The sequence below is a fragment of the Polyodon spathula genome, chromosome 1 (assembly GCF_017654505.1).
Source record: "Polyodon spathula isolate WHYD16114869_AA chromosome 1, ASM1765450v1, whole genome shotgun sequence".
Taxonomy (NCBI): Eukaryota; Metazoa; Chordata; class Actinopteri; order Acipenseriformes; family Polyodontidae; genus Polyodon; species Polyodon spathula.
The window spans coordinates 97,932,840-98,204,437 of NC_054534.1; the positions used below are offsets into that span (position 1 = coordinate 97,932,840).

The window sequence follows — 271,598 nt, forward strand, 5'->3', positions numbered from 1 at the left end:
TAACAGATGCCTTCGTATTTGTCAGTTATTTGTCTTTCTTTACTCAGTATACAGAAATGAGTATGCTCATTTGTATGCTCTTTCTACATTTTCCAGTAGATTAGAATAGAAAAACATATTGTTATAGTGACATGATTCTTTCTATTTCTAAATTACGACTAATTGCATCATCAGGTTCTTTAATGTAGCAACTTATTTTGCAGGATATGTACCCTTTTGTATTTTGTTGCTGATATGTATTTTGAATATCAAGTAGTATTAAAATGTAATTTTTGTAGATAACTCAGACTGTATTTAGTTTGTATTTACTTTTAACTGACTACCTGATAATAGGCACAAACTAATGTGCATGTTAATAGGTGATATTTTAACAGACAATTAGCAGTGCCCTGCGGTCATGTTCTATTTGCATTTTTTGTTTTATATGTGTATTATAAATCATAAAGAAAAACAGAAGGCACTGTGGATATATGCAAGTGTCGCCAGTGCCTTTGTTTCAGGAGGAGAGACAGAATGGACTGGAAGGTATGAGTATCTTTTAAGGGGGGGCAACTTTTTTTTTCAAATGGTGTTTTATTACAGCATTTGAAAGGTGACACCTTCAGAGACAGCCAGTACACTTCACTTTTAAATATGTAAAAGACATTTGAGACACCTTTACTAAAACAGCCAAACCCTTGAAAAAACAAAGTCATTTTTTCATAACAGAATCTAAAATAGGTTGGTTTAAGTAGCAAATAATGCACAAACACATACATTAATGATGCTAGTGGCTGGCTCAGAAAGTGCCAGACTCCTCACTTGTGTTATCACAAATAAACAATACAGGCACAAACAATTAGACAAAACCAACTTTAAGGAGACTGTCAGGACACCAGTAGGAGCAATTGGAGCCTCAACAACAAATATCGTACCTCAGCCTTTGAGATTTTAATTTCTAATATATACACCCCATTCACACTTGCAGTTTAGGCTGGCCCAGGGCTGCCTTATCTCATGTGTACTCAAAAAATAAAAAGGCAGCCCTGGGCCGGGTGAAATTCAGATCCCATCCACACTGAGTCGGCCTTGGACCGTCTCAAATTTCCGTTCACAGTTGAGGTTTTAGAAGGCCTGAGTGCGTTCACATGTGTGGCTGAAAAGGAAGCCTAAATTGCGGCGAAGTGCTTGTCGGGAATGTAAACAGTGACGTAACACCGCATTCCCTGGTCAACATAAGAGATTGAGCTGGGAAATTTGCAGATGTAAATATGGCAATCTTATTTTTTGCAGCACTGTTGGTACTGTACTTATTGCATAAGATACAATAAAGGCGTGTGTTGACAGTGCAGCCGGTTACTGTGGAAAGAAGCGATCGTGTTGGATCATGCGTAAATGCAGCAAACAAGGACATGTACATTACATTAATCACAATACAGATTATTATATTAATGGTGACTGAATAATTGACGTTGTATGCATCAATATTGAGGTTTACAATTTTAGCTACAATCTGAAATGTGTGTGTGTGTGTGTATATATATATATATATATACACACACACACACACACACACACAGAGCGTAAGTTTCATCATTTTAATGAATGCTGTACGATGAAGAAATACTTACCATTCATGACTGACCCAGCATCATCATCGTCAAAAGTGTCTGTGTATTCAGTGCATTCCCCGTTGCTATTTTCCGGGCTGGAGATCACCGTAGGTTCCATAAAATCCACGATCCGTGGTGAGTTTATCTCTGGCCTACTGCTCGGTATTTCCAGAGTTCTCGGAGAAGCTTGCATGTTTTCACCACAGAGATAACACGGACATAAAGGAGATAAGAATATCACAGACCTTTGCAGAGCATTTTGAGATGCTATAATAATAAAATAATGACTTGGATCGTATTATTGAGGAGTTTGGTGATAAAATGAACAAGGGTTGGGGCTTGGCTGTAGATGCAGGACTGTACTTTTGCGATTCAATACCTTTTAAACCTGCTTTACTCTGGGGGGAAAAAAAAATATTTCAAACGGCTCGTGTGAAAATAAATTGGACCCAACGTGCCTGACAAGCGCTGAACAAATAGACCGCTAAGGGTTAATTTCTGCATCGTCCCAGCTGCTACCTCTTAAAACCGACATTGTTTGATCTACTACGCTCGACCTAGTAGGGGAGTGGTTTGAGCTACGTCACCGCACTGACGCGTTAAGGCCGGCCCTGAGGCGGCATTGGTACTTTAGGCCGCATCAAAAAGCTAAATTTCACCCGGCCCAGAGTCGCCTTTTGATTTTACCAGCGTTCACTCATAAGAACATAAGAACATAAGAAAGTTTACAAACGAGAGGAGGCCATTCGGCCCATCTTGCTCGTTTGGTTGTTAGTAGCTTATTGATCCCAAAATCTCATCAAGCAGCTTCTTGAAGGATCCCAGGGTGTCAGCTTCAACAACATTACTGGGGAGTTGATTCCAGACCCTCACAATTCTCTGTGTAAAAAAGTGTCTCCTATTTTCTGTTCCGAATGCCCCTTTTTCTAAACTCCATTTGTGACCCCTGGTCCTTGTTTCTTTTTTCAGGCTGAAAAAGTCCCTTGGGTCGACACTGTCAATACCTTTTAGAATTTTGAATGCTTGAATTAGGTCGCCACGTAGTCTTCTTTGTTCAAGACTGAACAGATTCAATTCTTTTAGCCTGTCTGCATATGACATGCCTTTTAAGCCCGGAATAATTCTGGTCGCTCTTCTTTGCACTCTTTCTAGAGCAGCAATATCTTTTTTATAGCGAGGTGACCAGAACTGCACACAATATTCAAGATGAGGTCTTACAAGTGCATTGTACAGTTTTAACATTACTTCCCTTGATTTAAATTCAACGCTTTTCACAATGTATCCGAGCATCTTGTTAGCCTTTTTTATAGCTTCCCCACATTGTCTAGATGAAGACATTTCTGAGTCAACAAAAACTCCTAGGTCTTTTTCATAGATTCCTTCTCCAATTTCAATATCTCCCATATGATATTTATAATGTACATTTTTATTTCCTGCGTGCAGTACCTTACACTTTTCTCTATTAAATGTCATTTGCCATGTGTCTGCCCAGTTCTGAATCTTGTCTAGATCATTTTGAATGACCTTTGCTGCTGCAACAGTGTTTGCCACTCCTCCTACTTTTGTGTCGTCTGCAAATTTAACAAGTTTGCTTACTATACCAGAATCTAAATCATTAATGTAGATTAGGAATAGCAGAGGACCTAATACTGATCCCTGTGGTACACCGCTGGTTACCACACTCCATTCTGAGGTTTTTCCTCTAATCAGTACTTTCTGTTTTCTACATGTTAACCACTCCCTAATCCATGTACATGTGTTTCCTTGAATCCCAACTGCGTTCAGTTTGAGAATTAATCTTTTGTGCGGGACTTTGTCAAAAGCTTTCTGGAAATCTAAATAAACCATGTCATATGCTTTGCAATTATCCATTATCGATGTTGCATCCTCAAAAAAATCAAGCAAGTTAGTTAGGCACGATCTCCCTTTCCTAAAACCATGTTGACTGTCTCCCAGTACCCTGTTACCATATAGGTAATTTTCCATTTTGGATCTTATTATAGTTTCCATAAGTTTGCATATAATAGAAGTCAGGCTTACTGGTCTGTAGTTACCTGGTTCAGTTTTGTTTCCCTTTTTGTGGATCGGTATTACGTTTGCAATTTTCCAGTCTGTCGGTACCACCCCTGTGTCAAGAGACTGCTGCATGATCTTGGTTAGCGGTTTGTAAATTACTTCTTTCATTTCTTTGAGTACTACTGGGAGGATCTCATCCGGCCCAGGGGATTTGTTTATTTTAAGAGCTCCTAGTCCCTTTAACACTTCTGCCTCAGTTATGCTAAAGTTATTTAAAACTGGATAGGAACTGGATGACATGTGGGGCATGTTGTCAGTATCTTCCTTTGTAAAAACTTGTGAAAAGTAATCATTTAACATATTTGCTATTTTTTTTTCTTCATCTACGATTTTGCCATTTGTATCTCTTAAACATTTAATCTCCTCTTTGAATGTTCTCTTGCTGTTGTAATATTGGAAGAACATTTTGGAATTGGTTTTAGCTCCCTTAGCAATGTTCATTTCTATTTCTCTCTTGGCCTTTCTAACTTCCTTTTTGACTTGCGTTTGCAGTTCTGTGTACTCTTTCTGCGTACTTTCTTTTTGGTCCTTTTTTAATGCTCTGTAAAGTGCCTTTTTTCGCTGAATATTTTTTTTAATTGATCTATTAAACCATTTTGGCAATTTTGTTTTACATTTAGATTTGTCTACTTTAGGGATATAATTGTTTTGTGCCTCTAGTACTACATTTTTGAAGAACAACAATCCTTCTTCTGTGGGTGTTTTCTCTATTTTACTCCAATCTACTTCTGTTAGTCTCTGTTTCATACCTTCATAGTTTGCTTTTCTAAAATTGTAAACCTTAGCTTTAGTCATTACTTTTGGGGATTTAAAAAACACTTCAAATGAGACCATGTTGTGGTCTGAGTTTGCCAGTGGTTCTCTGACCTCTGTTTTAGTTATTCTATCCTCGTTATTTGAAAAGACTAAATCAAGGCATGCCTCCCCTCTAGTGGGTGCCTTCACAAATTGTGTTAGGAAGCAGTCATTTGTCATTTCCACCATTTCTATTTCATCCTTCGCGCTACCCACCGGGTTTTCCCATTTTATTTGGGGGAAGTTGAAATCCCCCATTAGTATGGCTTCTCCTTTGCTACACACATTTCTAATGTCATTGTATAACAGATTATTGTGCTCACCATCTGAATCTGGCGGTCTATAGCATGCTCCTATTATTATGCCTTTTGAATTTTTGTCCGTTATTCTGACCCATATTGATTCGGTTTTATTTTCTTTGTCCAGGTTTAACACCTGGGCTTCAAGACTGTTTCTTATGTATAGCGCTACCCCTCCTCCTCTTCTGTCCTGCCTGTCTTTCCTATACAGTGTATACCCACAAATATTAAATTCGTCCCCATCACTCTCAGACAACCACGTTTCTGTAACACCTATCACATCATAGTTACCTGTTAGTGCAGTAGCTTCAAGTTCTAGAATTTTGTTTCTGATACTTCTAGCATTTAGATAAATACATTTAATGGTTGTCTTACCTGAGTTGTTGTTCTTGTTTTGATGCGGTCTCCCTTCTGTTTTTTTGTTGATTTCTCCCCCCTTCCTTTCTAGTTTAAATGAGATAATTTGGCTCTGGGTCAGCTTAAACCACAAGTGTGAGTGGGGTGGTAGACCAGCTTTTTAAATGACACCCTCAACTACAAATAACATCAAATGAAACCTGATTTAAGTTTTTTTTAAAAGCTTGTATTTCTAAAAAAAAAAAAAAAAAAAACTATGACCATTTAGTTTAAAAAAAAAAAAAAAACTTTACAAGTTTCAGAAATGTTGGGCATTATGTTTAAAATGTCATTATGTCCATTAGAACTAAACCAGCATAGGGGGAGGTTAAGGTATGCTTGTTTACATTTTCATTTTGCTTCCCTGTGCTACAGAAGACCTTGCAGAAGACATCCTTACCTCCTGCTGCTGTGTTTGTGTATCTGCTGCCGAAACCACCATGGTGGAATGGAAACAAAAAAGAAAGCCAATAAGGTCTGGTTTCTGATGAAGCAGAGAGCTTCGAAGGGTAAAGTATGCAGTAAGAAGTTCATTTAGCAAAGAATTATCATGGATCCTTGTTTGGCAAAGGAACCGAGAGCTTGGCATTAGCTTTGTGTGAGGTAATTTCATTCTTACTGGCAGATTCAAAGTATATCCAGATTGTTTTCAGATACAGTGGAGATAAGGATGTGGGCGACAGTAATGTCTACATGTATTCCGAAATCGATTAAATGTAGTCAAAAATACATTAATAGTGAGCAGGCCATAAAAAAAGCTGTTGAGCACTGAACCAAGAGCTAAGTAGCTGAAGAGTTACATGTTGCAAGACAGAAGCAGCACAAGGAAATCCATTCTAGAGTTCAAGAAAGGAAACACCATTATTAGAATGTATAGCTTTCCCTAATTATGTACAAGGGAATGTCATTTTTATTTACTGTTTTGATGTCAAATTAGTGCAGCTAGATGAGAAGCACGCCTGCCCCAGTAGTTAATAACTACTCTTCAGTCAATCAAAAACAAATCTGTGTTGCATTAGTATTATAACAGCATCTTAAGTCTATGAACAGTGTTGTGTAATACTCAGGCTGATGTACAATCAATGGTTCGTTCCCAGTTCAGGGCGAGAATGTTTTCACTGTTATATAACAAATAAAATCCTACTGGTAGTTCATTTTAAGAATTTTGGCTTTTATCTAAATAAACCCATTAATATTTCCCAACTGAATAAAGCATTTTACTTTATATATTTAATAGCTTGAAAAATGGAATACAGCAAGATTAAATTATAACTCTCAGCTAGCTTTCTTGAAAGCTTCCGTGTACAGGAAGGATTTATCATACCTGGTCGCAGGTAACAATCTTAAAGGAATTTCATTTTTATTAAACAGGTGGCTGTATATTTAGGCTTCTTAAACCAGTGCTATAAATACTTTACTGTTTGACAGGTGACATTTTACTAATTTCTTATGAATTAACACAAATGACAGAAGTTATTAATAATACTTAAACCACGTTGTTGCTTTATTATTGGAACGTTGCGATACTTTCTGATAAATTTGTTTACAGTTTTAAAACAAAACAACAATATAATAGTTCCATGGGTGGAAGTGACTTTTTAAAACTATGTTGTGGTCACACATCCTGAAATTGTTGTGTTGTCACATACTTCAAGGTAAAATACAGTGTGTGTGTGTGCAAAGTTTTAGGCAGGTGTGAAAAAATGCTGTAAAGTAAAAATGCTTTCAAAAAGATATTTTTATAGATTATATTTATCAATTAACAAAATGCAAAGTGAGTGAACAGAAGAAAAATCTACATCAAATCCATATTTGCTGTGACCAACCTTTGCCTTCAAAACAGCATTAATTCTTCTAGGTACACTTGCACAAAGTCAGGGATTTTGTAGACATATAGTCAGGTGTATGATTAAACAATTATACCAAACAGGTGCTACTGATCATCAATTCAGTATGTAGGTTGAAACACAACCATTAACTGAAACAGAAACAGCTGTGTAGGAGGAATAAAACTGGGTGAGGAATAGGCAAACTTAGCTAACAAGGTGAGGTTGCTGAAGGCAGTTTACTGTCAAAAGTCATACACCATGGCAAGACTGAACACAGCAACAAAACACAAGGTAGTTATAATTCATCAGCAAGGTCTCTCCCAGACAGAAATTTCAAGGCAGACATGGGTTCCCAGATAGCTGTCCAAGCTCTTTTGAAGAAGCACAAAGAAACAGACAACGTTGAGGACCGTAGACGCAGTGGTCGGCCAAGTAGACTTACTGCAGCAGATGAAAAACACATCATGCTTACTTCCCTTCGCAATCGGAAGATGTCCAGCAGTGCCATCAGCTTAGAATTGGCAGAAAACAATGGGACTCTGGTACACCCATCTACTGTCCGGAGAAGTCTGGTCAGAAGTGGACTTCATGGAAGACTTGCGGCCAAAAAGCCATACCTCTGACGTGGAAACAAGGCCAAGCGACTCAACTATGCACAAAAACACAGGAACTGGGGTGCAGAAAAATGGCAGCAGGTGCTCTGGACTGATGAGTCAAAATTTAAAATATTTGGCTGTAGCAGAAGGCAGTTTGTTAGCCGAAGGGCTGGAGAGCGGTACACTAATGAGTGTCTGCAGGAAACAGTGAAGCATGGTGGAGGTTCCTTGCAAGTTTGGGGCTGAATTTCTGCAAATGGAGTTGGGGATTTGGTCAGAATTAATGATCTCCTCAATGCTGAGAAGTACAGGCAGATACTTATCCATCATGCAATACCATCACGGAGGCATCTGATTGGCCCCAAATTTATTCTGCAGCATGACAACGACCCCAAACATACAGCGAAAGTCATTAAGAACTATCTTCAGCGTAAAGAAGAACAAGGAGTCCTGGAAGTGATGGTATGGCCCCCATAGAGCCCTGATCTCAACATCATCGAGTCGGTCTGGGATTACATGAAGAGAGAGAAGCAACTGAGGCTGCCTAAATCCACAGAAGAAATGTGGTTAGTTCTCCAAGATGTTTGGGCCAGCTTACCTGCCGAGTTCCTTCAAAAACTGTGTGCAAGTGTACCTAGAAGAATTGATGCTGTTTTGAAGGCAAAGGGTGGTCACACCAAATATTGACTTGATGTAGATTTTTCTTCTGTTCACTCACTTTGCATTTTGTTAATTGATAAATATAAACTATTAACATGTCTATTTTTGAAAGCATTCTTACTTTACAGCATTTTTTCACACCTGCCTAAAACTTTTGCACAGTACTGTATATATATAGACACACACACACACACACACACATATCTTATGAATTTACTGACAGATTAGATAAACACAGTCCTTTAAGTAACAGCGGTCTATTTTAATGATGTAAAAAGGGGTGTTAATCTGGCTGGCGATAAATGCAATACAATCACGGTGGAAAGAGGTCAGTCACAGCACAGGTTTTCATGTACTAAAAAATATATACTGCATAATTTTTTATATGTAGATGTCTAGCAGGGATTGGTAACTAACACACATTTAAAAGACAAAGTATCAAACGTAGAACTGCTAATATGCTCACAGAGGCAGGATTATTTTCATTTCCAGAACAATGAGAATCAAAAGAAGTTGCATCTTTTAAAATACTTTGGCATTCTGAAATAGCTTCTTTTTTTGGGCTTTTTTTAGGCAATAAGTCAATAAAACATAGTCCTATGATCCTCAATAAACAGCAGAATGGCCTACTATATATACTAGGCCTATAAACCATTGTTTTTCATGTCAAAAATAAAATATTTGTAGCGTTCCAAAGCAGCATGATAACAAATTTCTAACCTATGTAGTCTGATTGATTGCATTATTAAGAAGAGGCCAGTGACTGAAGGATTGCGTGATTTACTTACAGTATAGGGGGTAGGCTTGTTATTATTTTATTATTATTTTCACATTAGTCTTTATGTTATTTACAACAAGAACTAAACACAATGACTAACAAATTAGGTGAAACCAAGTTATATTGTAAACTTGCTTTTAAATCAGCTGATTCTTATGTTTAAACTTAAATGCTGGTTTGCTGTAACCCTACCCATCCTTTTAATCCCTACCCAAAGATTTCTTCTCTGCACTCGTTTATCATATTTTTATTACAGCAAAACAGTTGACTCTCCAGCCTTCCTACTCAACTTTAGAAATCGGGTTACAGCAAACCAACAATTTGATAAGGATGGCCCTGTCATTTCTTCATGCTTACTATACTTGTTATACCAAGTAGACAAACCTAGGGTATGCTCAAAGTCTCGCAGGAATGCTCAGCAACTTGCTGACTGTGGATCAGGAGCCCATGAGTGGGAACACAGGAATCCACAGCAATACTAGGTCCTCAGAAAGTCATCATACTGGGGAAATATCAATTATTTTATTGTCTGCTTCTGCAATAGCTTTCAGCCATGTCACAACTTGCCAACAAAAGCATTACACATTTCAAACCAGTACAGCATTAAAAACACCTTTATCATCACAGCCCTTTTTCCAAAGATCTTGGTGATAAAATTGAATCTGTCATTTCTAACAAATGAGAAACTTCCACAAACATGGATTCTGTGAGCATAGTGAAGTAGTCCTCACAATCGATGCAGATGTGTCCACTTGATTAAATCTGTTTGACAATGAGGTTGGAGGCTAGCTCTGGGGAGTAGTCGGGGAGATCATTTTCTCTAGCAGGTTCATCATGCGCTCTTGGAGCTGCAGACTCTGTACTTGGAGGAAGTTCTGCTGGTGCATGACTCTGCGCACCTCTCTGCAGGTCTCCTCCACAGCCCTGCTCATCTTCTTCTGCTCAACCAGCATGGCTTCCATCACCTTCAGCTTCTTTTTTTTCAGATTGGAGGAGACCCTTTTCCTTCGTTTGAGTGGACCTGATCTGGAAATATACAAATACATGAAAATATCTATCCTGTGATTAACAGTTAAGTAATGTGGGATATACTGTAGAAGAAGGGGTCCTTGGGGTCAGAGTAGTGGGGGAACAGTAGTAGAGGTTACAGAAAATCAACACTGAATCAACAATGTGGTGGGGGAGCTTGTCCTGTAAAAACCAAAAAAACCTAAAAACCACAATCCTGCAATTTAGTTTGGCGTGCACTTAGACTGAAGTTAGTTCATTTGCAGTTGTTTAGTCTGCAATGTGTGCTGGTGGTAGCGAGACTGAAGCACATTTTCAGGTAACCTGTACTTGAAAGAATACTTCACCAGACCCTGATAAGAAATTAACAGAGTAAATTTGCACAATAGGTTTTACAGTTTACCTGCTTTTGTCATGTTTTTACTTTGCATTTACTGTGTTTTAATACATTTAACCTTCAGTATGTGTGCATTAACATGCTTTTAGTGTGCCTTCACTATGCTTCACTACACTTTGGCAGTGCTTTTAACATTTGTGATATACCATAGTAAACACTTATAAAAGTGAAAACTACAATTCATTATCATTCAGAACATACAGGCTCTGTGCTTTGCAGTCTGCATATGACATGCCTTTTAAACCAGGAATAATTCTGGTCGCTCTTCTTTGCACTCTTTTAGAGCAGCAACATACTTTTTATAGCAGGATTGACCAGAGCTGAATACAGTATTCTTGATGAGGTCTTATTAATGCATTGTAAAGTTTTAGCATTACTTCCCTTGATTTAAATTCAACACTTTTCACGATTTATCCAAGCATTTTGTTGACCTTTTTTATAGCTTCCCCACATTGTCTAGATGAAGTCATTTCTGAGTCAACATAAAGTCCTAAATAAAGCTTTTTCATAGATTCCTTCTTCAATTTCAGTATCTCCCATATGGTATTTATAGTGGACAGTTATTATTGCCTGCGTGCAGTGCCTTACACTTTTCTATATTAAATGTCATTTGCCATGTGTCTGCCCATTTGAATGACCTTTGCTGCTGCAACGGTGTTTGCCACTCCTCCTATTTTTGTGTTGTCTGCACATTTAACAAGTTTGCTTTCTATACCAGAATCTAAGTCATTAATGTAGATTAGGAATAGCAGAGGATCTAATACTGATCCCTGTGGTACTCCACTGGTTATCTCGCTCAATTTTGAGGTTTCTTCTCTTATGAGTATTTTATGTTTTCTACGTGTTAACCACTCCCTAATCCATGTGCATGCATTTCCTTGAATCCCTACTGCATTCACTTTGAGAAGTAATCTTTTATGCGGGACTTTGTCAAAATCATTCTGGAAATCTAAATAAAATGTCATATGCTTTGCAATTATCCATTGTCGATGTTGTGTCCTCAAAAAAAAAAAAATCAAGCGGGTTAGTTTTTATTACCTTGTCTCCAGAGACACAGCGCTGATTGAACTCTGTGAACCCACTTCCTCATCGTATTTTTCTATTTCTTCAGAGGACCCTGTGTATTCAGGCAAGTGGGGCGGCGGAGAATTGGTAGGCAGTGATGGGGATGCATCTGTATGGGAGGCTGAAGGTCCACAGTGCACTATATCATACTTGTTCATGTTGGTGGGATCTGAACCCTTGGCAAGTATATTATCAATGGAGTTGAAATATGGCCAATCAGAAGGAGTCGACTTTCCATCACTTGTGCATTTCATTTTCCTATTGAAGGAGGACAAAATGAAAAGGGTAACAGACATGCTAACACAAACGTGGTAATCAAGTAGCTATACATCCCACACAGGATATAAATGAAGTTGAGGTTCTCAACATACAGTATGGCCTTCAATAATCAAACCACTCAGGGATGAACTAAGGCTATGGAATATCCATACCAAGTTTTAAACACAATTTCTCAAGACATACCTCAGATGCATACCGGGAAATGCTTGCAATGAAACTATTGTGTGAATCATAAAATACAGTGTACATACTGTAAAGACACACAGGGGTCTTTTGAATTGATCTAAAAGGGTGGCGAGATTTAAATCCACACTGTTTAAATCAATTCATTAGCCCCCAATATCTCACACTGCATGGTCTGTATCATTGAAATGGACAACTTAGTAATGCAATTTGACCGAGAGTAATAGAATTCATAGCACATGTCGCATTAACATTTTTACATAGATAGAAAACGTTTTTCTATTTTAAAATTTCTATTTCTGGAAACCAGGGTTATGATAATAACCTAACATTCCCATGTAACCATTACCAAATGGGTCAGTATAACCAAGCCGCTGCAAGGGCAAGATTGCTGAACGACTGGAATGCTACAAGGCTAAGCCAAGAGGCTGTCTTCTACGTTACCATACGGGGCCCCAGTAACAAGTAGCTAGGGCTAAAAAACTGAGGGAGAAACTCACAAAAAAGCAACGTCACATACAATCCCTGATCACTACCTGAGCAAGGACATTCAGAACGAGCTGGTCCAGATCTGTCCGGGAAAGTGAGAAACAAAATTCTGAAACGTCTTAACAGAAGCAAAGTACTTTTCTGTAACTTGGATTGTGCACCCGATTTGAGTCACAAAGAGCAAATGTCTGTGACTTTGATTTGTTTCTGTAAGCAACTCTTGTGTTCAAATCAAATAACACCTCTTAAGCTTCCTTGTTGGGGTCTCACAGAAGCATTTCTGCAAGAACTTGTGAGCCTTGGATTAAACATTGTTGACTGTAGGAGTTAGGATTTGGCTTCAATATGAAAGGAAAGATCCTAGGTGTTCAATGTAGAGTTCTGAACCTGAACCCTTTGGCTTTCTATATTCCTTGTGGATGACATAGTTGGAATCTTGTCATTGGTGATGCAGCTATGAGCTCCAATGAAGGAGTCACTTTTTTGGTGTTTTGTTAAGAATTTACACATTATTTTCTGCATCAACACACCGCTGGAAATTGCTCAACTACTATATGTTGGGTCTTATGTGAAAACCTCTCTCTCAAACATGATGGGAGTACAGAGTGGAGAATGGAGAGTGCCAAAGCAATACTGTTTCAGATTGGAGAGGCCAATGATGCTCGCACTGCTATTGCCGAAGAACAGGGTGCTGACGCATGTCTTGCACAAAAACTTCAGAAGTATACATTCCAGGTATTCCTAATTGTGTGGCAAGATATCCTGTTTCGCACTAATCAGGTCAGTAAAGTCCTGCAAAGTAAATCACTTGACGTCAGCGCAGCAGTCCGAGTTGTTGAGGCAACACGTTCATTCCTGAGAAAGTACAGTGAAACAGGATTCAATGATGCCAAAATAAAAGCCAGAGACCTTGCTGAAGAAATGGGAAATACACCGGAATCCCCAGCAGAAAAAGTTAAATGACCACACGACAAGAAGCAGCAGTTTGATTATGAGAGCAATGACCAAGCAGTGCTAGATCCAAAACAGCAATTTCACGTTCAGTGCTTCAACACTCTGGTTGACACTGCCTTGCAATTCGTTTAGCATCGCTTTGAGCAGTTACAAGAACACTGCAGATACTTCAGTGTACTGTATGACATCCACAATGTAAGAGATCTGGATAAGGAAGAGTGGCACAGTATGTGTAAAAAACTTCAAACATGTTTGACACATCAAGGAAGGTCCAACATTGATGGAATTGAACTGTGTGAAGAACTTACAAGCTTGGCAGACCTTCAGCTACAGAAATCATCATCAGTAGATGCTTTGCAGCTTATTTTATCCCATGGATTTGTTGATGTCTTTCCCAATGCCTGGGTCACACTCTGAATTCTATTAACAATCCCAGTCAGCATGGAATCAGGACAGAGGAGTTTCTCAAACTCAAGCTCAAACTCATAAAAACATACCTCGTTCAACCATGAGCCAAGAGAATCAAGTTGGACTGGCCATGCTGTCTATTGAGAATGATATTTCTGGAGAAATGAAGTAGTCTGATTTAAAATCAATGACTTTGCCCGGAGGAAAGCTCGTAAAATTGCCATCTGGCCAAGTAAGCTATTTTAAAATATTTATTTTAAATTGTTGCAAGCTGAGACTCTAATTTTGGACATCTTTGGGACAGGAGGTTCTCGTGTGCCCAGAGCAAAAACTTACAGGCCACACAATAGAGATTGGGTGACCCAAGGCCACCCTGGTGGTTGATGTAAGTCACCACTGTTGTGATGTATATATATGTGTTGTATATATATATGGACAAGCACATGTCTCCCTCGAACAAAGAATTCTGAATGGCCATATAAAACTGCCTGCAGCTCTAAAAGATTTATATGGAGACTCTGCCAAGAGGGGGTGTTCCACAAACCTTGCGCACCCCTACCATTCCACACAGCGCCCCATCCCAGGCTGGACGCATCTGTGGTGACAACCTCCCTTATGGTGACACTGCCCAGTGCTAGACAGAGGTGTAGATGGGCCAGCTGTTTCCACCAAGAAAGCACCTTTAGACAGCGATGAGACACTGTCAATAGACGGTCAAGATTCAATGCGGGTTGAAAAACCAAAACCCTGTTGTTGAACCCAATGAAAGGGTCTGGGAAGCTGCTCCCATCAAGTCCAGAAGTCTCTGGAACGTCATCACCGTGAGTGCTCTGTTGAGCTGAAAGAGCTCTAAACAGACAGCTATTCTCTGCACTCTGCCATCCAACAGATTGGACAGCATCAACCTGGAGTTCAAGCACACTCCTAGCTCTTCACATGATTCACCATAAGGCCCAACCATTGAAGGTAGCTGGTGACAATTTTCACATGGGCCTCTGCCTGTGCTGAAGACTTGGCACAAACAAGTCAGCAGTCCAGATAATTGAGCACTCTGATGCCTTTCTGTCTCAGTGGGGCTAGGATAGCTTCCATGCACTTTGAGAAAGCACAGGGAGCTAGAGAGAAGCCAAATGGCAAGGCATGGAACTTGTATGCTGTTCTCTGAAAGGCAAACTGCAGGTACTTCTTGTGTGCTGGTTTTATGGGGATGTGGAAATAGGAGCCATTGAGGTCTGCCATGTTCTTAGCAGAAGAACTTATTAAAGTTCTGAATACCACCTCTGGCAGCAGGCTGTGATGGTCTTTGAGGCTGCTGGGGCCTAGGGTGCCAATTTGCCATTGGTTTGCGCACTGGGGGTGGTCACCTGGGAAGCAAGCGAACCAGCTCCTTTGTGGATTCCCAGCCGTGAGGTGAATGCTCTGGCTGAATAGGCACGCTTGAGGATCATCGCCGAGACGTGGAACTACTTGTTGGGGCAGACAGCGTCTTTGGACAGCAGCACTGCATAAGGCACCTCTACCAAAGTGGCAATTGAAGCCTCCACAGGCGGAAATTGGGCCAGGTCCAGCTTCTCTGCATGATGCAACCTATATAGAGCGTCCATCGACCGAGAAACAGCAGGCGACTGGAACTCAAAAAGAAAATCTGGGGGGGGGACAGGAGAGGTAGTAGGCTGATCAAAGATTGACTGCCTTTTCTCATCTTATTTAGGCCAGGACACTTGCAACACTGCAGTGGCCATTTTGATTAGCGGTAAAATCTCTGCTGACAGGAAGAGCTTACTCACAGGGGCCTGCTGTCTGACCCCGTCCTCAGACGGGAACTCCAGCTCCTGTTCACCTACATCAGAGGCGGCGATGGACAACATGTGCTCCTCTTGCCAATCAGCACTCTTAGCCTCCTGGTCGGTATGGTGACCTCGGTGCCATATGGGTCCACCAGTTCACAGTTAGCAATGTACATGGATGCCCACCTGTACAAGCCACTGGCAAAACCACTCAGTCAGTACTCACACCAGACTGAGGGAAGCCTGCTTGTTAGAATGGACTAACAGCTTTCATAATGGTGATGCAAAAGCTGTCACCAAAACGGCATCAAGATACTGTGGTAGAGATTGTAAGCAATCTAAACCAGAGCAAGCATTATAAAAGGCCTGCACTTTGTGAAAACAGAGAAACAGAATGAGAAAAAAAAAAAAGATTCTCAACAAATACAGTAATAACAGTTACTAAAGTATACAAACCATCTCGTAATTTTAGCCAAAGCTAAAATGTGAATAAAATAACTCCAGCTGGAGCTATTGCAGCCTGGGGGGAGAGCACAAAGTTATCCGACTTATGTTGTTTGATCCCTGGGAAGGAGCGACTCAAGCCACTCTCAGTGGCTAAGCTGGGATTAAACCTGGAACCTCCTGGTAACAAGCCCCTATCTGCAAACACTGGACCACAATCGCAACCCACTTGAAATAGGAAACTTATTTTTATCGAAACCATGTTTATTTGTGATAGGATGCAACCATGTGGACCTTTTATAATAGTTTAAGATGGTCTTTAAGATGGTCTCGATTCATCCATTCCACCGAATATGTGATTACCACCATCTACAGGTTAAAAGAAATCCTTACAAAACAGCAGTATTTACTCGAAATCCCTTTAAGATTGAATCTTATTTGTGTTGTAGTGTTAATTTATACATGCTGTAGCAATCACGGTTAACGCAGGCAGGTGCATCACACAGGGTGAGGCAATCCACACACAGGTGGAGGGCAGGTGTGAACCCAGGCCCTCTCACACTAAAGCATAGTGCCGATACCACTGTACAACGATATTGGCGCTATGCTTTAGTGCGAGAGCTGTAATTTTACAATCCTCTAACACAGATAGATTGATACTTTTAATACATTTTAATCAGTGAAACTAAACCAGGGTTTCATAATAACAGCTTTAAATACATTGATCCCTTATGTGCGATTTACCAGGGTGGGCATCTTGTTTAAGGATTTTTAAGAGACTAAGATTATTATTACTATTATTATTATTATTATTATTATTATTATTATTATTATTATTATTATTATTATTATTATTTAAATTAGTGATATTGTCAAGACTAGTTTTACCAAAACATACGCAAGCTGATCTTACTGTCGGATGAGAGAGCTTGCCTTACCATGGAGCAGAATTTACACATACATCGTACTGCACAAACCACTTTCCCAACACATCTGATTTTGTTAGTAAATGTTTTTAAACTTGTTTCAGATGTTTCTCTGACTTAAGTTATCCATCACTTTCTGCAGATTGCATTTCAGAACAGCATGTTTCCTGCCTCTACTCTGCAGAAACTCTCCTCCCTCCAACCATGTGTTTGAGAGTAGGAGGGTCTAGTTATTTAACACAGGCCCTGGCCCATGACCTTACCTGAAAATCTCTAAATACACGATATTTGAAAAGCAAACAGAAGACTTAAAGTGTCTTACCTGTACTGGAAGGTCATGTTGGTAATTTTCATCTTAATTTCCTCTCTGTGACGGTGTTCACCAGTAAGTTCAAAAAATCTTTTAGACATTTTTTCATATATTTTAGCATTTCTTTTTGCTTTTTTCAGTTCAGTAACAAATTCGTCCCAGACATACACCAAACCCCTCATTTCAGCATCTGTCCAGTTCCTGGCCCTTCTGTGTTTTTCATTCTGAGGTAAAATTTCATAACAGAAATTAGCTTCATCAGCCATTTTACAGAAAGCAAAATCTTTCAAGATAAATCTACACGCAAACAAAAAATAAGCTACTGCATTTTTTTTTTTTTTAAGACCTGCACAAAGAGCAGGCCTCCAAGACTTCCAGACAGCAGGGCTTTGTTATAACACTACAGCTCCAAAGTCTTTCCCAGACAGTTTTAGTTAAGAGGCCTGGAGTTGGGGCCTAGCTCTGTGGTTCAGAGATCCGGTTAAAAGCTTTTAAGTGGGGAAGTTCGTCACTATGATGTCAAGTTTCCTTGGTAACAGTCTAACAGCTCTCCACTGCAACAAAAAGCTTTTAGCTGAAAGCCAATAAAGTAGGCCAGACTTGACAGGAAATCAAGATTAAAGCTCTTAACTGGGGGGAGGGGGGGAGAGCGAGAGAGAGAGAGAGAGAGAGAGAGAGAGAGATTGGTTTCCTTGACAACCTGTATCTGCCATGGGAATTCATTGAAATCCTTCTAAAACGAAACATTTAAAAGATTTTAATGGGGAGAAAAATAAAAAATAAAAGTCTGTAGGTCTAAAGTAAATTTGTAGTATTGGATCTACTAAATAAAACTGCTGCACATAACACCATACATTCTGCTTTCTGTTATGAATATCACCCCCTCCCCTACCACAAGAGATGCCCTTACAAGCTATTATTGTTATGGTACCCGATACAGGCGCTTCAAGTTTATAACCTGTCATACTACTCACTTTAAAATAACTACTGCAAATGTTAACACTATTATAGTTCGCAATTTTGGTACATTAAATACATCGTTGGTACTCTGTTATACTGTCCTAACACTTTTGTTTGATTATTTAATACACGTAGAATTGAAAATAACGACAATATATATCTATATATATAATATATATATATATATATATATATATATATATATATATAGACACACACACACTTTTTTTTACAGATTCAATATTTGGGCTAAAAGTTTGCAAAATTTGTTACCGATGTTGGTCAGTTTGAAAATGTATTTTAAAGCTCAGCAATGTATTAATCCTATGTCAATGGATTATAACTCCTATATTTCAGTAATAAGAAACTAGTCACAATTTAGATAAGTTTCTAAAAGATGTCTTTTGTGTTATATTTGCCATCTCTCATTTGTTATGTTCTTATTGCTCATGGGTTAAACAGCATTCTCTCCTATAATGATGAGATATCCTCTATTTTATTTTGCTTTGTTATGTTAATTCCCGCCCTCATTATCACCTCATTGTTGCCAAGCCTCCTGCTCTCATCAACCCACACATGTAAACCCTTTCTCTTTCTGTCATGTTACACAACCCTTTAGACATCCTACACACTTTCCAGATTTAGGAAACCAGCCGACACACTGAATCATAAAATGTGGCAATCCAGTATTTCTTTAATCTAGATACCTTAAGATTCACCAATTTCTGATACCTCCAGTATCCCCCAAATCAGGACTCCTCTAATTCCAATAGAGCATGTTGGCCTCTTCAAAAGCACTTTAAGCATTTCAGTCATTCACCTGTGCAAAACCTGGTGCAGTAGATGACTTTGCAGACTGTGACATTTTATTGGACAGTCAGAAGTGAATGAAGGTTAATGGATAAACATTTTACCAAGCAGTAATATTTAACACTGAATTCTGAAAGTATACTAGATGTAGTTAAGGATTGTTCTGCTGTCTTTTATAATAATAATAATAATAATAATAATAATAATAATAATAATAATAATAATAATAATAATCTTTATTTTTATATAGCACCTTTCATAGTGGACCACCATCATAAAGTGCTTTACAAGATACGTGACTAGGGTGTGTCAACTATGCATCAGCTGTAGGGTCACTTACAAAAACATCTCACCCGAAAGATGGAGCACAAGGAGGTTAAGTGACTTGCTCAGGGTCACAGTGAGTCAGTGCCTGAGCTGGGATTTGAACCTGGTTACAAACCTGTTTCTTTAACCATTGGACGACACAGCCTCCTATAAAAAATAAAAAAAAGCTTGCTTTACCTGTAAACTTGTTCTGGGTTTTCAATGAGACATTTCTTTAACAGGAGTGCTGACTTGTGAAAGAGAAATCTAAATAAACAAAAAATGTATCTGGGAGCTTGAAAGACAGAACAAAATGAATAAAGCATACCTTTTTATTTATTTTTTTAAAGTATAATTTACCTTTTAAAATTGCACTGTTAAAAGTTAAAATGTACACCAATAAAGCAAAGGAAAACACAATCAGCTTATACACACGAATAAAGGAATGTAACAATTCAGGTTTAAATTGCTTATATGATGATAAAAATAAAAAACTAAAATAGTTACATCTTTAAAGTGCTATAATTCAGTCACTTAGTAGCTAAAGATAACACATCTAAATTATACATCTATCTGTTTTTTTAAAACAAAACCAGGACACACATTCCAGAAAGGCTCCAGTGTGCCCATCATAGCCTTGTACAGAAAAAAAATTGAGACTGAGCAACAGCTAAACTACTTATTGCAATGAACAGTGACATAGAGAGAAGCGCCGATAGGATGACAGGTGACACATTTACACACTTTGTCTCGGCTTACTGCTTGATTAGGTACCTAGATTTACGTGAAAAAGAAATATAATATTTCTATTCCCAACGATAACAATTAAGCATAATACAAGACCAGGAAGGCATCTTGTAGCCAATGCAGTATTTATGAACTGAAGGTTTAAGGGAATTATAGAATGGAATCAGTAAAACATAGAAGCGTTAATCCTCTGCAAGATAACTTGCAAATCGCAATTATGTTCAAACCACCATTGCAGGAATATGTACAGCTCTGAATGCGGCAAGCAATGCAAGCACTGCAGCTTGTTCTGTTACACTTTAACTTGGTTATGAAGACATGTGTATGTGTATGAGAGCATTTTTAAATGTGGTTCTATGGCTTTTTTAGGGCACGGAAGTTAAGAAGATTCTGTTAGCTAAGAGTGCATCGATCATCGGATAGTGACAACTCTACTCAGATCCTGTGAGGTTTTTAGCATGCATTATATAAAATATCGAGGACTCCATTTAGAGGCTTTTGATTGTTCTCGGGTAATCAGTTCATTTCTCAAAAGGTAAAGATTTACAAGGGTAAATTGTAATTTTTAGTTCAGCTTTAAAGAATGAAATATTGAAAACAATAAATAACTAGGTTGGTCCTAAAACATATAAACACTTTAAAAAGTTGTTTTCTCATGATGTACTCAAGGTAGCTGTATCCACACGACTGAAGATTATACAATCATCAACACAGTCCAGGTATGAATAAAGGCATTTCCCTTAATTGCATATTTATCATGATTTGCAACTGAACTTACTACCACAGCTTACTTAAATTCAGGTAGCACACGAATGATGGAAACCTCCCAAAATACATCAGAAAGTGTCAAGTTCCGTTCACTGTCCATGGTCGCTTCAACACCAGGCTCCATACCAACTTTGGATTATTGTTTAAATAGGTAACATGTTCTGATATAGCATAAATGATCCAATGACTTCAAGGTTAACTGAAAAACCGAGAACTGGTCCTTAGGATTAAATGAGAAAGTATAGACTAGTTTTGGAATTTCTCTTTAATAGCCAGCAAATCTGTAGTGTTTATTTACAAAGCATACACTAAAAATCATGTCTGTCCAGACAGAGCTCTTTATAGATGAACATCATCAACCCTATGGCTGATGTTATTGCTATTCTGAAACACTGCAATGTAGGTTAATGTGTATTTTTGCTGTCAGAAAATATGAAGATATTTAAAGCTTTCGAGCTCTGCTATGAAGTGAGTTTATTACATGAAAAAATAGTCACTTCCTAGAAATTACATAAGGAATATAATTACTTTGTCATAGCTCTAATAATTTAATATGGTTAAAATTTCCCTTTGGATTTTGTGGTCTCTACATAACTGCCACTGAAGCAATAATTTCAGCTTGCAAATTAAATTAAAAAAAAAAAAAAAAAAAAAAAACTGTTAAAATGTAAAAGATGGTACAACAGCTGCAGCATCCTATTTCTCTAATCGACCGTTTTCTTTTTTAAACATTCATGTTAACAGGAAAGTAACCCACCCACGGATTAAACAACCCTTCACTCCTTTCTGTATGAGATTAAGATATGCCCCATCTGTTCAAGTTTATAATACAAGCTGTACTAAATTAGACAATAGCTAAATAACGGTTTTATCTGGAATGAATTAACAGGATGACTTTTCACACCCACAAACAGGCCAAACACACATCATCAACTCCATTCTCTCTTCATGTGCAAACACAGGAGATGTATAGACATAAAAAAGTGGCCTTGTTTTTTCTTTGTTTTACACACATCTACTACACCACAGGTTTTACAATTGTACATACTTTACATGATATAGAAATGTTTCAGTTAAAAGACAATTCTATTCAATATTATCACATCTTACATCCTGAGAGAAAGAGAAAAAATGAAACATTTGTGGTTAAGTATGTGTGTTAAAGTTTACAAACAAACACATACATGACATCACTGCAAGTTCAGGACAAGATGATTATAGCATGCTAACAGTGGGAAACAAGCTTCTTCATTTTGCAGTGAAATCATAAGACAATTGCAGCCGTTGTATTATATAATTATAGATATATTGCAGCCTATATATATATATATAATATATATATATATATTATATATATATATATATAATATAATATATATATATATATATTATAATACTAAACGATTTGCTATGGCTATGTATAACTTTTTACTTTGAAAATAATGTTAAATCAAACTCCCTGCTGTACCTTATTCACTGTTGAGGCGAGATATATTAAAAACTACAAATCCATCATTTAACAATATTACGCAGTACAGCCCTTGTCTTTAAACAACTTATGATCAGTTCCATCCTCTGTAACAAAAAGCTGCCTAAAAATAGAAGTACTGTAGTATACCAAGTCTTTTTTTATTATTTTTTTTTAATTCATAGCTCACCAGTCCTATTTCTGCTCTAAAATACCTTCTAGGTATTTTCATTCCAAGTGCCAGAAGATTACAATATAGTGCAGATTTTTTGTTTTTGTTTTGCCATGTAGGTTATGGCTTTGGGGGGGGTGGGGGGAAGAGAAGTGAGAGAAGTACAAGCACAATGTTACATTCCAAGACTGATATTTTCATGGTACTAAAGGCGATCCTTTTGGGGGGTGGGGGTGGAGCGGAGTCTTGCTGCAAAGTACTTCTAAAGTCTATCTCACATGAGCAGTCTTTCAGATTCCTCTCCTCACTCTGCTCGGTCACGTGGCAGTGTTCAGAAGGCAGTCAGAGGATGGTCTTCAGGCAGGTGAGCAGGCGGTGGTAGGGGCTGCCAGGGGAGGCTACCACCTCAAACACGGACTGGAAGGCTCGGCGATCCAGCTCTTCATCAATCTGGTGTTTGTAGAAGTCCATGGCCACCAGACAGAACAGGCTGACATCCACAAGCTCGGATTTCCCCATTCTGCTGATAACATGAGGAAGGCTAAGGTGGTGGATTAAGGAAATGTAAAAATTATAAAATGGATAATAAAAAAAATAATGATCATTCACTTGACATACAAATATACCTGTGTATTAGCACATATATCCCAGGTCACATGAAACTTAGTAGTTTTCACATTAAACATAGTTAAAAATTAATTCCTGGTTTATTCTGCTTCAACATAGGTATTCTATAAAAAACTAAATTCTCAGTTTTTGTGATGACTTTTGAATTACACTCAGCAATTTTTTGGCAATTTGTCAAAGTCAAATAGTCAAACATTTTCACTAGTGCCTTGTGAACAGGATGGCTTTGCAGGGATGACGTTACACCAGAAACACACTCCACAACAAGGACTGGCGGATGAAAATTGAGACGCAAATACTGCTCTCATTGTTTTATTAAATAATAATAATAATAATAATAATAATAATAATAATAATATAATAATAATAATAATAAAAACTAAAGATTTAAACAAATACAGCACACCAAAACAGGACATGGCACTTGAAGCCAAAATAAAAAGGTAAATAAAATGGACAACACTAAACAAGGCTATGGACGAACAGCACGCTGTAGCAATTGCTTATTTTTAAAAACACACTCCTCTCTCTCTCCCATTCTCCACTTCCCGAACACACAACCCCGAGTGAGTGAAAACACGCTGTTTTTATGCAGCTGTACCGAGACTTGATTGCTAATCAATCATTCAACTGGAGTCTCGGTACAACAGCACGTGAATTAATAAAAGTGCAATTCCCCGTGCTCACATATTATTTTACCTGCACGTGAAGTGCTGTGCAATCCTCGTGCCTAAATAAAAATATACATTTTAAACACTTGTGCTCGTAACCCATATTTACATCCTGTGTATTTTATACATAAACACCAACATTAACACACTACATACAACATAAAACACTAATAAACATAAAAAGGCGGGATACCACGCCACATGCCTTCAACAGTGTGAATAAATGTTTGTCTACTGAATATACATTTCTTATTGTTCTACTGCCAAGATATGAATGCACAAAAGAGAACGTTGGGTTATTATGATAACCCTGGTTCCCTGAAATAGAAATGTAACCATTACCTCATGGGTATTAATCCTTTGATACCGTCTAACCTGAATAGATATTTCAAATCTGCACGGACTGCCAGTGACACAGTCGCACCTGCGCCCCCCGCTAAAAAAATGGAGGGAGAACTCTCCTCTATGTTTATGCTGTAAGCGTTGAACTCGAGGCTGCTCTTAACACTCTTGTTCCAAACCCAGGGTTTTGTGGATCCACGACATTCAGTTGATAGAACCTAGTAAGGTATGGGTAGTAGCCCACACCACTGCATTGATGTACCCTGGAATAAAACCTATAAAATGACCATACCCCTGTAAGGAATGAGCAGTGTGCTTTTCTGGAGGGGGCAAGTTGGCAAGCTCATAGGCAGCCTTGACTGTGCCTGTGATCCATTTGGACAGGGCTTGATCATGAACTTTGTTCCAGAACAGACAACGCACTGTGCAGACTACCTCCAACTTTTTATCTTATCAACATAGCACGGCAAGGTCCGGACTGGGCACAGCGTATGGAGCTGCAGCTCTCTGTCAGTCTGGAAGGAGGTGGAAGAAGCCTCCAAATCCAGACTGGTTGACATGGAATGCTGAGATAGTGTTCGGCAAAAAAGCAGGACTGGTACGAAGCGTAACCTTTGTCTTGGCTTCTGAAAAATTAATCAGGCTTTCGCAATTGAAAATGCTGGCATCTCACCCACACACTTAGCGGATGTGATTCCAAGTAAGAAAACCACTTTCAAAGATAAATATTTCAGCTCAGCTGAATGCAAGGGTTCGAAGGGAGGCCTCATAAGTGCTTCAAGCACCACATTAAGCCTCCAACGAGGGGCAACGTCCTTCACAAGCGGCCGATGCCGCCAAGCTCCTTTTAAAAATTGCCCTGCCAGAAAACTGAGGTCCTGAGGAGACTGAATCAATTTTGATATGGCAAGCTGAACAGCTGCCAAATAGACCTTTAATATAGAGGATTATTCCCTTTATCAACAGGTCCTGCAAAAAAACTGCAGTGTGGACGCTACTCTGGCATTCTGCAGGGTGTCAATAACCCGGTCAGAAAGCCCCAGAGGGCTCAAATGTTGCCGTTCAGGGGCCAGGCCCAGAGCCACAGGCTCGATGGGTTGGGATGCCACAATGTCTCCTGTATGTGACTGAGCAGGTCGTAAAGTTCAGGCAGGCTCCACAGCTGGTCGCTCAGTAGCTACATCAGAACTGGAAGGTCAGCTGCCTAGCTTATCACCCTGGGCAGGTGTACTGCTTGCAGGGAGAGGAGGTGATTGTGCACCCTGAGCAACAGCTTGTGGGCTACTGTACTTGATGGAGACTGGGGGACCTGAGGCCGCCCTGTTGGTTGACATAACCACCACCGTTGAGTTGTCTGCATTGACAAGCACATGATTCCCTCGAATTCTCTGCAAAAATGCTACAAGGCCAGTTAAACTGCCTGCAGTTCCAAACCATTATGTAGAGTGCCATTCTACACAGCGCCCCAAGCCTAGGCTGGATGTGTTTGTGGTGATGGCGTCCCTTTTTGGTGACTCTGCCCAACACTATGCTGAGGTGCAGATGGACAGGCTGTTTGCACTAAGAGCGTGCCCTTAGACAGTGAAGAATACTGCCAACGGGCAGCCGCGGTTCAATGCAGGCTGAAAAACCCTGCCACTGAACCAGGACTGCACAGGGTACATGCAAGTTAGGGTCCGAGAAGCCACTACCCTCAAGCCCAAAAGTTCTGAAACGTTATTACCATAAGCACTCTGTTGAGCTGAATAGCTCTGACAGGCGACTATTCTCTGCACTCTGCTGTCTGACAAGAGTGGACAAAATGGACCCGGAGTTCAGGCACTCCTAGACAGGAGGCTGTCTGAGAAGGTGTGAACTGGCTCTTTGCAGATTCACCACAAGCCCCGTCCAAGGTGGACGATGAACAGTTATGTGTGAGCGTATGTCTGAACTGGAAACTGGTTAAAACGGGGCCAGCGTAGCTTCCCTGCATGGGAGGGCATGGGGTGCTAGAGTGAGGCCAAAACCACAAAACTGGTTCCCTAAAAGCAAACCGGAGGTAATCAAGTGTGCCGGTTTTTATGAGGATATGGAAATATGCATCTGAGTTCCACCTTGGTGAACCAATTGCCTGGCCTGAATAACTGCTACTAGCTGTTGCATCATCACATTTTGAACCTCTTTCAGTTCAGAATAGGTTGACCTGTCCGAGGTCGATGATTGGTCCGAGGCCACCATCCTGCTTGTGCATGGAGTAGAACAATTCCTTCCCCTTGGAGAGGGTGTAGCATACGTATAGCCCGTTTTTGCAGCAGAGCTGCTACCTCCTGAGACACCACAGCGGTGTCCTGTCGGTCCGTAAGGGAGGGGGGCTGTGCTTAAACTGCAGTGAGTAGCCGGTCTGAACAGTAGTAAACACCCAACACATATGCTGGCCCTGCATATGTCACAGGGATAAAACCCAATCATTATGTAAATAGCAAGCAATGTACCACAAGAATGTACAGTTGCTGCCTCAGCTTGCTAAAAAAAAGCAACTGGACTGTCAACGAGGCCTGCTTGGTACCAGATTGGGGACTGTAAAACCAGGTGGGTATAGTATTGTACAATACTGTTGCTGCCCACAAGGGGCGTCTGCTCAAGCAGCAACACCACTGTACACTAATGCAACAGGTCGGACCCTATGTAGACCAGGCATAAGCTCCGCCGTACAGGGAGCACTTAACTGCAGGGGATGTGCGATCTGATTCCACGTCCTCAGATAATACAAACAGCAAGCAATGTACAGTAAGAATGTACAGTTGCTGCCTCAGCCTGTTAAAGACAGTAACTGGACTATCAACAAGGCCTGCCTGGTACAAGACACGCATGCTGGCTTTGCATGTGACACAGGAATAAACCCCAGATATAATGCAAACAGCAAACAATGTCTCAGCTTGTTAAAGACTTGCATGACAAGCAATGCTGTTTAGTACCGGTTCGGTGCCTGTAGCACAGGGTAGGTACACATCCCCTACACCCTCTGTCACTCTAGACCACGCCCCAGCCGAAGCTGGACACGTCTGCTGCTCTCAGGCAGTGAAAGGAAAAATGACTATGTTAGTGGCAGCAGTCTTTTAATCCCCTCAGGAGCGGCCGCGACTGCATCACTGGCAATCCATGCAGCTTTGAAATCTCTATTTAGGTTAGCTGTTATCAAAGGATTAATACCAATGAGGTAATGGTTACATTTCATACTTGATAGGGAACTACTATCTTAAACATGTACCTATATGTTTTGGCAATGTTCTCCCAGCTCCCCCCTCCCCCCTAGATTTTGCTTGGAACATGGCAAAGCAATGCTGTTTTAACATGTACTGAAATGCTGAAGATTTTTGCCATTCAGAAATAAGTTGTCTTTTGTTGTTGTTTAAAAAGTGAAAAAAATATTCCAAACCCATCTTAAGACAGCATACAATATACAGTATAGTGAATTATCAAGGATACAGGGCTGAAATCCACTGGCTTGTTGAAGCGCTGACAAAGAAACAGGAAAGACTCCACATCGCCATGGAGACGGGTGTCCTCTGAGTGAAGTTGGAGAGCGAAAGCATGACCCAATCTCGGACCATGGAGGATTGTCCTGTAGCATGCAAGGTCTGGAATACCTACCGGGGAGGACAGCAAAAACAAGGTTTAGGGATCTTTAGGAAAACATCCTGACTTTGAATATTATTTCATAATTAACAAGCTTAAAATAACTAAAATGTGGCTGTGTAGCTGTATTAGTAGAGATGAACAGAGATATTTTCTACAAAAACTATACTGTACACCAAGTAAGTCGGTCACATACATTCCCCGTTATGGCTGTAAATACACATACCCCAAGATTCTGACACTCTTAAACAAAAGAATGTCCTCAGCAGCTTTCACCACAACTGGACAAGCGGTTCTCTAGAAATATGCAAAACTCTAAAAAATGTGACCTACATTAGTAACAGGGTACTGAATGTGGTCAGCACTTAAAGAGTTTGTAACACCTCCGTTAACCAGCAACCCCTGCACGCACAGCTATAGACCAGGCTCTCTGCCCAGTTTCATTTACTTGTAAACAGATACCTAGAGCTATCTAATTTAACACACTGTTGCACTTTGACACGACTCAAACTACGTTTATGAAGGCAGTTATTGTTGAAAGAAGAAGTTGGCTATGATACAGAAATAAAGAGGCGGGTGAAATCTCTGAGGTTTGTTTGTGTACCTACCTTGTAAACAACAGTTGCCATGAACTGAGGATAAGGCTGCTGATTGGACAGAAACTCGCCAATGACTTTGTTCATCACATCCTGCGGTGGGAAGAAGTCATCGAGAAACTGGGGGAGGATACGGGCCACTACCCTTGCCTCACAGGGAAATCCCTTCCGGATTCTGAGCACAGGAGACCAGTTTAAAACCTCAGGCAACAAAGCTGGTTCTTTAAAGTGGTTCTCTACTTTTAAACTTTTTGTGCCAAAAAAAGTCAAACTGTTGGCAATGCTAAGTATCCCCAGGGCGTAGGGACCACAGTAACCATATACAGCTATGGCCAAATCACTCTATAAAATGAACAAATTTTGATTTATAAAATTGAATGACATCTGCTGAATAATGTTATGTTAACATATTGAATTACATACCACTTTGAAGTTTTCCCATATACTTAATGAAAAAACTGACACAAATTGAAAAATGTGACATTCCAAAATCTAACATGAAATACTGTACTACTATTATGGCTTCCAGTTGACTTTTTCAATATCATTGTGTAGTTTTTTTTATTACATGATGTTAAATAAAAAATTATGTCCACATATATATATATATATATATATATATATATATATATATATATATATATATATATATATACATACACACATACATACATACATACATACATACATATATACATATATATATATATATATATACATATATTTATACATACATACATACATACATACATACATATATAAACAGTGTCTCAATCCTAAAATTCCAGGTGATGCAAAACCTTTGGCCACAGCTGTAGGTGTAGTTTACAATTGTATTGTCACTGGTATTTATTTTTTGGTTGAAAAACAGTTTTCACACTGGAAAGTTTAAAACAAAAATGTTTAATTATGATTAATTACCTATCAAAGAGAACAGATACTCTCTCCATGGCCACAATGACAGACTCGCTGTCGGGAGCAGTGGTATCAAGGTCAGATGTTCGACTGGGACTAGTTTTCTCCTTCCCTATCAACCAACAAACACACAGGTCAAGACATTTCTAACCATGCAGACGACCTGCTTGTTCAAACAACAACAGCTGCTGTTTCTTAAAAGGCAATGAAATCACATCGATTTGAGTTCATAAATAAGAATTTTAACTTTTGTAAGACAGATCACCATGACTTACTATGAATCCTATCTGTTCTCTAAATATATGTAAAAATGTAAGTTTCACATAAATGTATAAACACAACTACATGTCCCTTCACATATCCATAGATTCTGCTACTCCAAATTGCGTGTACTGAACAATGTCCCAAACGAGTATAATCACAAGTGAATAAGTAGCCATCAAGATGTAAAAAATGTGCATGAAAAAAATAGTTATGTGAGGACAGTTGCCTCTGTACAATATGTTTCAAGGTTCAGATGCTTTCAATAATTTAATCACATATAGATAACTGGTACTCTAGCTAGGAGTGATACGGGACTAGCACCCAAACTACCAGATTTAATAAGGATGTTCCCATAAGACCTATATTACTGTTCCACTGAACACCCCAGCTAATACATTTTAGAAATGCAGTTTATTGTAGCATGAAAACATGTAGGTCAGTCCCAGTGCTTCAAGCTTTTATAAAATAAAAAAAAACAAAAAAACCAAACAAACAAAAAACACACGTATCCTTCTCATGTATGCTCTAAAAAGAACATGCTTCAGAGAGCTTGTGTTTTTTTTTTTTTTTATATAATTAGTGGGTGTATAAAATAGTAACCATTCATATACCCGCCAAAAAGGATTAGGATAATTCAAAGCTCTCAAGAGCTCAGTGTCCAAAGTGCTGGAAAAAAATAAGACGGGTGTGTTACAATGTATTCTTTTGAAAAAATGCTCCAGCATTTTCCAGAATGAAAAAAATAAACATCTTATTATTCAGTGATGCAACCATGTTGAAATATTCTGTCTCTTTACACTTTACCTGTGTACATGCATGTGAGCATGAGCCCCAGTGCAGACATGGCCCGGTGTGGGCTGGGCATGTTGACCCGGTCCACACTGAGCTTGACCAGCGCCTCCCCGTCCAGGCGGGACAGCTGCTCGGACAGCAGGAGGCGCTCCAGCCCTCGCAGGACGCAGTGATAGGTCACAGAGGGGGTGGAGTCCTCGCAGCCAGACACCATCACACCACACATCTGCAAGCAAAACAGCTTGAAATGAGCTGAGTTTAACAAAGCACAGTAGCAACGTCATTTGACATAAATAAATATTACGATCAAAATGAAACAGAAACAATGGTCCTAAGCTGCTTGTTGCTGGTTTCAGAACATTACAAGCCCTGTGAAATACAGTACAAGGTAACTTTCAAGCAGCTGTTTACAACTCATTCAAGCTATTTTAACCAAGCTTCTAAATATTGTTGTGATGTTGTTTATTGAATTCTCCACTTCGGGGGTAAACTGCTGACAAATTTCCCCGATAATCAGTTTCTTAAAGTTAACATTATTATTTCATTTTTCTAATAAAACAAATTTTCCACAAATCTGACCCTTTGTGCTATTTTATTTGACGTGTCTGATGATCATCACAAAGGGGGAATAACACATTTCTATACCTGGATAATTCCTGCTGTGAATTCTGGCCCCACATCAAGTGGGTAGTTCTCAATCATGTAGAAAGCTGCAGCGCACATCACCAACACATGCTGCTGGTTATGGAGGTTAACACAGCTGCAATAAAAGATATACAGTTATAATGTGAAGTCAATACCAGCTACGTCCTTGAATCCACTGTGGCACAAAGCCGATAAAACTGACTTTGCTTTATAGACTAAAACAATTCAATAAAGATACTGGGGTGAAAATCACGTATGTTCCCTCCAGTATTTCACAAATAACTGTCACAATAAAGGAGGCCAAGAGCACATTTAAAGGAAGCAAATGTCTAAGGCCCTGTCCACACTACATAACCAATCTTGAGAACTGTACTCAAAACCATTCTAATTAGTCCAGCATAAAGCGCCCACACTGAAGTATCGTTTCATGTTTAGGTCAGGCTTAATGCGTACAAAACACTATTAAAACAGTTCAGTTACAGTTGCTAGCTGCGCAATGAACAATGGAAATTGATTACGATAGCAAACCATCATGCACTGTACTTTATTTTTAAAAAATGTTTTTTGTCCCATATTAATAGCGGTCCATATTGCTAAAAAGAAATAAAACAAGTATTTTGAAAAAAGTAAATGCAAACACACACAAGTAGAGCTTGAAGTTTTCGGGTTTTATTTTTAATCAGGTGACGTCTCTTTAAACAAATTGAGTTGATTCTATTTCATAATTAAAACACAGAAAAAAGCTCTAATTACAAAACAATCTTTGGTTTTTACCTTCATATCTTGCCTGAGCCTAATTCTGGTCTCCTCCATGTTATTTCAAACAGAGCTGACAAATGATGTGAATTGTTCATCCGACCCTACTTTTAACTCGCATTTCATTTTTGCAGTTGCGTAATTTAACATTGTACTTTTATTATTTCCCCCATTAGTTTAACACAGATGTCTGGACAGATTGTTTTTTTAAGCATAAAAATGAATACCCAACCATATCAGAGCATTTAGGGATACTGGAGGACACACAAAAATTCACTTTGGCATTACAGTGTCCACACTTCTGATAAAACTGACTACCTGATGTGATCTAATTTAGAACTGGATCTCGAGAATGGTATTAAACGCTGCGCAGTGTGGTCGCTAACCGTATTTAACACTTTTAGGTCATTTTAAAGGCGACTAATATGGTTTAAAGGCATAGTGGGGACAGGGCCTAATAGCTCTGACAACAATAATAAATTAGTTCACATGTCAAGCCATAAACAGTTTCTACTGATGAGCTGACCTTTGAAACCACTATTAGCCTCTATGTATCGCAAAACTGTTCAAACTAGTGTCAAACTTATACCATGCCTAAGCTTCTGATGATGAGAAAAGACTGCCCTTTACAACAAAACAGTAATTAAAAAAGGTTGCTGTTGTCAAAGGATGTATAGATATATTTCTAGCCTTAAATATTAGAATGTAGCGAGGCTTTTCAAAAAAAACAAATTAAAAGCATAAATACTTTGTGTAGATTTTTGATTAATAGAAAATCAAGTGTTCATTTTGTTTATTTGTTTATTTTGGCATGAAACCTGTTACTCAATAAACCAGAAAGAGATTAATCTTTTTTTTTTTTTTTTACAAAAACATCCTTTAGTGTATAGAGTCATATAACTACAATTTGCCATTGAAATCCTTTGTTCCAAATGACAGCAGATGCTTACAAGAGGAACAACATTTGACCTATTACTCAATTTGACACAGTTATGGCAGGGGTTCTAATTTCTAACACCACCCCACGTACTGTCAATCTAAAGCTCCAGCACTGGTGTCTGAGGGAGCTTGCTTACTGTGCTACTCCTTTCAGATTGGACAGCAGGTAGTCGCTGATGATGGGGATGAGCTGTTTGGCTGTGTCATCCAGCAGGTCACACTCCAGCACGTAGAGGATGCCGTGCAGTGCTCCGATGCGGCTCGGCATGTGGGTGCTGCGCAAGGTGGTCTCCAGCAAGCGGCTGACCGGCTCCGCTATGGCCTTGTCCTGACAGATTAAACAGGAGAGACTAATGAGCTTCATATACAGTTCAATGCAACAACAACAATCTGGTAACCGTTTAGGAGGGAAAAGGGAAGAGAGACGCCATTACGTCATCTATCTATGGTAAGATTAAAAAAAAAAAAAAAAAAAAAAAAAAAAAAAAAAAATTAAAAAATCAAAATCATCTACTAAAAAAAACAATAAAACACAAGAGAGATGACTTTGGGCTTGAAGATTTTTGTTGTTCTTGACTTCCTGCTTTTTCTGGAACTTTCTAAAGGAAATTCTGCAGTCATGTATCCATCAGCACCATGAAAACAATATCCTCTCCTTCCAAAATAAACCAAGGTGGATGTTTTTTGTAAAGAAGACCGGCAGCACATTTCTATCTTAAACCAATCTCAAATATTATTCACACAGTAAAATTAATACTTCTCTCCAGCACAGATTATTCCAAGATTGACCAGCCCTGGAAATTGAGATCAACTTGGATCCTATCAAAAGGAAAGAAAATCCAATATCTGAAAGTTTAATTTCTAGATTCCCCTTGTTTTGATAAAATGTATTACTGCTTACCATGCCGAGGACAGATGCAGCCTTACAAATAGCAGGTATGAGGTACTGATTCAGGATCTCATCCTCAGCGGGGTGTACCTTCTGCAGCTCTGTCAACGTGCTGTACATCATCTCATACTGGTTCCTCTCGGTGAACAAATCAGATACTGCCAGCAGCTGAACCGGTAAAATGAAGACATGGAGAAATATTGTATCATTGGTTCTTTTAATGCTCATTTTAAGGGGTGATTACTTACAAGCACCACATTTTCTCTTACCAATCACCTTGGTTCCAGTCCCTGTTTTTGCAGTAAACTTGACATTTCTTGAAACATTTAAGTACAGTTACTGAATCAACTTTGTAATAAACATATATGGTTTATTTCAAGCTCTGATTAGCACTAATTGGAATATTTTATGTTACATTTAAGGCTACAGGGTCTGTGAACCATCCGATTGTCTTTACAATTAATTTAGTAAGGTAAATGGTTGGGTATAATCAAACTGTGTAATTATTTCAGTTTCAGTTTTTTTCTGTTACTCTCAAATGACATTAAACTGGGTTACTTACAAACAATCCTGTTTTAGAGACCACCTGCATACAGGGATCACATGTCTACAGTGATCAATTTGACAGTTCCTTGAGCAGTCATCACAAACGTGGCTTACTCAAGGGAAGTGCTTCCCCCACTATTCCACTTACTGAGCGGACCACTTCGCTGATCAGGATGACTGGGGTCTTCTTGTTGTTTGGGTTGTTTGGCAGAATCCACTGGCTGTAGAGCTCCAGGAGAAACTGAGAGCAGGAATGGATATCTACACCAGCACGGTGTTTCCTATCAAGAGATTCAATTACAGTTTACTTTAGTATCCCGGATTTAGCAGAGTCTATTATTTCAGCATTCTTGACACAGTATTTAAAGTTATGGGTCAATTTGATCTATCAATATCCTACCTGGACAAGGGCATTATCACAACTCTGGGGAATACTTTGTTCAACTAGATTGCATCAACCACCTATACTTCATTTTACTGGGATTACCTCTAAAACAGGGGATATTCACCAGTGGGGAAAAAATAAGGGAATTCACCAGTGAAGTACAATTCTGTATTAAAAATCCACTTTGGTTTATGCTAGGGGAGAATAAGTTGATCAAATCAACCCTCAAGTGTCTTGGTAATCTGAGACTGTCAGAGCATGTTGAGTTGACATCAGTTACACTATACTTTGTTAGACAGAGCTGACAAAATAACTAAACCTTACCTAATATGTACAGCCATCACTTCAAAAATCTTGCATTTTCAATCATAAGACACATACATGGCAAATTTGTATTTGACATTTTATTGGTTACTGAGGATTTACTTCTGGGAGTTTTAAATGAACTCAAACTCTGGCTCTCATTCTCAGTACAATACCAAGCGCTGCCCCACAGAAATTAAGCAATGAAATATAGGACAGTTATGTATATCAGATAACATTTACTGGAATTATTTTGTAAGCAAAAAGCGAAGTGAAGCTTCAGACCTGGAGTTGATGGGCGAGGTGGGAGGCGACACTGGAGCGGGGACGTCACTCTCTTCCTCCTCATCTTCATCCCATTCCTCCTGCCTCAAGGGTGTGATGCGGTTTCCCAGCCAAACTGAGTGAATGGACACCTGCAACACAAACACCAATACCTGTAAAAAGAAAACAGTACCTACCACACTGCTTTAGCTGTGCATGCATTTCTTACTTACTATTAAGTAATGCAGTAATGAGTGAAATGATTTATTTACAGCGTTCAATTATTTTATTCCCTGAACCATTTTAGAATGCCCAACCTCTGGACCCACAAACTTTGTTTGTTTGATTTAAAGAAATTTCCAATTCAAATTCCCATTCCCGTTTAAATCAATTCCGACACATCGTTGATTAAAATTGCGATTCGCAGTATTCTGTTAAAATGAGCTTCTCAGAGTGGCAACAAAGTCAAAGGAATTTGAATTTGAAATTGGTTTTAAAAAGAAATTGCAAATAGAACTGGAGTATAAAAAGAGGAATTGACCCTGACTCTGTACAACAGCCAGCCCTGCAGGTGCTCACTGGCACAGAGAGGTGACTCTGTCCCTGCCTTCCTAACCCAGTGAAGCACCAGAGCCAATGCAGCACTCTAGTTAGGTTAAAACAGAATCTATAGAATCTAAATATATGAGGTTTATCTTACTGAACCCTTTCAGTCAAACTGCAGAAATTACCACGCTGGATGTATTTTAGAACTTTCCAATCTGCCATTAAAGATGCTAAGTTTATATTTAGTAATTCAGTAGGGTATTGGAATGAGAGGACTGTGCTGTAGTTCCAGTATCAACATGTAAAAATAAGTATAGTAATAAGATTATTAGCATTTACTTAAATACTTTTCAATGCACACTACAATAGAATTAGAATGCACTGTACAGCCGACCCCAGTCCCTCAACAAAAAATATTTCAGGCTGAAAATGTAATTCTACCCTTTATCTGTCAGAGTTCTCAAAAGTATTTACATTGTAAAGTGTAGCCTGCCAAGTTTACAAAGTCAGACACAATTAGGTACAATTAGTAAAATACTGGGCTATAAATGTAAACAAGACTTCTTTCAAAATAATATTAAAACCAAAAAACAACCACTACCACACATTTGTAAGTAATGATTTCTAACTCTGTGCGTAGTATAGCATTACAACACAACAAAAAATGTACTTACCAGTATATACTGAATACGGGATTGTGCTGATGTTAGATCAGTAGTTGGTTTAACAACGTACCTATTACAAGTACTAATAATACTTTAACAAATAAAGATCTTTAGTTAACGTTCCGGTGAGGGATATTTACAGTAAACAATACTTGATAGACCAAGAAAGAAAGAAAGCTTGTTCACAAAATTCTAAGGACCGTTTTAAGGAATGTTTTAGGGAAGGTCTTGGTTAACCTAAGAACATTTATAAACACTGGATTATCACATTTGAATGGGCACTGCTATTACCTGTCCCATTTTATAATCCATGTTCCCCATCTCCCGTTCAGTGTTGATTTGCAGCAGCAGTTTTTCATGGCTGATTAAAGTACCTAAAATGGAAAGACAAGCTGGGTATTTTATTTTTGCTGCACTAGTTCCTTTCTTAGTAGGAAAGAAATAATGACTACTGCTTAATTAACTTCTTTCACCGGGGCTGCGTCCTGTTGACAAAGACACACACAATAAATCTACTTAAGAAAACGTGATTTTGAACAATATCACTTACAACACCTATTACAACCAGTCAATCAAACATGGTAAGGAAAGATGGGTTAGCTGAATTGCGCTCTGCTCTTTATGTGGCCGATAGCTCAACCATGGCATTGCCATTTAGCAGTGGTAATATAGCTTTCTGCTGCAGCTTTGGTATAGCTTTCACCTGCCAGTTCAGTTGGAAAAGGATATATTTCCCATATGTAAAAGACAATAGTTACCTATCTGAAAGTTAGTTATTTAGATTTAATCAGGATTTCTGAGGTTTGCATGCAAGTGGATCGTTGTTTTACCTTTATGAATTAGAGGTTTTATGAAGAGCAAAACACTCTTGCCATCTTTTTCTGTACCTATAAACAACTGAGGATGGTTGACGCTTGAAAAAGTCCCTGCCAGACAGATGGCTGCCTTAGCACGACTGTGAAGTCTTATATTTTCCCAGCACACACATGGACTCCATGTGTGTCTTTGCACAAGTCAACTGACATCAGAGTCTGTGTTAGCAAGCTGTCAAGCTGGGTGAAAGCCAGAAAAAACGAACAGCAAAACTGACAAGGAGCAACAGGCCCAAGCTTAAATCTAAACACCAAGTCTGATATCATTACTTTCCAATTACAGTAATAGGAAACTGGTAAACATTACGTTAAAGATTAGGCAACTTCTTTCCTTATCCGTTTCTGGTTACGTTCAAGCATCATAAACTCTTTTTTTTATTCGACCAATATTTACATTATTAACAACACTACTTATCTTTCCTTCAGTAAATGGTATTATAAATTAATAATCTTATCTCTTAGTTGAAACAATTTGTTTTCCAACACAGTTTCTGGATCTTTATTTAAATGTACCGTTTTGCAGGTGGTTCATGTTGCGTTGAGCCCCAGTACCTGTTTTTGCAGCAGAGAGGGATGGAACGGGGTCCCAGGCCTGATATGGGTAATGAGTGGCTATGTTGTCTCTCTTTGACACCATCGCCTGGATCTCCTGCTCCACAATCCCTCGGATCACACTCAGCTTTCTTCCAAACCTTGGGACAGAAAGAATATTTAAGAGATGTATATTTAAGGAGAATATTTTGTGCTGGACACTTCCCTAATAGAAGTTTAGCGTTGTAAACCCATCCAATACAATTACCATGATTTCAATAGGCTTTTACTGAAAACAAACGATTACCGGCGGCAAGATGAAACTGGCTTTTAAATCACTAATGAATCACTAAATTACCTGGCTAGTAATACCCTTTGAGATTAGAGAGAAGAGACCTAAGACCTGAAGTAACACCTCATTGCAAACCTATCTAGATCGAGTGACTGTTGGATTAAAACAGGTCAATGCGTTGATATGGTGTTGCCAATGTATGTCATCCCATCATAGTTGCTGATCATTTTTTGATGCAGCAGCAGTTTTCCTTTTCTGACAAACCTCACCTGGTATCCAGAGCTTTTAATGCCTTGTTGCGCGGCTGCTGCTCCAGGCAGCTGACGGCAGGGTTTCCTGCCACTGGGATTGTCATGGCGCTCAGCACCAAGGATGTGATCGCTTGGACAGCTAGGACATTGATCTGGGTCCTCTCCAGGTCCTCCTGTTGATGTAACATAGTTTCAAATCACCATATCCATCTTAGGACATACAGCAACTCTTTAGAGCAGCTGTATGAATATCAATCTTTGTTTAATCCATCCAAAAAGTATTTAAAAATATATTTAAAGCCCTCTGAAAAAGGTCCCAGGAATTGCTGGTAAGAAACAAAGTACTATTTTCATACCAGACAGAATGACGTACCTAGAAAACTTGTGTATTAAAAAAAGTATCATGTTTTTTTTTTTTTTTTTTTTTTTTTTTTTTTTTTTGCTAACCTAAGATATTTGCAAAAATGCTTTTCAAGTTGGCGTGAGTATTTAAAGTTGAGAATGTATTTGTAGAGTTATTGTTAACCCCCTTCACTGATGTGCCATTTTAGCTAATTGTGTTGTCTAGTTAATTGCAGACTGCTAATTTTACTGAACTATACATAAGACATTTTTCTTTCAATTATAAATGTAGACTTCTGATTCTGGATTTCTTTAAAATTGCTGCAGACAAAGGTGAATGTTTACAGCATTTTGAGGTCATTATTTTGATCGAAATCTTAATAAAAATCCTGTTCACTTTCCCAGTATGATGGTATGAGCTTCTCATGAGACAGTACACGGTGATTGTTTTTCAAGGAGTTGTTTGGCAAATCCCATTTGGCATTTAATTACCCTGGGATTTCATTACCTCGTGTTGGTTTTCCTCTTCATGGTCCATAACAATGGGCTGAGTCACCAGCACACCAAGGAGGGTCGCCCAGGTCTCTTCAAACTGAGTGCGATTTGTCCATCCTTAGACATGGAACAAATCACGGTAACAGACTCATTGGAAAGTGCACTATCTTTCTAAGCATTTTCTTTATAGGGGTTGCCTAAAATACAGTTTGATGAGACTGAATAGTAAACACTAAAACATTCCTTATCCTTGCACGGAAGATAAAAATAAAAATCTGTGCACGTTACAGGTGGTCTATGAAATCTGTTTGCTGGATTCATCTGGAAACACAGAAGATGAATGGCCTAGTGGTTATGAACAAAGACTCCAGATCACAAAGTCGTGGGCTTAAATCCAGCTAGTCCCTGAAACACAGATCTCAAAGCACTGCCAACTGCCTACTTCAAGCAGGACCCAACTGCAAACGCATTTAACGACATAAATGAATGCATCAACATCATTTTGTTTTTCAAAATTAAGAATATTACAATTTTATCAGAAGATCCCATAACTAAAACACTGTTGTGCACAGTAGTTAAATAGGAAGGTACAACTTGCATTCAAATGAGAAAACATCTCAAATAGAAATAAATACATATATAAATAAAATAAAATCAATACTTGAGTTCAATTAACAACTGAAAAGAATATGCGGGAGTCCACACAATATGTCCCTTTAAGACACTGATGATAATAATTTAAAAAATCAATACTATTTTTAAACAGAAGTCATTTTAATCTGAAATATGCTTCTTAATTAACATTACTGTTAACATGTTATGCCAAAAACAAAGCACTTAAAATGATTCTCACAAAGCCAGCTAGAAAATTAAATGGAGCTTCTTTTTCTATAATATTGATATGGAATCTAAACACAACATGTTTAAAATAAATCTGAAAATAAACTAAATCTGTAGGTTTAACATAGAAATTATTTTTAAATTATTACACAAAACATAAAAGGATATGCTATGTTCTGGTCACTTTCTAGGGCATCTACACAAAAACCAATAAAATTGCCAAACATCGCTTTTCCATCCCTGTCCCCTTTTCCTTAACCCCAAAAATGACAATTTTTCAAACTAAATAAATCTGCAGCTTTAAATTTGTAAAAAAAATAAATAAATAAATCGGGAATAAAATATTTGTAACTGATGTGACTTGTCTAACGCGAATCCAAAGGCCTAAAGGTTCTGAGCAACACGTCGACGTTGCCTACATACCATATCTGCACTAATATAAAGCACAAAACTACATAATCAATGACTTAATGCACACTTTAATCTGGGCTTTAATTTCATGCATGGGGTCAGCAATATGTAACTGAAGTTACATGGTGCACAGTTACCTTAACTAATATATTCATCTTCTCCTTCAGAATCACTTTGTGTATTATTTTCCCTTTCACGCATCACATCCTGGCAACTTCAAAGAAAGTCTGTGGCCTCAAAATTGCTCTTAAACATGTTTTTTCTCTCATAGGTCAGTTAGAAATACCTCAAAGAACAAAGGTAGTGTTTCTTAGATCCACTGGGGGCAATGTTGCGGGGGGGGGGGGGGGTTACACACTGGTGTACCAGCTAAACAAAGAAAAGACATGTTTATAAACCCTTTTGAGGCAACATAGGTTCCTTATGCTTTTTAAACAGAATTACCAGGATCTAATGACTGTAGCAGGAAATGGCATACAAAGTGAATCCAAGTAGAAGATTACATTGGTTAAGATAACTGATATTTAATTCACCGTACATAGTTGCTTTTTAAGACTTCATTACGGAAGTCTCAGCAGCCCCAGTTCAGTATGTGGGAATTCTTCCCCTTACCCAGAGTGTTCATGCGATACAGGAACTCCCGGAACACATCCTTCTCCTGCAGGAACTCCACTGGGATCTCGGGAAAAGCTGTGCCAAACTCTCCACCAGGTTTTGGGGACCAGCCTAATTTCCAGACCTGTAAATAATGACCGGCTCAGATTGTCTGTTTCATCGATATATTCTAATACAGATACAGGATTTATAGCACAGCTACCAGAGATGCATAGCCTTTTGTACGTCAGATGTTGCACTTCGTAATCTGTGATCAGTTCATATGATCAGTTAAGTAAATGTAAAGACATCACAGGGCGTGGCAGACATTGCTGTACTTACTAGGGGAGGAACTCTAATGTAGCTGTTGACAAGAGGCAGTCGCGCCAGGCTTAAGGTTATGTTGCGGAGTGTAGGAGTCAGAAACGCTGGGATTATTTCATTTCTAGAATGTCCTAAAGCCAAGACAGTCTGCAGGCTTTCCACCAGTTCAGCCATTGTTTCACAAGCTTTTTTGATGTGTATTGGAACTTCAATAAAAAAATAAAAGTCGGGATAAAAAGTCATTCGTTTGAAACATTTAAATCAACCAGGTGTCTAACAGAAACATTAATAGATTAACATAAATTGATAATGGAGTTTCTGCAACATTTTAATTTGTTTCTGCTACAATTAATTATTTAATTAATCATTTAGTCAGTCCCGACAGGGGGATGTTCGTGATCTTCTTTAACTTTACAGAAAGACATATTAGCATATTAGTTGACTGGTCTGGTGCATTTAATAAGCAAATAAAATTGACTGAAATTAGTGATTGAAAAATTGAGCAGAACCCAGCTGTGCTCACTCTCTGTGGAAGCAGCGTCCAGCTCATCCTGAGCTGCTTGAGCTCTGCTCATCTTCTTCCTCTCCGGACGCAGAAGCTGATCCCCAGGCTCGACTGCCACTGAACGGAAGCCAACATGTGTCAGAGAAGTCCAATCAACACACCACACAGAACCAGACTAGAGTCATGTAAATATAGTAAGATTCCACAGAACAAACTTCCATTATGCCCCTAAAATGAGGGTATGTCACAGAGATGGCCGACGTGGGCGGCGACAGAACCAGGAAGGAATGAAATACACAACAGACAGGATGAAATGAAATGATGATGGCGCCTGCTTGCACCGGTTTATTGTAAATAAAAGGTTGAAACAAACAAACAGAAACAGGACACGGCACTTCATGCCAAAATAAATAGACACACAAAACGGACAATACTAGACAAACAGGTGAGCAGATAGATAAACAAGTATCATGCTGGTCCCACCAGCATGCAATAGCAATTGATATTTTAACTGTCCTACTCTCTCTCCCGTTTTCCACTCACCGAACACCCAAACCGTGAGTATGTGAAAACATGCATCTATACATACTGTTGTGCTGGGATTCAATTACTAATTAATTATTCACTTGAATCCCAGCACGTGAATTAATTATGTGCAACCTCGTGCTCACATATTAACTACTTTAAATGTACGTGAAGTGATGTACAATCCCGTGCCTAAATACAAATATGCATTTTAAACACTCGTGTTAGACCTATTTATATCCCGTGTACCAATGACTATACACCAACATTTACCAAACCACATGCAACATAACAGATAATATACACAGGGGCAGGCACTTTGTCACAGGGTACTACACCATAAATAAATTGAACTTTTTCTTTTTTTTTTCATTTAGGATTATCCAGCATAGGACATCGGCCTGTCTGAGCACAGACAGGTTCAACTTTTGTGAAACCTATTAGATACGTGCCAATAAAAGAAACCATTTGCTTACTTGACTTTTTTCCTGTAAGTTAGACCTTTCTACTGCATGTTTGAGCATTTGTATAATAAATTCTACTTGTAGCATAAACCTTAGTGTTTACTGCACATGTGTAAGGGAACAGAAATACAGTTACTGTTATTTTGATAAAATACATTTCATTCAGATATTGCTACAACTGTGGATTAACTTTCTTCTAGCTTTCTCTAAGACTTCACATGCATAAACAGTCTCTACTGTAAGAAAATATTGAACATACAGTTATGTGCACTATCATGCTATGTGGTTAACAGTTAGGATTTTGTACGTAAAATCCTGCTTCACACTGATAGATTCCACTGACCTGCTTCGATGAGAAACTTGATGCAGTTTACAAATGAACAGGCATGTGTAACATAAGCAGCTGAAGCCAGCAAGCTCCATATCCCCGAGTGCTGCAAGGCTAGACAGCAGCAATCCAGGATAGTTTGGAGATCAATGCTCAGTGGAACCTGTCCACTTATCAAGCGCCACGACAGAGTCTGGGGACAAAGACAAGCACATGTTACCAGCTGAAGTTACAAAACGTGTTACTTGATGCCAATAGTACAACCAGACTACCTAAATGCAGACTTGGGGGTAACGCGTTAGTAATGTAACGCGATACTGTAATAATATTACATTTCTTAATAACGAGTTAATATAACGCGTTAGAGTTTTAATTTAAGTAATAATATTAGTTACTTTCCGTAAAAAATTAACAAGTGTTTTCTCACCACATTATTATTAAATGATGTGGTGTTTAAATCGGAAGCAAGCAGCAGTAAATTCAACAAGACTTATTTACTTATGTGCGCCATATCAAAATCATTATACAAGTACACACAGCATGTAATGTCTATGCAGCAGCACCACTTGGTCTGTTTGGTAATTAAAAGAAAACAGCCTACCGATATTGAGAAAATAACCCCATGCCTTGTAGTATAGTGCAATTGATGAGATACAACAAAGATTACTGGGATTTTTAAACTAAACGTTGAACCTACGATTTGAAGAACTTAAATTGCATACACAGTAAAAATGAGGACAGATTCAAAAACTTTTTTTGTTCAAAGTTCATGTAATTTAATACAGACAACAGTGACCATAAGCCTTTGCCTTTGTTTCCTGGTATGGGCGAGTTAGAGATAAGCGTCACTATTTTATTGTCTGCGTTCATATATATTGAAAGACTATCTCAATTAAAGTAAATGATCAAGTGCTGTTAGTTTTGTCAATTGTTATAATGCAATAGTTAGATTTTACAGTGTTAATTTACTTTGTACATTAATAGCCTCCGTAGCTAAGGAGATGTTGTGGAGTGTGCAACAATCCTTACTGTGCTTCTGTTTTATTTTTATTTACCGTTTTAATTGTAACGCAGTTTAGAACACACTACTGGCAGATTACTTTGTTTTCTATTATAGCTGAGCCTTTGTAATGAAGTCGCTGATTAATAAAACTTGAGTGGAAGCAAGATAATACCGCCCAGCCCGATTAATTTGCAGTTGTCTATGCTACTGACCCGAGAACCAAGGTAACCCATGGCCTTTCGTTTATTTGTTTGGCATACCTTTAAAAAATGCATTACCAGACTATGGAGATTAGTCACAATTGTTTCACAGGGCAAAAGGAAGGAAGGCGATACATATTCTTCACAATTTCAATTTTATCCCACAACATTTTGACTAACAAACTATGAAACCAATTTAAGACATTCACCATTTCTATCATGTACATTTAATGCCTTACCTCAAGTGCCAATATCACAAACTTGGTGGCATCCACCTCCTTGTCACTGGGGATGTGAAGCGCTGCAGGTAGCTTGGGGATTGACAGCAGATACTGGGTCAAAGCTCTGCAGAGACTAACTATAGTCTGGTATAAGCCCACTTCACCTGTAACAGAGCACCCCCTAGTTAATACCACGCAATGCAAGGAGTCTATGCATAGTACTTAACAAGCATATGCCTCACAGCTGCCGTGCTATCCAATACTTTAAAATCCACTTTCTTACATCTTATTAGCAAATGTATTGGTGAATGGTCTGAATCCCCAGTAGGGGATAATAATTAAATATCTACAATACTTACCATAGATGTTGCTCAGTTTGTTCCAGTAGGTGGTATTTCCAGGTGACAACAGTGGCTGAAACACCTGGTGGCTGCTGGGTAAAAGCTGGGAGAAGCTGGAAACCTGCTCCAGGGTTACCGTGAGTGTGGTTTCGAAGAGGGCACTGCCCTGCTCTCCAGAGACTCTCTTGAGACCCACACTGAGACAGGGGGCCAGTAGGTTCAAATTGAATTCCTGCAAGCAAACACATAACACACTTCAAGGATGGCAATAAGACTCCCATTGCATAGCGGTTTGATCCATTCCTGGTTTTACTATGAGTTTAATAAGAGACACCTACAGTTGTGGTTTATACACTGTGGCTAATCTAACTCATATTACAATCTGGAATGGGTGAAACTAAAAAGCATATTATTTCTCATAAAACATTTTTTTATGGGAATATTAACAGGAAGTATGTGTTTTTGGGAACAAAAACAACAAAGTGCATTCACTCACTGCACCACCACATTTGATTATAAATGCCTGTAATACAATCAAAAGATAAGTTAATGTCAACAGAAACATGTTTGTTTTTTCTTGTTTGCAGGTTATATATAGTTACATAGTCACTAGCATTCTAACCATACTATAACGTACATGTTTACAAAAAAAAAATTGGAAAGAATACAATATCCACAAACAAGAAAAATATGAAATAATAATAATAATAATAATAATATCAAATCTAATGAAACCTTTCACTTTTCACAGGAAAAAAAGTGTCAGCATACTGCAATACTGGACTATTATCCCACTAAAATAGCACTTCTCTTTAGTTACCTTAGATACCATGATGGAGCAGAGGTCTTCCTGGGGTAGCTTGGTTAGCAGTTCTGTCGACTCCAGCAGAGCCGTGTCTGTGTGCGTGCAGCATTGCGATCTCACCAGCATCACGTACCAATCCTTCAAACACAAGACAGGAAGACCAGTCAACGCTGAATACTCCAAGCAAACAACCAAGTACAGCTTTACTACTTGTAATGACTGAAAAGAGAGCAAGTGCTATTGAAATGGCATAATGAGGCAAACAGGAACCATTATCATACTGGCTTATAACTGGTTTCACTTAGGGTCACTTTATAACAAACAGCTACTGTACTGACAATTAAGAGTAATAATTAAGATATGCAATAAAAAAATAAAAAAATCACCACACACTTGTCCTAGTGACCACTGCTGGTTTCTAAATACCTGCATAGGACAGCAGTTGGCAGTAACATATACAAACATTTTAATACCAAATATTAAATATTAAAAGGCCTGCAATAACGATGTATTTATAATTACATTTTTTTCCCTTTTTTTAATTTGTTATAAATCTGTTTCTATACAAACCACATCACTCTGGAAACAGAACAGCAGGATTACTGCAAAGGTGTACTGGGCTTTACACAGCCTGGGTTTGGGCACCGAGTTGTTCAAAGTAGCAAACTCCTACCTTCCTGATACCAGTTTTACTAATTAGATAAAAAAAAAAAAAAAGGTTTTATTGCAAGGTTCGTGAAAGCAACACCTGCCTTGTCTGCGGTGACAGATTCTGGGGGAGGTGGCGTCTCCCCATCTAGGGGGTGTGACGTCACTGGTGGCGAAGGGCTCGCAGAGTCCTCCAAAACTGTGGCCCGGAACCTATCCAGCAGGGAGTACAGTCTCTGATGCCTAAACAAAAGCAGGTATGGGATATCGATAAGGCACACAATTGCCAAAAACAAGATGTGGGTCACCTGATGCTATCAGCTTTAAATTCTAGATAGTACAGAGGTGGGGAGATGAAAGGTCATAGCTTACAGGAGACAAGGCAGTCCGATAGCAGTCCACATTCAACCGTGAATTTAGCTAAAAACTAGCTGCAGACTACAATTGGGAAACATTTACCAAACTCTGTGACGCAATACCTTGGAGTCATAAAAAAGAAAATTGAAAGACAAAAAACTGTTTACTCTTTAAAGAAGGAACCCTATCACAATAATTTTAGAGAAGTGACTCAAAAATACCTACCTCTGAGCTAAGCCACTGCTCTGTAGATGCTGTTGAATCCTGTCCAACTCCTCAAGTGGTAACTGGGCAATGCTGTTCTGTAAGAAGAGAAACCAGTCATTATATGCGTTAAATACTACTGCATGCACGACTAATTAAACAGATTCTAACATAAGAAGGTCAAGGAATGAAAACGTGATCTGAATTAATCAGTTAAAATAGTAGAGCTGCAACATATATAGTTCTATACTAAAAAACAAAATATGAGAAACAGAGTTCCCCACCCCCTCTACCTGCAAAGTCTCAGCCAGGAGCATCTCTATCCTTCGACAAGCGAGTGTGTCCACCATGCGAGCCAGCACACGGAAGGGGGTATTGATGAATTTATCCACATACAGCATCAACACAGCGCCTGACTGACTGAGGTGAATCCCCTCCAAGCACTGCAGGGTCTTCTTCAGCACAGTCGGCTTAATAAATTTAAAAAAATCATTAACTTGTGTAAATCTATACATTTTTGCATTAAATGTCTATAGTCTGTACATGTTTGTGTTACTGAAGCAAATTTAAAAATCAGGCATCCAGCAATGCCCAATGTAATTCAAAACATTACAGAAAAACATTGCAGAAAAGCACAGTCTTCCGTTTAAACCTACCGTAGAGAGGTTCTCACAACGTGACTGAATAGCCTGGATGAAAAGCCCGCTGGCAGCAGAGTTCCTGTGGATGGCACTGATAAAATCCTGCACCGGAGGCTCATGGGAGAGATTAATCAAATCACGCACATGGTTCACTATCAGCCATGCCAGGTGTTCGGAATCATGAAGGTTCTGACACTAAAGATAACAGGGGAAAAGAGAAAAAAAAAAAATATATTTTATATATATATATATAAATAATATTTATCTATATATATATATATATATATATATATATATATATATATATATATATATATATATTTATTAAGTGAATAATATCAAAAGCCTGTCAGAATCCTTTCTAAGTCTAAGCAGCCAAAACCTACTATTTTTAAGGCTTGAATATGAACGACAAACCACCTTCAACATGCACTCACACATTGTTGTCCTAAAACAATACAATACAGCACCTATATACAGTTTCAAATCAGTAATTGACATTAGTAAAGTTCAGCAACTGAGCAGATTTAAAAAGCATGCCATTGTGTACCGATGCGATTGAGGAACTTGTGGCGACCAAAACTTGACTACTTTGGCAAGTAAGCGTTTACTAGAGTTACATATTGAACTTTTAAATCCTGTAATCTTGAAATGTCTTCCTAGAAGATACTACAGATATGCAAAAAGCACTTAAATTTAATCTACGATGGATTCACATAAATAGAACAATCCACGTTAAAGCAGTGTAATTAGTTGGGAATAGCCACTCTATTCCTGTAACTGACCACGTAATCAGAGAAAAGTATCAGCGCTCCCCTCCGGACGATCTCTCGATTGCACATGGCCAGCTTGGACTCTGGTTTGGACTCATCACTGTCGTCAGATACGTGTGGACTGAGCAGCTTAGTGCTGGACAGGCTGTGTCTTCTGTAGATAAAGAACCAACTTGTTCATTTATTTAGTAAGTTTTACAGGTTAGCAAGCTAAACCAACATCCATTTAAGGTTTTCAGTTGGAAGTGTTAGGATTTTATTAAATTTGCGGTTGTGATTTTCGAGTTCTTTAAGAGCTTGGCACTTCTACCTAAAAAAAAAATGTTGGGACAGCTCTGTATTATATCATGCCATAAAACAGTTTGAACATTGTCATAGTACCCTAATTTATAATGCCACAGAAATGTGAGCATTTTAGACAAGAAGTATTTTACAGGAAAGAAACCTGAACATAAGAATTTTTTTTTTTTTTTTAAGTACAAAAAATAGTGTCATGTTTGACAGATGAGATTAGAGCCAATTTACTTGAAATGCATTCTACCGATTGCTTCAAATGCAACTGGGTAAAATGCAAAAAAAAAAAAAAAAAGCAGGCCGGTACTGATATTCCTGAGGATGTGCAACACATGCCTGGGTGTATGATGCACCTCTGCCCACCAGGTATAGTTGGTGTAATTGATGAGGAGCAGGACCTGGCACCACAGCAGCACCAGGGAGGGGTGAGTGGTGATCAGAGACTGGATCATGCTGTTCAGATTGTCCAGGCTGTAAAAACTCCCCTCACAGCCATCCCCCTTGAACAGCTTGGTAGCAGCTGCAGTGATTCTTCTGAACATGCCTGGAGGAGAAACAGTGCATCCTGTTTGGACAGTTCAGAGGAAAAAGTACCTACATTAGAAATTCTTTTTTTGGTTCTGTTTCTTTTTGCGGGTTCAAACATTACCTGACTTGAAGATGTGTATGAGGCACATGAGAAGTGTGCCGAGCTGCTGGCAGTAAAATGTGTGCTGCTGTTCACTCATGTCCACTTTCAGCTGTTTGGTCGAAATATCTTCCATCTGAATCCCCAGTAGCTGAATTAGGAACCTTTAAAATAAGACATTTTCTTCTATTATTTATTAAAGTCAAACAATATGATTTGAAATGATACATTTTAGACTCTTGTACAACTATAATATTTATCTAATGGTGTGCAATGTGTTATATATTTAACCTTGGTTTCTGCATAGTTTATTTTTCTCTTCATAGCCATATTTAGAATACATATAATTAGACAGATGATTCCCAAGACATAGCTGTCAAAAATTCACATAGGGGACAATATTAGGTGACTATTCAGGAGAGGATTAACATTTATTACACTGCTCCACAACATTAAATCAACAGTTTTGAGTACTGGTATTAAAAAATGTTGGCAATATACAATATTTACTTAAAAAAAAAAAAAAAAAAGCATACATCAAATACAAAATTACAACTATCAGGATCATGAAGAAGTAGACAAGGGTTTGGTATACAGTGTTAGGTAATATTCTGTTATATTTACGTGTAAAAGGTCTCTTTTAAACACTTTTACAGCAGTCAGCGATATGCATAAATCAGCAGTAAGGCATACCTTGCAAACGTCTCCTCAGGGGGGTATTTGCCTTGTGCATCTCCATTCACTTCGTCCGAAGGAGGGGTCTGACAGTAGTAGTCTCTGAGCCTCTCAATGTTGGCACAAGAGATCAGATAAGGAGACAAGGACAGCTCCTGAATGCGAGACAGGACAATGTCTTCCGTCGACTGGGATATGAGAACACGTAGGATTGCCAGGATTCCAGATATCCACAGCTGGACTGTCCCAACCGAGCACTTGAAGGAAACAAAAATGTACATTGAGAAAGTAAAACTCTTTAGTTATTCGTCAATAAAGCACTGATGCAATGGATAACAACATAATCAACCTACCAATGGACCTAAATACTCACACTGATAAAATAATCAATGAAGGCTCCAATGTAAGAAAAGAAAATATCTAATAGTGCATGTTAGTGTCTTTAGTTTATAAGAAACAATGAAGGAAGATTCAGATTTCAGTGATTTAAATCATGGCAGTATTAGATGACTTGATTAGACATCTTACAGCTTTTGGAAGGGTTTAACCCTTTAACGATTTAAAGGAAAATAGATTACAAATACTACGTAGATAATACAGTAGATAATTTATTTTCATTTGGCTGCCTGCAAACTTAGAAACCTCTCATCTGAAACAGTAACAACAGGGAGTGAAATGTAAAAAGAAGAATAACGTATATGGTATAAGGGAGATGTTCATTTAGCACACCCTGCTACGGGACCAGAAGGGTGCTAGTGAAATATAGTGGGGCAGCAAAGAGGTGACAGTTTACATTTAAATGAGTAATTTAATACATTCAAACCCCCTATTTCTTTTAGTTCACCAGCATGATATTTTTGCAAGGGAAGGGCTGGAGGTTCATCATGACTTACCATGGTGGCTGGAGTAACAAACATGCTCCTCAACAGCATGTCAACTGGACGCAGCGAGGACGGAGCTACCGTCTCAAACAGGGTGTTTAACACCCCCAGGGCTTCATGAGAATCCAAGTGCATCTACACACAACACACACACACACACACACACACACACACAACAAAATGTTACACCTTGTAATACAAAATATGTAATCAAAACCTGCAGAAATTATTACAAATGCTCTGCAAACTACAGAGTGCACCCACTCACCATCTCACTCATTTATAGAATACATAATTAATATCAAGCCTGTATAAGTATCCATGGTAAATAACACACATTAACATAACCAGGGTGGACAACAGCACTGGTATGGAGGGGGGAAAATACCCCCCCCCCCCCCCTTTTTACTATAATGTTGGATATTTATACACAACCATCCCAAAACCTCACCGGATAACCATCACCTGATACCCAATCTATGGGGCTGTTAGGAACCATTTTAATAGAGGGTTCAGGAATTTCTAAAGCTAATATACTGGTCTGAATATGCTTCAATTGGAGCAGTTTATGAAGACAATAGAGCTATCTTACCTGCTGTTTTGCCAGCATTGGCAGAATGATGTCAGCAATCTGACGTGACAGTCTCTTCCACTTATCTTCGTTTTCTTTGTGACACTGCTGTAGCACCAGTATAAACATCTCCAGTACCTGACAAGCGAGGACAGTAAATCAAAATGAAACAAGAGGTTGACTCACAAAGCTAGCCACTGGCATCCTTTCACGTTTAAATGCTACGTGCCTGATGGTACTGTATAAGTCTCAGCAGCATGGAGACCACGACTTCCTTCTGGGTCTCCAGCTCTTTGCCTGCGTCAGCTTTGTTGGACCCTCTCAAGACAAAAAGATCATGGACTATGGGCTGCAACGCTGGAATAGCTACAAATAATAAATAAATAAATATAACAACGAAAGACACATCAGGATCATTGTAGAACATTAGAAAGCAGCATATCTGGTCTATTAGGGTATACATCTTATCAAAGATATGTATAAGCTATGGCAAATTTGTATGATATAAGAGAAGACTTTTTTTGTTAGAAAGCAAAGATTAAATGAGATAGGGGGGAACATTTGTTTATACAGACTATACAATAACTAAGTTGGGCTTTTGGTCGTTAATCACAACACACGATCCTCTGTATAATGATAGCCATGGTGCAAGTCAGTGTTTTAGACACACAACGGCATGTTTCACCCCTGCTTACCGTGTGTGACCGCCTTCCTGCCACTCGCCATGATGCCGTCGCACAGCTGAATGATTTTTGGGATCCCAATGATTTGTTTGGAGTGATAGCGCTCATAAGAGAGCAGAACCAAGAAGAAAAAGATATTTGGAACAATGGCTTCTGAATCCCTGTGAAACAATGGAACCACACAACTAAAAAACAAATCGAGACACATGTAAACTGTTCTTATTTCTCAGTCAACTACATGTTCATAAGCAAAAAAAAAAAACTATTATAAAAGACATGCAAGCAAGGTTACTTTCTTACCTGAACTGTCCCACTTCAATGTATTCAAATTGCTTCAGAACAAATCCAATAAACACCTACAGCAGACAAGCAAAGGTAAGAAGTGACAATGCTTAGATATGTTTAATGAACCAGCAGTCCTTTTATTACGGTCATGGCTATCAGCATTCTCTCTGTAAACGTGAAACTGTAGTGTGTGGTCATTTGCATTTAATGAATAATGAGTTTGAAGAAATATCATGTAATTCAAGAGAAAAGTCTAATTGCTATGCAAAATAAACTACATGTATTGGGACACATGACTAAACAAATGGGGTAAAGATATTCAATGTAGCATTCGCCTTGGCAGTGACAAGTCTGCAAGAATTCCAATCCATGCGGAGAAATGTCTTTCCCAATCCTTCTGCATTGGTAACAAATTTATACTACTTGGGGTTCTACTGCATTAATATCTTCTGCATGTATTGAAATGGAACAATTATCTGTTTATGAACACCCAGATATTCAATGATATTTCACAAGACATTTAATGATATTTCATTCAGTGCGTTCAGTTTCCAACATGATCGTTTCCAATACAAGACTGCATTTGAAAAGAGCACATCATGAAGTGAAGGCACAGATTGCCCTTGTGAAATTAAGAAGAGTATTTACTTTTTTTTTATTTAAAGAATCCCTTTTGTCTCACAAAGGAGCAGAAAATCCAAACCTTCTGCCCATCCCTACGAATAGTATATTTAAAAAGGAGCCAATTATATACTAGGTATTTAGTTAGTTAGCCTCAGGATGAAATCCACTCTGTCGGCAGACACTATCCTGTGTCGTTGGAACTCACCTGATCAGAGTCCAGGAGACAGTAGTTAACCCGCAGCTGCACTAGTTGTGCCAGCAGGTCCAGCACCTGTCTCTGCAGGTACACAGAGGTGGTGGTCGTGTACTGCTTCAGAGCTTTGATAACCAGGGGTTCAAACAGCCGGATGTGATTGTGGATTGCATTCTGCGCAGAACAGATAGGGGAGAAAACAAAGTTGAATCCATTCTTAAGAAAGGCCTAAAAACTAAAGCCATCTGTACCTTCGACTTTTGGAACCAACACACAAATCTGTTTACCTTTCAGGTTACAGGACCATGTGATGCTAGTGAAGGTACGCTCACAAAATACCACATCATAAAAAAAAAATAAAAAAAAAAGGTTTGCAAAATCTACCCATATCTATACATACATTTGATTAATTATTTACTATGACCATTATGTTCAAATAAAACAGGTAGCTCACTGCAGTACAGTGAAGTATCTCATCTTTTCGATCGGGCTGAAAATGTTCAGTTACTGATAACATACTCCTTTTGAGTTTAAACTTTCTGAACCTCTCTAAACAGCAAGCTTTTTAAATATATATATATATATGTATTAGCATATATAGTTAATACCTCTATGATTGTCAACTCATTTTTATATTAACAATCAGTGTGTTTAGACATGTTATGCAGAGCGAATAAAAGTTCATTTGATTTACAAAAAAAAAAAAAAAAAGCTTATGTAAGGGTTTGAAAAAAATAGTTCTTAAAGTTTTTTCTTTTCAAGATGCATTGCATAGACATCGATGAACAGTCCATTTCAATAGGCATTAATGGTTATCAACAGCTGCAATAGGTTTGGTTTGAAAGTGATGGAGATAATGACTACAATGCACTTCAGTAGTATATTTAAAGCATTTATATATATATATAAGGATTTACCTTATCAGCTCGATGCCTGGTTACACTCGTGATGCTGGACTTCAATTGGGTGGAGACATTTTGCAGAACATCAAACCATCTGTGGAATTAATAGGAAGCAAAAAATACATTTAAATACATTGGTTTTCCTCTCTGAAAATGTGCCTTGGCAGTTGCTTTAAAATAAGGCCCTTTTAAAACAGGCATGAGCAACTCAATACTTAAAACAATACCAACAAGCATCCTTACCCTGAGGCGTCCTGTTCATGTTCAGCTTGCACCATGTTCCTTAGGCTGGCGTCAGCCAGTGCCTGTGTGAAATGTGTGTATGGAGCCATGAAGCAGTAATGATATAACCCAAGGCGCAGGTTGGAAGATCCTAACCGCTGGGCCTTGCCCTGAGATTTACTGGGGTTGGAGGAGGAGCCTTCATACTGAGATGCAAGGTTTGTCCCAAAGAGAGTCTTTAAAAGCTGCAATTAAAGCACAATGCGCAGGTGTAAAATGTAATTTCAACCATTCTCTCTTAGATTATATCAACTATCTAATTGATATCATGAGATTATAAAATGCTTTATATCGTTGTGCAACCGTCGAACCAGCGTTATATTCTCCTGGCAGGATAATGGTATTAAAAAAAATAAAATTAAATAAAATAAAATGATGTGCATATCCAAGAACTCAAAATAATTCAAGGGCACCCCTTTTGTTTTTCTGAATACTTTTTCCAGTTCATACATACATAAACATTGCATCCTTGTTGCATTGTCTTACAGAGATGCAGACCACAAAAAAATTATCAGTAATGCAACTCATCTGGCATCTTGATTTTCAAAGCGTGCTCGTAAACATCTACCTGCTGAACACAAACAGTGGCCGTGGTCGGTTCTCTGCAGAAGCAAGACTTCAGGTATCCAAGGATCTCCTCAACACACTGAAATGGAATAATAACATTAACATTATTATTATTTGTGGAATGTATCTGTCTATGGTGACAAGACAACAATAACAGACATGGAGGAGGGGGTGGACGTTAGTTGTCAGGCAATGGCAAGTGTAGCTTTTCATCTTTTGCATTGTCAGTTTAACTCCAGGCAAAGTCGCTTTTGAACTGATGACCAGGCACTCAACAAGTCAGTGTCCACTGAATAAAGGAGACTTGCTGTATGAGGCTTGATAAGTGCTTGGTCGCCGTTTCGCAAAAAATCACCCAACCTGTGCAAATGTACAAAAATTACATAGAAGTACGATATGTAGGATGACTTTGTGGAGCTCTGTAGCCACGATATAGAAGGTAATAGAAGGTAATATAGGTAATTTTCACCTTTCCTTATTATTAAGATTAGTATTTTCAGGTCTTTAAGTACCCATTGCTTTAACAAGCATGTCAGATGGTGTGATTATTTTCCATATAGCACGAATCCCCTGCAAATATATAGTATAGGTCTATATTCACTTATTAGTGTAGTGGAGTTTAAAACAACAACACCACTGAAAACAGTTTTCATTTCCCCAAACTACTAACCTTTCCAATGTCCTGGAGGGTTGCAAGCTCTAACAGCTGAGACAAAACATCTAATGCTGACCGCAGGAATCCACCAAACTTTTCAGTGTTATTGTGAAGGTCCAGGGTCACCTAGAAACAGGATGATTTAAAGGATTTCAAAACTGTGTCAACACTATTTAAAAGGGCATACAATGGTTATCAAAACATTAACACTGAAATCCATATATTTTATTTTTCCACCTAGTGGTGTCCAAGAAAGAACACTTATATGTGATTATCAAACATAAAAAGTCATGTATATTGTCATCATAACTGGTCATAAACAGATCACAAATCGTGTCCAACCAAAACACTTAATGCAAATGCATTTATCACTTACAAAATAACTAAATATGCACTATTTTCCCCCTTGCACTGCATGGTAAACCCTATCTTAGGTTACTCAACCCTGGTCCTAGAGGGCCACCATCCCTCCTGGTTTATGTTCTAACTTTACACTAAATTCAGTAATCGGACCAATTAAGTAATTTAGGGTGCAGCTGGAACAAAAACCAGGAGGGACAGCTCTCCTCCAGGACCAGGGTTGAGTAGCCCTGACCTACCTTATAGTTAGCGTGAGTAGCCTTCAAAACGTCAAACAGTTTCAGGTATGGAGGGAGGTGGTAAAAACTGCCCAGGGTGGAGGACTTGTTTGTTGCAGTGGCCCCAGCAGTGTCTGCTGGCCTGGCTGCTATGAAATACAAGAAAGTCAAGCAGTCATAAACAGTGCCACTCTTCTGAGTTCAAAGAAAGACGTAGTTACAGCATCTGGCTTTTTATTTAAAACTATATATCTCTTTCAATTCACTTTATTCAGTTACCTGGATTGGTGTCTGTGATCTTTTTGGGGCTCAGAGGTGTTGTGTTTTGCTCTATTGGCTCCTTCTCTTTGCCCTTTCTCCTTATGGGGCTCAATGATGGTGTATTAGAGAGTGAGGGAAGGCTTGCCTGAATATTGAATAACGAAACAAATGCATTAACATACATGTATTACACATGGAGTGCACTATGAACATATGGCAATGCTACACATATTCGTTTCCCATGTTTTGCCAAGTCTTACAATTTAAGTTTATTCAGATATTTTGCCTAATTTTAAAGAGGGGGCTATCTATTCAGTAATACCAAGACATGATGAACATGACTGCATGTTGTTTTGGTCACAGGGCCAGTAAATGCCCCACCCTTGCTTGTTGTTCATCATATATAGAAAATGCAAAACATGTTGCGGTAACAATGCTTTAGTTAGACAACTTGTCCACTAAAATCTGTTTCTTGAAAAGCAAACTAGTATTAATTCAGGGCTAGCAAGATATTTAGTAAGCAAGTATCATATATGTCCACTGCATCATTTGAAATGTTTTGAAACAAGAATATTTGCTACAACAGCACAATACATTCTTGTATTTTTAACTACATCAATTTGATTAATTTAGGTCAGGTTTACAATAAATCAAAGTGAATTATAAAATAGCAGGTTTCTCCATGCACCTAACGATCATGATTTAAAGCAAAGAACATTTGTGGTTTACCTCTAAACCATGCAACTCCTTTAACTGGCTGTGGCAGTGTGCAAGCCCTGTTATATTGATGTTCTTCCAGTTTGGCAGGGAGAGGTCTAATACTATCTCTGCCAAATACATGTGTAGACTGTGGCTGGGACTTAACTGATTAATTAACAATCAATTAAGCCCAGCATAAACAGTGTTGCCTGTTAACAAGGACGCCACTTGTTTGGAACCTTGCTCTGCCTGGTCTATCGTAGAGAACTGTACCATATTTAAAGACACAGTACACTTTATTTGATGAGTATTTAGTTTTGTTTTTTGCTTGTAAATAAAATAAAATGCTTAAACTGCCCTCTTTCGCTATTTGTACAGCCATAAAGGCTGCACCACAATACTGCCCATTCACAGAGACATATAGACAATACCTTTAGAGCAGGGCCGGGTGCCACATCATCAATGACATGAGCACAGATGTTAAGGATCTTCAAGAGATGAGAGAAGAGCTGCTCCACCATGGTGACCACTGTCCGGTCCCCCAGAGCTGGCCACGGTTCTTCCTGCTTGTTGACACCTGCAGTCGCCTCCTCTTCAGCTGTCCAGGGTTTTTTTAGAGACTTGGGGGCTGCCGCTGAAAGTAGATGGTAGCATTATATATACTGACTGCAGCTCCAGAGAAACTACACTCTTTTAAAAGTAAATTTGCATGCTGACATTGGATTTTACTGTACTGTTATAATGCTAATGTTATATGTTTACTTTGATTTGGCAAGGCAAACTGTTTTTCTATGCTTTACCATGTTTACACTTTGCCATGTTTTATGTTTTACCACGGTATATTGCAGTTAAAGTAAACTAGATAATAACTGATGTAAACACCTGTGTGTAGCACAAAATTCCATGATTACATTTCATAACACCATCCAGTAGAGCAGGCTCAGGCACTTTAAGGGCATATGGTTTTGAAAATTGAACACATGATACTGCATTTGGGCTAATTTAGCTTTTTTTAACGCTTAAACAAACACATAAACAGGGCTGCTTAGTTTCTCCTTTGGCATCTCAAATTGAAAGTTTGAATCCAATTTAATACTTAAAAAATATTCTCAACTAGAATCCACTATCCAGACAGCAACTTTTACTCTAGACTTGAGCCATACATTTCCCAACACATACTGTGATTTACATTAAACTTATGGAAGACAAAATGACTTATATTCTACCTGTATTGCTATTATATGCTCTTATAGGAATGTAAAAAGGACATCTTACTGTACCTGCCAGCAAGTTGCCCATCAACAGGAGTGCATCCTGGTGGGCTGACAGATCGAGAGGGAACCAGGCTGAGGAGAGGAGGGACAGGACCATGTGGGCCATCCCCACGTTGCAGTTCTTCCGGAAATCATCAGTGGGGCCTGACTGAGACAGGCTTCAAATAAATCATGAAAAGAGATTGGCAAGGGTCTATTAGTAAGTGTATATCAATAAAGCACAATTGTATAACTAAATACATCATCTGGAACAGTGCTTTGAATTATTTCTTTTGCTACAAGCAGATTCTTCACACATTTTGAGAAATTATGATGTGAACATTTAATAGGGCAAAGACTAGGCACAAACTGAAGATATTGCAGTTTCCCAACAAGTGTCTTAATTCTACACAAAAGGATTTAGAAGTATCAGTAACTCTAAGAGCAGCCAATCTGAGGAAATCCAAGTCACAAACTCTCAGTTAAGCACGGTACACAGAGATCGATCTCCGTGAATGACTTTCTTTTTGTTCAGCTCATATCCATTACCTCAGACACAAACCAACAGTATCTGTAACAGAGCATCACATAACACTTCCTGTTACACATACACTTTCTTTATACCTACCTATAAAAACAAACAGACTGGGGCTTTCATAATTCAGGCTTGCACTGTACTCCTAGTACAGCTTTTAGATTTGCTGTACTTTTTTATGCTCCATATTTATTAAAAACATAGGCCATCCACCTCGTCTAATGAATTCACTTACAATTCACATCGGCAAATGGCAAGAAAAATCCAAGTAAAATCAGTCAGTCCTGTACCTGAATGAGCGTCCTCTGTTTTTGTAAAGGCTTGATCTGGAAGGATGGGTACCGGAGGAGGTCACATACCCACAGTGCCACCCTAAACTCCATGTACAAACAGGGAATGCGGATGAAAGGAGACACAGAGCTTCGCAGCAGCCAAACTAGGAAATAAAATCACATACATTAGACAAATTCAAGCAGACCACAACCAAACCTTACCATCAAAGGTTAAAGACTGGTTTAACAGACCCTGGTTTGCATGAATAATGCAGTCATGAATAATGCAATCTTTTATGACCTAAGGCAAGGTGGCCCAGGATTAGTGCTAATGAGGGTCTGTGAAAACAGTCAACCGAAGTCCTAAATGATACAGTAATTTACTACATTAAATTCCCCACAGTTAATAGAATTGGTAAAGAATTAAAAACATAGCCAAGTAGAGTGCTGCATTTTTGCATATACTGTACAGTCTCCCACAGAAACTGTAGTCAAAACCATTCATGTTTACCATATATGACTATACATGTTGAACCCCATTTAAAACTCTAAATTCCTTCAGGACAACTGATTGAGGAAACTTATTAATTACATTACACTATTATACGATCTTGCGTTTAACAATGGATGTATTTTTCGATCAGTACCAGTGTTCTTCTGTTTTGTCACAAACAGAATGATAGGACGACTATTTAAAAAAAAAAAAAATAGTACTACATTAAAAAAGGAACAAACACATATACACAAACAAACCTTTGATTGCAGTAATTCTACCAGGTTTAATAGTGTGTTTTATTAATCATGAAATTATTGTCTACAAAGCTTCATTATGCTCTGTGCAGAGGACAACGTGCATGGGACAAAACTATGAAAGCCAATACAACTACAGCAACCAGGTGTCTAAATGTACATCATCAAGAGAAGCATGTCTTCAGTAAACCCTAGGACTCACAGTAAGAGCTCGTGAAGTGGATGATGTCAGTGCGTGGGACACAGCCGTGATAACCCTGGAGAGATTGTTCTCCACAGTAACGTCAGACACACACTGTGAAATACTGAATCCTCTGTACGTCCTAAATGAGGTAAGGGAAATAGGTAATTTATTTATCACGTGATTCTGACCTGGGGTCCAACCTTAAGAAAATATGACCCAGTTTATTACAATACTGAAGAAGAGGTAATCTGTCTAGCACACCAGCATCCAGTGTATCTTTTAGTTTCAAAACACATTCTCACCTTTTAAAAAGGCAAAAAATATTAATTTGCCTATGCCACGCTGCTAACACTGAAAGAGAACTGATGTCATATTCCATTTCAGAGAGCCAGGATAACTAGGTAATGTTAATTGACTCCGTTGTCAAATAATCAATGCCTTCACTTGGTAATCAAATGATATATTCAATTGATCTAAAAACAGCAGTGGAGCTAAATATCATCGATACAGTAATACAAAACACAATAAAAAAAAAAAGCATATCTACAGTGCTTAACAGTCATCAAAATGGCTCTCGTCTTTAAATGTTAAAATGTTTTGTGTTTGTCATATGTTGGCTATTTTAAACTGACAACATTTTGATCCATTACCATTTAGATAAATAGAATTGACCACTGAATGCTTTAAAATCGTTCCCCAGCCTACTCCAAGTGTCTTTCAGGTACCTTATGATGGTGCTGACTGTGAAGTGAGATGGTGGCTGGGTCTCGTGCATCAGAAGCTGCAGGTAGACGCTGCTTTGGTCTCGGGCTATAGCTACCACTGGGTCAGCCTGGCCTTGATCACAGTCATAGAACAACCTGGAGACAAGCCTGGGGCACAAATAAAGGGTGTGAGGTATTCACAAAGTGATGGACCTGCCCACATACATTCCCCTTATTTGTCTGAACATACAAAATATAAATCACCACAACTGTGAAATACCATTAGACACAAAAGATAGCTGAGCATATATTATAAGATGATATTCTTGGGCTTGTATCATCCTGTCACAGAGGACTTGAAACTACAGTTCATGTCGCCAAATCATGTCTCTGGAGATGCAACTTCTTACCACATATGTTTAAAACTGTGCTTTAATGACTGAACATGTAATGATTTGCTGAAACACTAACATGTCTGGAAAATGTAGAGAGAGACAATGTTACCCTGATAAACCATACAGAAAGCATCTGTCTTGACTTGAGAAACAAATAGGGCATGGTATCCCCACTCACAGGCCCAGCACAGAGACTCCCCTACCATTCATTTACCTGGTTGCAGTAGTGGCTGCCACATGACGAACTCTGGGATCCTCATCTCCAAGCAGGCAGATGATGACATCATTAAGAACCCGGTCCTGGAGTTTCAGCAGCTTTTCACAGCAAAAAGATAAATTCCTAATAATCACCATCCAATTTGTTTATATAGTTAGGATCTGCTACGTATTACCTTACATACATTATGGCCACATAGGCACGCAATCGAGGCCATGGATTCATTAAAAAAAATATTTTGTTTTACATGCCTGAGCTTTTGACCTTGCAACTGGAAATCCTTTTTACCTTGATGTCCTTTTTGTGGAACTATCAGACTTTTAAAAAGGACTTGCCTCTGTATTACTCAGCTAGTCACACGTATACTACATTAACCATTTAATTTCTACGCCAAAAGATTATGCTCCATGACCACTTCATTGGACCCTCCCATCTAACACGCATACCTTTTGTCACAGCTTCACAAGGTGTGAAATTGTGAATGCGGCATTCATGTTCATCCCACAGATGGTCAATTTAATTGTGATTCAGTGATTGTGAAGGCCAAAGAAAAGGACTGAAGCCTGACTAATGTGCCACAAAACAAACACAAATAATGTTTAATTATTTTCTATATTAACAAATACTGTAGATAAACCATCTAACTGTTAAGCTTATAATAATAATAATAATAATAATAATAATAATAAATAATATAATAATAATAATAATAATAACAATATTATTCTTACCCCAGTATAGTGGTGGTCCCCCTTGTGCAAGTTCTCAGTTCTTTCAAGGAAACTTACTAATCTGAAATCACACATGATCATCAATGAACTCCTCCAGCACAACACCAATGAGAACCAATACAGTGTGTCCTCAAAATTCTGCATTTTTATATGAGTAGAGAATAAAGCTTACAATATCAATATTTAGAGGCTTGGAGGTGTAGTGGGCCATATAGTTTATTTTATATATATTTTTTTTTAAATACTGAAGATTGTTTATTTGCATGCTAGCTATATAGGCAAGCCTCACAATGCTATCAGCTACAGCAGAGCTGAAATGGGTCATTAATAACATCCTGCTGCTGAGTATGCCAGAGTAATAACAGCAGTACACACAGAGTACCGAGGTAGACTCTTTCAAGAGGAAATTTAATTCAACAGGACAGTTAATATCTTTTTGATAAAGTGCACAGACAGCCAGGGGTGCTGAACTAGGGGTGCTGGGGGGTGCGACAGCACCCTTTGCTTGGCATGGCTTCCATCATACACATGGGTTACAGTTTTGTTCAGTGGGTTTTAGCCACTTTAAAAATTGTTCCAGTGCCACTGCAGACAGCTGAACTATAAAAAGAATATAGCAAAACCCAGAAATTCCTTCTTCGTGTAAAACTTCCATGTAGAACTGTTAGCAAGACACAACTTACAAGTTATCATGCAACTGAAAAGCAGGTCAGACTTTTCCTACCTAAAATCTATCTCAGCCAATGTTTCCAGCAGCTCCGTCCTCACCAGCCAATAGGAACTGTTCCTCAGGGTGAGGAGGTCAACAATTAGCTGCAGGCCGAGCTCACTGAAGCTGCTGCTGCACAGAGTCATGATGCAGTGCTACAACACAAGACAGGTTACTATTACAGGAGGTTAGCAAACCACACTGTATGCAGGTACATTCTAGGGAAGGCTTTGATTAAAAAAATTAAAAAGGTGTAGTTTATATAAGCAACTGATACGCAGTATCCAGAAAGTGATTATTTAAAAAACAAAAAGATCATGTAAACTTGGGAATAAAAATACAATATGAATACTTTTTGACACTTAAAACCCTTGTTACACGAGTCAATTTACTAGCAACTTTTATCGCCTGCGACCAAATCCCATGAGGATTGCCATGTGTAACAGCCCTGAAACATATTGTCAACGTTCTGGCAACGCGACTGCATAAGTGAACAGCAATCCAACTACAGGCAACAGGTTCCAGGCAATATCCAATAGGAGCACTGGTGTGTGTCACGTGATTCTGTCTGCTACAGTGAAAACAATAGTTAAAATGGACAGGAAAGCTGCAATTACCTGGACTCAGGACAAAGAAATACTTCTCGTAGAGTTGTATGAAGGTTGGTCAACACATCTTTAATTTAGTAGTATTCTGATAAAAACCAATGCTGGAAGAGTTACTTTTAACAAGTTTTTAAAACTACTTAAAACCTTTGGTCCAACTGTCGTTAACTATAGAGGAATAAAAATGTAGCTGCTGTAACTCTGCTAAACCGATGTCCATATTGTGTTATTTCATTACCATTTTTAAACTGTACTCCGCAGTGGCTGTTTTTTATTATGACTGACAAAAGAAAAAAAAAGCAATCGCTTTCTGTACACCCCTCTGTAATGTGTATACACGATCGTACAAGTATCATATTATATATATATATATATATATATATATATATATATATATATATATATTCTATATATATATATATATATATATATATATATATATATATATATATATATATATACACACACACACACACATATATATATATATATATATATATATATATATATATTTATTACATTACATGTTTTGAACTGGTTCCTCCCTTTTTTTGGGGAGAAGAAAAAATTCTGAATCAAACTGAGCTCTTCGAGTAAAAACTTTGAGAAAGTTATGTTAACAGTTAATAAATTCAGTATGTCTGTATGTATGTATGTGTGCGTGCATGTGTGTGTCGCTGCGGGACATACATTGAACAGTTTCCTCTTTTTAATTGGAATTATTGTTCCACTTGTTGTTTAATTGTTGTACGGTTGCACTTAATTTAATGTACCTGTCTCATCAGCCCCACACCCTCTTTGTGTGGTCTTCGTGTGTATTCCTCACCCCCAGTGTGTTACACTTGCCGTCTCTTAACCTTTCCCGTTTGCATCTTTATTCTCTGCTTAGTTCAGCGCTTATAAATACTACAGTTAGTTATTATTCACAGTTGCAGAGCAAATAAAAAAGCAACACATTGAAATTTCATTTGCTTGTCTCGTCCTTCTTTGCTGAACCTGTGCGCACCAACACCGCAATAGACCGTTTTTGGGGTTTTTTTTTTTTTATCCCCATGACTTTATTTTATTCTCCCTCTGTCATTTTCTCCGTGGTTTTGAACGCACTGAACGTGACTGCACCGTGATTTACGTCCAAATTGTCCGTGACAAACTCCCAGCCCTACTTGTGGCCCTTTTTTGTTTAATGGCTGCCATTTCAAACTGTTAATTTACTGTTAATTCCAGAACCACGTTACGTAGTTCTTAAATATGATTGGCTATTACTTGGATTAAAGGCAATTTGTATCGAATGTGAGTTGCTTGTTCGCTGTATCGTGTAACAGGTCAAATCTCTGCGGTGACGTCACTGGCAACACGTTGCTACAATTTATGTTGCCAGCGCATTGACTCGTGTAACAAGGGCTTAACACCAGCTAATTGGCACCTTGAGCATTTAGGTTTCATTGTTGTCAAACCTGCTAACAACCACTAAATAAACCATCTCTTTTATTTATTTATTTTTAGAGATAGGCGGTCTTTACATCATACAGTGTTAATCCTAGTGGTCACTACAGAAAAGTGGCCCTTCAATGCATGTGTTATTTAATACAGGTTAGAATGTCGATATGACCTACAACATAATGAAGCCATTTTTTAAAAACCTTACTGTACTCTTCATAAAGCTTCTTACCCGAACTGCTGTGCAGGCCAGTTTACATGTAACTGAAGATTCATCTTTCAGGGTCTTTTGTAGTAAAGGCACACAGTCCACCAGGGAAATGTGGTTTCCTGGGAAAAGTCCAGGCAAAAACATTGTTAGACCAAACAACTGGATCGATAATTTACTTAATGAAAGAATGCATGCTTAGCCGCTTTTTCACTGACCACATATCTAGAGACAACACTTTACACCTCTAATTCTATTGACAACATGGGTCTAACAATTTTTAGCTTACTTAATTCCAAAAATAAAAGTACACTCCTATTTTGCTGGACATTTTCCTGCTGAATTTAGTAATTTTAGAATATGCTCGGCCTATTGTCTGTACTTAATTTTATTTTTAATATTTTCATGTTTACAACAATTAGATGTACAATTTGAAACACTTTATACATAAACATTTAAAACACCAATATTTGCAACATACCACAAACATATAAAGTATACAAGGGCTTACCAGTAGAAGTTTTGACATTAGCTAACCAGCTTTCTACATTGAAGCGCGTTTTATTCAGGATGGAACAGATTATTGTTCCACACAGTATTGCAGTAGCTCCTCTGATCTGGGGATCTCCGTGATCAATGTACTTTAAAATATCAGATATATACTGTTGTTCTGGAACAAAAAACAACATGAAGTTATTTGCATAATCACTTGTTAAAAGGCATAAACTTTAGCCCAGCCCTTTGTACTCCCAATAGTATTCAAAGAAATGAAAGAAGTAGTTTACAAACCGCTAACCAAGATCATGCCACAGTCTCTTGACACAGGGGTTGTACTGACAGACTGGAAAATTGCAAATGTAATACCGATCCACAAAAAGGGAGACAAAACCGAACCAGGTAACTACAGACCAATAAGCCTGACTTCTACTATATGCAAACTTATGGAAACTATAGTAAGATCCAAAATAGAAAATTACCTACATGGTAACAGTATCCTGGGAGACAGTCAACATGGTTTTAGGAAAGGGAGATCGTGTCTAACTAACATGCTTGATTTTTTTGAGGATGCAACATCAGTAATGCATAATTGCAAAGCATATGACATGGTTTATTTAGATTTCCAGAAAGCTTTTGATAAAGTACCGCATAAAAGATTAATTCTCAAACTGAACGCAGTAGGGATTCAAGGAAACGCATGTACATGGATTAGGGAGTGGTTAACATGTAGAAAACAGAAAGTACTGATTAGAGGAGAAACTTCAAAATGGTGCGAGGTAACCAGTGGAGTACCACAGGGATCAATGTTAGGTCCTCTATTATTCCTAATCTACATTAATGATTTAGATTCTGGTATAGTAAGCAAACTTGTTAAATTTGCAGACGACACAAAAATAGGAGGCGTGGCAAACACTGCTGCAGCACCAAAGTTCATTCAAAATGATCTAGACAAGATTCAGAACTGGGCAGGCATATGGCAAATAACATTTAATAGAGAAAAGTGTAAGGTACTGCACGCAGGAAATAAAAATGTGCATTATAAATATCATATGGGACTATATGAAAAAGACCTAGGAGTTTTTGTTGAAATGTCTTCATCTAGGAAATGTGGGGAAGCTATAAAAAGGGCCAACAAGATGCTCGGATACATTGTGAAAAGTGTTGAATTTAAATCAAGGGAAGTAATGTTAAAACTGTACAATTCATTAATAAGACCTCATCTTGAATATTGTGTTCAGCTCTGGTCACCTTGCTATAAAAGGTTATTGCTGCTTTAGAAAGAGTGCAAGAGACCAGAATTTTTCCGCGTTTAAAAGGCATGTCATATGCAGACAGGCTAAAAGAATTGAATATATTCAGTCTTGAACAAAGAAGACTATGCAGTGACCTAATTCAAGCATTCAAAATTCTAAAAGGTATTGCCAGTGTTGACCCAAGTGACTTTTTCAACCTGAAAAAAGAAACAAGGGTCACAAATGGAGATTAGACAAAGGGGCATTCAAAACAGAAAATAGGAGGCACTTCTTTACATAGAGAATTGTGAAGGTCTGGAACCAACTCCCCACTAATGTTGTTGAAGCTGACACCCTAGGATCATTCAAGAAGCTGCTTGATGAGATTCTGGGATCAATAAGCTACTAACAACCAAACGAGCAAGATAGGCTGAATGGCCTCCTCTCGTTTGTAAACTTTCTTATGTTCTTATGTTCTTATGTTCTTTGGCCTGAGCAGGTCTACTGCGAGAATCAAGTCAGGAAAAAGTAAAAAGGTAAAGAAATTACTCAATAGTTATCCAGAATGTTATCAATGTTTTTACTCTTGAAAATACAGAGAAAGACTTTTAAATCCAATATCCTTTAGGGTTTTTACTACCAATGGTATGTTTCAATTGAAAGAGTTGATAATATTTAATTATTTAAAGGAAATGCCTATTGGGCTGATATTTTGCTTGTACCTTCTGGTTCGATTCCTTCCAGTGGTGCTCGGTACAGTTTATTGAAGAACGCCTCTGGGTGAAGACCAGTTGCTGCTCCCACACAGCTCACAGCCAGGGCCTTGACGCTCACCCTCACCTCTTTGTCCGGGACAAGGCCTGCACATGAAAGAAAGACAATTCTTTAAAATTACCAGACTCCCTCCCTTAAAAAGTTTTAAACTTTTTAAAACAAACACTTCTAAAAAATGGTATGCGTCTTAAATTCCAGTACAGTGAGGAGCGTATTAAAATCGCCAACAAAATACGGGAATGTGACTGCACAAGAAAAGAAACGAAAACGTTACTGCCCGATCTCGAGTCATCCATGACATACAGTCAATCACTTTCAAAGAAGCGGGAGTCATTGTCCGGGAAATGTCAAGTAATAAACAGGACTCCTCCAACTATGAGGAGAATGACTAGGAGAGATTCATTGTTTTTACAGGCATGTTAAATTTACCCAGATACATTATGCTTTAGCCATTAGCCTTAGACAGGTTTGTAGGATTTCACTGCAAAAAAGTGAGTATTCTTTTGTATAAGGGGCTCTTACATGAGTAACTGAGGTTGTAGCTTTGTAAATGGATCTTTATTTGAGGTTTTATTTTTTCCTGAAATTGAGGGTGAGAAATTTGGGCTGTGTCTTAGCTAAAGATAATCCATAATAACAATGCATTTATGCATAAATATTTCAATAGCCTTTTTAATTTTTCCATTAGATGTCCTTGACTTTCCTTTACAAATTGAAACAGCATTCAACCATTGGAAATATATTGCAGTCTGGGACGTCCCCACAGCAGAACAGTGCATTTGTGTTTTTTTTTAATACAAAGCATCCCCGGAGGCTATAAAATCAATGCCAACTCTTACCATTTTTTTGTCCATTTAAAAGAAAAGATGCAGACAGAAGACGTACACAGTGGACCAGAGGTGCAGCGTTTTGATCTGTGTAGTGACCAATCTCCCCTTTGATTCTGGAGGGCTGTTTGGAAAATATGGCCAACTTAGTTTGTTTCTGTGAAATGGATAAAGATCTATTTCTCATAAAGAAACAAAATGACAAAATATGTGGCGACTACCAACGCTTACCTTGTTTTCAAGTTCTGCTGACTCTAAGGCTTCATCCTTTGGTATCAATCGATCCACACTGCTGTCGGAGGGCTGTCGACTATGGCTCTTACTTTCCAGCAAGTGAGGTTTGCTCAGTGCTGGAATTGTAAATTACAATGTGTTACAGGCTACATTCTTTGACTTGTATGCGACAGTGCAACATTAACCTATTCATTTCACCAGAATGAGCACAGTGTGAGTAAACTCATAATCTACACCTCTAAGGCCGCTCCAAAGTACGACATACTGTATTAATATCATGGAAAGAAATAAAACATGATACAAAACCAATAAAAAAAAAAAAAACAATTACAAGTGTAGTAGCTCAAAGTAGTGGGAAGTTAGTTGACATTAATGAACTGTATTGTTTGCAAGAGTGGTTCTGTAAAGCTGCAGGCTAAGTGGCTGCTTGCGTACCCAGAGTGGAATCACTAAAGAGTTCCAGGGGTGTTTCATGTGGATGGCTTGTGCCCTCTTCCTCCTCATCCTGAAGCTGTCCGATCTGCATTCCGGAATACTGGCTCTCGCTGCCGTCTAGAACCTGCAATACATAAGTCAAACCCACTTTGATTACTGCTAAACAAAACTGTGTGTGTTATCTACCAGCCAGGGCAGTTAGAACCAAGGACCAGTGGTATTGATGAGCAGGTCTATCCAAATGAGTCTGCTATTTGAATTAAGCTGTCCACTGCCTTGGTCCAACTGAGGTGTTGGGTAGTCGAGGACCTGGCTGGAATGCAATGGAGTGGACTGAAATAGCCACAAGTAAGCACCACTGTATAAACACTAGTAAGATAATTCCGTTTATGGCTTTATGGTCAGAAAGTTTTTAATTGTCTTTGCCCTTGATGCAATACAAGCACAGTGCTGTAAAATGCTTTACAAATTCAGGTATGGCTTATCTTGATGGGGTTTACAGTAGGCTGATCACACCAACCCCAAAGCTAAACACATATACATATAATATTGTCCAAACTAGATCTCATTGATAATGCATAAAGTTACCAGATATTGTTATGTATTGCTAAGCAAGCTTTGGGGTCAATATACGATAGCCTGCATGCAATGTATATCTATCTTTCACGGACCACTGGTCTTATATAAAACTGTATTTCAGCGTTACAGTTAATAATTTGTAGTCTAGCAATTAGCAAACTTGTAGGCCACTGAACACTTTCTAAAACCTAACCTTGAATAAAACAGACTCAGAATTTGTGTTCAATGACAAGCAGTGTGATGTTCAACATTTTGAATACTATACCAAGTAATTTAACTTGGTCACAATTAATGCAGAAAGATGTAATCTTCAGTTTCTAACACCTTGTTATAACTTCAATTCATAGCGATGAATGACTCCAACCAGCTTCGCTTACTTTTTTGTACCAATGTTTAAGGTCAAATATATATTTAGTAGCTTCTGATGAAAAGATCATTAAAATAAAAACTGTCTTTCAAGAAACCAAAAAAAAAAAAAAAAAAAAACTATTACAGCTATTATAGTTTACTTTATTTGAGCACTAACCTCTATATTTCCTTCTAAAATTTTCTAAAGAAGTTTATAAAAAATAAAAAAACAAGCTTATGGATCTTAAAGAAAAAATGGATTGCACTGAAAGGGCAGTTGCAAAAATAAAAGTAGCATATACAGCCTTTTCAGTTGTTTTTTAATAACTACACAGAAGCGAGTAAAAGTGGGCTTGCAGCAATGATATGGGGAGCAGTAGGAGAGGTGGTCTAGCTCTTTCCAGCTGGGAGCTGCTGACCTTTTCACTGTCACTAATGAGGGAGACAGTGGACAAGGAGGGATCCCCCCACAGTCGTCTGCCGCACACTTACAAGCTCTGAACAGTCGGACGGGGTGACAGCAGAGTCAGGACCCTCAGTGGTGGTCTGGGAGCTCTCGCTGGCTGGCGAGGAGGCCTGGTTGCTGGGGTCAGAGGGGCCGGCGCTGGTGCTGATCTGGCTGGAGCTGCGGCTTAGCACGTCCTCGTCCTCGGTGCCTTCTCCGCCGGCCGCGGTGGAGGCCGTGCTACTCACTGTGTCTGAGGCCCCGCTCAACTCCACAGAGTCGGTCGACTGCAGGTTGTGCTGGGAGGAGCGAGGCTGCTCCGTGATGATGTCGTGGCCCCCTGAAGAGTTGGCCGACCCCAGAGTTGACACGCCCGAGGAGGAAGGGATCTCGCTGCCACTCTCTGTGTTCACTGATCCTAAAGAAAGAAAAAATGTCAAAACATGTATTGCATCATATTAGGTGTAAAGAGTAACGTGCTAATCAGTCTAATCTGAGCGTGATGGGACAGAGGGAGTGCTTGCTGCTCACACTGAAAAGGTTAAGCACTGTGATACCCAATCAAAGAACCACACACCAATGTTAGTGGTCTACCAGTCAAAAGGTTCAGAAAAGTATTTTAAAACATAAGAAAGAACTGTAGTGCATCTTTTCAATGACATTCCACTGAATCCCTATTGTCTTTTGTAATCAATGACTCCACTGCGGTTTAATTTTGATAGCTTTTGTCATGAGAGCAGTGAACAAATTCTCAGTTGCAGGTGCAAAAAAAAAAAAATCCAGCTGAATCCAGGAATCAATAAAATATTTAAAAAACTAAAACCCTCTCAGTAAACGTACCAGTGAAGGTTCCAGTGCTGACCTCCGACCTTGTTTCAGTGTCGTCCTCCAGCCCTTCCTCTTCTCCAGAGAGCAGCTTGCCTGGTAAATAGAAACTACAGATTTTTGGGGAAAGCGGGCTGTTCTAAAATCCAATGAGGCATCTCCAGTTACACACTCTACCGTGTGTGGGATTCACCACGTTCTTGTGTCCCCCTGAACCAAGTCTATTTAAAAGAACTATAATACACTGAAATTATAGTGTTCAATAGCCTATACACCAAGAGCCGAGATCACCAGACCACTGCAACTCTAAACAAAGGCGATCCAATTCCAAACAACATTTTAACCTTTACAAATGTGTCCCTCCATTAAATGGCGTGTTGTATTTTTACACGCCTTTATTTATATCAAATAAAACATGCCTGCACAGTATGTTTTTCCAGGTGTCTGTGAACTACCTCTAAGCTTTTCAGAGCTGGTGCCTTTTGTTGCTATTGTAGGAGGAAACAAACAAGAACTTCAAGAAATAATACTTGCCATACATTTCAAAAAGTACAATACACAAACACGTGCATTAAACTGAAACCAAAACAGCTTTACATTACGTGATTTTTTTCAAGAAATGTTCCTAATTGTATAAGAGTGCCCAAATTACTGCTAATGACCACTACATTATACTGTACCACACAGACCGATGGCATGAATTGTACTGGAGACACTGGTAGGCTTAAAAATAATCACCTTTTTGTTTTCTGAGTAGCAGAGGACTGCATGATGACACCCCACTGGCTGCAAGTGACAGGAGAGAAAAGATAAAAGACCAGAAAACACCCAAGTAGAAGGGAAGATTGTAGCCAAGGGGAAACCAGCTGCTTCCAATCAAAAAAGTGAGGTGATTAATATGGGATGAAAAGAGAACCCCAGAAGTGAAACAAAGACCTGAACCAATGAAACCAACTCCTGATAAAGACTGTAACACATTAAAGTGTATTCAGCTTCAAATGTCATTTCAGTTAAGGTACACATTCCTTACTATTTCATGGTGCAGAAATCAAGCAACTGTTCTGTTTCTCCAATATCGAGTTATTAGCTTATTTCTCTATACCTGCCATTACATTTGATCTTATTTGGAGTACAGCAAGTACCAGAACGAACAGCCTTGCTCATCCCATTTAAAACATGTGACATGTAAAATCATTTGTTTAAACTGTCACATGATTTAAATCGAAGGAGGAAGATGGTTATCCCAGCACTTAGGATTCTCCGGGCAAGCTCAAAGCCAGATAAAGGCAAATAAAATAAAATGTAATTAAATTAAATAGATAAAAATCTCAATACTGGAGCAACACAACCCAGAACAGTTCCTTATGAGTAAAGTAAATATTGTATGTTGTCCTATTTATAAAGAAGTTAAATTCATTTCCAAGGGAAAATGATGCATGTAAAGTAAAAAAAAAAAAGAATTACAAAAATCTGCCACAAAGCACATTTTTTAAATTTGTACTGTCCGATTAATTATTTTTTATTTCAGGAAATCGATTGTAAAAAAAAAGTTAATCTTCTCAGATATGATGTTCACGAGTAAAAGATGTATGTGTATCTCTCCTTGACTAAATTAGAATCTGAAAGTAATACTTACTTAAATGTCAGGGAAAAAAAAAAAAAAGAAATACGAAACAGAATTTTAAAACCCTTGCAAGTTAAGACTAATTCAGCAATTTCAAGAGAGTGAAGGAATAAAGAAAGATTTCAAATGTAACACTACAAGGGTAGCTCTTCAGAGTGAAACAGAAGAAAAGCCATGTCATGAGGCTACAATGACATCCTTTGAAGGAATATTTATGAATACCGTCTTCATTGCAATCATCTAGCACCTATTGAACGCTTTTTTTTTTTTTTTTTAATGGCTAAATCTGTCATGGCTCTGTGTTAAAATGGTCTCAGAGAGCAGATGGTCAGAAGGTGTTGTAAAACTGGGGATCTACAGTAGATAGTCGATGGCATGTTTCCTCTGTAGTTACTAGCATTCACAAAGAGCGAATAGCTTCAAATGTAATTTTATTTATTTATTCACCGTCCTACTGCATTTTCATAATGTTTAGAATATGTTGGTTCTGAATCTACTTGCTCTTTAAATCTCTGCTTTTGTGTGATTCACCCATCAGGTGGAAGTGACCTGGCTGGAGGCAATCATTTATACCTGAAATCTTGTGAGAACTCATTCACCAAGCTTTTCCGACCACCGCGTGTGCATTACCTATGAGCTCGAGGATGCTGCGGCTGCGGTTGCGGTTCTCTGCCTCCTCTCGGGAGATGCTGACCCGGGGCACGCTGCCCGCAGTGATGAGCGCGTGCAAGAGGTCAGAGGGTGGCGTGCGGAACGTCTGCTGTAGCAGTTCCAAGGCTGCCGTGACCACATTGTGATCGTGGTGCTGCGTATAATGAAGGGTCAGCTCATACACCTGGGAAGAGAAGGTTACAGCGGTTTATTGATCGCACAACGTGTCGTGAATACATGTTCAGGTCTGCAATCAAAATGTGATTAATTCATATTGTCTACAAGGATACCAACACAAGATTTAAAAAGCATCTCTAATATTGACATATTCTTATGAGTCAGTTGGAGCACTTGATAAAAGTTACTATTTTTTGTATTTTGTGTTGACTTTACTATGCGTAGCTCTTTCAGAACCAAGTAACTTGGCAAAAATTCAACCCTACTACTGTATAAATAATTACGTTGTGTGCTTTTTCACTAATGCCACAACATTTTTACTTTGGTACTGTATAAAGTGTTGATCAGCATTATCCAACAATTGAATGCATAATGATGTAAATAACCACTGTCCCTAAACTTTAACAATTACTGTTGTAATTTTAAGATGTTGATAAGGACATCGATAAAACACCTCTGGCAATAAATAAATAAATAAATAAATAAAATGATGTGCACGGTTGTTAGGGAGTTTAGATTAGATGTGCAGGGTTGTTAGGGAGTTTAGATTAGATGTGCAGGGTTGTTAGGGAGTTTAGATTAGATGTGCAGGGTTGTTAGGGAGTTCAGATTAGATGTGCAGGGTTGTTAGGGAGTTTAGATTAAATGTGCAGGGTTATAGGGAGTTTAGATTTTTAAATACAGGTCTTTACCTGGACGAGCTGCTCTTGGGTGGGGGAGACCTCAGCCTCTTTGCGAGTGACCCCGAAGCTGCCTTTCAGACTGGTATCCTTCACATGCTGCTGCAGTAATGGCATCAAGTACCTCAGTGTGAGCAGGACCCCCAGGATCAGAGCGGCAGGATGCTCCTCCTCCACAGGGACCATCAAACCTACACGGCAGGTCCATTGCTTATTAAAGTCCCATTCTATAATATGATTTTGTAAGTGAATCATGGAGATACAATTCCCTGTTCACCTACCTAAGAGTACACTCAGTAGCCAGGTGTAGAAATACTGAGTCCTGCGCGAGTGCTGGCAGATACTGACTGCAGAGCTTGCTGCAGTGCGGCGGATAGTTGGAGAGCTGGACTTGAGATTTCCAACAAAAGATTTCAGTAGAACCTAAAATAAATGCAGTTTATAATTGTAGCTTTACACAGTTATTTCAAACATTTTATTACGTATTTATAGTCATTTGTTACAGCATCCAATCCCTCCCAGACCATGCAGTAAGCCTCACCGCAGGCAGACAGGTCATTTGCTGAATAACACACAAAACAACATTGTGATAGTCTCTTTTCGTGTTCCCATATGTTTAACAGACATAAAATAAAACTGAAAATATAAATATGTTCTGGGAATAAATGATGTAATAGAATCTTCAATGTCTAACCAATTACAATGCTGGCATACTGGCGCATGACCTATAGGGCCCAGTAACTAGACTTAAATGTAGTAAATAGTGGGTTTTCTTTTCCCTACACTAATCCATGGAACACCTGCTATGCAAAATGTAATGGGAGAAAAAAAAATGAAGTCAAGTGTCCTAAATGAACCCCACAATGGCAATTACATCTAAAAGTCCTGCTGTTTTTCAAAATTAAATCTAAAGATCTTACTCAGCTTGCTGCGGCCACAGGTGTAAATGCTAAACCTGACAGCTGCAGTTTTCACAACCTGGTCCAACTGTGCAGTCATGCTTTAGTAATTGTATTTCTAATATAATTTTAAGATAAAAAAAAAAAACTATCACTTAAATATATGCCAATATGAAAAGAAAAAACATGCTAACTGGTGTCCAATTGCAAAGATGAAATGAAATACTGCCTCCCCAGCGAAATCAATGGAGAAATCAGGTTTTTATTGCCCACGAGGTTCCTGTATAATTCATTCAAGTCTAGGGAGGATGTATCAGAGATAATGAAATTGCACTGCATCACAGGCTATATTTATTGCATGATGTAATTCCAGTATCCTCTGTAGAGGCAGGGGAATAGTCTCTTCCATTACAAGCCATTCTAACCTTTTGGTAAGGAACACAAGGGAAGGCAACAATTTTTACCATTCCCCATACAGTACATTCTGTACATCGGAAGGCTTAAAATGAACATGTATGTTGTTTCTGGTTAAAACAAGTGAAAATAGTGCCCCTAAATTACTTAATTAGAACAAGAATTGGTAATAATTGGTCCAATTAAATAATTTAGGACACCGGACCTCCAGGACCAGAATTGGACACCCCTGATGTACACTAACTAGACTGTATAACAGTGTCTTTATACTGTGAACTATAACTTATGCTCAACTGTTGCAGAATCTCGAGACATGGCAGGAAATGGAGTAACAAATAGGGAGAGCGTGTGTAGAAGGCAGCAAGTCATAAATAGCTGGCACAGAAGAAAAGAGAATATTCTGTTCTTCTCTCTGTGGCTTTAACCTTATAAGGTATTGCTAATGCATGGCCAAGGGGGAGGGGGTAGAAAGAATAGTCTCCGATGTAACTCAGTTGCTTTACACATAGGGACACAAAAACACAGTCTGTCAAAACATATAAATACACTTAACTGAGATACAGCCTCTGGCTCATTCGGGATGTAAACCCCCAGTTCAGGTAGACACTGCAAACCTAGTCTTACATAACACCTAGAGATATATGTTGCAATCCTGTTTTTTTTTTTTTTTTTTTTTTACTGTACTATCAATAACTAATGGATACTAACCTGTAATAAAATGGAATTTGATTGTTAACATTTATCACTGTAAAAGACTGATCATTGATGTTGAATTATTCATATTAAGTAACTATTAATTAATACAAGGCTTAGGAGATTTGATACAACTATAATTATATTCATTTTTTGACATGTATTCGGATACAAAAATCAGATGTTCATACTCGTTAGAAATGATATTAGGACCTTGCACTTATTTACCGCCTCACCAGAAGTTGCGTGACAGTTTCAAAAAATGGCAAATGAAAAAGAGCTCTGTGCGGTATGCGAGATTAATATAAGAACATAAGAAAGTTTACAAATGAGAGGAGGCCATTCGGCCCATCTTGCTCATTTGGTTGTAAGTAGCTTATTGATCCGAGAATCTCATCAAGCAGCTTCTTGAAGGATCCCAGGGTATCAGCTTCAACATTATTACTAGGGAGTTGGTTCCAGACTCTCATAATTCTCTGTGTAAAAAAATGCCTCCTATTTTCTGTTCTGAATACCCCTTATCTACTCTCCATTTGTCACCCCTGGTCCTTGCTTCAGGTCGAAAAAGTCCCTTGAGTCCACACTGTCAATACCTTTTAGAATTTTGAATGCTTGAATCGGATTGCCACGTAATCTTCTTTGTTCAAGACGGAACAGATTCAATTATTTTAGCCTGTCTGCATATGACAGGCTTTTTAAACCAGGAACAATTCTGGTCTCTCTTCTTTGCACTCTTTCTAGAGCAGCAATGTTCTTTTTGTAAAATATATTAAAAACAAAAAATAAAAAGCACAGGATCAACACAACAGCTCTAGAGCCTCTATTTAAAAGTTTTAGATAGCAAAAAGTAAACAAACCAGATTATGCACATGCATGCATAGTAATCTCTATGGAAGGTCACCTGGGTCAAAAACGTGTTGTAATGCTTTAGCGCGGGTCAGAATCTCATACGTCACATAAACAGTGCCCAACTTGCGGAAATGTTGTATTGTGATTTTTATACAGATTGTATATATTTCATTTTTTTGTTGTGACTGTTATGTTGACTGTAATTAATGAGAACAAAAACCGGTGAGTTTTTTTTCCTCCCTTCATTTTACTACGCCTTTTCCACTTTTGTTTTATTTGAAGCGTTTAAAGTTTAAATTTCAGTTTTCGTTTGCTTGTTCAGCTACAAAAATGCACAAGTAGCGTTTAACTTGAACTGCTATTTGACATCCTTTGTTTTGTGGTTAATTCACTTGGGTAAGGCCTACACAACATATTCTTTACTCCTGGGATGTTTTTTACTTTAACATGTTACATATCGTAACGTCTTGCTGTAAAATAAAGGCAAACACACAGGGGCCATGCCCCCCTACCGCTATGTTGTCTCTGCCTGCATGCTAAGTAATATAATGGCTTTTATTACTTTTTGAAAACGAACCAATATGCGAACGAATATTTAAATTATGAGCGAATGTTCGAACATGAAAATCCTGTGTTCATCCCAGCACTATAATTAAAACCCAATTTCTTACACATCTTGAAAGTTTGCTAATAAATAAATGGAAAGGGCCTGCTGTGGTGCTCAAATCTCAATCCAATTAAAAATAAATAAAAATATTGAAGACCAATTTTGTGAATATGGGTGAACTGAACAATTTATTACTATTATTTAAGCAATTTTGTATACTTCTAAAGACAAAAAAACCCCACCAAAATGAGATTTGCGTGAACTTTTAGGAGATGTCGTCTTCATAACTTTGCTAAATAAATAGACCTTTTTTATTGATCCAAACAGTGGTAGTTTGAGATTCACCACCACTTAAAAAAATCAACAGAATCTAATGTAGAAAATGTTTGGGGTACCTTAGAACTAACATCCCCAACTACTGAACATCCATCTTAATGACATCTTAGCTTACAATAGGCTACAAGGTTGTTAAAAATACTTTTTTTGGTTTGTTTTTTAAACTACAATAAAACATTTTCATTACATATTTTCTAGTAGAAAATCTTAGAGATTATACCTTGTGTTTTCTTGGGTGCTGTAAAACTAATTTATTTTGTTTAGAAAACTTAATTATTTCCTTTTGACTAAAAGGCATAAAATCCATGAAAATGTTATTAAATACCAAATAGTCTGTATATTATTATCTGAATCCCATCGACATGTTGTGGATTGACTTGAAGGCTGTTGTTGCAAAAAGGAAACCAAAGTCGACTGCAGAACTCAAAGCTGTATGTGTTGAAGAATGGGCAAAAATATCTCTGGAAAGATGTCAGAAACTGGTTTCAAAATACAAATAAAGACTGCAAGCTGTAAAAGGAAGCAAAATGTGGGCACACAAAATAATATATACTTTATAACAACTAGTTTTGTTAAACAGAATCTATACTTCAATTGATATCTTTCAAAAGAACAACTAGAAATTATAGAAATAACTGTTTTTTTTAATTATTTATTTTTATTTTTTAACTGACCAAATACTTTTGTCTGCAACTGTATATATTTAGTGTTTTTATAGCCACACAAAGTAATGCCTTTATCTAGTTACAGCATTCTCCACATCAAGCCATAACATCAAGTACTGTTTGAGCATGTGCAAAGAGTAACTGAGGTCATGGTTACCTTGATTTCAAGGTCGTTGGCAAAGTTCCCCAGCGCTGCCATGATCTTTGGGACGGCTGCTGCCAGTGTCTCCTGCACTGCTTCCTCTGGTCGCTTGCTGATGCGTGTCAGGCAGGGCAGCAGATTGACCAGATATGGCCTAATTTAGAAAATAAAGATGGCAGTGTTACTGATAGGGTATTATACACTGATACCAACATCACCACCATTAAGTTTCTAATCCAAAAAAGTGTGACAAACAGAAAGAAAAACCAATGAATTTTGCTAAAGAACTATCACAATTAGGTAATGGGTTCGACACAGAAATATATTTGAAATGGTTAGGACAGGGTTCATTCTTAATGGTCTTAAAAGTTTGCTGTGTGATTCACATAATGGACCTTTAACTTTAAAAAGATATTCATGAAAGTGTTCAACAGTGTAAACGGGAGACTTTACACAGCAGACTAGAACATTTTCATGAATAGCATTATTTTATTCATAAAAATTTGACAAAAAAAAGTTACGAATGGGGACCCCCGTTTCATGGTCTATATTCTTGAAGGGTGTTCATTGCACATTGCCCTTCATATCAATAGCCTGAGGATAATAAAATACTCTGTAAAGATTACCTGCATTTCTGTGGGCGTACAAGATGACAAAGCTCTGCAAACCTCCACAGCGCGGCTCTCAGGCTCCTTGAAGCACCGTTCTGCACACACAAAATTACAAAAGCCTTGTATCTTTGTTGTTTCATTTAATTAAAAACCGGGAGGATCACTGACTAAAGTTGGGCAGAAAAATCTATGTACTGTACAATACTCATTCCAAATTGCCCTGAGTACTGCACTCGTGGTTAAAATCTAAGTGACTACTTAAGTCCTAGGATTTTCATTGGGAAAAATAATGTTTGAAAAACTAGGCCGTTAACAGTTCCTGTGAAAATCGTAATTATCAAGCTGTGACTGATGTGCAACATGTACATTTATCTACACACTGCCACATACACCAAAAACTATGCATGTCCTAAGCGTTTCTTTTCTTTTTTTTTTTTTTTTTTTTTTTTTTTTTTTTTTTTTTAAAGCTAGGTATTGATGGGCTAGTGGTTCGTTAGGGGGGTAAAATCAAATAACACCCCAGCAGAGGTGTATTGTACTAAGGATGGGTTAGTCGAATACACAGAAATAAAAAAAATTCAAATGGCATATTGCATATTCGAGTACACAAAAAAAGCCTTGTACATTTGCTATTAATAGAAGCAAAATACGTCTTTTTTAAAATGCTGCCGCTTGACAAGTGTTAAAAGTCAGTCTTAAACCATAAGTCAAAGTGTTATTTGCCTGTTAAATGTAAAGACCCTAATTAAGTATGCAAAGCTTTGACAACAACATTCTATAGTAAACGTATTCTGTTTGAAATTGTTGCCTTATTTCTTGCTAATGTTAACAGATCCCTCCTTGAGTTCCCCTTTAATGACTGGCAGCTTCTGCACTGTTTCTACGCAGTCATGAAACAACTTCCGGGTATGGCTCTGGCAAACTTTAAATGCGTAAATTGAAATAAAATAAATGTATATAGGAAGTGCTAAAAGAAGGAAGCCAAACTTAGGTAACACTGAAATTAGAAAGTTAATTTAACTTTATGATGAACATAAAAGAGTAAGTAGATAAATGGAAAGTAGAACAACACAGAAAAAGCAAGATACTTGGAAAGGAGTTATTAACGCTGGACTGCAGGTCAATGTAAAACATTTACTGTAGCTGGATAGTAACGTCAACATTTGCACTGGCCATTAAAAGTACATCCAGGTACATTCCTTGTTTTGAGCAATTTACAGGTTATTGAAAAACAAAGTAACCTCGATTCATCTGAGGTCAGTGCTCAGTGTAAGTGCTAGTTGTACTTGGTAGTATTGTTAAACTATTGTAACGCACTGTGACGTTTCTGCTCAACTGGGTCTTGGTACATGTTTCATTGAGTTCTGTATTTTAATTCAGTAAACAAAGGATAAACCTGTGCCTAAGGAAACAGAGTACTGAATGAACAAATCTTGTCTTGGACATTGTTTGTACACTTCTTGAACTCGGCTGGCTCCTCCGCAGAGTTAACAAACGTACACTATTACGCTGTCTGCTTGTAGTACACATACACATTTGCCTTTTATTCTTGGGAGCGTAAGAGCAGGGACTAGTTTGGGTAATCAAATATGCAAACATTTTGGACCCTGTGTATTTAAACATAAACTATTCGAAATTCCTATCCTTAAGTAGGTAACTGGTTCTAATACAGGCTTAACAGGTACAACTAAATCAAGTGCATCAAGTGTATTAAGGACCTGTGACATGTTCAAATAGTTATTTTAAGAACTAAAGTTGTATCTGGAAAAATAAATTGACTCCACCCCTTCTTTGCTGTCCATAATCAATCAGGTGCTTCTCCTAGTGACGGACATGCTTTGAGTAAGTAACAAGTTTTGATGCAGAAGACACCGCTGTAGTGAAATAACCCAGGAAGCGCAAGTGAAAACATAACCTGACAACAAGGCTTAGAAATTGAGCACTTCCTTTAACCTTGTAGTAACAGATAGTATATATTAAAATGAAAACACGTCTGATAAAACATGCATTTTTTTTAAAAGATTGCACATCGGAAAACTTTTGTAGCTTTTGGAAATGCAAAATGGCTAAGATTAATGGAATTATTTTATTAGCTACAGTTACTTTAAGCACATGGCTTGAGGAAAGTCCTGAATTGGAAGTGCCGACGCTGCCCTAGCACTTTATAAGGGGCCACTGCGCTGTTGGAGGTGTGGGCTTTCAGATGAGACATCAAATAACGACTAGGTCTGTGGATGGATATTAACAGCTCCATGGCACTCAAAAATGACCATGGCAGTTAACCTGTTCTCTCTTGCTTTCCATGCTCTTTAAGCCTGATATCTGCTATTAGCTGCTATGTTGCTGCTACTACTTCACGTATTATGTTACTATCGTGTATTATATACTTCCCACTGTATTTAATGTACTATTTCATGTATTATGCACTTTCCAATTTATAAATGTACTATTTCATGTATTATACATTTTTTTCTGTATATCATGTATTATGCATTTCTCTGTATTTCAAGTATTATATATTTTCTTGTTACTGCATCTTGTAAAGCGCATTGTGATAGAGGTCCACTATGAAAGGTGCTATATAAAATAAAGATTGATTGATTGAACCTTGGTGTCTTGATTAAACATCAACCATTTTAGTTAAATCCCTAGTAACTGAATTGAGTATGGGGCATTCCAGCATCTCTGTGGTTCTATCATGCCCGGTATACCAAGTACTTTATTTCAGTTGCATAACTATGAAGAATATGCAACACAGATTTCTGTCTATGAAATTCAATTTAAGTACAGTAGTCTGCGTACAGGAACACCTCCTAAGAGAACGCTTCACCTAAGAGAACACCCTTGTGGTGAAACAGATTTTTTCCATTGTAAATGCTCCACCTAAAGGAACAGGAACTTCTCTTAAAAGAACACCTTTTTGGCACTGCTACAATTCGTTCACAACTGATACAGTACTGTTTTGTAACAATAACGCCTCATTTAAAGTAAGATTCAAATGTTACTTGTGTAGGAACAACTGCCTTGAATTAATAACTATTTTTTCTATAAATGCATATCTGGACTAATCTCTTGGATTAATTTTTGAGCACACAGCAACAGGACAGTGTGTTCAGCTTTTACCAGGAGCAACTTCCAAGCACACAGCATAACAGGCCTTTACAGGACAGTAAATAGATTGAAGCATCCGACCAGGATTTAAGGACAGTTTCAGGGTCTTTATTTGAAAATCCTATAAAATCCAATTTGAATCGGTTTCTGAGTCTAACATGGCTCCATAAGAGAAGTTAGCATGAAGCTTTAAACCTCTGACTGCAAGAAGAGACTGTACCCTGTAATAAATGAGCATCAAAGAAAGCGCCGTTGTCGGACTGAAAGGAAAGAGAAACGTCTGCGAATCAGTTTATTTACGTGCCAAAAGAACCTTTCCCTGCTTGGATACTAGCGTCTGTTTTCCAGCACATCAAGACTGTGTCGGCCTTCAGGGTGAAGCACTCAAAGAAAGAAGAAACACACAGCCTGTGTGCTAAACCCCCAATTGGGTATGAAGATAAAGAAACACATGGGAAGTGTGAGAAGCCCCAACTTAGGTTCAAAGATTTGTTGCAACAAAGTGAAAACTGAATTGCAACGGAAGATTTACTCTGCAGAATTCTGGGTCATCTTCAAGGAACCGTCGAGTATAATTTCAGAACCTTTCCCTTGTGGAACTAGAGGAATTAATTGTAATTTCAAAACACATAAAGTTGACAAAAGTGTTTTTAATTTTTTATATTTTAATTTGCACTTTTAATGCACGTATAAAAAACCTCAGTTTGAACCGTGTTAAAAGTGTCTGTCTGTGTAGCACAGCAAGGTGATGTCATCACGGGCTGAAAAGTCTGTGCAGGCTAGAATGAGTTTGATACAGAAGAGTTAATGTACTGTGCTGGAATGAAGTGTTGAACCTAGACTTAAAGCTAGTAAAACAATATTTAACTTGATCTGTTTAAAAATAAAATATCAAACAGAACGAAATTTCAATGTACCATTTGTAATTCGATAATATAAGAGAATTGGTCAGGGGTCTGAATACTTTTGCAAGCCACTGTATGTATATGTATGTGTATATATATATATATATATATATATATATATATATATATATATATATATATATATATATATATATATATATACACACACACACACACACACAATGAATTTACTCTTACTGTATTGGTGTGTATGTTGAACTGCTACCTCACAATGATTCTTGAGGTTTTTCTTTTCTGTAACATTAGTATCATTATATAATAAACTGCTATGATATTTTAACCTACCTTGTTGTGGTTAAGGGTGTTTTGTGTCTTACATGCTACTATACATGCTCATATTCTATGCTGGGTTTTCTAACTACTAGCCAACCTTATTTATATCTTAACAGATCTACATTATTAACTTGTTAACAAAATCTGTCTTCAGGCAATCCATGTGCTGTCAAGAAAGCATAACAAATCATGATTTTTAATAAAATTGAATCGACTTTATGCGTCAGATTTTGCGAGGCACACAGGACTTCACATGATGTAGTGCACCAGTACATTGATCACTAGCAGCAGTCTGAAGTGACCAAGTCTTAGACTTTGACAGAGCTTTCATAAGGAATTTTAAACCTTTGTGTTACTGCCTTTTCATAAGAGCAGTCTTTTATGTTTTTGCATGGTTCTGTATTCACAAAGAAACATTTACTGACATCTGGGATCAAAATACATCTGCAATACAGTAAAATCAAATTAGATAAATATATATTTACCTTTTTAATCTCTTTATATAATTCCAATTGTAATCGTGGAAGGTTGGAATCCATGAGGGCCTAAAACAAAATCAAGGGAGAATGTGTTATTATAGGAAAGATAAAAGGTAAAAAAAAATAGAAAATAAATACTGACCTCTTGATACAGCAAGTTCTACAGAACAGCAGGACAGTGAACGAGGACCATTCCAATCCAAATAACAAAATCTGTTACAGCACTTGAATCCGCTATTCTTCTACTAAAGTACTGCTTCCCAAATAAAAAGAGAAACCAAGCTACTTTACATTTAAAAAAAAATCTGATAACATTTTAAACTTGTCACCAAAGGGCCTGAACATGTGTGGCTGCTTATTCAAAGTCATGATTAATGCAAGTAGAGGTGCAACGCCATAATAACTGACTGTAGATCAAATTACCATTCTTTATTATGTATTATTTAAAAAGCACAAAGTTAAAAACTGAACACGTTTTCAATGTCAATGCCATTCACGTGTATAGCGAGATAAGATGCAGAGTTATTGCGATACTGAAAATGTCATGCAGTCTTACTTTAATGATTTTGTTCAGGCATTCATCAGCTACCATCCTGACATCCGATTCCCCGTCATCACTGCACAGCAGGAACATCTCCATGGCGATGCCGAGCAATTTCTGGAATTCCGGCGAGTTTCTGATCCCAAAAAAGAAAAAAAAAAAGCTGACATTGTCACCCTCAATGTCACCATGCTATAAACCTCTCTTCCATGATTGAGGAGTAAATCCTTCCCACTCTAGAATTTCTTCACCGTCATAAATAACAGCTGTTAACATATCATAGTGATGCCAAGAAGCCATCCCTTTGCTAACAGCTTTCTGAATACTTCAGGAACTGTAAATGCTGAAATGTTACTATACAGCATGTTGTAGGTTGAAAAAACCTCCAATTACAGTAAGACAATGTTTATCGTACCAGAAAATGCTTCAGTGTAACACTAAGGAAACACTGTGTTTGGGGCTATGAGAAGAAAGCTAATGTTTAAATAAACCTTTAGCATACAATATATGAACATGTATTTCTTTTTTATTTGCAAACTTGCGTTCATCTGAATGTTTCTTCATACAACATAGTTCTGTCTGTCAAGCTGTTTGGACGACCGGGCATCTAAAAAACACAAACACACACACACACACACCATGCTTACAGAAAGTCTACACATCCTACCTCACAACTTCCAAGTGAAAAAAATATCCTAGAAATGTGCAGAAAATTAATTAAATAAAAACTGAAATAGCTTGGTTGGATAAGTGTCCACCCCCCTTGTAATAGCAATCATAAATTAGCTCAAGTGTAACCAATCGCCTTCAAAATCACACACCAAGTTAAGTGGCCTCCATCTGTATTCAATTGTAGTGATTCACATGATTTCAGGACAAATTCAATAGTTCATGTAGGTTACCTCTGCTGGGTAGTGCACTTCAAAGCAAAGACTTAACCATGAGCACCAAGGTGCTTTAAAAGAACTCTGGGACAAAGTTGTTGAAAGGCACAGATCAGGATATGAGTATTAAAAAAAAAAATCAAAAGGCCTTGAATACCCCTTGGAGCACGATCAAGACGATTATTAAGAAGTGAAAGGTGCACGGCACCACCAAAACCCTGCCTAGATCAGGCCATCCCTCCAAACTGGATGACCGAGCAAGAAGGAGACTAATCAGAGAGGCTACCAAGAGGCCAATGGCAACTTTGCAAGAGGTATAGGTTTTTATGGCCAAGACTGGTCAAAGTGTGCATTTGAAAACAATACCCCAAGCACTCCACAAATCTGGCCTGTATGGTAGAGTGGCAAGAAGGAAGCCATTACTCAAGAAAGCCCACCATGAATCCTGTTTGAAGTATGCAAAAAAACACTCAAGAGATTCTGTAGCCATGTGGCAAAAAGTTTTGTGGCCTAACAAAACTAAAATGGAACTATTTGGCCTAAATGCAAAGTGTTATGTTTGGCACAAACCCAACACAGCACATCACCCAAAGAACACAATCCCTACTGTGAAGCATGGCGGTGGCAGCATCATGTTATGGGGATGTTTCTCATCGGCAGGGACTGGAACACTTGTCAGGATAGAAGGGAAAATGAATGGAGCAAAGTACAGAGAAGTCCTTGAGGAAAACCTGCTGCCCTCAGAAAAAAAGCTGAAACTGGGACAGAAGTTCACCATTCAGCATAACAATGACCCAAAGCACACAGCCAAAGCTATACTGGAGTGGCTAAGGAACAAAAAAGTAAATGTCCTTGAGTGGCCCAGTCAGAGCCTCAACCTAAATACAATCGAAAATTTGTGGCATGACTTGAAGATTGCTGTCCATCAACGCTCCCCAAGGAACCTGACAGAGCTTGAACGGTTTTGTAAAGAAGAATGGTCAAATGCTGCCAAATCTAGGTGTGTAAAGTTGGTAGAGACCTATCCCAACAGACTCACAGCTGTAATTGCTGCCAAAGGTGCTTCCACCAAGTATTAACTCAGGGGGGTGGAAACTTATACAATTATGATCTTTCAGTTTTGTATTTTAATATATAATATTTTTTATACATTTAATGCATGAAACTCTGAGGCAAAATGTGAAAAAAAGTTCAAGGGGGTGTAGACTTTCTATAGGCACTGTATATGTGTGTGTGTTATATAATCTATATATATATATATATATATATAATTATTATATATATATATAATATATATATATATATATATATATATATATATATATACACACACACACACGCAGTTGTAGTCAAAAGTTTACATAACCCAATTTCTCAAAAACTAAGAATTTTAGGGAAAATCTTTTATAGCAAAAGTTTTTGTAAATAATAGGTTTTTACGATTATAGTCTGCATAAGTATGGTCACTGGAGATACGTATCATAACCAGATGTTCACGATCTTTAAAGTTTATACTATTACGTGCTTGGATTAAGATCTTTTCAGAACATTTACGCTCTGAACATCTATTTACGATCTGTAGATAAACATTCTTAGAGAGTATAAAAGGGTTAGGCACAGGAGGATTGCTGTCATTACCAATAAGTCAATACAGGAAAAAGTAAAGAGCTATCTGAAGACCTTAAAGCTGGAGAAGGATGCAAGAAGATTTCCAAGTATTTGGAGTATCCCAATTTCAACTACTGTTTCTATTATCAAGAAGTACAAGACTCGTGGTACTGTCATAACGCTCCCTCGGTCTGGAAGAAAGCTTATTTCACCAACAAGTAAAAATAATTGTGAGGCAAGTTAATAACAATCCAAGATTGACGGCCAAAGATAGTCAAAGTGAATTGGCTGCAGGTGGGACTGGGGTTTCCATTTAAAGTTCGAATATTGCATGGTGAAGGTCTCAATGCTCGCAGGCTAAGGAAAAAGCCACTCTTAGGAAAATGTCACAAGGACAACTGCTTAAAGTTTACAAAAACAACATTTGAATGAAGTATATAAGTTCTGGTCAAAGGTTTTGTGGAGTGATGAAACAAAAAATCAAGCTATTTGGTCACACTGGTAGTTATTATGCTTTGAGAAAGTCTGGGAGGCGTACAAAGAAAAGAACACCATACCTACAAAACTTGGTTTAAAGCGCAACTGGACATTCCAACGTAACGATCCAAAGCACACATCAAAATCTACTTCCGGCTTCAGCGAGTTACAGGAAAATAATTCCATCTCGGGTTTCTGTGACAGTTTATAAATTACTCAACCTTCGGTCTCGTAATTTATGACATCACAGAAACCAGAGAAATCCTGTAACTCACTTAACAGGCCTGTCTTATTTTTTATAATACATGGATACCCTTGTGATCCTAATATTAAAGAAGACGGGGTTCAGCAGTACAGTTGGGTTTTTTAAAAGTAGTGTTTCAATGCTGTACAGACTTTCTATGTCGTTATCTGTTCCTTTGAGATTCAAAATATACCAGCTTTACATCTTTTAAAAAAAAAAAAAATTCAACATATTCACATTTTGTTGATCATTAATAAACATTTCTGTACTGTGGGTGTTGCTGAGTGATTGAAAACAAGACATTTTGTGTTTGAATTGAAAGTGATGGTCTCGAGGAGTCGAATGGGTCAAAGTTCAAGTATATTTTCCTCTAGAGGAATTATCACTTTTTCACATCACTACTGCGGTATTATGCCTTTTTTTTTTTTTTTTTTTTTTTTTTTTTTTTTAAGAATGGCTCAGGATGCAAATATAGCCTTCATATATATATTGTAAGGTGGCAGGGGGAGGGTCAGATTCCTCCCTGCCTAAAAAATATGTGAAAATGCACACTTTGTTAAATTGAATTGTTTTTGTGTTTAGGTGTTTGTTTGTTTAGTTTGTTTGATTTGTAATTTGAATAAAAGTGCAAGATAGCGCTTTAAAAATCAAGTTTTTATTTCTTGGTCACATTTGTAAAGGGGCACGAACCCAAATAAATGCCAGCTTGTTCACAATATATAACCTCATGTTTCTGCATGATAATGCATGGCCCCATGTCGCAAGGAGCTGTACACAATTCCTGGAAGCTGAAAATGTCCCAGTTCTTCCATGGCCTGCAAACTCACCAGACATGTCGCCCATTGAGCATGTTTGGGATGCTCTGGATCGACGTGTACGACAGAATATTCCAGTTTCCGCCAATATCCAGCAACTTCGCACAGCCATTGAAGAGGAGTGGGACAACATTTCACAAGCCACAATCAACAGCCTCATCAACGCTATGAGAAGGAGATGTGTCGCACTGCATGAGGCAAATGGTGGTCACACCAGATACTGACTGGTTTTCTGATCCACCTACCCTTTTTTTTTTTTTTTTTTTTTTTTTTTTTTTTTAAGGTATCTGTTACCAACAGATACAAATCTGTATTCCGAGTCATGTGAAATCCATAGATTAGGGCCTCATGAATTTATTTCAATTGACTGATTTCCTTATATGAACTGTAACTCAGTAAAATCTTTGAAATTGTTGCATGTTGCGTTTACACTTTTGTTCAGTGTATATATACACGCACACACAGTGCCACAAAAAAGGATTTCCCCAGTCTGATTTTCTGCATTTTTGCATATTTTTGACAATGATTGTTATCAGATCTTCAACCAAAATCTAATATTAGATAAAAGGGACCCCGAGTGAACAAATAACACAACATTTTTACACTTATTTCATTTATTTATTAAAGAAAGTTATGCAACACCCAATGCCCCCTGTGTGAAAAAGTCATCACCCCCTTAGACTCGATAACTGGTTACGTCACCTTTAGCAGCAATAACTGCAACCAAACGCTTCCTATGGTTATTGATCAGTCTCTCACAGAGCCGTGGAGGAATTTAGGCCCACTCCTTCATGCAGAACTGTTTCAACTCAGTGACATTTGTGGGATTTCAAGCATAAACTGCTCGTTTCAGGTCCTGCCACAACATCTCAATGGGGTTTTGGTCTAGACTTTGACTAGGCCATTCCAAAACTTTAAATGTGTTGTTCTTCAACCATTCTGATGTAGACTTGCTTGTGTGTTTCAGATCATTGTCTTGCTGCATGACCCAGCTGCACTTCAGCTTCAGCTCACGGACAGATGGCCTGACATTCTCCTACAGAATTCTCTGATACAGAGCAAAATTCATGGTTCCTTCAATGATGGCAAGTCATCCAGGTCCTGATGCAGCAAAGCATCCCCAAATCATGACACTACCACCACCATGATTGACCGCTGGTATGAGGTTCTTACTGTGGAATGCAGTGTTTGGTTTTCACCAGAGATAATGGGACCCATGTTGGCCAAAAAGTTCCACTTTTGACTCATCTGTCCATAGAACATTGTTCCACAACTCTTGAGGATCATCCAGGTGCAAACTTTTTGGCAAACTTGAGATGAGCATTCTTAGTGAGCAGTGGTTTCTGCCTTGTTACTCTGGTACGAATCCCATTTTTGCCCAGTGTCCTTCTGATGGTGGAGTCATGAACACTGACCCAAGCTGAGGCGAGAGAGGCCTGCAAATCCCTGGATGTTGTTCTAGGGTTCTTTGTGACTTCCTGCACGATTTTATGCCTTGCTCTTGGAAAGATTTTGGCAGGGCGGACACTCCTGGGAAGATTCATTACTGTCCCAAACTTTCTCCATTTGGACAATATGCCTCTGACTGTGGTTTGGTGGAGCCCCAGAGCCTTAGAAATGGCTCTGTAACCCTTTCCAAACTGATAGGCATCAACAACTTTTTTTCCGGAGGTCTTCAGGAATTTCTTTTGATCGTCCCATGATGTGCCTCTAGAACCTGTGTGCTGACAACTTCACTCTGACGGTAAGGGCCAAAGTTAGTCAGATTTATATTGGGCAGGGCTGGCCCAAATCAGGCCTGATTGTTAACCGAAGTACTCAAACTGCTGTCCCTAATTATCCCTTTATTTGGGTTGAGTTAACTAGGGGGGCAATAACTTTTTCACACCTGAAGACTGCATGTTTGATTGCCTTGCACACCAAACAAATGAAAGAAGCACCAAACTTTGGTATCATAATTTATCTCTGACTCCCTCTATATACTACAACCCACAAAAAGCTCTGACCAAATTCAATGTGAAAAATGTGCAAAAATGCAGAAAATCAGACAGGGGGCAAATACTTTTTCATGGAACTGTATATACACAGTGTACAAAACATTAGGAACGCTTTACTAATGTCGAGTTGCACCCCCTTTTGCCCTCAGAACAGCCTCAATTCGTCGGGGCATGGACTCTACAAGGTGTCGAAAGCATTCCACAGGGATGCTGGCCCATGTTGACTCCAATGCTTCCCACAGTTGTGTCAAGTTGGCTGGTAGATCTCTACTCCAAATAGCTTGTTCCAACTCATCCCACAGAAGCGCAATTGGATTGAGATCTGGTGATTGGGCAGGCCACTGCAGTAAACTGAATTCACTGTCATGTTCGTGGAACCATTCCTGGAAAATCCTAGCCTTGTGGCATGGGCATTATCCTGCTGAAAAAATCCATTAGCAGATGGATACACTGCTGCCATGAAGGGATGCACCAAATTGGCAATGATGTTCAGATATCCTGTGGCATTCAAATGCTGCTCCACTTTTATCAAGGGTCCCAATGTATGCCATGAAAACACACCCCACACCATTACACCAACACCACCAGCCTGCAATGTGGACACGCGGCATGATGGATGCAGGAACCGGGATTCATCAGACTAGGCAATGTTTTTCCAATCCTCCAGTTTCCAGTGTTTTCGTTCCTTAGCCCACTGCAACCGCAGTTTCTTGGGTTTTGCTGAAAGAAGTGGACTCTGTTAGGTCGTTGGCTGCCATATCCCATTCGGGTCAAGGTACGACGAGTTGTGCATTCTTTTATGGGTCTTTTGGCACCAATGTTGTACTGGACTGTCAGATGACTAACTGTAGCCCGTCTGTTGCTCTGCACAATTCACGTCAGCCTCCTTTTGCCTCTTTCATCAATGTGCCGCTTTCGACCACTGGCCTGCCATTGGCTAGATGTCCTTTGTGTGGTGGTCCATCCTTGATACACACAGGAAACTGCTGAGCTGAAAAATCCAGCAGCATTGCAGTTCTTGACAAACTCAAACCATACCCCGTTCAAAGGCATTTAAATCTTTTGTCTTGCCCATTTACCCTCTGAATGGCACACATACACAATCCATGTCTCAATTGTGTCAAGGCTTATAAATCCTTCTTTAACCTGTCTCCCCTTCACCTATACTGACTGAAGTGAATTTAAAAGGTTACATCAATAAGTGATCATAGCTTTCACCTGGACTTACCTCGTCAGTCTATTTCATGGAAAGAGCAGGTGTTCCTAATGTTTTGTACACTCAGTGTGTGTGTGTGTGTGTGTGTGTGTGTGTATATATTTTTATAGCACACACACACACACACACATATATATTCCTTTCTTCATATATATATATATATATATATATATATATATATATATATATATATATATATATATATATATACACAGTGCCTTGGAAAAGAATTCAGACCCCTGACCAATTTTCTCATATTACCGAATTACAAATGGTACACTGAAATTTCATTCTGTTTGATATTTTATTTTTAAAACACTGAAACTCAGAATCAATTATTGTAAGGTGACACTGGGTTTATGTTTAAGAAAAATAAAAAACTGAAATATCTTGCTTGCATAAGTATTCAACCCCTGTGCTGTGGAAGCAGCTGTGGCCTATCTATCCCGCAACTGACTCCTCGCAAGAACTCCTTAACGTGGGGGTTATTTTCTGTGATGGAGGAAAGAAGGCTGCTTGTACCGAGCTTAGAAACGCTTTCCTGAACCGAGCTTAGAAACGCTTTCCTGTTGAGCAGAGGTATTGGAAGAAAGTTGGATAAAATAACCCAGCAGGACATTGCTGCGAGGCAGCTAAAACTATTTTGTTTTTTTCTGTTGTTTTTTTACAAGACCTGCTTCCAGTTTGTTTTGTTTACCCCGTTTATTCTGCTTACATCTTTCGTTGCAGGATAGCCACTATTAAAAAGACTTTCTTTTTAAATCTTTGTTGTCCGTGTACTAGGTTGGGAAGAATGTGTTAATTTTATATATAGTATATATATATATATTATATATAATATATATATATATATATATATATAAATACTTCCGAACCTGCACACACCACACACACACACACACCACACACACACACACACATATATATACACACACACATATATATATATATATACACACACATACATACATACATACATACACACACACACACACACACACACACACACACACACACACACAAGTCTATACAAGTCATGAAGGTGAATAAAGACATATTTAGAAATGTTAATACAGTATATGTTAAAAAAAAGCATTCTCACCTCAGAGACTGTGCAACAATATTTTCACATATAGTGAGACAATGAGTCACTCTGTCTTTTTTGGTCGTAGAAGGGTCCTTCTTCCTAATAGAAGAGAACAGAACACAAATAAATACATGGAATCAAGCACAATTTTAGAAACAACAGCTGGAATATTCAAACAGCCTAATGTTACATTTGAATAATTTCACCCTTATGATAATAGCACGCGACGATTAAAATCACAAACATACTGTGCGCACACATACACTGTAACATTATCGTAGCCCTGCCTGCATCCTTTATAATCTGACACTGTACCAAGAAAAAACAACTAATGAAGTCTTCTGACAGCTCAACAAATTGAGCAGCTTTGAAGAAGAAAGCCTGTGATGATTCCGAACAATTGAAGCCAGTGTTTATATCCTTTAATAACTGGCTACAGTATTTATAGGACTCTGGGTACTGTAGTTTAGTACTCTAGCCATTCCCTGCCATGGCAACAAATTCAAAATTAAAGCTAAAAAATACAAGTGTCCACAGCAAAAATTGTTTGCAGTTTTCTGTAAACCCAGACAGAAACAATTACTTTGTTCGGCATTATACTGTACACCACAACAGTCAGCCTACTGAGATTAGTGACAATTAAACTGGACTCTATGTGATCATGAATCAGGGTGCATACATGAAGTACTTCCTACACAAGGTTGTTCTCTGCCCCCCTGTACAGGAAACGGCTACCTACTCTGATACTCTGTGTTAACCAGCTCTACAGTATTACAATATTTAGGGAATGCTCTAACTTGCTAGAATGCAGTATCTCAAATTTAGCAAACTAGGCATATCAAAAACAGAGACCAAATGAAAATTGACTGACTTGACTACGCACCACTGTCTGTACAGCTTAAGTAAACAAGGAGCCATTATGCGACCACTACGCAGTTTTTATTTTAGATGAAGTGTCAGCATTAAACTGCCACTTTGACAGCACTACAGTATCCAATATGTAAAGTACAAAATACTGCTCCAGGAAATTAGAAACACATTACAACAAGGACAGTAACAGACTGCAAGAATACAATTATGCAGACATTGAAAACAAACATCTCTTGTCTCTTCTACAGTTTTTATTGTTGGACTAAAGTTATGGATAATGCTGTATATTATAGGCTTTCTTTAAAAAGGTATACTGCAATGATTGCATTGATGGATTACTGCAGATCAGTTACTGCCTCCTTAAAGCATACATTACAATACAGTGCACCAGGAGGCACAAAAAGATGAGATTGAAAATATCTTGAACCACAATTGCTCCTGAGCATGAGCATATTGAAAATTCCTGAAAAGATCCTTGTGGGGCTAGATTAATTTCACATTACCAGGGCACAGCTTGCGTCAGTGTGAGCCAATGGCATGTTTGGCTGCTATCCATCCCATTTAATCAAGCTGTAGTATGAGGAAACATTACGAATAGCAAAAAAGTCAAATGCTTTTCAGTTGTCTTTTTTTCCCCCCATCAAATAATATCTGGCAGAAAAGAACAGTCAAGAATGATGAACAATCAAGTCCCCTTCGAGCTATAACCTGGCAAACCTTTTTTTTTTCCTAAAGTGAAAAATCACCCTGGGCTCAACTCAGACACCCACCATGTGTAGCACCTCGTTCGACTGGTAATGAACAGGGCTTTTGGGGAAAAAAAAATACCAGGAGCACCGTACTCACTTTTAGCAAGTTGCCAGACGAGGGGTAAGTTTAATTTGAACTTCAGCAATACCCTTTACCCTGTAGGGTCCTAAAATGTTAGTATTGCTTTAAGAAATGTAGGGACCACTCTTCAAAATTTTGGTTTCAAGTTCAAAACATCACCAAAAGATGTTTTTGGATAGATGTTGATGAGATCTACAAAAATCAAGTAAAATATTTTGGCATCTGCAGATTTTAGAAATTTGCATTTGTCATGCATTAGAGCATTGCTTATGACTAGGGGTCTACTTAAATTGTAGTAAATTTACATGTTTTTCATGGGTAGGTTGTGGAATAATATTAGGATTTCACAGACATTTTGCGGACGTGTTTAAACATTAAATAAACCTAAGCAGACAGTATTTCAGAGCACTATAAAACTTACAAAAAGTGATATTTGCTTCCTTACTAAAACAGAGTGCTGTCATTTGTTAAAGGCAAGGATGCAGCATCCCTCTGCAGTTGACTTGCCCATACACGAAACTGCACATTCTGCATCCATTGAATTAGTTGGAATTTAAGGCAAAGCTTTGCCAAGTTATACAGATGTGAAAATCGATTAGAAACAGCCCCAAAACTCTGTTACCTAACGGCATCTGGCATTCTTTAATAAAGGCAATGTATGCTCCATGCAGTGCTTCAGTGCATACTGGCCTACTGTGGCAAGGCAGAGGTTCCCTGGCACTGATGACTTTCAGGTGTGCCTGCCCAGGAGGCTTAACCGACCTACTGGCCAGCATCAGAATGCAGCAAATGTTTTTCTCATGAATGGTTAGCCAATCAGTAAATTATACCCCTAGGTAGGCACCACTCCCTATAAAAAAGTTTTCTTTTATTGGATAGAAACCACAATGAAAGAGAAGAACATTGAGTCTTGCTACCCGTTCCAGTTCACGCCCACAATCATTTTAAATTTGATGATTACTGAACTTTGTGATATGTGGTTTCTACAGCAATTGTTAACCATCCACATTCTGCATGCAACTTTTAAAATGTTTAAGATCCTTTCCTTTTTGCGTAATTATATAGTTATAAGAACTGAGATTTTTTGTTTGATTCCAGTAGGAGTAGACATGAAATTCTACTGATGCCGGAAGCTGATAACCCATCAAGTTCCTTAAGCTTACCATGGTAATCTATTTTTTTGTGTTTCCTATCAGTTTGTAGTTTTTAAAACGCACTTAAGTGAGGTTTTGGTAGTTTCAAATGTGTCAATAACAAAGAAATCCAAGTTCTACATGCAAATTCATAACCCCTCAGCTCCAAGCCAGTGCCACTGGAAACACACCCTGTCACTTTTTACTCTAGATCTAACCCCAGACAATGCAAATTTGAAGACTAATACTAGTTCAGTTAGGACTGTGTGGTACTTTACTCTCACCAAAGTGGCCATAAGCAATGCTCAAAAGCATGACAAATGCAACTTCAACAATCTGCCAAAAATCCAAAATCCACAGATACCAAAATGTTTTGCGAGATCATCAATATCTATGCAAAAATATCTTTGGGTGATTTTTTTTTTTTTTTTTTTACATTATTAATGAAACAGAATCATAGTCTAAAATCAAGTTATAGGTCAAAAAACTAAAATGAACTTGTTTCACAATCAACACTTTTCCAAGAGTTTAACTGAACGAAGTCAGCTCAAAAAGCGACATCATGTGAACAAAAACGAAGAGCCCTAATTGTATTCCATCAAGAAATACAATGACTTAATCTTGCACCACCAAATAGTGACTATACTGGAATTCAGCTGTCAATTTGAAGACATTCACCAGACCAGTGCTGGAATTGGATTCTAGTATCTTACTGAGTGAAGGTCTGTTCTTCATAAACACAAACCAACCAACTTCTTACCAAAATGGCTACACATCTCCTTTTAATGTCCAACACAGTGAATATTAATACTACTGAACTAACTAGTACCGACTGTGTGTGTGTGTGTTTTCAAATTACAAGAAACTACAGTATTTAAAGGTTTCAGGATCAGAAAATCATTACAGAATTTGTCTAGTCTGGCCTGCCTGTGAAGTTATTCTGCAGAATGGCAGCTGTGCAGTGGGTAGAAATAAGTATCAGCAATCAGACTTTTGCATGTACAATCCCAGGAAACTTACAGGCCCGAACGTCTCTTATTATGATAGAGGATGTGGATTGCTGTCATTGTGAAGTGAGTCTCGTATTTGTGCCGTGCACTTACTTATGCTTCAAGAAAACCGTTCTTTAAGACATCTTGCTTTCTCAGTCTGCTAACACACGGGAGGGGATATTGCTGCGCAGCCCAGCGCGACAGAGGAGAGGATGGTAGTTTTAGAACTTGTCGTCTTTCTTTCAGAACCAGCATCGGGAGGGACGCACGCAGCTACTCCTTTAGCACGTTGCCAGACGCGGAGCGTGCGGATGGCGTTTAATTTGAACTTCCGCTCACGTCCAGATAACCGAGTGCGCCAGGGCCGTCGACTGCCTGCCGATGTTACACAGAGGGAGCCGGGACAGCACTTCTGCAACTAGTAACAAATCAAGCTAGTCCGCCGTGTTGGCCTCTTCAGGATGTTAGAGGGCAGCATTTGTCATGCATAGGCAAGTCGAGCCTTGCTTTGCTCGGGGTCTACGTCCAATACGCACAGACTGAGTAAATTTCTGTTTTTCATATCGACGCACCAGCAGGGTATATATATATATATATATATATATATATATATATATATATATATATATATATATATATAATTATCAAATATAATTTCAAACTTGGAGGGATTAAGTTCCTCTTTAGAGTGGTGTTAAGTTCCCCTGTTTGGGGTTATATGTTCAGGGGTGGGGTAATTTTTTTTCTCCCAATTTGAAATGTCCAATTGTATTTAGGCTCAGCTCACCGTTACCACCCCTGCACTGACTCGGAAGCGGTGAAGATGAACACACGCTGTCCTCCAAAGCATGTGCCGTCAGCCGACTGCTTCTTTTCACTCTGCAGGCCCGCCATGCAGCTGACCCAGAGCTAGCGTCGGAGGACAACGCAACTCTGGGCAGCTTACAGGCAAGCCAGCAGGCATCTGGCCAGTCTACAGGACTCACTGGTGCCATCTGAATATTTATTTGTAAAAATGACTTTCAGATTTTCCAAGCCATGTTTTTATTGTATAGGCTAATTTACTTGATTTATATCTTCAATACTGTTCTTTTTCAGAATTTAAATTAGGTACTGAACATAGTTTAACAGGGAACTACAAAAACAATTAAAGAAGGATATCTACAGTACCGCAATGACCTATTTCGTTAATGTAACCCCCACTGGAATTCTAAATATAAAGAAACCGCTCCTGTACGTGCATGCTTTCAGCTCTCTATAACTGTCTCTGGATAAGTTGCAGAGAACGATCTACTGTAGGTACGAGTTACAACCTGCATTGAAGAAACATGTGCAATCACGCCAAACTCTCTATTTCTCCATAGTGCAGTAGATATTTTAACTTGACACCCATTTTGTGTACTTCAGGGTAATATTTAACTCTCTGAATTATCAAATGTTGATAACAAAAGCTAATATCCACAGGCCTTCGTCGCATCTGCACCGTCCCTTTGGAAAAGATGGTGGGTATGACATACATCCATTTTAATAATATCTCCTTGAGGATGAAGGTAAGACATAAATGCAACTGCAATGGCTTCTAAATATGTGTCTTTAATTACTAGGTTAAGGAACAACCAATACAACAACAACGATTCTAACAAACTGTTTGAAGTAACTTACAAAAATGATGGTGATTAAATAGATTCAAGAAAATGCAAAATCCTTTCCTTCAATCAGTTGCCAAGTTTATTGAAATATGCAGGGAGTCTGGTCCCAGGTACAGGACAAACAGAATACTCATTATTACAATGTTTGCATGACATTAACTACCCTTCTGTATAGATGGTCCACCTCCCCTTTCTCTGACACTTAACCAATGGTCAAGGTAATTTAATTTATTGTGTGAGTGTGTGTGTGTGTGTGTCTGTGTGTGTAGTCTAGTGTGACAACCTCTGAACTCAATGCATTCTTCACACTCCTGGTGACAAAAGGTCCATACATCTGCCTTTTGTTATCTTCTTGCGACCCCGTTTGATCCTAGTGGCATTATCTCTTTCGATCTCTCTGAAGTCTTTAGAGCCTGTTCCCTTCTAGTCCACAGCATTGTTATCTCGTTAGCTTGCAGTCAATGCTGGGCAAGAAACTTGTAGACGCATCGTCTCTATCAATTGTAAGCAGTACATGCAATTTGAACCAAACAGTCTGCTATCTGCAATATTAGCCTCTTTTCAGAAAAGAACACCAGTATAGCTCTGCCAGTCCACATGCGTAGCAAACTGCTAATCAATTCTCGATTCATGTTTTCCAACACTGGTATACAGTTGTACAGTAATGTTTTTAACTGTGCGCTACTCAGAACATCAAAACCGCCGTCCTTCCGCTGTAACTCTACAGGCATCAGTACCAATGACAGCTGCATCAGAAAGTTAGGCAAACCAATCAGGTGTCAGTGGACTGTGTCATTTCATCAAACTCCGTCAGAGCTGAGGGTACCAGCCCGGTACTGTGCAGCTCCGACATGTCGCATAAACCTTGTGAGCTTGACCTCTGTGACAATCCGGTTAATAATTGCAATTAAACTGGTAAATAATTCCCGCAGTTGACTTAGTCTTATAGTTCTGTAAGCAAGCCTGTCTATGCAATTGTAAACCACCATATTCAACTCCTAAAAGTAAAGAACCCAGATCTGACAGCTACGGTCCATTAATTATAAGACTCTTTACTGAATGTTGTTTATGTTTTTGTTTTGTTTTTCAAATATGATTGAATGGTTACAGTTTCCTAACATGTATTTCCAGAAAATACGAAACAATCAAAACAATAATTTACTATATTTGTTGAGAGAAACATTCGCGCGTACTACACCCAGTGAGAGTCAGTGACCTTGTTGTTGTGCAGTTTATTGACTGTCAAAGTGGGCACACCTGGGTACTACATTACAACACTGTATCACTGGCATGACCTAAGACTGCTTTCTGCTTCCAGTTCTAAAAATATATAAACACACAGTCAGTATCCATGCGTTAATCTATTCCTCTAAAATATTTTAAATGCAGACTTCATCGATAATACGTGTGTGACACCCATCATCGGCATTTACAGTTACGTCGGCACGAGTACAAAAAAGCATAATTAATGAGTTATTTATTATTCATGTATCTGTACCTTACTCCAGACAGGTGCGCGACTGCAGCAGTCATTGGTTATGATGATCCTACGGTAAACGTGCAAAACATTACGAGGTCAATTTGTTACCAAGGTTTCATGCCAGACTTAAGATCAGCAAGCTCTATACTTACTGTTTTTGAACTAGCTCCTCGGCTGTCGGTGGTCCCTGCTGTTGGAATGCCTTTAGAGACTCGAAGGCCCTCATCAGTTTCTCCATGGTGGCCATTTTAACGGGAATACTATTTACAAATAACACAAGAGTACAAAACACAGGGGGGGCGGAAGCGCACGACCTATGTCGTGTGTAGTGAAACCGGTGACGGCGTTAACGCCAAGCTTCTGCGCGTGTCAGTAGGTATTTATTTAGATGTTTTTAACAATGTGTTGTAAATGAATGGGAGCTAGGTGCTGCTATATCCAATTTTATAAGCCATCTTTGATGCATCCCATCAGCCCCCCTCCCAGCGAGGAAGTGTGTACTCTGACAGTTTGGGGGAGCGGCCAAACACTGGGAGCATCTGACCATTCACCGACAGTCTTGGTCTTGACTGAAAAGCTCGCTAACCAAACGGATTATGCTTTGGGTCTACACAGTGGAAAAAAGAGGCGGTGCAGATTTAAATTAGCATAGCAGCAGCGTCCACAGCCAGTGGCAATTAAAGGAGTCATATGATCTGGATATTTGGAAGGAAAACAAGACGGTAATCATTATGCCAATATATTTATTGCATAACTCCATTGGTCAAAGTCTGTACATCTCACTTAGCATTTACATTTTTAATAGAATTAATAACTAACTCTATTCCTAATTTCGTACAATAACTACTGATCTTCTGCTCCCCCTTCTCTGTCATGAAGTAAACGAATGAGGTTTACTGCAATAACTAGTAATCCTGGCGGGGCTGGACTTTCGAAAACTGACTTTCTTTCAACTGTATATTCCTTAAGATTTATTTATTTTTTAAAAGACTTTTTCATTCGTGTGTGTTTTATGTTTTTAATAAGAAATTTCACAATAATATTTTTTGCCCTCACGAAAAAATGCCTAAAATATGTTTACATTAAATGCACATTTAAAATCTACCGAAATTATATACATTTACAAAACAAAAACCAAACAAATGTTTTACATAGGGTCTTCTATGCAGACATTGTTTTTAACAGTAATATATTGTTTCAGTTGAACCATAAGCAGCTTTGAAACCTGCCTTGCAGCAGTATGCCCATCTTCAACATGGAAGCGTAGACATTACATAATAGGATTGCACTTTGTGTCAGAGAGAATTATTTAATCCTTCCTCCACTGCTGCATGATGCGCATATAAAACAGAGAAACCCAGGCCTCCCATTGGTGAGTAGTGCATTCAGGTGAAGTCCTTCTGCTCTAGTGCCAGGTAAAATGTAGAGTTGTGTATTTTGGCTAGTTTGTAGTTTCCCCCAGTATGCTCACCCACTTGAACAAGCTATCAGATCTGAAACTATGACCTACATGACCGTAACCTGTTATAGGAAAGTATGAAAAACAGCATTATGTTTGGGGAGTAATGCCACTTCATATAATATGGTCTGGAGAAAAAAAAAAAAAAAAAAAACTGTTAAATTGTTGTGATTGAAGTGCGCTCTTCTTTTCATGATTCCCGTTAACACTGCTGCGCCGTGGTTTGTATCTCAGATACCTCCTCCCATGAGATAAACATACCCACAAGTAATTTCCCTGTACCCAAACGTATGTATGCAAAGCTTTATTCTGAATGCACACTGGGTTGTATTACTAGTGGTCCATTAGATTACTTGTCCCCTGGTCCTTCTCATTAGGCTTTGGTTGTAAACAAATGCAATCAGTGGGATATTAGGGTGTCTAGCACTGTCAACTTGCAAGAAAAAGAGTAACACATGTATGCCATAACAATGTCAAATCGGCTGGATGGCCACCAAGACTTTGGTATCATATTTGGAAAGCCTGGCAATATTGCTTACTTTGTAAACAAAACATTTACGCCTTTTCACTTCACCTTATCATTCTAAATATATGTGTTCCCTGAGCGGAAAATATACATTTTTCCAAATAAAACACAGGAAAAAAGTAATTTATACAAATGGCAGTGTTTTATTTTTATAATTACAAATATTAGATATGATACAACGCCTAGTGATAGAACTTGTACAAGAAATACATTTACTGCAGTGGTTGAAAGACATGACTTTGTACAACTACAAAACTAGTCACCTTGCATCAATAAAGGTGGCATTCAATATGATTTTCAATACGTTGGCACCGTAATATAATTTACAAACAAAAAACCTGAAGATTACTACATGCTTGATTAATAAAACAGTTTAAAACAGGCATTAAAAATGCACTTTGTGCAGACATTCAAACTGTTAAAAGTATTTCCTTACCAGCAAATGCAGGGCCTTATGAAAATGGTTACATCAGTCCTAGCAATACAGTTCAGAAAATAAGAACAATTGCTACTTAGTAGGTGTGGTAAGTGGCACACAGTAAAAGGCCAAAGTTAATCAGCAGTAGAAAAGTTATATTTAAAGTCATGGAATGACCCTTACTAGATTCCCTATGAGCACTTAAATCAGAGATACACATTTTGTAAAGTCCTGTTCACAAAGACTGAACTTATGAGTTTTTGATCTTACGAATAAAATAAATTGATAAAACCATTATTAATAATTAATATGAAAAATTATATTCATAAATAAGACTTCAAAACAACTCCTGAGTTAGGGCCCATTGTCTTCCATTGATTCTAAAAACATGTAGCTTACAAGGCAATGGAAATGGCATTTCTTTCAACTTTTAAAAATAACTGTATTGTTTACTGGCAGGCAACAGGAGAGGATTTGATATCAGCATTAAAGATAATAAATGATCTTTAATGGAGAAAGGGCTACATTGTGCAAATTCTTACTCTTTTAAAAGTTAACATACTTCTCTCCTTTGCATAGCGTAAACTGATCACCATTGAAAACTGTAATTCCAAAGATGCATTTCTACAGGTTTGCAAATAATGTCCAGCAAATGACTGACGTGACTCAGCCAGTACTAACTGTCTTCTATATCATTTAAAAAAAAAAAAAAAAGAAACAAATTATAATATTATGAATAACTATCGGGATGTAGCAAAAAACATAGAGAAAACGTAGACGTTGCTCATAATGCACAGATTGTCGCCCGTTTCACCGCTTTAAAATATTCAAAGTACACGCAATACCTGATGAATAAAATCCTGGAGCACTGAACAACAGATACTTGTTAGTTTTTAGTTGTAGTACAGAACAAAAACCCAAATAATTGGAACTAAAACACCAAATAAACACAAACTTAATGGAAAAAAGATACTCTGATAAAAAGCTGAAAACGAACTACCTTTTGTAACTGGAAATTCTGACTAACTGCATTACAAAGTAACTTTGATGTGCTGTACATAGTTTGTTAAGCTAAACCTGTATCACAACATTACTCATTACATTACAGATTCATAGGCTAACACACCTACTTCAGTTCTCAAATACTACAAGTAGCAACATTTTCTTTTAACATTACTAGATTTGAATATCTAAAATGGGGCTTCAAACTGTGACATGAGAAATGGACCAGGTTAGTATGAAGCACATAGCGGGGCCCTAACCCACTTTGACTACACTCCAACACGTATGAGGATAGCACTGCTCACAGAGTGACCCAGTACATACAACCATTGCTTGCAAATCCATTTTCTTACCTCAAATTAGCTTTATTAACATTATTAAAGCCTTCCCTTTTACTGTTTAGAAAAATTTGGGTTTTTCACTTTTTTCTTCTTTTTTTATTAAAACGAGGTATGGAGGTATTTCAAATACAAACTACATCTTAGCAACTTTTCAGCTGTGGTGTTCGATTTGAAATGCCCTGAATTTAAAGTATATGCACTGCTGTGCAAAAGTCTTAGACATGTTGCATTTTTCTACTCTGATGCATTATGAGCATCAACAATTTACTCAAAGCAATACTTGAAGATAATATTAAGGAACAGAAAGAAGAGAAAAAAGACAAACGTTGAATTGACAACAGAACTGGCAGAAGGCACATGTGTCGTCGTCCATCAAATCAACAGTACGAAGGTCACTCTTGAAATCAAGACTTAAAGGATGTGTTGCAGAAAGATACCCCTGTTAAGAAAGGGGAACAAGACTAAAAGGCTCACAAATGCAGAAGAACACATACATTGGACTATGGAACAAGGCTCAAAGGTGCTTTTGATGGCTGGACAATGCACCTGTGCCTTCTGCCAGCTCTGCTGTCAATTCAACGCTCGTCTTCTTTCTATTCCTTAAGGACATTATCTTCAAGTGTTGCTCATCCTTGTTAGACAGCTTTTTGGGTCTTCCAGTCCTGGGTTTGTCAATTACAGGTGATGTTTCTCTATACTTGTTGATTATGCTTTGGATACCACACCTTGAAAATCAATTTCATTTAATGTTTTTCCTTCTTTATGCAAGTCAAGGTTGCTATAATAGTAGAAAACACTAGAGGAGGCTTTGAGTAAATTGTTGATTCTCATAACGCGTCAGAGTAGAAAAATGCAACATGTCTAAGAGTTTTGCACAGCAGTGTGTGTACATAAAACATTTCAACAAACAAAAACATCAAGCAGTGACAATATTTCTACATTTATAAGATGTTTAAAATAGATTTTAAAACTCAATTGACACTCCTTTAAAGTGGAATGAAGTCCAGTCATAAAAAAAAATGGTACATGTGAAAGGAAATCATTTTTGTGACAGAAGTGGTTAAGGAAAATATGACGAAAGATTTCAGGACTGTTTTTGATTCTTCATGCATTTTGAAGCCAGAACTGAGTTTACTGATTATAGCTATTTTCACTATCAACTTCAGAATTCAAATTCAAAATCATGAATTTCTGAAGAAAAACAGTTATAATTTACATGTCCAGACAACTTTACAAATATTCCCCTAATGCCTGCCCCTGATATTTTTATTAATGCAGCTGTAGGTACATGGTTAAACTGTATGCCAATGTAAATAAATTATGCTGTATGATTTGTTCAGTACTCTAGGAGGTGCCCCTTATCGTATTTATCAAGTCATTGGGAAATGACAAAGCTGTAATATATTTAATGTACCTCGTGGATTGATAAAGCGTATGACCTTGTTTAGCAGTTGAGTATCCTCTTCAATATAGTAGGCATAAACAGATTCTGAACATCAGACATGGATCCTTCAGCTGCTGTTACAAAAATAATGATAAACACCACAGATACAGTACTGTGCTCTTTAAAAAAAAACCTTTAAATACATATTATATTCATTCCAAAAAAAAGTATGTATGCATTCAAGTGGTACTTATATGGCTTTTTGTACAATACAACTTTTAGTGAAAATATACATCTAGACATAATTCAGGTACAAATGTACAAAATCTGTAAACTCTTTTTTTTAAATTATAATACAATTCATAAATAGAGAAAAACATACTTTTTTTTATTTTTTAAACATTGCGATGTTTTGGCTGACAGAGTGGTTTAAATTCTTGAGGGCTCCTCTTCATCATCGCTATACCCACTCTTAAAACAGATCTGCGGAATGAGAGAAGTATTAAACATTATTTTTAGCTTGTCAAAGAAAAAGCATATCAGATGGGGCCCATGGTGTCTCATCTAGTAAAGGCCCTTCACAGTATTAGGATCCTGGTTGTGCTGAATTGCTGATCATGGCTGCATTGGCCTTTGCACTCTTGTGGGTTGGGAAAAGTGGGTTGTGTCGGCATAGTTCACCTCAAGCATCCCCTACTGGTCAGTTGCCCCACAAGTCCAGGCAGAGAAGCCTACCAAGGCTCAGTAGTCTGGCTGCATCTGTTACTTAAAGAAAAGCTATGTTTGGCTTGACGGTTTACCTGTAGGTTACAACACTGCAACAACACTCAACAGCTTGTGCTAAGAAGGTCCTTTAACTGGACAACATGGTGTCCCATTCATCTGCACACTGGCTTACCTCTCTCCTGAAGAGTCTGTAAAAGAAGCCTCTCTTTGGCGGGGGGGCAGGCTTATTTACATCAAGATTCGAACACAGCGTCCCATCTGTCTCATATATATTGATTTCTTTGAAACATTCCATCTGGATCATCTGGAATAGGAAGAACTTCAATTCAGGGCTGTCCAAAGGGTGGCTTTTGAGTCCAAAAATGGACGTGCGATTTGGATTCTATCGATTGACAATGCAGACCACGGATAGTTTTTGGCTGGATTGAATGAGCTTTAAACCCTTTCCATGAAGATTAAATTGACCTTTTCAATTTAACTTAAAACACGCTCCAGTTTCTGAATGATGTCTTTACAGGTAAAACTGGGGCATGCCTTACAGATGCAATAGAGCAGTGGTGTGCAGTGTGTGAGAGTCAGTAAGCGGAGGGGGTACGACTATGACTAAAGAGCCAGTTCTGTAAAAATTATTATTATTATTAAAACGATAGAAAATTTTACATAAATACATAAAATAAAAGCTAAATGAGCCATTGACAATTACTCTAGGACTTGTAAAGCTGGTGAAATGATGTTTGAAGTGGCGAGTTTGAGTGAGACTGCAGTGAACAGGGGCAAAATGGTGGCTTCCATGTACGGGGCGACAAGTCTTAAAGCACTTTTATTTGAACACTGTTTTTCCTGGATTTTATGTGAATCGTGTATTTTTTCCTAGATTTAACCAAAAAAAAGTTTTGCTTTAGCTTAATACACAAATGTTAACAAACACATTCTTAGAAGTTTTGAAATGTGTACATTTCATTGGCATTGTGGGATGCAGAGGAGGTGGGGAAGCAGAGAGATTGGCTCTCAGAGTGTAAGGGCAGCTCTGCAGCATAAAATGCCAAATCAAATGCTTCAATGGGCTCATTTAGCTTCATATTTATCTGGCAAAATAAATATTTATTTTGTGAAAACTCAGATTTCTTTTTTTCAGATTTAATTCCTGAACGATAATGTTTTTCAGATTTATCTGTTAGATAAATGTTGATTCGCCAACTGCAAAAAAAGATTTATAGACTGGTTTAAAATGTTGAATTTAAGATACGCGTTTTCAACATAAATTTTATCTGAAAGTACAATTTTGAAAACTTATACGAATGTGTTTGCTAACATGTACGTTTTTAGGTAAACCTGGATGCGTTGTGTTTAGATCTAGGAAAAAATATGCGATTTACTGGTAAGTTAAATCCGGAAAACAAACAATACAGTTTCGGAGGGGCGCAACAAAATGTATGCTACGTATGGGGGGCAGATATAAAAAGTTTGCACACCACTGCAATAGAGCACCATTTATCTCATCTGTAAACTGATAACAGTCATTTTTTCAATGTACACAAAATAGTCAAGTTATACTCTGCTCATTCATCATCTTTTTATGTATAGGGTGATTAGAAAGCAAGTTTACCACATCAATGACCACCAAGAGTACCTTTTTGAGACACAACCAGTTCAAGGAAAACTCACCCAGTAGTACAAATAAACCATGTATTTTCTGTAATACAAAATAAGACATACAAATTTTCTGTACAACAGAATGCGTTACAGCTACTGATAATCCTGGTTAAACTGGAGCATATGTTGAGGGCACTCAGTCCATTCCAGTGCTGCATTGCAAGGAAGGCACAAGCTAACAGTGTGTAATTGCGTACATGGAATGCTGATACACCTTTGAAATTTCAGGCTGTGTTTTATATAGGGTTGGAACAATATTGAAAATCTCTGAAATGACAATAGCAGGATAGAAAACTGCGATAACTGCAATTATTGTGGTGTTTGTTCATTTATATTCCACTGGTTATACAAATATAAAATACAGCAGCCCCTCACTAAACCGAGGACAGGTTAACTGTGATAACAAGAGTCAGGTTTAAAAAAAACACCACACAAAAAAAAAAAAAAACGCATGTACATTTATACTGCTCATTTTATTTTAAATGTATTTCCTTAAATCCTTAAAATCAAATGAATACCCGTGCATTTTTTTTTTTTACTTTAGCCGATATGCTACTGTAAATAATAACAGTAACACACAAAATAAAACCTGCCTTCTCTGTACACTTGTAGAAATTGGAATAAAATATTATTTTAAGTTGAGACTAAATTAATTTAGCACACTTTCTTTTTACCCAACTACTTAATAGTATACAAAACAACAAAATAGTTGATGTTGCTGCATTAACAAGTTAAGCTATCATACAGTACCTTACATATACTGCACACAATAAAGAAATAATTAATCCATTTTAAATTTACATTGAATAGTTTACAGTGTACACATGGCTGCAAGAAAAACACTGGAATACTTGGAATTACTTGTGGAATAATTCAACAAAAAACAGCATAAATTCAGCTGTCATAAAAAAAAAAAAATCGTCATAATGAATACAATATTGTACATTTCCGATAACTCATTAATTATTTTTGTAATGCAATTTATTTATTTTCGTGACTTCTGTTCAATACCATATTACAGAGTTGTTGTAAATCGTCCCAACCCTAGTTTTATACACACATTTTATACGTAGACTGTACAGAACAGTGCACCACTGTATAAAAAGAGAATACGGGGCTGATATAAGGATAGACGTAGTGCAAACAATTATGGCTGCAAAATCCAAATTGCCTAGCAGCCAGGCAATTAAGCTTAAGAGCAACGCAAATTACTCAACACACACAAATAATTAACTTTAATCATGATAACGAGGATCAAAACGAGCACAGCCTGTGCAACGGGCTATTTAGTGGCAACAATTACAGCAGAGAGGTGAGGGGAGTTAGGAGTACGAAGAGCAGTAGGCGCTGTATGAGATTTGTGGAGCACAAAAATCAAACCAAAAAAAATGTCAGAGGAAGGGCAGCAAAGTCCTCATGGCGCATAGAAAAGAAAAGTTTTCTGAGGAGGAGCCGAGTGTCCTTATGGCTGAGGTCACTCAGCATGAAACAGTTATTTGGAAAAGCTTCATCAGTTATGCAACCAAAGAGGCCAATGGTCCTTTATAGTAGAGAAAGTCAATGCTGTCGGTGTTACCAGACAGACAGGTGATGAAAAGGTTCAATTCAGCAACTGGGTCTAGGATGACCTGCAGAGTGAGATGACAACACCTTACCACTGCATCCTCCAGCATCCCAAACAAGGTGACCCTGGGTTTGAATATGCAGGGTCTTCTCTGTCTTGTCCTTCTCCTCCAAAGGTTTTCTTACCTGTCCTCAACAAGAGCCAAGCACTGGCACAACAGGAAGTGTACCACAGCAGCCATGCTGATGCCAATGGCAGATCTCTGCAGGTGTGTGCTTTTATACACCTCTTAATTGCTTCTGCAATGGTTTGCACCTTGTAAAGGGGACATGCAAAGTTTCTGGAGGGTCAGCAATTGCCCAAGTGCAAGGCAAAATCCTTACATCTCATTACAATGTTTACACCTGCTTTGTATTCCAGATCCCTGCCCAATTCCATGCTCTTTTCTTCATTTGAATACATTTCACTATAATTGAAATAGATTAATGATGGCAAAGTGCTAATTTGATAGCGGGTGCAGAAAGCCATTGAAAACCATTCTTTACATACAGCATATTTTTAGTGGCCGCTAAAATCCGACCTTTTTACGCCCGCCAAACCCAGTTTGCAGTCACAAATCACTTTGCACGTATCCTTCCATCAGCCCCTGTAGCTTTTACTCATTACTTTATTTGTTTTCAGGATGCATTACCTCATTCTGCCAGGGGATGGAGACACTGCCTGTAACAAATTTGTGATAGAAATCGTCATCTGTAGGGTCCAAGTTTACCCCCTTGACTGTGGAGAACTGCTCAATATCCAAGACGTCTTTGCAGTACACTGCTCGAGGCTGTAGCAGGAAGGAAAGCTCAGCTTTAGAAAGCACACATTTTTAAACTGTCAATTATCTCCTCCTTAACCCCTGCAATGATTTTCCTACATGCTCCAGGTCAGTGGTTTTCAAACTGGGTGTTGGGTTAGGGCTGGGGTTGGGGTTGGGGTAGGGTTAAGGTTAAGGTTGGGGTTGGGACCCCTTAGGGGGTCTTGAGAAGGTTTCAGCAGGGTAGCAACACGACCACATCACAAGCAGACCATGCATAATACTACAGTGCATTGAAATATTTCGATACTCTTGTAGTTAAAATAATATATATATATATAATATATCTATAATATTATCATATATATATCTATATATATATATATATATATATATATATATATATATACACACACACACACAAGGTAATGAGAAAGTAAGTTTACCACGTCCTCCCTCTAAGTAAAAACAGGGGCAGAGTAGGTGAATTTATTTCAGTAGTGAAGAAAATATGTATTTTAGATGAGGAAAAACAATGCAATGTTGCTCATATACATATAGATGCACACAAACACACACAGTCACAGACAAAAGTATTTGGGCAGTTCAAAAAATGAGAAAAAACACAAAATGATTTCTATCATTTCTAATTGTTCTATGAAAGATATCAATTGAAGTAGAGATTCAGCTTTATAATAAATCAACAAATGATTACATAACATGCACAAAATGAAAAATAACATGCAAAAACTAATTTGGTACTTTGACAAAAGTATTTGGACACCCTTGGATTAGTGTTTTGTGTGCCCACCCTTTGCTTCCTTTACAGCTAGCCTTTTTTATATTTTGAAACCAGTTCCTAAAATCTTTCCGGAGATATTTTTGCTCGTTCTTCAACACATACAGCTTTGAGTTCTGCAACCGACTTTGGTTTCCTTTTTGCAACAGCAGCCTTCAAGTCAATCCATAACATCTCAATGGGATTCAAGTCTAGGGACTGAGATGGTCAGTCCATAACTGTAATCTTCCTTTTATTCAGAAATTCCTTTGTAAACTTCACTGAATGCTTAAGGTCATTATCCTGCTGGAATACAAACTTCCGTCCAATAAGCCTTCTAGCACTGGGTAACAAATGAGAGTGCAATATTTTGCAGCATTTCTTGATCCTTCCACAATGCAAAGGCCGCCAGTGCCTAAGGAAGAAAAACAAGCTCATCCCATCACATAACCTCCACCGTGTTTAACACTGGGCAGGATGAAGACTACACGCCGCTCCCACCTCCACTGGCAGGAGCACAGCAACAGGAGCTGCCTCTGCCTCCGCCACCTCTACCGGCAGGCGCAGAGCAGCAGGAGCTGCCTCTGCCTCCACCACCTTCACTGGCAGGAGATTGCACGCCTCCGCCACCTCCATCGGCAGGAGCAGAGCAGCAGGAGCTGCCTCTGCCTCCTCCACCAGCAGAGGGTGAATGCCTGCTGGGTCCCTGTCCCCCAGCAGAGGGTGAATGCCTGCTGGTATCACTTCCCCCACCAGCAGAGGGTGAATGCCTGCTGGTAGCACTTTCCCCACCATCACGAGGAGAGGAGCTGGAGCTTCCTCTGCCTCCACCTCCATCAGGGGGAGAGGAGCAGGAGCTGCCTCTCCCTGCAACAGAAGGACCAGGACTAGATGCTGGCGGTCCTCAGCAGCCCTTGCATCGGCTGCTGAGGGAAGCACGGGGAAGAACCTCCCGGCCGCAGTAGCCGAAAAGAGGGCCAACACCCGCACCCCAGCTTGTCCCGACTCCCTGCCTCGCTTCGCCTAAGGATGCCTGCCTCGCTTCGCCCAAGGATGCCTCCGCATCACCTGGGGTTGCCAGTCGCTCCGCATCGCCTGGGGTTGCCAGTCGCTCCGCATCGCCTGGGGTTGCCAGTCGCTCCGCATCGCCTGGGGTTGCCAGTCGCTCCGCATCGCCTGGGGTTGCCAGTCGCTCCGCATCGCCTGGGGTTGCCCGCCGCTCAGCATCGCCTGGGGTTGCCCGCCGCTCAGCATCGCCTGGGGTTGCCCATTGCTCTGCATCACAGCCGGAAGTACTGTGGCCGGAACCCCACCAAGGGGAGCTGCCAGCCACGAAGAAGGGGGAGGAGGTCTGGAGACCACCAACCCCAGCAGCAGTTTCGCTGCCGGAGATCGTGGGGGAGGTCAGTAGACCTGCTCCCACTGCAGTTTCTTCCCTGCTGGAAGAACAGTGGTCGAAGCCCCACCAAGGGGAGCTGCCGGCTCCGAAGAAGGGGGGGAGGTCAGGAGACCACCCCCCCAAGCAGCCTTTCCGTTGCCAGGACTACCCTGGCAAGAGTATGCCACCCCGCTGTCAGCATTGGTGCTGACAGCCTTACGACCTGTGGGCCCCTGGAAGCCTTCGGTCCTGGCCAAGGACTTTGTGTGGGACTTTTGGGCTTTTAAGGGGGGAGGATGGCCATTGAGGCCATGTGTGCTTTGCACAGGGGGGGTATACGTGACAAAGTGCCCACCCCTGTGTATATTATCTGTTATGTGTTGCGTGTGATGTGTTTAAATGTTGATGTATAGACATTGGTACACGGGATATAAACGGGTCTGTGTAACACAAGTGTTTAAAATGTATATGTGTATTTAGGCACGAGGATTGCACAGCACTTCACATGCAAGTAAAATGTAATAATATGTGTGCACGGGGAATTGCACCTGATTAATTCACGTGCAGTTGTACCGAGACTCCAACTGAATGATTGATTACCAGTCGAGTCTCGGTACAGCTGCATAAAAGGAGCATGTTGTCACATACGCAGGGTTGTGTGTTCGGGAGTGGAGAACGGGGGAGAGAGAGAGAAAAAGAGAGCAAGAGATAAGCGTAGGTCGAAGTCTCAATTGTTTTGGTGTAGCGTTCGTCCACTCTGTGTTTTGTCAGTGTATTCGTTTTTTTGGCCTCATGTGCTGTGTCGTGTTTTTGTATTGTTACAAACCTTTTATTTTCTGCCTGTTCATTATTAAACTGAGCATCAGCGCTTTCACCATTTCAACAGCTGTGTGCAGAGTCAGTTCCTGTTTCTGGTCTGTCGTCACCCACTTCGGCCGTCCTTGTGACAGTTGTCCACACATGGAGCTAGTTGCAGTAGTTCCTGTGTTTGTCAATAATAGCCCACACAGTCCTTTTCGGTAAACCAAGTCTTTCTGCTATTTTTCTAGTAGTTTCTCCTTTTTCATTTAGTTGTATCACTGCCATTTTGAGATCGTTGCTGTACTCTTTAGTTTTAACCATTTTTATTGCTTTTTCCAATTTATTTTTCAGCACTTGGTGATGTCTTTATTTGGTCTATAATTATCATCATCATCAGGTGTTGGTTTTCAATCATGATAATTGTCAATAACTGGCAACGAATGGGTTTTATACGAAATATGTTGATTGCCCAAATACTTTTGTCAAAGTATTTTTGTGTGTTATTTTTCATTTTATGCATGTTATGTAATAATTTATCGTTTTGTCATAAAACTGAACCTGTAGTTTAAATGGTTCAAAGTTTGAGAATCAATGCTCTCTGAAATACCCTGGCTAGGACTGACAATGCACAGTCAGTAACCGGTATGGAGGGAACTAGCAGCCATTTGTTTATTTAAAGGGTACATAAGGACCTTTTTATTTTATTGCGTTACATGTTCCCATGTCTTGCTACTACTGTTTATGTAAGGTGTGTGTAGTGTTTAAATTTTTTTTTTTTTTTTTTTTTTTTTTACATTTTGACCACTTTTTTAAGCTTTTAAATTGCATTCCCTGCCTCAAGATGACCTCACATTTCCCATCATCCTCCTGCTCACATATGTAACTGAGATGGATTTACCAGTGAGCAGGAGGATGATGGGAAATGTAGTTCTGAGAGGTACATGTGAATCTATTTTGAGGTTTAAAAGTTTAAAAATGTGGTCAAAATGTAAAAAAATAATAATAATTAAAACAATACACACACCTTATGTAAACAGTTGTAGCAACACATGGGAACATATAACACAATAAATTAAAAAGGTCCTTATGTACCCTTTAACTCTTATGTCTATGTCTGTTGCATTTTTGTTGTTTTTTGTTGCCCAACAAAAAACATTAAACATTAGTTTAACATTAAAATTAACAAACTGTGCACTTCAAAATTGTATTGAACAAAACTAAACATGGAAAACAATCTGTTCTGGTGTGTTCCAAACACTGGTTTAATTTTCCTTTATTTTGGCTTTAGGGTTTTAATGTTTTCGGGTTGTAATCACACTCCAATCTGCAAACATCTTTAAAGGCAGCACATCTCTTGAATATTTCAGACTAAGGGTGGGGTGATCCTCATGCTCGACTGCCTTTAAGAAGTACGAGTATACTGACAGTTTAGGCCTCAATACAGCAGTAAAAAATGTCCGACCCCCGGGCGAAAGAAAAATTTACTTTACTTTAAAAGCGCTCAATGCCAAAGTTAATTGCCACTGATTAGTACACATCTGTAAAAAGTCAGGAAAAGACAACTTTTCTTGAAATTAACACTTTCATGAATGGATTTATTTAATATTTGCCAATAAATACTTCTTAAAGGCAATTGTGAGTTCAAGTATCAGCACACCCCTATTGAGGACCAGCTTCTACTCTGCAGCAGGGAGGCTGGTGAAGCCACTTGTAGTCATTCATATCAAACATTACATTACAAAGTTCTACCAAAGCAGAGTCTGGAGACCCAGCTCTAGAGTATCACTGCTCAAGCTGATCTGTGCCCCTTTCATTCTTTGTTTCGGATCACAATATGAAGACACGCTGTTCTGTACTCACGTCAGGAGTGAAGGGAGGGTCCAGCATGTTGGCTTCCAGCCTCTTGAAGTGGACGCTTTTGAATATCAGGTGCTGCTTCACCTCTGCGGCCCCTTGTCCTTGACAGCCCAACCGTGCTTTGGGATCTTTATTCAGTAACTGCGGCAAGAAGGTAAAGAAAAAAGGAGAATTCAACAATGAAAGCGAGAGCCATCAAGCTTCTCAAAAGGTAAATTCTTTTTTTAAAATTTTTTTTTTTAATAATTGTAATTTGACCTGTTTTGACCAGTGTTTTATAACAGTAGTTTTGTGTTCTATATGTACAGGACTTTGAGGTGCCGCAACACAAAAAAACAATTTCATAGTCAAATTCAGTAGTTGCTGGTTGCTGCTGTCTGTCACGCCTTTAACCTCCAAGGTAAATTACATTGAGACGCATGTAAATTCTTCAATCTGCTGGTCCTCCTTGTGGGCGTAAGGCTTTTCTCATCCATAATGAAACCTTTCTTTAACTTCATGAATTGTGCTCCTATCAGCTAGGAATGTTCTTCTCACTACTTTTAAATATGTGGCCATGAGTTATTTTTTTTATTTTGTAACTAACCCAGGCAAATATTGTCAGTAGCTACAGGCTCAAAGATCATCAGATCTAAATAACCATTACTTAAAGAATTTGAACAAGTACATAGCTATGGGGGGTATCTTTCAATGCTCAGATTCTTTGCATCCACTGATGTGTACACAGAGCATGTTTTAAAATGAAAATACACGTTTGCTAAAACAGATTTGTTTCAGAACTACACATTCACATTGAATTGATGTGTAGGGTGCGGACAGTTTGTGCAATCACTTTGTCACATTAGCTGTAGAAATAATACAAATTAAAAAAACTCCCACAGAATCACAGCCACACCCACCATCCGGCAGATGGATTTGGCCTCCTCAGAGAACTTGTCCGAGTATTCCTCCTGGTCCTCACGCACTCGCCGGTCCACCTCTTCCCGCTTTACCCTCTCCTTGCGGCGCCGGAAAGGGCACTGGCCTTGGATCATCTCAAACAGCAGGCAGCCCAGGCCCCACCAGTCCGAGCTGAACGTGTAGCTCTCATTCAGGATCACCTCTGGGGCTGCCAGGGCCAGAGCAGGTCACATCATCAATAAGCAATAAAAAAAACATGGATGCACAGTTGCTCTGCTGCTTTCACAAATGTGTCCTTTTCTACAACCTTTTTCCTTTGCTCAGTGTTTACTAAAATGGGCCCCAAGTTTACCTGTAAACGTTTCCTACACCAGTACGAGTCAGACAGGTTTTCAGCTGAATACATACCCATGTATCCGACAGTCCCAACCCTCCCTCGTATCGTCTCTCCCTCAGGGATCTGGACTGCTAAGCCAAGGTCTGAAATGCGGATATGACCTGATGGATTTAAAAGGAATTCACTTCACTTGTCGTCAGTGCTTTTAAGAAGAGTCACGTCAAGGCTCTTAACTAGCTCACATTATATCGCCTTCAGTCACACATTTATTTGACATTTTAAAACATTTTGTGGAGTCCAAGAAGTTTCCCTGCCATAACATATACGCATTCTGAAACAGACACATAGATAGGCAACTTAATATGGTACAATTGTGCATACACTGACTGAATGATATAGTCAAGACTAAAAACCACACTTTTATAAAATGGCTGTCCTATCTGAGTGGGTTTTAATGTAACTTTAAAATTGCTGCTTTTGTATTAACTGTACTGTTATTTAAATCTGTTATTTAAATGGCCTGGTTGTGGCAGTTGTATGTGTGACATGCTATATATACAGTATGTATTGTGGTTTGTTAATTTTTTTCTGCTATGTACTGTATAGTGCTTTGCGATACTTTTGTATAAAAAGCACTATATAAATCCAGTAAATAAATAAAATAAGCATACATCTGTTTGTAATATGCTGAGAAATCAGTAGATGGCAGTAAAGACACTGAAGTGCTTTTCATGCAGTAATTCCTGTGACAGACAGTCACAGACAAACATAATAGCATGAGTTAACTTACCACGGTCATCTAAAAGAATGTTCTCTGGTTTCAAGTCTCTGAAAACGAAACAGAGAATTTGTTACTACACCAGACTCTCAATACTATTCCAGGCATCTCGTCCTGAGAGTAATTCTCTGGCAGAACTCTAGAAGAAAGTATCATCATGTACACTTGCTACAGAAGCAATGCATTTTATATACTACAGTGAAACAAAGTCTTGTTTAAACTATATGCAAGCGTTTCCCCTATTCATTGTAGTCCAATTTTTAACAACTGTAACAGCACCAGCGACTAGTGCACTAGTTATACTGATGACCCAGAAATTGAACAGGTTTCCTTTTCTGGGGCCAAAGCAAGAACGGTTCAGAAAAAGCCCTTTACATTAAAAGGCCTCTACACACCAGACACAAGGCGACTAACAAATATATGCAGTGATGCAACAAAATGAATAGAACCTATACTTTTGATCAGTATCTTTTATACTGCAGGCGGCACAACAGGTCGCCTGGAGGTGACACTAAAGTGAGGCAAAATAAAAAGGACTAAATCCTATTTTTTGCGATTTCTTTGCGTGACAACTAGGAAATTTAGCAGAGAACAGCTTCAATGCTCATGGTCCACCAGGCTGCAGCAGTATCCAAATAGACATCACAATTATAAAAAAATCAGAATGGAAATGCGTCATATCAGTGAAAGCGCTGCCTCCTCTCGGTCAGCCTTTTTCAATTGCGTCAGCATACATCGGGAAGGATCTTTCCAATCTGTCACATCACAATCCACCACACTCAGTCTCTCATAAGACAATGAAGTGTGCAGTACCTGTACACAATCCGCTCTCTGTGTAAATCCTCCAGACCACAGCAGATCTCTGCAGCGTAGAAGATGGCCCGCTCCTCGTCAAAGCCAGGGTTTCCCATACTGTAGATGTGGAATTTCAAGTCCCCACCATTCATCATGGTTAATACTAAACAAAGTGCATCCTTTGTTTCATAGGCATAGGCTAAACTAACCTGGACAAAAAAAAAGGGAACAAAGTTAGGGTCCCAATACTGTGTATTTAACAAAAACAAAGCATCCCTTTTTGCACATTGTAATGAGATTTTACTTTTGATTATATAAAAAGACAGACATACGGTATACATACACATGGAACCTACTTGTTCTTTTTGCACCAGTAAAAAGTTTTTTTGCACCATTTTTTCTTATTATAAAAGCAGCCCGTAACAGCTTGGGTTTAGGTAGAAGCAGTTCAGATAACGTACAGTTGCTTTTTACTGGTTTACATTGTTTTTCGCTTTGCACTGGTTACACAGAACAAACAGACCCATGGTCTCTATATTCAGGAAAAAGACAAGTCACATCAATGGTAAAGGTTATTGTTTAAATAACCTTGCAACTACCTGCAAGTGGCTTTGACACAGCTACTGCAAAATGGTTAATTTATGATGCATTAAATAGAATATGCCTATAGATTAGATTATATTGTGCAATGCAAATTAGTTGAGCTTGACCTGTGTAACAACTTGAAAACAATACACACAAGCTTTGGTCTCCTATCTTGAAATCTACATAAGAGGTTCCGGTCACAGTCACATTGTGCCCAGTGAGTTTCTCTAACTTTACAAATGTGAAGTCTGCATCTCAAATGGTTTCTGTAGAATAAGTCTTTCATAAAACTATGTCTAATGTTTTACTAATTTAAATCACACAATATGTTATACTAAATGCCACTGTTTCAGGTGAAACTCAAAGTAAAACCTTGAATTGCTTAAACTGCTCTTTAATTGGGATAACTGATGCATGTCTAAACTGTATGAGCAACTTCTTTTTCTTCAGTGACAACCACAGTTCAATGAACTTGAGTGCAGTAGCTTTGCTTATTTCCAATGTTTAATCTTTCCAAACCTCATGGCTGTAAAATAACTTGCATAATCTACAAAGCAGATGGTCTGCCATCATTAGTTGTTTCTGCTGACTAAATATTTAGAAAGCAAATAAGAAAAAAAGGAGTGCCGCCAAGTCGTTCCAGCTCAAGGGGGATCAAACTCTGGGGAGGAGTTTCCTTCATCTGTGGCTGATCATACAAAATACTATGGGCAAGACAGTACATTGGACACCCTTTGGTAGAGGGACAATTGAAGGTGTTCAGTTGGCAGGTGCTTCCACATCCAAGAGTGCATTTTTGATGTCTCAGAACAAACAAACAGTCTCAAAAGTGATCACTCTGATCTTCTGGAGAATAGATTTTGCTGCAGATTTCCACCACCTATTTCCCTGAAGGAACTGGAATGTGGTATGGACACCTTTAGCTGCAATGGTGTCCCTCAATTCTATAGACAGTGCTTTTAAGAATTTGTTCTATGGCAAAGGACATTGGATCTACTCTATGGAGGTGTACCACTGATAAAATTAAAATGTAATCATGCATTGGAATAAAACTTACAAAGTGCTACATTCTAAATGACAGTGAACAATGTTAAATAAAAAGGGCATACTTACTACAAAGCTACTGTTAACTTTTTCTAAAATTCTTTTTTCATTTAATGCCATTCCTTCACCTCTTCTCTTCTTTACTCTTTTCTTTTCAAGCTTTTTACAGGCGTACATCTTACCGGTAGCACGGACTTGGCAGGCACAAACCTGAGAGAGAAATGACAAACACTGAACAAGCCACTTCACACTCCGCTTCTAAGCTTCCAGAGCTAGGTTTCAGGCCACTGCAATGCACACCAGAGGAGACTTGGGGTTTGATACAGCAAAGTTACCTCAAACCAGGTCTCTTGGTCTCCTGGAACTAGGTTTCAAGCCATTGTTCCTGATAAAGTAGCTTTGTGTTCCCTCAGCTTTATGTATTCTATGAAATCACTACCATTCGAATGTAGTACAGCTAGGTCCAGTTCTCTTCCAGTTTAGTTTTTTAATCAGTACTCTATGCTAGTTTGATGTACCTAGAGTAATTGCTGTACAGGGTATGGCTGCTTTTTAAGGAACTACAGGAAATAAAGCAGGCGCATTCTAAAGTAATGTTCTGCAAGCGAGCTGAACCACTTGGGTTATCACATGATCGACTGTGTCACATGATCTACAGTAGATGACAGTGGAACTCTGTACCCCAGGGAAATAAACTGGAGGTTTTATTATGAGCTTAAATTCAACGGACAAACTAATTAATCTTTATTGCAAACCCAAGAAAAGACCAAGCTTCTTTGCAGGTGAATCTTATTTTCAACCTGGAGTCACGTGGCCTTTGCATTGTCACTGGCAAACATCTATGGACTTATGGATTGCTTTCTGAAGTTTGGAAACAACTTCAGACTCACAGGGGAAGGTGACAGCTGCAGAGGACTGCAGCAAATCCTCACATCAATCCATATGCACAATATCCCGAACACAATTCAGGTTCTGTACACTGCCTAACTTCAGCGTTCACACTTTTAGTACCAACAGCTTGTTAGGTGAAAAGGGAGAAGTATATAGAATTTAAATAAAAGATGAAAAAATAAGTACGGATGGAAAAATAAATAATGCTGAATTTCTTAAATAACTATAGGTTATGAAGGTCATTGATACCACACTTACCTCTCCAAATCCACCCTTTCCCAGTACCCGGTAATGCCTGAAGGTATTTTTGGTTACAGGTTGCCTAAAATAAAAGCAGTAAGAACAATTATTCCTGCACACAATACCTGTTAAGTCAGTTTGAATGCAATATGGAATTGATTATACTGGGAGACTACAGTAGAACCTGTCATATCCAATCCTGTAAGATACGATACCCTCCGATAGACCGATAACCATCAGACCTGTGGCATGTGTCATTTACAAATGCTGCGACTGACTGAATTGTACTGATGTAAACTGATCAATGCACATTTTATTATGGGTCTAAAACAGTAAATTCAGATCTAAGCAGGGTAGAAACAAAGACAGTGCATTTGAGAATGCAGTTTCATTTTTTACATGCTGTGATTTTACGTAACTGCCCCGTTTAATAACCACCAACCTCCAAAGCCAATTTGTGTGTACGCGCTTTCTTGTTTCGAAATTGGGTTAACAAGCACATTGCAAAAAACAAACCTAAAACGGAGAATAACTTTGGCATGCACTGAGAAAGCACTATAAGAACTGTTTTTAGAATTTTGTAAATTACAGTGGGTTTTTTTGCAATAATTGCTACTGGTGTTCCCTGTATAGTATTGGTACAGTACAGTACTTTGGTGTTTCAGATACTCTGATGTACCTTTTCAAGAAAAATACTAATCAGTTAGTTCACCTACAGTTATACATATTTTTTACCACAGAATTGCAAAGTGGCCAAACATTAGGTTATCATCATAACCCTGGTTCCCTAAAATAGAAATGTGACCATTAACCGTATGGGTATTTACCTACAAAAGACCCGAAACCTGAATAAGATATATCAAAAAGCTGCTCGATGAGCCTGTGACACAGTCATGGGTCACTCCTGAGGACATTAAAGCACTATGCACACTGATCTGAAGTCTGCTGCAATCGTAGAGGCAGCGACCTTGAAGGTTTATGGTTACATTTCTATTTCAGGGAACCAGGATTAATATAATAACCTAACATTCCCTTTCAAGTACAAAATGTAACCACTACCGTATGGGTGAGTGTACCAAAGCCATTGCAAGGGCAATATTACAGAACGACTGGTATGCTACAAGGCTAAGCCAAGAGGCTGTCTTGTGCGTTACCATACAGAACCCCAGTAACTAGTAGCTAAGGCTAAAGAATTTAGGGTGAAACTCACCTCTATGCCTGTGTTGTAATGGACGACATAGAAGCCGCCCTTAACACTCTAGTTCCAAACCCAGGGTTTTGAGGATCACAGACATTAAGTCTGTAGAACCTAGTAAAGGTATGGGGAGAAGCCCACACCGCTGAATTGCAAATGTCCTTGACAGATGCATCCTGGAATAAAGCCCACAAAGTTGCCCCTGGTAGACTGGACAGTGAGCTTTTCTGGAGAGGGCAAGGTGGCCAGCTCATAGCCAGTCTTTACTGTTTCTGCTATCCATCTGCTGTTGCTCTGTCAGAAAAGAAAGGAGGTGGAAGCCTCCAATTCCACAGACTGGTTGACATGAAACGCTAAGATCGTCTTCGGCAAACAGGCAGGATTGGTAAGGAGCATAACCTTTATCCTGGCCCATGTAAATACTAAGCAGGCTTTTCCAATGGAGAATGCCTGCAACTCACTCACCTGCTTTGCAGAGGTGATAGCAAGCAAGAAAGCTGCTTTGAGCTATAAATATTTCAGCTCAGCTGAAGGCATAGGTTTAAATGGGGGCTTCATGAGTGAACGAAGCACCACGTTTAACCTCCAGCGAGGAACAATATCCTTCATAGGCAGCCAAAGCTGGCGATCCCCTTTCAAAAATTGCCCCACAGGAAGCTGAGCTCCTGGGGAGACCGAGTCAATTTTGACATGGCAAGCCAAAATGGAGGGGGATTTCCCCTTGTCAAAAAGGTCCTGCAGAAATTGCAGTAGAACTGCCATGGGACAGGTAGTGGGGTTAACCCAACGAGGCAGACATCATGTCTGAAAAACGCCCCACTTGTACCCGTACTGGGAACGTATGGACAGAGCTTTGTCATTCTGCAGGGTGTCAATGACCCTATTAGAAAGCCATAGACGGCTCAAATGCAGCTCTTCAGGGGCTAGACCCAGAGCTGCAGGCTTGATGGGTCAAGATGCCACAAGGTCCCCCGTGCCTGACTGAGCAGGTTGCGGCGCTTGGGCAGTCTTCACAGCTGGCCTCTAGGAGCTGCATCAGGGTTGAGAACCAGAGTCTCCTGGGCCAATAAGGGGCTACTAGGAGCACCTTTCCCATGGTCCTGCCTGATTTTCTCCAGACACAGCAGGAGCAGGGTGAGCAGTGTGAAGGCATATAACAGTTGCCTCAGCCACTGGCGTGCCAAGGCATCTATCACCAGCTGGTCCCCACCTCTTATTATGGAGAACAGGAGGAGACAGTGGGTTGATTCCTGGGAGGCAAACAGGTCTATCTCTGCTCTCCCGAACCTCTCCCAAATGAGGCTCACCACCTGGGGGTGACGCCTCCACTCTTAGGCACTGGTTACTCTCCTTGAGAGGAGGTCCCCACCCAGTTTGTCACCCCAAATGTACTGCCCACAGGGAGAGGAGGTTCTTGTGTGCCCACAGCAAAAACTTGCAGGCCACAAGATGAAGACTGGGCATCCGTAAGCCGCCCTGGTGGTTGATGTAAGCCACCACTGATGTGTTGTCTGTAAGGCCAGGTAAACTGCCTGCAGCTCTAAAACATGTGATGTGGAGACCCTGCCAAGGAGGGTCCCACACACCTTGTGCACCCCTGCCAAACTGGATGCGTCTGTGGCGACGACCTATATTTTGGTGACAGCGTCCAGCGCAATGCAAAGACATAGATGGACAGGCTGTTTCCACCAAGAGAGCGCCTCCAGTGATAAGACACAGTCAATAGGCAGCTGGGGGTGGTCGCTTGGGAAGCAGGCAAACTAGCTCCTTTGTGGATTCCCGCGAGCGGCGAGAGCCCTGCAGCATCTTGTCCAATGCGGGACCAAACATATGCCCTGGTGTAACAGGGGTATTCAAAAGCGATGCTTTGTCGCCATCTGGCACGTGTGCCTTGGTAAGCCAAAACTGTGCAGCAGCAAGGGACGCAGAGCGCTCTGTAGAACTGCGGGAGAAACTTGCAGAAACTGTGGTTCGTCAGTGCCTCCTTGGCGTACTCTGGTCCCGGACAGGAAGAGCGTCTGCTGTGCTTGTCCTCAACAGGCATACCGGCCTTACATGTGTCACAGGGATAAAACCCAGGCATGATGCAAGAAACAAGCTTGCAGTGCACAGTATATAGACGTACAGGTGCTGCCTCAATCTGATTATAGACAGCAACTGGGCGGGTTAAGACTTGAACAAGACCGGTTTGGTAACAGACCAGGGGCATGTGCACCAGGCAGTAGTGGGCCATATAGGACCGGGTAGAAACAGGGTCAGTTCAGCACCGGTTCGGTGCTTTTAGCAACAGGTCGGTATGGTACAGTACCAGGTAGGTACCAGTTCTTGACTTCAGCTCCAGGTCAATACAGTACGGTACGGTATGGTACCAGTTCGCAGTTACCATGGGTAGCAATGTACAGGGTAGCCCACCTGTACAAACTACTGGCAAACCACCCACACAGTACTCACTCGAGACTGAGGGAAGCCTGCTAACAGCCTTCATAATGGTGATGTTAAAGCTGTCACCAAAATGGCATAAAGATACTGTGGGAGAGATTGCAAGCAACCACAACAGAAGCAAGCATCTTTGTCCTGCACAGCGCTGCTGAACCCAGCAGCATCTGTCACTACATGTGTGCTCAGAGCACCACGCTGCAGACAGGCCTGTGCTTAGTCTCTGTGAAAACAGAAAAACAGAATGAGGAAAAAGAAAATGTTTTCTCAACAAAATACAGTAATAACAATTACTAAAAATATACAAACTGTCTCGTAATTTTAGCCGAAGCCAAAACGTGAATAAAATAACTCCAGCTAGAGCCATTGCAGCCTGGGGGGAGAGCACAAAGTCATCTGACTTATGTTGCTTGGTCCCTGAGAAGAGCGACTCAAGCCACTGGCTTCACATGGGGTACAAGGCTGCAGTGGGACTTAACAAACAACAGGCTGTTGTGCACAAATCCGTGTAATTAGTAAAAACTAATACACCGATTACTTTAAATATCACAGATAAATTGTGTAAAAACACAATAAATGTGAAATATATAGCAGAAAAAGTAATAGGTATTTATCTCAAACCGATCTGCTGTCAGGTCAATTCTTGAAAGGAAAAATAGCGTTGAGGCCTGTGACTGCAGTGCTTTTATGCCCTCAGGGGCGGGTCATGACTGCATCACAGGCTCATTGAGCAGCTTTGATATATCTTTATCAGGTTTCGGGTCTTTCGAAGGTAAGACACAACAAAAAAAACTAAGTAATAATTCAATTTAACATCATACACAGGGAAGTTTGTACTGGTGTGTTATCCTTGAAAATACTGAATGGTGTCTTGAAACAGTTACTCACGCATAATTCATATAGATATCTTTATTTTTTAACTATAATAAAGATAATATCATGTAAAAACACAAGTTGCTAGCCATTATGTTCTTAAGTATATGCAGACGAAACATTTCATTACAATGAGGAGCCTTCAACTTGAAGGCTGTGGTGGGTTTAAACTAGTTTCAAGAATAAAACTGAGCACTGCTACTCAATTAATCACAGGATGATTATAAAACAGCACATTATTATTTGCAATATACCTGACTATCTCTATATTTGGGAAAAAAAAAACAGAACAAAAGAAAGTATAAATCAACAACAGGTTTCATCTCTTACAAAAGTTTACCAGGGTAAGTACCATGCTTTTTCAATAGGTACTATGCATTTACCACAGTTTACCCTGGTTTGCGATGTTTATTAAAATGCTTTACCATACCCCATTATACTTTACACTGCTTACCTATGCTTTTACTATGTTTTACTACACTTTGCTATGCTTCTACTACGGGAAACATTTATAAGGGGTTCCTGTAAGTTTGCTTCTTGATACCTGCATCATCATAACCGTAAATGTAATTGTATTAGTCCTTTTCATGTGCTCTGTACGCTTTTATGATGGTTACAGCCATCCTGAGCGGTTCCTAGTTACTCAGATATTGTGTTTAACTGTATTGCTTAAGGTCTGTGTTCCAGTGCATTCAAGAGCAGCTGAATTCCTTCAAAAGCACTTGCGATTGGAACTGGAATTGATTAAAAGGGAATGGGAATTGGAATTGATTTTAAAAAGGAATTGGAATTGAAAAAAAGGAATCGACCCGAATCCCGCTCCTGAACTCCACTTTAACACAGGACTTGAGTAATTGCAAAAGAATCCCTCACAATCATTGCACACATCATAAAAAGTTAAGGGTACAGTAAAAACAAACAAAAAAAACTACTTTATAATGGGTTCAAAATTTACAGACTTACCTTTCCAACCATTTCCACTGTATGAAGCGTGAAAAATGCATGCTCTCTTGGTACTGTGAAAACGGTACTCCTCTGAGATATTCATGAACAATTCTGGAAAAGACAGAAAAAACAGTGCAGCTATTACTGTCAGCTACTTGTTAGCAAATCCAGACATTGATGGAGGGATAAGCCACAGTATGAGTGAACTTGGACTGCCTAAACTCAGACACTGCTGAGTCAGCCAAATCTCATGGGAAGCTGGGTAAAGTCTGGAGACCCATTGCTTGAGTTGGATGAAAAAGAAGGTAGCATGGGAAAAGCAAACAGTTACACAATTCATTTTTGTTCATTAAAATGTCAATAGAGTCACATTCTTTGATCCCAGCTGGAATTAATCTAGTGGAACCCTGGATACTGACCATTTCTTTTTAAAAATAACATCTTTGCAGTTTTATTATATGCATCGTTTTGGAATCCCCAGTATTCCAAAAATTAATTAACACTTGCATTGTCAACTGAAATGTCTTTACACTGGCTATAAAGCTGTAGTTTTACATAATAATAATAATAATAATAATAATAATAATAATAATAATAATTTCTCTTTATATTAGCAGTGTATCTGGCAAGAAATGGTTTTCCACTGTGTCTATTAATTATCTAGGCCCATACTTGCTTATAGTAGTTCCTTAAAATACTTCTAACCCCCCCCCCAAAAAAAAAATAGTATCGACAATATATCTGAATAAACAATATAGACATTTTTACCTTTGTAAGGTAAAAATACACATGTGACAGACAAAGTGAGGGTGCTGTGTAAAGGGAACAGAGTGCCCTGGACTGGACAATTCATTCGTTAGGTGAAACTTGACCATCTAGAAAGGGGGTGGAGCTCCGGTACACTAAATCATCGACCTGGAAGGGAAACGATGTGGCAGCTGCGGATTGGAGGAGCTGTTGCACTTGTTAACCAAGGGGTCATGATTGTTGGTACAAAAGGGGGCGGAGTGAAGTGATTTGTTTCTTTGTATGGTTAATGGTGAACCGGAAGGAGAATAGGAGAATTGTTATCATGAGTGTTTGTTTTGTTTTGATTCTGTTGTGTCTAAAAAATACACTGTTTGTTATTATTAGAAGACTGAAAGATCCAGAGCGGTCACCAAAGGCCAGCACTTACCCAGATATCACTGCACTGTTTCAAGAATGAACTGGTGTGTGTTTTGTGTTACGTGTGGGTATTTAAATACAGGACTGTTATTATTTCTGGACCAACCCGTGGATTACAATAAAGCAATACACGCCACTGTATTGCTTATCATCATTATTATTTACCGTGTTGTTGAGTCATCAGACCACGGGATTTAAAACTAAAATAACATTGCACCTGGATTATTGTTGTCTGTCTGTTCATTGATCACTGCTGCATTCCTGCACCTGCACACTGTTAACCACTTTGCCACAACAAACTATAAAGGAAAAGGGCAAAAACAGATGTTCGGCCTGACAGGATGTCTAGGGTACCTGTTCACAGCAACAAAACTTCTTAAACATGATACTTTTGAACATGCAGGCATTTCAACAAGAAACCTTTCGAATGTGTTCTCTGCCTAACATGCTCTTTTGGGTGTTATTTTGTTTTTGTTACACTCGCCGCAATCACACAAACACAACGGCACTTTCAAACTTTAAACAGGTCTTGTATTACTTGTTCAAGTGGGAGTTTTTTTTCACTGAACAACTGGTCTCAAAATATTAATTACTTAAATAATCCAGCTGGCCAAAATAGACATTTAACAATTTAACGGCATTTCAGTTTTGAAATGAGAACAAACCACAAGCCATAACATTTTTCATTCTTGGAACTGTATTGAATGCAACTATTAAAAAAATTATAAAAACTTGAGCCATTTACCATTACCATTTAGTTGGGTTTACCATTTAGCAAATTAGTCTCTTTAAAAATGACAATTAGCAAATGTCAATTAACTAAATCACATTTTGACTTGATCACAATGAGGTGAAGGTCATGGTCAGTGACACATTTTGCCAGAGATGTTTTTAACTTTACATAGATTAGGTCTGTATCTGAAATGGTTTCTTAGATATGGTCAGAGGTTGAAAGAAATGTGGCCTGAAAGAGGTTTATTTCTCTTGGAAAATGCTCAAATTTGAAAAGAATTAAAGGATAAGCCATGTTTCTCAATTTAAGACATAAAAGTATGTAGTCTCGACCTTGTCTTCGGAAATCAAAAAGTCACGACAGCAAATATGAACTCTGGAACGGTTTCTCAAATATGATGAGCTGCCACCATCAGTGAAAATACTTAGAGAAATGAGACATCAGCAGCCACATTTTCTCTTGCCTTTTAGGGATATAGAATCAATTATTTCTATATTTAAGTAAATCCAACTGTGTGCATTTTTATAAATGATACGAGACCACTCCACTTTGGTGAGGTCACTTCAGACTTCGCACTTCTCATTCACATTGAGCACTTTCTTATTCTGTGTTGCACGATGACACTAAAAAATTCAATATGCATGTAGTCATATATGCGGTATTTTAAGCTATGTGCCACTTTAAACAACTGCTTTTAAAACTAAGTTGATCTTAAATTAAGCATTAATGAGTGTGGAGGCAGATTCGGGACAGAGGGTCAGGGTCCCTTTTCCACATGCTCTGTATGGAACAGGTTGACAAGCCATGTTGGTGCTGCTGATTAATTGAGAACCTTCAATAGCATTGAAAAAGGTTAGATAATAGATGATATCGGCCTACGAGATGTGTGAGAGTGATGTGAACTGGAACGTTTCGAAAACACGCATTTCCCAGGAGAGTGGCGTTCGCTCACAGCTGGCTGTTCAGGACTGAAGCTCCGGAGGAAAAAAAAAGGAAAATTGGTTGGGAAATCTCCATGCTTTTTGTCATGCATGAGGAAGCTTCTCAAACATTAAAAACCAAAAACACAAGTTAAAGTCCTAATTACAAGACACATCGGTGAGCGGTTACACCGAGCCACACAAGTTCAGGACACATCATAAGCCAATGTGGAAGAAAAAAACACTAATGAGTATTTTGAATTTATTTAACTTAATCCATAATTATGAGTATATATGAGGTATTATATATATATCATATATATATATACACACACACACACACACACACACACACACTTTGACATAGTGTAAAAATAGAAAAGTTGTACATACTTAGTGCACTCTTCAAAGAGCTCTTTGCAGGGCGTGTGCTTCAGCTTCTCTCTGCATTCTCGTACTACTTCCAAAGGTATTTCTGGTAAATGGGCTGCCGACTAAAACACACAGACACACAGTTAATTATTTTGTTCTGAAGAAACTCTTCGCAGCACAGAAAGCTTTACACAGTAGTGGATTTCTTCCTAGTTTTATACCTTGAGAGATTTTTCAGGAGTGTATTAACGGCAAAACAAAAAGAAACTTGATCCAAATTTTTGGCTCACTAGCTGGTGCGGGCTCTTTTTCCAAAAAAATGACCAATTATATAGTCTAGCCTCTGTTATCAATGGTGGGCAACTTGAACAGAAGAGCAGCACTTGGTCTCACGTGAAAGCACCTTAACACAGAATTCACAGAATTAAAAAAATAAAACACAAAAAAGCCCAATATTTGAGTAATTGTAATAAGACCCACTCAAAATAATTGAAAACACCACAAAAACAAAAAGGGAAAAAAAATTGGTAGAAGTGAAAACATTAGGAACATAAATTTTAATGACATTAAAAATAAATAAATACCTAAAAACTCACCCCATTATTGAAGTATTTGTCTAAAACATTCAACCCGCAGTCTCTGCGCTTCTCATCTGGTGCCACTTCATACTCTGCCTGCCGAGGACAGAAACCTCACGTGAGCATCTAATCACAAATGCCCATAGTGCTTTGCCAATGGACATCCTACTGAATCAATAGCACACTGACCATTAACAGCATTTTTAATGCTTCTCAGAAATAAATGCACAGGGTTCATTACAGGCAGGAATGTTTGTAAGTCAGATTTCCTTTCAGAGGATCAGACAAATTATATAACACTGTTCTTATTTGAAATTACTCAGTTAAAAGAATCAGTAGTTATGACGGATGTAGACAGCCTGCTTGCAACTGCTTTTAAGTCAGACAGGTAGGGTTGTCGTGACGACTGCCAGCACTGTGGCTGATCGTAGCCAGAGAGAAACTTAATTATCTTTCACTTTAATCTCAAAATAAATACATTAATAGTGCCAACCAACCATCTCTCAGACAAGATCAAAATATAAATGTTGGCTCCGCAATAGCAATTCTAAAGATTAGCTCGTTCAAAACCACAAACTCAAAGGAGACGGTCTCTTTGCTTCACCACAGGCCATGTTGTGGCTCGGGTTATACAGTCAATGCTACTGTAATCTCAGTGCTAGGCCTCAAATGTGGAAACTCTCTGTCCAGACATTGCAGCCTTCTGTCTAATAACTAGCTGTACAGGAAACGTTTGAATGAGGTCAAAGGAAAAGTACTTACCACAGTGTCTAAGAACTCAATGCACCGTTTCAGCTCTGGCCTCGTATCACAGTACTTACCACAGTGTCTAAGAACTGAGTGCACCGTTTCAGCTCTGGCCTCGTATCACAGTACTTACCACAGTGTCTAAGAACTCAATGCACCGTTTCAGCTCTGGCCTCGTATCACAGTACTTACCACAGTGTCTAAGAACTCAATGCACCGTTTCAGCTCTAGCCTCGTATCACAGTACTGTCGGAAGAGAAGTCTCCCAATGGGCTGCTTCTCACAGAGACTGGAGTAATCCCTTTCTGCGAGAAAAGGGAAAATACACCACACTATAAAAGTATGAAGCTTAAATAATAAATAGTCTGAATAAAACGTAACAAAAATGCTTCCCATAGTGTTTACCACAGTTGTCAGTTTGTACAATTTTATACAAACCCGTATTTTTGTACAGCCTCTTATAGTTTGTTTGAATTATTCTTGACTTAGATACACAGATATTTTTAGACCTCGAAAGTAACACTTTGTTTATTCTTAGTGCATATCCACTGTGTTTTGTTCATGTGCTATTTTTCCACTCACTGTGTATGTTTGCTTGTAATGCTATGCTGTGCTATATACTATGTATATTATAAAGTAAGTACAATTCTTAATTGTGATATACAGTGTATGTATGGGTGCTGTTGTCGTCAGTGTGCATCCTCAGTGTGGGATAATGTTGTAATGTAACACTTCCGAAAGACTAAACAAGATGCCATATGGTCACATCTGAGGACAATACAGTAGATAAGTGATTCAGATCCAATGTGTGCCTATAATACTTTACTCCCTACTTGACACTGTACTTTATTGAAGACCTCTTAGATCTGCTTAGATCAGTCACTTGCCCTTGTGGTGTGTAAAAACCAGTGGAAGCCACAACTCAGACTTGTGTTTTACCACAACCAAGGGGTAAAAATGATAATAATATGCAGTGTCTAAATAAAAACCTTCAGAAAACAGAATGCAAGTGAAACCTAAAGGCTGCAGCATGTATCCTGTAAACAAAGCTTGATCTTTTAGAAGATGTCTGAGAAGTAATGAACGATGTAATGAGTGAATTTACCTGCTGCACCTCAATACCACAATAAACTGGCTTTTGTTATAGAACACCTCTGACAAACTATTTGAACTTAAAAAGGCACAGCTGTAATCCAGAAATCTGACAGAAGAAATAACCTGGTAAACAAATATAAACAAATAACAAATAAAATCCCGTCACAGCTATAAACACAAAATTAGAGCTTGCAAAGGTAGTGATGTCGCTTTTTTACTGTTCTAAACAATGGAAACTCTTAATAACGCTGCCTTAACATGTACAAAGCTTTTTCTTTTTTTGTGGAACTACTCTTACTGCATTTATGGGTCAATAAATCACCCCTGAGGGGAAAAAAAGACTATAATTATAATTGTTTTAGTATTTAAGTGGTGTAGATCAGGGTTGGGATCAATTCCAATTCCATTTCCCATTCCCCATTCCCATCCCCATTTAATTATTTCCAATTGATTGGACTTGGAATTGAAGAAGGGAACTACCCCTCCCGAGCAGATAATGCAATGAAAGTTAGGCTATTCTTATAACCTTGGTTCCCTGAAATAGAAATGTAACCCTTACTGTCTGGGTATTTATCTCCTAAAGACCCCGAAACCTGAATAAGATATATCAAAGCTGCTTGCAGAGCCTGTGATGCAGTCATGGCCCGCCCACAAGGACTAAAAGTACTGCGTTGACAGATCTCAGTCATTTGTCCTTTAAGCCTGCTGCAATCATGGACACAGCGATCTTGAAGGTTAATGGTTACATTTCTATTTCAGGGAACCAGGGTTATGGTAATAACCTAGCGTCCCCTTTCAAGAATGAAATGTAACTATTACCGGATGGGTGAGTGTACCAAAGCCATCGCAAGGGTAAGATTATAGAACTACTGGAGGCTGCCTTGTGCGTTTACATATGGAACCCCAGTAACAAGTAGCTAGGTCTAACAAATTGAGGGAGAAACTCCCTCTATGCCTGTATTGTGAGGGTCGACTGAGACGCCGCCCTTAACAGTCTAGTTCTAAACCCACGGGTTTTGAGGATCACCGACATTAAGTCTGTAGAACCTAGTAAAGGTATGGGGAGAAGCCCACACTGCTGCAATGCAAATGTCCTTGACAGATGCACCCTGAAATAAAGCCCATGAAGTTGCCATGCCCCTGGTGGAATGGGCAGTGAGCTTTTTGGAGGGGACAAGGTGGCCAGCTCATAGTAAGTCCTGACCGTGTCTGCTATCCATTTGTACAGCCTCTGCTTAGACATGGCTTGACCATGGGACTTTGCCCCATAGCAGACACAAAATTGTTCAAAGTGCCTCCAACTTGCCACCAAGGCCTGAACTGGGCAGAGCATATGGAGCTGTCGCTCTGTCAGACTGGAAAGGAGGTGGATGGGAAGCATCCAATTCCACAGACTGGTTGACATGAAATGCTGAGATCGTCTTCAGCAAAAAGGCAGGATTGGCACGGAGTGTAATCTTTGTCCTGGCCCATGTAAATATTAAGCAGGCTTTTGCAATGGAAAATACCTGCATCTCACTCATCCGCTTTGCAGAGGTGATAGCAAGCAAGAAAACTGCTTTAAGCGATAAAAACTTCAGCTCAGCTGAATGCATGGGTTTAAATGGAGGCTTCATGAGTGCATTAAATCAGGATGCCATAAAGTCCCCCGCGTCTGACTGAGCAGGTTGTGCCGCTTGGGTTGTCTTCACGGCAGGCTGCTCATAACTGCACCAGGGTTGAAAACCAGAGTCTCCTGGGAGCACTTCAGCCCACTTTGATTTTCTCCAGACACAGCGGCAGCAAGATGTGCGGTGGGAAGGCATATAACAGTTGCCTCAGCCACTGGTGTGCCAAGGTATCTACTGCCAGCGGGTCCCCGGCTCCTGTTATGGAGAACAAGAGAGGACAATGGTTTGATTCCTGGGTGGCAAAGAGCTCTATCTCAGCTCTACCGAACCTCTCCCAAATGAAGCTCACCACCTCGGGGTGAATCCTCCATTCTGAGGCACTGAGAACTCTCCTAGAGAGGCGGTCCACCACCCAGTTTGTCAACCTGGGCAGAAATATATTGCCTGTAGTGAGAGGAGGTTCTCGTGTGCCCAGAGCAAAAGCTTGCAGGCCATTTACATGTAACCCAAATGTATTTTGAATGATTTTATAATTTTATTATTATTATTATTATTATTATTATTATTATTATTATTATTAGTGAACTCAACATAAAAGTAGCAATACGTATATAACACAATATGCATAATTAAACTAATTAGCCACAAATGATACATCCAGGAGTGTACTGAAATTAGCTAGCTGCTTAAAAAAATAAAAAAAAGATTGTACCAAGAGTGGGCTATTGGCTATTCAAATATTCAAATAGTTTAATTAGTCTTATCAGTTATTTAACAACGTGTCCTGTTTTGAGTTTTGAAAATCTCGTCACTCTAACTATACTACATATAACCAAGTTAAGATAATAGCATTATCATTACAAAACTTATGATATTATCATGTTTGCAAAGCACAAGGAAATACCTTATCCAGCTAAGCAGCTTTCAAATTGATATGAACAACATTTGTTTACACCAGGTTAAGGTAACATTAGCCATTTTAGTTTAGGTCTTAGTTCATTAAAATGAACCAATGGAAGCTCCTTACCTGGTCAAAGTGCACTTAATTTAAATTGACCTACTGTATAGTCGGCCTGTAATGTTCTCTGAGACCTGGCTTACATAGGGCCCTTGTGAAAGTCACTCCTAAATGCAAAGTTTTAGTTGTGGTGTTTGTGCTATAAAAATGAAAATGCAGAACTTTCCTTTGAATATAACTGAGCTGTACTGTATTTTAATTACTCTGAAACATTGCACACAGTTACCGATTAAGAATATAGCCTTTATGGGCGTTCAAAAGTAGGCAGACATAGAAATATACATCATTAAACAAAAAAGCATGTATTGAATGTGGAACCTCTACAGCAGTTCAAGTCTCACTTTAGTTGGCAATAGTTCCATTTAGAGTATTAACAAATGCCTTTTTATGTGAGTCATTGTTAAGCAACTCTGCAGATAATTTATTCCACAAGTGACCCACAGTGATTATATAAAACAATATCTCCTGAACAGTGCCCATGATGTCTGGTGTTTGTTTTTCTCACAAGCGATTAATCAGTCACAAACGAGCTCAATGTAGTTTATTGGAAATACTATCAGATACACCTTCCAGCAGGACACCATTGTAAATGAAACGTCACATCTCAGGAGACAGCTTTCCTGGTATAATAGTTTGCTGTTAAATTTTCAGGTATTAATAAACAAACATTCACAAGTAAATTAGTTCAAAATACATCAAATGGTATGGCTGCTGGAGTATATATTTTTAACCACATTTTCAGGATTTGATAAACCAATGGTAACACATTGGTATGATCCAGTAACAGTGCGTTACAGCATCAGGACCACTGCGTAACCTTTATTTCAAATCCATTGTGTTTCTGTTGCTGTTAATTGAGTGGTGTGCTCATGTTTCTGCTAGAGTTTCTTCAGTACAGTACTGTTCTTTGTCAGCCAAACACCTTCTGGGAATGAAGCATTGTGAATTCAACGCTGTATAAAGGCCAATAAAACACTTATAAGACTAGATTCCTCCTTTTTGCAATTTTCTTAAGACTTAAAATGCTGAAGAGGACTGCTACTATACCCTCCCTACCCCAAGACCTTGCAATATGGGAGTACATTTTATTTTTATTTGCAATAAGAATGGCAGTCTAACCCAGTCTCACTCCTTCCTCTGGAAACCCACTTGCCGTGAAACGAGTTGCACACTCACAAAGAAAAAAAAAAACCTCTTGCACATTCGTGGATGTATTTAATCTTAATTTACTGTATAAAAAGGATCAATGCATTACAACAATCTAAAGGAACAAAAAAAAATCCCTTTAAAAAATACAGCTCAGGGTTCTCCCCAGGACTTTTCAGCGAGGCGGACCGCCCGGCGAAGTGGCTGTTGCCGTCCGGCTGAAAAAACCCAATCTGCCTGTCTTGCAGATGCTACTGTGTCTTTAACATTAACGTTTCGCTTAGTTGAAGGGGCGGGTTTTCTATGTTAAGCAATTCGAGAGGCATAAACGTTAAAATAAATGCTGCAATTATCCGCTTTACTGTACCTCCACCCAGTTTTATAGCTGTGTGTCCAGAATTTAACAAAAAAATGTAAAAAAAAAACAGGCTTAAAACGTACAGTATTAAATTACTGCGCCATTAAAAGCATCAATTCCAAATGGAAGAGAGCCACAAATAACAAAGAACAATTATAATTCTACCCTCCCTCAAATAAATATTGGAACAATACAGGAACACATGGATTAAGTAATCCTGTCTCTTCCAGTCCTTGTTTTAGTTATAAATTATTAAACTCAACCAATGAAACCGCTGACCAGGTCATACTGCACTTAAGACTTGAACTAAAGTAGATCTGAAATGGACCAGCTCTCCAAGACTACACGTACTGTACCTACCCCTTGCACAAAATGGCTATAAAATGATCCTTACTCTTGTGAATGGTACCCCTGAGTGCATACAGTTATATTATGTGGATGTTGTGAATTAAAAAGAAAATCTAGAACTTTCTTTTTATGTAACCGAGTTGTGCTGTACTTTAATGGCACAGTACAATACAGGTAAAGGATGCAGCCTGTACAAACGCACTGTTATACTTTAGAACGATCAATTCACAGCTTTAACTCCAAACACTTGTATGGTGGTCTGTCCAGAGTCAAACAAAAACAACAAGTGTTCAGCTCACAGAGGTGTAATGACAGCATTAATTACTTTTAAAAGGGGGTTTGAACAGATCATTCCAGATGAAAAACGGACACAGTACACACAAAACAAATCAAATAATATTAGAACACACACCTCAAACAAATACTGGGACAGCGTTGGGACACATGGGATGAGAAGAGAATATGCTAGGATCCTAAATATAAATAATGACTCCATCAGCTTTGGGTTCCTAGTGGACAATTAAAAGTGTCCAAACCCAAGACGCTGGGGTCATTCCACAATGAACATCAAGCCAATTGGGACATATTTCTACAAGGGATCCTAGCACTACCCTCCAAGTACTGAGACATCATGGGCAATATTAACAAAGCATTTTATTTTGTACATTGAAAAAAAAGAAAATATATCAATTACTCCACTGTATAATTGGAGCACCGTTCCCTTGCATGCCAGACAATAATGATTACCCTTGTCAGCTCTGAGAGGAATGGTCAAAAATAGCATTCTCTATCAGCCTCTGCTATAAAGATAACACAGGAATGCAATTCGATGAGATAATACAGAAGAACATGCAGGAAACTACTTTTGCCATCTCATAGTGATAACATCACTCAGAATTCTCTCAGGCTTTGGTGAACAGTATGGTAAACAACAGAAAAAAACATTCTGTACCAAGGAATCATTTATTGTTGGACGCTGCACTTCAAGGAGTAGACAAGAAAAGGGAATTCACTTTACAACACATATGTTTAGCCTTTATAACTTGCACTGTTTAAATGCACTGCTGTGCTACACTGCACGGTTTGTCTGCTGTTGCTAGAGGCAGCAATGCTGCTATCAAGAGCCTAGATTTTCTTTTTTTGTTTTTAGTTTTAGCGCTTATAAACAGGTAAGAGGCAAGACCAATGGATCCAGCCAGGCACAGTGCTGGCATGGGCTACAGTAGATGTGCTTTTAAGAACTCTAAGGAATTTTTGCATAGAGGTGTTACATTCTCTAACACTAGAATTGTACAACACTAATGTGTATATGCAATAGACCAGTGGTTCTCAATCTGTGGTCCACAGGCTCCTTTCAAGTGGTCCGTGGAAAGGTTACATGATTACGAAATTATGGAAAGGAAGCAGCAGCATAGTTTATAGGTCCCATTGCAAACCCAACATTTGAGACCTTAAAAACTCAGCTACAGATGCAGGAAGAAAATGCACACATGGAGAATTTCGGCAAGTTAAAAAAATGTCTAAACTCTCCGTCACATATAGTTTTGGAGTGTCTAAAATGTATTCGTTACTAGGGAGTTTCCATATCAAATCCTGTGTATGTAGACCCCGTTGTGCTCTTGCTCATGATTTTTTCCTTATCTGTATCCAATATTTTATAATCTTTAAATAATACAGTCTTTTAATATTAAATCACATCTCACAATACTAAACAACATGTTGGGACTTTTTTGACCTGAAAAAACAAACAAGGACCAGGTGTCACAAATGGAGATTAGATAAATGGGGCATTCAGAACAGAATATAGAAAGCACTTTTTTTCACAGAGAATTGTGGGAGTCTGGAATCAACTCCCCAGTAATGTTGTTGAAGCTGATACACTGGAATCCTTCAAGAAGCTGCTTGATGTGATTCTGGGTTCAATAAAATACTAACAACCAAACGAGCAAGATGGGCCGAATGGCCTCCTCTCGTTTGTAACCTTTCTTAAGTTCTTATGTTTTTATGACTAAAGTTGAACTCTAGCTTTGGCAGATCCCACCATGTTTGTCTGTTAAAACTAGGACTGGTAAATTACTTGTTTCTGTAGCAACTATGAGCCTCGGGAGCGAGTCTGCAAGCCCATCACCCACCTATTACTCGCCTCAGCTCCTCACACAGACTAATATGTGGCAGCCTCAGCATCTCCTTCCACTTCTTACTGCGGCCATTCCTCTTTCCACCGCCTCCTGCATTGAAACAGAAAGCAACACGGTCAGGGTAGAAACAGGCTGAAGCGCATGACTTTTCATTGAACGCACTGATTAGAACCTGTACTAATAAATGCCGTTTCAAACATAATTCAACTTTTCTTTAACATTTAGTGGAGAATATGCATTTGTAATGAAAGTAAGATTCGCTGAGTACTGTACAGTGGGTCATTTTTATGATGGTTATTTTTGCAATTTGACCCGGTAAGGGTTTTTTTTTATATTGACAATTTGTGGTTTTATAATATATTACATTCTATGCTGCAATAGAATCAGAACGCTATATAAAAAAAAATTGCCCATACGTAGGTACCAGCATAAAATATATACCTTCTAATATACATGGTCTTACATCATGACGCTCCCTAGTCAGCAGCTTCATTTAAAAACAAACCTCCCTCATTATCCAAACTCCTTTGAGTTCACACAAACTGTTTTACTTTTCTTTTTTCAATTAAAATTAAAAGATTGTGATCGAAAGGCATATGGGCAAGTCCACCAGCTATCACACCTCATTCACTATATGCTGAAAGGATTAACTAAAAGCAACTTTCAGAATAGATCAAAAAAAACATATAACAAAGCTCATGCATATAATCCCATTACCTTCTCTATGTAAATAAAGCAGCTCATGATCTGAGTTGAAATCTAATATTTCCAGAAGCAATCTATATTAAGAGCTCGTGTGGTGCAGAGAAAAGTTCTCTTTTTCTACAGCTGGTCAAAACTCTGTTCAGAGGACCACAATAGAGGGCTCTACAAGAACGACACAAACTGCTGTGAGTTGGGTTACAGATGTCCGTGTTTCTTTTGTTTGCTGCTGCCCAATTTAACAAAGCATTAACTGGAGCCTGCTGCTGCCAACACATTCAGATTATCTTACATGATACGGTATGATGATTTTTATTTTTATTTTTGGATTTTTTTTAAATAGTTTTTGCTTTTAAAAGAATCATGTACTGGCATTTAAATAACTACAAATACACATTCTTCCATTGAAAAACAAAACAAAGAAAGGAAAACAGCCTTTAAGTACGAAGTAGATAACCACAACCTTTTGGTGCCTCGTTCCTGGCATTGTAAATACTTGGTCAGATTGGGCTGTTCTGTGCCAAATATTGTTTTGTTGATCCACCCCGGACAATTTCAACTCTCACTTCAAGTTATGTCATTCAACAACATGGGAGAAATGAATTCCTAAACAATTGAACAACTCATCTAGTAAATTCAGAGACTGCAGCCTTGGACAGAACAAAAAACAATGAAATACAGTTTCTCTCTGCTGACAAAAAACACACTTATCATCTGCCTCTGACTGGATAATACTGAGAAACGAGTTCACAGCAATAATGGTGTGCAGAACTCTCCACTGGAGATCGCCTACTCTTTTCTGGATTGGTGGTTTATACAGGTTATCCCAGGCAGGTTTAACTGAACCTTCAACACCCAATCTCATCTTTCAACAGATTAAAGTTCCTAATGTCTTAACACACAGACTGTACAATGCTTTCTTTTCTATTGCCCCAAATTGGAGGCTGTAGAATGCTCCAAACTGTAAAAGGTGCCCTGGGGAGTCAGCATCCTGATCGACAGCAGGTCTAACCTGAAGCTTAAAAACCTCTGGCTCTAAACCCTGAGAACTGTCCCCTTTGAAAAACAGACTCATAGCCTTCATGCCCTCAGCAGACAAGGCTGCCCACAGCTCTATTAAAACACCCTTTATCACCCTCACTGATCTCATTCCCAGCTCAGATGCAAGGACCTCAGGGCTTTTCCAAGCTTGCTCTTTAAGATCCTCTAACTGCACAATTTTTATCAATCCTTTAGTAGCTAATAAAAACTTAAAACTATTTGACTCTAAAATTGGGCATTTCGAATTAGAATTATATACCAATAGCTCTGCGAAGAGCCAATACAACCCCACGCACCTAAAATCTTGTTGTACTCTAAATAGCATCCAGTCATTCAGCAGCCTAGATAGATAGATAAAACACAGCATTCTGTAATCTGGCTCAACAAAATACAATAAAACGTGTTGAATCCAGTATCCTCCACAGTTGAAGTTGGTTGCATGTCAGTTGTGATCATCTCAATAGTCAACAGTGTTATGTTTTCAGCCCTAGTTCACCCCCACCTCCTCCGTGCTAGATCAAGCACAGGAGTAGTCATAGTAACTGTCATGCACAAGATACTTTATTTTCATGTGCTTTAACAATGTTCCCGTACTGCTGCTGTAACTAAGCTCTGCAGAGCACAGTCTACATTTTACTTTTTGATCTCCCTTTTTATCACAATATGCCCAGACAGGGCTTTGCTTACTTTGAGCTCCCGTAGATGACACTGCTAGTCACATGAGCAAAAGGATGCTGAACATTGGGAGGGGTCTATCCAGGTACAATGATGCCACGTGACAAAGGTAGGAAGTAGACAATGAAAAAACTCTGAGTAGCCGTTATTTGCAGACACCCTCTTGTTCTTAATATTTTTGACCTACACATTTTTTTGACAACGTTTAAACAATTAAGCAAAATTTAAAATGTTTGACACTTTACTAACTTTTAAACTAAAAACGGTTACACCCCTAGCAGGAAGGCACACCATTGCGATTTACAGATATAACATATCAGATGGTGTACCAAGACAGTTTGGTAAATTTTCATTGATAAATAACTCATTGTGCTGTACCTTCTTTTCCAAAGGCTACAATAACCATTTAGTCCCTTGAGTGATATGTATTTCCATAAATACCTTCAAATGGGCTATTCGTCTATTATGTTTTGTATTTTCGCCAGATCCCCAATTTGGTTATGCCCAATTCTTGCGTTTTACGGAACTGTAGAATCTCAGGACGGACCGTACCAATTTTAACTTTATATTATGATTTATTGTAAAGGCTGGTGTTGCTTTCAGACGAATACCCTGGAAATGCTGTATCAATTGCAACATAACATGAACATAGTCGACCTGTACGGAAGTAAAAAGAAGGGAGTTTGAAATTTAACAGGAGGTTCCGAAGTCCTGCAAAAAAAAAAAAAAAAAAAAAAAGGAGCACCTCTGAGAAAATTATCTGGGATAATCTCGCTGTTCTATTATACACATCTCTAGTGCAGATTTAACAACTTCAATGTGTCACCTAATTCCATTTCCCTCCAATGTCACATTGTGCATCTGTATAAACACAACAGGCTTGAAGAGAACACTACATCGTCTCACCCAAGCAGGGTGGAATGTTTGAACTTTTTTTTTTTTAATTTTAATTTGTTAGCATTTTTTGAGGCGTATGAAGTATAGTAGGAGGTCAAGTGTTGGTGTCCTGTATCAACTTGCATCCTCTAGGTGTTCACCGATACTCACTTCCTTCTGGTAGACAAAGGGAAAGGCAGTGCATCCTCTATCTATTTAACATATGATGCATACAAAGCGCAAAATATCTGATGCAACATAAAAACAATATCGACATGTAGCCTGTATCCACCAAATCAGCCAACACAGTATTTAAAATGACACATATTTGCTTAGTAATACTGAATTATTACAGTGTATAGTTTCTGCTGTTTGAGTGTACAGCTATGGCCAAAGGTTATCACCTAAAATGTTACGATTGAAGCATATATATGAACATAATTTACTACAGATCTTTTATTTAACATCATATAAATTGAAGAAACTACAAAATGATATCGCAAAAATTTACTGGAAACCATAATAGTAGTACAGTACTTCATGTTAGATTTCGAAATGTTACATTTTTCAATTTTTATAATTTTTTAGTTAAGTATATGGAAATGGAGATATGAAATTCAATATGTTAACGTAACATTATTCAGCAGGTTTCATTCGACCGATTTTATGAAGCAAAATGTGTTAATTCTAAAGGGTAATGCAAAACTTGTGGCCGTAGCTGTAGACAGTGTTGTGTAGTACGTGACTTGCCACATACTGTATGTCAGACAAAATGAACCCTAACCCTAAAGGCCTGAAGCCTATCACAGTGTAATTACTAATATATTGCCATACTGCTGACTGTCATATTTCTTCTTCAGTGAAGCAAAAAAAGCAGCCCACCATTGCTTGGGATACAAGTATAGTCAAACTGCCCTGTGCACTTAACAGTAAGCAGTACTGAGGAGTCCACTAATACATAACACTGTGCAGCTTTTCTTTTTTGTGTTTAAAGCAACTAATTTAGGGTACAGAAGAAGTCATCTGGTACAGATCCTGTTTCTCACCATCTGCAATTCTGAACCAATCAACTGTTACCAGGGCAACCACGAAGTCAGAGGGTGGAGACAAAAAAATATATATATATCCCAGATGTCCTGTTCCTGTACTGAAATGCAGAACTGTTCCTGTACTGAAAGGAAGGCAGAACAGAAAAAAAAGAATAGAATAGATAAAAATGACAAAATGTTGGAGACAGTAAAACTTGCATTTGCTGGCATCATCAAGTTATGTTGAGGGAAAAAAGATTGTAAAATTCAAGTTGACAGAACACTTTTATAAAAATAAAAATAAAATTAATTATTTCCTTGTACAATGCAATACTATATACATTCCCAGGTAAGTAAATGTGCTCTGCATTAATTTTCCACTGGTTTCGTTACGGTCCGTAACAAGATCATTTCCACAATTTAAATACTGTAGTTTGAGCTGTTTCTTATCTCTTTCTGGCACAGAATTCAAACTCCATTTGAAATTTTAGAGATTCAAGAATGGATGTGGCTTTCACAGCTCTTATTACACTATAAATATTGTTTCATAGTATCCTTATCAATTCTGCCAAGGAATATTTCCCAATGTTCTACACAACCAGTTAAGCCATCATCTAATGGGTGTTCATATTTGGAGTTAAACCAACCACATGTTTCTTAAACCCAAACAAACAAAAAAGTAGGTCAGATTTATGAGTTCTAATATAAATCTGGGTCAAATAATAAAAAGTTCAGGTCTCAAATTTCTTGTCCGGTGTTAAAAGGGTGCAACATCTACTGTAGCTACCATGTAAAAAGCGAAACTGGCTTTATAATGACTTCATCAGCAACCGATTTGTGAGCTGCATTTAAATTCAAATTACAGTTCAGTTGCTACAGTAGGCTACCAAATGAGAAAGCAGAAGCCACTGGTTACAAGGGAAGGGTTATGTGGAAAACAAACAGCTTTACTTTACATATCCAAAAGTTTTGCAGGTGATTGAAAAAACATGACTACAGTATAACTGAAGGCAGATTTTAATATAGATGTATGAAAAAAAATTAATAAATAGGTTTTATGTACCAAACAAGTAAGGCCACATTTCTGAGACCTTGTGGTTGGCGTATTCTGTGTTTCAACGTTGTTTTATTCTGATTATTGTTTTACAGTATGGGTGGAGTTAAAATTCGCTGTCGACCACACGTATGAGAAAGCCTGTGCAGAATGTGGTTGAGGGATAAACTAAGCAATTGATGGCCAGTTAATCCCCCAACCACAATATAAAAACCAGCCGCTTTTTCTGATCGGGGATGGGTGTTCAGGGAGTAAGAGCAAGAGGAGGAGACATGGGACATTTATATAAACTACAATCGCTGATAGTGCCGGATGTCAACCAACACGACACTTGTTTGTTCACTGTGTTTTGTATCTGTCTGTTTATTTTGGCCACTGTGCAGTTTTGTTTTGTATTAAGTGTTTTCTGTTCTGTGTTCAAACCTTTTATTTCACTTGTTAAATACGCGAATCAGTGCTTCAACCCAGATTGTTGTGTCTGCTCTTCCTGGTCAGACGTCACCAGCAAGCTATCCGTGACAGACCTTAAATTAGCTTTGTGAGTAACTTGGTACTAGATTTATATCAAGATCTATTTTCCTTTCACCAAAGAATTTTATGAATAGTCTTCACGCTCATTCCATACTCCAAGCATCACATAATGCAATCCATCTCCGCTGGCAAAAGATCTAACAATTTAGTCTACTGTAATGTTATATACAATGTTGGAATTCCATGTCATTGTTTTGGTTATGAACTGTGTAAGGCAACAGTAAGAGCATTTTTTATTCAAATTATTATTTATTTTAATTTTAATTTGAGACTCCAAAGTAGAGACTTCAAAACAATTACAAGTCTATAGAAAGCACATATTTAATAGCAATCATTAGGGATACTGTTTGAGAAACATTTAAGTGTTCTGAAGACAACACTACATATCACAGCATGTTAGAGAAATCAATACTGTTCCATCCAATCAACTATTTCATGTTTTATTTCTGAGGTTAAACACATTACAGCAGTACCACCCTACTATTCACATGGAGTGTGCCTGTGCTTCTGTTTTCATTTGTGGCACCCAAGGAGTTAAATGTATAATTGTCCAGATTTACGTCATCGATAGTGAACTTCACTACAACACAGGAAAGCTGCCATTCAGATACACTTCTTGACTTCCGTATAGCATTCACCATGTTTATGTAGTTGAGAGTTCACTGCCTGGGCACTAAAGATTATTACTGACCCGGCATATGATGGTGAGAGCTAGTCCTATTTCCCCTGACAGGATGGTATCAACACGACATGTTTATCATAAAAGAAGAAACCTACCCCAGCCACTATAAATATGTACACAAATATATTCAATTCCACAGTATTTGTGTGTACCCTGTGTGTCACCTATGAGTGCTTTATATAGGACACCAGGGAGGCAGGGACTTCTAGAGTTAAGAAAGAAGCCATCAGTTGCAGGTTACTGTGCATTTACCATTTGTTTTTTATTTATTTATTTTAAAAAGCTTTGCGTGGAGATGGCTTATAGCAAACCGCATAACAACACTGTGTATTTGTAGCCTAATTAATTTAGTTTATATTTGCTTACTTTAAAAGCAAAAAATGCTTCAAAGCAGTTTGCATGTTGTTTTTGTTCGCTAACCTATTTATGGACGTGTGAATGCTTTTTCACATCTAATACTTTAAAAGCACAGACAGTGGCTACTATTTTTCTTTTTATTCAGTACCCTGTTGTGGGATTAGACAAAAATAATAGCTTAGCACTTTTAATAGTTTGCAAGGGCACTTTGAACATCCTGTCTTAAAATAAAAACAAGTGGCACATACAAACAACTCTCTTTAGCATAAACACATTTGTTAACCCTGGCAGTGGTACTGGTTTAAAGCCCATTTCCTGCCCTGGCCAATTTAATCAACCAATTTGTTTAATTGGTCCTGAAAAATTCAGTATGCATCCATTTGAGATGCAACAAGGCTGGCATACATAGGTAACCATGGAAACAGCAGAACAGAGTGTGAAGTAGGGACAAGGCAGTGAGCATTTGAAACATAAAAGGGCAAGATTTTTGAACACTGTTATTCTAGCAAAAAGTTAATGTCTGAACCCCAATTAGCACGAATCTTTGACTACCTTACCTAACATAACATTGAATAGTCCAGGATTAGTGCTAAATTGGGGTCTGTGAAACATTCCAACTACTACAGATGGTTCTTTAAAGTGTCTACATCAGGGCTTCTCAAACTTGGACTTGTGGACCCCCTGTGTCTGCTGGTTTTCGTTCCAACCGAGCTCTCATTTGCTTAACTATACCCTCAATTAAACTATTAATTTGCTTAATTTTACATTTTTACTTGCTTTCAGATTTTAAAACAGTTGCAGTTCAAGTTACTTATCAAATGTTACAGCTAACTTGAAATTGCAGCTGTTCAAGAGCTGAAAACAAGTAAAAAGGTCTAATTAAGCAAATTATCCGTTCAATTAAGGGCCTAGTTAAGTAACTGAGAGCTCGGTTGGAATGAAAACCAGCAGCCACAGGGGGTTCCCAGGACCGAGTTTCAGAAGCCCTGGTCTGCATGCTTCTTTTTTTAGGTAACTTTGCTGTCATGTATTACAAGGAACAAAGTCAAACAATTCCCCAACATTAAAAGACAATGTCTTCTGGGAAACAGAGATGAAACTCATTCTAAATGTGTCTATTTTAAACCGATCTCAAGGGTCCTTGTTCCGAGAAGACATTAGAGCAAAATGACCGAAACTCTGTGTAGCCTGATCCATTACAGTGCATCTGCTGCTGCTGTTTCCGTAGACATTGTCATTACACAATGTCCTTTTGAACTAAAGTAGTAGAAATCTAATAATCCATTATTATTGTATACATTCTGCTTCTGAATTACCCATTAAATTGCATGCTGGCTTAATTCTAATACTGCGCCATCAAAAAAGAAACCATAGTCTGTTTGAATTCCTCTTTACCAGTCCCAGCAATATCATTTAAATGCTGAAATAACAACACAGCTAGGTTTATTTATCAGCGGAGGTGAAAGGGGTTTGCAGTTTCACAGGCAGCTCTATTATCTCAGTTCCCTTGACTATCTGTGAGAACCTCCACCCGGCCTGGCTTTGGGGCAGCCCTTGGATAACCTACAAACTTTCAGGTCATATTTCCTAGATGAATGGCACCATATTTCTTCTTGATTTAATAAAGGCTATATCAATAATCTAATTATTGTACAAGCCATGTATTTGGCTCTCGTACGTCAACATTGTGTGAATAAAGGGAACATGAGTCCAATTTTTCTTGAATCTGTACATATGTTTAGTACAGACTTTACAAGGAGCTGAAAAGGTTTCAGCACACAGAAGCTTAACTTCTGGATTTTGATCTCTACTTTTTAGACTTCAGCAGGTTGTTTGTTACTTAAGCACACACACACACACACACACACACACACACACACACGCGTACATATGTGGAAACAAAAATGGCCAATAAAAGATTAATCTCTCTACTCTCTGTAAACATACAGAGCTTCTGCCGCCTGTCTACACACAATTAATGTAACCCAAAGCTCACACACTATACATGCTAGGAAGCAGATTCTATGTTATGGACTATTATTGCATTAATTAGCCCCATTTGAAACTTTATTTGGCTTGTGGATACTTTCATGCATAAAAAAGAAAAAAAAAACACATTCAGATTCGCTTAAAGATCCAACAAAAATCCATCTAGCCCACCACTGGCCTAATTCGAGTCCAGATCTATGTACCAGCCATATCCTAAATCATTTCATTGCATATACTGTATCATCCTTTCAGGTTCAAACAGGTAATCATACTTTTTAAATTCCGAATAGAATAGTTTAGAGTTGCTTACACCCTAACCCTCCTTCCAGCCTACAGTAATAATCAACCAGTGTAAGAGATATTATGGGTTTAGTGGGTCACAAAAATGTCCTCTTGCTGTTCCACACTTACAAACATCTGTTTTGTTTACAAGGAATGCTCATTTAGTGAACCACGAGGGAAAGTTACTGTAAATCAATGACACATGGACAGCATTACTGAGTGAATGCAAGGCACAAAATTGCTTTATAAACGTTGTTGGAGAAATAAAGCAGAGTGCATTGTCTTTTGTGTTTGTGTGCTGCTAAATAAGAGTTCTGTGAGAGAAAGAATATCGTACATGGAGGTCATATGTCTTTTTAGATATGTTTGTTTTTATATGTTTTAATTTTGAAATCAACCCTAGTACTAATTTTAATTACGGCAGTCATATATATTTAAAATCACTCTGATATAAACTGTTGTGTTATATGAAGAACCACAGGTCTAACCTCATGTGGATGAATAATTCATCAATATTCCTTGCGTCCTTCAGCTTCCAGCTCAAACTGTAGAACGGGTAAAGCACAGCCTCAGAGTCTAGGCATTGTTTTTGTGAAAGCTTTCCTGAGGATATGACATGAAACCGATATAACTGAAAGTCTTTTGAAGCTGGGAAAGGGTGCAAAGGTTACTCCCTGGTATTTTTTGGATGAGAACCAGTCATGTGGCTCCATGAATGCCAGTCCTGCAGCTCCGACAGCCCTAGTGAGTGGCACAACACTGGCTGATCATAACTCAAAAAGTCCTTCCTTATGAGGCTAACTGTACATTGGAACTGCAAACCACATAATACCAGTCTAAAGCCTGCATTTTCTAATCCAGTCATATTGAGCGGTAGGACCTGCTTTAAAGCTGCTGCAGTCATTGTCAACTTCAGTTTGTATTCCCCCAAAGGCAATGCATGGCTTAACCAGTTTTATGATGTGAGGCCGATATGACTGAATCACACTGTACCACTTGCACAAGTACAGTATCTGTATTTGTAAATTGATTCAAGGCTAGTCGCTTGTAAAGCAAGTGCACTCAAAATGCAGTGTGGAGTAATGGTTAGGGCTCTGGACTCTTAACCGGATGGTTGTGGGTATTCCACATGGGATAATTGTATATAAGAATAATGTGATCTGTCTTGTAACAATTATAAATTGCCCTGGATAAGGGCATCTGCTCAAAAATAAGTTATAAAAATCGAAGCTGAATTATTTATTTATTTATTTATTTATTTATTTGGATAGAGAATCAGAATCTGGGGCCATCTGCCAGTCTATCTGCATGTAATTTTTTGCAATGAAAACCAAAACTCACATTTTGTATTTACAGTTGTGTTGGGGGATGCATGTCACTGATGTAATATCCATGACAAGTGAGGTCCTAGCCTGTGCTTTTGGTAACCACAACCAGTGATGCCATCAGGGGTGGGGGGGCAACCGGGACTGTTGAAGATCTGACAATATTTGTTCACTAATTTATGATTTTGCCTGCATTAAAACCATACCCTAAACAGTTAAACTTCAAAACTTTCTTTTTGTTTTTGCTGAACGATGATAATAATAATAGAACAGGTTTGCTAGTGTGCGCGCGACACACCTCTTGCACAGGTCATCACGTATGTAAAGCACAAAACGAAGAAAGAAAAAAGAATCAGAACTGAGAAACAAGCAGCTTAAGTAATTTTTAACTCCTGCAAATCAAGCAAAAAACAATGTCCTTTCACGGGAATTTAATACCAGGTCTAACAGCCTGAACAAAGACGTAGCTTTATCTCTGTCGGAATCAGACAGTCACTCATCGTGGGGAAAAAGAAGACAACTCAGTGACAGTCCATCTCCAAAATGTGATGAGTGACTTGTGTTACTCAAACGACCCAGGTATGTGGCCAGAGAAAAAAAACATAACAAGCATAGTCCTGTAGTGCCACGCCATCTAGAATATTCATAGAAGTGTCACATTCATCTGCAGGGTTGCCAACTCTTTTTCACAAAAACCCGCCCACTCCTTCCTGAAAACCTGCCCAATCAGGAGCGTAAGTTGTGACATCACAATCACCTCTGATGTTCCCCATTATAGCAAATAAGCAGCTACACTACTTGCAATTGAAACTTTTTTGTGTTCTATGTGCTTAATTACCAGGGATCCTAGGAATCTCTTTGCTGCGGAATAATGTGGAAAAACACTGATCTTTCTACGCATGTCGGGGAATTTTTATTTTTACATTTGCAAAAACCATGTAAGGCTTTTTTGGTTGTTTGGTAACAAAATCAATACACTTTATATATATATATATATATATATATATATATATATATATATATATATATATATATATATATATACACACACACACACACACACACATATATATATAGTCATCGACACAGGCAATTTTGCTTTAAATTTAGTAAACATACTTTATTAAAACTCCTTCTGGTGAACAAGGCACACAGTCAGTGTCACATTCATGCTAAAACATAGCTGCAGTTTACTTCAGAATCCAGTGCATTTATACTACTCAGCAAGCTCTTTAACTGCTGAAAACTATAGAACTCACACCTAAATATCAGGTCAATGAGTTTGGCAATATCCATCCAAGTGACAAAGGCTAACTCGAGATGTTGTAACATGGAAAAGAGAAACAGCAGCAGATATTATTCAGCTTGGTTTAAATGATCTGTCTGTTTACAGCGCTCATCCTGTGCACTTGGGTGACTAAAGTCACAAATCTCCGATGCGCTGTTAGTGCATAAGGGTTAGCAGAGCAAGTGGGAACGTCATCTGAAGTTGCATATTCTTGAGAAGATGGTTAAATTAACCAACTGCACCTTTTCCAACAAACAACTGTTGGCTGACACACACAAGATAATAAACACAACAACAGCTGGGTAACATAAATGGTAATTTCTTGCTGACGAGCCATTTTCAAGGCTTCCTCAAACACATATCATCACATCTTTTCAACACATCTCCATTGGGGTACACACGCACTGCTTTCATTTTGGTGCATGTGTGTCCATTAAGAAAACTGAACTTGTCTGTTCCTTCATGTTTAAGAATCTCTCTCAGATCATGCAACAACATGGGCAGACATTCTTAACCATTTTACAATTCTTTTAACTCTCTCACACACCTTCAACACCCTGTCTGTCTGGGGAAACAGGACAAGATCTGGTTACTTTGAATATCAAAGGACCTTTTGAAATTAAGGCTTTAGCTGGGGGGGGGGGGGCACATAAAAACACCACCCATTAACAGGTCGCGTTACCATTGGTTACGTACCAGAAACAGTGGAGGGGAATTTTGAATCTGACCTGTTCTGTGCTTGGGGCATGATTGCCTGCATGTATTATAATAAACCTGTCATTAATTGAAGAGTATTTTCTTAATAAACATCGGAACTCACTTTTAAATCAACATCACATGATAAACTAATATAAATACTGTTTGTTTTTTATTATTAGTACACAGATGTATTTGTAATGTGTAAAGTAAAATGGTAGGCCTACATTTGTTTATTATTGATTGATGGCACTTTCTTCGAATTTGAAAGTGTAACAATTAATGCTTGCTGAACTGCTATCCAATAGTACTGTTTGCATATCTTATAATGTGACGCGGGTGACACTCAATTTTAGCCTTTTATTTTAATTGCGGAATAACACTGATACAAATCAATCAATCATTCCTTTTCTTTAATCAAGTAAAACCCCTGAGAACAAATTCTCATTTGCAATAAGGCCTGTTACCAGACTGTGCCTTTTAGAAAGCGCTACGTTTCTAGCCCAAAGTAACAATGGAACGTGCGTCACGTCACAGATATTGATGCGTGTTACTGTTACAATGTTTAGCAACAGTGATGTAAACACTAAGGGTTGTATATCATATAGCTTGCAAAATACTGTATATATTTTAAAACTATTCAAAATATAACCAAATGTAATAACTGCACAAATGCCCAAAACTAGCCCAAAAAATAGGCACCTGGCCAAAGTCATTTTTATACGCACAATACAAAATATACAAGCCCAATTGGTCGTGAACCCATCCAATCTGGCAACACTGTAATAGTCTGTCACCATCACGTAGTAGGGCCATTTTCAAAAATACTCAGCAGTATAACAGCATCGTATGCGTGATAAAAACTTTATCCAGCTGCAGTGAAGCTCTTCAACTTGACTTGAATTCTCGAGTGGTTTTCTGGAGAACATCACGGTTTGTGTACTATTCGTTTGTTAGAATCACTAACTATACCAATTGCTATACCAGCAGACGTTTAGGCTTCTGATGTAAAGAATACCATTCATTTTTGTTTTTGCTTGTTTTACGCAGGCTGCTGTTATAAATCGCTAGGGGGCATTCCACCGCTGTGGCCAAAAAAGTCACCCGAAAGAATGAACACATCTTGCTTCATAAAGTCAAATGAAACCTGCCAAATAATAGTATGTTAACATTGAATTACTTACTGCTTTCCAGCTTCCCATATGCTTAATGAAAAACTAACATGAATTGAAAAATGTGGCAATTCAAAATCTAACATGAAATACTGTACTACCCTATGGCTTCCCTTAAACTTTTACGACATAATTCTGTAGTTTCTTTAGTTACATGATGTTAAATAAAATATCTAAATTATGTTCATATAGTTATTGATTGGTTTTAATGATGTCTTAATCCTAAAATTCTAATGCTGCAAAACTTTTGGCCATAGCTGTATATATTGGAACATATGATGAATGTTTACAGTATATACTGAGTGTACAAAACATTAGGAACACCTTCCTAATATTGAGTTGCTCCCCCTTTTGCCATCAGAACAACCTCAATTCGTCAGGGCATGGAGGTAAGGTGTCAAAAGCGTTCCACAGGGATGCTGGCCCATGTTGACTCCAATGCTTCCCACAGTTGTGTCAAGTTGGCTGGTAGTGGATCTCTACTCCGAATGGAAAGAGCAGGTGATTTTTTTAAACATTAATCACGCTGCTTTCTAATGAAGGTGTCATGTTTAAGAAAAAACAGGATGTTAAAACTTGTTACAGTTAAGGCAAATTGCATGATACAAGCTACATGTTATATTGCCACATTTTGTTGCTTGTCTTCTGAAGTAAATTATACAATACAATACAATAAAATACAAAAACTAGGCAGACACATGGCAGGCAATAAAAATGTGCATTATAAATACCATATGGGAGATACTGAAAGAAGGAATCTATGAAAAAGATCTAGGCGTTTATGTTGACTTGGAAATGTCGTCATCTAGACAATGTGGGGAAGCTATAAAAAAAAGGTCAACAAAATGCTCGGCTATATAGCGAAAAGTGTTGAAATCAAGGAAAGTAACGTTACAACTGCACAATGCAATAGTAAGACTTCATCTAGAATATTGTGTTCAGCTCTGCTCAACCCTGCTACAAAAAGGGTATTGCTGCTCTAGAAAGAGTGCAAAGAAGAGTGACCAGAATTATTCCAGATTTAAAAGGCATGTCATATGCAGACAGGCTACAATAATTGAATCTGTTCAGTTCTGAACAAGGAAGACTATGCTTGCGATGTGATTCAAGCTTTCAGAATTTCAGCCAGGTAGGTTACAGTTTAACCGGTACAGTAGGTTTTAAACCAGGTTCACGAGACAGATTGTAAATCTCATTTTTAATGTGCCAAGCGAGAAAGATTTGGGCTGCAGTTATTTCCCCCAGTTATTGTATGGTAGAGCCAATATGAGTGAGTAATGAAGAGCCCTATAAAAAGGGGTGTGGAGTATTTCAACTTTCACATGGCTTGGCTTCTGAAATACTTGTTCTTGTTTACTTTTAATGTTTGTATTCACTTCCAAGACAGCCAAGTTAAAACAAAAAAGTTAAAAAAAAATACAGACAAGCCAACAGTTATGGGTACAGCAGTTCACACTAAAAAAACAGGACCCTGGTACATCACATGCCCATGAAACAAAAACACCCTCTAATAATGATGTTCCATTTCACCTCATAAAGTAGGGGCGGTTGCAGGAGAAAAGGATGAAGAACCACATTTCAACACATGACAGACAGAAAGTCACTGAACGAAAACAAATCCACTTGCAGTATTTCTAACTATCCCCATACAAGCATCAGAAATGTTTAAAAGCATAGATTTGGGATTCACTTGTCACCCACTCAAGGTCAGAGTGGCAAGCCCTCTTGTGGAGTTGATAACAGATTGTACTGTACAGCGTCATTCTATATATTTCATATACTTGTCTCACACAGGGTCATTTTTTTAATTAAATCTGAAAATGCAGACCATATTTTAGTAGATTAGCAGTTTACTTTCATTGTTGCTGTAATGTGGTGAACTGATAGTAAAAAAAAGAAGAGAAAGACCGTTTAAGTCAGCCAGCTATGTCACAGGGTTTAAATGTAACCTCTTAAACATTTCACTCTTAAGTAAATCAACAGAGTGGGAATTTAAAATGACAGGATAATAACTTCATTCTCCTGCGTCTTTTTGAGAACTTGTATAATTTATAGCCCAAAACAGACCTCGAAACCATTCAGGGATGGTAGATATATATTTCACATTGTTTTTTTCCCCAACACAAGGCGGCCAAATAAATGAAGCTTAATATAGCACTAGCTTGTATTTTAGAACATGTTATGCCCATTATGTAAATCCGTTAACCTGTTCTGCAGTCCTACAGTACCTACACCAATTTCGAACACCATTTCCATCACTTCACACCAATTTAAATCAATTATTAACACTGACTATTAATCTTCTAAACACGCACTTACCATCATACTTATAATCAGGCGCATTCAACATATTTCATAATGTATATTTACAAAAAAAATAACTGCATTCCTAACGTAAACTTTCGAATATCAATACAGGGCTCAGATCGGAGGGAAGAATGAACATTAAACCAGCCAAACATTGTCTCCTCGAATGACATTGACTGCAACTAAATCCTGTGTTTTGAACCCTGGTGATACTACAAAAGGACCATAATAGCCTTGTTTAACTGTGTATCTGAAAACTGTTTTTGGTAAGCAAAACCATTCATTTTCATCAGAATATTAAAATACATATTCATATTTGGAGTACAGTAAGCAGGCAGATGCAGTTTTCTGCTTTCCTTGCAGACACTTTCAGAAGTTCAAAAGACCCTGCTTTCATTGAAAATGGGGCAAATGACTGGAAAAATCACAAAAAAAACTTCAGAAACATTCATAATCTGGCACCACAAACAGTGTTCTGAAAGGTGGCATTTGTTTAAACAGTCAATGGAAGGATGTTCTGACTGTAGCGTGTTATCAAATTCTCACAAAACGGTGGTGCGTGAAAACAGACAGAATGTTACGAAAATATCTTGCCACAAGTTCTGTAAAATCAGATTGAGATCAAGCTAGAAATTGCGACGAGGATGTTCCAGGCAAGGGAATGAGAGAATAGGATTCAGCAGTATGGGGGGCTCCGGGCTGTGGGGAGAATTGACATTAAACCAGCATTGTCTCCTCCAATGACACTGAAATGCAACTAAATGCTGTATCTGTACTACAGCACTGCGCAGTAGAAACACGAGAAATGTCTGTTAGACCTGCTTTGAGCACTTGTGGGGAAGAAAAAAAATTCGATCTTCTTCTGTCACAAATATTTTTTGTGTTGGTCAGAACAATTTCGTGTGAGGGTTTGGGCAATTTATTTTGAAGCATCACCTATGGTTATCGTTTATGTGGAACAACATGCTGGATTAATTTAAAATTCTGTATTGATCTTTATAATGTTGGGGAAACTAAACATCCATAACTGCAGATTATTAGAATGGACCATTCCTCCAAAACCGCCATACCAGGCAAACACCCATCCAGCTCTCTAATTGAGGTGATTGAGCAGTTGCTTAAACTAATGCAACTACACATTTATGGAAGCACTGTCTTGCTCAATCTATTGCCCTGCAGCAAAACATTTACTTAATCTGATCCATAATGTATAAATTTAATTATGTGGGTGTGACAGAAAGACAATGATTCTTGGTGGTAAATCTCCCTCCCGACCCCTGAATGCACTAAGTAACAGGAACAGAGTACTCTGGACTACTTGGCCTGACACTTCGTTCCGAGGGTTAAAAGGAAGTCAGTCATGTAGAAAAGGGACGGAGCTTCGGTACACTAACTCATTAACCCGGAAGGGAAATGATGTGGCAGCCGTGGATTGGAGGAGCGTCTGCAATTGTTTACCAAGGGGTTATGAGTGACGGTATAAATAGGGGTCGAAGCGATGTTATCTGTTCCTTCGTTTTGGTTATTGTAAAGTGTCCCGGAAGGACCTGTGTTTGTTGTGAAAACAAATCGTGAGTGTTTTGTTTTGTTTTTCTATTTGTTACTTGTATCACCAGACAGCTAACACGTTCTGGAGCTGTCGCCAGAGGAAAGCACAAACCCAGAACAGCACTTCACTTGTATCACAGTAAATTGTACTGCACCACAATCACTAATTCACGCACTAACCGGACTTGTGTATGTGTTTTGTGTTTAATGTGGGGATACAAAAACAGGACTATTATTTTGGGACTCTTGGGAGACTATAAATGTAAGTAATACACGCCGCTGTATTACTTGCCAGCATTATTACTGACTGTTTGTTTCACCATCAGGACTGGACTGAAAAGAAATAAAAACAAACCTTTGCACCTGGATTACAATTGTCTGTCTGTTCTTTGATCACCTGCACCTGCACACTATCAACCACTTTGCCACAGTGTGTTATGGGACATTCGGATTACATTACATTTACTTTTTTCTGTTATGCTTTCGATAGAAATGAAATGAGACTAATCTTTGATGACTGTAAACTATATAACTCGGAACATACATTACACCCAGGAAGAGATTCTAATGAAACAGATGTCCATTGTTCAGATACTGGGACTAATGAATGATCACTGACTTACCTTCATCTTTTACTGCTATGGAAAAATGTAATTATAGGTACTATGCAAACACCAACAATATGTACTTACACCATACTTTGTGTGTGCTTTCTGACAAGTTCAATGGAGCGTTATCAAACTATTTACAGTGTGATCTTTTTAAACAAGAACATTCTCTTCAAAATGTTCACTGGGCAACCTTTTTCTAAACTATGAATACTGCAGGGCAGTACAAACGTAGATTGTGAAGCTAATGCATCTAGGATCTTATCTAGCAGATCAAAGCACATCACTCCCAGCGAACAAGGGAATTCTACCGGAATGTTTCCATAATGCATTTTCAATTGAACTGCTGCACAGGAGCTATAAAAGGAAGACTCAAACCACTGAGCGGCAACACACATATACTGCTGAAAACTCTACCAAGCAGGCAGTCTATCTGGTCAGCACAGTGGCCTGGTGGGTGCCCCCATTTATTATTCCCAATAAGTGCTCATCAAAGTACCTAGTAAAGCTAAAAAAAAAAAAAAAAAAAAAAAAAGCACCCTTGACTATAAATGAAATCCTTTACTTCCTCTCTTTAATTGTTTAATTGATACTATTTCAAAAGGGTACCCTTCCTTCAGCACACTACTAAAGACACGTTTCTTCAATCAGCATCTCTGTGCTTCACTAGGCAATCTGAGCCTTCTTCATACAGCCCAGTACATGAATGCCCCTGTATCCTTTTTACATGCTTCGTCAGTGCACAGGCATGCTTTATCGCTGAACTGAATATTGTACACCTCAGCAGCCCTGTGCATCTATTTAGACAACCCAGTCTTAAGAAAGACTTCCTGTTGTAATGCATGTGGTTTCCTGTTTATATATGCATGTTTATAAAAATGGCTTTCTTATCTTAGTGGGTTTTAATGTAAAAAATTGCTGCTTTTGTATTATTATGTGTATACTGTTATTTTTTAAATGGTCTGACTGTGGCAGTTGTATGTGTGACATGTTATACAAATGTATTGTGGTTTGTTCTTTTTCTGCTATGTACTGTACAGTGCTTTGTGATACTTTTGAATAAAAAACGGTATATAAATGCAATAAATAAATAAACAAATATCTATCTTATTCTTAATGAATCGGAGGGTGATAAACCACAGAACACAGTGGATCGCTAATAAGTACAGTATGCTTTTGGGATTACTACAGCCACACAAACTTAACTGACAGTTTTTGGTTTTTTTTTTTTCTATTTTATTCTATAAATCCACTGTTCTAATGAAAAGTTTGAATTTCTTACTCTCAATACCCTGTGTCATTTTGAATGTTAAAATGTAAGGTTTCAGACTCTTGAATGACCTCCTCTCGACTCAGACGGGTGAACCTGGAGAAAAACTAAATGGTGGATAAAGTTATCAATCTTCGATATATGAAAAACATCACAGCTATACTGCTTCACTGTCAATCTCTATGAATTTCCTTATTCCCACCCTCCCAAGCCATTGATTTGTCAACATTCAGACTGAACCCACCCCTGGCATCCGTAGAAAGCAGCTATTCGTTAAAAAGGTATCAAGTCTTCCGTTCGTTGTAACTACAATACTATACTATAATGTAGGTGTCTTTGAGACTGGACAAAGTAGAGCAGTCAGACAAAAAACAAAAATAATCTGTACAAGTTTGAAATTGCGCATTGTTGAACTGCCGAAATGCATGGCAATTGCAATGCTAAAAAAATAGAACGTGACTGGAGACGAAACAAAGGCAAACTTAAATATGGCAAAAGAAAAACAAGAGGACAAGAGGAAAGTATTTATGGCTCAATAGAGAAAACATTTTGTTTGAATGGAGTACTGCGATAGTCAGTGAATGAATCCTAGTCAACAATCTCCCTCCCGACCTGTGAGGGCGCTGTATAACAGTGTGCCCAGGCTGGATGGTTTGGCAGTTCATTCCAGGGTCAGCTGGAAGTCGACCATCCAGAAAGGGGGCGGAGTCACAATACCAGAAGCCATCGCCTTAATACGGTATGCGATGTGTCAGTCATGGATTGGAGGATACGTGATTGCACGCGCTACCAAAGAGGGCGTGACTGAAGGTACATCAGGGGATGTGGCTAAGCAATCTGTTCCTTTGTTATGGTTACGGAAAGACCTGTAAAGGACATACCGGTGTAAAAAGAAACCATGAGTTTTTATGTTTTGTTTTGTCTCTCTATTAAACTGTCACATTTATCATATATAGAAGGCTAAACTCCAGGAGCTGCTGCTAAATAACCAGCAAATAAACCTGGACTTCACCATTGTGCACGTTTAAACTTGCAATTCACCACTTACACTAATAGCACTCACTCTAACCGTGTTTGTGTGTGTCTTTTTCGTGTGAAGTGCATGTCAGTGGATTACACTGTTACTACTGGTATTTACAGTACTGTAGTATATATATATATATATATATATATATATATATATATATATATATATATATATATATATATATATATGTATTTTGACATTGCACTTAAATTTACTTGAACCAATTATTTAGAAATGTTAAAAAAATTAATAGTTTCTAGCAGTTTAACTAAAAACAACAAAACAAAAACACTAAAATTATTAATGGAATAAAATGTTGCAAACAAGGGTTATTTCGCAACTAAACCTGTGGCTTTCTGTATATATTGTGTTAAGACTGGAGGAAAAAAAATCAAGTGAAAAAAAAAGTATTTTAAACACAAAAAAGGGGTTTTTCCTAAAATGTAAGTCTCAAAAAAGGGGGAGCGACTTTTACTTCAAAGTGACCTATAGGATAATTTTTATGGTACTGCCTGGCCACTTTAATAGGACCTTTGATCAGTACTGGCTGGGCATGGGGACTGAACTACATTAATCTTACCTGCTGTCAGGGGCAGGGTGGAGGGGTGAGTGAGTGCAATGAGAAACCCTACACGCTCTCCGATGATGTTAAATCTCACAGTACGCAGTAAAAGAGACTCCAATTAGCTACAGTTAAAGATGAATAAAAGGAATTCCAATAACCACAACATTAGAGTTCCCATTGATTGAACCTTGAAACCATGGGAAATTAAATCATGTATTTTAAGCTACACTGCCAGGAACCGAGACATCTATGAGTAAGTAGTTATTAACCTTTTCTTTAAGCAATAACACTGGTCAACCCGCATACCAAGTTAAACACACAACACCACGTAATCAGGTTCATAGCTGTATAGGCTATCGCATGATTTCACAATCTAAAACTGTTCAATATTAGGAGTTAAAACTACAGTCAGAAAATTATTCATATCAATAAATGTCATGTACAGAGCGAAATGAAAAAATAGAAACGCCTGGAATTTATAGCACATGCTATAAATAGTCTGTCCCTTATATGTAAAACATATGCTGTATCTATCCATTGGAGGTTCACTCATAATGGGCAACATCTGTGACATGTTACTGATAGTTGGTACCTCTGAAACCAAGAATTGAAGCCACGTGGAAGTAATCCACAAAGAGCTTGATTTGCAGCCAAGGAGCAGCCTTTCACTAGGGATATTGTTGAGAGATCCACCAAAATGATGGCTGAAAAGAAGAGACTGTCTAATATACAGAGCAGAATAGACTGGGGTGTCCAATCTTCAGAGCCCAGAAATTACGGTTTGCCCATTTACCCCACTGCATTCTGGTAGAGAAAATTACAATTATAGACTAACTGATAAGTGTCCTACCCAAATGTTTTGAAATCATGACCATTCAATTTGGATCAAAAGAGTAGGAAAGCTATGAATAATTTTTATTTATCCTGGATGACTTCTTTGTTAAGTAGACAAGCAGCCAGTTACCTAGCACACAAATAGACATCCATTAGTAAGCACCAAGGTGATAACGGGACACTGTCTTTTAACATGCATAAAGTTAATTGTGCATGCATTAACAGTAGTGGCCATCACTAAACCCCAGTGCCTTGCCAATTACTGTTTAGATCAATATTGTTTTGGCGAGGGAGTTTTCTTCACATTCAGACACTAGTACTTATTAATTAGTTATAGTAAAAATACAGTCTAGTTCCAGTACTGTAGCTCCAAATCCATTTTCCTAGGAGAAACATGATAACGTGCATCTATCTGGCAGGACAGAATGTCACACATAGAAAATACATAGTAGGCCTTTGAGGTTTTTGCATTTGCACTGGTCAGTACTCTGCCAGTCAGAAAACAGAAGGCCTAGAACTGCAGAAGAAACTAAAATCCACCTACTTTACCTTTCACTGGAGACACTGGAACTCTACAGCAACCACACCTGCAATACGATCATATTTCACCTGTTTCTCTTTAGCCTTCAAAATGGGCCCGGGCATCAAAACGCTGATGAAGAAGCTCCAACATATTTCATTACGAGGTGCTGCTAAAGCAGACAGTAAAGAATGACCAGCACCTTCACTGATGGCATTATAACTTACTGATAAGTGGCCAATCAGGCCATAATAAAAGATAAAATAAAAAATCAAGGGTTTGCTGTCACACTCTCCATCTATCATTTTCAACCCTAACCCAACTTTCTTCCTCATATATTTTTAGAATGAAAGAAACAACCTGTACAAACAGTTTCTCCCAGTATAGTTTTCCGTTCATACCTACACAACTTGAGTCAGGTTACTGCAAATCAACAGCCTTTTAAGGGTGGCATCACTGTGGGTGGTTTTCTAAGTGTGTCATTGACGAGGACAACTAATCAATTATAAAATTATATATATATATATATATATATATATATATATATATATATATATATATATATATATATATATATATATATATATATAATTAGAATTCAGAATTGTGAACCTATCTTTAAGAACGCAATCTTAGCAGGTTACTTTATTAAATTGTTCTATAATAGTTTAACGTTGTCACTCCAATATACAACTCTTTCAAATCTGAAATGACAGAGAAAAAAAAAAGCACATCCATCTATATGGCAGGCTTTCATCGTCTCTATGAATAACCAAGCGTTGTGTTCTTTCAGGACTGAGGCTACCTGCATCTAAGAGAACACAGCATAATTAATTAAGATTGTAAAGCTGGAAACAACATATTATAATTGCAATGTCATCTTAAGGGGGAAAAAAATGTTTCGCAAATAACAATTTTTTTTTTAAGATAATCAAGCGCCATGGATACATTACTGTCAAATAGTGAGTGTGTTGTAAATTTAAAGTGCTCCAGCTAACAGTAAAACAAAAATAAAAATCTATAGCTACTCTTCAGCAGACAGGCGTGAACAAACACCTTTGAACATTCACTGCACTTCAAAACACAAATATATCAGACGCCTTGCTTTTCAGAACTGGGTTTTAACACAGTAAACCTCAATTAGTCAAGCTCAGCTGCATTACATCTTCCCGATTGAGAGCGCTTCACCACCCTTTAAAGTAATGAGCCTTCTGGATGTTCTGCACTATTGCGTGTTACAAGGAACTTTGCTCTGTTAAACATGCAGCCGTAAATATTCACAGTATCAACGTGTCTTTAACCGTTCCGCTACAATTATTCTGCGTGTGTGTGTCTATCTATCTATCTATACGTGTTTTACACTCTTCTTTCTTTTTAAATGGTCACTTTGTACTAACAGCCCGGTGCTATAGCTTTAGCTCCATTCCCAGGTAAAGATCACTGAGCTGGCATTTACAGCAGGAGCTTCTCCGCTCGCAATCTTCATGAGGCCTTGGCGCACATCTTAAGATGTATCAAAAGGAAAACGAGGACTACAGTGTTTCGTTTACGTTTTACTTATTGAACCTTAAAAACTATGAATGTTTGTGATGTATACCTCCGGCACTGCATGGGAATTCGATCGTTCTTTTAAACGTCCTCAAATCGGGAATTTTAAGACACAATCTTCATTTAAAACAGCTACTTGGTGCTAACTGCACGCGCACACACGCAGACAGACAACTCGTTTTGCATTTTTATCATGATTCGTTCAGCACAGCATGCATACAGTAGGCTACTTATCTCGCACGGCACAACAGTAATCTTCCATTCATTTTATGTTACCGATACATAGCAAATGGAACTTGGATGTTTGTTTGTTTTTGTTTGTTTTTTCCTTATGCCACTGGCATTTTATTTATTATTATAAAAATAGGGTAAGCACAAACTAAAAGGACTGCGTGCAGCCCACACTGTAACGTTACCCAGAGCCAGGCTAGCTGTAGACAATACATTTGTTATGGTTTTGTCTTTTTTCTTTCACGTAAATGTCTCTGTGTTGCTTACCTTCTCTGGCTTTCAGCAGCACGGTGTTGGCCACGATGTTTTCAATCTCCATGCTTAATTAGTAGGATTCCATGCAGACCTGATACATTTCACTTAATAAGAAAGATGAAGCTGGTTGCGGCGATGATGATGACGATCAATGTAAATAGTGATCTGGCACATAGCAGGTTAACTGTACCTCTCCATTCTCATGTTAACCCCCCACCTTTTAGCACTCTTTGAACGTTTAATACCCTTTTTAGCATTCTATGCCTTGCCTCCCTTCCTGCTTTGCTCACTCCCTCACCGAGTAGAGGAAGCCCCCAGTGGGAGGGATCATCTTACAAACCACACAATGGACCGCTCAGTACAACACAATAAGAACGCGAAGATCATTTACACCAGAAACACTGCCTTTGATGGAAGCATGGTATTTGTCATTTCAGTAAAACGCCTGTATTAAGCTATTCTATACAGAAAGCAGCCTGCCGTTTTCAATACTTATTGATATCTATTTTTTAACTCAGTAACTTAGCAGGATGGTTTGGAGCTTACTTCAAAATGGCCAGAATAATTTTGCATAACCAATAATTTTACATTATTAAACATTATATATGTTTTACAAAGGGACATAGTTGTGTTTAATAACTGTGTGTGTGTGTGTTTTAAATGCATTAAGTTTTTGGCGAAGATTTTCTTTTTACCTGGGCAGGATTTTTGGGGGGTTTGATCGATTTTGATCAAGTTTGCTGTTTAAGTTGAGAATCCATCTACGTTATTAATTGTATTGTAATAATTAGATTCTTATTAACTACTGTATGGTTGTTAAAGTCTTGGAACTATAGACACATTTATTTGAAAAGAAGGTCCTTAACAGTGGCAAATCTCTCCTGGATTTACAGCAACCCTAAATAACAATGTTTCCATCCCTGTGCTCATTTTCTTTGTGCGCGTATTCAGGATACAAAGCCTAAACCTTGGATTAACCTGAACTCTGAAGTCAGCAATATTGTAGTTTAGGGAAACATAATTGGATGGAGTTTGACCCACTGCCTGGATGCACAAACAGAAGCAGTAACTAACTCTATATGCAACATGATCCTAACTGAAGACTATGAGAGTGATTACAGTCTTGTCTAACCTATATTAAAGACTGCCTGTTTAAAGCACCGCTCATCTATGGTAGCCACATGGATGAATCCCTATGTAAACACATTCCTAGAGGTCACGATAAGCAGGGTTAACTACATACTGTGTGGGTAGGTACACATTCTGTGCTACCTAATGTTATACTATCCTCGTCAGGTTTATTGTTTGCACTTGTGCAATAATGCCACAAAAGGATTCAGACACTACTGAATATCACAATCACTTGTAGCCACCATGCTATGACACCCAAAATGTGCATGACGTTTTCCTTTTAACTCTGATGGTGTAGAAAAACGGTGAAGGGGTAAAAAAGAAAAAAAAATGATGTAAAGTGTATTTTAAGAAATTGATCAAGATCAGGTTGAGATTTTAATGAACTGCACAAGAACATCATTAAACCAAGACGGGTTCAAAATGAACCTTTAGCAGCTAAAACATGTGAGATCCCTCACATTAAAGTGGCAATAGCCAACAAAATATTTCCATAAATACTTTGTGTTGTGCAATGTTTAACTTCTGTGTTTATTAATTAAATGATTCTTTTAAACAAATATGTTGCACGTTTTCCTTCAAGAGTTGACAGATTTTACGATTTCCAAAAGTGTTACATATATATGTCGACTTCGATTGATTCAAGTTTAACTGATCGTCAGAAATGGCAAAGGTGTGTTCAGTGGACTCAACATGTGAAAACTATGTCTGTAATCAACACCCAGCACAAAAAATAACTTGCAGTGCTTGCAAGTAGGATCCAAACATCCACTCATGTTTACCTACAAAAGGCCAAGCATTTAATTAATAATATGATTTGTTTAATCCTTTTAGGAAACAAAAACACTTTCCACTAAAGTGAATGTTTAAGAAAAGTCACCTATAGTTCTGTGTCCATATTTATTAAGCTTTACAGATTTTTGCTTCCTGCTGTGTGTTCTTTCCCCCCCAAATTCTTTGTCACTTTCACAATAAGATGGCACGGTGTGAGGATATTTCGACATGGGAAGTTCCCTTGGGAATGAAAACCCAGGGAAACGAAACCTGTGTAAATGCATGTCCAGGATTGGTGACCCCTGAGTGACAGGAAATCAACACTCCCCCCTCCCCTTGTTAGCTTGTGGCGTGGCACAGCAAAACAGTACAACATGTGAAACAAACATAAAAGGACAAACAAACAGGACAGTCACCAAATCCTTTTTGAAGCGCAAATGCCTGGGTTGTTACACAGCCCCCTCCCCTACCCCCCTTTGTTCCTAGTCCTCGACGGACTGGCAAAGTCCTAAAAATAACCCGGGATCTTGTGTCTCCTTGATGGTCCGGGGCTCTCAGCTACTGCCAGTGGCAGACTGCTGTCAGGGGCAAGTGGTGGGGGACTCCTGGGCAACGGGGATTGTGGAACAAGGGGCTGAAGAGCTTCAGGGGCAGGGGACGGTGAAAGGGGACTGTCAGGTAAGAAGGGACCAGTACCGCTGGGTCAGGCCATGCCAGATTTTGTCCTCTGTAGGGGGCAAGTCGATCCCTGTGGAGGACTACCCGGCCTCCCAAGGGTGGCAGCTGGACCCGGTACACCGCCTCTCCAATGCGTTCCAGGACCAGGCATGGTCCAAGCCAGTGGCTGTCGAGCTTCAAGCAATGGCCCTGCTTCCTCTTGGGGCTGTAGACCCAGACCAGCTCTCTACTCTCAAAGTGCCGCCCCCAGGCCCAAAGGTCATAATTGCGCTTCTGCTGTGAGCCCGTAGTCTCCAACTGGTTCCATGCAAAGTGATTCTGGAGCCTCCAGGCATACCTCATGACCAGGGGGGAGCAGTAGGTGTGTCTGGCAGCTGGCTAAACACCATCCCCGCTGGGGTGCATAACTCACGTCCCAGCATTAGCAGGGCAGGGGTGCATGAGGTGGATTCCTGGATGGCAGAGCGGCAGGCCAGCAGAACTAGTGGCAGGTGAGTGTCCCAGTCTCGCTGGTGACTTGCGGTGGTGATGGCTAGTTGAACTGCCAGGGTGTGGTTGAACTGCTCAACCAGCCCATCACTGTGTGGTTAAAGGTGGGTGGTCCTTGTTTTGTGGATCCCCAGGGTGGCGGCACATCTCCGCAAAGACCCGGGGGTCTGGGGGACCCCGAACTGGCTGAAGAACCCCTCCAGCAGTGCTTCAGTGATGGTCTCCGCCTCTTGATTTGGCAAGGCATATGCATCTGGACTACTTTACCAAGTGGCCATCACTACCAAGACAAACCGGTTCCCCTTCTCGGATCGCGGAAACTGCCCCAAGACGTCAACTCCAACCCGCTCCATGGGTCCTTGTGACAGGGAGAATGAGGATCTGAGCTGCAAATCTCCCTCCCGACCCAAGAGGGCACTAAGCAGAGGTACTTGCATGCCTGTTCAGAGATGGGCCGGCTTGGAGAGAGGGGCGGAAAAGGAAGTCGGCTATCTTGGTGCAGGGCGGAATGACCATATTAGGGGACAAAATCACTGTGATCAGCTGTGTTGCATTAGACAACTGGCAGGTGTGCTGAGTCGCGCTGATCATGGGGTGGAGTCCCCTGGTATATAAGGGCTGTCATTGTGTAAGTGCGAGGCTTGTTGAGGTAATGCTGGAGCTAGGTTCCTGAGCTGTGTGTTTGTTTATTTGGGTATTTTTTGTGCTACGTGTTTGTGTTTATTGTCAGAGTGATCCCTGACGCCAAGGAGCTGCCGCACCACTGCCAGCACTTTTCACCTTGGACACCACACACCCCGGACAACAGAACTGGACACTTAAGCACCTGAGCACCTGCACTTTTCACCACCCCAGGAGTGCACCCAAGGAGCTGAGAGGGACTCCTCTGTTGGGACTTATGATTTATATTTTTGTTGCTTTGAACTGTGTTTTTTTTTGTTAATAAAGTTCACCCTACCATTGTGGTAGGGTATTTGCAAATTTAGAAGTGACTCTGTGACGTCTGCTCCACACCCACACCCACTGCACCGTCACAGTCCTCCAACCGGAAACTGCTGGAGGGGGGCATGCGACCTGTCTGTGGGTCCTTTACGAACAGTGCAGTCATCACAGCAGCAGCAGAAGTCCTTCACATCTCGACGACACTGTACCCAGTAAAAGCTCTGTCGCAGGCGATGCAGGGTCTTTATTACACCAAAGTGGCCGGTGCTTGGGGTGCCGTGGCATGGTTTTAGCACCGCTGCCCTCAAGATGTGTGGGATCACCACCTGCCACCTCACTTCCCCCGTCGCTGGCTCTCTCCACTGCCTCTGTAGGACCCCGACCCTAATGCACAGGCTGGTCCATTGTGCCCACAGCTGTCTTGTGGCGGCCAACTCCCGGGCCACCCCTTCCCAAGGGGGCCTGCGCTGTTCCGCAGCCACTGCATCACCGGTCCCATTTCTCAGTCCTCCTGCTGACTTCGCCTCCAGCTGACTGCATCCACCAGCACCAGCTCCAGCTCCCTGCACTGCACCTCACCGGTCTGTCTCACCTCCAGTTCTAATTCTTGTGCTTCAGCCACCGACAACTCTGTCTCCCAGGCTTCCCTCTTCGCACAGCCTTTGCAGCCCTCTCCGGCACAGGGTCAGTGGGACAGGGTGTTCGTGTTTACGTGGTGGGCTCCAGACCGATGCTGGATCTTGTAATTGAAGGACTGGAGCTGCTCAATTCAGCGGGCGACCTGCAGTTGCTGTGCTGTTGTTTTCCCCTGGCTGGCAGAGCAGATGGGGTGGTGCAGATTTCTCTGGCTTATCAAGCTGACATGTCAGCAAAGCCCTCAGCATTCCATAGTCATGACAATGTTCACTGTTGATGAATCTTGCTGACGTCAGCTGATTGCCTGCTTTCTCCCTCATGGCGCTGCTGCCTTGTTGTGTTTGCTGCTGCCTCGAAGTCCCTCTCTGACTCGCTCCCGACTCTCAGTATGGCGGCCATCTCCTCCAGCCTCCCCTTCAGGCTGTCTCTGCAGTGGTGAAGCAACCGGCCTCTCTGCCTGCTCCTGTTTTATTTCATGCGCCGTTTACTCCATATCTCCACTTCTGAACACCAATGTAGCGTTGCGTGTAAAATAAAGCAGACCACACTGGTAGGACGATTCAACAAGTTGTTTACTTTAACACGGTAACAAATACGGACCACTGTCTGTCACGAACCACGCTAAATAAAATAACTGAACCTATGTCCTTGTCACTGCTCCTTCCGGCATCACTTCCGCTTTGATGGTCCCGCCTCCTGATGTGCACACACACACACACATGCACACACACAGTGACACGTGTACGATTATGCACTAATGCAGCATAGAAAGTGTGGGTTTCTGTGGTTGTGTTATCACATAGTGTTGGTTGGTGTTTTTAAAATAACCTACAGGTTAAACAGTCACTGGACTCCACTTTCCAAAGTGTGCCAATTGATTAATTAATAGCAGGTGGTGGTGGGAAAGGGAGTGTTATTTAAGAGGCAGGATCCGTAGAGGGAAAAAAGACAGTAGAGTGAAACCATGTTTGTTGATTTATTGAAACGAGATAGAGTGAGCAGCAGTATCATAGACACAAGCTACTGTGAGGGTGGTGGTTGTGTAAGATATGGAAGAAGACAAAAATAACTTATGAGTGAGAACGAGAGGGTGCGTCGTTTCAAAATACACTGAAGATTGAAAGAGAACAGCATCAATCTTCAATGTGGATGTTATTAACAACAGCGTTGTGAACACCGGCATCTGTGGGTGTGGACGCTGACTAAACAAAGAGCAGGAAGAGAATGACTAAGCAGCCTTGAAATCAACATGACAACTACACATCAGAAAGGTGGTTGGACTGTGTTATTTTACCTACCTGAAAGTTCTGGGTTACAAAAATAACCCTTTTTGTTTACTATATTGAAGACTTGAACAATCCGTGTGTTTAGATCTACATCCAAATATTTACTTGTGTAATAACATTTGTACAAACCAGGACATACAGGTGTGTGGAGTGTGGATTGCAGTCAGTTACACAGTGTGCAAGAATTGTTGAACAGAGGTTACTGGACTGGTCAAAGCCACAAGCTACTTTTCTGGCCCCAGCAGAGGGCGCTGTTAGGTGGTTTTTTTTTTTTTTTTTTTGGAACTACAGCACTAGTACAACTGCACTCCCGTAACCTGGAACTTACCTGAAGGGGGCGCTCTGCTTACCTGCATCACCTGTGAAGGAAAGAAAGCATCATTATCAGACCAGTAATTGGAATACTGTACCTGAACAACTGAAAGTGACAGTTCCCTTACCTATGGTACTCCTGGTGGTCGTCACAGGAACTACAGCAGAGCTGGCAACTCAAGAAGAGTTACCATATATTGTTTTAGTTTGCGCTGGGACTAGCCCTGGCCAAACTCTTCTTAGTCAGGGCCGGAAGAAGAAAGCGTAGGGCCTGGGAGTGGGCTAGATTTTATTTTCTTTTTTTATCCACTGTGGTTATTTTTCTTTAGTTTTTTTTTTTTTATCATTGTCACTGTTAAAAGAGTGGGCTGGCCCCCCCTGTTTAAAAAGTGCATGGGCACTGGCCCATTGGTCCACCCGTCTCCAACATCTATGGCACTATCCTTGTCCACTCCAGTCACCTGAAAGAAAACCAGTAAATTAGTCAAACGAGATCTACCCTTCCTAAAACCATGTTGGCTGTCTCCTATAATGTTGTTTACTACAGTGCCTATAGAAAGTCTACACCCCCTTTCAAAATGTTCACCTTTTGTTTCCTTATAGCCTGGAAGTAAAATGCATTAAAATAGTTTTTTTTCATTTATCTACACATCCTACACCACAACTTCCAAGTGAAAAAAAAAATCTAGAAATTTGTAGAAAATTAAATAAAAATAAAAACTGAAACTTGGTTGGATAAGTGTCCACCCCCCTTGTAATAGCAATCCTAAATTAGCTCAGGTGTACCCAATCGCCTTCAAAATTACACACCAAGTTAAGTGGCCTCCACCTGTCCTAAATTGTAGTGATTCACATGACTTCAGGATAAATTCAGCAGTTCCTGTAGGTTCCCTCTGCTGGGTGGTGCATTTCAAAGCAAAGACTCATCCATGAGCACCAACGGCGATTTCAAAAGAAATCTGGGATAAAGACACAGATCAGGGTTGGGTATAAAAAAAAAAATCAAAGGCCATGAATATCCCTTGGAGCACGGGGTTAAGATGATTATTAAGAAGTGGAAGGTGTATGGCACCAAGACCCTGACTAGATCAGGCCGTCCCTCCAAACTGGATGACCGAGCAATAAGGAGACTAATCAAAGAGGCTACCAAGAGGCCAATAGCAACTTTGCAAGAGCTACAGGTTTTTATGGCCAAGACTGGTCAAAGTGTGCATGTGACAACAATATCCCAAGCATTCCACAAATCTGGCCTGTATGGTAGGGTGGTAAGAAGGAAGCCATTACTCAAGAAAGCCTACCTTGAATCCCACTTGAAGTATGCAAAAAAACTCAGGAGATTCTGTAGCCATGTGGCAAAAAGTTTTGTGGCCCGACAAAACTAAAATGGAACTTTTTGGCCTAAATGCAAAGCGTTATGTTTGGTACAAACCCAACACAACGCATCACGCAAAGAACATCATCCCTACTGTGAAGCATGGTGGTGGCAGTATCATGTTATGGGGATGTTTCTCATCGGCAGGGACTGGAACACTTGTCAGGATAGAAGGGAAAATGAATGGAGCAAAGTACAGCGAAGTCCTTGAGGAAAATTTGTTGCCCTCTGCAAGAAAGCTGGAACTGGGACGGAAGTTCACCTTTCAGCATGACAATGACCCAAAGCACACAGCCAAAGCTACACTGGAGTGGCTAAGGAACAAAAAAGTAAATGTCCTTGAGTGGCCCAGTCAGGGCCCCGACCTAAATCCAATCGAAAAATTGGTGGTATGACTTGAACCTGAATGAGCTTGAAAGGTTTTGTTAGAAGAATGGTCAAATATTGCCAAATCTAGGTGTGCAAAGTTGATAGAGACCTATCCCAACAGACTCACAGCTGTAATTGCTGCCAAAGGTGCTTCCACCAAGTATTAACTCAGGGGGGTGGAGACTTATCCAATTATGATCTTTCAGTTTTATATTTTTAATATATAATTTCTCAAAAAAAAAATTCCCTTAACAGTGTGGAGTATGGTGTGTAGATAAGTGGAAAAGAATCCTAATTTAAATGCATGCAACTCTGAGGCACTGACACAACAAAATGTGAAAAAAAGTTCAAGGGGGTGTAGACTTTCTATAGGCACTGTATATAAATATTACTCTATTGCAGTCCTTATTATAGTTTCCATGATTTTACATATGATTTATGTTAAACTTATAAGTCTGTAGTTCCCAGAGTCAAATGTATTTCCCTTTTTAAATATAGGAACATTTCCAATTTACCAGTCGAGTGGGGTGGCTCCTTTATTTATAGATTTGTTGAATATATATAACATTGATTTAAACATCTGTTCTCTAGTTTATCTGAGGACTCCTGGACAGATTCCATCAGATCCTCAGGATTTGTTTATTTGAAGTGTGGCTCGCTCCTTTAGTTTAACAAACTCTGATAATGATGCTTGTATACATTCTGTTAACTTTGGTATACTGTATAAATTCTCCTTTTGTAAATACTTGTACAAAGTATTGATGAAGTACATCTGCAATTTGGTCGTCTTCAGTCACTAAATTACCACTGATGTCACGTAAACCATTGACTTCCTCTTTTACTTTCCTTTTAGCGTTAACATATTGAAAAAACCCTTTTGGATTAAGCTTATCTACCGTTACTTTTCTCTCTAAATCCCTTTTCACTCCCCAATTCTGATTTTTAGAGTGTCTACAAGCCTCTCTGTATTCTATTTGTGAGGCAGCTCCCTTTTGATTTTATATAAAGATATAATTATTATTTAATACCTAGCTTAATAAATTGATTTACCTATCGTGGTTTCTTTCTTAAGTTTACCTTTCCTCATTTTTAACATTTATATCCCAAAATGTAATCCAATTGTATTCAACCTCGGTATCTATTAATATTCTGTTTAACAGGAATCAAAACAGAAAATTCATTAGGGTAATATTGCCTTCTTTCAATATGGTATTTCACTTATGTTATTTTACTTCCAGAGTCTATAGTGTTGACTTGAATTAATAAGGTAACCGCCAACTGTTTTAACTTGTACATTAATATATTAATATCTCTAATGGGCCTAACATTTAAATTACCACCTGCTGTTTTAGCAGCATAGATTTGTGATATATTCTGATAAATATGGTATTACTATTAGTATAAATATGAGATGTCCTGCTGCTCATTAGTCCTGTAATTGGGGTGTTTTCTGGAAATCTGGAGTATTTACTCAAGTTAAAGACCATGTCTAAATAAAACTAAGATGCTGATAAAATGTGGTACCTGTACCAAAATGTAATCTGTAGCTATAAACATTATTTTTGGTATTGTTAAAACAATTTAATAATTCATCTTGGTGGTTATATAGAGTAGTTTTAAAAATATTTTTAAAAAATGATATAGCAGTACGAAATTGATATAATCCAATTAACATAACATTACATTTGCTCAATACCTTGATATTAAGGACGCCTTAATATAACTGGCCCAGCTCCACTCTCTCCCACTCGAGTGCTTCTGTGACGGCCGCTCGCAGGGACATATGGGGAGTTCCAGCGAGGCGGTCACTTAATACTTTAGGCATTATTCCCCATAAGAACTGTCCGAACAAGCTCGTTTCTCACGCCACAGCTAACTCCGAGATCAGCGGAGCAGACCTTTTCCTCAAGGTCCCACAGGAATTCCTCATGGTCTGCCCCAGATTCCTGTATTCACCCGCAATCGCAAGCTGTCTCAGCATTTTCTGTCACCATTGTTCCCTCGCCATTTTCTTCAAATCTCCGAGGTCTCCATATCCTGCTTTCTTCTGACACCAGTGTGGCGGTGGCTTGCCATGGGTCACTGCAACAAAGGATTTATTTGCCGTTGAAAAGGTTGTTTATTGCTGAATTGGATTGGCGCTTATAAGTGCCGTTGGTTTTAGCTTGCAAATGGTCTTAGCTCTTGCTGCTGTCACTCTCTCAGCACTCTCAAAACAGCACGCAGAATGCACCTCATATAGAGTCCAGCAGGCGGGAAAGATCAGGCCTGGTTGGAACCAGGCTGCAGCAGCTACACAGACAGACAGTGAACACCACAAATCCCACACTCCAGCAGTTCAATGCGGCACCATAAAGTCCCACTCGGCAGTCCTGCGGGACCCAATACTACACTATGCAGACATATTACATAACGTGCATCCTCAAAAAACGGTACAAATTATGCCTATATAACAAAGAGCATATACGCAACCAAAGCTATCTGTCTGTACACAGACATACTATAATCAAAATGACATGAATAAATAAACATTTGAACAGGATGGGCTTCATTTACAATCGTTTACAAAGTCTAAGAGCTGGCACAAATCACACAGATCCTGCGCTTTTCAAAAGATGCTGCGCACTTACTGCAAACTGTCTTCATGCATTTGGCACAGCTATCAACAGTAATACAGGCTTCTGGCATCAAATGATCCACGGGCATATACTGTAATACTATTAGTGCAATGAAAGCTTCTAATTCCTCCAAGAGCATTGACCAGAGATCATCTTGTAGTTGTCGGTTGGCTTCTGCTTCAGTGCAACATTGTATGTGGTGAAGCGTATGCATGTCAATCACTCAATGTGCTCTCATCAGTGTTGCGTTTTGTATGTGTGGTTGGCCCTGGAACTTCCTTCAGAATATTTTGTTCACCCCTTCTACTTGCAGCTTCAACATCAGGATTTACAGTGCTCCAAAGAGTGCCATCATTACCAGCCTCTTGAGTGCCTATGGTGCTGATGCTACCACTGGAGAAGCGGCTGGACCTGGGTGACACTGGGACCCAGGTTAACCCAGGTATGTGGGTTCACACTACGCGGGACTGTGACCCGGGTAGCCAGAACACTGGTCTGGACCCGGGTAGAAGTGCCAGTATGGAAGGGTCTCAGTAATATCCAAGCAGAGAGTCCAAGCCATATTTAATCAGAGGAAATTAAATTGTTAAAACAGGAGAAAAGACAAAAAATGTGTACTGATAAGACAGAATTTACAGAAGAGAAAACCTAAATGCAAAAATCATTCCCAATGCAACCCTTAAGTAGTATTCTTAAACTGCTTACGTAATTTTTGTATACTGTAGTGACCCATGTACTGTAGATCCTGTTGTGTGTGTATACATGCTGTGTGTTTATTTCATTCCAACTGTTTGTAGTTGTATTCCCCCGCGCTCTATTTCCCGATGCTTGTTTGTCTGTGTCAGACTGATTGTGCATGTTCTGTGTCTCCCCTGTGATTGGTTGTTATCTGTCTGTCCCCATTGCCTGTTGTTTGTTTGTGCCCTAAAGTGTGAGTGAGGGCCAATGAGATGTGTGTGAGCTCCGGTACCCTGATTTGAATATGGGGTGGAGCTACGACTACAAGAAGGTGCTGTGTCTTTATTCTGGGTCTGGTCTGGTTGTCAGTGTCGCTGTATTCTGTGTTGCTGTTCAGAGCTGTAGACTGTGTGTATGACCTGAGGTGCTGGCAGAGCTGTGGAATAAAAAAAAATTGAAAAGAAAAGCCTCCTGTAGAATGTTACTATACAGTCACAGTTTCTAAAGTATCAATAGGATTCTTTTTCTATTTCAACTTGTTCTGAAATTTCCATAATGTGAAATGCAGGGTGATTCATGAAAAAAGGAACGGAATCCACTTGGAGAGTCGTTCGTGCTTTCTTAAAAGTGGATACATCACTAAGTTCAAATCATTTTACAATATGTGTTGTCATTTTGAACGTACTGCCACCTAGTGCAAGTCTGGATTAATACCTCACCCCTCTCGAGTTACACAAATATAATTCCTCAATGTTCGTTTACATCACTTGTACTTTCTTTCCATGTACTATATTTATCATACACGGTATTGTTTACATTAGCTGCCTGCAATTCGTTTTTAGCTGTGTGAACATTAGCTTCTTCCCTTGTAAGCCTGTCTTTGGAGATGGTCCTGCTAATACTCACAGGAAAAGGTTTCTTTGGGAATGGTCATACTTGCCTTTGTTTTTTAGAGTGGTTTGTTCCCACACAAAATCTTTATTCGGGAGAAACCAATTGTCTCATAATATAATATATATTTATATATATATATAATATATATATATATATATATATATATATATATATATATATATATATATATATATATATATATATATATATATATATATATATATATATATATATATATATATATATAAATATATATATAGTATAATAAATATGTATCAGTAGTCAAAAGAACGTCACTTCAATTAATGGGTGAAATTACAGTAGATCTGTTCCTTTTTTGATGTATAGAGAGTGGACAAACGTCAGCAATTGAATGGTTACAAACTAGACTACCTTTGTCAAGTGTAACAGTACAAATACCCCCCAATCTATTTAAAAGAAACATATAAAACAGCTGCGTGCATGCAAAAATAAACTAAAATGTAACATATTAACCAGAGGATCGATCCCTTTCTACAGGAGCGGAAGAGCTAGCAACCAAACCGCACAATATTAACAATAAACTGACAGGCTCACTGACCGGGAAACCCTAACATGCTATACCTCGTACTGAAAGTAATACACTCATGATCAAACACAGCCTTCCTGGTGTGCTACAAGAAGTTACAAAGTCTCACCATGTTCAAGCGCCTGTCTGCAGCAAGGAATCTATTTTAAAGATAAGGATTCTCTCTTCTTATCCTTCTTCCAGTTAATCTATAGGGCACATTCCATCTATTATTTTAGATAATTAGTGCCCTCTATCTGTAGTCCATTGTTTATTCTTTATTTTACTTTATTTTTCTGTCATCTTTATTTATTACTTATATCTTCCCTTTTCCCGTTTCCTTTATATATTCCGTCATTATCTTTTCTCTTTTTAGTCTCCCTTCCTCTTTCCCTTTTCCCAGCAAGCTCTGTTGACCTCATACACCTCCATTTCCCTCAGCCTCCTCTCCATTCTCCTTCTCTGCTCCTCATTTCCCACATTTTAATAAATAATGTTCTACTGTTTCTGCAACTTTCCATTTTTCACACTTTCCATCTTCATGCTTCCCCAGTCTTAATAGGTGTTCATTTAAAGAACTATGCCCAATCCTTAACCTATCCAAAGCTCTTTCCTTTTTCCTTCCCAATCCTTTATTCACCCAATTATTATTCACCTCTTAATGGATATTATGATAAAACCTTCCTTTTTATGCTTTCATCCCATCTCTCCTGCCATTCTTTTACTATCATTTTTTTTTCACATAGACTCCCATTTCCTGCAACTCCAGCAGAATCACCAAATCAATCTCCTGTCTTTAACCCATTTTTTGCCTCAAAATTTACCATCTCATTACCCAGAATGCCAGAGTGACCAGGAGTCCAAACTAAAATCACTTCAATCCCCATTACTGTACATTCCTTATACTGTTGCATTATTTCAAACATGACATCTCTTCTATTAATAAACTCCCCTTTTAATGCAATAAGTACACTTAAAGAATCAGAAAATATGACCACTTTTTTAGGCTTTATTTCAGCTATTTTAACCCCAGTAAACAAATCCACCAATACCTTCGATACTACTAAAATATTCTCAGCTAAATCATTTATCATAATATTAAACAGCAGCAGGCTGATAACACTTCCTTGAGGAGTTCCATTTTGCATTTCAAATCTTTCAGAGAGCTTTCCCTTAATTTTTAGTTTAAATCCTCTTTCCTTCAGAAACTCTCTGATCCACCACAGTCTTCCCTTTTATCCCCAATGATGCTATTTTATATATTAAGCCTTCTTTCCAGACCATATCATACGCTTTCTCTATGTCAATAAAAACTGCCCCAACCATCTCATTGTCACGTAATTCCTCCTTGACTTCAGTAGACAATCTTATCAACTGATCTGTCGTCGATCTATTCTTACAAAAGCCACTTTGATAATCACTCATTAATTTTTTAGTTTCCAAAAAATATCACACTCTCACACACCATCTTTTCCATAATTTTACATATATTAGCCGTTAATGCTATTGGACGATAATATCCCACTTCACCCAGATCCTTTCCTGCCTTACCTATAGGAATAATGATCTTCCATTTTTTAGGCAACACCCCCAACTCCCACTCCTTAATATAAAGTTTTATTAATATTTCTAAACTTCTACCTGGAACATTTTATACATATTAGAAATCTTATCTTCACGACATCTGCTAACAGTTTTATTTTTTTTTTACTTTTCTCAAACATGTTCCTTTCTTTAATTAGTCTGGAACATTCTTCATTCCACCAAGGGACCGCTGGTTTAACCCCCTTCTTACTTTTCCTAATTAGAATAGCTCTTTTTGCTGCTTGGTTGATAGCATATATTATCCCCTCGTTAAAAATATTCACATCTTGTGTTACATTTTCTTCAATAGTTTTACTACAAATGCATTGAAATTCTTCCCAGTTTGCTTTTTTATAATCCCATGATGCCTTGCTCCTTCCCCCAAATTTAAAACCACCAGATTTAAATTTTCTATTTCTTCAATCACCATTCTATTTCTACCATTTATCATACTACCCCATAATGTTTTATGTCTATTGAAATCTCCACAAATAATCTTCCCACCCCTCATATGTTGAATAATATTAATTATTTCTTCCTTATCTAACTCCTTAAAAGGTTTATACATATTCAACATGCTTATCAAACCGTCCTCCACATTACTTTGTATCCCCATTATCTCCAACTTCATAACAATAACAATTTCAGAAAACACAATATTCTCCTTTATTCTTATGCATACTCATCCACCTCTACCTTCCTTTCTATCTTTCCTTATAATTATATACCCTGGTACTTTAAAACTTAATTTTGGAAACAACCATGTCTCTTGAATACAAAAAATATCCACTAATTCAAAATCAACTACACATTTTTTTAATTCTTGTTCATTTGCTATTAAACTTCACGCATTCCATTGAAAAAATATTATACCCATTATCTACTCCCTTCCAACTGCTCCCCCCCTTCCAGTAATTCATTTATCTGTTCTACGGACATTCTCTCTATTCCCAAATATCTTTCCCCCAGCTTTACTCACAATTTGCATCGTCTCTGTTCTGCTTAGTTTGCGCAGTACAATTGATCACATCTGTGTCAATCGTAGTTTAGCTCATATAGTTCCATAGAGGAAAGACAGAAAGTAGTTTATGGTGTGTCCAGCTAAAGCAAATACATCAAACCACACTTTTATCACAAAAAAATAACATAGCACAATACACATGAATTTTAATAAAATAATAAAACCCTACTACAAACAGCAACCACAGATTAGTCAAATGTAATTACAAAGAGTTCACCATTTCTGAGTGCCTGGATTGTGGGAGCAAATTGAAAGACTGTCCACCAGGATATGTTGGTGACGGTGGACGAGGAGTTGTCAGAGGTTCTTAACCGAGGACTCCTTTCGTGGCTACTGCTCACGGGAGTGGAATGCAGCACATAAATCTGTGAATACAGGTCCATCCAGGGTGACAGTGCATGTATTACACCCTGGATCTGTATTCACAGTGTCCTTACTGCTTTCAAAAACTTGTGAGCTGCTAAATCTATGTACACAATATTTGTAAATATTTAATAAAGTTCTATCTTCACAATTTTGGTCTCCCTGCCTATTTTATAGTTCTTGTGACAGGAAAGCAGGACTGAAGGGGTGCTTCAAAATAAAATAAAAGCCTCATCTGAAGGCCTGAAGAACTGTGGTAATCTTTACATGATTTATGTTATTTCTAAGTGTGGGATTTAGTCCATTTTAGATTTGTGGGATTTTGTCTGGATACCCCAGATATATAATTTAGATGAATATTGTATGAACAAGTTAAACCCAAAAGTTTATTTATCAATCAGAGAACATGGGGAAGTCTTTAAATGTGAGGGGCACCATTTATTAAAAATATAAACCATAACTAAACATCCAGATATGTCACAGCTAGGCTAGCTATGTCCATCATATTCCAGAGCCCATTGTTTATCTGTATCAAAAGCCGTGCCTGTGCAGCCAGGTGCCTCTAATTCCTTCACAATCCGAACTGTCTCCACAGCTTACGCTGCTCTTTATTTATTTATTTATTTTTTAAGATGAATTTTGTTCTAGAGGCAGAAGTTCCAGATTGCGGGTTAGGGTTTAGGCTAGGGCTAGGGCTAGGGTTGGGGTTAGGGGTTAAGGCTAGGTTTAGGGTTAAGGTTGGGTTCTCTTCAATTCAACTCTTAGCTCCCAAGTGCAGCTGCAGTCAATAACTTCCACCTTTGTGCAACTACCCCTAACTCCACCAAAACCTGTCCAAACACTTTTCAGAGTCTCCTATTGGACAATAGGAGACAAGATTTTTTTTCTGACCTCTAGGAACCCTTTTATTCTTAGATGACCTTTCAATAAACAAACCAGATAAATTCTGGAACTTTCCAATTGCTCCTATAACTACATATAATACATAAATAAATAAATACCATTTACATTATATGTTGTTGTATTTTTTATTTGTGTTTTCACATGTGGACTTCAATTGATATAGAACATTTGTGATGGTAGATATATTCAATTAATCATTTTTTTCTTCCTTCATAATTAACATTATGTACACACTTATTAAGAAAAAAAAGGGAGGGAGTATATCTGGGAGAATATGCTCTATTTAGTTGTCATTGTGCATTTTGCAGTTTAACAGCAATAGTAAATAAATAAATAAAATCAAACAAATAAATTATGTGATTGCACACTGGTTTAAACAAGAGGCCTAAATGTTTTTCTTCTTTTTGTTAATATCTTTCACAAATATGCAATAAGTCCCAGCAGGTAAGAACACAACTACATTGCAATTGTAATTTCAGTTTATATATTCATTTAGGATAGGCACTGAGAAATAATTGGCCCAATGATATTTACCCCTGAAATGCAAAGCTACTTGTTGATTCTCATTTACAGTGAATATGCTCATTGCTACCTTTGCTAGCTGTTTTGACCCTCAAATCCATGTTGGGCCAGGTTCAATAAACATGGCACTTATAGAGGGGATGCCCCTCCTCAGATATTCACAAAGTGGCCCAACATGATTTAACCCTTAAACACAAGACTAATTATTCAACTTTGATAAATCAATTGGCATATGAACTTAAAGACTGAAGCTGGTATACAAATAAGAAATCTGAGTGGATAAACTATGTGAATAAGAAGCCAACTTCAGCTTTCTGTAATTGTGTATATACCTACACACGCTAATCCGCAGAGTCGTGTCAGTATGGAAATGAAATACGTGGGACACGTAATTCTCCCTTTCATTTCATAAGATTTGGCAGATCAAGGTTGTGTGAAGCTATCAGTTACACGTATTGTTGCAATGGCCACAACACAGATAATTGAATGGTTGAGCCATTTACGTTTACATTTAGAAAATAAAGCACTGAAACCAGCTAACGAGTACCGTTTTCTCCCCCTAATGATCATTAACTTGTTGTGGGTGGAAGCAGTGTGGGACCATGGCGATTGCGTCATTGTAAGTGGAGATACTGTGCGCGCACAATTCTACCAGATTGGATGTACCAGTTAATGTAATTAAACCTGCGCGCTTGCGGGGCGTGTCGTGCAGATCATTCAATCAATCATTCATTGCAAGCAATACTTCTTACGTCACGGATCGCAAGGTCTCTGTTACGCTGCCCTATTGTAACAAATTTCAAGTTTGGTTTGTTTAAAAGATTTATCCTTTTTTTTTTTTTTTAACGGAAGATTGTTTTGAAAGCCTGTTTTGATGGATACATTGAAGGTTTCACAGACCCCAGTAAGCTCTGGTCTTGGACAATCTTACAAACTGCTCACAAACCCAGCCCAAGCGGTATGTCATGTTTGGTAGTCAGCACTGGAGTTAGCCCTTTCAATACACACCTTTGTTTTTTTTAAATGCATTTCTATATCTCTGGAGTAGAATGATTTATACTATGCTAGGGCTATAAACAATAGTTTTCTGCTTTGTGTTAATGACAAAAGACGATAAAATAGTGAGCTTGGAAACACTGCCACCTAGTGTATTTTCTGGATAGTGTTTGAAGTTATAGAATACGTTTTGAATATTGCACTTGTTGCAATATGTGTTAATTACCTTCCATGGATCCAATTTGGTCTTGAAAATGGGATGTAAGTAAAATAAATAATAAAAAAATAGCTTTACCAGCAATGGCAATCTGGAGCAAATTATACATCGTGCACAGTGGCCCTGTTACAGTAGCATATTGGTAGTGCAAAATATTAATTGTGGATATTGGATCATGCCCATATGTTACCATTAAAATGTAAAAATATGAACATATTATCGCTGTGGTGCTGTGTTACCAATCAAGATAACTTGGTAAAGGTTACGAACACTGTGCCTTGTATAGTAAAACTAAAATGTAAAGTATAGTCCCATACCAAACTACATTCCCTGCTGTTTATAGAACGGCTCCTGCGCACAACTGATGAAGCACTGCATCACTGCACGCCAAGCATTCGGTGTGACAGGTATATCTGCACACAGTGGGAAGGTGGAATCAGAAGCACACTTCAGCGTCCACTCAGCGTCAGTTCGTTTCGGTTTCACAGATGCTGAGTAAGGGAAGGAAAGGTTGCGTATGGCCCTTTGAACCGGACAGCTAAAGACGTTAAGGAAAACCACGTGCAAAATTTGTCAGATCAGAGAGATTTTTTAAAATACGAACAATCCACAAGGCTAACAAAAGAGGACCAGTTTATCAAAACAGTCTGAGCTGAAATGAGGCTCAAGAATGCTGCACTAACTTTTATGACAATCATATTTTTGGGGAGTTTCCTTTCTTTTTCCTGGTACACAACAACAGACAAAGTGAGAGGTAAGGCTTGTTATGAAATGTACTAAGTACCCTATCTGAGTTATCTTTTATTTTTAATGTATTTATTTCCTGGATAAACACAAACTGTGTGGGGGGACGGGGACACGGAGGACGGACTTACCGCTTTGCAACAGTATTTAGGTACAGTAATTTCAATTATGTGAAAATTTCCACCATACTGTAAAAATACACTGTAAATAAAATAATTAAATTTAAAAAAAAAAAAAACCTGTAAATGCAGTGCACGGTGAATAAATTTATTTATTAAGTGGTTATTTTCATTAAATAACGTAGTTTTCAACCGTAAAAGTATTTAAAAAAAAAAAAAAAAAAAAAAAAAAAAAAAAACTCAGTTAACTGTAATGTTAAATCGTTACATGTTAATTTAAAAAATAATATGTAAATGTTTTTTTCTTTACTTTTACAGTGAAGTACATTGATCTGAATGAAAATAAATCTAAATTAACTGATTATTCATAATGAAATAACAGTTCCCCTTCAAGTGGAATAACAACCATTAACGATTGGGAAGAGCCTATCTGACCGTCAATCATGAGCATATATAAAAAAGCTGCCCTATAAGGGCCCGGCTGTGAGGAGGAAGTCCCTCCCACCTCCTGCTGAAGAGGGCTGTCCTCACAGCATCATATCATCTTCGACGCCGACCCCGTGCTGACCGCGCTCTTCCTCGGTACCGATTGACTCGACACCGACTGCTCAGCGCTGACCACACTTCCTCTGCGCCGACGCCAATTCACTTGGCACCGATTTACAGCCCGGCACCGACACCGGTTACCAACGCAGGCAGCTTGGCACCGACGCCCCGTGCCATGTCAGTGTGCTCTGCAGAGTCCTCTACTGGGTTCCACCACTGCAACTAGTGTGTGGCAAAACTCCCCAAGCAGGATGGGCACACTTCCTGCGCCAGATGCCTAGGGCCAGACCACGCGGCCAGGGCACTGGCGGGTGAGTTGGACTGCTCTCCCTGCCAGAAGTTCTCTAAATGAACAAAGCGTAGAAGGGCAGCCCTCTCACCAGTGGATTTTCTCTCCTCGGGGCAGGGGAGAATGAGATCCGTTGTCCAGGATCCTCCCCAAAGGGCCTCTGGAACCCTGCCCGCCACTGTGACCAGGGAGCCCGCCATACCCCTGGGCCATCCTCCTCTTCCCCACCACCAGTGCAGAGGCGTAGACACACCACTCCTTGCAGGTGAGATGGTCACCGCTGAGGCAGCACCGCTCAAGAGGGCGTTTGCAGGAGGCAGGTGTTCGCAGGAGGCAGGCGGTCACCGCGGAGGTACCGCTGTCTTGCCCCGCGTAGGTGCAGGTGCTCTCCCTCTGACACCAGAGAGACGCCAAAGCTCAGCTGAGCACCGTTTTGAAGAGCTTGCACAAATGGCGAGGGCCCAGCAAACCATGCTGCTGAAGTCTCAGAGTAGACTGCCCCTTACCACCGGGCAGCCCCAGCTTCCCCACTACCGCTCACCATCCCTGGCCCCACCTAGACCCCGAAGCCCATGAAGCTGTCCTTTGCAGCATTGAGGTCGGACGTGTCCTACCCCGTCACTTCAGTTGGGCATACATCTCAGAGGGAGGAGTTTCGGGCCCTGATGCTGCATGCAGCTGCAGCCACAGACTTTTCCAGGCCGGCAGAACAGGAGGGCAAGGGGAACCACTATCTAAAACAGAAAGGACACCCACAACAAGTGCCAGGACTTCTTAGAGCTGGTTTGCTCATCTTGGAGCAACCTGGCATCCCCTCCCTCAAGCTCCAGAACAGCGGAGTCCCTGCTACACACCAGCTCCGGCTGCCACCTTCCCCCCTCACAACTGGACTGACCACTGGACACGACCCATGGCAAGTCCTGGGTGCTATCGACTATGAGACACGGTTATGCTCTGCAATTCCGCTTAGGCCCGCCACCCTTCAAGGGTGTGCTCCTTACCACCATCGAACCAGTGTGCACGATTCTCCTTCAACCAGAGACCGCCAGAAGAACGCTGTGTGCTTGGTGAACCCAAGTGATGCCCTCAGCGGTTTCTACTTGAGGTACTTCCTGGTGCCCAAGAGGGATGGCAGTTTTTGACCTATCCTGGACCTCAGGGTCATCAACATGTTCCTCAAACAAAGGAAGATCAACATGTTGACCGCACAGCGTATCCTCAAGTCCATCCAGTCGGGCGACTGATTTGTATTAATTGACCTGCAAGACATCTATTTCCATGTCCCGATCCATCCCGTCCACAGACAATATCTGTGCTTCGGCTTTCAAGGCAATGTGTATGAATTCTGCGTGCTGCCGTTTGGCCTCTCACTGGCGCCCTGCACATTGTCCAAGTGCTTGGATGCAGCACTGGCTCCACTCAGGCTGTGGGGTATTCGGATCCTGAAATATAAATGCCCAAGAGCTGCAAGCAGTAGCCCTGGTGTTATCTCATTTTCGCCAGCAGTTAGCACACAAACACGTGCTGGTCCACATGGACAAAACAACAGTGGTAGCCTACATAAAACACCAAGGCGGCCTGCGCTCGCCGGGCCTTCACCACGACTCCTGTCTTGGACACATAGAAACTTGCATTCCATCAGGGTGGTTCACCTCCCCAGTGTGGACAACAGAGCTCCAGAGGAGCTCCAGACAGCTCGGAGTGGAGATTGCACCCTCAGGTTGTGAAACAGATTTGGGAGAGGTTTTGTATAGCACAAGTCGACCTCTTCGCCACAGCTGAGTCCAGTCATTGCCTCCTATGGTTCTCTATGGAGAGAGACGGGGGCCCCTTGTGAGTAGACGTGCGTTCCCTCCGCTACCGCTACCCCTGACACTAGAGAGGACAGAACAGAACAGAACAGAAAATAGGAGGCACGTTTTTACACAGAGAATCGTGAGGGTCTGGAATCAACTCCCCAGTAATGTTGTTGAAGCTGACACCCTGGGATCCTTCAAGAAGCTGCTTGATGAGATTTTGGGATCAATAAGCTACTAACAACCAAACGAGCAAGATGGGCCGAATGGCCTCCTCTCGTTTGTAAACTTTCTTATGTTCTTATGTTCAATAAGCTATTAACAACGAAACGAGCAAGATGGGCCAAATGGCCTCCTCTCGTTTGTAAACTTTCTTATGTTCTTATGTTGTTGGGCCAACTGTGGGGGCTCCCACTCCACAGGGACCTCCTGAGACAAGCGGAGGGGTTATTATGGCACCCGAACCCAGCCCAGCTCCAACACTGGGCATGGCCATTGAACGGAGCCATCTATCCAGATGAGGTTTCCCAAAGGCAGTGGTAGAGACACTACAGTCTGCTAGGGCGCCTAGCTCTGAAGCCCAATATTCATATAAATGGAAAGTTTTCTAAGAGCTGCATTGCTGAGGGTCACGATCCGGTGACTTGCCCTATTGAGACAATCCTAACCTTCTTACAACACCTGTTTGATGCGGGAAAATCCGCATCCACTTTGAAGGTCTACCTGGCAGCAATATCGTTGTGCCACGATAAAATTGTCCGCTGGGGCACACTTCCTGGCAGTGCAGTTTCTTAAAGCATGGTCCCTAAGTGAGATCTGGAACTGGTACTGCGGGTCCTTACGGGTCCCCCCTTTCAGCAGATCTGCGCCCTGTTTCCCTCAAAGTGGCGTTTTTATTAGCCATTAAGTCTGCCAGAAAAGTAAGTGAGCTTCATGCACTGTCCATCGATAACACATTTATGGCTTTCACTGGAAATTACTTTTTGCCTTTTTGCCAAAAGTGGTCTCATTGTTCCATATTAACCAACCAGTGGTTTTGGAAGCTTTCAGACCTCCCCCGCACGAATCAGAGGAGGACCGTAGACAGCATACACTTTGCCCAGTCCGGGCTCTGCGCTGTTAACTGGATAGGACAGCGTCCTGGAGACAGTCCTACCAGCTGATTGTATGCTATGGGTCCCGCTCTAGAGGTCAAGCCCTATCGAATCAACGTCTAGCGCACTGGTTGGCAGATGCCATACGCTTGGTGTATCAAGAGACTGACTCCGCCAGGGGTCATTACGGCCCATTCTACCAGGGACCATGCGACTTTGTGGGCTCTCTTTCATGGCGCCTCCTTGATGAGCTTTGCAATGCTGCTACATGGACAGGTAGTCAGACATTTATTTTTGCGTTATTCATAGCGTTTATACTGCCTTGATGTTGCAAACCCGAGCGAGGCCCTCTCTAGGCACTAGGGTGTTGCAGGCAGCATGCCTTGAGGCATCATGAGGGCTCTGAGGCTATCGCTGTGGGGCTGTACTATCGGTAATCTGGAGTCACAACAGCTTTGGTACAGCTTCCCATTTGGTAATGGTTGTCATTCCACTTGAAAGGGAACGTTAGGTTATTACCATAACCCTGGTTCACTAAAAAGAATGACAACCATTACCCTTCAAAGTCGTGTCCCCAGCTGACCTTTGATTTTGAAAGAAAATGACGATATGCTACTGTGAGGATGTCCCTCTTCAGCAGGAGGTAGGAGGGACTTCCTCCTCACAGCAGGGCCCAAATAGGGCAGCTTTTTTATATATGCTCAGTGATTGACGGTCAGAGAGGCTCTTCCAATTCAGTAATGGTTGTCATTCTTTTCAGGGAACCAGGGTTATGGTAATAACCTAATGTTATATACATTCAATTTACAGTTTCCTACTATGGAATGATCGTTTGTATCATTTTATATTTAAATAATGTATTGTCATTTTACTATGAAATATATTTCATGTCATGTTGCCTGTATTTCCAGTGTAAAAGCTTAAAAAAATGACCTTGCATTGAATTTAAAGTGTTATAAAAATCAGTAATTACTAAAAATATAAAATACATGTTCACGGGGCAGGAGCCAGGGCTGTGAGAGGAAAGGAATGTTTTTATGCAATTTAGGATTGGAGGTTCCCGCTAGACAAAGGAGAGAGAAATTGATAGGCTGGACTCCAACCGCGAGAGCCTTCCCTATGGACTTGAGGCTAGCCCTAATGGTCTCCAGGCCCCTGAAAAGACAGAGTCCTCTGACTTCTCGGAGAGTCATTATAGGCTCGGCATCGCGACTGGGTCCCAGTTAGTGACTGGGTTTGACCCTCAGAGGATAGAATGGCTCATACAAAGCCTTAAAGTAAGAAAGAAAAAAGAATCTGAAAGAACACAAATAATTGTTAGTTGTGGGAATGGAGCACTATGAGTATGAGGGCCACATAGCAGGAGGGTGAAGAAGGAAATAAGACAGAGCCTTCTTTCTTGAGGCAAAATATAGTGCATGAGCTGCGAAGGAATAGAGAGGCCGGTGGTGCCCTCTGACCACACGAAGAACCTGCAGAGTTACTGGAACTCCAGGTCGGGGAAGTGAGACTCATGGACCACCGGCTCCCCGCTGAAACTGCATTATTTAACATTTTCTGTGCCATGGAGCCACTAAATCCTTTTGTAAATGCCCGTACTGGCACAAAATGGTACATTTCACCTGTTAACAAAATGTAGGCACACTTTTATTTTAATACTATATTCAAATGTTTTATTTAAATGAAATACAGGGTGATGAGAAAGTAAGTTTACAACATCAACGCACCATATCTCACAAAGGGCAGGGCATAGGAACGGCATTCCCTGAGAGCTGCCTCGACATTGCTTCCATTGCCATAACTCTGTCTACCAGTGGAGAATAATTGACAAAGCATGGTGTATAACAGGAGTGGCCAACCATAGTCTGAATTTAAACCCAAAACTTTGACTTGCCCACAAATTCTGCCAAAAAAAAAAGTAAACAAACAAAGCAAAAATACTATTGTGTACAAGTTTAATTTGCGATTAGTGGATGGGTTGAAGTTTTGATTTAATCTGGGCCATAGTAACATAACTGAATCAATTACATATTACATATGTACTTATACACAACTTTGGAAAGAAGAATGGTGTATTCTGGAATAATGACATTGCAGGGAATAAGACTCCCATTACATAGCAGTTTGATCCATTACAGGTTTTATGAGCTGCAGGGCTCTTTTAAAAACTCTTCTGATGTAGACGATAAGCAGATATATTTGTAATATTTTAACTCTACACGTCTATGTCCATGCAAATGTACTCAAAATAAGGGATCAAGTCGGAAATATTCAGCACCTGGTATTTACTTATATACAGAAGCCTACAGCTCAGAAAACCTGGAATGGCTCAAACTGCGATGCAGTGGGAGTCTTATTTTCATCCTTGCACTGACAATATATGAGTGCTTCAAATATCAATCTCAGAGTGCCCAATATAGAAAGACAAAATCCTGCAGAAGCCAGTAACTCATAACCTTTATCGACATTCATATTCACATAACATAATAAGCAAAAACAAAACCCCAACACAGTATTGTTAAATTCGAGTTTGAAAGAAAAAAAAAAGGACAGACGGACAGATGATGCAGTTAGTTTGTAGCTAGAGCAAGTAGTTTGTCGATCATATGTACCATACAGATATGCTTTAAAATCATACATAGAGTAAGAAATACAGACAAACATAAGAAATAGGAGAGTTTGTAAAAAAAAAAAAAGATTTCTTCACTTACCTAAGAAAATTTGAATACTGTTATAAATTGTTTAAACAAAACTACATTGATAATAAGTAAGCTATCCTGCTGCAGTCGCGGGTCTGTGCTAATTTTAATTGAGACATTGGTTGTAGTCTTAAAGCGCAGATTTCCGCAGTTCTGCACAGTGCTGCATGGAATCTCGGAGATGCACTGTAGACGTCACTCAACACCCACAGAAATCCGTGCAGATTCTGCACAGCCCAGCGCAGGTTTGAAATGTTACTGCGGGAGGCTGGCTGCAGCTGTGAACCAAAGGGACGATGCAAAGATCATGAGTGACCTGCTAATCGTAATGCAAATAACCACCAAAACTACTGCTGCCACCTTGTTAGCGGAGGCGAACAACATTTTATCGCTATACAATGAAGCCATGAACAGCCTTGTCAACGCTATATTAAATAAATAAATCAATTATTTAAACAAACATAATGTACTAAATCTGTGATAAGTGGTGTATCCAATTTTACAAGAAGGTTAATGTTAATATGTTACATTAAACTGACTGTTGATAATCCAGACAAATATAGCACACTGAAAATGTGTGCTACGCTGCAAGGTTTGGAGAAGGAGTTTCTCTAAAAAGCTGTGTGTGACAAAGACAGCAGCCAAGAGCAGACGGCGCAGCAAGCTCTGGGTAACAGAACGCAGCAATTGAAACGTGTATTCTGTGTCATTTCCTTCAAAACCATTATCAAAATACAATATCAGTTCACAACAATATCTTCCTCATACACTTTGCTAAGGCTGCAAGTACCATCACTTGATTTAGAAGAAGCGTGGTTGCAGTTGAAAAATGTGTTAACCGTTGTGTAAAGGAATTACGATAATTGTGGTGTAGAATAAAAGAAAAGATATTAATACCATAATGTATCTAAACTGCGGTAAACCAAAAAACCGATATACTGACCCATCCCTATCTGAAGTGGTACATTTGATTAAGAAGCCATCACACATTCCATACTGTATTCCTTTGTCCTGGTGATGTATTTAGAGCTTGTAACACATCTTCATGTACTGCTTGTACCAAAATCTCCACTTCCATATTGGTATATTTCAATTTTCACTTCTGAGCATCCTCATCACCATGGCTAGTACCAGGCCGAGGTCTTTGTGTGCCATTCATTTTCTTTTGGAATGTGTAGCCTACACATGCAGGGCTGACCCAAACCCGCTGTTTATTGTGAGAGGTGTGTAATTCTCCACCGCTAATTGCGGTGAGGGGTATTTAAATTTGGTTGATTGCGGAATCGCTTGCTTTACCTAACTAGTCTTATAAAACAGGTTGTTATTTTGACGCTGATTCTGGTCGTACTGAACACGCACATTATGTGGCTTTTTGCAGTTGCTTTTTCCCCTTTATAAATTTGGGCCTAAATGTCTATGTCAAATTAAAACTACATTTTAAATGTCATGACTCATGACTTGCATCTCAGTTTCCTCATTCATTTTCATACCCCGTGGAGATTTTGCACTTTTCCACATTCTGGAACTCTGTTGCAAATTATTTATTATTATGCAAATAGTTTGTCTCAATATTACTTCTGTTTTGGGGGTCCACTGTATGCTGTGAGCAGCAAGGAAGAGGTAAAGCTTGAGAGCCAAATACAGAAACTAAAACCAAACAAGAAAACCGAGACTTCATTAATAAGAGGTAGTAAGATCTTTAAAGCACATATCTATAGCACGGTTATGGTCAGTTAAGAAATTCAGAACCTTCGATTTCAATTATACTAATTGCTTATTTCCAGGCTGTACCTCTGAACTAAGGAAATTCTCTTCTGATTCTCTCCATTGAAAATCAGCAATTGCAGAAACAAGGGAAAGAACGCTAGGGTTCCCAGCATATTGTCTCTTTGATGGCTTGTGTTTAACCTTGGTCCCTTTGTCTGGAATTATTTTGAAGATGCCTCTATTAGTTAGGAAAAAATAATGCAGTCAAATATTTTGCATATTGTTTACCACCTGTATAACACATTAGAAACAGAGCTAGGGGATATTATTTCAAATGAATGGCTTAAAATAGATTGTATCTTTTAATTATACACATGCTAAGAAATTCACTGTTTTTTTTAACAAGATACCAGATCTATAAAGATTACTTCTTGCAAATATATTTTAACAGTCATCAACGTTTTATTGTACATAGCACAATACATGTACAAAATATATATATAAGGCATTCACATTGTTAAAGACAGTGAAACAAAATAAAATCACAGAAATTGTAGTACATAACGGTTATCAAGCAATAAAGATAAACAAATACATAAACAGACAAACAGTGATTAAATCACAAGATACCATTCATTATTTAGATTCTTTAGGATATAGTAATAGAAAAAAAAAACTAATAAATAAAACACTCTTAACGTCTACTGTAGAAGTGTGGGTAATTTAATATTTATGTAGTAAAATTACACAAAAAAACAAAAACAAAACATGGACTGCTTAGAATAACTGCCTTTAGATAAGTTCCTGATTACTTTTAACAGGGATAAATATCTTGAGCATTATTACTGTCACACAGCTTTGAGAGACGGTTTAACACCCCAGTAATGTAAACAGGCTAGAATGCTGATCAAACTACAACACACTTCATTTTGCAAAATGGCCTGGGAAATACCTGTGTCCTGATAGGCTGAATGGAGGTTCTAACCATTGCAATATTAGAGTACAAGCAACAAGAAAAAAATAAGTCTTAAACATTATGATGAAAACTTCTGTAAAGCTAGTGATGTCTTCATTAACTATAACTTTGTGGATGCACAGCATGAAGTGTGACGCAGTTTCCTGCAGCAGCAAACAAAAACATTAGACGTTTTTAATAAATTGATTTCTCATTATTTGAATTAAGAAAAATATTTGTGTACATACACTTAATCATGCATGTAAAAACACTCAGAAACACTAACCTGCTATAACTTTAGCATAACAGAGGCAGAAGTGTTAAAGGGACTAGGAGCTCTCAAAATAAACAAATTCCGTAGGCAGGATGAGATCCCCCCAGTAGTGCTCAAAGTAATGAATTAAGTTATTTACAAACAGCTAACCAAGATCAAGGGTTGTACCGACAGATTGGAGAATTGCAAACGTAACACCGATCCACAAAAAGGGAGACAAAACCGAACCAGCTAACTACAGACCAATAAGCCTGCCTTCTGTTAAATGTAAACTTATGGAAACTTTAATAAGATCCAAAATGGATACTTACCTATATGGTAACAGTATTCTGGGAGACTGAAAAGGCCAACAAAATCCTCGGATATATTGTGAAAAGTGTTGAATTTAAATCAAGGGAAGTACAATTAAAATGCATTAGTAAGACCTCATCTAGAATATTGTGTTCAGTTCTGGTCACCTCGCTACAAAAAGGATATTGCTGCTCTAGAGCGACCAGAATTATTCTGGGTTTAAATGGCATGTCATATGCAGGCTGGCTAAAATAATATAATCTATTCAGTCTTGAACAAAAAAGACTATGCAGCGATCTGATTCAAGCATTCAGAATTCTAAAAGGTATTGACAATGTCGACCCAATGAACTTTTACGACCTGAAAAAAGAAACAAGGACCAGGGCTCACAAATAGAGATTAGCTAAAAGGGCATTTATAACAGAAAATAGGCACTTTTTTTTACACAGAGAATTGTGGGAGTCTGGAACCAACTCCCCAGTAATGTTGTTGAAGCTGACGTGTCTTAATTATCAAGTGTATTTTGGTGTTTTACACCTTTTGAAAATAAGGCTTTATTTGCAAAAAAGAACCGATTATGAATTTCAATTGCTTAGCAAGCTGTACTGTGAGTGTATTTTCAAAAAATTCCATTCAAGCGTACAGCATTTTTTTCCCATGTTTTTAAAATGATGATTGTTTTCACTCCTTAGTTTAAATGAGCAGTTTTTAGATACACAGGAAAAAGGGCTGATCCATTTGTTAACATGGCTATTGTGCCTTTGTAAGCAAAACCATTAGTGAAAGTTTTACCAGAACGTCCAGGTTTTTAAATGTTTATTTATTTATTTATTTTTATTTATAATTATTATTTCAATTAGGTTAACACATAGTTAATGTTTGGAATGTAAAACATCGGTTCAACACCCACACACTGCATTGTGAGCTTGTGTTATGTTCAGTTTGTGTATGGCTCTGGTAAACTGAACCCGTGTGACCTGATCTTACTGTTAAATTCTACAGTTTAGACGCTTTGTAAGAGTGAATTATATATATTTTTTAATAGATGTATTTAAAAATAACTTTAGGAAAGAAAATGTGATTGTTTTAATATTTATCTATCTATCTATATATATATATATATATATATATATATATATATATATATATATATATAGCTATATATATATGGATAAATTTTTGACTAAAGTGAGCGTCAATATCTGACAAAAGGGTTGTCTACCTTGTGTTATAAATGAAGGTTTACATCCAACACACACATATATATCTATATATAGCGATTATATATTATATAATATATATATATATCATATTGTGTTAAGTAATTTTAAATGGTTCTTAGTTTTTACCAAAACAAAGATTTGAATTTATTGAATTACAGTGGCTCTCAAAAGTATCCCCCCCCCCTTTGGATTTTTCCACATTTTATTGTGTTACAACATGGAATCAAAATAGATTTAGTTAGGAGTTTTTGCTACTGATCAACATAAAAAAGTCCATAATGTCAAAGTAAAAAATAAAATCTACAAATTGCTCTAAATTAATTACAAATATAAAACAGAAAATAATTGATTGCATAAGTATTCACCCCCTTTGCTATGACACACCTAAATAAGCTCTGGTGCAACCAATTGTTTTTAGAAGTCAAATAATTAGTTGAATGGAGTCCACCTGTGTGCAATTAAGGTGTTTCACATGATTTCAGGTTAAATACACCTAACTCTGGGACCCCCCTAACGGTCGGAAAAGCTTTGATATTTAGGTCCACTGGGTCTAAATAGCGACATGATAATGCATTTGTTGCCCCAATAACTACACAGACCCAATTTTTTTCTGTAGAGAACACGATTTACCAATTCATGTATAAACATTTTTTACTTTTGGGTGGACACACAAATCTGACATACCTGATTACTGTGATATCTTGTGAAAAGTAAAATAAGTGAAACACTGGGAATTGATACAGGAAAAAGAGACACAAATAGTAGAGTTGGCTTAATATTGATATAAATAAAAAAGAGTATGTTAATGTTGCTTGTTGAAGTTCAGCCTACATACAGAAAATATGCTAATGTAAATACTATGTTAAAAAGTACTCTAAATATAAAATAGTTCACAAATGGCAAACATTATGATTCCTAACTTTTTTTTTTTTGTATCCGTGCCCTGGAATGAAATCCACTGTGTTGCATTTACAAATGTGAATGAAGAGAACAGCTCATCCAATTGCCATGAAACATGGCACTAACATTGTTTAGTTTCAGAGTATCAGCTTCTGGAGATACACTGGGGTATGTGTGTCCGTTCTTCCGTCCATTTGTATGTCACACTTACATTTGTGCATTAATCTGGACAATTGCTTATCAAATTGTGCTGAAGCATTTTGTTTCATTAATGAATCCAGTTACATTTCTAATACACGTGTCTTATCATATTAACAAAAGGACCCAGTTTTATTTAGTAGTTTTATTTTAGCCAGAGAAATTCTCTTTCCAAATGCAAATAACCTAATTAATATTAGTATACGGGAGGGTATATTTAAATGAGTGCCTGCAGATATCGTACAGTTTTCTTAAACTGGGTTTCCACAAAGTTGTAAGAAATATGGAAAAACTGGAAAAATGTAATAAAAAAAACTATGGGAAACCAAACAAAACTGAGATTCTGTTACACAAATACAAAAAACCAAAACATTCCGTTAGAAAAAACCATAGCTTCAGCAGTTCTGATCGAACTGAGCTAAAATACCAGCACCTTAGGTTAAAGATATAAAAGTGATGCACCAACTCTCCAACCGATCCTGACTGGGTAAAATCTGTAGTGGACAATGCTTCCAGGTACTGAATAACTGATGAATTAAGAGATCGAGTTTTATTACAACATGCCGAGAGTTTCATACAGTCAGATAATAATATTTAAAAAATAATACAGTGGTCTGAAACCCTGAGATCACTGATGGATAAGTTCTGAATATTTAGACCTGGAGAAATAACTAAATCTAGTGTATGACCATGAATAGGGCCAGTAACATGTTGAGAAGAACCAAGAGACTCAATATCATAACATCTCTTCCAAGAAGAACTCTGTGTATATTAAAATCACCTAACAATGCAATATTATCATGCTGGACAGCTAGTGTTAATAAAAACTCACCAAACTCTGATTAAAGACAGATGGGTGTAGAGGCAGTTAAATAACTGCAACCCGAATAGGGATTTTGCCTCAAACCACAAATGATTACATTTCAAATGACGATTGTTCTACGTTCTCTTGATTAAGAGCGATGTCTTTACCACAAATGGTAGCAATGCCACCACCTCACCCATTAGGACGAGCACTCTGTCGGACAGGCCTCTACTAGCAGTGCATTCTCATCCTGCTTCAGCCACATGTTAAAATATTGAAATTTGGTTCCAAAATGAAGTCATTAATTAAGACAGATTTGATACAATCCAGGGTGATTTCCCAGTGATGTAAAATGTTTAAATATAATCCAACTATGTCTTAGCCCATAGTTACAGTATAGTTTTCAATTTCTCCCTTAAGCCAAGCAGACAAATATTTTGGCTAGTGTTTTTCAAGAAAGATTATTTATCCTGATATACATCATTTGGGTGAGTAATACAACATAAATGCAAAGTGAAAACAAGGGGATGCATAGATTTGGTCAGCGGTCTTTAGATTCTGTTGTTCTGGACTGCTATTCAGCAAAAGAAGCTGATGTAAGCTTACATGTACATACAGCCGGCTCAAATTCAAATATTTGCATTTGTGTCAAAAGAGGTTCTCTGCGGTATTTGCATGAATGAGAGTATTCTATTGAATACAAAACCCCACAGTGATTACTTTGCAAAATGCTGCAAAAAAAATATAGTCATCACTCTGAAAGTGCAAACAGAACATCATGCCAGATATAAAACACATCAGCTTAGCCAATAGATGTATCCCTAAAATGTAGGTATTACAGTGTTCCACACCTTGTGGTCTGTTGCGCACTTTAACACTTCCTGCCAAGACTTCTGCTGAACTTGTGCATGAACAAGTGAGTCTAGTCTGCAGGTGAGCTCCAACTACAGCAAAGCGTTGCTTAAAACTCAAATTTCCAAAATGCAATCTCAAATTGCAGAGATGTAGCAGGAGAGGCTAGACTGAAACTCGAACCCTGATGAGTCATATTCAGGGTCTGTCGAGGCAAACGTAGCATTGGCAGAAATACTGTACAGTAGGACAGCAACCACCAGTAAAAGATTTCCAAGGAAGTTACAGTAGCACTAATGCATTTAAATGTTGTGCATTTTATTTAAAATGCAGTATGAAGTGAACTTTTAAAAAGTGTAAAATGAACTGCACTTGCAATCTGCATGTCCCATTTAGAGCACAGGATTTTTTTTGTAAACCACTAAAGCAAGGTATTGAACAAATCTGAAACACTGATGACTTGCATCCAGTTTGGTCTTCATAAGCCTGTATTATTGTATTCTGTTTTTTTTTCAGAATGGTTGAGAAAGTGTTTGCAGTAATGCTGAAATCTACAGCAACATTTTTATTTTTCTTGTGAAGGGGTGCACTTTGCTTTCATGCCTCCACTTTTATCTATAGGAATAGTGCAAGTTTTTGCGCTGCTGCATGGAAATGGCATTGATGGGTCAGTCCTATGGTATCTCTAAATGCATCATAGTATCAGTAGTCCCAAAACAGCATTAAAATACAGAACAGAGGCGCTAATCTGGTTGCAAGTGATACATTTTCCAGTGTCCTTTGAATACGTTTTATTGAATGTTCTTCCTGGGGGTAAGGGTTACAAAATAATTTGCACTAACAAGAAATTCATTTTTATGAATTCATATTATAAGAAGTAATTTTCAATAAGCACCTGCTAAATTTGGCCTGGACCTTGTAGAAAATTTGTACAATCAGGAGATTAGTTTAAACCAGTTATTTTGAACAAGAATTGACTATATGTATATATTCTGACAGGGTGACTGAGGTACATTATGTTAATCTTAGTCTGGAAAGAGCATTATTCCCTCAGCTAGAAGTGCTCAAAACAGCATTTTATGTTTTAGCATGCAATACCATTGGATTGGTCACTAGTGTCAATGGTCTGTAGAGTTTTCGGTTTTCCCAGTGAACAAGTGTTCTGGGTTATTGGTTCAATTATGGAACTGTGAAAAAGGCAATCCAGGCTAGAGGCATTCAGCTGGATTGAATACAAAAACAGCTCATTGTTCCACAGGTTAGCTTTTTTGACCTGGGAAAGAGCTGGCTGGATCTCAGCATGCCTGTAATCAGGACGCTTGTCTCCTGCTGGGTCACCGTGGCCTCTACCAGCGCTTTCAAAACGTCTTCCATGGTGGTCGATTTCTCTTTTACTTTTTATTTTATTCTCCTTAGGTAGACTTTTATTATCCCACCCCCACCACCAGATTGCGGTAGCGTGGCTGGATGTGTGGAAAGAACAAAAGAACAACAGAGTTTGAAATTAAATCAAAACAATGTTTTATTAAACAAACTCCACCATTGACCTCTGAACCCTTGAGGTGTAAATATTCAGCTAATAAACAACTATCAATAAATAAAATGCCTGTTCTTAGTGGTTTGTTAATTAGACCTTATGATATAATTAACACAGGTAAATATCTCCACCATAATGAATCGGCATACATCATGAGACAATAGTCCTTTTAAAACTTGACTGCATCCTCCAGTGGAAAAACACTGGGCCCTCAGGTTTTGTTTTTCATATACTGGGTCAGTTTCAACAACAACAAAACACAACAGAAGGGAAATCATTAGCTTTGTAATAACTATGATTATCAGGGAGAGAGCGTGCCAATTTAACACAGCAGAAAATGTAATCAAAGCGTACCAGCTGATAATTGTGATGATCAGAAAACAGAATTTTTTTTTTTTTTAATTGCAGAAGCCATCCAGCCGTGTTAAACAAAAGCTGTGTAGTAAATAACAGACCAACAATGAATAACTTGCATCATATCTCTCTGTAAGAGGGTTGTCATTACTGATACTGTACGTTCGTTCAGTTGCTGGGCAGATCCACTAAGATGCAAAATCATGTCAACTAGGGTGATTCAAACGTTTTAGTACAGTTATCCGTACTCCCACCCCCCCACCCCCCCCCCCCCCCCCCCCCCCAATTTATTAGGACCTTCATCCCATGTCATACTTTGAATTTGCAAATTCTTAAAGAGGCTAATGCAAATAATGCTTTGGTAATAAATGGCATTTTCATGGTCCAGATAATACAAGGATTTAGTACCTTTGAGTACCTTGGTATTGCTACTGGATAATATATAAGTACCATGGTACAGCATTTGATAAGAGCAGTTCAAATCATAGGTAGAATGGTACAGCATGAGATTACAAAAGTAATAAAAGTAAAGCTTCAATTTTTATGGTATTGTACTGTATGAGTACTGTGGTATACAGGATTAACTAACAGCGTAGTTTATGTTTGTGTAAAGCCAAATAATGTGGAAACAGGTTTAGATCTTCACAGTATCAAAGTGGGTGTCTCTTATTACATGACATTGTTAAATTGTCATTTGGTTCTGACAGTATTCACAAGTACAAACCCAGTAGAATTACAACTACAGGTAAATTAATTGGAATCAATGGCACATACACATGATTCTTTACCTACTACAAGCCCTAAAGCAGACGTTCAGAAGAAGGGGAGTTATTGCCCAGCCCAGTTAGTACAGGTGGAAAGTTTGGATAAAACATGTTCTACCATAGGTATAAATCCCTGGAGTTAGACATGGACTGTGCTCCAGCAGCAACCACACCCCTCTTCCCAGCAATCTGAAAAGCAGGTGTGTGAAATAGCGAGAATGCATGCTGCACCAAGTATGTTTCATATATCTGATGAAAAGCAAATTAGGAATAATGCCATGTCAATTATTGCAAGGTAGACTTAGAACACAGTTTTGTTTGTCATCAATATTAAAAGCATGAATACTTGACACCAAGGGAATTGTCATTGGGCCTATTGTACCACAACCATCTGGTACAAGCTACTAACAACCAAATGAGCAAGATGGGCCGAATGGCCTCCTCTCGTTTGTAAACTTTCTTATGTTCTTATGTTCTTATTTCATTACAGTATGTCAATGAAAACAAAACATGCTTTTCTCTTTTTCTTCTGCTACAACACAGTCTAGTTGTTGAAACGGACCTATTATCCAAACCACAGTACCTGATCTTACTAATCGGAGCAGGGTCCACTGTAAGATGTTTTTGCTTGTTTTGTAATTTAACCATAAATGTCAAAAGCAAGTCCACATTTTCAGTGTGTAAAGAAAATGGAAAACCAGCATGAATTTTACAGAGATCTTACTTATGGTGCTGTTGTCTATATTACTGCATGAAGGTCTTTCTTTTTGATCTCTTTTTTTAAATTTGTAATCGGCAGTTGATTTTACCCGGTTTTTCTCCCAATATGAAATGTCCAATTGTATTTTTAGGCTCAGCTCACCATATTGAAAAATGTGACAAGTCCTCTGGTGGGCTTTTGCTATATCATTTTGTAGTTTGTTTGATTACACAATGTTAAATAAAAAATATAATAATAATAATTATTATTTTTTTAATTTAGTGTGGCCCATTGTTAGATTACCCCCAATTTTCTCCCAGTTTAGAATGCCCAATCACTTTTCCCCACATTCTCAGGAGACCCAAAGGTTCAGTGGGCGTCCTTAGATCCCATGACCAAGCCAGCTTCCTATTTCATCCAGGAACTCTAGAACAGGTTTTAGCAAGCTACTGACCTCTTGAGGATAAAGGCCAGCCCTGCAGGTGTCTGTCTTTGAGTTCACTGGGTTTTGCCTCCCTAACCCACGGCAGCACCAGAGCCAATGTGGCGCGCCCTTCAGAGTCCCCAGCAAAGACCGGCCTACTTCGCACAGGCAGGACGCGAAACTGCACTGTGTGACTCCCTCTGCGCACCACACGGCTGCACTTCTACAAATGAGTCACTCTGGGCCCCGTATTATTTATTTATTTATTTTATTATGTCTTAATCCTAAGATTCTAGATGATGCTAAACTTTTGGCCATAACTGTATGTGTTGCATTGTGAGAAGGATGATTCATCTTGAAGTAAAATTAGTACTGTTCAGGGAAACAAAATTAACTTTCAATTTATCAATAGTGTATTTAAATGTTAGGGCTGGTCAAGCGTACAATAAATAAACTGTGTGGACTCACCTACCTACGGGATTAAAATTTTTTTTTTATATATATATATAAATGATATATATCTATATATATATATATATATATATATTATTATTGGGACTTATGACCGTGCACCTATTACCTTCTATTTAATTACAGAAATATATCATTTCGATTCGGTTAATCCCGATAACTAAGGAAAATCATAAAAGTTAATAATTTTGCCTCCGAAGTTATACAATTTGGTTTTCACCTTTGCTGTCTGGATTAATTTTATACGCACATATACACACAAAAAAGTAGGGTATATGAGAGGAGGAGGAGGAGGAGGAGGAGGAGGAGGAGGAGGAGGAGGAGGTGCGGTCTCAGTTTCTAGATCTACAGAGGAGGCTGCAGACAGCAGAAGCAGTGAACCAGGGAGCGTCGCAAGAGCTCACCAGCATTCTGCAAAGCATCAAGCGCATCATTGCTGAGAAGAGGAGTGCCACCCACGGCCAGACCAGTAAACTCCTTTCCTATTGGTTAACAGGAATGTCCCTGCTGTTTAGGAGGAAAATAGCCTGTGTGCAGTTGACAGCCATAGACAAATGCCATGCTATCAATAAAATGTTCCTAAGGCATTATACCAGGGGTCTATTCAATTAATTTAAACACTGGTGGGTCTAAATACTGCAACCAATTAAATAACCAAACCTGTGATTTTGATTACATTTAAAGACTAAACTACACTTTGTTAGAGCTTTGTTAGCTTCCTTCTTTTAATGATTTAAACAATGGTATTAAAAATGAACCCAATGTTAAACTCCCCTAAGAAAAACATGTCAACCTTTTCATTCCAGTTGGAGGCGGGTCTGCCACATTTTACCTTCACTGCTCTAATTTATATATTGTGAATAAAGTTTATTTGAGTGAAACTTTTTCATTCCCCTTTTGTTCCGGAGCCATCTTTGTACTGTACATTTCCCCAAGTAAACTTGATTCACAGTATAGAAATTACAAAAGAGCAGTGAAGAGTTTATCAAGAGGGTCCACATGTATTACTGTGCTGTATGGCAACAGGAAAAACAAGTTTTTTTTTTTTTTATTTAACATTAAATAATAAATAAGGAAGTTGTTTTTTAATATCACTTCAGAGTATTTTGAGGTGGTCAGCTGGGTATTGGTATTCAGGTTTTCAAAGTATCCTGCAGGGGTTTACTCTGGGAGTAAACACATATACATCCTTATAGGGTCCGACTCATACATTTAAGCTTTTGGTTGCCGTTATTTTAGAATTTTAGATTTTTTTTTACTGTGGTTAGGGTTTCCCAGGTTAACATCACAGCTGAAGAAATTTAAATGTTGGAATATGTAAAGTATATCCAGCTGGGTGTAGAAAGACTGGCCAGCTGAAAGAATTGGAATACTGAGGTTAAGATTGAAATCACTTCTTAGTTAGGGCTGGGGTTATGATTAGTGTTAGTTTGTAAGAATGTATTACAGTTTTACATTGGCCAGTCTTTCTGAACCAGTTAAAGAGCGTGGTCTTTCTGCACCTATGCCCCAACTGGCCTTAAGTTTACAGAAATGGAAACATATATTATCAATTCATATGATTAAGCTAGGTTTAGGAAATACAAACAATATATTCCAGGAGCAATACTTTATGTACATTTGTTTCAAGGGAAAATATTCCCGGACATTGTGAGGAAAGAGTGACTAGATTCTGCACAGAAGTGTTGTAGATGAGTCCAAATACACCTGGAACCATGAGTTCCCCGGAGCATTCCTCACAGACGAGACCTGAAAGGTATGAAGTTCTGTGTGTATTCAGAGGTAGTTTAAAACAAAGGACCTACCAGGAAATGAAGACTTCCACATCAGCTTAAGCACACCCTACTTTTCCACTGTAGAACCTGGTGTAAAAATAATTGCCTTTCATCCACGCAAACCCTATTTTTTTGTTATATATTTTTTTTACCTGTGTTGATTTAGTACAACTTCCTGAGTGTTTGTACACACCCATAGCTGTAGGGAATGTGAAGTGAGCGCATGATAGTTTTCTCCAGCTGTCTGGTTTTGTTTGCTAAAATCAGATGGTGAGTTATTTGCACCAGAACATGCAATAAAACTGGAAACAATGAATCCGGTAACATGATCAAACTAAAAAAATATAAAATAATAATAATTAAGTAAAATTAAAGTCTAAACATTGTTCCGTTCCGTCATTTGTCATCTGTCATCCGAAAAATCTGTCTGTCAATCCATTACACACTAGAGCGCTGATATGCAGTAGAGGCTTTGTGGTAAATATACCTAGTTTTGGTATTTTCATAAAAAATAAATACAATTCTGTCGTTAATTCATATATAACTTTGAACACAAAAAATGTTAAATGTAGTATAAACTCAATGATCAGCAAATGCTGATAATATACCACTTTATTCTTTAGTGCTCTAAGATGGAAGTTAAAAAATTTTCTAATTATTATGTTTCTACTAGATCTACTATAATGTTACGTAATACATAATAATATAATAATAATAATAATAATATAATAATAATAATAATATTAATAATAATAATAATTATAATAAACCATTATATTACATAACTGCATACAGTTGCCGTAGCATCAGAAACCATATGACCAATATTTTATTTCAAACACTTGTTCCTGTAATACATACATCTAAATGTTGGGAAGCTAGCAATGAGCTACCGAAATTACTTTACCACAATGACCTTCTACCCTCTGTCTATGAAATCAGACATTCCATCACTTTTATTATTTATTTTATTTCATTTATATAGCACCTTATGTCATATGTTATGACAACAAGGTGCTTTACAGAAAAAATATCACACAGCAGAATAAAACATTAAAATAGCATAAAAAAAAAAGATTATAATAAAAAGACTATTTTATATAAAGGTAAATCTCAAATTTCAAATCATGTAGATTAAAAATAAATAAATAATAAAAAAGACTATAATAAAAAGGTCTGTGTATATAAATAAGTCTTCAGTCTTGACTTAAAAACAGCAAGACTCCTAGCTTCTCTAACAAAAAAAGGCAGAGCATTCCATATTGTAGTATAAGAAAAGGCCCTTCCTCTCATGCTATTAGTGTTTACCTTTGGAATAACCAAGAGCCCTGCATTATGAGGTCTGGGTGCTAATCCATTAAGGGCTTTATGAGTTCGAAGCTGCACAGGAAGCCAGTGTAAGGAGGCTGAGACAGGAGTAATATGTTCACCTTTTCTGGTTTTAGTTAGAATTCTCACAGCAGCATTCTGAATAAGCTGCAAGTGAGACACCACATTCTTTGGAATCCCAGAAAAAAAGTGCATTAAAATAGTCGATTCTCGATGAAACAAAGGCATGCATTAGCCTCTCAGCATCAGATACAGAAATAACAGATCTAAGCTGAGCTATATTTCTCAAATGATGAAAAGATGCTTTAGTAATTTTCCTAATATGGGACTCAAATGATAGAACAGGATAAAAAATGACCCCCGAATTTCTTTTGGGGTACTTCCCCTCTTTTCTAACTCTTGCCCTGCCACACTTCTTTCTCTGATATGTGTCTCCAGGTTAGGCCATTGTTTCTTCCTCGACTACAATTGAAAAAAAAGTATATGCTTGTAATAACCTATACGGCACAAAATCCACGTGTTTGTGTATGCTTTCAATTCATAAGGTAATGTTTTATAATACATATCATTCACACCCAAGTTCACGCAATGTCTTTCCATATGTTCTCTTTTTTTTGTTGGATTTATCATAAAATATTTTTTGTTTGGCGGCACAGTTTAGTTTTTCCATTTTGTTCAGGGTACTGCAAGAACCCACATGTCTTTCCAGTTGTTTTGCATTGGTCAGTGTAATTTTTAACGCACGTCAAATTGGATCAAATCGAATTTGTATGATTCCAAAATTGACGCATCACCGTCGTACGACAATTACAGACTCAGTGTGTAAGGTGCAATAGGGAATGCACATGATCTTTTTTTTTTTTTTTCTTAGACACACATTAAAATCCGATGCATGATCAGAGCCAGTGTGCAATCACCTTTATACAAATATATTATTGCACTTCCTTATGTTCTTCTCGTCATCAGCATTCTGGCTCAGGGTGTTTAATATCATTTTGTAGCCATCAGCTTCAGGATACAAGGGCGCCATTGTTCGGTGGCCATGAGCCAAAGCAATGTTTAAGTAAATAATAGCATTTGTTTGACCTACCAGAGAAATGAAGGGATTACCAGGAGAACGTGCCTCACACACCAGGGCGATGTCAAATCCAATCGCATAGAAAGGTCCTAATAAAGTGGCCAGGACAGTGTATGTTTAAAAGGATCGTATTGGGCTGTACATTATCTCAGCACCCCTCCAGCAGAGCTCCAGCAAAGGACATCAGCATTGTCTTACCAAGTGGTTGACTGGCCCGTGCCAGAAAGTTTGCAGAAATTGGATAGCAGAATAAACCAGGTTAAGATATTTCCAGGTTAAGAGTATTAAGATTCTAGGAGTGTCCAAATCAGAGTCTAGGCGTGTCCTAATCCAAACGTTGTCTGGTTTTAATCCCAATAGCTGCATTTGGTCTTCTCCCATTCTTACTGCAATTTCAGAGGTCTTGTGTTTTAAGTTTTTCTACAGTATATGTTTGAACATTAAATATCCTATTTCATAATCTTGTTGACTGCTTGACTGCTTGGGCCAAAGACAAAAAAGTAAGATTCCTTTTTTATTGCAAAATAAACAAGTGTAGTCTGACTACAAACATGTCATGTTATATGATATCTGTATTTGTTATTACTTGTAGTGTAACTTTAATGGTTGCAGTTCCCTTTGCATTAATGTCAAATATAAATTTGAGCAGTATTTACAGAATGCACTGTTTTCCAAGGTACAGTAGTAATCCTTTACAGTAAGCAATGGGCTGCTTTCTGACTCTCCTCCTTTTAAATTAACTTCTAATTATATACATTGCAAAAACAACGTCTCCTTTCTTCTTCTTCTTTACAATCTGTTTTATTCTTTGTTATAGAAGAGACCAAGAAAAATGTCAACGTCACTGAAAACCGTAAACATCATGTATCGAATATCTACTACTACCTGCCTCATCTGACTCAACGTGAGGACAGCTTGCGTCCAAATGTTGCCATTGGCCAAGGGAGAACTAATGGTAAGAGAATGGAAATAATAATTCCTGGTGCCGCATTTGATGAAGTATAAACTTCCATTTTTTACTACTTGTGTGGGTCTTCCCAAGCGTGCCTCGCTGGTTTTAAATAAAATATAAGAACATAAGAAAGTTTAGAAACAAGAGGAGGCCAATCGGCCCATCTTGCTCGTTTGGTTGTTAGTAGCTTATTGATCCCAGAATCTCATCAAGCAGCTTCTTGGAGGATCCCAGGGTGTCAGCTTCAACAACATTACTGGGGGGTTGGTTCTAGACCCTTGCAATTCTCTATGTAAAAAAGTGCCTCTTATTTTCTGTTCTGAATGCACCTTTATCTAATCTCCATTTGTGATCACTGGTCCTTGTTTCTTTTTTCAGGTCATTAAAAGTCCCTTGAATCAACACTGTCAATACCTTTTAGAATTTTGAATGCTTGAATCAGATCGCAGCGTAGTCTTCTTTGTTCAGGACTGAATAGATTCAATTCTTTTAGCCTGTCTGCATATGACATGCCTTTTAAACCCGGAATAATTCTGTTTGCTCTTCTTTGCTCTCTTTCAAGAGCAGCAATATCCTTTTTGTAGGAACTGAACATAATGTTCTAGATAAGTTTTTACTAATGAATTTGTAAAGTTTTAACATTACTTCCCTTGATTTAAATTTAACACTTTTCATTACATATCAGAGAATCTTATTGGCCTTTTTTATAGCTTCCCCACATTGTCTAGATGAAGACATTTCTGTCTCAACATAAACTCTTAGGTCTTTTTCATAGATTTTTTCTTCAATTTATCTCCCATATCTCCCATATGGTATTTATAGTGGACATTATTATTACCTGCATGCAGAACCTTACACTTTTCTATATTAAATGTCATTTGCCATGTGTCTGCGCAGTTCTGAATCTTGTCTAGATCATTTTGAATGACTTTTGCTGCTGCAACAGTGTTTACCAGAATCTAAGTCATTAATGTAGATTAGGAATAGCAGAGGGCCTAATACTGATCCCTGCGGTACTCCACTGGTTACCGCACTCCATTCTGAGGTTTCTCCTCTAATCAGTATTTTCTGTTTTCTACATGTTAACCATTCCCAAATCCACGTGTATGAATTTCCTTGAATCCCTACTGCGTTCAGTTTGAGAATTCATCTTTTATGCAGGACTTTGTCAAAAGCTTTGGAAATCTAAATAAACCATGTCATATGCTTTGCATTTGTCCATTGTCGATGTTGCATCCTCAAAAAAATACTGATACTGAATTTTACTGTTTTGGATCTTATTATAGTTTCCATAAGTTTCCATATAATAGAAGTCAGGTTTGTTGATCTGTAGTTACCTGGTTTGGTTTTGTTTCCCTTTTTGTGGATCGGTATTACGTTTGCAATTCTCCAGTCTGTCGGTACCAGCTTGTAGAGCATTGAACTCCAGCAAAGAGACTGTACATTTAAAAGATTAAGGTCCCTAACAATGAGGACACTGTTTATAAAACTTATTTGCTCCCAAATAACACCTAGGATTCAGCAGAAGGAGAAGGAGAAAGATTGATAGCATCAAGGGAGTGAAATAGAGAGGTCAGAGGAAAAGTAGAAGGAAAGTAAAGGAGGTCAGATTTTGAAAGGTTAGGTTTGAGTAATGTGAATGTGTCCAAGATTAGATTGCTGAGAGACAATCTGAAATGCGGGAGGAGAAGCCAGAGGAGGAAATTAAAGTACCTAGTGAGCAGGTATAGGGTGAGAATAGAGCGGGTATAGAGTGAGAATAGAGCGGGTATAGAGTGAGTATAGAGCGGGTATAGAGTGAGAATAGAGCGGGTATAGAGTGAGAATAGAGCGGGTATAGGGTGAGAATAGAGCGGGTATAGAGTGAGAATAGAGCGGGTATAGAGTGAGTGGGTATAGAGTGAGAATAGGGCAGGTATATAGTAAGAATAGAGCAGGTATAGAGGGAGAATAGAGCGGGTATAGAGTGAGTGGGTGTAGAGTGAGAATAGGGCAGGTATAGAGTAATAATAGAGCAGATATAGAGTGAGAATAGAGCTGGTATAGAGTGAGAATAGAGCGGGTATAGAGTGAGTGAGTATAGAGTGCGAATAGGGCGGGTGTAGAGTAAGAATAGAACTTGTATAGAGTGAGCTGGTATAGAGTGAGAATATAGTGGGTATAGAGTGAGAATAGAAAGGGTCCTAGGACAGATCCAGCCAGGAAAGCTGAAAACAATGGCAGTGTCTGAGATTCCAAGATTAGAGAGCGAGGAAAGGATTCAGTAATTTATCTATCTGAAGAATGTTGTTAGGGAATAAATACGTTTTGTATGCATGACACATTACTAGACTGTTGTTAGTGAACACACATTTTATTTAAAGCAATTTTAGCTAAAAATTATTATAATAATCTGATACGTCTGGCACATTTTACACTTGCGTTAGCTCCATACAGTTTAAAACAGACATGTGGTACTGCACTAGGTTGAGTAACCTTCCCAGTGTGCTTGCCTTGCCTTCCAGGAAGTCAGCTACTCCTTTACTTCTTTGTTCATTTCACCCCAGCAGAGTCTTCAGGGTCAATGTGTGTTACAGGCTGAAAGCATGCCAGTGAATAGGGGAAGCAGCTGATTGGTTATTGACAGGAAAGAAGCCAGTGAATGGGTGGGGATACTTCCAAGAAGCATGGCTTGCAATAGAGATTTATTTAACCTGGAGTACCAAATGAAAATACATTCTTGTTAAAACTTGTGTTTCATTCAAAGGACCTATATAATAGATTGCTGTGCATGGTGGAGAAAATGTATGGCAATATTTTGTTGACTACAATTCCTTTTTAATACACCATAACAGACTTTGTGTTCCACATTTCTGAATATTAATAGATATGCACAAGGCAACTAACACCACTTAGCCTGGAAACTATGAAAACATGCATTTATCAAGTCTAGCATTGTTTTTTGCAGTTTCCCTGGTGCTGGGTGTCCCCACTGTGAAGAGGGTGAAGAAGAACTACCTGATGGAAACGTTGAACTCCCTTTTATACGAGCTGTCTCAGGAGGATAAGAGCGATTGTTTAATCATAGTCTTCATTGCCGAGGTCAGTTACCACTGAAATGCCACTCGGCACAGATGGCTGGGTACAGTCGAAATCTGTGCACACAGAAACATCTTGTTTAAATATTGGGGGGGGGGGGCTATTGCACAGACCGCTTTGTGTTTTTACTCTGTCTGTTATAGGGGATCAGATATGGGTGTCCTGGATGGTGGGAAAGAAGTCACCACAGCATTCAAATACCTAGTAATGTCTGAAAGCCTTTTGAGTAGGTTGATAGATAACTGCCAGGGCAAGGTCACTATAGCAGAGACTTACTGGATCTTGTTTTACTGCTGAATAAATCGACACTCAGCAAACATATTTGACAGGGGTTTGTTTAATAAGTTTTAATTTCATAAACTTTTACTTAAGTAAATCCATTTTGAATTAACCTAATTTTATCCACAAATGTTATCTTATAAAAAAAAAAAAAAAAAAACATTACACCTTAGTAATACATGACTATATTTAATAATATTTATATTATACATGTTTATTTTACTAAAACCAAAAGAGGTTTCTAGTTGTTTTGAAGCCCCAAAACTACAGTATGCTTCAGAATTTTGTGCAGATTTTCCTAAAAAAAAAATACAACAAATGTGAATTTTTAAAGTGCTTTTGTGTGAAGATGCCTCTGAGCAAAGTACATATTGAACACAAAACTACTGTAAGGGCAAATACAAATGACAGCAAAAACATACACAAATGACTTGTTATAAAAAGAAGATTATGTCAGAGAAACCAGCATGTATGGTAAAAGAGTGCTGCAGTTATTTAGAGGAAATGTTTCATGGTATTAATGTAGAACAACACGAGAGGGATGCTCCATAGTGCACAAAACCATTAGAAATGAAACGTTACTTTTATAAATATTCATAGCTTCTTGCTCAGTAATGAGTGTAGCGTTGGGATATTACAATGTATAATATGTTGAAAGAGTTCCTGTATGCTGTAATTTTCCATCACTGTGGATAAAGGGTCAGTGTTGATATGATGTTGGTCCAAGCTGGCCACCACTCAAGCACAAACAATCAATGACATCTGACAAGGTCTGGTCTCTTTAGGCGTTCAGTGGAATATTCATTGTCTAATTTAAGTGTATAGTATTTTCTGTGGTGGTAGTGCATGAAACACTTTCCTAATTACCTGTGCCTTTTAAATGGTTTGCTGTTGCTGAGCGCCTACGGAAACGCTATAAAAAGAAAGAGCATGCGAGAACTAACTTTTATAAAGATCCATTCAAATTTGTAAAGAAGGTATTCACCAGTGAGAAAAATGGCACACTAAAATCATCTAAGTTTGAGCTGGAGAGATATTTGGAGGAAACACATACAGATTCAGAAAGGCAGGAGCTTATGTCAGTTCCTTCAGATATCCCACGTATCAATCCACCCGAATACCAAATGGAGGACTGTGCACCTAAGTGGAAAGAAGTAGAGCAAGCTGTGAAAAAAGCAAGGACATCATCATCTCCAGGGACTAATGGAGTTCCATACAGAGTTTACAAGAGTGCTTCAGGAGTTCTATGAATCCTGTGGAAATTGATGAAAGCGGCATGGGAAAAACAGATTGTACCAAGAGCATAGCGCCGAGCTGGTGGTGTCTTTATACCAAAAGAAAAAGATTCTACAAGCATCGGTCAGTTTCGTCCTATTTCCCTATTAAACGTAGAAGGCAAGATTTACCTCAGCATTAATGCACAGAGATTGTCAACCTACCTATTAAAGAACTGCTTCATTGACACTTCAGTACAAAAAGCAGGCATTTCAGGTTTCCCGGGATGCTTAGAACACATCAGCGTAATCTGGCAACAAATTCAACAAGCTAAAAAGGAGAGGAAGGAGCTCCATGTGACATTCCTGGATTTGGCAAATGCATATGGTTTAGTGCCACATGAACTTCTTTGGGCAGCATTTGATTTTTTTCATTGTACCGATGACAATAACAAATTTAGTGAAAGCCTACTTTGGAGATTTGCAATTTAGTTTTTCAACATTCAGCACTACATGGCAATGCCTAGAAGTTAGAATAATAGCAGGATGTACCATTTCTCCACTAGCTTTTACCATGGCAATGGAAGTAATTATTAGGGCATCAAAATGGGTAGTGGGAGGAGAGCGCTTGGCTTCTAGAATGCGACTACCACCAATTCAAGCATACATGGATGACATGACAACAATGACTACAACAGTAGCCTGCACTAATCGGTTATTGGGCAAATTAACCAATACCACAGAATGGGCACGAATGCAATTCAAGCCACTAAATCAAGGAGCATCTCTTAAATTAAAGGTAAAGTAGTAGATAAAAGGTTCTACATTAATGGTGAGGCAATACAAACAGTGTCCGAGAAGCCAGTGAAAAGTCTAGGGAGATGGTACGACAGGGAGCTAAAGGACACAGTTCATGTGGGAGAAGTTAGACAACAAGCAGTGGAAGGGTTGAAGAGCATAGACGGCAGCGTTTTACCAGGCAAACTGAAACTCTGGCCACCGACTGTGTACAAGGTTTCTTTGACAACAGTTGAGAAGCTGGAAGCTTTAATCAGTTCATACATCAGGAAATGGTTGGGAGTTCCAGGCTGCCTCAACAGAGTGGGACTTTATGGTAAAGGAATACTGCAGCTATCAATCTCTGCTCTAACCGAGGAGTTTAAGTGCGCCAAAGTCTGACTGGAAATTACATTAGTAGATTCACGTGACAAATGCTTAAGGGAGGCAGTACCTGTGTTGAAAACTGGAAGAAAATGGGCGCGTGGCAAAGAAAGCTGTGGAAGATGCTAAGGCTGCCCTTCGAATCGGAGATATTATGGGACAAGTTCAGCATGGAAGAGGAGGTTTTGGTCTCAATTCAGCTCTTCCTACATGGCACAAGGCAACCCTAGCTCAATGGAGGAAGCTGGTAGTCAATGAGGTGCAAAAGCAGGAGGAGAGGATCAGGTGTGTAAAGGCTGTTTCCCAGCCAAAGCAGGGAAAATGGATGAGATGGGAGAGTGTGGAACAATGTAAGATCGACTGGCAAGACCTATGGACAATGGAACAGAGCAGGATCAGTTTCCTCATCAGATCAGCATATGATGTTCTCCCATCATCACAGAACCTAAACCTCTGGGTGGGTGAGGATCCCTCATGTCCTTTGTGTTCATCACCTGCAACATTAAGGCACATTTTGACAGGATGTAAGGTGGGTCTTAGCCAAGGATGGTTTACCATGACCAGGTGCTGTGATGTTTGGCCTTAGCATTGGAAGACAAGCGTAACCTGACCAATAAGTTGCCACCAGTTCCATCAAAACATTACACACAAAAGACAATATTCCTCCATCCAGGAGAGCAACCACCAAGAAAAGGTGTTAAAACCAGGCATCGCCCAGGACAACTGGAAGCTGCTAGAGACTGGAAAATGCTGGCAGATGTTGGTCAACGGCTTATTTTTCCACCTGAGATTGTCATCACTAACCTTCGACCAGACATTGTCTTGTGTCTGGATCAGCACGCCTTGTTCATCTGGTAGAGTTAACAGTGCCATGGGAAGATGCTGTGGATGAGCCGAATGAGAGGAAGAAACTTTGGTACGCTCAACTAGCTGCTGAAGAGGAACAGCAAGTTTACCTAGTGGAGGTCGGTTGTTGAGGATTTGTGGCACACTCTACAACCCGGTTTCTCAGAGATGTCGGGTTCTGTGGCCAAGAGTTGCGTCACACAGTGAAGAACTGATCTGAAGCAGCAGAAAGGAGCAGCAACTAGCTCTGGTTGAGATGGAAAGATTCTGGATGGGGATCTCAAGCACCATACAAAGAAAGCAACGCTGATGTACAGGTAAGTTAGCTTGGCTGAGCTGATTGGGGGATGGAGGGGGGTGATGCTGGGACACCAGAATCACGGTTGAGCCCTCTTGAGGTGTCGTGGGCTAGTCAACGAAACACCGAGAATGGAAGGTGCCCACTTGAAGACCCCAGAGATGTACCCTACTTAGCTCAATCCAAACGGTTGTCATGCTAATGCGCCGGGAAGACCGCACTGGGTTGATCCCCGAAGCCAGCATCGCAGCCGCTGTGTGTTCTGATGCGCTGGGGAGGCAAAATGAGCTGATCCCTGGAGCCAGCATTACACTTCAGCAATCAACAACAGACAGAAGGATATCTACATCATCAGATAGAAAACAACGCAAATGGATGGAGATGCAGATGGATCACATTAGTTTACTGCAAAGCTACGTCTTAGTTGGTACTTATCTTGGTGAGAGTTCAAATCAGCTTGAAGTTTAACATCTACTCTCAATAATGGAAATCATATATAATATATAATTCCTTCTTTATTTATTATTGTCATTACAGAAATGTCAATAGCGCAGTAAAGGTTGAAATTATTATTTTTTCATATTTCATATATTAGAAACTACAGCATAGGAATATTTAAACAAGACAAACAGTCATTCGCTGAAATATGATAGATTTGGCAGCTCATCTTTAATATTCATAACTTGAGCCTTCAGACAGACATGTCTAAAGCATGCATCAGATTTCGTCTCACCGTTGTGTTTCTTCTTACAGGCAGATGTGCAGTATGTTAATAGCTTGGCAGCCAATATAAAACAGGGGTAAGTAACCTTTTTTCTGATTCATTTATACGTGTTTATAGTGCTCCAATCAACAGGATAAAACGGTGCCCCTTTAGGCCTCACAGGAACATGTGACAAACTGGACCACAGGGGTAACAATGAGGTAGTAGAATGGACAGCAGCTTTCCAGGTGATAATTATAAACATTTTCACATGGAATTTCTTAAAAATTGCACTGATGTTTTTAGCTCCTAATTTGCTTTTTTTTTTTTTTTTATTTATTTAGAAATATGTAATACAGTAGAACTTGTCATGTACAATTTAATTGGTTTCAGGGTCCATTGGCTATGTAAAGATATCATCTTCATAAAAACCATGCAGTCTGTTACATAAATTCCATGGAAATGTAAAAATACATGGAGTTTAAAAATGAATACATTTTGTGAATTCAGAGAGTTTTGGTATGTACAGACCTTAAAAAGCATGAAATCTCAGAGCAGATCTTTGAATATTATACCTTTACAAGGAACACATTCTTTAAAGACAAGTACAGTGCTTGGCTTTGCTGGATATTTCACCAGGACACTAATGTACTGTATTGTATATTGCATTCCTTTTTGTCCAGTTGAAATGTGTCATAAATTACAAATAAATACCCATTAGGCTGGATGCCACTTGTCTGTAACTCATTTAGTTAGTTATTTGATTGATAGGTCAGTACCTCTGAACAATATTGGTGTTTTTGTGAAGAGTACATTCCCAGGTATATAGAATGCCTGGGAAGGGAGACGTTTCTCATTGGCCAGTATGTCTTATTAACCTCCACAATTCCAACTATGTTACATAGCATGTGCAAAGACTATGTTGGTTTTGTTCCTGAAGGGCTCAGTAGCAATAGCAGGGGTTCACTTGGTTAAGGTGACACAATGTGTACACAATGGGAATACAGAGGAATTGCTGGTACTGGATATCATTGTTATTCACACAGCTTCCCAAGTGAAGTGCAGTCTGGACTCTTGGAAGTGGTCTCTCCTTCTCCAGGCTTCTACCCCAGTTTCACAGACTTGAAGGAAACATTTGGGGACACACAACAAAGAGTGAAGTGAGTATTGACCAGAGACTGCCAAGGCATATATGTGTGTTTCACCCAAATTCCGAAAATAGTATATGAATTAAAAAATGTATATATGCATCACCCCCTTCCATAATATATGTATTACATGACTATTTGCCCATAGTGGACAATCATGTTTATATAATACACTAATTAATTATTGTAACTTGCTCTGATATATTTGCTTCTTTTTAAATATAATCTGACAGTACATATGGATTAATAATATATTGAGATACTTTTTTTTTTTTACTTTAAAGAGGAAATCTCACAGGGGCTTTTTAAGATTAGTTATAATTGTACAACAATATGTGACTTGCATTATGCACATATTAATAGGTGATCTGTCAACCACACTACAGCATCATTTTCCAGTAGGATTCTAGAAAGAAGAATCACACAGATCTTACTTATGGCAGCAAGCTCATTAGGGGCTGTACATACTGACACAAAATGGAAACTGTGACCAGGGGGGTGTACAATTCAGGTAAAATAAATAAATCCTACATGAAACTTCCAGGCCCTACTTAATTATTCTAATAAACTAATAATATTGCAGAAATGGAGAGAGTCTCATTTAGCAGTGTGACCTCCTCAGGTGTGCCTAATTAAGATCGTGGTACAATCTGGAATGGCTCAAATTGATGTGCAGTGGCAGTTGTTTTGCCATCCCTACACTGAGATACAAGCAACTTTTCATTAAATTTGATGAGTTATAACTTTACAGGCTATTCAAAATAAATGGGCCCACACAGGACGGTGCTCAAAAAGCTTGAGGAGAGTCAATTTAAAAAGGAAGTCAGAGTAACAGTAGACCTTTACTTTTAAATACGATTTAACAGTTAAAAGCTAATTACATCTGTCAAATGGAGTTATGAAGAGTGGTAACAAGAAAGACAGATGCGTTTAATGTTTTTAAATGCCACTTGAGTGTCACATATAAGTTTGAGTGGGCTGACCCAGAGATCTGCGTCTCTTGGCTCAGGTTTTGTTTAACAAGCTATAGTTTGCAGTACAGAGTTATGATGTGTCTAATGAGACAGTATTGTGTTCATCTAGGTGGAGAACCAAACAGAACTTGGATTACAGCTTTCTGATGCTGTACGCCCAGAACAAAGGAAGTTTTTATGTTCAGGTATGGATGTGTGCAAGACCAGACTAAAAGACTGCAACAAGCTGCCGACTCAGGGGCGGAGTTCTTCATTTTGTCCACAGATAGTAAGATTGAATTTTAATTGTAACAACTAAACATCTCCTGGTGTCTGCAGTGGAACCAGGGTCTGTTGGCCATAAATTACTTGCCTATGTATTTTCCCTGAAAGTCTCAATTGGGTCTTTCTCATGGAAACATTTAGCCTATAGGAACAGTGATGTCTTGTTCTCCCTTAGGTTTTTAAACACGGTCCTTATACGTCTTAACATGTGTATTGATTGTGATCTTATGACAAGAACAAGAACAGTAGCATACCTTTGGTTAGAGATTCACTGCATCAGAATGTTTCACAAGTAACAGTCTCAGAAATCAGAAACATGGAACATTCCGGAGCACTGAAGCTTCACACCCAGCTTCCCGGACAGAGTCTTACAGAAGTGTAAACACCTTGTAGACCTGTTAGATCAGTTCTGTTCTGGCTGCACCTGTCAACAACATCCTTTAATAACTCATGCATTAAAGCTTTGTGACAAGACATATTTATCAGTGTTCATTTCGGAGATTCACAAGATGGCCATTTGGATCAATGGAAAACTGTATTATGGGTCCACATTTGGCCTCAACTGGTAATGGTGAGGCAATCTGGGAGACAAGATCCCTAGGGACTGAGAAAACTCACTGCTCCACAGCGGCCCCTACTGGACATGGGCCCCGTGAGCTCAAGCAGACACTGGGGGCCAGTTTCTCAAAACTTTTAATCTGGATCAAAGTGATCCGGATTTTGTAATCGAGATTACTTTTATCTGGATCATTTTGATTTGGTTTTTCAGAAAATGTCACTGCTGAATTACAATTCTCCAGATAACAAATATTCACAATTACTAAATCCAGTTTTTTGAATAGGCTAGTTCTTAATAGTTTATTTATTTATTTATTTATTTATTTATTTATTTTAAAGAGGTCTTATTTATGATATAACCTAATTTAACAAAATAAATAAGATCGTGATAATAATGATTAGTACACAACTTTATTTATTTTGTTTTATATATATATATTTTTTTAACAAAATCTAAATCACTTTTAATGTTAGTGCACATACAATGCATACAAATAATGGCTATTTTATGTATGCCTACTTAGCAGAAATTAAATAACTAAATCAAAATTGAATAAAAATAACACTTTTGAAAAAAGGATATGTATTTTTGGACATCTTCATGGTCTTCCTCATCGGTCGGGAGTCCAGCATCTCAGTCGAGCTTTAAGGAGGCGTATGTGAAGGCACATGTGTTTGCTTTTTTATTAAAGCTATACCACTAAATACGTGTTTTCCTTTTTGTTTGCATGGATATAAAACTTAAATAAATATGTAAATATTATATTCTAACACTCTATTTGGACATATAGTGTGTGTTTGCTATGACAATTCAAACAAAGTATCGCTGTTCTATAATCATTTAAAAGCTAAATCCACCTCCGCAGCAGGATCACAATAATCCTGGTATTTTGGATCAAAGTAATCCTGATCTCCTCTTTAAATTCTGAAAAACCCAATTGCAACATTTAACCCTGATTAAAATGGCGATCGGCTTACCAAAACAAAATCCAGACCACAGTAATCCAGATCGCATTTCGATGTCTTGAAAAACCCAATCGCACAATATAATCCAGATGAAATGTGAAAATCTTATGAAAAACAAGCCCCTGAAGCTGGCCTTTGAGCTCATCGTGGTTAAGAGGTGATTAGCTTTAGTGGGATTGGAAGATGCCCCCTGACTTTAGTTCTCAATCAGCTGTTGTGGGGAGTTGTGGCGAAGAAACATAAGTGGGCATTCTGAAAACAGGGGTCAAATATTTGGGGACTCTAAATTAGAAAAAAAAAATAGAAATGCCAAAGCAAAATAACTATGAAATGATTGCAAGATCTATATATTGGAATGAAAAAAAGAAATGATCTTTCGTTTGAGCTTTTCCACTTTGTAATGTAAATGTGTTTTTCTGGCACGCTAGCTTTTTTAAGATCATCTACATTTTTTGTGGATTCAGCTTTTGTTTAACCTTGCAGCTCAGTTGTCTTCTTCATAATTGTATGTAAGAGGGAGCCTCTTGTTTTCTTTAATGATTGAAAACACTCCATGAACAATGATGCTTGTATGCTTGTCAGTGGCTGGGCAGTATACAGTCCATTGAGACACAGAGAAGAGGCAGTTAATTGTTAAACAATTAACAATTAATAAACCAGTCTATTTACAACAATTAACCCAAAAATATACAATAAACTACATATTTCCCATATGCATGGCTTCCACCCTGCCACAGGGAGCTAGAATGGAGCCCCGTGGAACATCACAGACAACTTCCGATTTTACCCCCCCCCCAGCAGAGACAAACCTATCACAAAGATAACATTTGAACCAGGATAGGACAAGGCCAGACAGTCCCACTGTGCTTTCATGATGATTCAGTAGGATGGAATGGTATACAGTATCAAAGGCAACACTGAGATCAAGAAGAATTAATACTGATGGAAAGTCAGAATTTATCAGCAGATCATTCACAACTCTGGCAAGGGCCGTCTCGGTGCTGTGTGCAGCATGAAATCCAGACTGAAACTTCTCATATATAGAGTTAGAAATTCTTGTAATTGAATTGCAACAACTCTCTCTAGAACCTTATCATCTAAGAATGGTAGGTTTTAGCATAGGCTTTACCACAGCGACCTTAAGAGCTGAGGGAACTGTACCAGAGGAAATTGAACCATTTATAATATTTTAAATGTGGGTATTAATAACACCAAGAACATCTTTGAATAGTTTTGTAGGAACAGGATCAAGAGAGCATGTAGTAGCTCTCATATGTTGAACTAGCTCTGTCAGTTCCTGTAAGGTAATCAAAGAAAAAGCCCCCATAGTAGCCTTAATAGGTGTACTTGGTAAAATTGGTCTGCAGTCCTCCTTAATAGAAGGTGTCTGTGGAATCTCATTTCTGGTGTCTAGTATTTTATTTTTAAAGAAATGTAAGAAGTCATTGCAGCTGTGAGAGGAGCCAATGTCAAGGGTAGGCCTCTAGGGTAGCAAAATGATTTTTATTTGTTCCAATTAAATTAGAATAATGTGATGATCTAGTCAACGCCAGAGCCTACCCATGTGATGTAATGAACTTAGATTCCCGTCATCTCTGTTCTAGTTTACGACCTTCATGTTTCATCTTACGAGTTGTATCATCTAACCATGGTGAGCTTTTTTAAAAGTAGTTTTTGAGTCCCAGCACAGCTGCATATATAGATGCACAAATCACTCACTCTGGGTTGGAGGTTCAGAGTGGAGAATAGGAGAGAGGAGAACTAATAGAAAATAATAACAATTGCTATTCGTGCTGGCTTAGTACCAGTGTGATACTTGTTGTATTTAATGTTTGTTTAGTGTCTGGTTTTGTCTGTCTGTTTTGGCCAATGTGCCTGTTTGTCTTGGAAATGTGTTTTGTTTAAGCTTTTTCTTTTTCAATTCACTCATCATTCTGATGTAACCACCAGCCAGCCTGTTCTTAAGCCAATAAACACTGGAAATGGTTACTCAATTCATATTGACTTCACCCTTTTCCAAAAAAAAAAACTACCTTTCCCAGTGCAGCTGGGCAATGTCCCTCCTTCCTAACTTGTATCTATCATTTGTTTTGAATACTTGAAACCCACCCCAGCGACTGAGTGGCAACATTTCAATATTTCTATTGGAGACTCCTCTTGTGAGATTTAAAAACGAGATTACAATTAGAAGGCTGCTTCGTGGGATTTAAAGCTGTATTACAGTTAGATAGGGAGAATTTAAAAACAGAATTGCAAAATGTGTCGAAATGTAAAAAAATGCCTAGACACACAAAAGCTCAAGAATGTGCCCGTGACAATAAGGATTTCATTGTGGAAGGTGAAAGAAGGTACAACTTAAGTGCGCAAGTACTGTCGAGTTACTACTATACATATTGCAAGGCCGTAGCCAGCTATGATGCACGGGCCTCGATTAAAATTATACTAATAATAATTTATTTAGGGTTTTTTTACAGATTGCTTTGTTGCAAAATAAAATGCATTTCATCCCTCATTTTGTGTGCATACATTAAAATTCCAGCTGATATCTATAGCCTCTGTGCTCTCCAAAATCTTTTACTGTCTCTGCAGACTGCAGCAACACCATACGGCCTTGTTCATACAAAAATAGTTGTTAGTTAAACATTTATTCTGAACCCAAGATAGAATGAAGCAATGGGGCCACAGCAGCAGTCACTGGATAAAAGCCAGTAGCTTTACATGCAGAATAAGAATCATTTTAAGCTTTCCTGCTATCTCTTAATATGTAGAAAACCCAATGTAAACCACGCTATACATTAGTTTGCAATTATTCTGAGTGGGTCTAATGGCAATTTCTCAAATACTGTGTTTGTCTTTTATAAGTTAGTGTTAAGTTGCTCTCACCTGATACTCTTCAGTTCTAGATGCCTTCCATAGATGTAATAAACATAGGTTCAATCAGGCAAAGTGTCCTTATAGAAGAAAAAGCCATCTAGGGATCTGCCACTTAGGAAATAGGTCTCCTTTTGTTTCTTTTCCAGTACACTGCTGAGCACTAAATTGTGCTGGCGCACACTAATATAAATACTTTAGGTGATCTAGTTCAGTGGGTCGCAAACTATTGTTTTGGTGTTTACAAAAAGTGTAAATTATGAAAAATAAAGAAATACAGACATGCACACTTCTAAAGTTGTTAATTTGTTTCTATAATAAAACCAAATTGATCATTTAAGAAAAACAGCATCCCTTCTGAACTCTGTACTGGATCATAATTTCCACAATAAAGTGCTCATAAATTGCACAATAAAGTGGAAAAAGACACATTTTCATAAATTAATAGCATTACTATGGTTTACTTATGCCTTTTTTTTTTGGAAATTGTTGCGCAAATTCTGGCAAGGTGTTGAATTGGTGCAGGGCAAAACATGTTGTGATGTTTATTTGTAATATCTAGCAATAAGGTAATTTACGGCGGACAAAGACGTAGATTTTTTGCTTTCGAATTTGCGTGCAGCGATGTTTGTTTCAATGTTCAGATAGTTACTCTGAACTAAAGAAAATAATATTACTCCACACCACTGTTTTCACATCACGCTACTAAAGTCAACCAGTGAGCACTGACACAAAACAAACTGGGTGGAGATTTGTGACATATGCCGAAATGAAATCTGATTAAAATGAAAGCTTGGCCAGTCAACATGTAGTGATTTTATTGACGTTAATGCTGGTGAATAGCAGCTAACATAAACAGAAGCAACGTGAACTGTGCTGAGTGAAAACTGGGTTGCGGCGCTGATTAAGAAGATAAAGGTGATTAAGAGAGGAGATACTGGGGGGCTGCTGTGCGTCTACAAAATCATGCTGGTGACCGCATTTGAGAAATGTTGATCTGGTTTACCTTACAGATGTTTAGAAATGAGGAGCACTTCAATGCACGTTAACACAGACTTGCAAAACACAATTGCACTGAAGCACTTGCAATGAAAGAACACTCTTGACAACTGCAAGCGTTACAAAAATGGCAATGGAACAGTAAAACAAGTAAGAAAATGTAATTTGAATCTACAGTGCTTACTCTGCAGTCAGTTTTAATATCCTTAAAAACTGACCGGCTGAAATCAGATCTGTGTTGTCGACAGGAAGTTGACAGTACGTTTGAACTACCAACCCTAACAAAGTCTCTCACTGTTTTGCAGCTTGAAGATGACCTTATAGCACGGACTGGCTATTTTCAAACTATGAAGAATGTTGCGCTACAGCAAACATCAGAGTGGATGGTTATGGAGTTTTCACAGCTTGGCTTTATTGGTATGAATTACTTTGACATTGAAACATATTTTTTCTTTTAAACTTTTAACAACTCCACTTTCATTATTTCATCCTTTTATTTAAAACATTTAGTGTTTAGGTAACATGTTATTCTGTCAGTGTACAAGGTAACGTAATCCTGCAGGATCCATGTTTCTAAAAGTCTTGCAAAATGTGTCTTGGACACTACAAAAGTTGTATTAATTAGTCTAGGCAGTATGTTCCTATACTGTATCCTCAACTGGGCAGGTACATTTTGAGGGACCCTGTTGAACAGCATGTATTTATTGGTAATCAATTATTTTTTCTCATGCACAGTACAGAAGTAGTCTCCCAGCTAAACAGATTGACACAGAATACAGGACTGACATAAAGATGGTTGGCTAGCTGTTGATGCCCTTATGTGCCTGTCATATGCTTTATGAACTATGACCATCGCTAAAGCTGTGCATTTAAGGCCTCAGTTAATATAGCGTCACTTGATAACGTGAACACCATTAAACATGCAACATGGGCTTCAATAGTGCATCATCGTGTTCCCATGGTTTGTTTTGTGTCAGTATCAAATTTCAGCACTTATGTTGGCAGCACAGTATGTGAGGATATGTCCCTTAATGCAAACATGCTAAGAGGTGACATGGGGCTATTTTTACCGATAGTTACAAACATAGCCCACATTCTTTTTTATTTTATGCTTTATAAAATCAGACATCTCTTTAAAAATCTCACTTTATTTCAACTACCGCAGACTTATTTTAAAGATTTGGTAGTTGTTTTGAAGACAGAATGGTGACACCAGGCCCAAAAAGATGCCCCTACTTTACAGCATGATATCGTCTAATTTGACATCAGTTTTCTTACGGTACACTTTACTTTGCTTCCAGGCAAAATGTTCAAGGCTTCAGACCTTCCTCTGATTGTGGAGTTTATTCTGATGTTCTACAAAGACAAGCCTATAGACTGGTTGCTGGACCATCTGCTGTGGGTGAAGGTCTGCCATCCAGAAAAAGATGCTGTAAGTGTACCTTTTCTGTGAATTGTAAATGTGTTAATATTCCAGTGAATCACATTATGTGTACATATGTCAAAGTGGTTTGTAGTGCACAGGTGTAGAGGTGATGCAGTGCTTAGTAACAACAGTCCACAGCTGTTCAATAGTGAAAACAAAGCTTTATTAAGGCTTTTAAATATTAACACTGACTATACACAGCGATATGTACAGCCAGTCAAAACCATGGGGTTCAGTCTCGAAATAATAACAAACTCACTCTTTAAAACACCTACACGGTCACCAGTCCAACAGTGAGTGCTCCGGGTGCAAGTGGTGTTGTGAATACCGGAAGCAGCGATAACAGTGGTCCAGGTTTGATGCTGGCTTAACGACAGTTCCTGGATATTTAGCCGTCTACAATGACAAATAACAACAGTTAAATAGACAGACAAGACAACACTAAACACTCACGGTTTCTCCTGGTCGTTTCATAACCATAACAGAGGAAAAGATTGCTTTGCCACATCCCCTGATATAATCTCAGTCATGCCCACTTCAGTTACGAGTACAATCACGTATCCTCCAATCCATGACTAACACATCGCCTACCGCATTAAGACGAAGACTTCTGGTATTGTGACTCTGCCCCCTTTCTGGATGGTCGAATTCCAACTGACCCTGGAATGAACTGCCAAACCATCCAGTACAAGGCACACTGTTCCTGTTATACCGTGCCCTCACAGGTCGGGAGGGAGATTGTTGACTCAGATTCATTTGTTCTCTGTCACAGTACAGCTGTAGGCTAATGTTAAAAACAAGATAAGATACAACGTATAGCTTTGATTCCAAAGTTATATAAGCAATTAGCAGTTCCTAATTTAATTTTGCACGATTGTATTTTCACAAAAATATAAATCTAACCAATGCCCAGAAATAGATGCTATGGACCGTACTGTGTGCACCATTAACTACAATAAGGAATGTGCTGAACTGAAACAAGAAAGCGAGTTAATAGGATCATATTTCATCACATGTATCATTACCGGTGTGTAACATGTTGCATTTATTATTGAATGGTTCTTCTATAATCATGTTTGTCGAAGAACAAAGTTATTTATTTTAGATAAATAGATTTCTTTTGCTCAATGCACACAGTAATTCATTTTTCCAGTGTTTTCTGAAAATCACACAGTATGGGAATCTGTGATTTAGAAAGCATACAAATTCATGTGAAGAGATTATGATTGTGTCAGAAAAAAAGAATAATTCTTACACTAGAATATTCTTTTCCAGAAACACTGCGACAGGCAGAAGAGCAGCTTGAGAATTCGCTACAAGCCGTCTCAGTTTCAACATGTGGGCACACACTCCTCGCTGCCTGGAAAAATTCAGAACCTGAAAGTAAGTAAAGCTAAATAATTGGAATTGCATATTTCTTCCGGATTCATTGTTTTTTTTTCTTCTTTTTTTGGTTGGTTCTTTTCACTTTCCACAACACCATAAGTGGATTTCGTGTTACTGGTGATCTAGCTCCTTTCTGAGGTTTAATAGGTAAAACAATTTGAGCGGTCTTGTATAATGTGAAGCTGTTAATGTGGTTTAGTCATGGATATGAAAGACCTTAAATGCCTTCCATAGATAAATCTGCGATGACCTGTGACTTCTTAATGCTGAATTCTGACAAAACGGAGGTCATGCTTTTGTAGGCTCACAGCATCAACTAAAGAATATCAGTTTACATAAGTTAGACCGTAGCAGTCTCTAAAGTATATTTTTATTATTTGAGAAACATAGCTACGCTTAGATGTATTATTTCCGTGCTGATGCTGTATATATTTGTCTTCTGCTGTTTGAATATGTTATTTAAATGGCATGATTATGGTAGATGTTTTACAAATGTATTGTGGTTTCATTTTTCTACTATGTACTGTACAGTGCTTTGGCACACTAGTGTATGAAAAGCACTGTAAAAATGTAAATAAAATAAATACAATTATGCAAAAATATTAATCTGTACAGTATATACACTATACAGTACAGTAGTTAAATCAGATGAATACCTAGCACAACTTTTACTTTAGCCTGTAGGCTAACGTACCGGTAACACAAAGTAAATCATGCTAATGCATTGTACACATTGGTGTACAATGTGAATAAAAGATTATTTTAAATTTAAACTAAATGAGTTTTGGCAGGTTTTTTAAAAATGATATATATTTTTTTTTAACTTGGCCTACTTAGTAGCCTAGACAATTAACACAAAATAGATCATGATCCTTGTGACAGGGTCTTCCTCGAGTCACACGGGTGGGTAGCCGCTGTTCAAGCATACAGAGAGACAGACGTGGTGTTGAAACGCCGGCACAGGCGCGCAGGATTTATTAACAACAAACAGAAAACGAAGGTAAAATAAAGGCGGTCATGTGACGTTACCAGCGATGGTAACGCACGGAGGACAAATACAGCAAACTGTACAAAAAGTGCAAAATAAAACACACTACCCCAAACTATAACTCAAAAGATGCTGTGAAAACGGTAGGCCTTGCAGCAGCCCCGAGCAATCTCCCGCGGATGTTTTTAAACTGACGGACACTCGGTCGAGACCCGCCCACTTGCTGATTGAGGACCAGCACAGCCAATCACTTGCTGCCCTTCCCTCAACCAAGCATAGCGGGCAGCAAGTCTCAATCGAGCGCCCGTCTGTAAACAATAATACAATCAAACTAATCAACTCCAAAACAATACACAATAAACCCATTCCCACATATAAACCACACCAACACTAATTTACCACTGTGCAGGGCAATCGCACTGCCACAGTCCTATACAGATGCTCTGAATGAGCTGGAGAGGAAACCAGAAATGTCATAGAAATTTGTTTTCAAGGCTTGTAAGTACACCCTGCTTTTAGAGGAAAATAGGTATTTGGGTGTTCGCCTCAAAAATGCACTGAGCACAACTGGCAACACCCGAGAAAAAGCACACTGGGAAATGCCAGCAACAATTGCAACTGTTTAAAACACGCTTTCGAAAGTTCTTAGCAAATTGTTGCAATTGCCCGCAGCTTTAGTACATCTCATTACAATATTTGAGAACACTCAATTGCACTCCTCCATAATTATATCTTCAGCTAAGGCTGAATCGCAAAGAAAAACTGCTGCCGCAACGCATGATCTAAGAAGTCACTAACAGCACTGCGCATGTTTAGTACATTTCACCCAAGACTTCCGACTCGTTTGCAACTGGTTTGCAACTATTGAGACAACCGCAACACTTTAATACATCTACCCCTTAGCCTTCAGTTTAACACTCGAGTTATAACTTTCAACGACAGGAAATCAGCAGCATTTAAAAAGCCAAAGGGTACTTGTAGTACATGTGTTGTGAAGGCTGAAAACATAACTCTTTAGTCAAATGCTTTTGGGCAAGCAAATATTAGTTATTAGCCTCTGGTGATTAAATTAAAGTAACTTTCATGTACACCCTTCATGAAACAGGTCCATTTATTGTGTTAAAATGTAAAAGCTCTACTAACATTTAGCACTGCCTGCCCGGTGTGCATTAATACAGATTAGGTGGTTTGTGTTATTAACGGTTGGGTTAGTAATGCTAATTTCTAGGTTACTGCTGAAGAAAGCTATATTGGCTGAACTAACTTGTTTTCTTGGGTTTGCAAATCTTCAACTCATGATTTATTTAAGAAGGTTTTTGTAAACAGCATCAAGTTTTTGGGAGTATTTTGTAACATGAGAATTTTTAAAAATGGCATAAAAAGAGGTGTGATAAATAGGAAAGCTTATTTATACATCAAAGAATTATAAAATACAGGAATTTAATAACTGATGTTTAAAAACAAAAGACAGTCTTTAGTTCTTAATTAACCTGCGAAACTACATAACATGACTAAAATAACCAGGATAAAATGTTAATAAAGAACTGACTCAGATTACTGTAGTCTGGGTGGGGTACCAGGCTAGTCTGAACATCTATATCCTAGAATTCAACTACAACCAGGAAATCACATATCACTGTGTAGGACATTCAGCTAACCATGCTCATTCTCTACTTTTGTGTTCTTGAAGAATTCAAAACCCTCAGTCCACTGTTAATGAGTGTGCCTAGACTGCATTTGAGGCACTCAGCTTTCAGCACCTGTATTTCTAGGTGACATTATTTAAACCGAAACTTTATTAATCTGACTAAATATCTTTAATTTTAGCAAAGCTAAAAAAGTAGGTTAGATCTCTGTAAGAGGCTATACACCCCAGCCCGTTTGTCATGACTATGCAGAAAATAAAACAAAACATTGATATTTTAAATATATGCCTCACCTATGCAAAACATTTCTATCTTTAGTAGAGATCCAAAAAGCAGTACAATACAGGTTTACTACTCACCGTTTACCTGCTGATCATACATCATAGAATACCAACTGTAATACTGTTAGGACTAAGCTGTTTGCCAGAGACTTGTGCGATCGGACCTGTGTAAGTTCAGCACACCCTTAAACATTCTTTCTAATTTTACAATCCCAGGATAAGGATTTCGGTAAACAGATGCTGCACAGAGCCAACCAAAACCCATCTGCTGACATCACCATGAGCCTGACAGCCTATCAGCACTTCTCAATCGAGAAGGCCTACTATGGGCAGGGTTTCTTCTGGGCTCTCACACCTGTCTCCGGGGACCACATCACTATCTCCTTCCACCATCCTGTAACAGTAAAAAGGTGAGCCGACAGACTGCATGGCCATGGGTTGCAGTACAAGTCAAGCATTGAGGTCTCTGTGACAAAACAATTAGGGCTGTTCACACAGGATGCTGCACCCTGGTGATCTTGACAGTCTATTTCTTGTTTTTCTCTATAATTCTTGTTGTCAAACCCATCCCTTCTTCTCCTGACAGATACCTATTCAGAAGTGGCAATGTAGAACACCCAGGAGACAAATTGTTCGATACAAGCGTGGAAGTGCAGCCAGCAAATGTGAGTGAGGTTTTAAGTACGTGGCTCCTCTAATGCACTGATCGTTTCAGATTCCACATGGTGACCTCAACACATGCCTTGAACTTCCCCCAGCTGCTACAGACCTTTATAATAGGTTCTTAGCCTCCTATAGACTTTCCAGAGTGTGTATTATCTAAGGGTGTAGTAATAGGTAATTGTGTATCAATGAATCATGGTACTTTCTTTACAAGGTATATCATATGGCAATAGGGGTATGTACCAGTTGTATCATGACACAAGGCCAATAGCACAATATACAGTTGCTAATTGTAGTTCACCAATGGTTCTTGAATTAAGAATCAGTGTTTTACAGTTGGTATGAATAAATTCGCTTCCTTGTCCCATTTATTTTTTGTCTTAACATCATTAAATGACCATTTGATTTTACAAGTAGCTCTACAGGACCATCACATGTATCATGATACTGTACATATTGTATCAATACCTGCAAATCGTGATACATATTACACGGCGACGCTAGTGTATCGTTACAGTCCTAGTATTATCCAGTTAACCATGACTGTGCAACGGGTGACTGCTTGAGCTCTCTGAGCTTCGCAGTATGGCTCTTTCGAGGTGCAGTATTATATTTAACTGGTTTGAAAAGACAACAAGGGCAATCCGCAGTGTTTTGTATGAAGCAGTCAGTGCAGTCAAAATGCATTTAGTTTTAGTAAACTATCGTGATTGTTTTCCTATTTTCATGGCTTCTTATAATCACATATGTTTGCGATTATGAGGCTCTTCTGTGTAAACGTGTGCCCTGGATTTACTGATATCTGTAACCATGACTATTTTTTTTAATCAATCACAGAAATTAGTTCTGGAGAAGATGAAGGAAGGATTATTGTCCACAAATGAACAAACCAAAGATGGCTATATAAGAATAGGTATGCCTGTTTTTGTCTTTTCTGCTTCCCAGTGTTTCTAAACTGTAGGTTATGTAACTTGAGTAAATGTGTCCCCTTTGCTTAATCAGCAGTTATCAGTAAGGAATGATAGGACATTAACTGGCCTGTACCATTGCTGCTTGCTGTCTAAATCAGTAACAATGGGAGAGGTATATTGTAAGAATTCCAAAGAGTATCAGGACATGTCTGTCAGCCTGTATGTCACATTCGCCTTTTTTACACACTGTACAAACGTTTCAGAGAACTGACCAAATGATTAACAAACACAAGCAAAAACTGAGACATAATGAGATCATACCAGAGATGACTGATATTACTTTCTGAGTTTCATTTCAGGCAAAGGGAAAATGAATATGTTTTTGTCACTGGCCCTTTTTTCTTAGCTTGATCTAGTGATTTTCCTCAGAACGTTGAAACGACTGTATATCTCTTGTGTATAAACCTGTCTTTTATCTGGTGTTTGTTTTGTCAACAGGTGCCTTCGTGAATGGAGTGGCTGAAGGTGAGGTCCCCCTTGTGGAGAAAATCACAGCCATTCGCTTGTTCATCCACTCCAATTCCCCTGCCTGGGTGCTTCTGAGTGAGGTAACACCTGGTTGCAATTATTATAAAACAAAATACTACTACTGCTACTGTACCACTTTAAACAGTAATCACAAATATGTTGTAGTTTCAGAAGTAATATGTATCTAAAGTCCCTTTCACACTGGCATGCTCTACCTGGGTCGCAACCCAATGTTATGCGAGTCAGCCACGTGATTTAACACTGCTTTATGAAGAAGGAGGGTCAACCTATGTGACAGAAGCAAGGGCACAACACACGTTTGCAATGCCCCTGAAGCAGCTTGTTACGGACGCTTCCATCAAAGCTTCTCTTGGATTGAATTGTCAGCCCAAATGTTTCTTCATCTCTGGCTAATGGTGTGTCTCAATCAACAGAAATATGGCTAAAGAAAATAAACAGAAATGTCCCTTGCGTAACTGAAACTTTCACGCAGGCGTGGCTGTTTGTTATTTTGCCGGCTTAAGAACAGCCATCATTCATTTTGTCTCGCTCGACCCGGGTCAAAGTAAGCACATCGTGAGGTAGGTCGCTGTCAACCCTACCCTGTGGGTACTTGGTTTCACTCTACGCAGGATTGTGACCCTGGTAGCCAGAACCAGGGTAGGAGCGCCAGTGTGAAATGGGGGCTAAAGTAACTAACTACTTGTAAACATGGTAAGGACATTCTTTGGTTTTCAGTGCAGGGCTGGAGCCTGTACAGAAATATCTCCCAAATGGCCCTTACACTTGACAAAGAAATGTTCCCCAGACCAACTACTCAGTTTTTTTTTTATTAAGTGAATGCGGCTGTTGGGTGCTTGGAGATGTATGATACAAATATGGACTGGATTGAGGGTTATAGTGGAAAACAATTGTCGCCAAGGGGGATATAGGATTTGACAGGGGATTGTATTGCCCGAAACCAAATTCTGAGGCTATATTGTCCTCTGGAGGACACAATATCAACGTATAATTGTTTTCAACAAAACATGAAATATCCAGTCCATATGTGTTTTATTAAACCTTGAAAGACAGCTTTATCTCGTTCCGGCAGCATAGACGGAGGGTCATGTCTTGATGCTCGTGTTTCTGGTGGTAGATGTTTTCCTTCTAGAATTTGTGAAATTTTCATCTTCAGAAATCTGATGAAAACCTGATTCCACCATATTGAAACGTGAGCACGTCAGTCTAGGTCAGAGTGAGAATATGTACCGTTGGTGTGGAAGAATTTAAGTATATGTGCCGTTACTATGGATATAGACCATTGTTAAAGAGAGGCAGAACTGACAGTGTTCAGATCATATATGATGTTTTATAAACATTAGGGGTTGGCGCTCTTAAAGCTACTTACCAGTGACACATTTGAGCTAATCAGACATGCTTCTACTAAGGTAAGTAAAATAGCATATGCAAGCTGTGAATTAAAGCCGTAGAACTCAAATGTCAGAGTCAAGACCTTATCTTGATACTTATCTTATTTTCAAAATGTGCTCTGAGTCCCCTCTATCAGTGAACGGAGGTATTGTATGTAAGCTCCCTTTCAGGTATGAGATGTTATTCCTTTACTAACCTCTGTGTATTGTTGTAATGCTGTGTGTACTAAATGTTTATTGTCTGAACTATTAAACCTGTGTGCTTTCCAAAACGGTAATCATTCAGTTAAGGACATGCTAACCCACAGAGTATCACATTTCACATGTAGTGTTTTTGCTAGTACTGCTAATTCAAGTACTAAGCAGAGTGTGTTGTACACTTTCGCCATTAAAAGTTCCTAAACTATGTGTAATACTGTGGCAGTGTGGCAGGGTGGAAGTGTGTGTGTGGGGGCAATATTGGGTGGCAGGGAAGGAGTTAAAATGGTTTGAACTATTAAACCCGCAAATGTGGCTGGAGCTGTCAATTGAATACATTTAAATGACTAATTAAGCCACAGGTGTATAAATAAGGTGATCACGGGTGTTGAAATGGTGTTGTGCTTCATTCACCCTCAACATCCCTATCACGTGACCATAAACAGGGCATGGGAGGGGGAGAACACTGAACATAGTGATTATTATCCTGTGAGAATGAATTGGTGATCCACGACCAATACCCCACGAACATTAGGCTTAGGGTTAGGTTATTATTATGAAATAAACTTAGTTTCATCACCCTTATCATGTGATCGGGCTGTAGCATATAATGATGACGTCTGTTACGAACTGCACACACAGCACTAACCTGTGTGACGCCTGAGAGAGATACACTGTGTGAGTCTGCGTCCTGCAGCATTGCCTTCATCGCCCTCCTTCGCTCATTTAAACAGGATTGTTTTCTGATGCTGATGAAAAGCTGATTGTTTTAATTAAGTGGAAATGTATATATATATTTTTTCCCTTCTTGGTAGATATTCATCGAGACATAACTGTGAGAACAGGACATACAGTAAGAAAACTACAGCTTCTGAACAGCCTTTGGCATAAAAGCTCTTTCAATGGAGATAAATAACTGTTATAAGCAATGCTGGTCATCTAGTGGTGAAGCACCCGAGAAGCATTGTGAGACTGTTTAGCACTACTCTAGTGGCTGAAGCTGAAGAGTGTACAAATGAAAACCTTGAAGGTGGAAATAAAACTATCAGTGTGTTTGTGAAAGCAGAATACCAAGAAATGTAGCATTGTTGTCCATAAATGGTATAAACTACACTAAAATATGTGGGCACTGTGCATGTAATATATATCATAGTACGGTAAGTATGCTGTACAATTGAAGCTGGGGTGGGATTTCTCTAAGAATTATTGCACAAACAGCATACATCCCCAAATGTTTTACACGTTTGTTTTTACACAATACCAATATATTTGTTCTATTCTAACTTATTATACTCATTCTTAACACAGCAACTTTTTTACATCTTCTTCTGAGTTTGCCTTCTCCTGATTTGTCTTGCCTATTCAGATGTCATGTGAATGTATTTTATTTGTGTTTATATTCTGTTTACTGCCATTCTGAGGGGATTTTTAAGTTCTGGTACTGAACAGCTACCTCATTCTGTTCAAATCATATGAAAATAAGACCTTTCAACTCTACCAGCCCCATCTGTAGTGAGAAAGCAGAGGGCCAAGGAGGTTCTCTGGCATTTTTCTAGTATGTAATACACCTGGCAAAGCTATGTGCCTGTCAGAGATTTCTAAGCAAAGCCCAATGTAATATTAAAAGTCAAGAAAAAGAGATACAGGTTAGTTTTACTTAACAAAACAAACTATCTTGTGATAGTTAGGATATTAGGAAGTGCTACTGAAATGAGAAAAAAAAGCAAACAGGTGTTACATTGAAATAGTTTGTAATTAATGTTGATCTGCACAATTCAGAACCTCACAGTAGTTTTCAAATTCAGAATACTAAGAAGAATGCAATAAGCATACATACTATGTGATATATGTTTTTAGGAGGTATACAATATTGTTATTAAGGGTATAACATTTGTAAATTATGGGTCGAAATGTTAAAAAAAAAATCAATCTTATTTTTATTTATTTATTTGTGTGGTTGTGAGGCAAAAATACAATTCACAATAATGTTTTTTTTTTCTTTTTTATTGCTATATTTGAAAAAAAGATTGCATTGTTTTTTTTCTTCCTTTGTGTAAAAAATAAATACATCTATCAAGAAGTCAAATGATTCCTGGTTGCATGGCTTACAATAGAGAATGATAACATTAATTGCCATAGAATGTCCTCATTGACTGCTGATTAATGTAACGTTTGACAAATAACGCTGTACTTTCTCACACCTGCCAACTTTCAAAAATACAAAATATGTTTTATTTCTTTTTTGGGGGTGGGTGGGGTGTGGGGGGTGGGGGGGGGGGGGGGGATATTATGAATACTTAAGTAACAAAGGTTTCATTTGTTTTTCGCCAAAATATTACATAAAATGACATTATAAGAGTAGGCCATTATCCAGTTTAACCCGCGTCTTAGAATAAAAGCAGAAACCACAATGCCACAGAAATATAAGGCAATAAACGTTAACCAGAGAACCCATGTCAACACATGATTGCTCAGCTTCTGACAAGAGCTGTCTACAAGGAATTCTTCCAGAACATTTATATTTCTATATTATTAGTTTTATGTGAAATGCCTGTAGAACAGGATTTGTATTTTTATAACCATAATTCAGAAGAAGAAGTTAATACAGCAACTGAGCACATTTTGAAATTAAGAAAATAAATTGCCCAGAAATGTAATGTTGTAATCCCTGCCCCTCCTCCTCCAGACTACATCCTTAGTGTTGTATTTCTCCTCTTAATTTCACCTATACAAGTCAGTACAATCTTTGTAGTCCATGTCTTGCAATAACATACAGATGCAGCAACGACCCTGTGACTTCCTACCCTGTCGTCATGATGACAGCAATGTCTCCTCCACTCGCGGTCTGTGCACCCAGCACCTCCCTCGTTCAACAGGGTATAGCTGCAGGCTCATCCAGCATACCTCAGGCATCATAATACCACTGCGTGTGCAGCTTCTGATTATGCCATAATAAAGCCAAGCTCGATGGTAGCTCATCCACTGCCCCGATCACATGACAATTATATAAACAAAAAAGTCAAGCATCAAGAAGACAACGAATGAATAATTCCACAGATAATTTTAATGAATATCATATGCACATGCACGCACACACACACACACACACACACATTTTTAACTAGGTCATTCTCATTCATTCAAACGCGCATATATATATATATATATATATATATATATATATATATATATATATATATATATATATATATATGAGCCCTTTTGTACAGCGGTATCGGCGCTATGCTTTAGTGCGAGAGTGTAGCGTGCACCGGGAAAGGCAGCAGCAGGGCAGGTAGGTGACGTAATCACATATGTAGACATAAGCCTGATATACACTCCTTGCAAAGGAGCCGGCTCTTTTGTACAGGGTATCCGCACAATGCTTTAGTGCGAGAGGTCCCGGGTTCATTCATGCCCTTTCTATGTAGGTGGTGTACACACAGAGATGGATAGATATATGTTCAACATATGTTATATGTTCAACTCCTGAAGGCTTCGAACAATGTTAAATTAGTTATATAAAGCAAGTGTACAATTAAATCATTAAGAGCAAAAAAGAAAGACCACCTGGCCAATGAGGACTGAAGTGGCAGACCCCAAGTATAGATTGGTGCAGAAAATGCTTACAAAACGTTATACACTGCATTTATCTTCCAATGATCTTCTGAAGATTAGGATCCAGAGGACTCTTCTACCAATTAACAAGACCATGGCCTACCATGAAGTATATCTTTCCATCTATTGCTTTGAGGGATTTGCCACAGCAAGCTGCTTGATTATTTTACACTACTGATGAGTTTGTTGATAAGGATCAGAAAGTCTGCCTGTTGAGCACAAATCTGTAGCAGTCTAATGCCATAAACAAAAAAAGGAAATAATTGAATTAAAAGTGGAAAACTTTATTTAAATCACAGTATATACATATTGTAAAAAACATATATGACACATCCTGGTGTGAAGTCCTTGGAGCGGGTCCCACAGCGTCTGCACTCAGTAAACTGAAACAGACCAGTGCTCCTGAATGTATTCTTGAGTAAACATATTCAAGTTTACAACACCTGTTCAAAATATAAGAATGCTAATAAGTACTTTAATATAGATCTAATTGTTGCAGGGTTCTTCAATAAACAATAATAACCAGCAGAGTTACTTTACAGCGTTTACAATCCCATGTTAATGTTAATTTGTTGATCACACTATAAGGCACATACATTTTCTATAATTGCACTAGTACAGATATGAAATCCTATCATAGGCTTGTCTGCTTTTCATCTCTTGTCTCAAACAAAGAACAACATCCATCAAGGAGCCTTTACAGTCAACACCACATTCCTTGCATAGGACTCTGACCGTTTCCATCCAATATTGAAGTGGCTTTTACATTTTAACTGTCAATGTAAATAAAACAATTACCATTCTTATTAGACTGAGTAAATATACAACTATAAATAAAGCATGAGAAAGCGCTTGAAGCAAAGTGGAAACAACGATTTACAATTGTCAAATCGTCAGGCTGCTTTAAAGATGAAGTCTACTTAACATGTCTGTCAGGACGATATGACGTGTTGAAATCTGTTAGAACTGTACATACCGATGACTGAGTTTTTGAGAGTATGGGAAAAATAGTGTAGCTTGTTTCAGCAATTCATCTGTGAGTCTGTCCTCCCTCACTGTGATATCATCCAACTCTATTACACTGAACTTGTTTACACTGCACGTGTTCATACCGTGTGTTTAACAGTGTTAGACTGCCTTGTATGTCTACTGATCCAGGGGGCCCAATGGTAAAAGCTTGGGTTCTTTCTAGTACCTTTAATTAAAGAGATGTCAAAAAGCAGTTCATTTTCATTGTTTTAATACATTAAGTTATATTACCCAGGAATTATCTTTCACAAACAGCAATTGATATAGCATGTGCAATGTTTAACAACTAATTAATTTATTTAAATAAAACAGGTCCATACTGGTGCAGAGTCCAAAACAAAACTAAGATAAAACAGATTAATTCCTTATGATTTTAAAATTGTCAAAACATGGAACACTGAAAAAGTCACAGAACACTATGATACCATCTTTAAATTAATCATCAAAGTGAAGAAAATAACTTATTTTCACCCAAAGCATTTGGTTATGTTTTTAATAAGCCATTGCTAGAAATAGTTGTTTCAATAGCTGTTTTTTTTTTTTTAACAGATATTTGATCTGCAAGCCTTAGGCCACGAGTAAGCTCATTTTGTATTGTTGCCAATGTCCTGAAAAGAGACCAGTTTCTTGCAGCGACATTATGCTCTCTGACATTAAAACAGATCAAATTGAAATAATGTTTAAGTCCTACAGAAATCCACATAATGCATTGCAACAGCTGAATAGTAAGGTCACGAAGTAGCATACATTATGATTTAAGAAAAGCAATACAATGCACAACTTAAAAAGTACTACTTACTAGAAACATAAGAACATAAGAACATAAGAAAGTTTACAAACGAGAGGAGGCCATTCGGCCCATCTTGCTCGTTTGGTTGTTAGTAGCTTATTGATCCCAGAATCTCATCAAGCAACTTCTTGAAGGACCCCAGGGTGTCAGCTTCAACAACATTACTGGGGAGTTGATTCCAGACCCTCACAATTCTCTGTGTAAAAAAGTGCCTCCTATTTTCTGTTCTGAATGCCCCTTTGTCTAATCTCCATTTGTGACCCCTGGTCCTTGTTTCATTTTTCAGGCTGAAAAAGTCCCTTGGGTCGATACTGTCAATACCTTTTAGAATTTTGAATGCTTGAATTAGGTCGCCACGTAGTCTTCTTTGTTCAAGACTGAACAGATTCAATTCTTTTAGCCTGTCTGCATATGACATGCCTTTTAAGCCCGGAATAATTCTGGTCGCTCTTCTTTGCACTCTTTCTAGAGCAGCAATATCTTTTTTATAGCGAGGTGACCAGAACTGCACACAATATTCAAGATGAGGTCTTACTAGTGCATTGTACAGTTTTAACATTACTTCCCTTGATTTAAATTCAACACTTTTCACAATGTATCCGAGCATCTTGTTAGCCTTTTTTTATAGCTTCCCCACATTGCCTAGATGAAGATATTTCTGAGTCAACAAAAACTCCTAGGTCTTTTTCATAGATTCCTTCTCCAATTTCAGTATCTCCCATATGATATTTACAATGTACATTTTTATTTCCTGCATGCAGTACCTTACACTTTTCTCTATTAAATGTCATTTTCCTGCATCCCAGAACTCTTCAACATTTACTTCCCCGTTGAAAATCTCTGGAAGTTCTTCAATTTCACTGACTGCTTAAAGCGAACATAAAAATAGTGTCATCAGATATATCTTCTTCTTCCAGTTAATCTATAGGGCGCATTCCATCTATTATTTTAGATGATTAGCACCCTCTATCTGTAGTCCTTTGTCTGTCTTTATTTTACTTTATTTTTCTGTCATGTTTATTACTTATAACTTCCCTTCTTTTCCTGTTTCCTTTGTATATTTTCTCTTTTCAGTCTCCCTTCCTCTTTCCCTTTTCCCAGCAAGTTCTTTATGTCGACCTCATACACCTCCATTTCCCTCAGCCTTCTCTCCATTCTCCTTCTCTGCTCATATTTCCCACATTTTAATAAATAATGTTCCACTGTTTCTGCAACTTTCCATTTTTCACACTTTCCATCTTCATGCTTTCCCAGTCTTAATAGGTGTTCATTTAAAGAACAATGCTCAATCCTTAACCTATCCAACGCTCTTTCCTTTTTCCTTCCCAATCCTTTATTCACCCAATTATTATTCACCTCTTTCTGGATATTATGATAAAAAACCTTCTTTTTTATGCTTTCATCCCATCTCTCCTGCCATTATTTTACTATCATTTTTCACATAGTCTCCCATTTCCTGCGACCCCAGCAGAATCACCAAATCAATCTCCTCTCTTTTTAACCCACTTTTTGTTGCAAGATCTACCACCTCATTGCCCAGAATGCCAGAGTGACCAGGAATCCAAACTAAAATAACTTCAATCCCCTTTGCTATACATTCCTTATATCGTTGCATTATTTCAAACATGATATCTCTTCTATTAATAAACTCCCCTTTTAATGCAGTAAGTACTTTTAAAGAATCAGAAAATATGTTTTTTAGGCTTTATTTCAGCTATTTTAACTATTGCAAATAGTATAGCTACCATGTCTGCAGCATACACTGATACATGGTCAGATATCCTTGCTACTTTACAGGTATCCAGTTCTGGGATATAATACACCATTGCCACTCTTCCTGTTTTTGGATCCTTGGATCCATCTGTATATATACATAGCACCTCCACACTCTTCTCCTTTACAAAAGCTTGACTCTTTCTTTTCAATTCCATTGTTTCCCCTCCTTTCTTCACTTGCTCATTCAATTCTATACAACAAATAGGTTTTTCCACCAACCATCCCGGTCACACATTTATATTAACATTCTCTACCAACTTCAGCTTTTCAATTCCCAATTCCTTTATCCATTTTTGCATCCAATACCACAACGTGCCCCCATTTGTTTTCCACCTCTCCTTTTTATAATGGTTTATCCACCTATCTGCCATGCTTTTCCGCAAATGAAATTCTGTATGCAGTTAGCCTTTATCCAATATTTTATACTTAGCCATTTTCTCCTTAATTCCAATGGCATCTCATTTATCAAAACCTGTATAACATTTATTGGAGCAGAATTCATAGCTCCTATACCTACCCTTATTGCCTTAGCTTGCAAATTATCCTGTTCCCACTAAAATCTGACTTCTGTAGTCTATTACACTCCTAAGTAACATACTAGTTTTATTTGCTCCCCAACTCGTTCCTGAAATACTTCTTAGAATATTTATCTTTCCTTTACATGTATCTCTTATAGTATTTATTTGTGTGCCCCAAGTTAATTTTTTTTTATCAAACCAAACTCCCAAGTATCTAAATTCCTCCACCTCTTTAAGAATCTTATCTTGGTATAATAAATATAAGTTCTGCTCTCTTCTCCTTCGTGAAAATAACAACACCTCTGTTTTTTTTATACTAATATTTTAAAGCCCCATTTATTTGACCATTTTTCATCAGATATATCCCACATACATTGAATATTTAAATGAACACTCCATCGTGCTATGTGAATTTTTTTCATTTCTTCACACAATCAACTAGAAAACAAAAAACATGCATGTTATGTGAACACTAGCTATCTTGGAGAAAAAAAAAAAAAAAAAAAAAATCAAAAAAAAAAAAAAAAAAACGTTCCTAAATGTGTTTGTTTAAATCACAAATATTATCTGCAAACAGGTAAACTACTCATCACGGGATCGAGCTGCACGGGTGACGTAATTCGAAGCTGCGCACGCAGGGGTATGATGAGCGAGGTACCCGCGAAGAGGTACGCTGGATGAGCCCGCAGTCCGCTGTTATACCCATCCCCCCCTTGCCGCCTTTTCACCAGAGCAGAAAACGAGACAGGCTGGAGCTAAGATCTGGGTGGGGAGAAGACAAGGTTTTGTTGGCTTCTTGGCTATTTTTTTCGTGTGTGTGTGAGGTAAGTACCCCACACGTTGAAACTTTTATTATTATTATTATTATTATTATTATTATTATTTAACGCGTATTTTTCAAGAAATACACATTAAATTTAAATGAACATTGTATTATTTTTGTTTTAAAAGCAGTATCATAATACCCCTTTGTCATACGTAGCAAACCAGGCAGTATCGTAGTTGCTACTGCGAGAAACAAGAGTTGGAGAGTAATATGTTTATTGTATTATTAAAGTGCATTTGTAGGCAATGGTATTAATAAATTAGTATGTATGTCTTTTATGTGTATTAGTAAGGAAGGGGGTTCCTCGTGTAGTTGTGTACAAATGTAGATTTTGAACTGTGAACCATATTTATTAATGGTGACAGTGAGCACATCAGATGCAGTCTACACGAGGTGTTGCCAAATCTTACGAGAAAACAAAGCGGCACTAGCTCCCAGTTCAGAGGGAGGGGTGTGGGGGTGTTCATACAAATTCCATATTTTTTTCTAATGATCTGCATATTGACTGGCAAGCCAATCACCAAAACCACTTATACAGCTATTTTTAACTGTTGAAGTCACGTCACCTATTACAAAAAAACCCAACGACTGTCAAACAATTATAGCGACTCTCAATAAAACAAGCCCACTCCCGCTTATTATAAGCGGACTTGGCAGCTGGTGCACGCTTTCGTTCCCCGCGGCATCACGCATCCTCGATCACTGGCCAACGCGCAGCAAAAACGCGCCGAGCTGTACTACAGTAAAGCCGCGGGTGTCTTCCAGTTTGCCCTTTATTTTTACTGTAAGACTTGAATAATGATACTGAAAAGCAAGAATACACATTTTAAAAAAGCCAAATATTCAGTGAAAAGTGCCACCTGTGCTGTGTCTGTTTCTGTACCTGTCACTTTGACAACCTTGCAGAGAGGGAGGAGGCGAAGCGAGCATGCTCAGTAGTGCATTTGGAGGCTAGCTTGACGTGTGAGACCTTTTATTAATACTATAGACCAGACTTCCTCTGCCTCCAGTACTCTCCCAGAAGCGTGGACATTCACTAGAAAGAAAAATCGGGCAGCCTCAAAAAGGACATTGTTTTAATTGTTGTGGATTTGGAGATACACTTGAAGTGCTCAGGTTTGTGCACTAGTTTTTCCGTTTCCCTTGTTACAAAACGCCAGGTATTTTCATTCATTTTTTCAACCACACAGAATTAGGGGCTTATAATATTACATGGCTTTGCAACATTTTTTTTACCTGCAAATTGATTGTGTTTAATGGCTGAATGGAATGTGTAATAACAAACTGTTAGAAATGTTGCATTGTGTATTGTGTTGTCAACGTTGGCATTTCACAAATGCATGCATGGTACAGTATCCGCGACGCAATGTAAGTGATTAAAAAAAAAAATTGCACCAGAGATATTTTCTTCTTGCTGGAATTAAATTATGTTCGTGGGCATTGGGTGTTGCTTTAGATCTGCAGTTTTGAGTGTTTATATGAGGTTATGGCAATAATTGCATGTAAGGGCTACACTAGACACTCTAATCACTAGAATGTTCTTTTTATTGGAGAGAGCCTGCTAGAACCCAGTTGCATCCCTGGTGTAACGTTATATAGCAGCGTGTAAAGATGTCTGGAATGGATCAAAGCTTTGTTCAAGATCCAGTTTGGGAAACACGTCATGTCTGTCCCTTTTGTGCTGACTAATTGTAGTGTACCACAAGCTGGTGAGTTTACAAGGCCTGTGCTTATGCCCAGTTGCCAGTTACGTGCAGTAACTGATGCACACACTGCTCACCCTAATTAAATATTTAGTGCATTTGGTATCTTAATAGCTATCTTTTGTAACTATTGAGAAATGTCTGGAGATTTAACTAACGCTGTCACAGCTTCGTTTTCATAAATTCCCCTGATGCTAGCAAAGTTCTGTAGGACATATTCACAAAGGATTTACCACAGTGCTTAATAAACACAATGTTTCTGTTTGCAGAAAATAGAACAACACTCTTCAAATAAGTCAGTTAGTTTAAGCTATATACCTTTAGTTTTCTTGCAAGTTTTGCTAGCAGTAAGTTTTTACGTTCAATAAATACTAAAGGTATATTAAATAATATACTATGTAGTATATTAATAATAATAGTAAATACTTTGTGTAGCCCTTATGACTGTATATAAACATTAATACAAGTTAAATTAAAATCCTGGAATTCAGCTTTTTCTATCTACTCTTCAAAAGGTTTATAAAGCTGACAATTAGTGTTACTAAACTAGTAAAAAAAAAAAAAAAAAAAAAAAAAACTTTTTTGTATGTTAACTAATTTATTTTACTTTCTCAAAATTCAGTGCAAAAAATAATTTGTGAAATATAGGATCTGGAGGAAGAGCTTCAGTGTCAAGAAATAGCTTAGTTGGAAGGAACCCAGGAGATGTTTGCATCGCCACCTTGATGTTTGTGTGTAATTTTCACTTTTCCTCAAGTTTCATTTTAGTACTTCTGTAATTATCATTAATAATGTAATTACTTATTGCTGTTCATTTTTTATTGATGCTTATCTGCATTTTCTATGTTTTTTTTTTTTTTTTATCCTCTCCATTCAAATAGCATTAGCACTATTATATACCAGTGTTTCTCTGTCATGGATTTTATGCCATACTCGCATAAAGATTGCAGGTAAAGAATGCAGTTTCAGAGGGTGCCCTCTCCATGGCACCAATCAGGGCCTTAGCAAAATGCAATGTCATGTTGGTCAGGTGACTTGCCCGAGGACACACAGTGAGTTGTGGCTGAATTAGCATTCAAACCCAAGGTCACCCCGTATCTTTAGAAGTTGGCACTGAGCCTCTGACTGCCGACCAGGCTACACTGTCTTGCCTTTTATAAATGAAGAGGCAGTAGCCGGGAATAGACTGAAATTCTGTAACTTGAGATCTTCAGACATTTGGTTGCAACCAAGCTTTGCTGAATTTGCTGCCAACCAGTATGTTTACATGCACAACATAGCCGGTGTTCAATTTCAATTTCTGGACACTGATATAGTTCAGATAATTATTTACTATATTCAGATTCACAGTAGTATTATCAAGCAATATGGAGCATGATGCATTTTTGGTTCATAATGATATTTTCAGTTATGGTTACTGCTAGCATTAAATGTGACTTTCTCCCTAGTTGGCAGTTCATTCATTGTCTGCTTTTAGCTTTGTCTGCTTTTAAATCCATAACAGTGCTCTCTACTTTTATAAAGACTACATTATTAATACTACTACTACAAATAATAATAATAATAATAATAATAATAATAAATAATAATAATAATGCATTAATTACATAATTACATAATGTGGAACCTATTAAAACCCCTGAGAATCTCTTTGTGGTTAAATCCGGTGAAGTTTTTGTAGCTTTCAATTACTGTCAAACACATTTATAGCCAATAATATAACTTATCTGTGATCATTTTTCAGTACTATAATTAATTGCCATACTAATAATATTGCAATAATCAAATATCGTTGCAGCTTTAACACGTTGACCCGGAACAGTTTCCCTTGCTGATATTCAGTGGGCTTGTGGAGCCCATCCTTGGCAGGTGTTCCTGGATAGAGTTGAAAACAAAATTACAGTTTTGCTCACCAAGCAGGATTTGCCTGCTATCAGACAGTCTGCCCCAGATTACCGATTTGCATTCTGGGTGATCCTTAGCCAGGGATTTAACCCATAACATCCCAATCCAGTGAAGCCATTTCCAAAGAGGCTTATAAACTGTATAAAACAGTAGGAGTTAACTCTTGCAACCGGTTTAGAATGAATGCTTCGATTGTGCCATAATATCCCCAGACAAATGGCTGAGGCAGTAGTTTTGCCCTCGCAGAATAAGCTAAACCAAAGTGAAAACAACATATTCATTCATGGTTTTTCTGTTTTTCTTCGGTAGTTTCGCTTTCCTTTTTCTGAGTGAATCATTTTTACTGATCTTGTGCTGGCGGCAATTTTTTGTTTCTTCATGTCTGTTGTACAGCAGACTTCTAGTATTCTCTCAGTCAACTTTAGAGTCGTAGCACTGTGAAGTAAAAATGAACAGATCTGTGTTCACATTTGTTTTAACCTGTCTCCATATTTCAGAAACTGTTAACTGTACATGATTCGTTTACACAGCACTAATTGCTTTACCTCCACCTGCTGGCTGTTGCATCAGAATTTAGTAAATATTTTTCATATATTTGGGTAGTCATGTTTTTTTTTGTTTTTTGTTTTTTTTTGCAAGCATATATTTTTTTTGTACAGTAATGAGATAAGCAAACAACCTCTTCTGTCATTACATTAGTACAAGCTGGGAACTGTTTATAATAGTTTCATCCCATAAGGATTGATAAGGCTAGTAATTGGTACTGCAGGAGGTTGATTACCTGAGTGTATCCTGAAGTTATTTGTTAAAAAATGTAGGTCCTTTTTATTATCAAGTAAAAGTGTTGTTAGCCAGCAGCTCTGCAGCATTGGTCAACCCAGCTATGCAAATATGCAGTATCTATTCAGACCAACAGAGCCCTAATGACCTTTTATACACTGGCTCCCTCTGGAATTTTCCATCTGGTTTTTATTACTTCAAATGGTGAGTTTCACTATCTTGTTTTATAGGCTATTTTAAGCTCTGTATTTTTAGATAGTTGTATCTAAACCAGGGCGGATACATAATTGTCTATGCTCTTTAACTGTTTATTTTGGTTCTCTGCCCCCAAGGCTGATTTATTGACTCACTAATTAAAATTACTACAGTACATACAATAAAAATACAGGTCTGTGAAAAATAATTGCATTGTTTTTTGGGTAGCAGCATTGAAATTTGACACGTTTTGAGATCATTAAAATACACCGCAATGTCGAAAAGAATAATAATAATTAAGAAAAAACAAACATTGGTATATTTGCTTGTTTATTTTATATTAAGTATTCATAAAAGATAGTGATAAAACCTGCTATGGAGTAAGTCAAGCTGAGGGCTCTGCTATAGTGCTTTAATCTAAGAGGGAGGACGGTCTTGCTCTGCGCTGACCCTGTGTGTTTCTGATCAGAGTGAGAATGAAGCTGCGGTTTTTGTGGCTGTGTTTGGGCCTTCTGTACCTGACTGCGACTGTCCGGTCACACGAGGACGAGGAGGAAGATGACGACTATGAGGCCCAGGTCAAGGACTTCGAGGAGAAACCCACAGACACCAGTAACCCAGAAGGCAGCAGCCAATCCTTCCAGGTGGGTTATCCACTCTTGTTGCAGAGGTGTGGTCTTCTCTTTAAGCGTCTGTAGCTGCTAGTTGAATGACAGCAACCTGAGCATTCAGAGTAGAAGACAAGGATCAAGGAAAGAAACACAGTTTTAGCAAAATTAAGCTGCATTCGACAGTAAATGAGAAACGTAATCCCAAGGTGCTCAGGTGTCTACAGAGCTTTTCAAAGGAGTCTTTTGTTGTCAATTTGACTCGTAATAAGGCTTTTAAGACTTGCTTCAGTTCAAGTTAGGATGCCATTTTAAATGTAAAAATGTGCTTATGCTTTTCTTGATCTTTTAGTGCAAGCTTAGTATTTACATTTTTAATGTTGGGACTTAAAAGTTCTTTGCAGTTTAAATTATTTAAATGTTTAAGGCGCATTGTTGTAAAGTGTGATTTATTTATTTGTTTATTTTTTTTGGTATCCCACCAAACATATAATATTACATGGATAGTACATATAGTTGCATCTTGGCCCATTTAAAAATAAATAAGTTGTAATGCATGGGTTTGATGTCAAAGTGGTATTGCTTGGTTTTCTCTGTGTGACCTGCTCCCACAAAGTCAGTCACATATGACCGTGTGACAAAAAATGAGTTATATATTCACAAAATAGTACAGATTCAGCTCTTTCAAATGACACCACATGTATTCAAACATGTATTTACAACAATTTAAAGTCTTGCATAAGAGAAATCCTAATTCTGAGAAATTCATGAATAAAGTGAAGCAGCAATTTTCAACTGTGTACATTTGCTATACCCTTAACAACACATTCAGGTTTATGCTAGACACTTACAATTTGGCAGGCTTTAAGAGACTGGTCTAGTCTAATACTTTAATTTGGAAAGAGAGACACTTATGTATTTTTATTTTATTACCTTGCAACCTACGGGCCCTTTTAAAAAAACAAAACCAAAACAAAAAAAACCTTGAATATGATTCCATTGGATTCTATGGGGTTTTGTCAGGGCAGCTATTTGGCTGTTGGTGCAAGTGGGATACGGCTTGCTCATTAGGTATCTCGCATGGGTCTTATTGACAAAGCAATTGTTTTTCAGAATATAAGTTACCCAATATTTTAGTGAGCAAGCCATGTTAGGGGGGTAAATAATCAGGCAATAAACACACGTGGTTATAGATTAGATTTTTTTTTTTTGCTTCTAAACAGTTTAATAAAACTTCTTTTATTTAAAAAAAAAAAAAAAGAAATTACTTAAAAAAATAAATAAATAGAAATTAATAATATAATAAGCCTACATAATGTATTCCAGAAGCCTACTTTTCTAAATTATAATTTTTTTTCTAAATTAAGACTGACTGGAACACTTCCCTCACTTCGTCTGTGTTTCCAACCTATCCCTCGGTTTCACTCCCTTCATTACGATTTCTTCCTGTGTTGAATCAGACTCATCTAACCTCAGATGACTCGGTAATGGGGTCCTCCGAATCGCAATTTTGAACACAAAATAACCCTCACTTAGATTCAGAGAATGCTACTCTTTACTTCCTGCAGGTTCAGATAAATTTAACTTTCCAAGATTTAAGCACATTGCTAGCAACTTCACTCTCCCGATTTTGACATTTTCATTTAATGTGAAGTAACGTGATTATTTTAACTATAAATTAATACGTTACATTAAATAACAACTGTAACTTGCCCTGGGTAAGGGCGTCAGCTAAGAAATAAAAATAACTAACTACGTAACTAGCTAATACATTGAAAGTATAAAAACTATGACTGCGATTGCAATAATATTCTCATTTAACGTAGCCTAATCTCTGTAAATGATTAATAATAATAATAATAATAATAAATAATAATAATAATAATAATAATACAAAAAAACTATCAAAACAAAGTATAAAAACTACCGCAAATAGAATTCCTCAATGTTTTTCAACTTCACGCCTCACTGAGTCTGTCAGAAGGATGGTAGTGCGAACGTCAGAAAGGTTTGCTTAACCAATCAGAGGCCGTCGTTCGGTCACATGGTAGCAACAAGCTTCAAGTTGCATTTGCAACGAGCTATTAAAAACGGTATCTGGTGGGCGGGTAATGTGAAATCGGACCTTCAGATGGCATTGTGTTGAAAGAGCAGACTTTCAGCTTTCAGGGGATGTATAACTTGTGGTGTTACGCGTCTCTGAATGAACGCCGCCTTCACATTAAATTAGGTATAATTAAGAGTTCTCATATGAAAAATACTCGACTGAAATGTGTATGTGTTGTAAAAACACTTAAAAAGAAAGATTTTAAAGCTGTTTAACATAGAGATGTTACCAAGTTGTAGTTTAGACTTCAAACTATCAATAACACGAAAACCAAAAATTGCTCAGTGACAAAAATTGCTGTTCAGCCTACATATTATTCTAACTGCATCACTCTGTTGCAAGTCAGCTTAAGTCATAATGGGCACCAGAGTTACTCTTGTGGAATTTATAGGTGACATACAAGACTCCGGTGCCTACTGGCGAGGTGAACTTTGCAGAAACATTTGATGACGGATCCCTAGACGGGTAAGACACTATGCTACTACTAGTATGTTTAAATTTCAGATTTTAAGGTAAAATACTGTAAAGCTGGCAGCATTTTGCTGCTTGTCTTGTGCAGTTTTGTTCGTGTGAGTCTGTTAAACTGGTTGGTGAGGTGGCTCTTTTGGAGTTTGCTTTTTTGGCTAATGTGTGTCTCCATAATTTTAAACACATAGGGGGTCATGTATCAAGATTGAACAAGGCAGCGCTAAATTGATGGAGTGTAAAGTAGCGCTGTGCAGCGGCACAAATTTGACCCCATCCCAAATGTATTAACTTGACCAAAATTAATGAGGTGTGGCATATGCCACATTTAAATGCATAAATGCGCTGCCCATTTGGAGCGGTCATTTCTGCTTCTGCAAATGAGCTTCCTCATATTGTTCGATTGGAGGGGAGGTGCTACTTATCAGACTAGTCTGAAAATCTGTGCTACGGGAGGCCTACTCTCCCTCTATTCCTGGGTTGTTCAGAAAGGTTAGGAGCCTGCACTCTCCATCGTAAGAAAGTCGTTATGACCTCTGCCATAATGCTCTTTCCTATCAGCAGCTTTCTGACTTCTTCTTTGCACCCAAATCAGAACTATTTGAAATCAGACTTTTGTGGACCCTGTTAGGGCAGACACAGCTCTTCAGCAGTTTCATAAATCTCATTTTAATATCACAGGCTTCATTTACAAATGAGCCCCACATACAATTTGCACATACATATAATTAAAGCTTGACATGCCTTAAAATGCATGGCTAATGAGCGGCAGAACGCATTGAATTTTGGTGGTGCTAACACGGCATTAACTTGTCAAAAATGTCATGATACATACGGGACAATTTTAAGGCCAGTGTAAACTTAGCGCTGTGGCCTTAACGCCGTACCAAACGCTTCATACATGTGCCACGTAGCCTTTTTAATACTACTGTTTAAAAAAATTAACAGTTTATCTGTTTACTGATCTTTCTGTGTAAAAGGTATACTGTGAAAATGACAGAGTACAAGCAGTACCCAAGTACATGCAGTATTTTACTTATACTCAGCACTGGGGATCATAAAGAGAAAGTTGCCCCATTTTATGGTTTTCCTTTCGTAAGTAGTTTTACTTGTGTTTTCTTCTACCTGGTTAGATGGAAGATATCTAAAACAATGAAGGATGACGCTGATGATGAAATTGCAAAATATGATGGTGAGCATTTGTTTCCTAATAAAAGTTGTTTATTAATAATACAAAAAATACTGTCATTTCTTAAGTTAAAGCTTTGTGAATAGGGCCCATGTATTCCTAAACTTTGATCTGGAGAGAGAGACATTCTGGTTCATAAATTCTGTTTCTATTGAACTGCGAATGAGCTAGATATGTTACACATATATAGACAGAGAGAGTAGATGGTGCCGACAGGTCACGCTGGCACATTATTTGAATGGAATGAGAAAAGCAGTCCTGGCACTTGGGTTTGTCCAGACAAGCTCAAAGCCAGATACAGGCAGATTTGGAAGAAAGTGTATCCGACTCAGTATTGCAGCAGCATCCCAGAACCACTCAGAATGATATGTTGTTTAATTTAAGTTTCTTTTAATTATTTAGGATTTTTGAGTGTTTTATAGTAATGGACGAACACAACAAACTAGCAAGGGACTTACTCCTTAGTGAACCCATTAATGAATGTATTGCTCATATAATGCACATGCAGTGACCTTATTTGCAGTACTGAGTATCCTGTTCATGTTCCACTAGGGAAGTGGGAAGTGGAGCCTTTGAAGGAGAACACTGTACCTGGAGACAAGGGACTGGTGCTGAAATCCAGGGCCAAGCACCATGCCATCGCAGCCATGCTGCAGGAGCCATTTGTCTTTGAAGAGAAACCTTTAGTAGTGCAGTACGTACCTACTTACTTTCGTGTTTTACAAGAGATGTAGCTACTTTATCATGGCAGAATAGAGACATGTACTGCTGGTTTTACAGACCCCAAATTGAATATTTTACTGGAGAATTTGAACAGAAAGCATTAGAAGCTACCTTAGATAAGGTATTCAAAGACTAGTGGTCACTGGGGTCTGAAACCAAGCAATAGTGGGTGTATTGTTGTGCTTAAGTCTCTGTCACCTTCCCTTTGCTACTGGGACCAGGTTGAAAAGTTGTTTTCCTTTTGAATTTTGGATTAATTACACTTACAGGAAAATATTAGTGGTGTTTATAAATGGGAATTATACCCCAAAAAAAACAAAAAACATAATGCTTGTGAGCAATCCTTTACTTTAGCAAACCTAATGCACTTTTTATACATGGTCAAATACAACATCCCATGGATGAGGGCATCCTGTCAATAGCAACATATACATGCAGTTCTGCAACTTCAAAAGTCTGCTGTTAATACCATTCTGTTGAGTAGCACACAGGGAACAAATCGTCTACATATTTCTGTGTGTTTATTTCAGGTATGAAGTCAATTTCCAGGACGGAATCGATTGTGGTGGTGCTTATATGAAACTTCTGTCTGCAACAGATGATTTGGATTTGGTATGCAGGAGATTATCGCTATTCATTTACAAGTTTAAAAATAAAAAAGGCCTTATTTTAATTGTAGTAATTTGATTGATTAAGAACAAATTATTTTAATATGTCAGAGGAAATCCTGGTATCACGCTTTAAAATAATTTAAAGTTTACTATAGTAATTGGGCTTCTAAATATTTTTTTAAACTGTAAAGGCTGTAACAGACTAATTGTCTTGTTTTAACAAATAAATTGGACTAAGTAGCAGGATAGAAAAAGTTCACCTCAGCTATGTTGTGTATTATTATTACTATTATTATTATTACTATTATTATTATTATTATTATTATTATTATTCTCCTCCTTCAGGAAAAGTTCTATGACCGAACTCCGTACACAATTATGTTTGGTCCAGACAAGTGTGGTGAAGATTACAAGCTTCACTTCATCTTCAGGCACAAGAACCCCAAAAATGGAGACTACGAGGAGAAGCAGGCCAAGCGCCCTGATGTTGATCTGAAAAAAATCTACTCTGACAAAAAGACCCACCTTTATACACTTGGTACTCTCAACATAATACGTTCTTATTGTTTTAACCCTTAGCGGTCCATTTATTCTGCACTTGTCAGACGTGTAAGGTCCAGCTATCTCCTTTGTTTATGTCAGTATTATCTCCATGGTGCAGGGGCTATGTGTATTGCTCAGATATGCACCTTTTTTTAAGGGGGGGGGGGGGTCCTATTGGCCTTTGAAAGGTTTTCTCTGCTTTTTCCGGAGAACAAAAACAACTTGACGTCTTTTTGATGATGTCGGAGAGGATCCGATATCGGTTTGGAAAGGGAAAATTGTAATGTCGGACCTGATCTGACATAGGACCGCAAAGGGTTAATAGCAGCTGTCTTTTTTAAATTAGACGTCATACATTTTAGTGTTGAAGTAAAAACAGTAAACCTTATATACAGAATACAGTGGTTTGAACAGAAAGCAGCCAAAGAGGGCAGAACATGATAAATGTTAATAAAAATAGTAAGAAACCTGGGGGGGGAGCTGAGTGGCTCACCTGGTAAAATGCAAGGTGAGCCATACGGTCAGAGGAGCGCAGGTTAGCATCTTGGCTGTACGAAGACGCCGGTCTTCGCTGGGGATTCCGGAGGGAGCGTCGCATTGGCTCTGGCGTTTCTGCCAGTTAGGGAGACAAATCCATCAGAGACTGTTTCTCCTCATCAGGCTGTAACCTAACTGGCCAGGTGCCTGGTAAGCTCAATCGGAGGCCTGCTGGGCTGGTCTTTGTCCTCCAGAGGCTGGTAGGTTACTGATATCCACTCTCAAGTTTCTTTGTGGTGAATTCCTGTAGTGATGCGCGGTGAAATAATTGGGCACTCGATTATAAAAAAATAAAATAAAAAAGAAGCAGCCTGAACTAGTATTTTTGAAAATATTAACAAAGCATTTTTTTGCTGTTGTCAACTTTCTAGTGCCTCAGGAGATATCTTTGAAAAACAGTTGAAATTGATTACAGAACGATTTCAGTGACTGCCCCTACCATCTTTGCATGCTCATTCCTTTTGTCGTTACAGTGGTTGAAGTGTTAATGTGATTAGCTATTGGTAGGCAAAAACTACCAATGAGAGTGTTGAACAGAAGTCTCAGATTTCAATGTGATAGTGAAAGAGAGCTTACATCATTTTAAATGATGTCTGTGTATTTCAGTATTGAGTCCAGATAACAGCTTTGAGATCTTCATTGATCAGACCAGTGTGAGTAAAGGAAACCTCCTGGAGGATTTTGTCCCTCCTGTAAACCCAGCCAAAGAAATCGATGATCCTAATGACAGAAAACCTGAGGACTGGGACGAGCATCCAAAGATCCCCAACCCAGAGGAAACCAAACCAGACGACTGGTGAGTGAAATACAATTGACAATTGTTAACAACAAACAATTGTTAAGAACATAAGAAAGTTTGAGAATGGGGAAAAGGCCGTTCAGCCCATCAAGGATTGTCAATTTCGCCTACATGGGAGAATTAATTTAAAAGCAAATAATCTAGTCTATTTTAAATGTTCCCAGTGTTTTAGATCCTACTAAATCACCTGGTAGACTAGTCCATGTATTTATAACTGTGTGAAAAAGTGCTTCCTACCTTATGTTCTAAACTTTTACTCAGCTTCCACTTATGCCCTCTTGTTCTTCTCTCTCTGCTAAATTTGAAGTGTCTTGGGTTATCTTTATCAGTACTGTTTATGATTTTAAAGACATCAAGTCCCCTCTTTCCCTTCTTTTTTTCTAGGCTGAATAGATGTAATGCTTTTAACCTGTCCTCCTAGCTCATGTCATTAAGTCCTGGTATTAGCCTAGCTGCCCTTCTCTGTACCTTCTCGGGTGCAATGTATTTTTCTTGTAGTTGGGTGACCAAAACAGCGTGCTGTATTCTAGGTGTTGTCTGACTAGGGCATTGTATAATCTTACCATAACCTCTATCGACATATTCAATGATTTTTGCAACTTAACCTAACATTCTATTTGCTTTATAATTGCCTCTTTTAACCCAAAATCCTTTTCAGAGTCCTCGTCCTCTATTTCCATCCCGTTCATTTTATTTTTATAATGTGGATTTTACATCCAATATGCAATACTTTACATTTCATAACATTAAAATGTGTTTGCCACAAATTGCCCTGTTGCAGAGAAGATCCAAATCCATTTGACTTGCGCTGCGAATTCAGAGTTCACTACTCCCCCGAAATTTGGTATCATCTGCAAATTTAACAGTCTTGCATTGTGTTTCTTGGTCCAAGTCATTTATATAAATGAGGAACAATAAGGGTCCAAGTGCAGACCCTTGTGGTACCCCACTAAGTACTCCCCACCCCCCCAATCTGATTTTACACCTCTCTGTTACAAGTTACACTCTGCTGTCTGTTTTTTAATCAGTTGTATAGTTAAGCAGTAAAATATGTTTGTTGTATGAGGTCAGACTTTATCAGAAACTTAAGTGAGTGCAGACATATATTTTGCTAATGCCTTCATCAGTGTTACCCGGAACAGTGCTTTCTGTGCTGCAGATTTCTTATCTCTTTCATTAAGTGTTTGTGGATAGGGAAAAGGGCAAGGCATGTTGGTCAGTGGAGGCTTTCCATTTATTTAGCCTTGGGGAATCATACATGTAATTGTTTCAGGGATGAAGATGCTCCAGCAAAAATAGAAGATCCTGATGCAGTGAAACCTGAAGGCTGGCTCGATGATGAACCAGAGTACATGCCGGACCCTAATTCAGAGAAACCTGAAGACTGGTAAAAACATTCAATTACGTTTCACATTTCTACCAGGACAAAAAAGGGATTGAAGTCCAAAGTTATTGTTGCAGCTTTGGCTCCTGCTAGCGGTAGAATTGCTCAGGTGACCAAGGGTGGGGTTCTCGGGCCTCCCTAGTGCATTGAAGTGCTGTGGCTCATTGTTTGGAGGGTATAGTATCTGCTCCCTAGTGGCAGAATTGTGAATATCGACAAGAGGCAGTTATTTCAAAGCTCGGGATCGTAAATCTGGCCTACATTGTTTTCTTGTTTCCTGCAGTTGACTTGGCTTTTACTTTGAAAAACATGTTTCCAGAAATATTTTTTCTTTGGCCAATGAGAACAGACTGACTCATTTGATCTTGTTAACAAAGTGGTTTTGACAGCTGCGTAAATCATTATGTATACAAACCATGTCTGTATATTGTCATAGTGACATGAATCGCACTTGACACCACTTTCAGACTCAATTGTGGGGGATCATGCTTTTGAAAATGTTTCCCCAGAATGGTTTTTGAAGTAATTTGAAGGAACAGATTTCCTTGTGTATTCTGGGCTTTATGTTGAGTAAATTTCAATTAAAAATACCTCAAATGTGCAATTTGGATTTGTTATAATTCTCGTGGTGAAAGCTTCTTTGGGGAAACTGAAAAACATGGTAACACATTCTGTATGTGAACCCAACCCACATTTGAAGCAACATTTAAAAAAAAAAAAAAAAAGTTTAAGTGCGTAAACTTTGAGTTCTTGTGGTTTTTCCCACTTTGTTTACTTCATGGTTAAATATAAAAAAAAATAAAAAACCATCCACCAGCTAACAGTAGGTTAACTGTCTGACCGGTTTTGCCTTTTTGACCCTTGCTGCTACTGAATGAGTGCCTTGTGTTGCTGCAGGGATGAGGAGATGGATGGGGAATGGGAAGCCCCTCAGATCCCCAACCCAGCCTGTGAGACAGCCCCGGGCTGTGGAACGTGGAAGCTGCCCATGATTGACAACCCAAACTACAAGGGCAAGTGGAAGCCTTCCATGATCGACAACCCCAACTACCAGGTTTGTTCTGAAAAGCATTCAGTAGCTTCAGGTGTGTGTTTACATATATGTGTGTGTGGAAAACAAAACTGTATTTTTTGTTCTTGGTAGGGAATTTGGAAACCAAGGAAAATCCCAAACCCAGATTATTTTGAAGACCTGCATCCATTCCGCATGACTCCCTTTAGTGCAGTGGGCTTAGAGCTCTGGTCCATGACTTCTGACATCTACTTTGACAACTTCATCATCTGCTCTGCAAAGGAAGTGGCTGACCGCTGGGCAGCTGACAGCTGGGGCCTGAAGAAGCTGGTGGCCAGTGCCAATGAGGTATTAACTAGCTGTATATAAAGAATACTGTATTTGATAGGGGGCTGTGCAATACAGGCTGATATCTATCAGTGAGTGGGGTGACAGTCTGCTTGCATCTTGCACAACTCTATTCTGTATTTTTATATAGTTAAATAAGAGTTGTGACATCCATCTGATACAAACAAGGATGTATGACATGACATCAATATCAGGGTCTATTGTATTTCCCCTGCATTACATGTTCATTGTAATGGATGCGTTGCTGTTTTGCAGCCAAGTGTGCTGAGTCAGCTGACAGCAGCTGCAGAGGAACGTCCTTGGCTCTGGATCGTTTACATCCTGACTGTCGGGTTACCTCTGGGGCTGGTTGTGCTTTTTTGTTTCCCAAAGGTAAGAATACAAATCTCACCTACCATTGTTTTTTTTGTTTTTTTTTTAAATGTTGTTTTATTTTGATTGTTATTTTAAATATTTGCAGTGTTTCTGAAAGGCACTCAGATGCTCACCTTCGTCTGATTTTTTTTTTTTTTAAGTCTTTCCTCCTTCATTATTCATGTGGCAATTGTTTATAGCATAAATAGCACAGACTATGGCAATGTCAGCTTCCCACATTGTCCTACAAGCATGATTGTGAAGTACACTATGGCAGTCCTGCTTAGAACTGTATTACTAGGAGTCAATGCAATCTGTGTGTATCTCTCTCTCTCTCAGGCGTTCAGATGTGTTCAGCTGGGAATGGGAAGTATAACACATTTTGGGATGTGTCTTCTTCCATAATAATTAAAACACTCAGTAGTACTTAATTTAGAAATACTAAAAAAATTAGTGACGAACATTTTGACAAAGTCTTTCTCAACATCTTCAATTCCATGTCTGCAGAAGACAGATGAATTCGCCGTCACCTACAAGAAGACGGATGCCTGGCAGAAAGATGTGAAGGAGGCAGAGGAGGAAGAGGAAGAGGAGGAGGGCAAAGAAGAGAAGGAGCGGAGAGGGAAATCAAGACTGGAGAGAAAAGTTAAGGAGGAACAGGCAACTTCAGCTAAAGGCAAGTCTGCATTTAAAACACTGAGTATTATTATTATTATTGCAATTTTAATCTTAGAACAAAATACAATGATCCTTTAGGAAGAAAGAGAAAAAATAGCCACACCCTATTTCCCAGCTGGACAAGAAGACTAGTATTAGATTTTACATGGTTTTATGTGAGCAGCTGGCATTACAGCCAGAAAGTCATTGCAAGGGATTTCGTGTGTTACATATGAGGGAAACATTACCTGCTGTGGGAGCGGTGTTGCCATTATACAATACAGATGCTTCTCTAAGGTTCAAAAAGTGGCTCATCATGACCCCAACCAATCAAGTATAAAATAAATTCCAAGAGTAGTCCGTATCAGATCATTCAATGTAAATGCAAGTCTGGACAGTGGACAGTGCCTGCAATACCCTTTCATATGTAAAGTTAGTTTGGCATATTGCTTTTTTTAATCTGGCAAAATTAATGCTGTGCATTAGTACTGGATTAGATCTTGTCAGTAGTCTATCCTGTGCATTGGTATTGGATTAGATCTTGTCAGTAGTCTATCCTGTGCATTGGTATTGGATTAAATATTGTCAGTAGTCTATCCTGTGCATTGGTATTGGATTAGATCTTGTCAGTAGTCTATCCTGTGCATTGGTATTGGATTAGATATTGTCAGTATTCAATCTTGAAAGAAATTAATTGATATAAATGTCCCGTTGTGATCGTTGCAGAAGAAGAGGAGGAGGAGGAGGAGGAGGAGGAGGAGGAGGAAGTGGAAGAGGAAGAGGAAGAGGAGGAGAAGAGTGATGAGGAGAATGGGGCTGCGGGAGGAGGTAGCCATGAGGAAGAGGAGGACGAAGGCGGCAACAAAACAGAGTCTGTGTCAGAAGACGAGGTCAGTGTTTCTCTTACGTACCATATGAGCTACCATGCACAGCTCCTGTTTACTTTCAAATAGGAATGCTGAGAGTTGCATGGGAGATGAGATAGATGTATAAAATATGTGTATGTGTGTAAACTGTCACAGAGACCTAAGATGGATGAAACAAACATAGCCTGATATTTCCTTTTTTACTTAATACATGAGACAGATAATAATTAAAACTGTGATTCAAGCACTTAAAATGTAGATTATTTGTCTGTAGAGTTGGATTTGGTTGTGAAATGCATTGTGAGCCTTGGACATGAAACCCATTTTTTGTGCTTGGTTTTGAAGTCACCCATAACTGTGAGTTGTTTTTCAGAGTTTTCTGAAGAGAAATATGGTGTGGAGTAGAAAGGAGTAAATAACGTTTTACTGGTTTGCAGCTCTGTGATGCAGAAGAAAACTAATGTTCTCTCATGCTAGGACTAAAATTTGCCATCACATGAAGTAGTTGGGCACAGGTTTAGCAACCCCCTCCCCCTCCCTTCCCTCCCTTTACAAATATCGTTTATCAATAGATTTTTTTTTTTTGTATTCTCAGATGAAAGATGCTGATGAAGGTACAGGAGATGGTCCAAAACCAGTCCGTAAAAGACGAGTAAGGAAGGAATAAACCTTAGCTTCCACAGCTAGTGTTTGTCATTCACTTTCTTTTAACAAGCAGTGCACGCACAGACCGGCATGCCCAACATGCAGGCTGTCAAACTGGAGACAATGGTGACCAACTAGATTCTCTCCTAAACCGCTCATGTTAACACCGCCGCCCCCCATCCCCCCCATCTGACCTCAGACACAAGCCTCTAAACAAACTCCTTCAATCTTCCCTTTCAAGATGCATTTCTCTGAAGATAACGCTGGAATGTTTATTACAACAGTATAAACAAATGCCTCCTGACATCCAATAAGGTGTATTTTACAGTTACATGATAACAATATTAACTTGTGATGTGTACAATTTAATAGTGCAGTTTTATACAGAAGTGTACATAGAAAAAAATGATATTATTTGCAGCTATTAAGCCAGTTAGTTTATTGAAAGTTAGCATAACTAAATGTAAAAGTAAATATATTAGTGGTCCAGTATTTTTAGGTTTTGTCTGTTCTATACAAGAGCAAAAATGCACTGAAAGTCTGTAATATACTGTCTTGATTCTACTAGGGTTTTTTTCTGTTTTGTTTTTATTTTTCCAAGAGGAATGATGCTGTTTTAACAAATTTTTCATAGTATTACAGCTATTTTGCTTTGTGTGATCCAAAGTTCAGACAGATGCAGTCAATTATTTCTGTATATTTGAATTAATCTGGGAAAAGTTTACAAATAATGGCGACCCGGAAAACTTATCAGCCACATACTGCAATTACAAAATGGCATATGATTTTTCCAGATGTTACAGTTTTAATGTTTATCGCCAGGTTGGGGCAATATCTCTGTTTACAAATATTTGCAAATTGTATGTTGCTCTTGGAAATAAATACTTAATACAAAGTGTCAACTTGATTGTGTACTGACTTCATTTGTGGGGTACCGTACTTTGTTGTATCCATGGACTCAATATTGTATAGTTTGCATGAAGCACAGTTCTAAATGAAGCAGTTGAATGTATTAAGAACTGAAAATATAAAGATTATCTGATTTGCAATGGCCATTTCATGAATTAAATAAGTAAGACACATTTTATAATGGGAATAACACATATCATCCAACTTGTTTGTAAATACTATATTTAGCAGTAATAGATCAGTATTCATAAGAGCTTAACCTATGGAAGACTATACAAATAATTGTGCATTTCTACTTTCCAGAAGTGTAGATTCATGTTTTCAGAATGTTGCCCTGTCTCGCATCTGCTTAAAAGAAATATTTATAGGTCTGATAGTTTAACAAACTCAAACCCTAACCCTTACTCCACATTGCACTGTTCTTTGGATACAGTCTGAACATTAAAACAATAATACTTCACCCTGCTTTTGCAAATGAAATGCATTTCAGCCTCAGAAACTTGGAGGACTGGGCAAGGACAACACAAATTAACTTATTAACCCCCCCCCCCCCAAAAAAAAAAAAAAAAAAAAAAACTAGTAACCTAATTTCAACGTTCTCTAACAATTGCTGCTGGGGATTCAAAACAACCACAAATCATTTTATTCTTGTTTAATTATTTTTACTACTGTATCTGGTTTTGCAGTAAGGTGCCATTATACAATATAAAAAATGTGATATCTGCCTATTACAGTGAGAACAGTTAATATACATAAAGATATGCCCAACAGGAAGGGCAATTTGTAAGCCACAAGCCGTAATTTATTTTAAAAGTAAATCGCACAATAAACCATTTAAGAGATCTGATAAATCATTTTTTAGAAAAAGGTGTAGGATACATAAAATCGTGGACCACATTGTAGTTTACAAATAAATAAACTCTTTTTAACTTGCATGTGAGGAACAAAAAAAACGATACAAACTAATAAAATCAGAGCTAATAAACTGAATAATAACGACCTTAAAGTTACACAATCTATATGATAGAAATAACTATTTAAAATAAAAGTTTAAACAAATTATTCTACAATAGTGATATACCAGTGCTTATCAAACTAGATGAGTTCTTGCAGAGCTCCACGCGTCACTCTGGTCTAGACAGAACGCGCTCTGCTCTGAGGGAAAAAAAAACATTTCTTATGGGACCTTTTTTAATGCACCAGGAAATCACTTCAGATGAAGAAACTGCAGTTTACTGCAAAGTTTAAAAAAGAAAACTGGAGTGTTTGGATGCACACAGATATCATGACTTTAACCTGTTAAAACAGCAAGTAAGAAACTAAACATTACATCTGTGAAAAGGTGAGACGTGCACAAAACAAAGTTAAGTAAACTTTCATCACTAAGCTTTGAGTAAAATGTTTATAGACTGCTGCTGGCAATGAAACTGGATTTATTCATCAATACAACAGGTGTTGTCTTTCAACACTAACTGGCTAATGAAATAGTTTGGTCATGCACTAAAAAATAGGTTTTAAAGAAGGGAGGCATAACCATACATATTAATATATACCGAGCATCAAAAGAAACTTATCACTATTAAACATTTATTTAAAAAAAAAAAAAAAAAAAAAAAAAAAAAGGTATAAATGATGGACATTGATTAAATGTTTTTGGTTTTTTTTAGTCATGCGATCATTCAGCCTTGACCATGGCACTCTTGAGTGACTATGAATGAAGCATATGCACTTAATCACCTAATTAGTGAGACAGTTGAATGGGCTCTGGATATGAAGTGATTTCAGCTTTTGAATTGCAAGCTTGAATAAAAGCAATAAAGAAATTCACAGAAAAAAAACACAATATGCCACGTCTGTCAAGAGAGCAGCGCCTTTGTGTAATAGGCATGGAGGCTGGACTATCCGAAACAAGGAAAGAACCCTTTCATCCCAATCAAAGGGGTTAAGAAGAAGTGTTCTTGTGCCAATTGTTTATCACTCCTTTAACCAAGAGGTCCTAATCTGTCCACATTTACAGATTAAGAGTCACTTGCCACAAGGAGCAGAAATGACAGATTTTTGATACTTTGGAATTCCCATCTCCCTTTCTCTGTTCTAAACACTAGGTAACACAGATCACTTTCAGAGAAAGACCGCCTTTGAATAACTAACAATAACTGACCCTCTAATTAAAGGCTGAAACTGACCTTTCCCCAGTTTAAATACAAAAGTTAATAAATGTGTTGTCTTTCCCACATTCTTAAACTTTTTTCATTTTCTTATATGAATTTATTTAGTTGTCTATGCAAATTTTCTATTCTAGTTTTTAATTCAAAAAAAGTGGCCCGAGTTGTGCGAGTGTCTGTATATATACACACACTTATAATAAATACAAAATCATATTACACATACAAGTTAAGCCTTTTTATTGGTTTTAAACAGTATTATAATAGCCATTTCATCTGGATTCAATTATTGAATTACAGTAAAATGTCAAGAGAAGATTGTTAAAAGAATCTTCATTATAGTAAGTTACATGTTTATTCTTAATGATAACCTTTATTTTTTTTTTGCTTACTTTCACGTTAATTGCGTGATCAGACCTCCTTTTAAACTTGGTAGTATCTATTCTGTGTAGTCCACTCTGTATGTTTTACTATAAAGAACACCAGCATGCTGACTCACGCAAAAAGCAAAAAAAAAAAAGGTTTTATTAAACAATACTCCAAAAGGCAACACATAAATGTATACAACCTACACACAAGGCAACAACGTCTCGGGATGTGTAGGTATAGGTTACATGTTCATAGCATAATTATTAAATAAACACACTTTGCAACTCAAATACATTACCCTTTTAAATACTTCTAAAGCTGCGGAAACATTTCACTATTAGCGTTCTGAAACAGTTTCCAGCTTCAGTAAAAAGACCCAGTTTTTCCCAGCACCCGACAATATACTAACAAAATTCTATCGTAGTGGAAGCGGATAGATTCAATAAATAGCAGTCTATACTTTGTACTGTTTTAATTAAAAAAATAATAATGCCAGTCATTTTCCTTTTCATGAAAAGCCACATTCTATTGTGTGTGTTTTTTTTTTTTGTTTGTTTGTTTTTTTTTTTTTTTAAGTAGCACTGAACTTTATCAGAACACAAAAATTGCTGACAGTCCCCCTGGTTTACGATGACAGAATAGGGATACAAGCTCTCCACTGTCATTTCCCACTGATTTCGAAGGTTCGTCAGGCAGCATTGACGCACTGTATGTTTTTTTTTTTTTTGTTGTTTTTTTCCCCCCAGTCTCTGTTAACCGAAACCGTTTGACAATGTGTGAATACTATATATCACACATTAAATGTCACTCGCATGCAAAATTCGATCTTTAGATTTGTACAATGCATACTTAAACAAAAGTTGTCGTATTAAAATCCACTACCATATGTAGCAATTCTATAAGGTGCCGCTGACAGGTATAGCAAGGAGCAAGGTATAATATGCCAAAGCACTGGGAGAGTACCTACAGTGCCCTCCATAAGTATTGGGACAGTGATGCCAAAATTGCTATTTTTGCTGTACACTCAAGCAATATGAAAATATGAGTAAAAGATGAATATGAGGCAAAAGTACTGAATGTCACCTTTCATTTCTGGCTGTTTCAACACACATGTTTTACCAACTAAGAATAACAGCACTTCCAGAGTTCCATCCCCCATTTTATGTGAGCATAAATACTGGGACATTTGGCCCACAGGTGTTTCTAATTGATCAGGTGTTTCCTGTTGCATTGGTTGTTTACACATAAAAGAGCTGTGAATGTGTAATCTCAGTTCTATCCTTTGCTTTTGCCTTTGGAGTCTGCGTTTGGTGTCAGTAGGCATAATCCAACATCAAGACTAGGGAGATGTCTGTGAAAGAAAAGCAAGCAATTTGGATGCTAAAAGAAAAGAGAAAAATTAGAACCATAGCACAAAAGATGGGCATAGCCAAATCAACAGCTTGGAATGTCCTGAAAAAGAAAGAAACCACTGGTGTCTTCAGCAATCAGCAACGACCAAGTCGGCCAAGGAAAACAACAGCAGTTGATGACAGAACAATGACCAGAGTTGTGAAAAAACCCTCAAACAAGTGTCAGTGAAATCACCAACAACCTCCAGAATGCTGGGGTGAAAGTGTCACAATCTACTGTTCGCAGAAGACTTCAGCAGCAGAATTACAAAGGCTACACTGCAAACCTCTGATCACCAAAAACAGAAAGGCCGGATTAGAATTTGCTAAAAAATACATGAGCCAGTACAGTCCTGGAAGAGTTTTATGGACAGATGAGACAAAGATTAACCTTTATCAAAGTGATGGGAAGGCAAAAGTGCGGAGAAAAAAGGGAACTGCAGATGATCCAAAGAATAGCACCTCATCTGTGAAGCATGGTGGAGGTGGTGTCATGGCATGGGCAGGCATGGCTACCTCTGGAACAGGCTCACTCATCTTTATTGATGATGTAACGAATGATGGCAGCAGCAGAATGACTTCAGAAGTGTACAGAAGCATCTTGGCTATCAATGTACAAGGAAATGCCACCAGACTCATAGGGCAGCATTTCACAATGCAACAGGACAATGACCCAAAACACACTGCCAACACAACTAAGGAGTTCAAAGGAAAAAAGTGGAAAGTTTTAGATTGGCCACGTCAACCTCCTGATTTAAATCCGATTGAACATGCATTTCACTAGCTGAAGAGGAGACTGAAGTCAGAAACTCCCCAAAACAAGCAACAGCTGAAAATGGCTGCAGTAAAGGCTTGGCAAAGCATCTCAAAGGATGATACCAAGAGTTTGGTGATGTCAATGGGTCGCAGACTCGTTGCTGTTATTGCATGCAAGGGGTTTGCGACTAAATACTAACGTTTATACTTCTTATATCTGCTTTAAGTTGAATTGTACCAATACTTATCTCACATAAAATGGGAGGATGGAACTCTAAAAGTGTTGTTATTCATAGTTGGTAAAACGTATTGAAAACGGCAGAAATAAAAGGTGACATTCTGTACTTCTGCCTCATTTTCATCTTTTACTCGTATTTTCATATTGCTTGAGTGTACAGCAAAAACAGCAATTTTGACTTCTGTCCCAGTACTTCCGGAGGGCACTGTATATTGGTTGTAGTGCTTCAGTAAAATATGTACTAAATACCTAGTGTACCTAGATAGTGTAAGTGCTATGGTAGAATATGTTTGAAACATACTAAATATATGCTAACACTAATCATTTTAATTTCAAAAACTGAGTACCATCTGCCCCTCCCTCCTCCAGCTCATGTTATCCAGATGCAAACTTTTAATTTCTTCATTCGCCATCTCGACAGCAAAGCGCCGTATTGAAAGAAACGTCTCAAAGCCCCTCTGCTGTTTAGGTTTTTTTTTTTTTTTTTTTTTTTTTTTTTTTGTTTTTGTTTTTGCAAATAAGACGACCAAAACAAAAAAATAAAATAAAATTATGCAAACTGTGCAAGAGACTGTTGATGTTGATAGAGGCACAATCTCCAGGGTTACTGGACAAGCATAAGTTTTAACCTATTATTATTATTATTATTATTAGTAGCAGTAAAATGTGACTGTGACCGATAACCTGCTTGGAACGCTGACTGTTAAATAAAGCTTTGTTTTGCCAAAGTCCGCTCCAGTTGGTACTGTTGCAAAGCAAGATTACTGTATACAGTATATCGCAAGCAGCATCAATTACGTATACATAAACATGCATTTACTTAAATTATAAAAACATGTACTGTTGTTCTATATAACATATTTAAGATATGTGAATATATTTGGCTTACTTGTAAATTAACAGGATTTTCAATCAAATATAAACTGGCAATTATGCAAATTAGTACCATCGACGGTTCGAACCTTCCTTCGGTAATGTGTTCTGAACCGTCGAAGGTCAAAATGTACTCTTCATTGTAGCCTTAATTAGTTGGAACCTCCATTTGCTTTCAGCTCAAGTGGAAAAATGACTGGCCTTAAAATATAAATCAGGTTTGAATACTTCTTAATGTTGATAATGGGTCTGGAATGCTTTACTAAAGCACTCTTCCAAAACAGCCACAATTGTTTCAAGATTTTAAATACAAATAGGTGGCACTGGTACCATGTTCATTACTTTACATCGTTTTTCACACAATTTAATATACCAAATTAAAGAGCTCAATGAACAGTAAACTCCAAGCCTGATTTTTTAAAATGTCTTTTTTTTTTTAAAATCCGCCTAAACAGTCGCGTTATTAAAAAAAAGAAAAAAAACATTTCTATAGTTACAGGGGACTGGTTTTAAGTATACAGTTTAATGGTTTGGAAATCCCATTAACCGCCCCAAAAACATTCATGTGTAAAAACTGCCATTTCCAGATAAAAAGCTATCTTAAAAAATATGTACACAAGTTGTTCACAATGTGCAAAATGGCTGCTTGTGTATCTTTGGGGTTTCCTTACCTGTACGTTAAAGGGTGCATGTTAAACATGGGCATAACACAAAAAAAGAACTAAAACGATCTAAAAAAAAAAAAAATGTAAACAATGCCAATGATGTTAAGGGAAAAGGAGGGGATCGCTCCCTTACTTTCGTTTGCTTTTTGTGTCAGTTGTCTGGAAGACACTGGACGCAGACATGAGGTTTTCAATGTACTGTCCGAGAACCTGGTTTTCAGACTTCAACTTCAGGTTTTCTTCCTTCACCGCATCCACACGTGCTGACAGATCTAAAAAGCAAAACAAATGTTAAATCTGTACATATAATAAAAGTAAACTATAACAGTACACCTTTAAAGTCAATGTCACGCACACATTAACTGAAACATACACCTTTCTCCTGGGATTTCATATTAAAAAAAAAAAGTAGATTTAAAAAAAAAAAAAAGCTTGTCATTTTTTCTTTTAGTTTGTAGTAACAAAACAGGGAACACTTGCTCTAGATTATGTAACAAGTTTAAATCATAACTGGACAAGCTGTTCCCTAGACTCAGTATCCACCATTTACACCACACAGGATTATTTCGGTCAGCTGTTAATATCAGACAAACAGCGTTTGCCATTCCCATTGATTTCAATAACAAAGGCATAGTTTCTATTGTGTTAAGCACGCCATATATTTCGGGGTAGACGCAGCTGTTTGGGTGTTGTTATATGCCATTCACATAGACTGAAATAACAAAATACACTATTTATACTGTAGTAATTGCTTTTACTAATCCACCAATCAGCTGTTTCCACCTCGTTACCTTGCCATTCACATAGACTTCAATACAAAAGACAGCACTTCACTGTAGTAAAAGCTTGACAGATCGATCAATCCGCTGTTTGCACCTCATTACTGAGAAATTACCCCTGTACTGTACCTTGACTATTTAATCCCTGTAATCAGTGTCGGGTTAACAGCACTGGCTGCAACAGCAAGGCTGGCTTGAAAGAGAAACGCAATGAGCATCAGCAAGAAAATTCAGTGTAACTAAAGTGTCTGTGTTCGATACTGTGCTCTTGCTAAAGCATGTCAGTCAGCAAACAATGCAACGTTGGTTCAGAAAAGCTGGGGTTTCTGTAGTTGAGGAAAGTGTTGACAAAAAATACAACCGAAACTGACACTGACAACACCAGAGGGGATGCCAGAGGAAGAATTTTTACGGTGTTACCTTATCAACCAGGACGCTCTGCCTGAAACAGACAACGATGATGTAAGCGTACAGTAATGCAGCCAACCTGTACTGCACATTTCTGCACTTGCATTACTTTTTTGCACTTACTGTTTATAAATTCATAGGTTTTATTCATGTGTGTGTGTGTGTGTGTGTGTGTGTGTGTGTGTGTTGTGTGTGTGTGTGTGTATGTGTATATGTATATATATATATATATATATATATATATATATATATATATATATATATATATATATATATATATATATATATATATATATATATATATATAATCAGTGTAATGAGTGTCTTAATAAAGTTTTAACCACACACACACAAAAGCTTGTTTGTTCTGATTACTGTACTGGTAATCGGGGGACATGTGTAGGTGTTTATACCGTCCATCGCTTACTGCGGGTGCATCACGTTAACGAATGGTCTCTACTAGATATTGTAGTGCATAGAATTCTATGTACAGATTTCACCAACTGCCTGGCATCTATAGAGCCCAGACATTAAGCACATAGAACAAGCATAGGATCAGTCACAGCTTTAAAATAAATAAGTCAGTGTTATTTGGTAGTGTTGGTGTCCAACCTTCCAGGGTGTGCTGGAGCTCCAGGACCTGGTTAATGAGCCGCGTCTTCTCCTCCAGCTCCACCTGGTTTTCAGTGTCACCTACATATATACACACACAAACATTCATATATTAGATAGAAGCCATCAAGAACACAGAGCTTGTCAACCTGAGACCTTCAGATTCAACTTTAAGGACACGCATTCCAGGCCAACTTTCAGGGTACACAACTGAGTAAAAGCTTTTCTGATTTTAGAAAAGTAAAGTGCCAGTTGAGTGTGTACTAGTCCTTAAGGGGTTAAAAGCAAATGGACTCATAACTATTATTTTCCAAATAAACCATAACAAAAACAAACTTGCATGTCTGTGTACAGTAATTTCATTTTGCCTAAGTGTAAAAATTAATATGGTTTACCTTTCGAAAGCCTTTGGATTTATCACGATTGCTATACTAAAACATTTCCACCACTTGTTTTATGAATGAAAAAGAAAATTTTAAATGTTACACAACTACTGCAGCAACAAACAATGTAGGAAATATTATCACTAGACAATTATTTACCCCAACTAACCAGACAGGCTACTCTTATGACAGTATTGTACAAATGCTTTTTGAATTAAAGCCAAACTCCAAAATATATGGGAATGGACTGTTAAAGTAGCATGATAGCTGATAGTAAAAAAAAAAAAAAAAAAAAAAAGAAAAATTTAAAATTGTAATGCTACACAGGTAATGTAAAAGATGGAAGACAACCAAGAGCTAATGGAAGCCACAGCAGCACTTCGAACACTTAACTATCTGTGGAGGAAGACGCCACATTAGTGATTTCATAACATCTTAAAATGTTATCCAAGCACTGCTCATATTGTTCTTTATATCTCTTCAAGTGGATACATTATTGAATTTGTAGGCTGACAGTGACTACTACAAAAGAAAACCAAAATGCATTTTCTCCATTTTGTATTTAAGTCTTTAAACTTTTTGTACAGTTCTTACCATCCATGTCTGAGTTCATGGTGAAATACTCTTTTTCCTGTTTCCAGTGCAGGGCTGCAGATCCACTGTCCACCGGAAATAAAAAGCAAGACTTCATGAACAAAATGTTTTGTAAAGATGCAAAACATCCGGGCCACAAACTGCTTTCAAAAGACAAAATAATAATAGTGCTAGTACTGATGTACATTCTAATAATAATGTTAGCAGGTGTCTTTCAGTTGGGAATAACCAATATAACTAAATAATCTATCTTCGAAATGACTGTACAAAATATTATTACCTTTCTAAGATGCGACTTTAAAAATAATTACAGTATGTTACTGTATGCACAATAATAAATAATAGGTAAAGCTCGCTATAAAGAATTATATAACTCAGAAGACAATTAATCTAACTGGAAAACCAAGAAAAAGTCAATTTACTTTTTATATTACAATGAAATTGCAGTGCTAAGGTTCGATATTTTCAAATATTGTACACAGAATTCACTAACCACGACTCAGACGGATGCTGCCGGGGATTTGAGTTTTGACCCAGCCCTGCCTTCGAATAGAACCGTCGGAATTTCACACAACTGACCACAACAACGGAAGCTGCGGGTCAATAAAACTGTCACTAGTCGTATCCATATTGCCAAGATATATTTGAGTTGCATTTTTTGTTTATTGTTTTAAGAATGGGAAAAGACCCTGGCGTCACCCAGACGCAACCTCTATATGCGAGATGCTAATTTAATCGGAACTTATTAGGTTCATGATGTATTTTTAATATGTACACTGTTCAAACGCATTTCCTAATTTAAGTCACTACAAATTATATCAGGCATACTCAAAACGACCTGACTAAAATGAAATTGTTACTTAATTGAGGGTTTAAACTACAAAAGCGACTGAGGCCTATCCACCATGGCTTTATTTACTCACTACAGCTTATTATGTCGGTAGCCAAAGACCTAAGATTACACAATCAAACCCCCGTTCAGCCATTTTTTTTAAAGATATTTTCCATACTTGCAAATTAAATCACTTACCCTTTTGCACTGACGATGGGGGAGGTGGGGGAGAACCTCCTGTTTTGACGGCTATGTATTGAAATGCAATTCTCCCCACGGCTAACACTGCGGGTCTCCTTTTGAATGATCAACAAACACAGTTAGTCAGACCTGCAGCGGCGCAACTGCAAAACTGTACAGCAGAGAGAGACAACGAGCAACGCAATGATTACTGAATGAGATAGGCAGTAACATGATAGTAGACCTATTTTTTTTTACATGATACTGTGGGGCCAGAACAATGACGACACAATACTATACAGCTGAGCATTTAAAAAAAAAAAAAAACCTACAGTAACCGAGCTGGTACTCGAGCCCAGTGTTGCGCAAACGTTTCATGTGCCGGTCCCTTTTCTTAGTATACATTTTGTAGACAAACATTATCGTTCAACAATTACATTTGAAAAAATAAATATGTGTTTTCTGATATATTATATATATATATATATATATATATATATATATATATCAGCTAATATATATATATATATCAGGTCAGTCAGATTTAGACGCCGGGGCGGGTAACTGCACCGCAAACTAAACGCCCATTGCCATTGACGCGTTTGATTTGGCATTATGTTGCAGAGCTGCCCTAACACTCCGAAAGCCAATCCCTCTGCTTTCCCCTCCTCCTCTTCATACAATGCCAAAAAAAGTACACATTTCAAAACGTTTAAGAATATGTTTGTTAACATGTATTTATTTAACTAAATCTAGATTTTTGGTAACACAGAGGAAAAAATACGCGATTTACATTAAATTCGGAAAAAAACACATAAAATACTAGGTCTTTTTTTTTTTTTTTTTTTTTTTTTTTTAACACTTGTCTCCCCATTCGCATGGACGGCGTCACGTCACTTCTGATTAGCCAACCTGAGGCTGGGTGAAAATAATGGGTGTTCTTACATTATAGCTTATGGGAGTGCCCTTTCTATTCGAAGACGACCACCATCGTGACCCAAGAGTATCCCTGCCTTTGGGTAGGTATTACTGAGCACTTTATACCAGAGCTACCGATAGGCCCCTTCCTGGGATGATGCACTCGGTCCCGCCCACCAAGGGATTAAAACCGTCATCCTAAGGAAGCCATTTCTCTTTTTACTTCTCAAGATGGTAAGATAAGATCTCTCCATTTAGCAGAGCGTATTGATAGAAAGATTGATTGTCTATTTATGTCTTGGGAGAATACAGTTCCTCCATGGGGCTAGGCTTTGCTGCATCACTTCTGTCGAGTGATTCTCCCAGCTGCTGTCTGGCAGCTGAAGTGGGCCTTGTTGTTTGGCTGCCGCTGCGCGTCCCCCGTCTCTGTATTAGACTGGACGGCCCTGTTTTTCAAGGTCGTGCTGTGGATTAGCTGCAGCGCAGTTGTTACAACAGCCATCCAGCTGTGTATTCCTCCACTGGGCTCTGTTACTTCATCTCGCTGTATAGTACACCTCGCCGGCTGTGTAGGCCTTATAAACAAACAACAGTGTGTTCTCCCCCATCTGTTTCTACCGTGTTTTTTGCAGTCTGCCTTCAACTCGTCCGCCGCGGCATCAGCCCTTGTGTCAACCTGGTGTATGCTACGCGCTGACCAGGTGTGTGACTACGCAGTTAGGTTAGGTACCGTTGCATAACTATACCCAGTGCTTCTGTACCTCAGTGCATGCGTAGCCCTTGGTACTTTTGTATCTCAGTGCTACAGCGCTAGTGCACGGTGCCACATGGTGCAAGTAGTGTTCACAGTACTTGTTGTGCACAGTGCTCAATGCCCACCGCTAGTGCACGGGTGCACAGTGCTCGGTGCACACAGTGTTAGGTGCACGTAATGCACACCATACACAGTGCTCAGTGCATAGCACCTAGGTGCGTTAGTGACTGGTGCAAGTAGTGATCGTGGCACATAGTGCCCCCACTGCTTAGTGCACTCGGTATGCACCAGACTAGCTGCATAGTGCCCCGGGTGCTTCCGTGCACATAGTGCTCGGTGCCCTCGTGCTTAGTGCATTTGACACGCACAGCACGCTGTGCTTAGTGTCCCAGTGCTTGATATAAACAGCGCTTAGTGCACCCTCCGTGCCCGGTGCTTAATTGCGCTTGGTGCGCACTGTGCTAGGCTAGGGTTTCCAGTGCACTTGGTGCCCACTACCCTCGGTGCTCACAGCTCCAGAGAGCTAATCTCGGCAGTGCACATTGTGCGAGGTCACTCAGTATGCACAGAGCCAATTGCGCACAACACTCCAGTGCTTGCTGCGTTTGGGACATATACTGCTTGGTGCACTTGGCGAGCGTAGCTCCAGTGCATGCACAACATGTAATGAGCACCATGTCGAGCATTCAGTGGTATCATCCCTGCACATCGTGAGGTGTGAACCTGTGCCTCCAGGACTCACACTCGCTCTGCGTTGTCACGTCTGCTGCGTTTCGCAGATTTTCACATACTCTTTTTATTCGGTCTTATTTATTTTCTGTTTACTCTGCACACACTCTTAACTCAGGGGAGACGTTAGGAGGACAGAGATGTTATAAACTCCTAGTGGTTTATGTTCGAGCACTGGACGAGCTGTATGTATGTCCATATAACCTCTAATCAGAAAGAAAGGCACTCAAGACTCATTCATTTGAAATTTTACGAATCAGAGCAATGCTCCTTCGGTTTATTAAAATGCTTTTAATATTGGAAAGGTAGGTTGATCAGACCACCAAATTCCAATACATACGGTCTACAAGCACCCACTTCTACATTTCAGTTTCATTCAATATAACACTCTCTTAAAACCAAAACATAGTTTCAAAACCTTATAGCAATACAACCAATACATGTGAGATATAACAATGTTAGTAATATGCTTACCTCCTATTATAAGGAAAAGTAAATAACGCATGATTTTCACAATTATTGATTAGAGCAGCATTAAACATTACATTTGATTATACATTTACATAATTTTCCAAACTAAAGATTATACAAACACTACAAAAGATTATAACACATATTATTGCATTTATACATTTCATTTTAAATTCTCCAATCCATGTCCAGGATTTCAGCTCGATCCCAGCAAGACTCCACTTTGGTCTCAGGTTCAACTCGGGCAGGCTCAGCGAACACGACAATAGGCTCTCGAATCCATCATCTTGCATCACAGGTGTGAGTCGCCATGGCCTTGACTTTGTACCTACAAGACACTTGTACACGCTTAGCAGGGACACCTTCCTCACATTCTAATTTTCTCAGATGTGCCCATTTCTCTAAGTGACCCTTTCACAACTCATACATTCAATCCTCTTAATATCTTTTTGGGTTTACATTTAAATGAGAAAAAGAAACTCCTACAGAATCATTGCATTCAAACAAGATTCTACAGTGTTTAGCCAAATGACTGCATGCCGGACATAGTCTGGGACCAGTCACTGATGACTTGCTTTGGCACATATTACATGCACAATTAACAAGAGGATTATGTTTTAATTTATGTGTCAGGGTTAATTCTGCACCATGTACAATAGTTCTGGATCTGTACACATTGTTACTATACATTTCTTTCTGCTTACATAGAGACACTTTAGAAGGGATGCCATTCATCCAGAATACAGTAGGGGGCCAAAACTCACTGTTATTCATATTTTCTGGTATCCAATTACTGTTCTGCCTCACATCATCAGTGGGCAAACTCAATACAACTGAATTTGAATCAGTTGATGAGCCATGAGCCTTAGCTACTGAGATTCTCCATACAAAAGGATTCAATGTTTTACTGACCAGCCTAGCTGATTTAGCGTTACTTGCGACATTGTGCAGTGCTAGGGAGTTCAACATGCCCAGGAAGCTATAGGCAGAGAGGATTTTTGCGATTTTTTCAGGGCTCTATCCCTGCTCCTGCAGCTTTTGTAGAGCCCCTCACAGGAGATCCCCGGCGGTCAGGCTCCTGCGTCTAGACCTCACAGCCGCTCCCCATCTAGTACGCTGCTCCAGATGTCCGGCCTTCAAGGGCAAGCCCTAGGCCGAAACCTGGCAAGACTGGTGGTAGCTCGCAGACAGCTACGGCTGTCGCAAGCTAGGGTACCTGATACAGATAGGGTACCTGATGGTGGTATTAGATGTGCCGATATCCCCTGGGCATACATTTGGTCCAGCTGTGGAGGTGATCCTACAGTGCTCCCTCTGGCAATGCAAGGCATCTCAGCAGGTGGCCGCTCTGCTCCCTCCCCGCGCCCCAGCGTGAAGTAGGTCAAGCCATGGCCAAACCCCTTGGGCGAGGACCATCACAAGAAGAGTCCCAGTACCCATGGCCCCGCTGGGTGACTTGAGGCACCACCTACAGGCTTCAGTGGCAATGGAAAAGCAAGCTCCGCCACAGACCGCCAGGAAAGTGGGCTACGGTTCGTCTGCGCAACAACGTTCCAGGAGGCAATTCCAGGGCCGCCTCAGAGAGCTCCGCCCCAGCAGAAGCCCTTAGAACCTGCGGCCTCAGACCCCCTTCACCGTACAACAGTTGCTGTATTGGCACGCTTGCACCTCGGATACCTGTGTGCTTACTACCATACACAACGGTTAGGTGTTATAGTTCCGTTTGGGACCCTCACCCTCCGAGGAGTCTCTCACACTTCATGTCTGTCCCTCTTCAGGTCTCAGTACTCAAAGAGGAAGCGTGTTTCACGTTCCCATTCGTCCAGTGCACAGGAAGTATCTCTGCTTCGCCTTCCGGGAAGCGTTACAAGTTCTCTGTGCTGCCGTTCGGCTTCTCCCTGGCCCCACGTACATTTTCAAAGTGTGTAGATGCTATCCTGGCCCCCTTGCGTTGCAGGGGATCAGTGTACTAATCTATCTAGACGACTGGCTAATATGTGCTTAGTCACGGCAGGGAGTGGTGGCTCACACGGCAATGGTGACACAGCATCTGGCGAGGCTGGGCCT

At 38.6% G+C, this 271,598-nt stretch overlaps 6 protein-coding genes across 16 annotated transcripts; 2 read left to right on the top strand and 4 right to left on the bottom strand.

Annotated features, from left to right (window-relative positions):
* Positions 1-8,405: 8,405 nt before the first annotated feature.
* Positions 8,406-17,870, bottom strand: msantd1 (Myb/SANT-like DNA-binding domain containing 1). Its single transcript, XM_041267346.1, has 3 exons — positions 17,284-17,870; positions 11,465-11,749; positions 8,406-10,047 (listed from the first exon to the last, which is right to left on the bottom strand). The coding sequence occupies exons 1-3, from the start codon at positions 17,535-17,537 to the stop codon at positions 9,807-9,809; spliced, it is 780 nt and encodes a 259-aa protein (XP_041123280.1). The 5' UTR covers positions 17,538-17,870; the 3' UTR covers positions 8,406-9,806.
* A 4,401-nt stretch (positions 17,871-22,271) lies between these two features.
* htt (huntingtin) lies at positions 22,272-100,653 on the bottom strand. 4 transcript variants are annotated; one of them, XM_041267368.1, is made up of 67 exons: positions 100,318-100,653; positions 93,226-93,309; positions 84,898-85,018; positions 84,348-84,407; positions 79,568-79,647; positions 78,957-79,095; positions 74,618-74,759; positions 74,349-74,527; positions 73,459-73,663; positions 71,943-71,990; positions 71,220-71,300; positions 70,427-70,797; positions 69,008-69,131; positions 68,570-68,688; positions 68,351-68,462; positions 67,460-67,597; positions 65,519-65,677; positions 65,032-65,129; positions 62,773-62,912; positions 62,049-62,109; positions 61,315-61,415; positions 60,727-60,873; positions 60,020-60,140; positions 59,086-59,231; positions 58,288-58,439; positions 57,439-57,641; positions 56,327-56,453; positions 56,069-56,193; positions 55,485-55,595; positions 54,816-54,893; positions 54,209-54,432; positions 53,981-54,059; positions 53,076-53,237; positions 52,262-52,317; positions 51,974-52,122; positions 51,508-51,644; positions 51,300-51,416; positions 50,720-50,842; positions 49,845-50,083; positions 49,173-49,315; positions 48,860-49,067; positions 48,242-48,383; positions 47,472-47,651; positions 47,109-47,285; positions 46,837-46,913; positions 46,359-46,497; positions 45,622-45,744; positions 44,820-45,033; positions 44,479-44,624; positions 43,052-43,229; positions 41,738-41,836; positions 41,233-41,420; positions 40,909-41,035; positions 39,059-39,162; positions 38,227-38,381; positions 37,687-37,826; positions 36,554-36,636; positions 35,073-35,203; positions 34,248-34,380; positions 33,566-33,721; positions 32,802-32,992; positions 30,970-31,084; positions 30,337-30,550; positions 29,275-29,380; positions 28,366-28,528; positions 27,608-27,768; positions 22,272-23,043 (listed from the first exon to the last, which is right to left on the bottom strand). In XM_041267368.1, exons 1-67 carry the CDS (start codon positions 100,410-100,412, stop codon positions 22,845-22,847), a joined length of 9,345 nt encoding a protein of 3,114 aa, XP_041123302.1. In that variant the 5' UTR covers positions 100,413-100,653; the 3' UTR covers positions 22,272-22,844. The 4 variants fall into 4 exon arrangements, with proteins under 4 accessions (XP_041123302.1, XP_041123293.1, XP_041123316.1 ...); XM_041267359.1 differs by having other exon boundaries at positions 56,069-56,196; XM_041267382.1 differs by lacking the exon at positions 71,943-71,990.
* A 4,102-nt stretch (positions 100,654-104,755) lies between these two features.
* On the bottom strand, positions 104,756-162,806 carry LOC121325075 (G protein-coupled receptor kinase 5-like). Of its 3 annotated transcripts, XM_041267383.1 has the most exons (17): positions 162,524-162,806; positions 138,095-138,190; positions 130,580-130,692; positions 129,659-129,736; positions 129,084-129,184; positions 125,889-125,981; positions 120,440-120,503; positions 119,360-119,500; positions 117,680-117,870; positions 116,879-116,916; positions 116,160-116,249; positions 115,751-115,959; positions 114,855-114,992; positions 109,930-110,067; positions 106,194-106,325; positions 105,678-105,778; positions 104,756-105,429 (listed from the first exon to the last, which is right to left on the bottom strand). In XM_041267383.1, the coding sequence occupies exons 1-16, from the start codon at positions 162,573-162,575 to the stop codon at positions 105,725-105,727; spliced, it is 1,728 nt and encodes a 575-aa protein (XP_041123317.1). In that variant the 5' UTR covers positions 162,576-162,806; the 3' UTR covers positions 104,756-105,429; positions 105,678-105,724. The 3 variants fall into 3 exon arrangements, with proteins under 3 accessions (XP_041123317.1, XP_041123320.1, XP_041123318.1); XM_041267386.1 differs by lacking the exons at positions 130,580-130,692; positions 138,095-138,190; positions 162,524-162,806 and adding an exon at positions 130,403-130,487; XM_041267384.1 differs by lacking the exons at positions 129,659-129,736; positions 130,580-130,692; positions 138,095-138,190; positions 162,524-162,806 and adding an exon at positions 129,284-129,409.
* Positions 162,807-199,882: 37,076 nt separating this feature from the next.
* Positions 199,883-231,475, top strand: LOC121325107 (alpha-1,3-mannosyl-glycoprotein 4-beta-N-acetylglucosaminyltransferase B-like; the record flags this gene model as incomplete). Its single annotated transcript, XM_041267396.1, has 14 exons — positions 199,883-200,054; positions 204,585-204,722; positions 207,667-207,800; positions 212,349-212,395; positions 213,345-213,458; positions 214,530-214,605; positions 220,384-220,495; positions 221,380-221,510; positions 222,780-222,887; positions 226,022-226,215; positions 226,392-226,470; positions 227,306-227,381; positions 227,878-227,987; positions 230,333-231,475. Coding segments are annotated over 14 exons (1,509 nt in total), but the record flags the coding sequence as incomplete, so codon positions are not given.
* Positions 231,476-237,964: 6,489 nt separating this feature from the next.
* On the top strand, positions 237,965-256,407 carry LOC121325116 (calnexin-like). 4 transcript variants are annotated; one of them, XM_041267424.1, is made up of 15 exons: positions 237,965-238,072; positions 243,127-243,301; positions 245,764-245,837; positions 246,971-247,029; positions 247,579-247,720; positions 248,280-248,361; positions 248,706-248,898; positions 250,047-250,236; positions 251,513-251,626; positions 252,521-252,677; positions 252,768-252,983; positions 253,239-253,355; positions 253,845-254,013; positions 254,721-254,884; positions 255,456-256,407. In XM_041267424.1, the coding sequence occupies exons 2-15, from the start codon at positions 243,134-243,136 to the stop codon at positions 255,525-255,527; spliced, it is 1,917 nt and encodes a 638-aa protein (XP_041123358.1). In that variant the 5' UTR covers positions 237,965-238,072; positions 243,127-243,133; the 3' UTR covers positions 255,528-256,407. The 4 variants fall into 4 exon arrangements, with proteins under 4 accessions (XP_041123358.1, XP_041123342.1, XP_041123349.1 ...); XM_041267408.1 differs by having other exon boundaries at positions 237,965-238,070; positions 243,123-243,301; XM_041267415.1 differs by lacking the exon at positions 237,965-238,072 and adding an exon at positions 238,951-239,190.
* Positions 256,408-260,347: 3,940 nt separating this feature from the next.
* On the bottom strand, positions 260,348-267,100 carry LOC121325136 (short coiled-coil protein B). Of its 3 annotated transcripts, none has more exons than XM_041267454.1 (5): positions 266,992-267,100; positions 266,678-266,775; positions 265,648-265,712; positions 264,671-264,751; positions 260,348-263,143 (listed from the first exon to the last, which is right to left on the bottom strand). In XM_041267454.1, the coding sequence occupies exons 3-5, from the start codon at positions 265,664-265,666 to the stop codon at positions 263,001-263,003; spliced, it is 243 nt and encodes an 80-aa protein (XP_041123388.1). In that variant the 5' UTR covers positions 265,667-265,712; positions 266,678-266,775; positions 266,992-267,100; the 3' UTR covers positions 260,348-263,000. The 3 variants fall into 3 exon arrangements, with proteins under 3 accessions (XP_041123388.1, XP_041123396.1, XP_041123379.1); XM_041267462.1 differs by lacking the exon at positions 266,992-267,100 and adding an exon at positions 266,141-266,240 and having other exon boundaries at positions 266,678-266,778; XM_041267445.1 differs by lacking the exon at positions 266,992-267,100 and having other exon boundaries at positions 266,678-266,953.
* Between the last annotated feature and the right edge of the window lie 4,498 nt (positions 267,101-271,598).

Bases quoted from the DNA above. Each gene is read 5' to 3' on its own strand.
- LOC121325116 (XM_041267424.1), top strand. From the start codon at position 243,134: ATGAAGCTGCGGTTTTTGTGGCTGTGTTTGGGCCTTCTGTACCTGACT. The intron at 248,362-248,705 runs GTATGCAGGAGA...CTCCTCCTTCAG, and splicing joins CAACAGATGATTTGGATTTG to GAAAAGTTCTATGACCGAAC. The intron at 251,627-252,520 runs GTAAAAACATTC...GTGTTGCTGCAG, and splicing joins TCAGAGAAACCTGAAGACTG to GGATGAGGAGATGGATGGGG.
- LOC121325136 (XM_041267454.1), bottom strand. The intron at 263,144-264,670 runs GTTGGACACCAA...TTTGCTTTTTAG, and splicing joins GCTCCAGCACACCCTGGAAG to ATCTGTCAGCACGTGTGGAT.
- LOC121325075 (XM_041267383.1), bottom strand. From the start codon at position 162,575: ATGGAGATTGAAAACATCGTGGCCAACACCGTGCTGCTGAAAGCCAGA. The intron at 114,993-115,750 runs GTGGGTGTGGCT...TTCTTGCCGCAG, and splicing joins CCAAATCCATCTGCCGGATG to TTACTGAATAAAGATCCCAA. The intron at 106,326-109,929 runs GTAATGCATCCT...TTCCTATTCCAG, and splicing joins CCATCCCCTGGCAGAATGAG to ATGATCCAGATGGAATGTTT.
- htt (XM_041267359.1), bottom strand. From the start codon at position 100,412: ATGGCCACCATGGAGAAACTGATGAGGGCCTTCGAGTCTCTAAAGGCA. The intron at 54,894-55,484 runs GTTAGTAGTTTG...ATTCCATTTCAG, and splicing joins CCCTCCAGGACATTGGAAAG to TGTGTTGAGGAGATCCTTGG. The intron at 31,085-32,801 runs GTAAGCAAGCTC...CTTTTATTGCAG, and splicing joins AATCTGAAAGGAGTAGCACA to CTGTGTTAACCTCCATAACC.
- msantd1 (XM_041267346.1), bottom strand. From the start codon at position 17,537: ATGGCTGATGAAGCTAATTTCTGTTATGAAATTTTACCTCAGAATGAA. The intron at 11,750-17,283 runs GTAAGACACTTT...CTCCTTCAATAG, and splicing joins AACATGACCTTCCAGTACAG to GAAAATGAAATGCACAAGTG. The intron at 10,048-11,464 runs GTAATAAAAACT...GTATATTTCCAG, and splicing joins GCTGTGTCTCTGGAGACAAG to ATCAGGTCCACTCAAACGAA.